The 220,011-nt window shown below is 48.9% G+C and overlaps 4 protein-coding genes and 1 non-coding gene across 5 annotated transcripts; 3 read left to right on the top strand and 2 right to left on the bottom strand.

Annotated features, from left to right (window-relative positions):
* The first annotated feature begins 38,081 nt into the window (after positions 1 to 38,081).
* On the top strand, positions 38,082 to 170,872 carry ITGA11 (integrin subunit alpha 11). Its single transcript, XM_056865758.1, has 30 exons — positions 38,082 to 38,472; positions 61,236 to 61,347; positions 87,349 to 87,458; positions 88,827 to 88,918; positions 91,285 to 91,399; positions 93,495 to 93,622; positions 94,195 to 94,343; positions 102,879 to 103,023; positions 105,054 to 105,219; positions 109,953 to 110,023; positions 111,720 to 111,864; positions 112,662 to 112,810; positions 115,107 to 115,247; positions 119,183 to 119,386; positions 120,525 to 120,655; positions 121,470 to 121,636; positions 122,964 to 123,106; positions 123,217 to 123,327; positions 124,336 to 124,421; positions 125,469 to 125,676; positions 134,692 to 134,790; positions 141,296 to 141,372; positions 149,492 to 149,581; positions 150,324 to 150,414; positions 150,525 to 150,641; positions 159,189 to 159,275; positions 159,956 to 160,066; positions 162,759 to 162,854; positions 167,687 to 167,800; positions 170,780 to 170,872. The coding sequence occupies exons 1-30, from the start codon at positions 38,082 to 38,084 to the stop codon at positions 170,849 to 170,851; spliced, it is 3,918 nt and encodes a 1,305-aa protein (XP_056721736.1). The 3' UTR covers positions 170,852 to 170,872.
* TRNAT-UGU (transfer RNA threonine (anticodon UGU)) lies at positions 108,069 to 108,143 on the bottom strand. The gene has a single exon. It is a non-coding gene; the product is annotated as a tRNA-Thr (tRNA).
* Positions 170,873 to 187,353: 16,481 nt separating the features above from the next.
* FEM1B (fem-1 homolog B) lies at positions 187,354 to 191,906 on the bottom strand. Its single transcript, XM_056865814.1, has 2 exons — positions 191,606 to 191,906; positions 187,354 to 188,991 (listed from the first exon to the last, which is right to left on the bottom strand). Exons 1-2 carry the CDS (start codon positions 191,851 to 191,853, stop codon positions 187,356 to 187,358), a joined length of 1,884 nt encoding a protein of 627 aa, XP_056721792.1. The 5' UTR covers positions 191,854 to 191,906; the 3' UTR covers positions 187,354 to 187,355.
* Positions 191,907 to 198,551: 6,645 nt separating this feature from the next.
* Positions 198,552 to 206,667, top strand: CLN6 (CLN6 transmembrane ER protein). Its single transcript, XM_056865885.1, has 6 exons — positions 198,552 to 198,654; positions 199,844 to 199,942; positions 201,626 to 201,814; positions 201,905 to 201,960; positions 204,264 to 204,386; positions 206,348 to 206,667. The coding sequence occupies exons 1-6, from the start codon at positions 198,652 to 198,654 to the stop codon at positions 206,637 to 206,639; spliced, it is 762 nt and encodes a 253-aa protein (XP_056721863.1). The 5' UTR covers positions 198,552 to 198,651; the 3' UTR covers positions 206,640 to 206,667.
* Positions 206,668 to 211,775: 5,108 nt separating this feature from the next.
* CALML4 (calmodulin like 4) lies at positions 211,776 to 217,073 on the top strand. Its single transcript, XM_056865957.1, has 4 exons — positions 211,776 to 211,801; positions 213,731 to 213,871; positions 214,470 to 214,658; positions 216,973 to 217,073. The coding sequence occupies exons 2-4, from the start codon at positions 213,805 to 213,807 to the stop codon at positions 217,071 to 217,073; spliced, it is 357 nt and encodes a 118-aa protein (XP_056721935.1). The 5' UTR covers positions 211,776 to 211,801; positions 213,731 to 213,804.
* The last annotated feature ends 2,938 nt before the right edge of the window (positions 217,074 to 220,011 follow it).

Raw genomic sequence — 220,011 nt, 5'->3', positions numbered from 1 at the left:
CACTTCTAGTTCTGGTCACTTGTGACCAGGTAGACCGGTGAAAAGAAAGTTCAGCTTTATGCCTGCAGGATTTGGTCTCTTCGTTTTGCAAACTCTTCTGATCCTCCTCCCCAAAAGTCCAGGTTCAATCTTTCATCAAGTGGGAGGGAGGGAGGGAGAGAGAGACAGAAGAGTGCTTTTTGGCTCCCTAGACAGGAGTCTGTGCCAGATCACTGATGCCAACTTCTGAAGGGTACAAACTCTGTTCCTTGTTGCCCATTATCAGGGGAGCCGGTTCCTTCCTCTGGGGAATGTGACGCACCTTGCGCTGGGGGTCGAATTACTCAACCGTCACCTTGCAGAATGTTCAGGAAAACAAAAGGTCAAGCCTGCGGAGTAGAACTGAGCAAGTTCGTGTGCGTGGGGTTTTCTGCTCCCTCTTTCCATATTCCCTCGGATAGCCTTGGGACTCAGAGCAACTTCAGCCTTTGTCTAGACATTTCCGTTAAAAATAAAATCATACAAAACAAATAAGAGAAAACACAAAAATGCATTTCTCTTTGGGCTGGAATGAAATTACACCCACATCAGTTCTTCTTTGGAAAAGGGGAAGTCTTACGTTCAGCATTTTTCAGCCCTTCCCTCTTGTTGACGATCTTTCAGAGCTTAAAGTGTCAAACCCGGGACTTCATGTGCTGCATTTCCAAACGCTCCAGACCCAACACGGTGAGGCTTGTGTTCCTGCAGTCTCACATCAGGGCCTTCCTTCCTCCAGCTGCTAAACCAGTTTCCAATCTCTGTTTCACATCCTGGTTTGGAGGACTGTAACTTATAGTGAGCGGCATGTCTTGCTTTGCATGATCTACTAACCACAGTGACTTCACTTAAACCATGGTTTCCAGTGCAGCTGAACATAGACAGTATGGGGCAGACTATACATTCCATGGGGACGGAAAGTGCCGTCAAGTTACAGCTGACTTATGGTAACCCTGTAGGGTTTTCAAGGCAAGAGACGTGCAGAGACAGTTTGCCATTGCCCGCTTCTGTGTAATGACCCTAGACTTCCTTGGTGGTCTCCCATCCAACCCTGCTCAACTTTTGAGATGGGGCGGACCGGGGCCATCCAGGTCAGGGCAATGCATTCCATAGAAGAGTCCTTTGCCAAGAGCCCGTCTGGACTTACGTGCACACTGGGCTGTGCCTCCTCTAGGTGTAGCCTGGAATGGTATGGATCCTGGACATCTTAACCTTCAACACCCATCTGAGTCTCCCTATGATCTGAGGACATCCCACGAGGCCCTGATTTAAATTCCATCTTGCAGAAAGGCCTCTGTATAGCAAAGACTTTTCCTTGGTGGCCCCAGAAAGGTGTAATACCTTTCCTTGCAAGATTTACCTTGCTCTTCAGATGTTTCACAAAAATCTGAAAAGTATTGTATTTATGATAGCCTCTTATGAATCTTAGTTGCCTGTATTGTATTTATGGATCTTTATGGATCTTAATTGTCTGACTTTTTAAACTGCTGCTTCTGTAGCATTTTATCGATTGAGGAGGTAGGTGTTGTTTTTAGTTATATATAATTGTATTATTTTACAATGGAAGAGTTAAAAGGGGGCTTATACATTTGTGTAAATAAAACAGATTGGGGTGAGTAACTATTGGGGGGGGGGTGATGGTGGAAATCATGCCTTCCATTAAACTTCAAAGATGCCGCTTCAGAGACAGGAGAAATCATAAAGTGGGTTACGGCGTTCTTGCTAAGTGAGACGTGCTTGGGTTGGGCGGGTTGGCCGGCACCCAGCTGCTACAAATACAGCAAATTAAAAAATGAGCAGTGATTGTATCAGTGCCGAAATCTGAAATTCTTGAGGCCAGAAATGGAGAGGAATCTTTCTGCCTGTGTGTTTTCAGTTCCTGCTCAGCTTGGCAATAGACAAAGGGCCTCCTTTTATCCCCAGATGGCAGATCCAAGCCTGTCTTTGCTGAGACGTTTCATAAAACGTTACTGGATCTGAGAGAAAGGAAACTTCAAGAGAATGATTTTCTTTAAGGGGGAAACCCCATTCCTCTGCTGATGAAGCTAGCTGGACGGGTTTCGTCCAACGGGTCTCAGTAATAAGTCTGAAAAGTTCGTCTTCAGTTGCTTTCCCTGGTGGCAGTAAAGCTTTGACAACGTCACACGGCTGGGCCTGAATGGAAGGAGCCGAGATAGGCAGCGTCTTAGAAAAAGCCAGGCTTGTTTACGGCCCAACCCAATGCAGATTTACTCTGAAGTAAGCCTCACTTACTTAATTCCACATAGCTTTTCCCAGGATCAGGACTTTTCCTCCAGGAGGAGGGACAAGAAAAAGGAGCTGAGCTGTTACCCCCCCCCCCCTTATCAATCCATCCAGTCTCGGGGAGGGGGGCAGCTGCTGTTGCAAAGAAGATATTTGTGGTTTTCTCCGAGGAGCAGCTGCTCCCATGATGGATTCTGATGGGCCGTGTGACAAATAGCTTCCTGTCAACCACTGAGGCAGCCGTCAAAGGCAGCAGCAACTTCTCCTGTTTTTCTCTCCAGGGCAGAATGAGGGGGCAGTGAAGGTAAACAACGAGGGCCAACTAATGGCCCACAATCCTGGCAGGGAGCCAGGCTGGGAGAAAAATGCCAGCAGCAACAATGCAGGGAAGTTTGGAGAGAGAACTGCGTGTGTGTGTGTGTGTGGGGGGGTGTCCATCGCACTCCCTCTTTGTGGGTAAATTAGACACACACACCCCCAGCGTTGCTGTAAAGGTGAATGAGGCAGGTGAGGGAATGCTCCCTGCTCCTCTGAAGACTTCCTTGCAGCGTGTGAGGAAAGGGGGGAGACCAAAGGTACTCCGCAGCAGGAGTCTCCGTAGGGCCTCTGCTACTGGCAGGAGCAAAAGAGATTTTCTCATAAGGCTGCCAAGGGCCAATTGGCCCTGGGAAAGTTCCTGAGAGGCCCCCAAAGCAGAGGGCTGCTGGCAGCCAGGAAGGAAGCCCAACCAAGTGCCCACCCCCCCAGCAGTGCTGGCAGCGGCTGCTTGGTTCTGCTGGCTCCCCCGTGGCTTGAGCATCCCAATCCGCCCCTCTCTGTAGCTAAAGGGTGGGTGGGGGTTGTATGTGGGGTGATGGGCTGGCCTCTCTTACCACTACTGTCACATCACCATACCTGCCTCCCCAGCAAACCCCCCCCCCATCTCCTCACGGTTACCTTTAAACACCCCCGTTAGAGCCAGGCTTCTTTGATGGCATTTTTAAAGTTCTTCAATTGCATACGTGCAGGAAATGACAAAGTTGACTGGATGCCTTCAGTTACCATGGCACTCCAAAGATAGCGTTGGCAATCATGGGGACGTATTCTGCAGAAGCCCTCTTCAGATGACATCAGGAGCGTAAAAAATCAGTGGGCATAGAGTGGAGGGAGGCACGGGCACAGCATCCCTGCCCTGGCTATGCCCAATCACCAGCGCCCGATCACAGCCAGGAAAGCCTGCTGGCCACTAGCCCCATCCACCACACCCCATCCGGCATCTGCCTACCCTGGGATGGGGCAGTTGCAGGGGCCGAGGCTTCTGCTGGGGGCCTACAGTCACAGACCCCCACACCTGTCCCTTTGCCTTTCCCTGCCCATTGGCTTTGCAAGCACTCGACACACCCCCAGGCTCCCAGCTTCCCAGCATTGATAGGGAAGCGCAGGCAGGTGTGGCACAGGGCCAGTGCTCTTTGAGAGCCACCCACAGTAGCTGGATGCCCCAGCCAGTACTGGGGCGTGAGGGGTGGGTATGGCACAGGTGGCTGCGAGCACAGGTGGCGGGGGGCTGGTGAGAAGGAGGAGGATTCATAGGTAGGTGGAAAGACACAAAGGTGGGTGGAAGGGAAGTAAGGGAGGTCTGATGGTGGGCAGAGGGGGGGCTGCGCACCTCCCAAAATCTCTGCACCAAACGCAAGGGCCACCTGACCTGCTGACGAGTCATAACCAGCAGCAGCAGAAGGGCAGTGCTCAGTCACTCCTGCCTACCCCCGAGAGAGGAGTAGCTGCAGCGGCTAAACTGGGGAGGGGGCGGCATTCCCCTACACGAGGGGGATAGCTTTGCTCTCACTCATGGTTACTGAGTTTTGTTGTCCTGCACACTATGAGAAACGGTTTCCGGCATGCTTTAATTCCTTGGCCACAAATGCCCAAGTGTCGTAGGGCTCAATTTTTGAGACACTTGTTTTGTATGTAAGTTGTTTCCCCAGTTGAGTGGTTGGCACATTGGTCATTGGCCCTGGGTTGCTTTCTGTGGCATCGTTGTGGAGTTTGACTGCAGGAAATCTCCAAGCACATACAACGCTTCTTCACGGGATGTGGAATGGATCCTTACAGTGCATTCCTGAGTGGAATGCCTGCGCCAGGCTTAGGAGGCAACATGGCTGTGCTGTCTCCAAAAGAGGTTACGGCCCCGCCAAAACCTCCTGCAGGCACAAAAAAACTGTGCAACCCTCCGTGCAAAAACAAAAAGGGGTGTTCCTGGCCCGAAAGGGATTTGGAGGTTGCCTAAAGGCAGCCCCGCCCCCAGGCTGGCACCGGAACGCCCTGGGAATGCCTCCCAGGACATTGTTATACCCCGGGAACACCTCCCGGAACGCCGGAACGGCCTTTGCTGGTGCTTGGTCGCTGCCAGAAGACCCCGCTGGCGTCTCGGGGTGGCACTGCCGTGGCAGCAGCCAGTGACTGGCATCTGGGCTTTCCCGCCAGCTCAGAGGCCACTAATGCTGGCATAAGTTGCCCGGATGCCGGCACAGGAGGCCTCATTGCTGGTGCGCCCCCTTCCTGGCCTCCTAAAGGGCTTTCGTCCTGGACTCTGATGCACCCAACCAGGCAAGGACAAGTGCTAGAACTTTCTGTTTCGAAGGTTGGTGCTCCCAAAGGTGGAAAGGCACCTGGGTCCCCATCCCCACCCCAGCATTTCTGCAGTGGATCCCCATGGCTGATGGCAGGGAGGGTTTGCCTTGGGGGAAGTGGCCGATTTGGATGCCCTTCTGATTCTCTCCAGCTCTGTAACAACAATGCCACTGTACAAAAACCCCTGATTGTTTATTCATTTCTTTTTCCTTTCCAGTAGGGAATAGTTGTTTTTGAATTTGCATGAGGTCAAGGGGGGATTGCAATGGCTCATATCCAGAAATAAAACACAAAAGTTTATTTTTTAGACAAGAAAGGAGGAAGGAGAATAGAGTTGTTACTAGGCATCGGAGAAAAGAGTCTGTAGATATTATGGAGACAAAATCCCAGACATGAGAAGAAAGAAAGCCAGTATTTAATGAATAATGTAAATGTTGTCAACAGGAGCTCTGTAACAAAAAACAGAGTCACCTGGAACGATATGGAAAGATTACTGAAAATAGATTTTCAACCATAGAAAAGAGCCTTGAAATATATGAGAAAAGAATGGGAAATTGATATATTGACTCAAAGTTATGTACACCAAAGTCTAACAAATACAATTAAAAGACAGAGCAAGCAATTAACTTTGTATGTACGTACATGCCGTCAAGTCAGACCTGACTTACGGTGACCCCAGCAAGGGGCTTTCAAGGCCAGTGAGAGGCAGAGGTGGTTTGCCATGGACTTTCTCCATGGTCTCCCATCCAAGCACCACCGTTGCTTTGCTTCTGAGATTTGATGAGATCGGGCTGTGCTAGGCTGCCTTCCCTCCCAGGCAATTGACTACCTTAACAAAAAATTAGTGGTTGAAATGCAGGAAAATCTGGATTTTTGATAGATGGCCCTTTTTACTCGCTTTTGTCTCTCTCTGAACCTATATCTATGAAATGGACAACACTTTTAGGAATAACAATCTGATTTTGAGAGGGATACCAGAGAGTGCCAGTCAAGACATTTATGGCTTTGTGGAACATCTCCTTTCTAGTAGGAGAGGGCAGGATCATGAGAAATTAACTGTGTTAGAAATGGTTTATAGAATTGTCTCTTTAAGGACCACGAAACCCAACAAACTGAGATGAAATGGCAAAATACAAAATGAAGCCATAGGTAATCAAACTATTTAGGGAGGCCAAGTCAGAGATTAAAGACACTGAACCTACAGTGTTTAGCAGATCTCAGTCCTAGAAACTTAGAAGTAAAAAAAAACCCACAAATAAATGAAAGAGTCTGAAAATGGTTGAATTCTATGGTTTAAAAAGTTTGATTATAAATGGGGATTCTCTTTCAAACTATTGATTTTCTGTATATAGGTAAAAGCAGGAAGTATTTATAATCATGGATAAGGTAGTTTTTCTGGCGACAATAATGATGAATTACCAAGAGAGAAATGACAAGGCCAAGAGGAACAGAGTCACACAGAAAGAGATAAACAGCCCATGAGCAGTTTTTCCTTTCTCTTCCTATCTTTCAGATTTTACTTTTTTCTTCCTTTTTTGTTCTTGGTCTTTTCATCTTTCCATTTCTTTTGGCTTTTTCTCTATGACTTTTCTTCTTTTTATTTTCAATTATTGCAGAAAGGATTTAAGAAATATATTGGTATGGTCTGTGTTTGTAAAATTAGTATATTTAAGCATGTATCGGTATGTTTATAGTTTGTTTGAATGCTGCGAAACTATCTTGTGGAAAAGATGGAATTTCAGCCAGTTTTCTTTTAATAACCTTGTTAGTACATCTTTGTGAAAATAATGTTTTAAAAGAAGAAAAAAGTCACAACTGTTGTCTTGAGCCTGAACAGGCCTGTCCCCCCAGCCTCAGTAGTGTACTTGTCTGACCAATGGCGCCATCCACGAGAAAGCACGTTGATACTGCAAAGGTGCTTGCACGTCTGCATACAATTCTTCCCATCATTTCTTTTTGTTATGCCATCGGTTAAGGACGATCTGCTGGAATCAATTGGCACAAATTGATTGGGCAACTCACTAGTGTCTCTGGTCTGGTCTGGTTCTCTCTCTGGTTCTCTGGAGAAACAAGAGAATGTAAAAGAGGAAAGAGGAAAGCTCTACGCCACACCTTGCCCTTCTAAGTTGGGTCCATCCAGCGGAACTCCATGCCTCCGTCCTCCATGGCTTTGATTTTCCTGAGTGGGGGTGGATCATGTCCCCCTTCAGGACATGCGGCTCAGAAGAAGCTGAGTTGCAAACCTAATGATCAAGATTGCTGTTTAAAATGTTCAGGTTTTCCGGAAGGCCACAGTTTCATTCTGGTGCACTAGCTAGGAATTATTAATAGAATGGAGAGCAGAACTGCAGGCAAGAGGCAAAAGTCTCTGGCAGCCTGTTCCCCGTGGTAGTACTCTTGGACTGATTTCCACAGAGGTTTGCACTTGGAAAATGTTACATTGGAACTGAAAGTCTTCATGCACTTCTATTCCAGGAAGTTTCTGTGGTCAGGATATTGGATTCCTGAAAAATCCATATGAATTTGCAGTGTGCTCCTATAGACTTTTTCCATTGGAATCATTCCAGCAGCTCCATCGTGGAGGAAAACTCAGCATCAGAAGAGGGATATTTCTGTTGTAGGGGTGGGGTTGGCACTATCAATATGTGCTTATCTTTCTGCAGTTGATTGCATGGATTCAGACACGTTGCTGGCATCCATACAGCGAGGATTCTCTGCTTTGCTTTTATTGCCACTGCAAATACAGCTTAGCTTCCAAGATCTGATGAGATCAGGTCTCCTGGTCGCATGTCTGGGAGTTCCTGCTCTGCCCCTCCTGCTCTTCAGCCTATGGCTGACCGTTGCGAGTGGCAAAGGTAGATGGGCATAGGGGGCTGATGGGAAAGATGTGCCTGTGTGCTTGCCTTCCCCTGTTTGGGGACCCCCATAAGGGGTCTTGGGATGGAGTACATCGTTAATGGCCAACTCAGGGGCTGTTCATATCTCCACTCCCAGGTGGTGTAGGTTCCACTCAGAGATTTATGTCCTAGTGGAAGAAGAAGAAGAGTTGGTTTTTATATGCCGACTTTCTCTACCACTTAAGCGAGACTCAAACCGGCTTACAATCACCTTCCCTTCCCCTCCCCACAACAGACACCCTGTAAGGTAGGTGGGGCTGAGGGAGCTCTTAATAGAACTGTAACTTGCCCAAGGTCACCCAGCTGGCTTTATGTGTAGGAGTAGGGAAACAAATCCAGTTCACCAGATTTGCCTCTGCCGCTCATGTGAAGGAGTGGGGAATCAAACCTGGTTCTCTAGATCAGAATCCACCTCTCCAAACCACCGCTCTTAACCACTGCACCACGCTGGAGCCACCTATAGGCCACTCCGGTTGCTACCTGTCAGGCTTCAGTACCCCATTGCATCTCAGCAATAAACTTCACTCCAGACGTAGCAGAGAGTTTAAAGATTTATTAAGAAAAGCTAACGGGTCAGTAGGTCTAATGAACTTAAGGTCAGAATGCAGGTATGGGGAATACAGGGCATCTTTATAGGGAACATACAATACATTTGGTTACATCATTGGTAGGACATGAAAGGGTAAGCTACATCAAAGGAAGAGTATTTGCCACCTCGAGAACAGATAGCAGTTTTACCATTGGAAGGCTTACTTTGAAGTGGAGATCGCTGCCTCCGGTCTTCACACTGATACCTCAACTTCCCACGGGAAAGGAAGTGGCTTTGATACTAAACATATGCTTATCCGGGGCCCGAATGGATGCCCTGGCTGACACTACCCCAACATGCGGGTTGGGGTCGTTCTATCGATCTATTGATCTACTGGGTGATAGGGTGGTCATTCAATGTTTGGATCTGTTTTCCCTACGCCTTGCCAATGCTCCTTGTGTTGTAATCAATAAAGCTGTGGCCTTTATTTTCCCAATAAACTGTTGTTGCCCAGGGGACCGCAAATAGGTCCAGTTTGGTAGCCAAATCAGAGAAGAATCTCTCTGTGGAAGCAGCCTCTAGAATGCATTTCCTTGCTGGTCTGGAACATCTAGATCTGAGTCCAGTAGCAGCATAGTGACCAAGAAGACTTTTAGGATATAAGCTTCTGAGAGGCAAAGCTCCGTTTGTCAAATATGGAACTTGAATTTGATATTCCTGTTTTTGATATTCCAAACTCAAGCCTAACAGACTGCACAAAAATCACACTTGCTACAAAGAGAGGCTATGCAGACCATCGTAGATCCGATGCCTTTAGACAACCTTGTCGCGTATGCCTTTACTAGTACTGCAGAAGGTGATGCACATTGGGAAAACACTGGTTGTCTTAATCCACTTAAAGTTGTTGCTGGGACTTGTTAAGGAGGTATCTTTCTTTCTTGGCTGACTCATACAGTGGCTTTCAGATTAGTCACAGTGATGGGGTCCAGCATACCCTGATTCTGGAAACCATTCCCATCAATGCACTCCTACACAGAGTTTCTCTAGTCTAAGCTTGTTGACTGCGATAGGATTAGAACGGAATAACTCCATGTTGGATTGCAGTGAATAAACATCTGGCGCAAGTCTTGGCAACCTTTTCTTTAAAGGCCTTGTGCTAGAAAAAATGTTAAATAAACGATACATTCACAATATGATAATAGGAATTTATTTTGTATATTTGCTGGCCAAAGATGAACACTTTCAAATTATTTTCACCTGAAAGCATTATGCAAGGGGGGGGGACTCTCCCGGTGAAATCCACAGGATTTAAGACTGCTTAACTTTGGCATCTCTTGCCTTAAAAACCCTACGGGATCACCATAAGCCCCGTGGCACAGAGTGGTAAGCTGCAGTACTGCAGTCAAAGCTCTGCTCACGACCTGAGTTCAGTTTCAGATAGGTGGCTCAAGATTGATTCAGACTTCCATCCATCCTCACCCCGTGGGTCCGTAATGGCCCTGTGCTCGCACAGGGGAATGACTGCCTTTACCTTTTTAACTTTAGCGCATGGTGCATACTTCCTTGAATTGAGGAAACCCTGTAGCAGCATCACAGGAGAGGAGAGGAAGAGGAAAGCAAGCAGTGCTGGGCTTGCTGATCAGCTGCCCTTGGAAACCTGCTGATGATGCTACAAGAAATCCTGTTTTGTGCACCTGCCTGTGTCTCCCCCCACGAGCAAACCAGGCAGGCATGACTGGGCAAAAACCTGCAAGGACACCAAATCTTCCGGAACTGCAATGTGCTGAAACATTCCTTTGGAAAATAAGGTCTGCCTGGAACACCTTCACCTCCAGCTGTTACGTCAAGCAGAGGGGTCTCCTTTTATTGGGGGAAATTAGCTGGAGACCAGTAAAGCTTCGGAAGAGGTTGGCATGGGGATCTTTAAACCAATTTCTACGCCAGATGAGCACACCAGTGGAAAAGGTTCCGAATAAAGAAGCGTTTTGTGAAATTTAAGGGTTTTATTAAAATAGTCCAATTTGTTTGTGCATACACACAAAATTCCCAATACATACAGAACTCAGAAAGTAAAGGTGTGAGGAAGTAAAGGATTGATGGTTCCCGGGGGGCTTATAATTACCTGATCTGGAGAGTAAGGTCCAGAATGGCAACTGCAAGAAGGGAAGGAGAAGAAGGACGGCGCGCAAGGGCAGGGCTCACTCTTTGGGGTCCAAGGGAAATACACCAGCCATTTACTGTGGCGAATGGGGGTATATTTATACCCCGGGATGTTGCTGGAGGCTGTGTCTCACTGCACCTGGCCATGGCTGGAAATGGCTGGTCATTGCCAGGGACAAAGGCTTGATTGCTCTAGATTGGATTAGGAGGGTGCAGTAGAATAGAGCCAGGAGGTGAGGCAAATCAGAAACAATGTCTGGGTACTTGTGGCTGGGTACTTGTGGGTATAGAACTGGAAATGAAGGTGAGACTGGAAATGTTCTTGGCAGGGTGAGTCAGAGGCTACTTGGCTGGCTACTTGAAGAGATTACTGGGTCCATCTGAATGGAATTGATAAGATTTGACAAAGCGTGTCTGGTCTACTGCAGGAGGGCTATAGGAATGCCAAAAGGTCCTTTGTCTCTGTCTTCCATGCACCATCAATGTTCCTTTCAGGGGAAAGCATGATAAAACAAGTCTGAACATTGCCCAGTCAGCTTCTGTAGCATTGGCCCAAACAAGACCCCTGTTCGTCTTTGGCTAGACAGCACTGTTCCATCCTCTCACACTAGCTCCAATCCTGAACACCTTGCTGGGTGTACCAGGGTAGCCATGGGCTATTAGCCTACCATAACGCAGCAGGAATGTGGAGTTCCTGTCAGCAAGGGCATGCAGTCGAGCCCCGGATAGCAAGCTCCGTGTTTCCCCCCACACCTTTTGGTCCCGTGGGAAAGTCTCTTCAGTTTGGGAGAGAGGTGCTATGGCCAGAGGCTCCGATGTCTCCATTTCAAAGTAGCCTTCCTATTGTAAATCTACTCTGATCTCAAGGTGTGATTTTGCCGGAACCCTCTCTCTCTTGAAGTTGGAGAGAACTCTGATGTTTTGCATTTCAAAGCCATTACATGTAAACAATTCTAGTGTGTGCATCCTATAAAGCTGATCTGTAAAATCCGCGTCGCCATTCTAACCTTAAGTTGTATAGACCACTGAACTCGTTTCCTTTCTTAATAAAACTTTTAAAACTCTCTGCCACGTCTGGAGCGAAGTTTATTATTCCTGAGATGCAACGAGGTCCTGGAGTCTGACAGTAGGTTAGAATCTCCAGCCATCTTTTTTATTTTTGTGTTAGGAGTTAGTTAGTATTAGTATGTCTGCACAATCCTCAAATCCGCTCGCAGCAAGAGAGGACCTTCAGCAGACCGTCATTGATATTGAGGTTGGCCGGGAAGAAACGACCCCGGAGCAACACCCGCCAGGGCCTACCGATGTCCCTGGGAGGCCGATGTGGAACTCCTTGCCTTCGGAGACCGGACAGCGACACAGGGTCGTAACCGGCGAACGGGCAGCGTCAGAACCATGGGGCGAGTTATACCGAGGACCGCTAACTGCTTGGTATGGAGAAGGGGAAGAGCGAAGCCGGGAGGTCGCTCCTGGAGAGTGGTGGAAGGAGCCCTCGCTCGCCCGCACTCCTGTCCTCACGGCAGAGGAGGCTACCCTGCTACGTGGACAGAACCAGACGTTAGTTCTACAGAACCGGGACCTGCAGACTCAGTTGGAGGCTCTGCAGAGGGACTTGGCTGCTGTTATGGAGGCTGTGAGAGAGCTCAGACAATCCTCGCAGCAACCCCAAGCAAGCTCGCGGCCCACTACGGAACCGCTCATCGGTGGGGAGGCACCCACGCCCAGACGCCCTACTGCTAGGGATCTTAAAGTGTCCTTTGACGGATCCCGCACACAGCTGCCCCACTTCCTACTCCAAGTCTCCGGCTTCATGAAGGACCAAGGAGAGACTTTTGCCTCGGAGGAAGCTCGGGTCAGGTACGTGATCAGCCTGCTGGAGAAGGAGGCGGTAGAATGGGCAGTGACGGTGGTAGAAACTATGCCCAGGGTCTTGAAATCCTTGGAGGAATTTTTGTCTGCTCTGCGACGCTGTTTTTAGGATCCCCATAGGGGGGAGAAGGCGAAGATTGCCATGCGTCGTTTGAGACGGGACCCGCTCAGTGAGTGAGTATGCACAGGACTTTTTATCCCTATCATGCAAGAAAAGGGAGTGGAGCGAAGCTCAACTGGCCGATAGGGGAAAAGGAGGCCATGGCAATTAAGCATGCCCTCACGGTCTGGCGGCAGTTCCTGGAGGGGGTGGTCGAACCTTTTGAGGTCTGGACAGACCATCGGAACCTTGAGGCTATTTTGGGTCAGCGAAAGCTGTCCGCCAAACAGCTGCGCTGGGCTGACTTTTTCTCCAAGTTTCGTTTCACCATTAAACACATGCCCAGGAAGGAAAACTGCCTTGCCGACGGGCTATCCCGAATGTCGCAATATGAATGTAAGGTTGAGCGGCCGGTTGGTTCTCTCTTTACACGGGAACACCTGGGTTTGACTCCGGAAGGGAATAGTGCAGGAGTTCTGACCAGAGCCCAAACCCGCGCTGCGGCGGGAGGGCCAACCCCAAATCCCTCTTGAGAGGAAGCCGCTCCTGCCTCCTCACCCCCGGTGGCCCCTGGGGATCTTCTGAATACAGTCTCTGGGGAGGGGGGGAATCCCTTCAGCAAGAGCGGGAGAACAGGGCTGAGGAGCCATTTCCAGTCTCCTCTCAAAAGTCGGATGCTGCTGTCTCCTGATTCTGGGCAGTTCCGGAGAACCTTCCCAAAGCCGTCAAGAGGAGGTGGGGGGAGGCTCTTTGGTGGAAGTGGGGGGGAGATTCTCTCCCGTCCCAGGCGACGGACGAGGATGGTACCCATAAGGACAAACACTACGTCTCCCTGGAGCTGCGGCGAGAGGTATTGGAATGGAGCCACAGTTCCAAAATGGGGGGGCATTTCGGGTTTGTGAAATCCTTGCACCTAGTAAGAAGGCAGTTCTGGTGGCCGGGAATGCGCCAGGACATCGATGTGTTCATTAAATCTTTTTCTGTGTGTGCGACAAGCAAGCGCTTGATGGGAAAGCCCCTGGGATTGCTAAAGCCCCTAGAGACCCCAGAGGCACCCTGGCGGGTGATTGGGATGGATTTCATAACCGACCTCCCATCAGGCCAGAGAAAGACGGTTCTGTGGGTGATCACGGATATCTTCTCTAAGCAAGTTCATCTCGTTCCGTGTGAAGGAATGCCATCGGCACACAAACTGGTGCGCTTGTTTGTACACCACATCTTCAGACTACACGGCTTTCCGCGGAACGTCGTGAGTGACAGGGGGTCCGTATTCGTGTCAAAATTCTGGAAAGCGTTTTTAGGACTAGTGGGTGTACAATTTGGATTGTCTTCAGCCTATCACCAAGACCAAAAGGGTTAATGCAGTGGTAGAATGTTACTTGCGTTGTTTTGTAAATTACCATCAAGACAATTGGATCGATCTGCTGCCTTTGGCGGAATATGCCTACAATAACTCGATACACTCTGTGACCGGTATAAGCCCATTCAAAGTGGACTACGGGATGGATTTCGGACCCTTGGGGGCCATACCCCTCCCGCCGGATGGCGACCCCCCCCCGAGGTGTCGGTGTGAGCTAACACATTGAGGAACACTTGGCCCTGGCTTGTAAAAAACTTGGAACAGGCAAAGGACAGGTACAAGGTGCAAGCTGACAAACGCAGGGCGCACCAGTGGGAGTTGAAGGTCGGAGGGAAGGTGTACCTCTCCACCAAGAATCTCAGGTATTTACGCCCGTGCAGGAAACTGAGTCAAAAATTTGTGGGGCCGTTCCCAATCTCCCTGGTTATCAATGAGGTTACAGTGGAGTTGGAACTGCCAAAAACCTTACAGGGGGTGCACCCGGTATTTCATGTGAGTCTGTTAAAACCCTTCCTACCGGCGCCCGGATGGCATCCTGAACCTGCAGCTGCAAACCCGATCATGGTGCAAGAGGAACAGCACTTTGAGATCTCCAAGGTATTAGACTCTCGGGTGCGGAGGGGCCAGTTGGAGTATCTCGTACATTGGAAACATCTGAATTCTGGTCACGATGAGTGGGTGTCCGCTGTACACGTACAAGCCCCCACCCTAGTAGCGGATTTCCATCACCACTACCCCGCCAAACCGAGAAACCCCAGGGGGGGGGTTTTGGGGAGGCGGAGTGTCAGCGAGGGCATGCAGTCGAGCCCTGGATAGCAAGCTCCGTATTCCCCCCCACATCTTTTGGTCCCGTGGGAAAGTCTCTTCAGTTTGGGAGAGAGGTGCTATGGCCAGAGGCTCCGATGTCTCCATTTCAAAGTAGCCTTCCTATTGTAAATCTACTCTGTTCTCAAGGTGTGATTTTGTTGGAACCCTCTCTCTCTTGAAGTTGGAGAGAACTCTGATGTTTTGCATTTCAAAGCCATTACATGTAAACAATTCTAGTGTGTGCATCCTATAAAGCTGATCTGTAAAATCCGCGTCGCCATTCTAACCTTACGTTGTATAGACCACTGAACTCGTTTGCTTTCTTAATAAAACTTTTAAAACTCTCTGCCACGTCTGGAGCAAAGTTTATTCCTGAGATGCAATGAGGTCCTGGAGTCTGACAGCTCCCCACAGAGCCCTCTGATGGTTCTTATTTCTGAGATCTCCAGCAAAATTGTTGCTGCATCAGAGGCTGGAAAGCGTGGAAGCCACCACAGTGGACATTTCTCTGCATGCGTCTTGGCATCTGCATCTTCATATTGGTGTCAAGGCTGTTTCTGAATGCTTAGTCAGCACTTGAATTATTCCTGACTGTAGTCTGTTCCTAATTCAGAAAGAATGTTTGGAAAGGGTCACCTCCAAATACCTTCAGGGGCTCACCTGCATCATTGTCTTCCCCCACACTAATTCTGGCCATTTGCACTTCTGGGATTGCCAGCTTCTTTTTCCTGGCTGTGCTCATGTGCTTAACAGCGTTCCCCATCACAAAGGCAATTCCTTGTGGGCTGCAGCCCTGGAGACAGCTGGCAGCCCACAGCACTGGGAGTAGAGCAGGCAGCCCTGTGGAGCTTTTTGGCTTGGAGCTATACAGTGGTGGGGGCCACCACCATGCCCCCCTCCTATACTGCCCCTGGAGGGGGCACACGACTTATCTTGTTCCTGGGTTGTTTTAACAACCCAACCCATCCCTGGGACCCTGACCTTCATCAAGATGGACTAAGTTAAGAATTTAGGAGGCTGGCTCAGATTCTTTAAGAATCTGAAAGGATCTGTCCCAGAGCCCCACTGCGCCAGCAAGAATAACTCAAGATGTCCGGTGGGGCTACAGGAACGGATGCTTGGATGGTGAGGGCCCCTTTCCTGCCATTGTGGCTGACTGTGCTTTGTTTGCCAGGGTTCCTTTGAACCAGCTTGGCCTTATCTGCAGATGAATGTGGAAGAGCACAAGCAGGATTCCATGAATACCAGGATTCTGGCAGGGAAGGAAGGAACTCATAAGCCTCAGCCCCCTCCCCCCCCGAGTTTTACACCCATTCAGAATTCAGAAGCATGTCGGGAAATTCCAATTGCAAAACTCTCTTTTCAAAATTTGATTGGGGTGGTGGTTAGTTTTTATGTTTTGTTTTTATGCTTTGTTGATGACTTGGAAGGTCATCACAGAACCACCTTGCTAAAGCCTCCTTGGATGCGATTCCCCACTCTAAATTCCTCCAAATCCAACAGCGTAGCAAAAGCTGACTACTGTAATTCAAATTTCAACTGTTGGGTTTTTTTACATGAATATTGGAACTGAGATCAACAAAGATTTTTAGAAAAAATTCTCTGTTCTCAGCTCCAGCATTCAGTTACCCTTTCAGGTCCAGAGTTTATGAAAGACTGTGGGCTGCGTCCTTATGGAGGGGTTTCTCTGCTTTGGCTTCCCAATGGGAGCTCTTTTTTTTGGGGGGGGGAGTGGAATTCCATATGATGTCACATGCTGCGATTGCCCCGTTTCCAGGTTTTCCCTATCTTCAGCACGCTCTCTCCCCCAAACCTTTCTATAATCTTTTGGAAAGAAAAAGCAGGTTAGCACACTGGAAGGAAGGAATGGGCCACTTTTTCCTGCCCTGCAAATGTCCCTCCCACATCAACAAGTTTTCCCCAGCGTTATTTTTCCTTATTTTGCGTTATTTTGTGAGGTTTGAGGGGGGCTTAAAAAAAAAAACTAACCGTAATTGCTATCCTGCTATAATGGTCTGTTGCCAGTTACGTGTTTTGACTGTTAATAGCATCCTCTATTGTGTGTAAATGAAGAACAAAACTGATGGGGCACAGCGATGTGACAAGCACGCCCTTGAGAGCCAATGCGGAGTTGCTCCTTCCTGTGGAAGGGGAAAATTGGAAAAGATGGGGGAAAGTGCGCACAAAACTCCCAGGTGCGGAAGCTCCATCAGCATTGTGCTTGGCTCTGCCTTCGCAGTGGCGATGAAAGCAATGCAGAGCTTCCTGGCAGTCTGGCAGTGCCCTTTTTAGGTCCAATCCCCTCCTTCCTCTATGATTCAGGCTAGCTAACACACCCCCCCCAAACTTCCGATGCCTCAGGCTTGCAGCTGGCCTTAATTGCTCGATCCGCCTGAGCCTCTCTGCTTTGCAGGCACACACTTCCCACTGCTGAAGTCTTCAGTCGTGGCTTTGGTCTGCTGGCAACTTCCCTCCCTGCTGTTCTGGGTTTCCTCTTCGGCAACAGCCAAAAAGAGATGCTTGAGCCGTGACTGCCTAGGAAGGGTAGCTCCGCACAGCAATAGCCTTAATCAAACCAGATGCGCGAAAACTGCCCTTCCAGCCAAGCTCTACCAAGCAGGTAGCGTTTTGTTTAAGGCCGGACGTTGCTTCCTTTCTCAACACTGTTAGTAAGAGCCCAGCGCCTTCATCTTGCCGCCTCCTAGAGCTCCTGCAATAAGGGCTGTCATCTGGTTCGAGTTAAACTGGATCTCATCCCTGTTTGCTTTGGGAGCGACAAGAGAAACTCGGAGTCGTTTCTACTCATGCCAAGTATGAACTGAATGCAGTGAACAAACGCCGCCTCAGTGGATCTGGAAAGGTGTGGGTGGGTGGACACAGGCCCTCCTCAGGGAGGGAGAAGGGCCTTCGTTTTAGAAACACAACAGATCAGGGGTCCGATTGGGGTGAATCTCCCCCCTTCCCCTTTCTCAGGAGGGCTCTGAGGCAAAAGTATCCTAGGGAAGGAAGGCCACGTCAAACCACACTGGAGACTCTTGGCAGCAGCAGAACTATTAGAGTCCAGCAGCGCCTTAGAGACTAACCAGATTTTCAGGTTGTAAGCTTTTGAGAGTCATAGGGGTTACCGTATTATGTATTCCCAGCAATGTATTAAGAGTCTGAAAATGTTATAAAAAACATCGCTTTAAAAGGGTTTTTGGATGCCACGGCTAAAAAATGGTTGGAAGACAGTATTTTTTATAACATTTTCAAACTCTTAATACATCGGTGGGAATACATAATACGGTAACCCCCCAAAGCTCCAGCCTTGACTCCCAAAGCTTACACCCCAAAAATCTGGTTGGTTTCCAAGGCGCTACTGAACTTGAATCCAGCGGTTCTACCAACACGGCTATCCTCTGAAGCTATTCTTGGGGGCAGCAGTTTCTCATTCTCACATCTCCCAGAGAAGGATGAGACCTTTTCACTTTCTTTCATCTGCCATGTGCCAGCTGTGCAAAGTCTGACACATCTGGATTCCAAAGCATCTTCTCTGCACGTGGGAGAAGAAAGAGAAAGGGAATAAAGTAGCAGAACAAGGAGAGGAGTCGGAGGAATGCCCCACTGCGTCCCACCCAGGGCCCGTGCAGTCTGTAGCTTCTTTCCAGCAGCAATGAAACACATATATCAATTTCAAACATTTGCTGCTTTTCCTGGTTGAAAGCCAGCATGGTGTAGGGGTTAGGGTTAGGATGGTGTCGTGGAGAACCAGGCTTCATTCCCCACTCCTCCATATGAGAGGTGGACTCTAATCTGGTGAACTGGGTTGGTTTCCCCACTCCTACACACGAAGCCAGCTGGATGACCTGGGGCTAGTCACAGCTCTCTTAGAGCTCTCAGACCCACTAACCTCACAAGGTGTATGTTGAGGGGAGGGGAAGGGAAGGGGGTTGTAAACCGGTTTGAATCTTTCTTAAGTGGTAGAGAAAGTCGGCATATAAAAACCAACCCCTCCTCCCCCTCCTCGGCAGACTCTTTTGGGAATCCACAAGCAAAGTATAAAGCCCCCCCCCCACCTTGATGAGATGAGAGCAAGTCCCCCTTGATGTCCGTGGCAAAAGGGAAAAAATAATCTGGGAAACGCCCCGCAGAATTTGGCCTAAGTTCTACACAATCCAGCATTCTGTTTCCAACAGTGGTCAGCCATAGGGCTGTCGATTCGGTTCGGGCCGAACTGAAAAACAGCCGAATTTCCCCTGACTCGGCAGTTTTTAGTTCGGGATGAACCGAACTCAAAAATGGTGAAAAACCGGGGGAGCCGAATTCAGCGAGTTCGGGAGTTCACGAATAAATTCGGCAAATTTGGGGCATCAGTAAGCAGCATAATCGTCAGTAAGCAGCATTCTCCTCCCCCGGCCAATCGGTGGCCAAGCTGGGTCTTCTTCTGGCCAATCAGTCAGGATTGAGTACTGGAGGAATCAGCTGCTGCGCGGCCGGGCCAGGGGGAGAGAGAGAGAGAGAGAAATCCTCATGGGGAGGTGCTTGTGCACATTCGCTCCTTTCCGTGGCTGCAGGGGGCGCATTTTTGGGGGTAGAGACCCCAAACTTTCAGCGGAGCTTCAGACAAGCCTTCTTAAGAGACCCCCCAAGTTTTGTAAACATTGGGTCAGGGGGTCCTGAGATATGGGCTCCACCCCTTTTCCCTCCGCCCCTTTTCCATTTCTGTGGCTGCAGGGGGCGCTTTTTTGGGGGTGCAGCCCCCAAACTTTCAGCATAGCTTCAGACGAGCCTTCTTAAGAAACCCCCCAAGTTTTGCAAAGATGGGTTCAATGGGGGCAGAAATATGGGCTCCCCCCTTTTCTCTTTCCATGGCTGCAGGGGGCGCATTTTTGGGGGTGCAGCCCCCAAACATTCAGCATAGCTTCAGACGAGGCTTCGTAAGAGACCCCCCAAGTTTTGTAAACATTGGGTCAAAGGGTCCCGAGATAAGGGCTTTCCCCTTTTCCCTATTGGGATGAATGGATGCGATACTGTATGCATCTCCAGAGCGGCAAAACCTTCTGTGCTTAAATGGAATCATATTGGATTACCCAGTCCTCCCAGCCGCTCCTGATGGAACAGAAGACAGCCACAGTAAGACCCCTTTGGGGGCTTTAATCTATAATTTTTCTCTGTGTGTGTGTGTGTGTGGGAAACAGAGTCTGTGTGTGTGTGGGGAGGGAGCAGTTTCTGTGGGTGGGGGGGGGGAGCCAAAGGGGCTTTCGCCCATTCTGCCTGGGGTGTGTGTGCCCCCTTGAGTCTCTCTCTCTCTGGTTTGAGGGGGGGCTTCAGTTGTGTGTCCTCAGGTTTTCCCTCATTCATAAGATCGGTTAGGTCTATTTTGATGCTTGCTCAAAACTGGTTTTCAAATGGTTACTTAAAGAATGCATTTGCCTGGTCCCGGGTCCGATGCAAAAGGGGAAATTCCACCCCCTCCTGCTCATTATGCAGTTAGCTGCCTCTGTCCCTTTCCATGGTTTGCAAACTCCCAGGTGTCAGATGTTGCTTTGCATGGTTGCAAAGGTGTTGCTTTGCAGTTGTGGGTGTTGCTTTGCAGTTGTGTTGCTTTGCAGTGTTGCTTTGCAGTTGTGTTGCTTTGCAGTGTTGCTTTGCAGTTCTGTTGCTTTGCAAACTTCTTAGCACCTGCCCCGCCCTTGCTCTCAGCTGTTTGTCCGGGCTGGGAGCTTTGTGCGTGGGCGGCAAGCTCTGCTCAGAGATCCACATTAAGGGTGTGGGGGGACCCCTTTCGGGGCCCATATCTCAGCCCCCTCTGAGACAATCTTTACAAAACTTGGGGGGTCTTGCAAGAAGGGTCCTTTGAAGCTCTGCTGAAAGTTTGGGACCTCTACCCCCAAAAATGCCCCCCTGGAGCCACGGAAAGGCGCGGTTGTGTTTTTAAGGGCTTTATTCGGCCAAATGTTTTTCCCGAACTTTGAATTCGCGCCGAATTGCACGGACCCGAAGCGGGGGAGTTCGGACTTCGGCATATCCTGAATCCAGACTGGCCGAATTCGGCCGAATCCAAACTATACCGAATTTTTTTTTCCAACAGCCCAGCCAGATGCTCAAGGGGAGATGGCAAACAGAGGATGAAGGTAAATGGCCTCCCTGTTGATGCCGTCCAGCCAGTGGTATTAGAAGCACATGGAGCCAGGGACAGCCCCACCCTCTATGAACTGGTCTGAATCCATGTCCTAAAACCACCCAAGCTGTCCTGGCTTCTTCTAGTGAATCCCATCAGTTCATCCTGCATTGCGTGAAAGAGAACAGCCTTTTAGTGAGTCCTAATCCGAATCCCAAGTCCTGGTGTGATGTCTGGAGGAGCGGAGTTGCATTTCTTCACCCCACCCAAACCTCTATCTATCATGTCCCCCCATGTGTGCAAAGTGAAGGGGTGGTTATGCTCCAAATCCATTAGGAAATTTAATTAAAATTATTTGTTCAAATATTTATATCCTGCCATGCCAAGACAGTTTACCATAACAGCTAAAAATGTTTTCAGTTAAAAAGAAAAAGAAAATAGCAAATCCCCATCTCCCCCCCTCCGCCCTGTAAAAGATGCTTGCAAATCAACCCCCCTTGAAAACCCTGGCAAACAGGCAGGCCTCGCAGCGCCTCTGGAACATCTCCCAGGTCATCTCTTTGGGAAGCCCGTCCCACGATGGAGAAGGCCCGGGATCCGGATTATGCCAGACGGGCCACCCTAAGTGGCAGGACAGCCAACAGAGGACTGCCATATGACCGTAGTTGGCACACAGGGACATATGGAAGGAGGTGGCTCTTCAGATATGTGGGATCCAGCTCATGAAGGGCTTTAAAGCTCATAATCAGCACCTTGAATTTGACTCAGGAACAGACTGGCAGCCAGCGTAGCTGTTTCAAAGCAGGCAACATCTGTTCCTGGTCTTTGATAAGAAAGGAGGCGACGGGCAGAAGGAGAAATGCAGATACATGTTTGCCCCCAACAGGCATAGTTTATGACGGCTGGCACAGCTTTCATGCAACACAGAAATGGGTCACTCCGGCTGGGGCAAATTGTGAGAAGGCAGCCAGGGCTGCAGAAGCAGTAACCACCAGGACCCGCTTCCCGTCCTTCAAAAAGGCCAAATGGGAAGAAAACCAGCTCCATTTTCAATCCTTGAGAGGGCAAGGGTGCCCTCTTGTGGCCAGCGTGGTGTAGTGGTTAAGAGCAGTGGTTTGGAGAGGTGGACTCTAATCTGGAGAACTGGGTTTGATTCCCCACTCCTCCACTTGAGCGGCGGAGGCTAATCTGGTGAACCAGGTTGGTTTCCCCACTCCTTTACATGAAGCCAACTGAGAGGTCTTGGGCTAGTCACAGCTCTCTTACAGCTATCTCAGCCCCACCCACCTCACAGGGTATCTGTTGTGGGGAGAGGAAGGGAAGGTGATTGTAAGCCGGTTTTATTCTTCCTTAAGTGGTAGAGAAAGTCGGTATATAAAAACCAAGTCTTCTTCTTCTTCTTCAAACTATGCACAAGATGTGGGGGGGAGGCTGATGGGGAACAGGGAACCCTTCTTTCAATATGAAACTGAGGGCAAAAAAAAATATACAGCAAGGATAGGGGATCTCCCTCCGCCTGTACAAGAAACTGCGCCTGTATGCAGCCCTGATTCAGAATGAGACCCCATAGGAAGGGGAGAGGGGGCATAACCCTTCCAGGCCTGTTGTTCTTAGCATTTTTTGAGAGCCAGCATGGTCGAGGGGTTTTGATCAATGAAACCATGCAGGTGTTGAAGGGTTAAATACCCTCTCGGCTGCCCCACACAGAAGTTTTGAAGAAGGAAAGCTCTTTTTAACTCTGGAGATGGTTGCCCTATCATCTCAAGAGCACAGATATTCAATGAGGGAGATGAATGCAAGCATGGATGGATGGATGGATGGATGGATGGATGGATGGATAAAAGTTTCTGATGTAGAGACTAATTTAATGTCCTACCATCTGCCTGAAAAGTCAATACAATACAGCGATATAGAATCGAAGCAAACCCTATTTCATTGCTTGCAGTAACCGAATATCCTTTTACATTTATTGAAATCAAAAGCTGAATTCATGATTCTTTTTTCTGAAAGAAAAAAAGGACTTCCTAGAGCCATATGGGCAATCGAAGGGGGTGTCACAACTGGATATTTTCCCGTTTTGATTACATGTTTGAAGCTCCTCTTTGAATTCCATCCAGTCATATGGCGAGCACATTGGAGAGAGAAGCGCATAAGCAGAGACAGCGACAGGCAAAAATCGATTCCATTCATATGACTCCAGAACTGCTTTGAAAGGAAGGATGGCCAAGGGAACCCTCTCCAGATCATCTCTGTTTTTAATGTGGAGCACAGCCGCCGCACAGCCGTCAACCCACTCGCTGTGGGGTGGTCCCAACACCTTTCTTTCTGGTTGCAGTGAAACATTGTGTGTCCCCCGCAAACCCACCCACCCCAGCTACCCAGACCGTGCAATCATTCAGCCACTGTGTGGAATAGGAGGCAGTCTGGGAACAGACACGATCTGCTGGAAATGCCCAGTTTGAGGCTGGCTTGGGCAGTGGCAATGCCTGCCTGGGACTCCAGCCGCTGGCCACACCGGAGGAGATTGGCATTGCTGGTCCGGTCCATCCCAGAAGCACTACCAGCACCCTCAGGGGTTGGCCTCGTCAGCGGCTCTCTGGGAAGCTTCCCGGGAATTTCCCCCCCTCCCCCCTGGCTTGAATCTCAGCCCAGCCTTGCACCAGGAGCTCCTCCGCGGATGGGTGGGGGGCGGCCCTTCCTCCCCAAGGCAGCGGGCGAAGGGCCTTGCTCTCCCGCCCTCCTGGGACCTCCCTCTGCAAGCAGGGCCCACCTGTCTGCCAGCTGCAGGTGTTTCAAAGTGCAGGTTGCTTGGGGCAGCAGAGCAAGTGCAGCACCAACACTAGGTTGCGCGGGGGGGGGGGGTCTCCCTGATGCAAGCACAAAACGTTCCTGTTGCTCCCAAACCCACTGGTCTGGACTGCTGCAAATGTCACCCGGCCAGTCTCATGGGGTTGGCCAGCTCCCCCGCCCATGCAGGGATCAGGAGGCCCAAGGCGAACCTTGGGTCTAAGAGTTCAACATCTTTATAAATGATTTGGATGAAGGAATAGAGGGGATGCTTATTAAATCTGCAGATTATACTAAATTGGGAGGGGTAGCAAATACGGTAGAAGACAGAGCCTGGATACAGGATGATCTTGACAGTCTGGAGAATTGGGCCAATAAAATGCATTTTATTGTCGAAGGCTTTCACAGTCAGAGTTCATTGGTTCTTGTAGGTTATCCAGGCTGTGTGACCGTGGTCTTGGTATTTTCTTTCCTGACGTTTCACCAGCAGCTGTGGCAGACATCTTCAGTGTTACTCCTCTGAAGATGCCGGCCACAGCTGCTGGAGAAACGTCAGGAAAGAAAATACCAAGACCACGGTCACACAGCCCGTATAACCTACAAGAACCAACAAAATGCATTTTAACAGAGATAAATGTAAAGTTCTGCATTTAGGCAGGAAAAATCAAATGCATAATTATAGGATGGGGGAAACTTGTCCTAGCAGGAGTGTGTGTGAAAAGGATCTTGGGGTCTTAGTAGACTAAACACTGAACATGAGTCAGCAGTGTGATGCGGTAGCTAAAAAGGAAAATGCGATCTTGGGCTGCATCAACAAAAGTATAGTGTCCAGGTCAGATGAAGTGATGGTGTCGCTTTACTCTGCTCTGGTTAGACCTCACCTAGAGTATTGTGTTCAGTTTTGGGCACCGCAATTGAAGAAGGATGTAGACAAGCTGGAACGTGTCCAGAGGAGGACAACAAAGATGGTGAGGGGTCTGGAGACTAAGTCCTATGAGGAAAGGTTGAAGGATATGGGTATGTTTAGCCTGAAGAGGAGAAGACTGAGAGGGGATGTGATAACCATCTTCAAGTACTTGAAGGGCTGTCATAGAGAGGAGGGTGCTGCCGAGTTGTTTTCTGTTGCCCCAGAAGGTCGGACCAGAACCAACGGGTTGAAATTAAATCAAAAGAGTTTCTGTCTAGACATTAGGAAGAATTTTCTAACAGTTAGAGCAGTTCTTCAGTGGAACAGGCTTCCTCGGGAGGTGGTAAGCTCTCCTTCCCTGGAGGTTTTTCAGCAGAGGCTAGATGGCCATCTGTCAGCAATGCTGATTCTATGACCTTAGGCAGATGATAAGAGGGAGGGAATCTTGGCCATCTTCTGGGCATGGATTAGGGGGTCACGGAGGGTGGGGGGTGGGAGGTAGTTGTGAACTTCCTGCATTGTGCAGGGGGTTGGACTAGATGACCCTGATGGTCCCTTCCAACTCTATGATTCTATGATTCTATGAAAGGGATATTTACAGCCCATTCCTGAGCCATGCCAGCAGCCCACACCAAAGTCTTCAGGAGGCCGGCAAAGTGGCCCTGAAGCTTAAACTTCGTTAGTTTCATAGTAGATCTGCCACTGGTTGGACATGACTCATGGCTGTCCTTGTGTCTTTTCCATAGGGTTGGAAAGTCCCTCTTTTGGGGGGGGGAGGTTTTTGGGGCGGAGCCTGAGGAGGGTGGGGTTTGGGGAGGGGCTTCAATGCCATAGAGTCCAATTGCCAAAGTGGCCATTTTCTCCAGGGGAACTGATCTCTATTGGCTGGAGATCAGTTGTAATAGCAGGAGATCTCCAGCCAGCGCCTGGAGGTTGGCAACCCTATTTTCCCAGGGGGGGTGGGGGACCTCTTTGCAGGCTGCCCTCCAACAGGTGGAGAGCCCAGGATAGTTCACTGACAAGCACCTGCTAAGCCAACGGTATGACGAACGGCGGCTGTGTGTGGCTTCCCGCTCTTGTTGCCGGCTGGCTCCGGGGGGCGCCTGGGTTGTTCTGCTGGCACGCCGCGCACCTGGCGGGCATCCCCAAGCACTTCGTCCCGGACGCTGCTCGATAAGCCCGCGGGGTTCCCCCCCCCCCCGGCGTCTCACCTGGGCTTGGGTCCCGTCTCCCCGGGAAGAGGGGAGGCCTTTGCGCCCTTCCCCACAAGGGGGCGCCTGCAGGTCGCTGCCGCCAGAGGCGCCTGGCCCGGGAGGAACAGCTGGATTCGGCGCCCCGCAGCCAGAGTTGGTTTTTATCTGCCGACTTTCTCTACCACTTAAGGGAGACTCAAACCTGCTTACAATCACCTCCCCTTCCCCTCCCAGTGCTGGATTTATGTATAAGCTAAACAAGCTATAGCTTAGGGCCCCACTCTCTTGGGGGCCCCCAAAATTTTTAAAGGAAATAATAATTATTTCACTATTAATATACTTCTTTTTAATTGTATTTCAGTTCAACAATTACTATGATAAAATACATATTTTGTTATGTGCAGATGGCTTTAGATACCTATTAGGTCCATAAATTACCATATAGCATATATTCAACACAAAAAACAGCGACAATTTGTCGTTGACAAAGGACAGCTGGACATATAAAGCTCCTCGGGGGCTGCTGGAACCATTAAGCGGGGCAAGTGGCTCAGCAAGGACTGTTGCTCGGCGTGGTGTCGTGGTTAAGAGCGTTGGTTTGGAGCAGTGGGCTCGGATCTGGAGAACTGGGGTTGATTCCCCACTCCTGGGTGGGGTGACCTTGGGCTAGTCACAGCTCTCTCAGCCCCACCTCCTTCACAGGGTGTCTGTTGTGGGGAGGGGCAGGTTTGAGTCTCCCTTAAGTGGTAGAGAAAGTCGGCAGATAAAAACCAACTCTTCTTCTTCTTCTTACCTCTGATGGTTGCACAGACACTACAAGAACTGTATCTGTGGTTCGCATGCCCTAGATGGCAGGGGCAACAGCAGCCAGAGAAAACCATTTCTCTAGCAAGAGAGGCTCAAGCCTGCACGGAAGCCACATGGGCTGATCTGAAAGTCTTGCTTGAACTGGGGCAAGATCCAGGGCCGATCCAAGGGACTTTGTTACACCAAGCAGGCTCACCTCCTCTGGCTCAGAACGGGCTGACAGCACAGCCATTTCAGAAGGCAAAGTCCTTTGGTCACTCTCCACTCAGCAGTATGAGAGAAGCGCTCTGTGCACGCTTAGAGGCACTTCAACGTCCTCATTACTTCTGAAATCTGGAACCACGTAGAGATCTTCAGGGCTGGGGAAGGCAACCAGGGGGCAGAGAGGAGGAGGAGGCCAGGTCTGGCCAAGCACTCACGATGTGGGCTCCGAAAGAAGCCCTGGGCAAATGGCCCCGGTGCCAAGGCCCTGGCCTCCTGCGCACCAGCAGAGATGCAAAGCCGGGCCAAGGGCTGAGGGGGTCAGAGGGGCTCACCCTCCTCCCATAGTGGGGGAGAGAGGATATTTCCCAAACGTTTCCCTATCCTTCTCTTCCCATGGAGTTTCAGGAGCTGAAGGCTGCTGGTTGGTTACTGGAACTTTGGTTGGCTGTGCAGATTTTTAAAACGTTGCTTTGGCAGCAGCGGCCCCCACAGCACCAGGGTCTGCGCCGGGTGGCTGAAGTTCAGCTGTGGGAACCCATCTGTGGTGGGCTCTGCCTCCTACACCAGCCATTTTCTGGCAGCCATTTCCTGGGTGCCCCCAACACACAATGTCAAAATTCCAAAGGTGCCCTCAGGCTCAAAAGGTTTGGGGAGTCCTGGATTAGGGGGTTGGACTAGTGACCTCCTTAGGGTTGCCAGCTCCAGGCTGGGAAATTCCTGGAGATTTGGGGCATGGGGAGTTTGGAGAGGAGAGGGAATTCAACAGGATATAATGCCTTAGAGTTAAGGATGCCAGCCTCCAGGTGGGACCTGGGGGACCCCCCAGAATTACGGCTCATCTCCAGAGTACAGGTACAGATTTATTGTATACAGCCAAAGGCCATTACGATCAAGCAGACAAAATCAAATCAGATTCAAGAAAACAGTCTCCAGAGTACAGAGATCAGTTCCCCTGGAGAAAACGGATGCTTTGGAGGGTGGACTGTATGGCATTGTACCCCGCTGAGGTCCCTGTCCTCTCCATACTCCATCCCCAAACCTCCAGGAGTTGCCAAACCTGGATCTGGCAACCCTACCCCTCATCCCCCACCAGTGGCCAGGGGGAACCTGGCAACGCTTCATAGAGTCCACCTTCCAAAGTGGCCATTTTCTCCAGGGGCACTGGTCTCTGTCGCCTGGAGATCAGTTGTAATAGCTGGAGTTCTCCAGCCACCACCTGGAGGTTGGCAACCTTAATCGCCTATGTCCCTTCCCACTCTGTGAAGGCATTCACAGTGCCATCCTACGAAGCCAACAAGCTTCGAAGGGTACATCTCTACGGCTGTCTCAACAGACGCATTTGCCACCATCTGCCTCACAGCACTTTCTTGACGGGCTTCTGCATCTATTATTTCCTATCTTGATTTTGCAATTAGTCATTCCTGGGTCTGGATCCGTCAAGAGCACCCACGTCTGTCTGGTATGCAAAGAGGCAGAGATGGGTTTATTTGAGAAGCCTCTAAAGTCAAGAATGTCAATTTCCTTTTGCTTTTTTCCCTTCGGGAAGAGCCGAAGCGACTGTTTCCTTGTCCGGAGCTGTCTCACGTTTCCTTCCCAATGTGTTCAGCTAATCATTTGACAAAGTTGCCTCTTTATGTTCTGAGACGTCATGGGCTGCTGGCTTGGCCTGTTCTCTCGTCTGCATCAGGATTTCAGTGGCTTTGCTGTTTGCATTCGGGATTTAATCATGTGTGGAGCTTTGCAGGGATTAATCTGGGAATGATTAATCGACCCCTTCTCTCTTTCTGTTGGGGAGCAGATGGTTTCACAAAAAATGTCATTTCGCCAGACAGACAAATGGAGGATGCAAACCAGCAGAGATCTTCAATGTATAAAACCATCATAACTGCACTCACACAATGCCCAGTTTTGTATCCATATGAAGTATTTTTATGGGAACATTTCCTAGGAGAGATCCTGTTTTACTGATAGAACATTTCATTCCTTACTGTGGAGTAACTATGCTTTGGATTGTCAGAACTGCAATTGTCGATATACAGGAGGAATCGTGGGGTGGTTGGCGCTTCAGCAAAAGATGCTCCGTTTGTATTGCAATGAACTTTGGATTTTCTTTCTTTCAGTGATAAGTTTTTTCAAGCAAGTCACTTTTCCAGTGGAAAAGGTTTACTTATGCTTTGAGTCTAGAGTGCAGCAGCCTGTTTTGACTCGTTCACACAACACTCTGGGTATTGGGAAGCTGACCCAAGCAGACTCCTGCCGTGGATTTTGGTGGCTTCCACCTGTTTGGTGATTGGGGCTTCTCATGCCCTGTCTCAACACACATCTTGAACAATCTCTTTCAGGATGTGACATTTTGCTGACTGGACATATGCTAGAGTATTCACAACCCCCATCAGTGCTCATGCTCTGCACAATTCAGCCCGTCAGAAAGCAAAGGTTTGCCAGCCTCCAGGTAGGACCAGGAGATGTCCTGGAATGGCGACTGATCTCCAGACTGCAGAGATCAGTCCCCCTGGAGAAAATGGCTGCTCTGGAGGGTGGGCTCTGGGGCATTAAACCCTGTTGAGGTTCCTCCCCTCAGTTCTCCCCAGGCTCCATTCCCAAGCCTCCAGGAATTTCCCAATCCAAAGTTGGCAACCCTGGGCACCAAGTGCTTTCACACACAATGAACGATGCATCAGTTTGCAATATGATTCCTTTCTTAGGCTTGCTGTAACTAGTAAACATTTAAATTTACTAAAACAGCACAGATGTGTATTCAAAGTGATGCTAGAAGGGATGACAGAGAACGGCTATTGGGGTGAACTGGTTCCTTCTGAATAACTACAGGAAGGCACTGATTTCCCAAGGGACCACAGGAGAGCTCTAAGCAGGGGGCCCAAACATTCTGAGCCTGTGGACGCTCTTGGAATTTGGGCACCACCGCAAATGGCTGCCACATGGGCTGAGACCAGTCCGAACATTGGGAGGTTCCAGTCCAAGCATTGTCCTACCAGGGAGGCCGTCGCTTCTGAATGGGTGCACCTCACAGACACAAAGGTGACACCTCCCGGGTTTTCCTGAAGCATTTCCTGCTCCAGTGAGATGGAGGGAAGCCACGAGTCACTCTTTGGGGAAGAAGGCACCAACAGACAACATGGCGCCCATGGGCACCCCACTGGAGATTGTGACACGAAAGCAAAGGGGATTGGTTGTTTCCAAGGTAATCTCTAGGGACTGCCACCTTAATCAAAAGTCACAGGGCATTACACCTATGCACAACGGAATCCCTATGTTAAAATTAAAAAAATTATACCAAATAAGGACACCCAATATTTTATTTATTTATTTAAAACATTTATTAGCTGCCTTTCTTCTTTCCCAAGTTCAAGATGGCTTATAATATAGGTAAAAAACATAAAACAAGATACATAAAATCCACACACAAAAATTAAAATCACAGTTTAGGACTGCTAGTAAATTAATCAAATGTGGTCCCAAATAAAACCATCATCAGCTGCCCTCTAAAAGTTGACAGTGAGGGGGGGGCAGGTGCACCTTCCATAACCACGGGGCTACCACTTAAAAGGCCCTCTCTCATGGACCCACCAAACATGCTTCTCTGATTGGTGGGACAGTCGGGAGGGCCTCTCCCTGTGATCTTAATTCCCAGGCAGGGACCTAGGGGAGAAGAAGATGGTCCTCCAGATGCCCCGGCTCCAAGCCAAGTAGGGCTTTAATATTCAGCCCATCTTCTCATCTGCTGAATTGCTTGTCTCCAAGTGAGATTCACATATTTGGCCACGTAAGCAAAGGCTTTTTCGAGCCGTTAATCTCACTGGGAGCCATTCTGAGTCCTGGGTGTGAATCCTTGCTGTGCTGTGAAACTTGTAGGGTGACCTCAGGGCAACCACTTTCTCTTTCTGAGACTAACCTACCTCACAGGGCTGTCGTATGGACAAAAGGGTGGGAGATAACAGCTTTCGCCAGACGTACAGAGCTCCTGGGAGAAAGGACACAAAGGAAATGTACTAGATAAATAGCACATACCTACAGAATTCTGTCCTTGAATTTATGAAATTATCTGTCTCCCAAAACTGTCTTGTCAGGACAGTATTTTGAGAGATGTTAATTCCACTGGGGTTATGTTCCAAAGGGTCATTCTGTCTCTCAGCGCATTCCAGTAATTCTTCAGAAAAAAAAAATGCTATCAAGCATTCATCTGTGCTTATATGTATTCATTTATGGAATTACAGTGCCATCCTTAGCAGAACGAGACCTTTCTGAGCCCATCTACTTCAGTGGAGTTGGAAGGGTATAAGTCTGCTTTGGGTGGCTCTGCAATTGTCTCTCAGCAAACTTCACCTTTGGTCCCATAAGCAAAATCCATGGGAGACCCTGGATTCTACTGGGACCAGGGTAGGGAAAATGGCCCCAGTGGGGGTGAGACCAGGAAAGATCTGGACTTTCCCATATCTGTGGCAGCCCCCACCCAGCTTTGCTGACATAGAATCATAGAATCATAGAGTTGGAAGGGACCACCAGGGCCATCAAGTCCAACCCCCTGCACAACGCAGGAAATTCACAACTACCTCCCCCCTCCACACCCCTAGTGACCAGAAGATGACATCTTTCCAAAAAGACTGCAGCAAAGCAGGTGTGGAAAGAAAGCAGACTTAGGAGGTGCTCAGAGGTACCACGAATCTTTGTGGAAGCAGGAATCTTCTTCCTAAGAGCATCCAAGCTGTGTGGAAAGCTTCAGTGTGAGGCAGGAGATAATCCAATAGGAAATGCGGCATTAAGGCAACTCTATCATCTGCAACCTTGGGAAGCACTGGGGGCGGGGGGGCGGCGGACCACTGAAGAACAGGGTGCCTCACTAGGCTGGATATACAAAAAGGAACACACACACAGCAAGTCCCCCAAAACGAATGTCCTTCTTTTCCAATGAATTTTGACATTTGTTCTCTTCATCAAGGCCGTTTATGCTTGGTAATTAGCAACGCGGTCCAGGCTGAAGTGCCCTGCATATATTTTTTTTAGTTTTTCACACTGAACCGTCATTTCAGAAGTCACTGCAAAGCTGGCGCATACCTGCTTCGCATTTCTTAAGAGCCCCTTTCACACAACTTTTATTTGCTCCGTCCCCGCCTCGAAGCATCCACTCAAGGAAGCATGAAGAATCACAGCCGTGGGTTAGCTATGCAAACAATGATTGCTAATGACTATGCAAACGAAGGAATGAAGGAGCGGGCGAGTGGGGGGGTGGAATTTGTTTGACTTTCTCCTCTTGTATCAGGACCGTGAATAGGCATTTTAAAGGTCGGGTTTTAAAAAGGAGTTTTGAGCGAGCATCAAAATCAACCCTGCATAAATAGCCCAAGAGTAACGCTTAAAGCCGGGGGAGGGGGATATCTTGCAAGCTCCTGAAGCCAAACATTCTGATTTTAGTATCAGAAAATGCAGGAAACAGTTATGGGGATCCAGTTGTAATTCCCGCAATAGGCTAAGATGAGCTGTGCAAGAATTCCCCTGCTCCCCCACCCCACCCCCACATCTCTAATGGGCCTCATGGGGACTCTCCGTGCTGGATTTCCCTTTGAGTTGGCAGCAAAGGCCCAGGTTCTCTCCTGGGGGCTCCCCTGTTGTCAGAGTCTGGCAGGAGAGATGTTGATTCTCTTCAGGTGCCTGCCCCATCATGCTTTCAAAGTTACATCACGATTTGTCCGGATTTATCAGTCTCTTAGGAATCGTCCAGCTCATTTGTATGAATCCTGACAAAAATAGGGTAGGTTATTTAGAATCTTGGCAGGGTTCAAATGCCAATACTCGGAAACAATATTATAGGGCTCATTCTCGTCTTTCCACTGGAACAGGTTCCCAATGAAGACATTTCAAAGGGAGCCAAGTCTTCAGCCGAAGGCTTCTGCAGGAAAGTTTACGAGGAAGGAACGTGAGCACGCAAGCGCTGAGCTGAATCCTCTGCAGATCGCTCGGCCAACCTGGAAAGTCATGTCTCAAAAAGAGGTCTGCTAAAGTTATTTCTGGAATTTGTCACAGAGAGTTAGCAAGCTATTCATTTCGTGGTGCATGCTAGACACGACTGAAAGTTTGGCAGAACCCCCACCATGGAAATACATCTGTTTCTGGGGCTTTGAGTTCATTATTAGAAGGTCAGGAATATCGGAGACATTCTTCAGCAGGAGAATGCTCTGGCTTGATCTTTGTTCGGCACATGAACACTTCATCCCAGAAAGAAGCAGACTGTGAAGTCACTGCGATATGGCAGAAAAATCACAGCAGGAGCAGATTTGGCTTGGAGACGAACCTCGGAGTTCTCAGACTCTTTTCTGGGACACGCTCAGAGCTCTGCAGGGGTTGGGCACACACAGGAACACCTGCAGCTGCCTTATATTGAGGCTCAGATCACTGATCCAGTCAGGTCAAAATTGTCAGACAGGGTCTCAGGTGGAGGCCTTTCACGTCACCTGTTACTTGATCCTTTCAGCTGGAGATGTTGCCGATTGAACCTGGGAACTTTTGCATGCAGAGCAGTTGCTGTCCCTCTGAGCCACAACCCCTCCCCTGGTATGATCAGTGAAATCTAGATCAGTGATGGCAAAGCAACCGAAGAGCAGATGTCTGTCCATGAGAGATGGGGTGCAAAACTGCCACCTTATTTGACTGTCCCAACTCTACGTCTTTAAGAACATCCTGACTCACGTTACCTCCCTGCAAGGATAAGCTCCATTTCTGATTTACTAACATTGACCTGTCATTAAAGGCATAGGATTGGGGCCAGTAGAAATGGTGGTAACCTACTGGATTTTGCCAGGGTTAAATAGTGGTTCAATGAAGCCTGATCCCCATAACAGGTGGAAAATATACAACTTTGGGGTGGAGGAAATGTTATGGTAAGACAGACTTCCTAAGTAGGATGAAGACTATCAAAAACTTTCTCTGGTTAGCTTTCGGGCTAGAAGAACTGCAAGTGATGTGTTTGTTAGAAGAAGAAGAGTTGGCTTTTATATGCCGACTTTCTCTACCACTTAAGGGAGACTCAAACCGTCTTACGGAAACCTTCCCTTCCCCTCCCCACAACAGACACCCTGCAAGGTGGGTGGGGCTGAGAGAATGTGACTGGCCCAAGGTCACCCAGCTGGCTTTGTGTGTAGGAGTAGGGAAACAAATCCAGTTCACCAGATTAGCCTCCGTCACTCATGTAGAAGAGTGGAGAATCAAACCCGGTTCTCCAGATCAGAGACCACTGCTCCAAACCACCGCTCTTAACCACTACACCACGCTGGCTCCATGCTGGTTAATGAGCACATTAAAGAGGAAAAGTTGTGTTTTTATGGGATGTGTCCTTTCCCTCTTTAAAATGTTAATAAAAAGGAGGGGATCTCAGCTGGCAAAAACTAGTGAGGGGTTAAATCCCCTCTCCCTTCCCTGCATGACCCTGAGGAAAATTGAGGCTGCACAAGCTTGCAGTTTGTATTCTATAGGGGAACCTTTTTTCTGCCAAGGGCCATTTGGATATTTATAACATCATTCGGGGGGCCATACAAAATTATCAACTTAAAAATTAGCCTGCTATATTTGGTCAAACATTTAGGCAAGAGGCAGGACCGGAGACAGCTCCGAGTGTCTGCCAAATAGAGCGACTTGCTTTTGAGCTCTGCTGTCCCCAGCTGGGCCCAAGAGATTCAGGCAGGGCAGAATCCTTCTGAGCTAGAGAGCTGCCAGGACCCATGAAGGGCCAGACCAAATGATTTCGCGGGCCTTATACAGCCCCCGGGCCTGACGTTCCCCACCCCTGCTATAGGAGGATGAAGGTGGCCCCCACTTCTTCTCCCTCTCAGCCTGAAGATTTATCTTTTTTTTAACTTTCTCCCTCTTAATCCACCACAACGGAGAGAGACGTTTTATATCTAGGGAAAGAGAACTGCATTTAGTGCTCGTGTTATATGCCTTCTTCTCAATAGTTGAGAGCCAGTGTGGTGTAGTGGTTAAGAGTGGTGGTTAAGAGTAGTGGCCTCTAATCTGGAGACCCAGGTTTGATTCCCCACTCCTCCACATGAGCGGTGGCCTCAAATCTGGTGAAACAGGTTGGTTTCCCTGTTTAAAATAAATGGTTTTAAGTATAAATAAAGCATATTCCTCTACCCCTTTTTATGCAATTGATGTCTCATAGATAGTGGTCAACCTGCCTAACTGACTGCATTTTTACCAAGCCACAAAGAGAAGGTGGAGGAATTCTTGGCTGGATCTGAATTTCTAAGACAGGCCAGATTCCTACGTTTTGCCCCTCAGGAGGTGGAAAAGGAAGGCCCCGTGGTTCTTTATCTGGATACGTGTTTTAAAAGTCTAGCAAATATTCCAGCCTACCCTAGATGGATTGAGAGCTCCTGATGCCCTAACTTATGTCAAGTTTAAGAGGCCACACCAAATGGAGGTGAAGGTACTTTGCCACATGCACCAAGGGAGACAGCCAGGCTTAACAGGCTTCTATGGTGGCCCTATGGTGCAGAGTGGTAAAGCTGCAGAACTGCAGAAAAGTTTTAATAAACAAGTTTTAATAAACAAGCATGGACGCATTGGGCTGTGTTTACTGTGTGCCTGACTTCGTCCATCTTGCCCCCACTGGTGGAGTTGGCATGGGTCGTGTGGGTGGGGATGGGGACCCTACAGGCAGCTTGTCTGGCATCTGTGACGACTGTGACTCCCCATTTATTATTTATTTGTTTGTTTGTCTTTTCAAATTTGTAGCCCATCCTCATTCTCGGCACGCCAGGCTCAGGGCGGGTAACAGCCTTTAAAATACATAAAACCATAGAACAATAATTTTAAACCACATATTAAAACCATAAACCAGATGGCCTTAAAACAACTCAGACGCCACAGTGTAACTGTGTTATGGCAAGTCAACCCCCCACAGATGCCAAGAGTGGGGGCGGGGGGAGATGGGGAGGCCAGTAATGATGGATCCACTCATGGCTGCCCTCAGTTACAGGGCTGGTGGAATAGCTCCACTTTACAGGCCCTGCAGAGCTCCTTAAAATCCTGCAGGGCCCTGATGTCACCAAGAAAACTATTCCACCAGGCTGGGGCCAGTGCTGAAAAAGCCCTGGCCCTTGTTGAGGACAGCCGCACACGCTTCGGGCCGGGGACCACCAGCAGATTATTGTTGGTAGAGCGTAAGGCTCTTTGGGGGACATACCAGGAGAGGAGGTCATGAATCCCCTTGCCCCTTTGCAGCCCCAAGCCCCACCCTCCCCACCCTCCAAAGCCTGGGAATGCGTCCACTGAGGGGATCAATGGTGGTTCTCCTCTTTTGCCCCCACCATGAAAGCCCTCCTGCTGTTCCCTCACAAACACAAAGCCTTTGGGATGTGTCGACTGAGCCCACAGTGTATAGAGAGGCAGGGTGGCATAGTGGTCACAGTCTCGGACTAGTATCTGAGAGACCCAGGTTCAAATGCCCCTCTGTCATTGATGCTCGTGGGCTGACCTTGGGCCAGTCACACCTTCTCAGCCTAACCCACTTCGCAAAGTTGTTGTGAGGATCAAATGGAGGAGAGGAGAATGATGTCAGTCACTTTGGGTCCCCGTAGGGGAGAAAAGGAGGGTATAAATTTAATCAATAAATACAGTGTATGGCCACAAGAGGGCCTTATAGTGGGGCCTCCCTAGCCTGGGAACACATCCCCCTTGGGTATGTATACAGAGTAACCCAGCGTTCTTTGGCATTCTGCTTCTACACATAGAAGAAGTGAGCTGTGGCTCACGAAAACTCATACTCTGCCAGAAATTTTGTTAGTCTTTAAGGTGCTACTGAACTCTTGCTCTTTTCTACTGCTAGTGACAGACTAACACGGCTACCCATCGTGATCTATCCGCTTCTACACATAGAGGCTGTCTTGGCTCATAGTAACTGAGCAGCCACTCCGCTGTCTCTTTAGACTAAACTGGACAAGATGCTTGGAGTTCCGCAAATGAGCTCTAAGGCATTTTTAATGCAATCAAAAGCAGGCAACTTGCCCCCCCCCCATTTTGACTGGGACGATGGCACGGGGAGAGGGGATTTAATGCTGCCCCCGTGCCGGTTTCGCTACCTGAAATGGCCTTGTAATCCTGCACTTTGTTCCATTGGGTACACACACTCATCCTCCATCAGAGGGCCCGTATCCTAGTTGCAAGGGTCATTAAGAACATAAGAACATAAGAAAGGCCCTGCTGGATCAGACTGAGATCCATCAAGTCCAGCTGTCTGTTCACACAGTGGCCAACCGGGTGCCTCTAGAAAGCCCACAAGCAAGACGACTGCAGCAGCATTGCCCTGCCTGGGTTCCACAGTACCTAATATGACAGGCATGCTCCTCTGATACTGGGGAGAAGAGGTATGAATCATGACTAGTATCCATTTTTGCTAGTAGCCATGGATAGCCCTCTCCTCCATGAACATGTCCACTCCCCTCTTAAAGCCTTCCAAGTTGGCAGCCAAGTTGACATTGCTTGGGCATTCACAGTCTAATTCGGAGCACCCCCACCCCTGCTGCACTGAACCATCCCTTGGCAGAGGAGAAGCTAAAGGGGGCATCCGGATGGCTTCGTCAAACTGCCTGAATTTGATCTGTTTCTGCAAACCTGGGAAATCTGGGAACGGGCAATTCCAAGCGTGGCATCAAAATGTGCCATTGCCATTCATACTGGATGACAAGACTGGTGATTTTTGAGGGGTTAGCTGTGGATGGCGCTTGGGGCTCAACCCCCCACGGCCCTGACTCCGGAGGGGGCGAGTCTCTTTTCCCCATCTCCGGCAACACTGTTTCCCACAGTCACCAGCAACGCCTCTGGACACGAACAAGCCAGCTTCCCCGGCTTGTTATTTATTTGCCAAATGCGTATCCTGCCTTTCCGCCCTTACAAGGGCCCAGGAGGCAGCTAACCATTTACACCGTGCCTGATAAAATCACATTTTAAAACCAGTACTATCAACCCCCCAGACACACACACACGCCCCATTAAAACCATTTTTAAAGTTAAAGCGTAAAAACAGCCATGAAAACATTGTTAGTCCCCGGCTTTCCGCCTCCAGAGGTAGACTGCCTCTCAGCGTGGAGGTTCAGGGCTGAGAGGAGAGGCTCCCACGGGCAGGGATGTGGGGCTGAAGCTCTCTGGGAGCCTAGGGAAAGTGCGGGGGGCCGGCTCGGCACACGCCGCTACCCCGGGCCAGCCCTGCAGATGTGCCCCCCCAACCGGAGAGGGGGGCTGGCTGGCTGGCCGGGGCGGCGGCGGCGGCGGGGCCGTCCCTCCCTCCCTCCCTCCGCGCGCCTCCCCTCCCACTTCCTCGCCTCTCCTCCCGCGGCGCGGTGCGGTGCGGTGCGGCGGCCGTCGGGGCAGAGGCGCGGGGCGAGCGGAGCGGGCCGGGCCGGCGGTGTGGGGCGCCGCCTGCAGCCGGGCTTGGGCGTGGGGCGTGGGGCCGCCCGGCGGCGGGACGGTGGGGCGGTGCCATGGAGCTGTCCCTTGGGCTGGCCGCCGCCTGGGCGCTGGGCCTGCTGGCAGGTAAGGGCGGCCACGGGGCGCGCCACGCGTCGCGGCGGCACGTGGGGAGCGGGGCCCGGGGGGCCCGGGGCAGCTCTCCGCGCAGGCCAGCGCCGGCAGCACAGGGAGCTCCCCGGGGGGCGCGGAGGGACCCCCGGCGGTTGCGTGGCCTCGATCCTGCACGGGCGAAAGTCTCTGCCTCGGCGCGCCCCAGCCGCTTCCAGCTCAGCAGGCGAGCGGGGCCGGGCCGGCTCGTGTCGGGGGCTCCGGGCCGGCGCCTTCCCCGTGGCCACGGGCCGGGCGTCCCGCACGCCGCTCAGCCCGGCGCCCTGCCGCTTGCCCGCCGGACCCGGCTGGGGGGTCCCCTCACTGCTGCAAAAAACCCACCCGGTCGCATTCATTTATTTTTTTGGGGGCTGTTTGTCGAAATCCGCCTGGGCTCCGCAAAGACGCTTAACAGCTTGTCGCTTGAACTCATGTCAAGGTTCAATTCACAGCCAGGGGAGATCTGGGCTTGGCTGGTCGAAGACTGTAGGGCTGGCTGGGCCCTTGGCCTTCCCAGCCACACCGGGGTCGCCTCGGTTAGCCCAAACTCGCCTTCTCTGGGAAGCTAAGCGGGGTCAGCCCTGGTAAGTCCCGGGATGGGAGACCACCAAGGAAGTCCAGGATCACTATGCAGAGGCAGGCAGCGGCAAACCACCTCTGAATGTCTCTTGCCTTGAAAAACCGACAGGGTTGCTGTCAGTAGGCTGCGACTTGACAGCCTTTTCCACCACGTTCTTGCCCTGGCCTTTGCGAGGAGGAGGAGGCAGTGGGAGGCGCCTCCTTCCAGGTGTAGTGGCTGCCTCCCCCTCCCCTGTTTGCTGGGGATGGTGGCGCCTGGGCCCCCCTCCATGGAAGGGACAAGAAGAAGAGTTGGTTTTTATATGCTGATTTTCTCTACCCCTTAAGGGAGAATCAAACCAGCTTACAGTCATCTTCCTTTCCCCACATCAGACACCCTGTGAGGTAGGTGGGGCTGAAAGAGTGTGACTTGCCCAAGGTCACCCAGTTTTTTTCGTGTGGTGGAGCGGGGAAACCAACCCAGTTCACCAGATTAGCCTCCGCCGCTTACGTGGAGGAGTGGGGAATCAAACCCGGTTCTCGAGATCAGAGTCCACTGCTCCAAACCTCCGCTCTTAACCACTACACCACACAGGTTGTTTGCAGGAAGAGCTCTGGACCACTAAGAGCACAGGGACCCCCGCCACCGCCTTGCCTCAGGCCAGAAGAGATGCATCACATGACATGAGCTGATCGTGTGATACAGGTAGCATGTGTGGGTCAGTCATGTGATGTAGAATCCAGGGTTGCTGTGATGTCACATTGGCTTTCAATTGGTTGGGATTGCCTCAGGTACTCTGCAAAGAGGGAGGGCATGTAAGGTTCCTGGTCAGTGGAGGGTCTTGCCACTGAACTAGAGTTAGACTCAGTGACTTTCCCAGCCCCACCCTGTGAATGCACCTGAAGGTCATCTAGTCAGACCTCCTATGATAGGAGGGCTGACATCTTTAGCAGCAACTACAAAACCTTCAGAGGGATGTGCTCAAAAGATTGTTCAGTTTTGGTTCATTTTTGTTATGTATATTTGTAAGTATAGTTATTATATCTGTCCATTTCTTTCAGAATATTATTGACTCCCATTAATTTTAAGGGGAAAGGCATTTCTGGTTGTAACTCCACCCCTATCCAGTTCAATTCTCCAAGACAGTGTCTTCACCCAAGGGATCCTCTCTGTCAAATTGCCAGCAAATAGGTGAAAGCTTCCCTGTTTTATAAACAGTTAAAGTTTTCATTTGCGCAGGAGGCAAAGGCAGCATTTGGCAGTCTGAACTGGGGTGGGGGTAGGGGAGCGGGAATAAATATGCAATAGGGGTATCCTCCTGCATAGATCACTTATTCATATTTAAAGCAGAGGTTGAGGTCTGTTTTCACATGAAAAGGAAGTGTAGGTGAGGAGAACTAAACCCTGACCACTTTTGCACAACTTCTTCTGATGTTCTGTGGTGCTTGAAGCATTTGCCTCTGATGGACTAGCTAGATGATAGATGTGACTCGAGCTGGGTCATGGGCCCCCCAGTCTGGCTCCCATTCACGTGTACCATTGGGGGACTCACATTGGAAAACGCTCTGTCACTTGATGCAGCTTGGAGCTTCTGCCTTCCCTCCCGCACCCCTTTTGCTAGTGGAAATGGCTTGGGAGGACCTTGCTCGTCCCTTTCTCGGGCTCCACGCGTCCTGAGATCATGTGACCAAGGACACCGAGAAAGGGGCAAACAAGGAAAAATGGCTTGAGAGGGAAGGCAGAAACACCCCTCTCCGCTTGCTGCACTTTGAGCCACAGCGAGAGACTGAGTGGTTTATAAGGTGAGTCCTCTGGTGGTACATGGAATCATAGAGTTGGAAGGGACCACCAGGGTCATCTAGTCCAACCTCCTGCACAATGCAGGAAATTCACAACTACACCCCAAGTGACCCCTGCTCCATGCCCAGGGATGGCAATAACAACAACGAAAACATCCTCCAGGATTCCTGACCAATCTGGCCTGGCGGAAAATTGCTTCCTGACTCCAAAGTGGTGATCGGCACTACCCTGGGCATGCAAGAAAGGGCCAGGAGAGCCAAACACTGATGCAAACCTTCCTGCCCTCCCTCTCATGATCTGCCTAAGGTCATAGAATCAGCATTGCTGACAGATGGTCATGTAGCCTCTGCTTAAAAACCTCAGGGAAAGGAGAGCCCACCGCCTCCCGAGGAAGCCTGTTCCATTGAGCAACCGCTGTTAGAAAGTTTTTCCTAATGCTTAGCTGGAAGCTCTTTTGATTTAATTTCAACCCATTGGTTCTGGTGCGACCTTCTGCAGCTACCAAAAACAACTCTACACCATTCTCTTTATGACAGCCCTTCAAGTATCATATCCCCTCTCAGTCATCTCCTCTCCAAGCTAAACATACCCAGCTCCTTCAACCTTTCCTCATAGGATTTGGTCTCCAGACCCCTCACCATCTTCGTTGCCCTCGGGGCAACATACAGGCCCCTGATACATTTCCTTGTGAATGGGAGGTTGTCTCTGTTTTTTCCTACTGAGACTACTGCGGCCGCAGGGCGCAGATTTTTCAGTGGAAATGCGCCCCTCCCCCACGCGGTTGCTTTTAGGGAGCATGAAGATCTCAGATGGGACCTCCTCAGTGGGTTTGGCCCTGATCTGTCTTGCTTTTCTAAAGGCAGTGAGCTCACACTGATGCGGTATGGCAGATGCTGCCTGTTGCTGACAGTTAAGTGTGGCGTTGCAATGACATCACTTCCTTTTTTCTTGCTAAATTTGCAAGTGGATTAAGAGATAACACACCTGTTGCTTAGAACTGCCTTTATCTTGGAGCAGTTGCAAAAAAAAAAAGATTAATTGCTTTTTAAGAATTGTGATTGGCCTTCTTATCGTGCTGTATCAGATGATCTTGTATGCAGTTGTTGATTGGCTATTTGCACTTAAGTTGCTTATCTCTTACTTAGCGGTAAACAATCAGATATCTAGAAGCAACCACATGATTGCGATAAATCACATTTAGAGAAAGGTGGGGTTGATATTTTTCTATAAATAAGCATTCCTGTGACAAGCAAATCAGATTTCTCTGGCTGGAAGTCTCATAGGACTGGGAGGTGAGATCTCCTGGTGAGATTTTGGGTAACTTGGGTTTTTTTTGGTAATCCCTGAAAGCAGTGGCTGTTTATGCTTGGTAATTAGCAGTGCGTTCCAGGCTGAAGTGCCCCGCATATTTTTTTTTTTACTTCTTCACGCTGAACCGTCATCACTGCGAAGCTGGCACATATCTGCTTTGCTTTTCTTAAGAGCCCCTTTAACGTGACCTTTTGTATTTGCTCTGCCCCCGCATCAAAGCATTCACTGAAGGAAGCATGCAGAACCCCAGCCTCGGCTTAGCTAAGCAAATGAATATTACTAATGACTATGCAAATGAAGAAACGAAGGAGCAGGCGAGTGGGGGGTGGAATTTGTTTGACTTTCTCCTCTTGCATCGGGACGGTGAATAGTCATTTTAAATGTCGGATTAAAAAAATCAGTATTGAGCAAAGAGCAGAATTGACCTTGCATAAATGGCCAGTGAGACAAAAGCTGAAATCTTATTTGTTTTAAAACTATCATTAGTTATCATCATGCATCAGCGTGCATTTCCACAGTTACTGTGGGGTTAATCCTTTTGTGCCTTTATTTTTTTCTGTGTTGCTCAATAAAAAAAATCCTTTCTTTGTTCAATAAAAGATAAAAGTTTATGCAGGTGTGGTCTGCTAACGGTGCAAGAGAAAGGAAAAGACTCATTCCCCAATTTTTTTTTGTACTATCAGAGGCAGAAAAGTTTCTCTAATGTGATAAACCCTGGAGAGCTCCGTGGCTAATCCGTTTTTACACAGGCAAAGCCTTGAAACTGTCCAGTGCAGAGTCTCCACTAGGGTGCAGGGGAGAATCAAGGTGACTTGGGATAGCCAAAGGAGGACAGCAGAGCTCCTGCACCTTTAACTTGGTCCAGAAGAGGCCATTTGGCAGGAGCTTGTCTTCTGCGCCATTACTGAAGACACAGCGGAGGGCCCCTTTTTCCTTGGTCACCTTCTTTAGAACTGGCTGATGGTTTTGCTCCTCTGCAGCAGCAGAATCTCCACTGGTCATGGCCTGCTGAAGATGGACTTCTGTTTAGATGGAGGGCAGTGCCGGTTCCAGGTTTTGGAAATCAAATACAGAACATTTATGGCTCATACACGCTATTTAGCCCAATATAAAAATTAGACAAGGCAGTGTTATGCAGCAATTTATAACAATTTTCACAAAGTTCCAAACGGAGTAAAATACTACACATCCACAGTTTTCAAACAATATTCATATAGCAAGTAACTACATGCAGATTAAATTCATACACATATTCAGTGTGCTGAATGTGTCCTTCTTAATGCAAATTTATAATCGCTTTTAAAGTCCACAGAAGCCAAATTCTGGAAATTAAATGACTGCATGAACTTGGTACAAAGGAAGATTTGGGTCAAAACTGAGTGGGGTGGTATGGACATTCCCCAAAAAATTCCCTTAATTTAACTTGGCGTATGATTTTAAAAAATATCTATACGGGTTTGAAATGATGAATATTTTGGTTTAGGCACATAGCCTAAGCCCAGGTTTAATATGCGTGATTCTACTGGAGTCAAGCTCCTATCTGAAAGATTTACTATCAAGTCGGTCGGTTGCGTGTTCCTCTCCTGGGCAAAAAATCCCTATCGTTCCTATCCCTATTCCTTGATCTTAAGGGATAGTCTCGTCCTGATTAATGACCTCAGACACTTGAGGAGTCACTGTCCATTTGATACCTGCGTGTAGGTTTCCTACCTGTTCTTAAATTTCCCCGAGGTGTAGGTTCCTCCCCTTCATTAATATTAAACCACGGATACACCGTGTTATTTTTATAGTCAGTTGAATCCCAGTCAAACTTTTTTCTATTGTAAATTCTAATGTTGTCACTGAATGTATTAAGATCAGTGTCCAATTTGTCAATTAAATTCCCCGGTTCTGTTGTGCTAGTCTCCTTCTTCAGTTTGTCCTTACTTTTGTCAATATCTTTTTTCAATTCCTTCCAGGTTTTGGGCAGCCCTGGGCAGAAAATTGCTGGGGGGGGGGGCTTTTGCCCACCATGCCCCCATTTTCTTCCACCCACCCACAAGCCTCCCACCCACAGGCCTCCCACCTGAGTCTGCATCCTTCCCCTTCACACACACGCCCACTGCCTGTGCCACATTCATGCCCTTTCCCCACTTGCTCACTGGCTGTGCGGCTGCTGTGGCTCTCAGGAGCACCATCGCTGTGCATCACCCACATGCGCTTCTCCCTCCGTTCTGGGAAGCTGTCAGCATGGGTAGTGGAGCGCTGGCAAGCAAATGGACAGGGAAGGGCATGCAGACAGGTGGCAGGAGAGGTGCATGCATGGGAGGGACATCGACAGTGGACCCCACCAGAAGTCCTGGGCCCTGGCAGCTGCCCCACATCAGGGTATGCTGATGCCGGCTCAAAATGGACAAGACGCTGGGAGATTCATGAAGGGGTCTTCTCAGCATTTGTAAGTGGCAGACCGGGGCCACCATGTGGGGGAAGGTGGCAAGGGGGTGGATTTCCACGCAGCTTCACCCACTGAAAACAACCCTTGGCTCCTGGAAGAGAAAAGAGATGGACCCAAGAGAGAGGATTCCTCTCCCTTGTCATGCTACACTCGGGGTTTGAATCGGGGCCCTGTGTGGCGCTATTTGACTTTGCAAAACTCTGGGAAACTCATGTTCATCTCCCAGCATCATTGTCAGTCTCAGGCGTTTGCCTCTAGCATCCCTCAAGTATACTCATCCAGACAGGTAGATCTGAAGCAGTAAATCTTTATTAGGAACTAAAAAGCAAATTAAAAGAACTAACTGCACGCAGGCAGGCAAGGATAGGTACAGGCTATCTGCTTAAAAACATTAGGACAAGAGAGTAAGATAAACATTGCTAGGCAACAGCGAAATAGGCATTTCCCATGAATGAAGACACAACACGCCACAGTTGTGAAAACAGGCACTAACGAAGTATACACAGGAGCTTCCAAGCCCTGGGAACCAAGGACTTGACTTGTGGCCAGAACTTGGCCTGAACTCATGTCAAGAGCCCGTCTGGATCTTGCGTTCAGTGAAGAACCTGACATTCATGTCTGTTTTGACACAGTGGTGGAGCAGTATGCTGCATCTTTCAAAATGTAATGTCAAAAGTGGCCCATGACCAGTTCAAAACTATTAATTTACAATTTCGAGCCCCCCCCGCCAGAGTTCCTCACCACTAAGGTTGGGGCAAGTTGCACTTCTGCACTTCATTCTTCAGAAATTATTTATTTACTTTATTTATATCCCTCCTTTCTCCCAGTGGGGACCCAAAGCAGCTTACATCATTCTCCTCTCCTCTGTTTTATCCTCACAACAATCCTGCATGGTGGTTAGGCTGAGAGTGTGTGACTGGCCCAAGGCCACCCAGCAAGCTTCCATGGCAGAGTCGGGATTCAAACCTGGATTTCCCAGATCCTAGTCCAACTCTTTAACCACTGCACAACATTGTCTCTCATGCTACATTTATTATAAACAAATCAGACCAATACATCAGCAAAATTAATCTCCACAGAATTGCCACTGGCTTGCCTGGCCCTATATGAATTTTAAAATTGCTGACCCATCAATTCCCTCTCCGGTAACCATGTGTTTGCACAATTTGTGTGGTTCTTCAGTAGTTGTAATGTGTCTCTTGTTGTCAGGGAGTTGCTGTGGTGATTGGTTCATAAATATCTTTCTTCCCAAAAGTACATTTATAAATGAAGTGTTCCTCATTTTTTGTTCTATTAATTAAGGGATTTCCCCCAAAATGTCCCAGTTTTTTTTTAAAAAGACCCTGCCCCAGGATCAAGAAAGAGGGGTTGAGTTTTATTGTGAATTAAAACTCTGACAAACTGGAACTGGAATTTGTTGAGTGAGTGCACGCCCTTAAAAGTGTTGCAAATGTCTCTCTGTGTTTACTGGGTTGTTAATTTATCTGAGGTAGGGATGCCAGCATTCTCCAGGTAGGACCTGGGGATCCTCCAGAATTACAGCTCATCTCCAGACTACAGAGATCAGGTCCCCTGGAGCAACCGGATGCTTTGGAGAGCAGGCTCTATGGCATTGTGCCCCACTGAGGTCCCTGTCTTCTCCAGGCTCCATCCCCTAACCCCTAGGAGTTTTCCAGCCTGGATTTGACAACCCCCACATCCCCCACCAGTGGCCAGGGGTGGCCTGTCCCTACACTCTCAGCTGAAGTGCCGTGAGGCTTTGGTCCTGTGCTATTTGCTCATGAGACTGGAGGACCAGGAATTCTCAGCGCTGGGGATCTTGACCTGGGGATCCTGGCAATCTGTGGCTGCACTGTGGCAGCCCACCAGCAGAGGGAGCCACTGGCCTGTTCTCTGCTGTGCTCAGGTGCCAATAATGCCCCTGGCTGGAGGGTGGCACTGCCCGTGCCCGCTCCAAGGATGTCGTGATGAAACGCGGTCAAAAGGGTTCCACCCACACCAATGGAAAAACCTCCGAATTGGGTTGAACACCTTGGCCTGGACTCCTTTTTCTTTGGCTGTTTATGCTTGGTTATTAGCAGCACGTTCCAGGCTGAAGCGCCCTGCATATTTTTAAAAATTTCTTCACGCTGAACCCTCATTCCAGACATCACTGCGAAGCTGGCACATACCTGCTTTTCATTTCTTAAGAGCCCCTTTAACGAGACCTTTTTTTTAATTTGCTCCATCCCCACCTCAAAGCATCCACTCAAAGAAACATGAAGAATCACAGCCGCGGGCTATGCAAACGAGGATTGCTAATGGCTATGCAAATGAAGGAATGAAGGAGCAGGATGTGTGGAATTGGTTTGACTTTCTTCTCTTGCATCAGGACCGCGAATAGTCTTTTTAAAGTTTGGATTAAAAATAATAATAATAAAGTTTGGATTTAAAAGAGGAGCTTTGAGCAAGTATCAAAATCGACCCTGCATAAATGGCCTCTGAGTCACAACTCACCTGCCTGCTCAGAACTTGTTTTGCCTTTGACCCACAAGACTGACGTGAATGTAAGATATGCTGAGAACGGCTGAGAACTTTGCCAATGGGAAAGTAGCATTAGAAACAACACTCTAAATAATCACTGCCACGGTGCCAATGCCCTGTGAGGCTCCTGGGTGGTTTTGCTCCCTGGATTTTCAGCTGCACAAGAACATAATAAGGGCCCTGCTGGATCAGACCAGTGAGTCCATCTAGCCCAGCATCCCGTCTCACAGAGTGGCCAACCAGTTGCATGGGAGGGCAAGGGCCTTCCCTCGATGCTGCTTCCTGGCATGGAGTCTTAGAGGCCTGCTGCCTCTGTCTTATGGCCAGAAGCTACCCGTGGACTTTTCCTCCACAAACCCTTTAAGAGCCTTTCAAAACCATCCATGGTAGTGGTGATCCTTATACTCACGCGCAGTGAATCCCATGATTCACAATTCCTCACACAGTGCAGAAGTATTTCCTTTTGTCTGTCCTGAATCTACTGCCCACCAATTTCATTGGATGCCCTCGAGTTGTAGGGTTTTGAGAGAAGGGGGATAAGTTCTCTCTTCCCCCTCTCTCCACCCAATGCATCATTTTATAATCCTCTATCATGTCACCCCTCAGTCGTCTATTTTCTAAACTGAAAAATCCCAGACTCTTTAGCCTTTCATTATAGAGAAGGTGCTCCAGCCCCCGAATCATCTTGGTTGTCTTCTTCTATACTTTTTTTTAGTTCTGTGCTGTCCTTTTTGAGACACAGTGACCAGAACTCCACACAGTATTCCAAATGAATCTGCAGCAAAGATCTATACAGGGGCATTGTAATATTGGCCATTTTGTTTTCAATCCCTTTCCCAATGATCCCCAGCACAGAGTTTGCCTTTTCCACTTCTACAACACACTGAGCTGACATTTTCATTGAGCTATCCACTACGACCTCAAGGTGTCTTTCCCTCACTGTCAGCATATTCAGACCCTACTAGCATATATTTAAAGTCAGGATTGTTTGTTCCAATGTGCATCACCTTACATTTACCAACACAGCTTCATTTGCCCCATTGTTGCCCACTAGCCCAAGTTAGAGAGACCCTTCGGTAGCTCTTCACAACCTGACTTTGTTTTTGCCGTCCTGAATCATTTGGTCTCATCTGCAAACCTGGCCACGACACTGCTCACCCCCAGCTCCAAATCCGTGATGAACAAATGAAACACCCATCCCTGCAGCCCCACACTCACTTCCCTCCATTGCAATAACTGCCCATTTATTCCTACTCTCTGCTTCCTGCCATTGCCCCCCTAAGCAGACCTGCCAGGTTCACTTTGGAGAGGGACCTTGTCCAAAGCTTTTTTGCAAACCCAAGTAGATAATGGGGAATGGCAGCTGTGGGGAACCCTTTTCTGAGGAACCCTTCCTCACAGAAACCTTGGAATCGAGAACTGGGAAGCTTTTGCTATGTCCACAGGAAGGGAACAGCCAGAACAGAGTAGACGTCTGCCAATCATGAGCGTCCCAGCTGACAGCTCTCCTGGGGCTGATGAAGGGCCCGGAGGTGGTGGAATCCTGAAGAAGAAGAAGAAGAAGAAGAAGAGTTGGTTTTTATATGCCAACTTTCTCTACCGCTTAAGGAAGAATCAAACTGGCTTACAATCACCTTCTCTTCCTCTCCCCACAACAGACACCCTGTGAGGTAGGTGGGGCTGAGAGAGCTCTAAGACAGCTGTGACTAGCCCAAGGTAACCCAGCTGGCTTCACATGGAGGAGTGGGGAAACCAACCTGGTTCACCAGATTAGCCTCCGCCGCTCATGTGGAGGAGTGGGGAATCAAACCTGGGTCTCCAGATCAGAGTCCACTGCTCCAAACCGCCGCTCTTAACCACTACACCACGCTGACCCAGGAAGTGTTGCCAGGAACAGCTCCTCCAGATGGGAGATTGTCGGGGAGGGTCCCTCTCTGCTTTGGGGATGCCCAAGGAGAGGGAAGCTGCAGCAAGGGCCCCCTAAACCCACTTCAATAGCAATTAAGGCAACTTTCTCCAGCTTCCCACCCAATATTGTTCCCCAGTTTTGGGGAATTATTTCCTCCCCACTTCCAAATCCCAATTTTCACAGTCTTCAGAAACTGCTTGGCCAGCTGGACAGCTCTGAGGCTTCCTGGGCTGGCCAGAGGGCAGCAAAGACAGGCGGCCTCTTATTGAATTGTTTATGGCTCTGAAGTCACTTCTGATCAGGCCGTGGGTTTAGGGGTCCTTCAGAGTGTCTTGCGTGGCCTTTCCCAGGGTCATTCCAAAGGAATCTCTTCTTGATAAGCAAGATGCCTGCCCCACAGCCAAGCTCAGCCCAAATCTCGCATGCTTCCCTCTTCCCTCTCCATCTGCTCCACTGAACCCTCCGCTCTGGCCACTGCGGTCAGAGTGCAAGGCTGAGATCAGGGAGAATAAAAGGGAGGAGAATGGGGTCAGTTGCTTTGGGTTCTCGTTTTATCCTCGCAATAACCCTGTAAGGTAGGTTAGCTGAGAGCGGGTCATCCAGCAAACTTTCACAGCAGTGCAGGGATTCGAACCTGGGTTTTCCCAGTTTCTAGTCTGAGAGCCGGGCCACTATACCATGCTGGCTCACTCTGCAGCTCTTGCCCTTTAACCAGGCCCTTTAATCAGTATACAGTAGGAGGCGTCCAGAAAGTCAGCCGAGAAAGCGCCAGCCTCTCCCTGTGCGCACAGCACGAACTACAAATCTGATACAAATCCCCCCTTTTCTTGCCTCGGAGCCAAATCCCTTTGGCTTTGATAAAGACCAGACGCCTTCTGGGGCTCTTTTATTTCCACTGCACGGCAAGACTGCAATTCTACACGGCAGCAAACAGCTCATTCAACATTCCTTTTAATCGCTCTGTCCGTTTGAGAACTGCTCAGAAGCTCACAAGCAAGCAGAATGCTGCGGGGCGGGGCAGCGTTGCTCCCGGATAACCCCAAATCAGATGAGCATCGGGAACTGGGGAGCCAGGAAGCTCCTGCTTCAAATTGCTGCACCAGTCCCCATCTAGAAGGTTTTTGGCCGGCTGCTGTTTTCTCGGCCCCTCCCCACTCCCCAGTTTGGCAATATGGGCTCTCAATCCTGGAACATAACTTCCATGCTTGTTTTAAGTATTCCTGAAATCATGTAGAGGAGGCATTTTGCATATTCCAGAAGTGCCGTATGAATGTTTAAGTGTGGCTGATTCTCAAAGAGCTCTGAGCAAAAAACCCACATAAATCTAGAGTGCTTCAAAAGCATACGTGGTGCCCATGCGTGCCATGGCTCCCACCGACACCTTTCCCGGTGCCCGCCAAGTGTTCTTAGGACCTGGGTGGGGCCCGAAGGGACTCTTGCCCTGCAAGGCCTGTTTTTGATTGGCCATTTGATTGGCTGTGTGGATTTTTAAAAACGTTGCTTTGACAGCCGCGGCCAACACAGCCCAAGAATCTTCATGTGGGACTGAAGGGCAGGCCACAGCAGCCAATTTGTGGCTGGCTTTTTTGTGGACATTGTGTCAGAATGCCAAAGAAGCCCCCATGCTCAAAAAGTTTGGGGACCCTGCTATGGACAATCGTGACAGCGCCATATGCCGGGGCCATTTGCGTCCCACAAAATACACCCACTTCAACTGCATCAACAGATTGCAGGACAATTGTGACACCTTTGTGTATCTATAGAACAAGCACCCCCTTGGCGCTGAAAACCAGGCAGGACAAACTGTTGCAGAACAAAGTCTGCCGGCCTCCAGGTGGAGCCTGGAGATCTCCTGGAAGTACAACAGATCTCCAGACTACAAAGATCCCATTTTGTCTACTGGTGAAAGGTTAAGATTCTGAAAATAGGGTTACTCCTTCAATTGTGAGGTAGTAGAAAAGGGCAAGAGTCCAGTAGCACCTTAAAGACTAACAAAAATATTTTCTGGTAGGGTATGAGCTTTCGTGAGCCACAGCTCACTTCTTCAGAAAGCTCATACCCTACCAGAAAATATTTTTGTTAGTCTTTAAGGTGCTACTGGACTCTTGCCCTTTTTTACTACTGCAGACAGACTAACGGCTACCCACTGTGAATTGTGAGGTAGGGTACTGTCAGAGCCCCTCCTGGGCTAGACTCGTACCCAGGAGTGGACTCCTCATCCAAAAAGCTAGGATGAACCATGGATAGGGTAGCCAGCTCTAGGTTGGGAGATTCAGTTGTAATTCCAGTAGACCTCCGGTTATTCCAGTAGATCTCCAGGCTCCACCTAGAGGTCATAGTGCTTTCTTTTATTTAACCACCTGGAGGTTGGCAACACTACACTGGCCTCTTCCTAGTCCATGAATCCAAAGCCTCCTTGGAAGGGCTGACCTCCTGCCCCAGGGTCCAGAAGCTGCCAGTCTGGAGCGGAGCCTTCAGGGGTGGGCCCCTCCACCAAGACTGGATGTCAGACCACCAGCAAAGATGGCAGGCCTGAGATGAGGCAGTTTCAGGCGGACCGAGAGCTGGGCTGGCTGCCTGTGTTCCAACTACTGAGCCAGTCACCGCCTGGGCACATCTGCTGCTTTGCAGGATTGGGGCTCAATCCTGCCAGTGCTGGAGGATGCCCAGGAAGAGGTGGGGCAGCTTCCTTTCCAGGAGCCCCCCCCCCCCCCCGGCTAAGCAGAGAGCATGGCCGTTTCAGCTGTTTTGCTGGGTTGTTGAGTTTCTGGGATACTTGTGAGTCCTCCTGGTCCAACTAGATGGTGACCCTTGTCTCCAGCCGACCCCACTTTTGAGTAGTCCACCGTCTACCCGTGGGCCTTGCTGTTGAAGCCAGAACAGGTCCCTTACATGACTGAAAGGGGGAGGTGGAAGCTGGGGGTGGGGAGATGGTGTTGGGGTTTAACTTCGGGGACTTGATCACAGTGGGCACAAAGGGTCAGCTTGGATGTGGTGGAGATCCCTCGGTGTCTACCGCCAGCGGGTGAAGGCTTCTTTGTTTTCTTTGGCATGCTCCCGACAGTAACGGTCCTTTGGGCCCTCCTCCTCGGTTCTGGTGTTTATTGAATTATTTTATAACTTTAAATGTTCCTCTTAAATTGTTTGAGTGCTTTAATGTTTTTATGTTTGCTGCCTGAAAGGCAGCATAAAAACGTTTTAAGTAAATACAATAAAAAGGTGGAGTCCAGGAGGGCTTCATCAGAGAGGCATGATAGCCTGACTGTGGGGCACGCTGTGGGACTGTGTGTGTGTGACTGGCCCAAGGTCACCCAGGGGGCTTCTATGACAGAGTGGGGATTCAAACCTGGTGTGATAGCTTGGCCTAGCCAGAGAGTAGCAGTAGTAGTAGAAGAAGAAGAGTTGGTTTTTATATGCCGACTTTCTCTACCATTTAAGGGAGACTCAAACCGGCTTACAATCACCTTCCCTTCCCCACAACAGACACCCTGTGAAGTAGGTAGGTGGGGCTGAGAGAGCTCTAAGAGAGCTGTGTCTAGCCCAAGGTCACCCAGCTGGCTTCGTGTGTGGGAGTGGGGAAACAAATTCCAGTTCACCAGATTAGCCTCCGCCGCTCAGGTGGAGGAGTGGGGAATCGAACCCAGTTCTCCAGATCAGACCCCACTGCTCCAAACCACCGCTCTTAACCACTACACCATGCTGATTCTCAGGTTACCAATGGCTGGAGCTCACAGGAGCTTGAATGCAGGCCGTGGAACCAGCATCTGGTTTGAGGCTTGCCTGAAGCTAGGAAAGAGAGTTAAAGGTTGGCACGCAGGAGCAAGGCCAGAAATCCAGCCCAAAAGTCAGAAGTCCGGGGAGTTGTGTCAGGGAAGCGTCAGCCGCAAACGTCAATAGCTCTTTTGCAGAGCTGCTTTCACAACGCTGGTGTGTCGTAGGCGAGGCTTGAAGCTGCTTTCTGCTGTTGCAGCCTTCATCCCCTGATGATGCGCAGTCTTCCAGCCATCTCTGTAGGGCTTCTAAATGGTCACTGTGTCTTTTCGCCTGAAGCTCTGCCCATTGCCTGTGATGTTTAACTGCTTCAGGTGAGCTGGGTGGGTCATGGCTCTGCTTAGTTACAGCTGGAGCTATTGAAGTGAGCTGGTTCTGCATCTACTCTAGCATCCTCAGAAGGACTGGTGTGTGGTTCTTCCTGTTGGGGTTCAACTTGGCCCGGACTCTCGGCCAACGGAGGTTCGGGGGAGACTGGTCCTTCCTGACATGGCTCTTCCTCTGATGATTCCTCACCCGGTGAGGACTGGGCCGCAACACCTGGGTCTCCCAGATCGTAGTCCAATACTCTAGCCATTACACCACACTTCCTCTTACGACCAAAGCTGTGTTGTTTGGGCTCTGATTTGTTTCCAGTCTTGATAATCACATCGTGTCAGTTTGCTCCGCAATGGCCTCCTCTTCCATACGAAGCAGATCCACATGTTGGCTGCACATAGGATGGCCCAAGAAGGCCTGAGTGAACGCCAGCTGTTCTGGATCAAAAAGCCCCGTGGCTTCCTGGGCATTCCTCCCATTTGGAAAGCAAGCTCCGCCGTCATTAAATAATGCTAATAACGTATCTTACAAAATATATGATAAATCCCAGATTTTTTAGATCTTCTGGAGACAAACCTGGTGCTGCTCTGCCACGTTTGCTTTCCAGCAAGAATTTCTTTTCAAATGTATAACAAAACTTTTAACTCAAAAAGCAATTTCAGGTCCTTCTTCTTCACATTGTAAGAGTTACCCTTTGTATTTCATGCCAAAATCTAGAAACACTTGGTGCACAGAGTAGGAAAAGGGTTGCGGCCGTGAACAGAACATTAAAAAAATCAAAGCCAGGTAGCAATTGGGGGTGGGGGTGGTATATGTATGTGTGTGTGTGCATCTGAGGAATCTTTTAGCAAGTAGACTAGATTGACTGTCTTATTTGAACCTTGGAGGAAAGCAGCAGTCACTTGCCAGTCATTGAAAAGCGATCTTCTTTACATTCCAGCTCTTTCACAACAACAGTGAACCATCTCTGTGAAGAGAGCCAAATTTTCCATGCTGTTTTAAAGGGCTTTCCCTTTTCAAAGTGGTCAGGAAATACGATATTCTCATAATGGAGCCTTTTTGCTCCCAGTTTGTGACGCTTTCCCTTGCTACCTCTTCAGCGTTGCTAACTGAGGAGGCGAGCTGATTTGCACTCTTCTGCGGCAGCTGCCTGACCCCTGGCCCTTAATGGTCACACTGTAAGCACTTGCCCCATGACAATCCAACAAACAACATTCACAGACAAGTAGTCCAAAAGAGAGATGATTTATTGGAGAATCCACAGGTTAACAGTAGCTAGGAATCAAGACGGCACTTATGAGAACTAAAAGCTTGGTGCTGGGTATAAATGAAAGAATACGGAACAACACAGGAAACCATGGCAATCCCCCTCCCACCGGAATAAGTTCCCACGAAGTTCAGAGTCAAAATACATAGTTGGCAGTTGACCGTTGGTGAGGCTGACCTTGGGCAGCACCTGGTGAAAGCACAACATTCTCTGTCAGACTATGCCTGGCATTCTCTGTACATCGCACCGGCTAGGCTTGACACACACATTACCTTCATTCAGGAATCAGGGTAGTGTAGACAGCCAGAGACGGGGGTTCCGGACATGCTCCATGTTTAAACCATGCTGAATCCAATTAGCTTAAAACCAAAAACTTACACCTCTATACCTCAAGATGTAATGTACAAAGTCAGTATAGGTTAACACACAAAGCTATATACAAATTATATTTATGTCACATAGTCTGAATATAGACATACATAATTGGTAAAGATCCAAAGAAAGTGACGAATAAATATGCAAAAAGTCCAAGAAGTACTTCTTCCTTAAAGCATACTATTAGCAATCGAGAGTCCACGTCATAACAACTTCACAGCAATTCACAAGCTCCTGAGGAACCTTCACACAAGCGTGATTCCAGCTTCAAAAATAAATGTTACGCAAAGCCCATACGGTCATCTAGATATTCTTCCACCCTTTCGAAATCCAATCAGCTTGTCATGGCTTAGCTCCGATTGTAGCTTGTTGGGTGTGCTGAAACTGCCTTTCTCTTTTGGGATCTTTGCACAGTTTGTGATTGGGGTCCTGAACCCGTGCGGAGCCTCTCCAGAACTCTTTAGTGCTCCAGATGTGGGGAGAAGCGTCACCCCTTTCCCCTGGGACCTGTGCAGTCACTGAGAAGCTCCTTCGGTGAAAACTGGTCCATCGCTGAGACAGATCCCATCCTGGACGGCCTTCTTGACTGGCTTAAAGATCTGCCTGTTTCAGAGTTCAGTGTGTGGTTTAGTGGTTAGAATGTTCTGCAAGACCCCCATTCAGAGTGTCCTGTGAGACCCCCACTCAGCCTAACTTACCTCACAGGGTTGTTGTGAGTATAAAATGGAGGAGAGGAGAAGGATGTAAGCTGGCTGGGTCCCCAGATGGGAGAAAGGCAGGGTGTAAATAAATAAAATCAGTGAATCCTGAGGGGCTGCTATATTGGCACTCCTGCAAATGAGTGGATCCCTTCTATACTGTGAAGCGTTCTAAAGACTTCTGATTTTGCATTCTAAACTTATATTGTGCCTTGTGGATTTGGGAGATGGTCAAAAGGGCTGTCACTGAAACCTGCTGAAAGGAAACTAGCCACCCTTCGACAGAAAGCCAATGATTGTGGGCCGCAAACCCTTGTATACTCCATCTGCACCCTGCCTTTTGAGGAACATGTGCAGGATCCAGGAAGAGGATTGGGTCCGTTTCTTCTAGCATCCAGCTCTAAATGTGTTGGCTGAGCATGCACACCAGGAGCAAAACCACCCCTGGCTCTTCTAGTTCTGACAAGGAGGGTAGGAAATTGTACGTGACAGTTCCGAAATGTTGTTCTTCGGCCGTTCTTTGCCCTGCATAGATTGTGTTGCCAGACATGTATGGCAGAGTATTAATATTTCTTGTCAGTTTTATTCTGACTATGTTTTTCCAAAAGTAAGAAAATACTTAGCTGAGTTATTTCAGGCTCAAGCCATTTGCTGAGCCACACAAATGCATTGTGTAACAGATGTGCAGCACAGTCCTAAGCAGAAGAAGAGAGAAAGAGTTCAGTAGCACCTTAGAGACTAACAAAATTTCTCGCAGAGCTTTAGTGAGCCACAGCTCACTTCTTCAGATCCTAAGCAGAGTTACTCTTCTGAGTGTAGTGACACCTTAGAGACCAACATGATTTTGGAGGTATAAGCTTTTGGGAGTCAAAGTTCTCTTGGTCCCTTTGGCTCATGAAAGCTCATACCCAGAAAATCTCGTAGGCCTCTAAGGCCATGTATGCAGGGCTGTTTCCTTGTGGTCAGCCCAACGACTCCTTAGGGGCTTTGCCTCGATTATGCTTGCATTTTCCAACCATCAGAGGTCTCCCCACTCTCCCCACATGTTTTGTCTGGGTTTTCTGGATGCTGTCTAAACACAAATTCAGAAAATGCGGGCAACGTGGTGTTGTTAAAAGCCGGTGGTTTGGGGTGGTGGCTCTGATCTGGAGAACCAGGTTTGAGTCCCCACTCCTCCACATGAGCGGCGGATGCTAATCTGGTGAACTGGATTTATTTCCCCATTCCTCCACATGAAACCAGCTGTGTGACCTTGGGCTAGTCACAGCTCTTTCAGCCCCATCTATCTCACAGGGTGTCTGTTGTGGGGAGGGGAAGGGAAGGTGATTGTAAGATGGTTTGATTCTTCCTTAAGTGGTAGAGAAAGTCAGCATATAAAAACCAACTCTTCTTCCTCCTCTTCCTCTTCTTCTTACGTGGAAATGTTAGGAGAGAGCAAGGCAACCTCTGACAGTTAGAAAATGCAAGCATAATCAAGGCAAAGCCTCTAAGGAGTCGTTGGGCTAACCGCAAGGAAACAGCCCTGCATAAATGGCATAAATGCTACTGGACTCGATTCTAGCTGTTCTACTGCAAACCAGCGTGGCTACACTGCGAAACTGTCTTCTGAGTGCAAGTCAGTTTAGGATTGCACTGCGTATCTGCTACATAGCACACAGTGCATTTGTTCATTGAAGCCAACGGTCTGAGTAGGGTGTAGCTATGCCCAGGGTGGTACTGTGAGAGAGAAATCCTATGCAGAGTCCCTCTAATCTAAACCCTTAGGAATCAATGGGTGGAAGAATTCTGCATAGGATTGCACTGTAAAACTGCAGAATTATGTTGGCTCTCTGTTGACACCCCTGCCTGGGACAGGTTATTTTTCTGCCTGAGAATAAAGCTTAAATCACAGATCGAGAGGAACTGCTCTAGAACGGCTGAGGTCAACTGCATTCGCACTTACTCCCTGCCCTCCAACTGGGGTTGCCAGCTCTGAGTTGGGAAATACCTGGAGATTTTGGGGGTGGAGCCTGGGGAGGGCAAGGTTTGTGAGGGGAGTGACCTCAGCAGGGTATAATGCCATAGAGTCCACCCTCCAAAGCAGCCATTTTCTCCAGGGGAATCTGATCTCTGTTGTCTGGAGATTAGTTTTAATAATGGGAGATCTCCAGGCCCCACCTGGAGGTTGGCAACCCCACCTATAACTAAAGGAACTACTTTACACAGCGAGTGATTAAAATGTGGAGTTGACTGCCAGAGGATGTAGTGATGGCCACAGGCATAGAAGGCTTTAAAAGGGGATTAGACAGATTCACGAGGGAGAGGTCTATCAGTTGCTACCAGCCATGGTGACTAAGGGAACCTCCATGTTCAGAGGCAGTCAACCTCTCATTACCAATGCCAGGAGGTACATCGGGGAAGGCCTCGGCCTCTATGCCCTGTTGTTGGACCGCCACAAAACTCTTCTTAAGCAAAGCTGATGTGTCCTACACACGCTTGAGACCACAGGAGGTTCCTAAAACAGGCTTTCTGCTTTCCCGCTATCTCAACTATCCTCTTTGCTGATGGACTTCTCTGAGGGATAAGAATTCATCCTCATAGTCTAGTGACTTGTGGACCCCCCCCCCCACACACACACTCATTACATGCCTGTGTCGCAGCGCTGTTTGACATATCCTCGGATAATTCTCAAGCTTTTTCTCAAAGTTAGGAAAGATAAATCCCAATTGCTTTCTCCCCGCTTCCCTGTCCCAAAGCTGATCCTAGCATGGAGGTGTGGTGTATCAACCCTAAGAGATCTGGTGTTTATAGACCAGGTGTTTCCCCTCTCCAAGCTCACAATGTTCATTGTAGCCCTTGGAGCTGAAAAGAGTCTCCCCAATGCCTTCTGGCTCAATCTAGTAAGCCAGGAGGCATTAGGAACTTGAGCACATTCAGAAGAACTTAGGTCTTGAATATGGGCTTCAGCTACTGCAGAAAACCTCTTTGCATGCCTTGAGGCTTCCATGCCTCTCCCCTCTCAAGATCGGCACCTGAGAACTCCTGGTTCTGACAACATGGTGTGCCTCAGCAGAATCGAGACATCTTAGTTCAATGTGTGCAAACGTTTAACTCGACAGTCATGTACAATTTTGTTTCTTTGATTCTTTAAATGTTGGAATAATTTTTTGAGTCCTCACACTGAATTTAACATTTGTGTGTCTGTAAGTCAACATTATGCATTATAAGAGGGAGACCCTCAAGAATTTGTGGGTATTCTTGAATTCCAAAAACTGTTCCAATTGAAATTCATCCTAGATCCAAAAAACATGTCGCTGGGTGTCATTCCATTAGAATTACCAGCGCAATCCAAAGATCTGTTTAAATATGCCACAACTGCTGGGAGAACTGTTTTAGAAAGGAAATGGAAGCAAACCGCTTCCTGATATAGAAGAATGGAATGAAAAGCTTTTTGAATATGCAATCATGGCTAAAATATGGCTAATAATGATCACAATTATGAGTTATTTCCTGAAAAATGAAAATCATTTTATCAATACGTTAAGGTTTAAAAACAGGATTAGGTAATAGAAAAGTAGATAGTAGTTGATTATATAACCTAATAATGTTGATTATTAGGTTATGAAAAATTTAATTAATCACATCTACAAGCCAGGAAGGTTACTTTGATTTTATAACGGTGCAAATTTGTATGACAATGTAATCAGTCTTTTTCTACATACTTTTTAATATACTTGTATTTGTATGGCCAATTTTTTTCTTTTCTTCTCCCATTCCCCTCCTTTATTCTTGAACCCTTTTTTTCTCAATAAATAATAAAAAAAAGAATGTGTGGGTGAGGGGAAACCACATTCCTGTGTGTCCGTCCCCTGCATGGGCCTCTTCTGTCTGGAGAAAAACTGACTGGAGACTTTCAACTCAAGCCCCCTCTCATTAGCTTGTCAGTGATAACTTTCAGTTTCTAGCCCTACACTGTCAAAATTCGATAAAAAATATTATAAATGGCATATGTTGTATATAAATGGAACACAGCCACTGTTCAGCCTGAGTATGCAACAGACAAATCTACAAAACTGCAGCAGAAGAACAGAAATGAAAACATTGGCAGCATTTGAAGAAATATAAGAATAGAGCAAGCTGAGTTGCCCAACCCCTTGGATCGTGTAGTTTAATTTCTCCAAAGGGAGAGGCAAGAATACAGTTCCCCTGCCAGAGCTTTAGAAGGTTCCAATGATTCTCTTCACAGGATCAGGATTTCAGTTGTGCCCCAAACATCTTTCCCAGGGTCTAGGATTGCCAACCTCCATGTGGGGCCTGGAAATCTCACAGAATTATTTCTGATCTCCAGATGGTAGAGATCAGTCCCCCCTGGAGGAAAAGGCTGCTTTGGAGGGTGGACTCTAGGGAAATATACCCCACTGTGGTCCCTCCCCTCCACAAACCCTACTTTCTCCAGGCTCCACCCCCCAATCTCCAGGAATTTCCCAACTTAGAGTTGGTGACCATTCCAGGATCATTGGTTGAGACTGAGACGATGAAGGTGGTTTAAATGACTTTCTCGGGTGTCCCTGGAGAGTCGGCTTTCACTTCAATACGACGATCCCTTTCACTCCAATCTCGTTTCAAATTTGGATTTGTAAACCGTCTTGAGCCACAAAAAAGGCAGAAATATAAATATTTCTGTAAATAAAATAGCCTTGAAGGCTTGAGAGAGAAAAGCCCTGTATACACACCATGTTTGAGGGGGAGTGAGCCCACCCCCATTGGCGTATGGTTGCTGAATGTGGGCCCAGCACCAACATCCAGACAAGCTGCACCTGTGTAATTTCATGCTGAGAACTATTGTTCCCATGTAGTGCATAATAAGGTGCTGTGTTCATGGTGGCAAGTGCAGGGCCAGGGAGCAGGGAATGTGCATGAAGTTTTGAGCGGGGATCTGGCCCATTACACTGGCTCCTTCTCCCCTTCCATGGGTGTGCAAGGATGGAGTAAGCCTGTCTTTGTTTTGTTCCAAGTTGCCATAAATAAATTTATTCAGTTCAGATCTCATTGAATTTTGTCTTCTAACGTGTTCACTGCTGTTCTCACTTTGGTGTCATCTGCAAATTTAATGAGTAGTCCCTCCGCATCCTTATCCAGATCATTTATAAAAATATTGAAAGGTACGGGCCCCAGAACCGAACCCTGTGGCACCCCACTGGACACCGACCTCCATCCAGATGAAATGCCATGGACAACTACTCTTTGAGTGTGGTTCTCCAACCATTTCCCTATCCACCTAACTATCCTAGGGTCTTACTGAAAAAGCCTTACTGAAATCTAGGTAAACAACAACAACCACATTCCCTCGCTCCAGTAAGCTCATCGCTCGATCAAAGAAGGAAAGGAGGTTGGTCTGGCAGGACCTAGTCATAATGCATACCTATTCTCTCCAGGATCAGCTGTGCATGCCTATTATATTAGGTGCTGTGGAACACAGGCAGGATGCTGCTTGTTTGTGGGCTTCCTAGAGGCACCTGGTTGGCTGCTGGCTGAACAGACTGCTGGACTTGATGGGCCTGGATCTGATCCAGCATGGCCTTTCTTATGTTCTTATGTTATGAACTGTTGGGGACAAATCCATGCTGACTTCCCCGGATCACTGGGTTGTCTTTCAGATGTTTGCAGACTGATCTCTTTAATATCTGCTCCAGTATCTTCCCTGGGACAAACTGACTGGCCTGTAGTTTCCAGGGTCATCCCTCCTCCCTTTTTTTGAAAACTGGAATAACGTTCGCCTCCTCCAGTCTTGTGGCACATCTCCCGTCCTCCCAGAGGTTTGGAAGATGATGGACAAAGGCTCTGCAAACTCTCTACAAAGTTCTTTGAGCACTCTCGGGTGCATATTGTCAGGCCTGGGGGATTTGTTCTCATCCAATGCAGCCAGGTGCTGCTCAGCTACCTCTCTGTACATGTCAGCCACCAGCAGCAGCAGCTTCTCCTCCTCCTCTGTCTACATGGGGTTGGACACAGCTGCTTTGGGGGCAAATAACATCTCTGTCACAGAGTTCTTCGAAGATGTATTTAGGTATCTGAATGTAGACTCTTTTCCTTTCCCCGCATAACTACATTCTATCCTTGTTTCTTTGTCTCAGGATTCTCTGATGCCTTCAACATCGATACAAAGAGGCCTCGAATTATACCCGGCTCTAAAGAAGCATATTTTGGCTATACGGTTCAGCAGCATGAAATCAATGGGAAAAAATGGTAAGTGACTCCCTTATGGCTCTCACGCCACCTTTGCTTGTCGCATTACTGCTTTCCTCGGTTAATGGCAGGAAGTCTGTCCTTGTTTGACGGTGTCTGGAATGCTGCTCTAAAGTAACAGCCAGGGAAGGGAATTTAGGCATCCGGGTGTCCATCCTGAGATATGACATAAATGCCTTGAACGCCTGAAATTCAGAGGCGGAGGCTTTAGCTGAAGACAAAAAGGAATAATGGTAGAATCTGCCCAGCAAAATCGATGCTTCCTTTCTAAAGGAGGGTTGCAGTGGGAAGGGACATTCCCATGTGGCTTGGTGCATGGCCAGAACTTGGGGAAACAGTACCGGAAGGGGCAAATGTGCCGTGGGGTGTCTGTGGAAGTGTCTATGCACTTGTCAGGGATGCTCTAGGCTGGTCCCCCGCCATGGCCTTCCTCTGCAGAGCCTGCCTTGGTTGTCTCCCATCCAAGCTGACCCTGCATGGCTTCTGAGATCTGATGAGATTGGGCTCTAGCATGCTGCCCTTCCTCCCATAATCCCCAAGATTGCCAGGTCCCTCTTCGCCACCGGCGGGAGGTTTTTGTGGTGGAGCCTGAAAAGGGAGGGGTTTGGGGAGGGACTTCAATGCCATAGAGTCCAATTGCCAAAGCGGCCATTTTCTCCAGGTGAACTGATCTCTATTGGCTGGAGATCAGTTGTAATAGCAGGAGATCTCCAGCTAGTACCTGGAGCTTTACATGTTATACGGTAGCCACTATACAGTGAGGATGCCTGTAATAGAGTATATACGGTAACTCAGGGGAAGATGCATGCAGGAGCCGCAGAATAACACCTGTTTTGTATTTAACTATGAGCAAAGAGTGAAGTGTTTTACCATGTTAGTATCCCTTAGGGGAACTTGTGGACATTGCTGTGGCTTAAGATTGAACCTTTATGGACTTGATTAGGCTGTGAAATTACCTTTGTATGGATGTAAGTATATATATATATTTTTTTACTTTATAAGTACCAATGGCTATATGGATATGAAACTATTTTAATGTTAACATGTATATATAGGAAATAATATGGGGCTGAAGAAACCAAGGTGAAACGGCCGTCCCCCTATGTCTTGACTTATAAAACTGTGGATCCATACCTGTTGGATTAATATTTGAAAATTAATCATACCATTGAAACGGATCATCTTTAAGAAGAGGACTTTATTGCCCAGAAAATAACTCATTCCTTGTACATATTGTATTTTGCTTAGTCACAGTTGTTAAGTATATTCACTTCATATTGTCCCTTTTGTCTAGCACTCAATAATAATTTTTGTATTTTGTTAACTGGCTCTGAGAATTTGTATACCTTTTACCCGTACCTGGAGCTTGGCAACCCTACATAATCACAAAGGTACATCAGGAGAAAACCTTGAGCTGAATGGGCTTCTTGTAAGAGCCGAACTGATCTGGAAGTGGAGAATGAAACTGCTCTTGCTAAGAGGCTGAATTCCAGCCCTTCCTGTGGCAAACTAAGAGGGCTAATAGATTCCTTGCACTTGGCTCACATCGTCTTGAAGATCCTGGGGACAGGCTCTAGTGTGAGCTGGTTGACCCAGATCATGCATTGCAATTGACAGAGTAACTCTTGTCACCTCAGTACGCTCTATTCCAGTCCACATCTACATGGGGAGAGACTGTGGCTTAGTGGTAGAGCCTCTGCTTGGCTTGCAGAAGGTCCCAGGTTCAATCCTCAGCATCTCCAGTTAAAAAGGTCAAGTTGTAGATGATGTGAAAGACATTCAGCCTGAGATCCTGGAGAGCCACTGCCAGTCTGAGTAGACAATACTGGCCTGGATGGACCAAGGGGCTGATTCGATATAAGGCAGCTTTGTGTGTTCAGCATGTCCTTGGTTAGACTCCTGGGCAGCTGCTGGAGTTTTGCTTGCAGAAACTGCCAAGGGACTCCAGCAAGGCCCATTCACGCATGCAAAGCCTTCTTTGTGTTTGCACTCCCTCAAGGGACAGCTAGGAGTGTGTGAATCTTAGACGTCTTCCGTTCACTGTCAGTCTTCTGTGCAGCCCCACATATGGGACTGCGCAGGCGCAGGCCAGACTTCGGTGGAAGATTTTCAAGCCTCCTAGATACAGAGGGGGTGCTCCTCCCCTCGGGAAAGAGAGCGGCGGCTTGCTCCCGCTCAAACCACCCTGTGACCCGATGAGAGGGGCGCCCCCTCCTCCCTCAGTTCTTTTTCTGCCGCCGTATGGTGTGGAAGTAATTGTCGTTTCTCCTGAATTTCGTGAGTTTGTTCAATCCTTTAAACCTGAGGCAGTTCAACTCTCTGCTGCATTATTTTGTAGCTATGGCTTCAAAGCCCCTCTTCAAACGGTGCGTGAAATGCGACACCAAAATGCCGCACTCAGACGATCATGAGCTCTGTCTCCTATGCCTGGGAGAAGAGCACATTGTACGGGCCTGCTCTATCTGTATGAAGTTTATTAGTACAGCCCGGAGAGACAGGGATTTGCGCCTAAAAGCTACCCTCTGGAAGAGGTCCCTAGAAGCCGCTGCGCTCACCCCAAAAAAGACACAAGCGACTTCGGCGCATTCTACCCCTGCCCGTTTGCCAGCTCTCCTTTTTGAAGCGGCCTCAGTAAATCCCGCTCGGATGAGCACTTTGTCTGTGCCCGCCTCGATCTCGGTATCCTCCAGAAAAATGGCACGTACCTCGACCCCGAAACCGAGCAACTCCTCGGTTCCGGTCTCTTCCACTCGGTCGGGCTCGACCCCCGCGACCCCAGCTGCATGGTTTCATCAACGGTTCCAGCCCCTTCGGGGTCCAATGGACGCGGGTCCAAGCGGCTTGGTTCCCACCGGCTCGGACCCAGCTGTTTCGGTTTCGAAGGCTTTGACCCCCACTGTCATGGTCTCGGTACCATCGGGCTCGACCCCATCTTCTAGCAAGCGAAAGAGCTCTTCCTCTCAGGCTGAGCCTACCACAAAGAAAGCCAAGCATAAGGACAAGGATAAGGACAAATCCTCAAAAAAGAAGAAAGGTTCCTCAAGCACGACTAAGGAGACCTCAAGGGTCCTTACTCCTCCTCCTCCTAGGACCCCCTCCTTGGGGTCACCTGCTCGTTCTGTGCTAGACCAGGACTTTAACTTCCCCTCACTAGTGGGTTTCAAATCCCGGTCAGGCTCACCTCCACCCCCCCTCCTCAGTGGCAATTCTGTCAGCATCCACAGCAGATGCTTATCTCCCCAGCTGATATACCAAGCTGGATTGATTTTTGCCAGGCCAAGGGACAGGACTTGTCTGGACAACCCATACAGCAGGGGATTCCTTCACAACCCGACTTCCCGGTGTGGCAGCCTGGATTTCAGCACTCAATTCATCATCCAGATGAGGCTCTTGAGGGATCCTCGATTGCGGCAATTGGCTCTGATGCCACCTCTGAGTCATTTCCCGACAACAAGGTCGGGGACCAAGAAAGTTCTTCTCCCATGGAGGACTCCCGCATTCGTGCGTATCAAATGTTGAGAGTGGCTGCTGCCCTAGAACTGGACGTCACCACAGTTGACAACAAGCCAAAGGACAGGATTTTAAGCAGACTGCATGCTGACTCTGCTGATTTGGTCCTGTTCCTGGTTTTAGAAGGGCTTAAAGACATACAAGCCCCTATCTTCAGCAAACTGGCTTCTACCCCAGCTACTACACGGAGGGTAGAGAACTTATACAGAGTGAAACCGGAATCGTGCTCTTTTCTGACAGCCCCCCCTCCCCCCTCTATAGTCACAGAGGAAATGCAATCCAAACAAAAGGTGGGCCACCATGTGTCTCCCTCTGACAAGGCGAGCAAGAGACTGGATTCCTTAGGCAGGAAGATCTACTCGTCTGCTGCACTAAACGCCCGGATAGCCAACTACCAAACCATCCTGGGTGGCTATCAGCTTTTCATGTGGGAACAGATCTCACTTCACCTAGATGATAACCCGGAAGAACCCAGGAAGGCGATCCAATAGGCTCAGTCAGAAGCCATGAAAGTTTCCCTACAAGAGATTGCCGCAGGGAAACACGCGGCCGATTCCTCCACTCGAACCTTGGCCTCAGCCATAACTCTGCGGAGGAACTCCTGGCTCCGGAATACCGCATTCCCGATCGAGACCAAAGCTAGAATAAAAGATCTGCCCTTTGAAGGGGAGACACTTTTCTCTTCGACCACTAATGACTTTCTCAAGGAAAAGAAGGCTGACCGACAGATGGCTGGGTCCTATGGAGTCCTCCCTTCTACTAGTGGGAACAGGGTCCGTTTCCCATCTCAGAGGAGGTAAGGGTACTATCCCCCCTATTACAGACCTCCCCAACAGCAACAGTATCCTTGCCAGTTACAGCAATACCAACCCCAAGGGAACAGGAGGAGGCCTAATAATTATGGTAGTAGTAAGAACCGCTCTGCCTTGGCCCCTCCGACTCAAAAAGACCAGCATCAGCAAGGTCGTAAATTTTGACTGTCCCAGGTCCAGGAAGGAGACCAGTTCTTCCTGGACAGACTTTACCAGTACTTCTCACAGCGGCAGGCTATCTGTCAAGATGATTGGGTCCTTAAAATTGTTATGTTCGGATATTTTTTGGAGTTCAAAAGTTTATCCGCGTTACAACCCCCCTTCCTCAGCCATCAATAACCCCATGGAGGAAGTTGTGACTCAGTTGAAAGAGTTACTTTCCAAAGGGGCTGTTCAGTGTGTTCCCCCTCTTCCCAAGGTTTGGGTTTTTACTCAAGGTTTTTCCTTGTTGATAAAAAGGATGGCAGCCGTAGGCCTATTCTGGATCTCCGAGAACTGAATAAATATTTGTTTTGTCGAAGGCTTTCACGGTCAGAGTTCATTGGTTTTTGTAGGTTATCCAGGCTGTGTGACCGTGGTCTTGGTATTTTCTTTCCTGACGTTTCGCCAGTAACACTGAAGGACAGTGTCTCTCAGTGTCAAGTGTGTAGAAGTGTAATATATAGTCAGAAAGGGGTTGGGTTTGAGCTGAATTATTGTCCTGCAAAAAGTATCAAAGGTAATGATTTAGCTCAAACCCACCCCCTTTCTGACTATATATTACTATTCTACACACTTGACACTGAGAGACACTGTCCTTCAGTGTTACTCCTCTGAAGATGCCTGCCACAGCTGCTAGCGAAACGTCAGGAAAGAAAATACCAAGACCACGGTCACACAGCCCGGATAACCTACAAGAACCAAATATTTGTTTGTTTCAAAGTTCAGAATGGTGTCTCTTCCAGGGGTCATGGAGTTACTGGCCCATGAAGCCTGGTTTGTAGTGATGGACCTGAAGGATGTGTATTTCCATATCTCCATCCACCAGGCCCATAGGAAATACTTGAGGTCAGGCAAGGTGCAAACATCTATGAGTATACAGCCCTTCCCTTTGGATTAGCTACAGCCCCCTCTGTCTTCACGAAGACCATGGCGGGGGTGGTAGCACACCTCAGAACCCTGGGTTGCACCATCTTCCCCTATTTGGACGATTGGTTTCTTACAGCCACTTCCCCCGGGACCTTAGAGAACTACGTCAGCTTGGTTCTGTCCATGTGTTTACGGCTGGGTCGAGCCATAAATTGGAAAAAGTCTCACTTGATTCCTGTGCAGAGTCTCTTTCATTGGGGCTATTCTGGACTCTCACCAAGGTCTGGGGCTACTCCCGGATGAGAGAGCTGTAGCCATTAAGAGACTGGTCCATTTGTTCAAGAGAATAAGATGGCAGACAGTTAAATCGATCCAAAGGTTGCTAGGCCTCATGGCCTCAACTACTGCTGTAGTCCCTAATGCCAGACTACACATGATACCCCTACAGTTATGGTTCCTCGGCTGTTTCAAGCCTACGCTGCATACTCCCTTCCACCATTTCTCAATCCCTGGGGTTGTCCTCAGGTCCCTGGATTGGTGGTTAGAGGATGTACATCTGTTCAAGGGTATCCCTTTTGGGTACTGGTCCCATGAGTTGGTACTAACCACGGATGCTTCCCTAAATGGATGGAGGAGGGGCGCATTGTGCAGGCCATGCTGTACAGGGTTTGTGGACTGCGGAGCAGTCTACCTTGCATATCAACATGCTAGAATTGATTGCTGTGTGTCTAGCCCTTACAGATGTGGTTCATGGTTCCAGGGTGCTCCTGCAATCAGACAACATGAGTACTGTCTTCTACATCAACAAGCAAGAGGGCACTGGGTCCAGGTCCGTATGCGAGGAGGCCATCAGAGTTTGGGAGGTGGCCCTATCCAACAACATCTTCATCAGGGCTATCCACATCGCGGGGGTATCAAATACATGGGCAGGGACTATGGTACCAACCACGAGTGGTCCATACAGGACAAATACCTCCTACCGGTTTTTGCAACATGGGGTTTCCCAGAGGTGGACCTATTTGCCACTCGGGAGTCCACCAAAGCTCCGGATTTTTGTTCCCTGTCAGGGAACGACAGGTTGTCTCTGGGAGATGCCTTTCAGATCAAATGGTCCGACCGTCTCTGCTATGCCTTTCCCCCCTTCCCGCTGTTGCCCAGGGTGTTAGGCAAGATAGTAGCGGACAACTCTTCCTGCATTCTCATTGCCCCCTGCTGGCCCAGACAAATCTGGTACCCAGAATTGATCAGACTAGCTGGTCCCAATGCCATCCCCCTTCCTCAGGTCCCAGACCTACTGCTGTGGGGAGAAACATGGCATCAAGACATACCCAGACTTCATCTGACAGCTTGGCTGGTCAGTGCTCATAAGGGGCCCCAAGCAGTGAAGTTCAAGGGATCTTATTACAGGCTAGAAAACCCTCTACCAGGGACTCCTACACCAGGAAGTGGGTACAGTTTGAAAATTGGGTTTCAGAGAAAGGTATACCCCCTTTCAATTGCCCCTTAGCCATAGTTCTCGAGTTTTTGCTCACGTTGGCACACAAGGGCCTAGCAGTGTCCTCAGTGAAGGTTTTTCTGGCTGCAATTTCCGCTCACCATGACCCAGTTGAGGGGTCTATGGTTTTTTCTCATCCCCTCTCAAAGAGGTTTATGAAGGGACTGTTGAATGTGTTTCCCCCAATACCTGTCCTGGTGCCCCAATGGTCCCTCCAATTAGTTCTCCTTAAGCTTACGGGGGGGCCCTTTGAACCTATGAGTGGGTGCCCTCTCTCCCTTTTGTCTAGAAAGGTGGCCTTCCTAGTGGCCATTGCCTCAACCAGAAGGGTGAGTGAACTGGCTGCTTTGCGGTCGGATCCGCCTTTTCTAAAGGTTTTCCAAGAAAGAGTTGTCCTTCACCCTAGTTTGGAATTCCTGCCAAAGGTAATTTCCAAGTTCCATTTGGCACAAGCTGTTACCTTACCGGTGTTCTTTCCGAACCCTTCCTCTGAGGCTGAAAGAACTTTACACACATTAGACGTTAAAAGGGCTATTCTTTATTATTTGGATAGGACTAAACACTTTAGGATAGATAAGTCCCTGTTTGTTTGCTATGCTGGACCCAAGAAGGGAAAGTCTGCTTCTTCCCAGACAATATCCAGGTGGGTCGTGGCTGCTGTCCGGTCAGCATATAAGGCTGCCGGTGAGGAGTGCATCGGCTGCCTTCCACAGGAGGGTCCCGCTATTGGACATCTGCAGAGCAGCGACATGGTCGGATGCCGACACCTTCGTCTGCCATTATGCACTGGGCCTGCAAGCGAGAAAGGAGGCTGATGTCGAAAAGGCAGTGCTTCAGTCACTCTTCCAATAGTTCGCCTCCCCACCTCCTACATTGTGAGTAGCTTGCTAAAATCCCATATGTGGGGCTGCACAGAAGACTGACAATGAAAACAGAGTTACACTTACCAGTAACTGTTGTTCATTGAAGTCTTTGTGCAGACACACATCCCTCCCTCCATCCCCGCTGTGGCTCACTATTGTCTTGTTATCTTACATAGGAGTTCACGGCGGCTTACAAGAACTGAGGGAGGAGAGGGCGCCCCTCCCATCGGGTCACGGGGTGGTTTGAGCGGGAGCAAGCACCCACTCTCTTTCCCGAGGGGAGGGGCACCCCCTCTGTATCTAGGAGACTATATATGAAAATCTTCCACCGGAGGCTGGCCTGCGGCTGCGCAGTCCCCATATGTGTGTCTGCACAAAGACTTCAATGAACAACAGTTACTGGTAAGTGCAACTCTGTTTTCTCCTCCAATGCCTCAAAATAGATGCCTCAAAATAAAATAAGTAGCTAAAGGGTTTTTTTAACCAAAAAAGATATTGTGAACCCACCATGACTCATACCACTTAAAATATGACTCACTGAACAAACAAATCGCCTGTATTACAAACCTGGCAGACGTACGTTGCGCTACCAAAGAATTCAGCGGCCGGAGGGTTGCGGTGCCCAGCAGTGGAAAGCACAAATAAGCAAAACCAGAACATGATGCAAAGGGAGAAACCAAACGACGGTGCCTGAACGTCAACCTGCAAGGATTCCAGAATTCCAGCAAAATGCACTAGGGGAGGAAAAGGAGCACCGAGCCACTGGATGCCATTTTCAGAAGTGCCGGCCAGCCTGTCTAAGGCTCATCCAAGATTGGCTGTTCCCAACACTCGCAGATCCCCAAGTATTTGGAGGAATTCATGTATTGGAGTATTGCTAAGTGTATCTTTCTTCTTCCCCCAAAATAAATTTTGCCTGGGGTATATCAGGTGCATTAGACAGTTATGCTAGGAAAAGCTGAGGGCAGCAGGAATAGAGGAAGACCCAACATGAGATGAATTGAGTCAGTCAAAGAAGCCACAGTTTGCAAGACATGAACCAGGATGTTAACGAGACGATGTTTTGGAAGTAATTAATTCATGGGATCACCATAACTTGGAAGCGACTTGATGGCACTTAACAAAAACACTGAGAGTTATACAAAATGGCATGGATGGGCATCCTAGACGTAGGGATGCCAGCCCCCAGGCCCAGGGACCTGGGGATCCCACGGAATTATAGCTCATCTCCAGACTACAGAGATCAAGTTCCCCTGCAGAAAATGAATGCTTTGGGGGGTGGACTTTATGGCATTGTACCCCTCTGAGGTCCCTGCCTTCCCCAAGTTCTTTCCTGAAATCTCCAGGAGTTTTCCGACCAGGAATTGGCAATCCTACCTAGACCACACCTTCCCGTGTTTGGGCAGTCTTCAAGAAGTTTGTAGGGAGCTCCCTTTTTAAGGATTGACGGCTGGAGCACCCTTCTAGCCTCGCATGTTCTCTGCCAACAGACAGATGGATGCAGTTGCCACCTCTGTCGTCACCGGAACCTTCCCCAATCTCTCCCCCTCCCCCCAATTTTCTCCTTGTGATACTTCTAGGAATTTCAGGGTTGTCCACTCGGTCTTTTCTCCCAACCTGCGCAACCAGCCAGGGGAGGGGATCTGCACTCTCAGCATTCTCAGATCCTTTTGTCCTCATTCTAGATCTTGCAGAGCAGCTCCTGCTGGGCAAGCTCAGAATTCACACAGAATCGTAGAATAGAGTTGGAAGGGACCACCTTGGCCTTTAAACCAATAGGGAACCTGTGTCGTCATTTCAGAGTTAAGATTCTGGGGCCCCAGCATTTTTCTCTTCTTATTCAAATTGTGCAGGTCTTTTTCTACCTGTGCTGTTGTGCAGGTGTGTCTACTTGAGCACACAGATACAGGCTATGTATCTTTAAATATTTGTTTGGAGCAGGTGGCCAAGCATGACCCACTACGAGGAGGATGGGATTTAAGTGGAACTTTGGTAGTGGAAAGTCTGCAAAGCAAAGGCCTAAATTCCAGGAGCAAGATACAAAAATAATTCTCCCTGCTCTAAAATACGGCCAATGCATTAGATCATCTTTTGCCTTCATTGTCTTTCCAGATCTGCAATTTAAGCTCATTCTTTCCTAATTTAGTGCCTTTGGCTCCTTCCTTCTTCAAAATGAGCGCACACTTTGGCTCCAATTCCCCGTCAAAATCTCTGGCTATCGGTACAGTAGGGTTTCATCAGACAAGGTTGCTTGCTATGTTTTTGTTTAACTGTTGGACTATTCAGCAAGGTTTTATCAGGGAGCTGCTTTTTCAATTACCTGACACACTGCATTTTGTATTTTTAAAAAAACCTTAAGCTTATTTTTTGTTTCTGTACTTTTTTCTCATTGAGTAACACCTCTGAGGCCTGTTGTCAATTCAAAAGATGGCTTGTAAAGTTAAAAAACAAAACAAAAAGGTGACACCTGGTAGCTACAGTTGAGGGGAAAGAGAGGGTGGTGGTATCCCAGGAAATACTCAATGAATAATCAATCGGTGCATGTTTAAGAAGTGGCCTAAAACCTTCCTTGCAAAGAGGAGGGAAGTTTACTTTTCAATCCGGTTGACTTTTCAGTCCTTATTAGTATTCTTTTTCAGTCTTATTGAGACTATCGTACCTTTGTGATATCATTGACATCTGCAGGTGTAGAGGAGAGCGACAAGGATGATTGGGCCTGGAGACCAAGCCCTGTGAGGAAAGGCTGAGGGACCTGGGAAAGTTCAGTCTGGTGAAGAGGAGGTTGAGGGGGGACAGGGTTGCTCTCTGTGAGTATTTGAAGGGCTGTCACTTAGAGGAGGGCAGGGAGCTGTACCTGTTGGCAGCAGAGGATAGGACTCGCAATAATGGGTTTAAATTGTGGCCAGAAAGGTACTGGCTGGATATTAGGAAAAGGTTTTTTACAGTAAGATTTGTTCGACAGTGGAATCAGCTACCTAGGGAGGTGGTGAGCTCCCCCTCACTGGCAGTCTTTAAGCAGAGGCTGGACAAGCACTTGTCAGGGATGCTTTAGGCTGATCCTGCATTAAGCAGGGGGTTGGACTAGATGGCCTCAACCCTTCTGGCCAATGGCGGGCCTTCTGTGCAGCTGCAGGAAAAGTGCCGGGCTGCTTGATTTCCTCCCCTCTCTTCCTGAGCTTCCATTTCACGTGTGTGCTACCAAATGCTGCATTAGCCGCTTGACAATTCAGGATGGGCTTCTATCCCCCCCCCCCAAAAAAAAGTGGACTCAATTGCAAATGTTCACCATCAGATATTTTTCAAGAGGTTCTCCCAAGGTGGTGGACCGAGGTGCCAGACAACACCTTTGCCGGAGACGATAAGCTAATTTATTTTTTAATAAGATGTTTTTCAGCAGCCGACTTTTCATTCTGCCAATGACATCTTACTAGCAGAGAGCAGCCTGTGAAAAAGAAAACCGTCCTGACCCCAGACGGGTGAGGGAACACAGTCCCAAATGTGCTGCTGTAATTTTAATGCAAAGCAGACCAGCCGCGATTAAATTACCACCCTGGCTGCACAAAACATAAAGACTTTTCCAGTCTTGCTCTGTTCAGCATCACCAGGGCTGTTTCACACATTGCCTGGTGACAAGTCCTAATTCTGGCCCTCCATTCTATTTTTTTTTAAATTTACGTTATTTATAGTCCACCTTTCTTATGTAGACTCAAGGCGGATGACACATAGTGAGTCGAGAGCCTGCCAAGATGGCGTCTCGTTAGGAGCTCCAGTACACTCTCTCCGCAAGTGAAAACTTTTATCTTCTCTTTTTACAACTTTTAACTATCTGAGGGTGTTTTAACTATCAGTCTGAAACCTGAAATAATCTCAGGGTCTTTTTAGAATTGTTTTAAAGATAAATCAGTAACACTGTGGCTGGAAAAATGTCTAAAGGCTTGAAGGAGACTATGTTTACAAGAAAACGCCGACGTTCCTCCTCCGAAACAACTGGCTTAAAAGTTGGCAAACAACAAAAAATAGATAGGTACGTCCTTGACAACAATGCCTCTGAATCACAACCTGGTGTAATTAGACTTGTTAACAGATTTGCTGCTTTAGAATCGGAAACCCCATTACTCCCGGGTGATGAAGAGGGAGTTTTGCAAGAGGAGGATACTCCTCTTGATCTAAACCCACGTCAACACTGCTGCCAGCAATTACCTGCATTACTCCTGGATATATTCTCCAAGGAAGCAATTTTAACCTCTCAATCCATGGCTATGTTATTAGCTAAAGTCAAGGACATAGAAGCCGAAGTAAGCTCCATGAGGGAAGCTATTGACCGTTTTGTAAGCCTTAACAAGCCTTACATGCGTAATGATAAGGCAGACTTTGAACTTCCTCAACCAAACAAACTGACTGTAGCTGACTTGCCAAATATGAAAGAGGATTTTCGGGTGCATTCTCCACCAGCTTCTCTGACATTTCAACGGAACCATTTGGCTATTTTTTTTAATTCTCAGACTGATTACTATAGATGGAGCAATTTTAATACCATTACCCTTTCATTGAGCCAATTGCTTAACTGCAATATCTCAACTATACCCCTACGCTCCTATTTTAGACTCCCCAGAGTGGGAATTTATAACAGACTGGTTCTACAATTTAAAAATGGAGATATCCCTTCTAGGATGCTACACCTCCAAAAAAATTTATATAGGAAATACGGAATTCGGGTGACCAGAGTTTTTAAGAACTGTGTGCAAGCTCCCCTGTGCCTCAAGTTAAGGGGAAAAGATTTTCTATTTAAACCGACAAAGGATGCTTCAGGAGTAGTCTCTCTCAGTAATATTAGAACAGAACAGAAACAGACAAGAGATGGAGTCAACCCTATCAAACCTGGCAATTCGAATGTAATTCCATCTGATCATCCTCTAAATGGTGAAGGTCCTTCTTCTCTGCAATCATCATCTCAGGACGGAATTTCCAGGACCTTTAAATTGCCAGGGAATCTGGCAACCAAGTGTCAGGATGGAGCTCATTATGAGATGGATTTGGACTTAAGGTCACACAGAGTTACTTTTCAGACACCATGTTTCCCATCGCATAATAAATCTCTGGCTACTGAAATTTTGGAAGCCGAACATGCTACTGCTCAGCAGACTACTTTAACAACTTTACCCTTGAACCTCCACTTAGAAGGGTCCCCTAAGGAGATGGAAACTAATACCCCTCTGTCTTATCCTCTACCCACATTACCTTCAACGCAGTCTCCCTTTACTACTGCGACTGTTAATCTGGTCTCACCCTCCCAACAAAATATTCAAACAGATGCTGAGGTGGAAGAATTGCCTTCTCAGGCATCCCAAGCCAGAGAAAATCTGGAGAACTTAACTGAAGACTCCTTTTTACTCTCATTTGGGGATCTCTCTGCCCAGGAACAACAAGACGTAATTGAGAGATTGGAATGTACAAAAAAACCGTTTATTGACACTAAAAATGAAATGACACATAGTGAGTCAGTTCAATCAACAAAATGGGGCATTCAATAACTAATGCATCAGGGTATTAGAAGTCTGGAACCACCAGAAAGAAACAGAAGCATAACATAAATATTAACATGACACATAAAGTGGTTCAGAAATTACGTAATAGGATCCTACTTACAATATGCTATACACAGCAGTAGATCCCAAGTCCCAATCATTTATCCAAGTAAGTTTGTGGAACCATTTTGTACTGTGCAGCCTTATTACCTGCATGGAAAAGCCCTCTTACAAAGAAGGAGAAGGAGAAGAAGAAGAGGAAGAAGAAGAAGAAGAGTTAGTTTATATATGCTGACTTTCTCTACCACTTAAGGAAGAATCCAACCGGCTTACAATCACCTTCCCTTCCCCTCCCCACAACAGACACCTTGTGAGGTAGGTGGGGCTGAGTGTGACTACCCAAGGTCACCCAGCTGGCTTCATGTGGAGGAGTGGGGAAATAAACCCGGTTCACCAAATTAGCTTGTGCCTTGTGGAACCCCACAAGATAGGTCCCGCACTGATGACAACTGGTTTCCAGTAGAAAGCCTTTGAGTTGATCCATGAGGGATTATATGAACCAGTTCAGCTCACATCTTCCGATACTTAATTTAGTGAGGATTAAGCTGCCATCAGAACGGTCCTGCTTGGTTGGCCACTCTGCTTTCTCTGCCTTCAGGTGGGCAGCTGTGACTGTTGTCAGCAGTCCAGCCCAGCAGTTCAGATCTTCTTCTCGAGCCCTGCTTTTTGCATGCTTTTCTGCTAGGGTCGCTGACCTCCAGGTAGTGGCTGAAGATCTGGTATTTCAACTGATCTCCAGGTGACAGAGATCAGTTCCCCTGGTGAAAATGGCTGCTTTCGAAGGTGGACTCTGTGGCATTTGACCCCATTGAAGTCCCTCCCCGCCCAAACCCCACGTTTCTCAGACATTACCCCCTCCCCAAATCTCCAGGAATTTCTCAACCCGGAGCTGACAACCCTATTTCCTGCAGAGGTGAATTGGATGGCAAATAGAGACAGGGCTTTCTCAGTGGTGACCCCTTGCCTTTGGAATGCTCTTCTCCCTCCAGGCATGCCTGACCAGCTGGCTTACACTCATTTAGGTGCTAGACCAAAGCACTGCCCTTTACCCAGGCTTTTAATTGAAATTTTATCCTGTCCTTTATTGCTGGTTGTTTATAATGTTCTTCTTATGTTGCTATTTTATGACCACTGCTTTTAACTTCTGGATGGCTTGTTCCTGAGTTTTTTTTATGCTCTTTCTGTCTCTTTGTGGGGGTTTATTAACAATTTTATGGCTATCTGTAGGGTTGTTAAAAAATTCTTCCTTGTTTGTCCTTCACTTTGTTAGCTGCTTCACGCTGGTCTGTAGAGATCTGCCTTTTAGCCTCCTAAATTAATAAAAAAAATAGTACTGACTAAAATGGAAGAAGACACAGATTGACAGGGAAGAAAAATCCTTAAGTATTTTTGATGCCTTTCAGTACTCTCTGGCACCTTTCTGTGTGCCAAATACCAGCCTCGGCCTCTGGTCTCTCATCCTTAAACCAACCTTGTGAGGCAGGTTTGCGGCCACCTCTCAAGATTCCCGCTGAGCAGGAATTTATGGGCAGCAAAGTCCAACCCAAACAACCTGATTGCCCAGGTCCTCCACGGTTAGTTTCCATGTGAGTTTGAAGAGGCTGGCAGTGAATCCCTACATACTTTGGGAAATCGGAGTCCAGCAGTAGACATCTCCTGCTCAGGCATGCTGTAATGAGGGAAAAGGGGGGAAGAGGCTTGGGGGAGGGGGAGAATGACAGATCTTCTCTGGGGGTTGGTGCCAATAACTGTGCTGGTCTGGAAAAGCAGTTAGCAGCTCACTATCCCCCCCTCCATCTGTCTTGGTTGCAGGTCCTGCATTTGAACTGGATGGTACAATTGTTGTGTTGGGTGCTGGTAGTGGAGGCTACCTATGTAACAGGTATCCTTTTCAAGGGGGCAAGTTGGGTGGGCATAGCGATAGCCCCCTTTCATCGTCCTCATTTCATTAGATTGTTCAGGGGTGTAAAAATGGGTGGCGTTTGGAGCCTAGCTTCATGTTAAGCAAAACGTTGTGGATTCCTTTGGGGACAACCTCCAGGTGCTAGCTCCCACTATTACAACTGATCTCCAGCCAACAGAGATCAGTTCCCCTGGAGAAAATGGCTGCTTTGGTAATTGGACTCTATAACATTGAAGACCCTTCCTTCCCCAAAATCCGCCCTCCTCAGGCTCCACCCCCAAAACCTCCCGCCGGTGGCAAAGAGGGACCTGGCAACCCTAAATGGGAGGCAGTTAACTCCCTGAGCAGGCATTGTCCAAGGAAATCCCAAATGGAGCATGTGGATGGGCAATTGTTTAGCTGGGAATATTCAGGTGAACCTCAGTCTTTATTAGCCTGGATATTAATGCAGCAGGAGCATTGATGCCTAAAAGAACCTTAATTACTGTAAAGTTTAACGTCCAGCCTGGTACCAGCTGTTTGGGAAGACAAAACTGTCCTGGATAGACGGGTGGTCTGGCACTTCATGGGAATGTGTGATGGGAATAAGAGCTTGAAGGTGTGGTGCCTCATGATCCAACCTCAGTTGTGGAATAGGTGGAATTTGGGGAGGGGCTCTGGCAGAGTGGAAGAACCTCTGCTTTGCATGCAGAAGGTCCCAGTTTCAATCCCTGGAATCTCCAGTTAAAGGATCTGGCAGTGAGAAAGACCTCTGCCTGACACCCCGGAGAGCCGCTGCCAGTCTGAGTAGACAATACTGACCTTGGTGGACACAGGGTCTAATTCACTATAAGGCAGCTTCATGTGTTCTTTGCCCCACCTGTGCTCTCCAGCTGGTGGGTGATCATCCATCGCTACCTGCTTCTTCTGCCTGCCAGCATTCATGGATTTGTGTGCGCGTGCAAGATGTAGAGGGCTTGCACACCTGCCTATGTAAATTCTGGACTCACCTTGGCCGCCAAGTGCTGAGCGGGTCAGTTCCATCCTCCTCCCCTACCTTGGTGAAACCAAAAAGCCCTTTCTCAAGCAAATTTGCCAAGCGAGCGTTTGATGACTTTCCTGTTCTCCGTCTCCCTGTTGACATATGGAAGCAATTCAAAAGATTTACCAGCCTTGTGACGGGCTTCCCTTTAGGTCTACAGGAACGGTGCCCTTATGGAATGAAATCACCCCCACCCTCAAAGAGGGAGTCAAAGCTTACGAATATTAGCTTATGGCCCTGGTTTTATATATGGGCTGCAACTGAACACCTGAGAAGGGATTTATTTCCCCCATTTTGGATATTGCAGGAAAACAGGGGCTTTAAGTCTTTCATCGACAAGAAGTTCAGTCAGGGAAAATATTTGGATATCCCAGAATACCTCACATATGGAACTTAAAATAATTGCACATAAACACGCATATATGCCTGGACTAAAAAAAAACACCTCTGGACAAGCTTCTTTCACTGAACATGTTCAAGCCTTTTAAAATGCCTCTTCCCCTCAGCCCCCAAAAGCTTCAAAATGAAGACTGGCATTTCACAGGATGCAAAAACATTTGCCAAAATGTCACCCACCCACAAATCAAAACACGGAGGAAATGAAAGGCTAGCAAAAAACAACAATTTGGGGTGTTTCGAGAAATGCCCTGAGTTTTCTCTGCTTTTGAATTTAACTTCAAATTGTGGGAGCAAAAGAAGTTCCCATCCATATGCTTCCATACGTTCCTGCCCCACCCCACCCCGGTCTGGAAATTCTGAAGGTCCAACCAAATGGCTTTTATCTCCCTAAGCTACAGCTTCATTGTGATTTTGGCATTTGTGCCCAAGTGCCGTTCCCATCAGGAGGAGAGATCTAAGGCCTTACTTCAGTCGTCAAAGTAAAGTGATGCTTTTTGAACACTGCCCATTCTGCCAGCACTTTTTTGCAGATTCGCATGCACTGTGATGTTCACCGGACTGTGTGGGTGCTGAGTTCAGGGAATGAAGCAGCGCAAAGCGCATGTTGGTATTGCCAAGTAGTGAATTACAGAGGAAGCAGCAGCTTGGAACATGCTGTGCAGTCAGAAAGCTCCTGCCCAGCCCCAAAGCCACAGTCACAGAGAACATCTGTGGAAATTACAGGGGTGTCACATTTGGAGGAGAGACAGCGTGATGCGAAAGAGAAAGAAAACACTCATCCTGGCTCTGGAAAACAAAGCAAAGATTCCTTGTGGCTTGTTAGAGATTATTCCCACGAGGTGTTTCCCTACTCACCCCCACACACACACCTGTACTGCTTTCTAGACATAGTTGTGAAGGCCTGGAAGATCACCAGCTAAGCCATTTAAGTGGTCGTCGTCATGAGAAGGGAGATCTCTCTGGAGGTGGCTTTGCACTGGGCCATCTGCAGAAGAACCTTCATGTCTTAAAAACTGGAAGATCTTTAAAAAGAAGAGGCAGACATTTACAGTGCAGGCCTAAATAGGATTGCCAACCTCCAGGTGGGGGCTGGAGATCTCCTGGAATCACAACTGATCCCCAGACTACATAAATCGCTTATTTATTTAAAACATTTGTTCCACTTCTCCTGAAGAAAATGGCTGTTTTGGAAGGTGGACTGCATGGCATTATACTCCACCAAGGTCCCTCCCCTCCCTAACCCCCAATCTCCCAGGCTCCACCCTCAAATCTCCAAGTATTTCCAAACCTGGGGTTGGCCACCCTCGCTAAACCCAACGAAGTCAGTGGGCGTAGGCTGTAGTAACTCTGCACTTATAGCAAGCGGATGATGCCACCTGGATGTGGGCAGGTCTGAGCTGGATGCTGTGTTGAAGGACCGTAGGGTTGCCAATCACCAGGTGTGGCCTGGAGTTCTCCTGGAATGACAACTGATCTCCAGATATCAGTTTTCTTCGGACAAAATGGCAGCTGCAGAGCTGGGGCCCTGGGGTGTTGCACCCCTGCTGGGCTGCCTCCCCAAAATCCACCTTTCCAGGCTCTGCCCCCAAATCTCCAGGAATTTTCCAACACAGAGTTGGCAACCCTAGATCATCCTCTTTGGGAGGCGTATGGACCCAAATGCAAAAGTTGACTGCCTGTGGGCTCCTTGTCAGATAAAACTGCTTGACTGCAGAGTGGGGGTGGGGGTGGGGTTGCCAGCTCTGGGTTGGGAATTATCTAGAGATTTGGGGGTCGGAGCCTGAGGACAGTGGGGTTTGGGGAGGGGAGTGACTTCGGTGGGGTATAATGCCATAGAGTCCACCTTCCAAAGCGGCCATTTTCTCCGGGTGAACACATCTTTGTCACCTGGAGATCAGTTGTAATTGCGGGAGATCTCCAGCTGCAACCTGGAAGTTGGCATACCTGGGGTGGGGACTAGCATTTTTCTCTCTTTCTCGCTGTCTGTCTTTTTTAACTCAACCACTAACTTCCTCACTTCTGACATACCAGGAACTAGGTCCTCATCTATCAACTTGAGCTCCGTTTCCTAAACCTCCTATCACCCTAAACTTAATCCAGGCCTGAACAAGGAGAGGTCAATGTGTTTTCCACATGACTTTGGTCTGGTTTCGCAGTTCAGACATTGTTTGCTCCATCTGTAATAGAGAGGCCAAGAGAGCCCTTTCCCAAACTTGCTTTTCCTGCGCCCCCCCACGCACACAGCCTGAGGCTCTTTCATCTTATTAAATGTCTCGCCTTCTTCCCTCTCCACCCACAGAAGTTCTTGCACTAATGACATTGCAAAAAGTGAAAAGGGGTACGAACAAAAGATGTTTGCACCTGGATGGGGTCCAAAATTTCAAGTCCCAGCACAGTTCTCGTAAGAGGACCAGCTAGAATGCACAGTGTTGGATTGAGATTTGTTTTGGGTTCATTAATAGCCAGCGCCCTGGACCAAAAAAAACCCCTTGCTATGGACTGTTTTCTCAATCTCATTTTCGGCTGCTTCATTTTAGAGGTTTATAAGCTCTGACTTGCTTTTATTGGCATTTTTATTGATTTAGTTTGATTTATTTATGTCACTGGCTTGTTTTATTGATATGTTTTCATTGTCTGTTTGCTTGGTTTCTTGTTTTATTTTTGTGAGCTGCCTGGAGAAGTGGCATTCGTATATTATCAATGAATAACTAACCAACTAGCTAACTTACCGTAGCTAGGGTGGCCGACCTTCAGGTGGGACCTGGAGATCTCATGGAATTACAGCTGATCTCTAGAGAACAGAAATCTGTTCCTCAGGAGAAAATGGCTGCTTTGGAGGCTGAATTCTATGGAATTATACCCTGCCAAGGCCCCTCCCCTTCCCAAATCTGCTTTCCCCAGCTTCCACCCCCATTTTCAATTTTTGAATTTGAATTTTCCAATCCAATTTGGAAAATTTTCCAATTTTCCAATTTGAATTTTCCAATCCAGAGTTGGCAACCCTAGGTATTTTGTCCAAAGACTTCATCCCCCTCCATCCTTCAGCTCGGCCGTTTACTAGGGAGAAGAGCTGAGACAAGGGTTCCCAACTGCCCAACTAGGCTGCCCGTCAACCAGCTGATGGTCAGTGGGCAGAAGTAGGAAGGGGAGAGCCATAAAGTTTTTGTAGGAAATGTCTAGAGCGTCCCGTGCAATGCCAGCATTTCTGGGGTAAACACGGAAGTGACGGTATCATGTCAGGAGCACGTGCACGCAAATTGCTCCCCCAAACCCTTCCGGTAGGAACAGGGGAAGAAACTCCCACTGGTAAGAAGAGGGGGATCTGGCAACCAGGCTGAGACCTTTCTCCTTGCTTGTTTCAGGAAACAAGTCAAATTGCCTTTATTCATGGAAGGTTTTGCATTGGATTTGCCACTCTTTAGATGCCCTTTTCCCCCATCCATATTCTCAAAACTCAACAATAAGCCGCCATGCAGAGTTTTGAAAATTCAGATGGGGAAAATGGGCATCTATAGAGTGACAAATCCAATGCAAAACCTTCCATGAATAAATGGCAAAAGAGTCTCTTCCCAGTTTCCCTCCTTTCCAGTTTATGGTTATTCTTATTTTGAACTGCAGTTATCTTGCTATGCTGCTCCATGTGGGAAGCCCTAAGAGAGCTCATTCCTTTTGGGAGAGGTTTAACCCATAAATCACCACCTCTTATTTCCTTTTGAAGCCACGGGGATTGCAAACTGGCAGGAAATCCCTCCAGCTGCCTGGTTGGAAGACATTTTTTCTTAAGCAAAGCAAAACAAGCCCAAATGCCAAGCTCAGTATCTTTCAGTATTTTTGCAGGATTGCTGGAAATTACGTTCCATTGAATGATTCGTGAAAGAGTTCATACTTCTCTCAGTTTAGTTTCAGAGGGCCAGCCATGTTGGTCTGCAGTAGAACAGCTAGAATCTAGTCCAGTAGCATCTTAGAGAGAACAAGATTTTTGAATTTGCAGAAGATACTAAATTGGGAGGGGTAGCAAATACAGTAGAAGACAGAGCCAGGATATAGGATGATCTTGACAGGCTGGAGAAATGGGCTAAAACTAATAAAATGCATTTCAACAGAAATATAAATGTAAATGGATTTAAGTAGGAAAAATCAAATGCATTATTATAGGATGGGGGAGACTTGTCTTAGCAGTAGTGTGTGCAAAAAGGATCTATGGGTCTTAGTTGACCAAACAGTGAACATGAGTCAGCAGTGTGATGCAGTAGCTAAAAAGGCAAGTGCGATCTTGGGCTATAGCTACAGAAGTATAGTGTCCAGATCACGCAAAGTGACGGTATCGCTTTACTCTGCTCTGGTTAAATCTTACTTAGAGTATTGCATTCAGTTTGGGGCACCACAATTTAAGAAGGGTGTAGACAAGCTGGAACATGTCCAGAGGAGGGCAACAAAGATGGTGAGGGGTCTGGAGACCAAGTCCTATGAGGAAAGGTTGAAGGAGCTGGTATGATTAGCCTGAAGAGAAGACAATTGAGAGGTGATACGATAACCATCTTCAAGTACTTGAAGGGCTGTCATATAGAGGATGGCGCTGAGTTGTTTTCTGTGGCCCCAGAAGGTCGGACCAGTACCAGCGGGTTGAAACTAAATCAAAAGAGTTTCCGTCTAGACATTAGGAAAAATATTCTAACAGGCAGAGAAGTTCCTCAGTGGAACAGGCTTCCTCGGGAGGTGGTGAGCTCTCCTTCCCTGGAGGTTTTGAAGCAGAGGCTAGATGGCCATCTGTCAGCAATGCTGATTCTGTGACCTTAGGCAGTTCATGAGAGGGAGGGCAGGAAGGTTTGTGTCAGTGTTTGGCTCTCCTGGCCCTTTCTTGCATGCCCATGGCAGTGCTCATTGCCACTGTGGGGACAGGAAGCAATTTTCCTTCAGGCCAGATTGGCCAGGGATCCTGGAGGTTGTTTTTTTTGGGTTTTTTTGCCATCTTCTGGGCATGGAGTAGGGGTCAGTGGTGTGTGTGTGTGTGGGTAGTTGTGAATTTCCTGCATTGTGCAGGAAGTTGGAGGACTAGATGACCCTGGTGGTACCTTCCAACTCCATGATTCTATAATAAGATGCACAGGGTATAAGTGCTGCTGGACTCAAATCTAACCGTTCTCTCAATTTAGTAGATCTTTGTACTTTGCTCTATATCTTACCCTATACCTGACAATTGCCTGTCATCAACAATGTCATTTTATAATTTGGTTCATAATGCTTTGAAATGTAATTCCTTGTCCCTTGAGCTTCCAGTGGAATAGCCTGTGGCCATGCTGAGGTCTGGGTTAGAGTTTATCTTTATCAAATCAGTGTCAGTTTTGGCTGGCCGGTTACACCTCTCAGCTTTGCTGTGAAGCCCATTTTAACTTTTCTGCTCACTTTCTTGACACTCTGTTACTTGCCCAGCCCCATCTTGACTAAATTAGCGGCTCTGACTATGTTCTGCGGGAGATTAAGTGTTCCGCTGATTGCAAGGAAGAAACCGATTCTTTGTTGCTGCCGTCCAAAAATGCCTCCTTGTCTCCTGCTGGTGTCTTTCACGTTAATCAAAATATATTTTCGAAACAGGCTTTTATTTTAAAAAATTGTAACTGTAGAACTGCTTCACTTTTGACTTTGTTATTTCAGTGATTAGGTGTAGAATGGAAAACCCAGTCCATGCCCTAGATTAAAACAAAAAATGTGCTGATGAAATTCGGGATCTAGTTTTCTGTTGCTGATTTTACTTTTCACCTTGAACTCCCGTCTCTCAGACCCCTTACCCAGTCAAAGAGATCCATAAGGAGTAGTAGCTTTTACAATACAGCATCAATCCAACATGCCCCTGGGGGCAGAGACCAGGAAGGCCACCTTCTCCCTCCAAAACGTAGGACAGCACCTGAACTTGTGTCCTTGTCAGCCATATTCGGTTCCTGAGCCACAGTTAGCATCATGGACCCAGCCCCAGAACCCCTCAACAGTGACCCAGAACTGGAGGAAACACACACTCACTCCCTGAGGCAATGGGAGGCTGCTCTTGGCGATGTTTGCATTGGAGAACTGAACCCTAAAGTTGGAAAGGGCCTTCTGGGCCAGCTAATCTAGTTTCCACCCAGTTGGGGAAATCTAAAGCCAGGGACATCAGGTTATGGGCCCAGAAACCAATAGGGTTAGTGATTTACCAGCAACACCTCCCAGAAAATAGGGACTGCCCCTGGTCAAAGGTCATAGCTGGAGAGTATGTGGTGGTTGGTAAGAACAGGGCTGGTTTCAGGTTTTGGGTGGCTCTGGGCAGAAAGTGACTGGGAGGCCCCTTCTGCCCACAACCAGGACCCCATCATGCCTCCCTTTCTTTCCACCCACCCACCCACAGGCCTCCCACCTGACTCTGCATCCTTCCCCCTTCACACACCCTCCCACTGCCTGTGCCACTTTCCCCACTAGCATTCATGCCCTTTCCCCACTAGCACACTGACTGTGTGGTTGCTTTGGCTCTCAGGAGTGCCATTGCTGCACATCGCCCACATGCACTTCCCCCTCCATTTTGGGAATCTGTAAGCATGGATAGTGGAGCGCTTGCAAGCAAATGGTCAGGGCACATGGACAGGTGGTGAGAAAGGTACATGGGTGGGTGGTCAATGACTGTGAGCACCACCAGAAGCCCTGGGCCCTAGCAGCTGCACTGCCTCAAAGTATGCTGATACCAGCCCTGTTGGACTGGGAAGCAAGAAAGAGGCAAAGAAACGTGCAAGAAATAACTTCTCAGATCTTTGGTTGCAGGCTTATTGCCATAGTTTTTGACTGGAAATGTTATAGGAAAGCACAGGCGGGGAGGCAGTGTCCATGTAGTGTTGATGCCATCTCAAGATGCCTCGTGAGGGGCACTGCAGTGACTGGTCTTCAAATGTTAACTGTTCACCCCTTCTTAGTTCAGCTGCTCTTGAGCAAGTTGCTCAGGACCTGGTGACAGAGGTCAGAGCACACATCATGCCAGTGAATGTATGTCAAAGACAACAATGAGTGGTAGCTTCACTGGTGAGGGATGGTTGTGTAGATCATTCCTTGATCTGCCATGAATTAGAAGAGAGTTTTAGGAACCATGTAGTAATGGAGTGGCAGAGGCCCAATGGATATAAGAAACTGCATAGGAGGGGTGGGAGCCAGCTGTGGGGGCAAAGTGTGCTCTGTTGTGTCTGCTTGTGATAATGGAGGTTCATGGAATGGGTGAGACTTTTCTGGAAGCAAGAATCATAAAAGGGCCACGACAGGAATTGTCTACCTCTTTCTCGCTATGGGCTTCATTCCAAGGGAATGGAGACCCATCAAAATTCTGTGGTTACATCCAGTATTTTAATAACACTGCCCTGCAAGCCTAAACGTTTTCTGCCCAGTTCCAAATGCATCATGTCTTGAACGCCATACAAAGTGTTAAGCAATGACTCATCCAAGCTCAATGCGATGAAGGAAACCAAAACTCGTAACAGACAGGACAGAATGATTGTAACAAAATTTTGAAATGAATGGAAGCTGCATTTTTCTTCTTTGTCTTCTGGACAATGGCATGGTGTTTTCCATTGGGGATGAATTTTGACTGGGCCTCATGGAAACTTGGTAACTAGCAAAATATTGTCCCAGTTATTTACAAGGTGGATGTAGGGATTTGTTTGTGCAGATGTCTGAACGCCGCCGTTCTCCTCATTGGATGTGGCAGCCGTTTTGTTGAAATGTCTCTGTACCTTCATGATTGGTTGGATGTGTTATTTCCAGTCTAGGACTAGGATACCTGATTCAGTTGCTACCGCTGTAGCAAGGTGACACCTGTATTAGGTGAACGAGATTGTCAATAGCCAAGCAGTTCTTGTTTTTCCTTCAGCAGACCAAATAATACCTAATGCAGAGGTATGTGAAATAGGATGGTCAAAAGGACATCAAAAACGGGTCAGTCTCATAGCACCACAAGGAAACAAAGAGTCTGTTACCACTACCCACAGAGAGCTGGGGCATGTCAAAAAGGTGCTTGCAGTGGCAATGACTCCAAGCAGACAAGGGAAAAGCTGTAAGGTTGCCAACCTCCAGGAAGGGCCTGGAGATCTCCTTTAATTACAAGTGATCTCCAGACTACAGAGATTAGTTTCCTTGGAGGAAATGAGTCCTTTGGAGGGTGGACTCTATGGTCCCTCCCCCCCCCCGCCCAAACCCTGCCCTCCCCAGGGTCTACCCCTAAATCTCCAGGAATTTCCCAACCCAAAGCTGGCAACCTTAGAAGGCTGTGTAGCCTCAGCATGGCCCAATCTGATCCAATAGGAGGAAGAGGAGGTGGTGTCTGATTTTGAACAGAAAACCATCCAATCAGAAGCATGGCTGTATGAAATTCCCATTTGCTCCCATCCCAGAGGGATGTACATATAATGTACATATTTGCACAAGGTTGAATGTTGAACTCACATATTCCAGTAGCACCACGAGGAATGAGAGGCATGTCTTTCAAGTTTCATTTGGCTAGACAAATCCTGTTCCCTCCCGGTTCATCGAAGCCCACAACACTCACTCGCATGGCCCATTTGTCCGGGGGTGAAGGAGAAGATGGAGGAAGGGGATACTGGCTTGGCTGCCATATAGTTCCGTTCCTGATTCAAAGCCCTTATTAAACACCGGAAGGCCCTTTTGTCTGATCTGCTATTAATATGTAATGTGAAGACTGAGTCTCCTTCCAAGAAATGACAGTCAAGAGGCAACATTTCCTGCTCTCCATTGTGATTGTTTTTCTTAATCGGCTGATATCGTTTGGTCCCAAGACGTTTGCCTCTTGCCAGATTTCGATCTGGGTGAACTGGGAAAAAAAAGCCACCGTTCCAAACAGGATTTAGTCACCGCTTAGAGTCCTTGATGGTTGCCAGCTGTTGTGGGGAAGGAACTGTGGAGAACAAACTTTGTCCTCTCTCTTGTCTCTGGATGGGAGCAGAGAATCTCTCTCTCTCTCTCTCTCTCTCTCTCTCTCTCTCTCTCTCTCTCTCTCTCTCTCTCTCTCTCTCTCTCTCTCTCTCTCTCGTGACTACACAAGTTACAATATAGTGTGACATAACCAGTGAACCAGCAGTTAGTGAACACATGAGACAAGGGGTTGTTGTTTGTTTTTTAGTTTAGAAAGCTGCATCATGTTTAGTGCACAGGCGCAATCCAGAGGCGTGGGCGTGGGATGCTTGAGTTGTTTTTGGCAGTCCCTCCTCCATTAAACCGTTTTTAAGCTGCTGTGTGGTGTGGGGTTTTGCTGTCTTGGCACTGAAATGTGCTGCTTTTACAACTGGCTAAGAAAGACCGGGCACCATGTTTGTTCCCCTCCAGGCTGGTGGTGGGAGCTCCTTATGAAACCAACGGACAGCAGAAGACTGGAGATGTCTACAAGTGTTCTGTGAATGTCGACGCCAACAGTACCTGTTCCAAGCTCAACCTAGGTACAGACATGGGACAAAACGCACACAGAGTAGCTCCTCTGCACACCTCATGGGAACGACTGAGTATTTGGCAAAGGCAGGAGTGCCTGGCTCAGTCATTCTCTTGAGCGGACGTTCTCAGTCAACTGTCAACTGTCTTTCCTCACACCATTGGCGAGGATTAGGCTAGTGTGTATGTGTTAAATGAAAATCCCAAAGGGGATGTTGGGGCCAAACGAAACTATGGGGAGGAGTCACTTTCTGGTAAGGCACAAGCATTGCTTGCAAAGGTCCCCAGTTGAACTTGCCATGTCCAGCCAAACAGGGATCTTTGGATCAAGATCTACTATCTGTCACTGGTCTGTGGAGGAAAGTGCCGTCAAGCCACAGCTGACTTATAGTGACCCCATAGGGTTTTCAAGGCAAGAAACATTCAGAGGTGGTTTGCCATCGCCTGCCCCTGTGTAGTGACTCTGGGCTTTTTTGCTGGTCTCCCGTCCAAATACTAACCAGGGCTAACCTGCTTAAGCTTCTGAGATTTGATGAGATTGGGCTAGCCTGGGCCATCCAGGTCAGGTCAAGAAATCTTTGGTGGTGTAAAGTGTCGTCAAGTCACAGCTGACTTATGGTGATCCCATAGGGTTTTTGAGGCAAGGGATGAACAAAGGTGGTTTGCCATTGCCTGCCTCTGCATAGTGACCCGGAACTTCCTTGGTGGTCTCCCATCGAAGCACTAACTGTGGCCAGTCCTGCTTTCCAAGATCTAATGAGATCAGGCTAGCCTGGGCCATCCAGGTCATTGGTCTCAATGAATTACTTGTCTTAACTCATAAAAGAAGAAAAGCAGCCATTATTTTTTTAAAAGAAAATGACCTTTTCATCCCCATAAGCCCCTCCAACTGATCTTGGCTGTTCTGACACACACACCCTCACATAAACCCTACGTCCAATTTCCTTCCAAGTTTGTATGGCGATTTCTGTCATTGTAAGAAATATTGTCCCCAAACTAGCTCTTGTTTCCTTTTCCCTAATGGATCTGAAGCATTTAGTGCACAAAGGGAAACTTGCTGGCCTCTTTTCACTGAGGAGGTCTCACGAATTAGGGAGATGCCAACCGCAGCTTTTCCTTTCCGGAGTCCGTGTTCACTTGGTTTGGGAATTGAAAGGGTTGGGGCCAGTACCATTAGGACAAATAAGTTAAAGTGATAATTCCGGGGGCGGGGGGGGGGGGGAGTTACCTGACAGTCTCAGAGTATTTTCTCCTGTTAAGCCGAACATTGTAAGTGGTGGAGGGAAATGCATGCGGTGAAAAAGGCTACAAAAAGTGTGCTGTGCCAAGACTGAGGCCTCTTTTTGCTGCCGGCCTGACGTTGACGTTCTTTCCCCAAGGAAGAGTAACTCTTTCCAATGTGTCGGAACGCAAGGATAACATGCGTCTGGGTCTGAGCTTGACCACAAACCCCAAAGACAACAGCTTTCTGGTAAGCCATGGGATGTTTGCATAATCCTTAGCTCCTCTCTGTGTAAGCTTTTTTGTCCTCTTTGTGCTGGGTAGGCTTCAGACTTGGAAGGGGAACCTGTTCTTAATCTCATCCCTGCACTATGAGACCTCACTAGAAACTCACTATGAAACAAACATCATTTGAAACATCTCTGTTTCTATGGAGATTCTAGATAATGCCATGGTTCATCTGTTGCATTCCAGTGTTTTCTGTGTTACCTTCCAACTATATTCAGATCTGATTTGTGGTGATTTCTCCATCAACAATTCAATTGAAATGCTCCACCAGCCATGTGTGGAATGAAAAAGTGCTGCTGAGGCTACCCAAAATGATTTTCCCTTAAAAAATGTCCTCTTCATCTCTGTTGCTTCCTCTTCTTACCCTAGTTAATTACTCTGCATTGTATTCCTTCATAGTGCTGGTGGGTAGCATTCCTTTGTCTTTTCCTTTTTCCTGAGTAAAGGGGGGATGACTTATAGTACAGTCATATGCAGAGTTGCTAACGAGTAATCCCACTGAAATAAGTAGGTTCACGGGAGCAACTCTGTGCTCTTCATTCCAGCTTTTTCCCTTTAGCTCAAAAGTGATTGCTAACTTTCCCCCCTTTTTTGTGATTGTCATTTTGTAATTGAGCCATTGTAATCATATAAATGTTAACTATCATTTTGCATCCATATAGGAAGCAGTAAATAAAACTGGTCCTGACCTGGATGGCCCAGGCTAGCCCGATCTCATCAGATCTCGGAAGCTAAGCAGGGTCAGCCCTGGTTAGTCCTTGGATGGGAGACCACCGAGGAAGCCCACAGTTGCTAAGCAGAGGAAGGCAATAGCAAACTACCTCTATACATCTCTTGCCTTGAAAACTCCATAAGGGGTTGCCATAAGTCGGCTTCGACTTGATAGCACTTTACACACACACACGCAATTAAATCTGTCCCCCAAAGGAATTGCAAAGGAGCTGGGGGTGGGGGTTCAGAGGGTAGCCATTTTGGTCTGCAATACAACAGCTAGATTCAAGTCCAGTAGCGCCTTAGAGACCAACAAGATTTTGGGGGTATGAGCTTTGAAGGCAGCTTTGACTCTCAAAAGCTTATGCCCCGAAACTTTTGTTGGGCTCTGAGGTGCTACAGGACTCGAACTGAGCTAGGGGAATGGTACTGCAAATGGGATGGTGGAAAGTGCTGTCAAGTCCAGCCGACTTCTGGCGACCCTTCATGGGGTTTTCAAGGCAAGAGACATTGAGAGGTGGTTTGCCATCACCTGCCTCTGCGTAGCGACCCTGGACTTCCTTGGTGGTCTCTCATCCAAGTACTAACCAGGGCTGACCCTGCTTAGCTTCTGAGATCTGAGGAGATCGGGCTACCTGGTACAGGAAGAAATTAATTAAGCATGGAAATGCAGAGACTGTTAAGAATTGGGGCAGTAACACAATTAAAGGGCAGTTGCAGGGGAAAGGAGGACCTTTGCTGAGAAGAACCGACTTCTGTGTAGGATGTTGTAGCACTGAGAGATTTGGGGGGGGGGGAATAAAACTCTGCATGAAGTCCTGTGAGGAATCCTTGTTTATATCATGCTTGCAGAGAGGAATCCTTCGGCCTCGCAAGTCTGGAAGCAGCTGCCTTCTCTCTCCAGTGTGGTGGTTTGGAGCGGTGGACTCTAATCTGGTGAACCAGGTTTGATTCCCCACTTCTCCATATGACGGCGGACGCTAATCTGGTGAACTGGGTTGATTTCCCCACTCCTCCACATGAAGCCAGCTGGGTGACCTTAAGCTAGTCACAGTTCTCTTAGAGCTCTCTCAGCCCAACCTACCTCACAAGGTGTCTGTTGTGGGGAGGGGAAGGGAAGGTGATTGTAAGCCGGTTTGATTCTTCCTTAAGTGGTAGAGAAAGTCAGCATATATAAACCAACTCTTCTTCTTCTTCCTCTCCTCCTTTTAAAGAGAGTGCTTGACTCTTTAAAAGTAATGTTGGTGTAGCCTACTGGTGGGGCAGGGCGTTACCCACTTAAGGAACAGGACCCACCAGTAGCCAGCCAGTGCTTCAAAAGTTTGCTTTGTCTTGCTTCTTTGTGATGACTTTTCTTGCCTCGCTGCCACACTGATGCAGCTGGCGCAGTGGCTGTGCCAGCAGAGAAGGAGCATTTCTATGTCAGCAGCAGACTGGGATGCCATCCTGTACCCTTCTGGTGCCCGCTGACTTCTGCATAAAGCATCTCAAAGAGGCTTCTGGCACGCTCGAAAGATAAATAGGTTCCGGAGGGATTACCCAGGTCGCAGTTGCCGTCACACTACTAAAGCCTTCCCTGGCATCCCATTTTCTTCCACATTTCCCCCCCATCCACAGGCCTGCAGCCCTCTCTGGTCTCATGAGTGCGGAAGTTCTTACTACACCACAGGAATGTGCTCCAGGGTGAACTCCAACTTCAGATTCTCCAAGACGGTGGCTCCAGCACTCCAGCGTACGGGAAACAGTCTGTTCTGATGTCCTTGCTTGCTTACTCTTATGGTGGGACGCTGAGGGGATGTTGGGGGTCTCTGATCACTTCAGTCCCAAGCCTGAAGACCAAGCCTTATGAGGAAAGGCTGAGGGAGTTGGGAATGTTTAGTCTGGAGAAGAGGAGATTTGGGGAGGGGCCATGGCTCAGTTTGTAGAGCATCTGCTTGGCATGCCGAAGGTCCCAGGTTCAATCCCCGGCATCTCCAGTTAAAGATACTAGGCAAGTAGGTGATGTGAAAGACCCCTGCCTGAGACCCTGGAGAGCCACTGCCGGTCTGAGTAGACAATACTGACTTTGGTGGACCAAGGGTCTGATTCAGTATAAGGCAGCTTCATGTGTTAATCTGAGGTTGAGGGGGGACATGATTGCTCTCTTGAAGTATTTGAATGGCTGTCACTTAGAGGAGGGCAGGGAGCTGTTCCTGTTGGCAGCAGAGGATCATAGGACTCGCAATAATGGGTTTAAATTGTAGGAGGAAAGGTACTGGCTGGATATTAGGGATTTTTTTTTTTTACAGTAAGAGTTGTTCGGCAGTGGAATCAGCTACCTAGGGAGTTGGTGAGCTCCCCTTCATTGGAAGTCTTTAAGCAGAGGCTGGACAAGCACTTGTCAGGGATGCTCTAGGCTGATCCTGCATTAAGCAGGGGGTGGGACTAGATGGCCTTTATGGCCCCTTCCAACTCTTATGTTTCTAACCAACCAGGCACCAGTGTGTGAGAGGCGGTGCAGTGGCAGAGGGAGCCCGTCCACACAGGCAGGTGACCTCCCTCAATGAGGGCAGCAGGAAAGCGAAAAACACCTTCTCCTTCTAGACAGCAGCAATGACAGACGCGGTGTGTCTGGATCTGGGCCTTCCAGCTTTAGTTTAGAGCAGTGGTTCCCAACCTTTTTTTGACCAGGGACCACTAGAACGTTTTGTTTGGTGCAGGGACCCCAAGGTTCAAAATAAAAATTCCGAGAATTTGAAAATAAACTTTAATCATAACTGTTAGTTAAACATTAAACTTAGAATAATATTTGAATATATATATTTTATAATAGAGAACTTTTAATTGAAAATATTAATTTATTATGGGTTTATAACTTTGTTTTGCGGACCTTAATTTAGTTCTCGCGGACCCCTGGGGGTCCACGGACCCCTGGTTGGGAACCAGTGGTTTAGAGGGACAAAATGCAAGGAGCGCCAGAAACAAATGGGCTGGATTCCTGAATGAAAGAAACGTGCCCCATCCCCCTAGGTGGCCAACCTACAGATGGGACCTGGAGATCTCACGGAATTACGGCTGATCTCCAGAGATCCTTTCCCCTGGAGAAAATGGCTGCTTTGGAGGATGGACTCTATGGCATTATACCCTGCTGAGGTCCCTCCTCTTCCCCAAACCCCATGGAATTTCCTGACCCTGAACTGGCAACCCTAATAACCCAGAGACCGGTGTTAAACCTCTCTTGCCATTGGCCTTCACTGCTGAGGATGCTATATTACAAATGTAGATAAATTTTGTGCCCGCTGGATGGACATGGCTTGCTCCAAGGAATCCTGGGAATTGTAGTTTGAAGAGAATGCTTCTTCCAGAGCTCCTTGGAGAGGAGGAATGACTACTTTAGAACTTTTTAAAGTCTGCAATATAGATATATATTCCTAGAGTTGAAACAAAGGTAGAACACACCAGAAAACAGGAGGATTGGGTGGGGGGATACAATTTTAAAGCAGGAGGGGAAGGAACAGGATTGCCAACTCTGGCTTGGGAAATTATTGGAGATTTGGGGGTGGTGACTGTGAAGGGTGGGGTTTGGGGAGGGGAGAGCTCAGAAGGGCTGTGATGCCATAGAATCCACCCGCTGAAGCTGCTGTTTCCCCCAGGAGAACAGATCCCCGTAGTCTGGAAATCAGCTGTAGTTCCAGAATCGCTCCAGGCTACACCTGGAGGTTGGCGTCAACCCTAGGAGAAAGATTGCCCTTCAGTTCTTCCAATGGGGGGTGGGGACTTGGCAGCCCTTCTCCCCTTCCTGCAGGTAGCCAAGTCCTCGCCGTGATCTCTTGCCCGTCCTGTCACAGGATGCCAAACGTACATGGATATAATTATCGTGCTGGATGGATCCAACAGCATCTATCCTTGGGTGGAAGTCCAGCATTTCCTGATCAACATCTTGAAGAAGTTTTATATCGGGCCAGGCCAGATACAGGTGAGAAAACAAACCTGGGGGAAACAGCGCATCCTTCGGTCTGGTTTGACAGCTTTCCCCGGCCGATGGGCAGCAAAGGCTCTCTCTCTTGCCAGCAGGCCGGGCTCCCTGCCCAGAATAAACCTGCAAGCTTTGCATTTCAAAGCCAGGCTAGCAGAGGCAAATACAAACGCCTCAGAGTGCTTCTCGGGAGGAGGCTTTTGCATTGTGGCCGTCTTGGGGACAGTAGTCACTAATGACATGGTGGTAGGGTTGCCAGCCTCCAGGTAATAGCAGATCTGGAGAGGAGATCAGTTCCCCTGGAGAAAATGGCCACTTTGGCCATTAGACTCTATGGCATTGAAGTCCCTCCCCTCCCCAAACCCCACTCTCCTCAGGCTCTACCCCCAAAATCTCCCGCCGATGGCAAAGAGGGACCCGGCAACCCTACATGGTGGACAGGGAGACCTTACTTCACACTGCTGACCACCTGGCTTGGCCACTCGCCTTGACCCCTTGACCTTTTCTCTTCATCCAGATATGGTTCTCCCTCCCCTCTAAAATGGTCCTCTTTGTTTTGTTTTTAAACTTAGGTTGGAGTTGTGCAGTATGGGGAGAACGTGGTGCACGAGTTCCACTTGAACGACTACAGGTCTGTGAAGGACGTGGTGGCCGCTGCCAGCCATATCGAGCAAAGGGGAGGCACGGAAACCCGGACCGCGTACGGGATTGAGGTTGCACGGTGAGCTCCACGTGACGTACAGCTCTCTCCCCAAACTCAGCCCACCCAAGGCTTCGCCCCCAAATCTCCAAGAATTTCCCCAACCCAGAGTTGGCAGCCCCAGCTGTGATACTTGAAGGCCAGCCTGCTTCCAATACTGTCTGGCCGACTGGTTAATATTTGCCTCCCAATCCCCTGCTCTCTGTGCCTCCACCTGTGGAAGAGAGACAGGCAGCAACTAGAGACAGGGGATTTTCAGTGGTGGCACCCCGCCATTGCGATGATCTTCCCATTGAAGCTTGCCTGGCACCTGTATTACTTTCCTTCGGGTGCCAAGCCGGAACATTTCTGTTTGCTTAGGCTTTTAACTAAGGTGTGGTATCTTTTTAACGCGGTTTTGTGGCCTGCCCCAGGGGTCCCTGACCTTTTTGAGCCTGTGGGCACCTTTGGAGTTCTGACAGCGTGGTGGACGCAGCCACAAAATTGGCTGCCATAAAATGGCTGTGGCAGGAGGTGGTGCCAGCTGCAGAATGGCTGCCTGTCAGCCCTTGGCCCACAGAACCAGAAATCACCACAAAGTCATATAGAGTCCAAACAGATGGCTTTTACTGGTCAATTAGGCATACAGTGCAAACGAATAAAATGACAGCTATGAGAGGCTCACTAGCTGGGAGATATTATAAGGCAGGAAAGGCGGGTGATTACACGTACAGGCTGAATACAGTTTCCCAGGAGCTGGGTTCCCAGGCCTAGGTATGCGACCTTGGGGGGCAGACAATACAACGCAGAGACAGAGGCAATAACGAAACCGAGATAGCAGCCTGACATTCTGCTCCCCTCAAGGCCCCCTCCCAGTTCGCAAGGGGGCTGGCCGATCTGGGTAAGCAATGTGAAAGGCGTCGACGAGGTCGGGGGCGGAGACATCCCGTGCGCGTACCCATTCGTCATAGGCAGGGGGGAAATGTTTCCAACGGACCAAGTATTGCAGGTTGCCATGGTGAACACGGGAGTCAAGGATCTTGGAGACTTCGAAGTGTTCCTCCCCCCCCACCATGATGGGTTGCGCAGGAGGTGGGTCCGGATGCCACCGTGGAGAAGCAACATGGGGTTTGAGGAGGCTAATGTGGAAAACAGGATGCACACGCCTCAAGGATTTGGGGAGAGCCAGTTCCACCGTGACAGGGTTTATGACCCGGGTGATGGGGAAAGGGCCAATGTATTTAGCACTGAGCTTATGGCACGGTTGGGTGGAACGGAGATTTTTGGTGGAAAGGTAAACCAAAGTACCCACTTGCAGATCACCCCCGGGGGAGCGATGTTTGTCAGCTTGTGCTTTGTATTTACGTTTGGCTCGGTCGAGGTTGCTAACGAGCCAGGGCCAAGTGGTACGGAGGGCGTGTGCCCAGGAGGCAATGTCGGGGTTCCCCTCCCCCTCTATATCATCTGTAGGAGCGATGGGACTGAAATCTTGTCCATACACAGCAAAAAATGGGCTAAAACCTGTGGATTGATGCATGGCATTATTGTAGGCATATTCTGCTAAAGGTAACAGTTCTACCCAGTTATCCTGGTGGTAGTTAACATAACAGCGTAAATAACATTCAAGTACAGCATTGACACGTTCAGTTTGACCATCAGTTTGAGGATGGTATGCACTAGACAACCCTTGTTCCACTCCCACCAACTTGAGGAAAGCTTTCCAAAACTTAGAAACGAAACCACTGCCGCGGTCACAAATTATCTTACGCGGAAACGAATGTAAACGAAAGATATGCGTCACGAAGAGGCGGGCCAGTTTCTGAGCAGAGGGAATCCCTGCGCATGGAATCAAATGTATTTGCTTAGAAAACAAATCAGTAACAACCCACAACACAGTTTTACCCCCACTGAGAGGGAGATCAGTCATGAAGTCCATAGCAATCACTTCCCAAGGTTTGCTGGGCGTTTCAAGAGGTTGTAGCAGTCCCGGGGGTTTGCCCTGCGATCGTTTCGCAGCGGCACAAACGGGACAGCTGCGGATGAAGGAGTCAATGTCGGAACGCATTCCCCCCCACCAGAACTGTCTGCGCAATAAGTGAAGGGTTTTCAGAAACCCAAAGTGCCCAGCTGTTTTGGCTCCATGGGCTAAATGTAAAACGTCCTTTCGGAGAGCCTTGGGGACATACAATTTCGAGTCCTTGTACCAGGATCCTCCTTGTTCCAAAACACCAGGGGGTAGGGTATGAGCGGAACGTTCTAAAAGGCACTGGTCCCGAAGGACAGTTAAAAAGGACTCGGAGATGGGGATTTTGGAGGGGGCCCCCCCGTCGGCCATGGAGATCTTAGAAACAGTTATGGGGCTAGTGCTTACGTGCGGCGGCGCGCAGACTGCAGGCGGCTGGGCGGTCGGAGGGGTAGGAAGGGCGGGAACTCCGGTTTGTTGCGGTGGCGGCTGGGCAGCCGGTTGAGCTGGCGGAAGTTGTACGTTGGGTAAGGTGTGCTGATGCTGGGATCGAGTTTGTACAGCCAGCATAGGTAGAGCCCCACGTTGCATAGGGGTGAACAGAGAGTTGGTGGGTCTTTCGAGTTTTACCGGATATTGTGGTAAACGGGAGAGGGCATCCGCAAGAACGTTCTGTTTCCCAGGGACGTGCTTCAGGGTGAAACGGAACTGCGCAAAGAACTCCGCCCACCGTTGTTGTTTCGCTGATAGCTTATGGGACCCCGTGAGGGCAGCTAGATTTTTGTGATCGGTCCAAACCTCAAAGGGGACTTTAGACCCTTCCAAGAATTGTCGCCATAGAGTCAGAGCATGATGAACTGCGGAGGCCTCTTTCTCCCAGATGGGCCAGTTTAATTGAGCGTGCGCAAATTTTTTTGAAAAGTAAGCGCAAGGGTGAAGAAGACCATCCGGTCCTTGCTGGAGGAGAGCCCCTCCCATGGCTACATCGGAAGCATCGACTTGCACAATGAACATTTGATTTGGGTCTGGGTGCTGTAGCACCGGCTCCGAAGTGAAGAGGCGTTTGAGGGCCAGAAAGGCGGCTTGGCATTGCTCAGTCCATAGGATTTTCGCGGAGGGCAAGGCAGCCGAGCTTACTTTTCCCTTAGTTTTCAGTAGGTCCGTAATGGGTAGAGCCACCTGGGCGAAGTTAGGGATGAATCCTCGATAGAAGTTTGCAAATCCCAGAAATTGCTGTACTTGCTTCCGGTTGGTGGGGGGAGTCCAATCGAGGACGGCTTGGACTTTGGCGGGGTCCATGCGAAGACCTTGGTGGGAGATGATGTATCCCAAAAACGTGAGTTTGCTTTGGTGAAATTCGCACTTAGCAAGTTTTGCGAAAAGTTGATGGTTGCGCAGGCGTTGCAGAACTTCCCTGACTAGAGCCACATGCTCGTCCATAGTTTTCGAATAAATGAGAATGTCATCTAAGTAGACCACCACCCCACGATATAGAAGGTCATGTAGGATTTCATTGATGAGTTGCATGAAGACCCCCGGGGCCCCTTTTAATCCGAACGGCATCACAAGGAATTCATACATTCCGAAACAGCTAGAGAAGGCAGTGAGGTGCTCATCCCCTTCGCGGATACGGACTCGGTAGTAAGCTTCCACCAAGTCTAATTTAGAGAACACACGGCCTTCCTGTAATTGTCCCAAAATATCGGATATTAATGGGATAGGATAGGCATTGGTCTGGGTAACCGCATTGAGCTTTCTGAAGTCAATGCACAGGCGAAGGTCGCCCTCTTTTTTCCGGACGAAAAACGCGGGGGCCGAGTTTGGGGCATTCGAAGGGCGAATGAACCCTCTGGCGAGGTTTTTGTCCAAAAAGTCCCGGAGGACAGTGCGCTCGGAAGCGCTCATAGGGTAAATCTTACTCTTGGTTAATGTGCAGTCCTTTACCACTTCAATCGCACAGTCTGAGGCCCGGTGGGGGGGTAAGGCATCACATTCCTTAAGGTCGAAGACATCTTCAAAGTCCCGGTACACAGCGGGTAGAGCCGGTGGTGCTGGGGCAGTAGAGGTTAATGCTGGAACGGGCGGATATAGCAGAGCAAAGTTTTGCCGATGCTGGCCGCAGGTGGGACTAGCGAAGGAGATAGTGTTTGTTTCCCAATCAATACTGGGACTATGTCCTTTAATCCAGTTAATTCCCAAGACCACTTCAAATCGGATAGGGGCTATAGTGAAGTCTATTTGTTCCCAGTGGGAACCAATTCCCATTGCCACCCCTATGGTGCGGTGATCAACTGGACCCCCCTGGAAATGGCTTCCGTCCATTTGGGCAAATTGGACGGGGGCGGGTAAAGCCTCAGAGTCGGCTCTGAGTGCAGCAAAAGTGGTTTCGCTTATGAGAGTGCGACAGCAACCGGAGTCAATTAGTGCTTTGACGGGGATTTGTGGGCCACCGTTAAGTTGTTGTAAAACTGCATCCACGTAGACGGTGGAGTCCACGTCTTTAATTTTGGTAGGAGCATTCGGTTTGATAGGAAGATCCTGAGAGGTCTGTGGAGACGCTCCATTCACCACAGACCGGAGCCGTTTTTTGACAAGTCGAGGGGAGATTCCAGGTTTAAGGCTGGAGAAATCCAAGGATTTTCCTCATCCGAAGAGGGAAAATCGTCCCCCAATGGGGCACTTGTAATCCGAGACCCGGCGGGGTCGTTGGTAGTAGGCAGGGAGGCTGGGTCCCCGGCATGGAGTGCAGAGGGTGTGGGTCTTCCCGGAGCTGCGCTGCGGGTGGCCGCGGTGCCTCTGCGTGGTGGACGACCTCGGGCGCGGGTTGTCGTGCTGGGACGAAATATTTCCTGGCGGCGTGGGCAAACGGCTGCAAAGTGGCCCATTTCTCCGCAAGTAAGACAGGCACCCCTCTGAAATCGGGCTTCACGTTCCTGGGGCGGACGTGGGGGATTTCGTGGGACGAGCAGTGGTGCCTTGGGTTGAGGCTTTTGGGTGCCTTTTTCCTTGTGCTTTTGACGGACAAGAGAAATGAAGCGTCGGCGACTTTCCACTTCCTCGGCTAATAGGATCCAGTCTTCGAGGGTATCGGGATCGCCTCGCATGTAAGACCAGTTCAGAATGTCAGGATGCAAGGCTTCCCTGAAATGATGGATCAGGGTGGTCTCGGGCCAACCTACAATTTTACTTGCCAGTCGTTGAAATTCATCGGCAAATTCTCGAACTGTAGCAGAGCCTTGTTTTAATTGTAAGAGTTCCGTTTTGGCTCTTTCCCCCAGGAAGGGGTCCTCAAACCTCCTTCTCAGGGCAGTCATGAAGTTGTTGAGGGAACGAATAGCACGAGAGCGGGTGTCAAACTGGAGGACCATCCAGTCAGCCGCTTTACCTGTCAGAAGGGAAGCTACGTAACGCACCCGGCTGTCTTCCGTGGGGAAAAGTTGTCCTTGTTCTCGCATATAACTGTCCACTTGATGCAAGAAACAAGGCAAAGTCTCGAGAGATCCGTCATACGTAGTCCTCAATTTGAGTTGCTTCCAAGGGCCGGGCGCAGGTTGACCCGGTTGCACGGGTGGTCCGGGCGGAGGGACAACAGGAGCTCCAGGAGGCAAGGGTGGAGCAGGCACATTAGCGGGTGGTTGCACGGGTGGTCCGGGCGGAGGAGCAACAGGAGCTCCAGGAGGCAAGGGTGGAGCAGGCACATTAGCGGGTGGCTGTACGGGTACCCCCTGACCCGGTATCGGAACGGGCTGTCTCAGAGCTATCAGGGTTTGTTGTAATTGCCTGTTCTCCTGAAGCATACGTTCCATTACTTCTTGGAGTTGATCAACACGGTCGGAGAGCTCCCGATTCTGGGCTCTTAAGAAATGAGCCTCCTCACTTGGGCCACCAGTAAGATGAGGCTTACTGGTCCGGAAGCTTGTGGCCCATTGAGAGCTATCCCCATATAAATCCTCGTCTTCAGACTCTTCTGAGTCTCGACGTCGGTCAGCCAAACGGCGTGCGCGTTGAGTCGCGCGCGGCGGGACAAACGCCGGGGAAAAGGACAGACCTGATAGCCCTAGTACATTGCCCTTAGGGCGCGTGTCCACGTTCGCCTGATTCCTAATCCTTGCTGCCGCCGCCCTGGCTGCTTCCGCAGCCTCTCTCTCTCTTGCGACCTTAGCCGCTTCGGCGGCTTGCTGATCCGCAAGAACTTTGGCGTTCTCAAGTCTCAGGGCAGTCTCTGCCGTAATGCGCGGCAAAAGTTCTGTCTCCAGGAGTGAGAGTATGGGGTCGGGTTCCCCGCCCAGCAGAGGTTGTACTCGAACCGCCAGTGCGGGTGCCTCGGCTCCGAAGGTCGAGGTCAAAACTTGAGCCAAGGTGGCTACCGGGGTGTCCTTTGTACATTCCACAAGGAGAAGAGCGGTGCTAATAGCGACTCGCTTGGCCTCAGCCTGACAGCTGGCTGCATCCGGGATCAGGGAAAAACCCTCCGGTGGGGCTCCCGCCATGGTAGAAAGAGTTTCCCGAGAAATAAGATTATCCAAAAGTCCAGTTAATATTTGTAAATCCTCAGTCGCCAATCGGGCATCGTCCAGTAATTGATCCAAGTCCTGAAGATCTAGACGAGCATCAGTATCCTCCGACGTTAACATCCAGAGACGTCCTTTAAGAGATTGCCACTGTTTCTGTACCAGTCCCCTCAAGCGGCAAACCTCTCGGGTCGTCCGGAAAAGTTCAGCGATTAAGTCTTGTAACAGAGTAGGATCCTCAGAGAAGGGCTCCAGGGTGTAGATCACCTGGAGAGCTGCATAGCTCCCATCCAAGTGGCAGGCGAACCCCCCTGGGCTCCAGCCTGGCTAGTAGAATGGTGAAGAGATAGCTGTCATAATGTCAGCCCTTGGCCCACAGAACCAGAAATCACCACAAAGTCATATAGAGTCCAAACAGATGGCTTTTACTGGTCAATTAGGCATACAGTGCAAACGAATAAAATGACAGCTATGAGAGGCTCACTAGCTGGGAGATATTATAAGGCAGGAAAGGCGGGTGATTACACGTACAGGCTGAATACAGTTTCCCAGGAGCTGGGTTCCCAGGCCTAGGTATGCGACCTTGGGGGGCAGACAATACAACGCAGAGACAGAGGCAATAACGAAACCGAGATAGCAGCCTGACACTGCCGCAGCTTAGCCTCAGTCACACAGTGAAGATCCTTGTGCTGTGGTAGCAGCTGCTGCCAAAACAACGTTTTTTTAAAATCAGCATAGCTGTCAGACTCAGAGTTTTGTCCTCAGTGTCCCTTCAAGCAAAACTCAACTTGAAGCAAATCTCCAGTGGCCAACGAGAAGCCTTTCTAGGGGCAAAAGCCCCACCCTGCCACTCCCATTTTCTAAAAACACTTCGTGGGCTCTAGGAAAGGTGTTGGTGGGCATCATGTTGGGGACCCCTGGTCTACTCTGAGCCTATTAATATCATTTTAGATCGCTCTGTTTGTTTTATACTGTTTTATGCCCTGGCATGTTTTTACTAACCTGTTTTTATTGGCTTGTCATGTTTTTCTTGTTGTGAGCTGCCTCAAGCAGGTTCTGGAGACAGATATTCTCTAAAGAAATAAACATTCTAAAGGATCATCCTTAATATCCATTATCCTAAGCCCTTTTCCGACTTCCGCCATGGCAAGTTGGACTGACCACAGGGCAGGGAAGAGGGGCAGTGCTGCCCCTACGATCAATCTGTGTGCATTTACTGAAAGGTTGGAGCAGAGCCGATGCTCACGCGAGGTCTCTGCGCCCTGGTTTTACAGCAGTAAATGCTTCTGCCGATGACTCAGCAAGTCCTATGAAAAGTGACTGGGATATAAAGCAGCTTTAGGCTGAGCCAAAGTCTGGCTGGAAGGTGCAGGAGACAACCACTTTGAAGTTAACCAGGTCTGGTCTCCTGGACGGGAGGATGCCTGGGAACCTGGAGTTGCCAGGTACCTCCTGGCAACCAGCGGGGAGGGGTAAGTGGGCGTCTTACCAGACTTAAAATGAGGCTTAAGTAGGGTTGCCAGCCTCCAGGTGGTAGCTGGAGATCTCCCTCTATTACAACTGATCTCCAGGCGACAGACATCAGTTCACCTGGAGAAAATGGCCGCTTTGGAAGCTGGGCTCTGTGGCTTTATATCCCATTGAAGTCCCTCCCCTCCCCAAACCTCGCCTTCCTCAGGCTCCATCCCAAAAATCTCCAGGTATTTCCCAACCCGGAGCGGGCAACCCTAAGCCTAAAGCCTCGATGCCGCAGACGTGATGACGTGACTTCTGGAAGTGATGTCATCACATCGGCGATGTCGGGGAGGATGCTCTGCTATTTGGGCAAAATCTCTATGGGCCCAAAGCGGGGGATTCCCCGCCTCTGGCGGGGGTTTGGCAACCCTATCAGGGAACCCCACCAACATGCTTATTAATTTTTTTATTTGCTTTATTCCCCTTATAGGGACTAAAATTTATTAATTCATTCATTAATTAAAATATTTGTACCCGCTCACAGCAGTCTTATGCAGCTCTTCTTCCAGTGATGTTTGTATTTCAGCCGCCAGGTACCTGGCAAGGAATGATGCGTGACCTTGAATTCCTGCCTTTCTTGTATTTCAGCTCTGAAGCTTTCCAGAAAGGTGGGCGGAAGGGAGCCAAAAAAGTGATGATTGTCATAACAGATGGAGAGTCCCACGACAGCCAAGACCTTGAGAAAGTAATCGAAGACAGTGAGAAAGATAACGTCACCAGATATGCCGTTGCTGTAAGTTGCTTTTGGGGGCAAGCGGCTGTTAACTTTTTGGCTTGAATTACATTGAAATGAATGTAGTAGCCTCTGATTGGATGACATTTTTGTACTCAGTGGCTTTCAAACTTCCTATTTTCAGAGGAGATATTTTTAACATGCATTTGTGTGCCAAGAATCATATCATAGAGTTGGAAGGGACCACCAGGGTCATCTAGTCCAACCCCCTGCACAAAGCAGGAAATTCACAACTACCTCCCCCCCCACACACACACAGTGACCCCTACTCCATGCCCAGAAGATGGCCAAGATGCCCTCCTCTCATGATCTGCTTAAGGTCATAGAATCAGCATTGCTGACAGGTGGCCATCTAGTCTCTGCTTAAAAACCTCCAGAGAAGGAGAGCTTACCATCTCCCAAGGAAGCCTGTTCCACTGAGGAACCACTCTGATAACAAGTTCTTCCTAATGTCTAGGCGGAAACTCTTTTGATTTAATTTCAACCCATTGGTTCTGGTCCGACCTTCTGGGGCAACAGAAAACAACTCAGCACCATCCTCTATATGACAGCACTTCAGGTACCTGAAGATGGTTATCATATCCCCTCTCAGTTTTAGTATGGCTAAACATACCCAGCTCCTTCAACCTTTCCTCATAGGACTTGGTCTCCAGACCCCTCACCATCTTTGTTGTCCTCCTCTGGACACATTCCAGCTTGTCTACATCCTTCTTAAATTGAGTTGCCCAAAACTGAACACCAGAGCAGAGTAAAGTGTATCATACCATCCCTCCTGAGTGTCTGCCATGGATTCCCTGTGCCTTGCTGAGGATTCTTGACCATATTAAGACACAATGGTTGATACCCAGTGGCAGTACAGTGCGGGGGATCAATTGGGTTTCCAGCTCTGGAGCCTGGGGGGCAGGATTTGGGGTGGGGAGGAACCAGACCTCAGCAGGGTGTAATGCCACCCTCCAAAGCAGTCATTTTCTCCAGGGGAACTGATCTTGGTCATCTGGAGATCAGTTCTAACAGTGGGAGATCTCCAGGTGGCACCTGGAGGTTGGCAACCCTGAGCAAAAAGTTATGAACCTCCTGTGGGGACCTGGAGCTCTCCTGGAATTATGACTGATCTCCAAACCTCAGAGATCAGTTCCCCTGGAGGAAATGGCAGCTTCAGAGGGTGGGCTCTATTGCAGCAGAGCTCCCCTCCCTAAATCTCCAGGATTTTCCCTACATATCGTTGGCAGTCCTATCAATGGGGAAGATTGGTAGTGTGCATGCAAGCTGACTCTCAGGGTCTTCTCATACAGCAACCATTCTAAAGAACCACAAGGTGAGCTGGAACACAGTTTAGGGTACTACCTATGTTTATTTGTGATCTGCTATTGTATGCTGCCTGAGTAGGATGGCCCGGGATAGCCCAATCTCATCAGCTCTTGGAAACTAAGCAGGGTCAGTGTTGGTTAGTTCTTGGACAGGAGACCACCAAGAAAGTCCAGGATCCCTACGCAGAGGCAGGCAATGGCAAACTACCTCTGAACATTTCTTGCCTTGACCTGGATGGCCTAGGCCTACTCGATCGAGTCAGATCTCAGAAGCTAAGCAGGGTTGGCCCTGGTTAGCTCTTGGATGGAAGACCATCAAGGGAGTCCAGGGTTGCTATGCAGAGGCAGGCAATGACAAAACCACCTTTGCTCGCCTCTTGCCTCGAAAAACCCTTACCAGGTCACCATAAGTCAGATGCGACTTGATGGTGCTTTACACACACACACCATTTTCTCCAGGGGAACTGATCTCTGTCATCTAGATATCAGCTATAATTCCAGGAGATCTCCAGGCCTCACCTGGAGGTTGGTAATCCTACCTGTCAGAGTAGTCGATACAGGCCTAGATGCACCCTCTGATGGAATCAGGGTACTGCAGCTGGCTGTGTATCAGACACTGTTATTGTTTGCACTCAGAAGCCCCATCCTTGTATGTTTTGGACAAATGTGTTTTATTTCGTGGAAAAAAATCTTGAGACTTATCTTTCTGCTTCCTAATCCCAGGTTCTTGGTTATTACAACAGACGAGGAATCAATCCGGAAGCCTTTTTGAAAGAAATAAAATTTATAGCGAGCGATCCAGATGAAAAGCATTTCTTCAATGTCACTGATGAAGCTGCTCTGAAAGATATTGTCGATGCTCTCGGAGAAAGGATTTTCAGTTTGGAAGGTGAGCGGTGTCGAAGCTAGTGATTCCCGGGGCCCCTTCTGGTTCTCGAGGTTGCCTGCTGTGTTTTGTAAGGAAGCCCCCCTGAGTCCTGTGGATGGCTGGATTTCACAGGAGCCCTTGGGCTTTTAGAGCGGAAGCTGGCACAGATTTGAGAGGGGAAAATATTTTATTTTACTTTATTTACTCCTTTTATACCCCCACTTTTCTCCCCAGTGCAGACATTAAGTAGCTTACAACATTCTCCCTGTCAGGATCAGGCGTCTGTCCCTAGCATCCCATAAGCAAACTCATCCAGGCAGGTAGCTCTGAAGCAGTAATACTTTATTAGGAACAAAAAGACAGATTAAAGGACTGACAGCCTACAGGCAGGTGAGGCTAGTAATGATGAACACAGGCAGGTTACATGCTTAAGACACTACAGACTGAAAAGGTAAACATTGCTAGGCCCTGTACTGGGCTACCAGTTCCCATTCGTGCCAATTTACCTGTTAGCTCTGTATACCTGTAGGTTTTCTAATAAATCAACTCTCTTTTGGACTCCTCGTCTGTGGATGTTGTTTGTGGGATTACCACGGGGACAAGTGCTTACAGCAACCCTGAGATAAGCGGTTCCCAGGAAGACAGACTAAACATTACCACAGCTTCAGAAAACAGGATGAGCGAAACTGTACACAGATGTTCATAGGCATGAGAACCAAGGACTTGACGTGTGGCCAGAACCTGGCCTATCTCATGTCAAGAGCCTTTCCTCCAGCTGAAAGGCAAGGGCCTGACACTCCCCTTCTGTTCTGTCTCCAAGTACAAATTTGTATGTGAAAATCCTTACTTCCTATGTAGAAATTCAGTTTTAACAGCTAGATTCCAGTCCAGTAGCACCTTGTGTCTTGTGTTAAATGTCGTCAAGTCGCTTCCGACTCATGGCGACCCTATGAATCAATGTCCTCCAAAACATTCTATCATTAACAGCCTTGCTCAGGTCTTGCAAATTGCGGGCTGTGGCTTCCTTTATTGACTCAATCCATCTCTTGTTGGGTCTTCCTCATTTCCTGCTGCCTTCAACGTTTCCTAGTATGATTGTCTTTTCCAGTGACTCTTGTCTTCTCATAATGAGGCCAAAGTATGATAGCCTCTGTTTAGTCTTTTTAGCTGCTAGGGCCAGTTCTGGCTTGATTTGATCTGTAACCCACTGATTTGTTTTTTTGGCAGTCCACGGAATCCGTAACACTCTCCTCCAACACCACATTTCAAAGGAATCTACTTTCCTCCTATCATCTTTCTTCATTGTCCAGCTTTCACACCCATACATAGTAATAGGGAATACGATGGCATGAATTAACTTGATCTTGGTTGCCAGTGACACATCCTTACACTTACACTTAGTACCTTAGAGACCAACAAGGTTTCCAGGGTATGAGCTTTCGAGAGTCAACGCTCCCTTTGTCAGATACTTTGTCAGGTGTCTGACAAAGGGAGCTTTGACTCTCGAAAGCTCATACCCCCAAACAAATGTGTTGGTCTGTAAGGTGCTCCTTGAGTTGAAACTTGCTCTTCTACTGCAGACCAACATGGCTACCCTCTGATACTCTCAGATTTTTAAGAAGAAGAGTTGGTTTTTATATGCCTATTTTCTCCACCATTTAAGGGAGAATCAAACTGGCTTACAATCACCTTCCCTTCCCCTCCCCACAACAGACACCCTGTGAGGTAGGTGGGGCTGAGAGAGCTGTGACTAGCCCAAGGCCACCCAGCTGGCTTCATGTGTAGGAGTGGGAAAACCAACCCGATTCACCAGATTAGCCTCCGCTGCTCATGTGGAGGAGTGGGGAATCAAACCCAGTTCTCCAGATCAGACTCCACCGCACCAAACCACCGCTCTTAACCACTACACCACGCTGGCTCTGATAAGCTTTTAAGACTCTGATAAGCTTTTCTTTTTGAGTGACTTGGGAGCAGGTGGGATTTGACCTTGCATTTTGGGAAGCAAGCATTTATAACAGCTAGAACAACAAGTAATTCAGATGTGAAATTTACCTGCTAATGAAGAATCATAAAATCATAGAGTTGGAAGGGACCACCAGGGTCATCAAGTCCAACCCCCTGCACAATGCAGGAAATTCACAACTACCTCCCCCCACACCCCTAGTGACCAGAAGATGGCCAAGATGCCCTCCCTCTCATCATCTGCCTAAGGTCACAGAATCAGCATTGCTGACAGATGGCCATCTAACCTCTGCTTAAAAACCTCCATGGAAGGAGAGCTTACCACCTCCTGAAGAAGCCTGTTCTACTGAGGAACCGCTCTAACTGTTAGAAAATTCTTCCTAATGTCTAGATGGAAACTCTTTTGATTTAATTTCAACCCGTTGGTTCTGGTTCGGCCTTCTTGGGCAACAGAAAACAACTCAGCACCATCGTTCATATGACAGCCCCGCAAATATCTGAAAGATTCTATCCTTTGGATGCCGGGGAGTCAAGTTAAGGGGACAAATATTAACATAAATATACATTTTGAGTATCATCTAACTAAATTAAAGCACCTTTAAGGGCTTTCTGTTTCAATGAGAGAATGAATCATGGGCCTGTTTCTTACTTAATTCTGTGGAATTTAAGAATACTTAAATTGTGTCTTAGAGTGAAGAATTCTAATTTGATTTCTCAGAACTGTGGCTTTCAAGTCTAAATGCCCATTCCAAAAGTTGTCCCAATTCGAAATACATACAATGAAGCTGCTTTCTACTGAATCAGATCCTTGGTCCATCAAGGTCAGTATTTTCTACTCAGACTGGCAGCAGCTCTTCAGAGTCTTAGGCTGAGGTCTTTCTCATCATCTACCTCCTGATCCTTTTAACTGAAGATGCTGCCAAGGATTGAACCCAGGACCTTCTGCACACAAAGCAGATGCTCTACCACTGAGCCACACCCCCTCTCCTACACATGAAGCCTGCTGGGTGACCATGGGCTAGTCACAGCTCTCTTAGAGCTCTCTCAGTCTCACCTACCTCACAGGGTATCTGTTGTGGGGAGGGGAAGGGAAGGTGATTGTAAGCTGGCTTGATTCTTCCTTCAGTGGTGGAGTAAGTCGGCATGTAGAAACCAACTCCTTCTTCTTCCACGGGCTGGGTGTCCCCCGTTCATTTCATTTCAGTGTGTTGAGGGATTGGCTTCTGCCATTGGAAACATTGAAGCCCCTTGCAGGTGGTGAAATTCCATATGCACGTGCCAGAATTCCACCCCTGGAAGAAACGGGATGTGAATTTAAGTGCAAGTTTGTTCCAGCTCGTAAAATAAATCATATTAAGTCTAAGTAATCAGAATTTCCTCCCTTTCAGAGGTGTAGCTTTGCCAGTTTCTTTTTCTTGCTCTCTGGGGACCGCAGCTGCCCGCGCTGGCTTGCACCGATTCTGTGCCAGTCTTAGGCAGCTCCATTCAATGCCTTGGATTCAAACACATCACCAAGGACAGCAGGTGCCAATGTACTAGTTGGTATCCTGTCCTGGCAGAGAAAGGAGATGGCAAAAAAAGCCCCAATTCTAGCAACTGGACCGGACTCGGAAGCAACACTGCCCATGCACCCCAATCACATAGTGGCATGGCATGCTGTCAGCCATATAGGAAAGCAAGCAAGCCATGAATGGTAATGCCAGCATGCCCCCTGATGTCCCACCACCACCCGTGGAACAAGGGCAGAACCAAGGGAAACACAACACCCTCCACTGTAAGGGAAACCACTAGGACTTCCATCTGTACCATGCTTAGGAGAGGGTTTGAACCAGCTTCTGCAAACACCCCCATATCTTTCCCCCCATCAGAGCTTCTAAGACTCACACACACTAGTAGGGTAGCGAGCTTCCAGGGTGGGGCCTGGAGATCTCCTGGAATTACAACTGATCTCTAGACGAGAGAGGAATTTCCAGGAATTTCCCCAACCCAGAGCTGGCAACCCTCCATGCTGGGTGGAGAGATGGTATTGAGCTAGTGCTCAACAATCCCTACTGCAGAGTCACAGTGGGAACTGATCTCTATCGCCTGGAGATCAGTTGTAATAGCAGGAGATCTCCATCTACTACCTGGAGGTTGGCAACCCTATTAATGCCCGTGAATTAAGATTGCAGGGAGAGGTCCTCCTGACTGTCCCACCAATTAAAGATGCTTGTTCGATGTGTGCACAAGAGAGGGCCTTTTCAGTGGCAGCCCCACATTTATGGAACAACACCCCCCCCGGAAGGTGTGCCTGGCCCCATCATTACGGTTGCCAGTTCCCTCTTCACCACTGGTGGGAGGTTTTTGGGGCAGAGCCTGAGGAGGGTGGGGTTTGGGGAGGGGAGAGACTTAAATGCCATAGAGTCCAATTGCCAAAGGGGCCATTTCCTCCAGGGGAACTGATCTCTATCGGCTGGAGATCAGTTGTAATAGCAGGAGATCTCCCGCTAGTACCTGAAGGTTGGCAACTCTACCCATCATTGAGGCAGGTTAGACAGAGAGTGACTTGCCGAAGGTCACCCAGCATGCTTCCAAGGCAGAGGAGGGATTCGAACCCATATCTCCCGGATCCTAGTCCAGAACTCTGTCTATTATGCCACACGGCAGTTTGCAGAGTAGCCTTAAGATTATGTCCTGAATACCCCCAAACGATTAGGGGAGGTCCGTTTGTTCCTTTGTCTGTGTAGCATCTGACCATTTCCCTCTGCTGAGTGTGCCTGATGAATCTTTTCATGCCTCCTTGTTATTTCTAGGCACCAACAAGAATGAAATATCCTTTGGGCTTGAAATGTCCCAGACGGGATTTTCATCACACATTGTGGAAGTGAGTGAAGAACGCTTTTGTTTTTCTCCTTTTCCGCCTTTGATTCATGAGTCTTTGGCATGTGGTTGATGTTTGCAAGCCCGGAAAGGTTTTGGTTTTTGATATATGAGTCCATCAGAAGGCCCATGTATGGTAGCAGAAGATACCTGGATTATTTGTCTATCAGAAGCTGGAGGCCACTCAAAATTCTCAACTTCTTTGCGGGCTGCGAGAGCTCATTTCCTGATGCCATTGGAAAGAAAAGCCTGGAGCCACAGTCCAGAAATTCCCAGAAACTCTCAAATATGTTTCTACTTGGTTCCTCATGGAAAGTGATACTGAAAAAATGCTTCTCTCATTTCTTTTTGAGAATGTGTTGACTGAAAATTGAGATGGAAAAGCCAGGTTTGTCCCTGACAAAATTCCAGCATAGCAATGGCTTGCTAGAGCCGGTCTCATACCAGATAGGGTTAGGGCAACAGGTTGATTGACTGTCCGTTAAATGTCAGTAATTGTTTTCAGCCATAACTCCCCCAAATAGGGTTGCCAACCTCCAGGTGGGGCCTGGAGATCTGAAATTACAGCTCATCTCCAGACAACAGAGATTTGGCGGGTGGAATCTGTGGCATTATGAGGTACCTCCCTTCCCCAAACCCTGCCCTCCCCAGGCTTCACCCCCAAATCTCCAGGAATTTTCCAACCTGGAAACCCTGCCCCCAGAGTCTTGGACTGGCTCTGGGCCTTGCATTCTGAATTTATATCACTATGGATGATGGTATAAATGGAGCGAATGGATGAAATGCACATTCCAGAGAGAGTCTGAACGGTTTTGAAGGATTCCAAGATACTTGTACCCACTTCCTACTGTAATAATAGAAAAGGTCTGTTTTGTGAATGGCTTGGAGATGTTCAGCAGGGGTAGCTCAACCCTTGGAGCCTTTAGGCAAAGGCAAATCTGTTGAATTTCTGCCTGCTTTTCTGCAGTCCAAGATGCAAGAGCCCTGATCAGAAAGGAAAAGTGATAATTCTGCTGCTGCTTCTGGACCGTGCTTGGCACAGCATCTTTGAGCTGATATTGATTTACTTTGCTGTTTCCTCAAGGACAAGAGTTTTGTTTTTTTTTCCCTGAAGTTGTCCTGCCAAATTTGACAGGTCTGGAGTAGTTGGCAGGTCTTGGGCTATTTCACTTGCTGGCTTGGCAAAGATTTCTTTCCACATGCCCAAAGCTTTTTTAAATACTGCCTGCTTCCTAAGTATCACTAAAATACAGATTATAGTAAAAATGCAGGGATCTGTTGTAGGTGACAGTATCAAATGCAACCCCAGTGGATAAATGTCACGGGAAAGGCCAACAGAAGGAAATGAATTGTATGGGACAGTCAGAGGATAGCCAGATGTATTCCCCTTCCCAGTACTCCTGAATTGTGTATCTTCCAGTTAACTCCCTCTAATCCTTAAGACTTCTGCAAATTTTACCAAGTAATAGGAAAGTTGTACAGGTTAGTTTCCTTTAGAATGCCTAAGAAGGGTGCAAGACAGACAGACAGACAATAAGATACTTGAGAACAATTCAAGGAAACTTTCAAATACTCCTCCCTCCCCCCCCAAAAAAATTACTGATAAATTCTAAGCTCTTAACGTTAGTATCCCGGTCCCTTTTCTCTGTGTTGCTGTTGCTGTTCTTTATGTACCAGTGCTTTTTGTTCACCATGGGCAGGATGGGGTTTTGCTTGGAGCGGTAGGTGCTTATGACTGGAATGGAGCAGTTCTCAAGGAAACCAGCAGTGGCAAAGTTGTTCCCCACCGAGAATCCTACCTTCAAGAATTCCCAGAGGAGCTGAAGAATCATGGAGCGTACCTAGGTAAGGGTAGTCACCAGGAACTGCTGGGTAAGGTGGCAACTCTTCCCACATAGTTAACTGTTCCCCTTCACATTGCATGCCATAAGAACACAAGGAAGGCCATGCTGGATCAGACCAAGGCCCATCAAGTCCAGCAGTCTGTTCACACAGTGGCCAACCAGGTGCCTCTAGGAAGCCCACAAGCAAGACAACTGCAGCAGCATTGTCCTGCCTGTGTTCCACAGCACCTAATATATTAGGCATGCTCCTCTGATCCTGGGGAGAAGAGGTATGAATCATGACTAGTATCCATTTTGACTATTAGCCATGAATAACCCTCTCCTCCATGAACATGTCCACTCCCCTCTTCAAGCCTTCCAAGTTGTCAGCCATCACAACATCCTGGGGCAGGGAGTTCCACAATTTGTTCAATGAGTTGACAAGCTTTCTGAGTTATGCAGGTTTCCCACCCCCCACTTGGAGAGAGAGAACAAACCCATGTAACCTGGAAACATGTTCCTTTTTTTCTACCAACTCTCTTCAATCTTCCGTTTTGGATCTTATCTGTTTCTGAGCTGGATCAAAATCTCAGCCACTGCCTCGTGGGCCGTGGCTACTTCCCTGCGTACCAGTTTTGCCCATAGTTATATGGCTCTCCAAAACAGCATCCTCTGGGCAAAATGCATCATCATTCTGCAAAATTCATTCTGAAAGTAAACTCTGGACTGCAGGCGGTGTCTTTGGTATGAGAGCAAAGCCGCTCTGTCTGTGGATGACACCTTCCGCCTAATATTTTTGTTTCTGTTTGTGTGCTGCAGGTTACACCATCACCTCAGTTGTGTCTACAAGACGTGGCAGGATTTATGTTGCGGGGGCACCCCGATTCAACCACACGGGGAAAGTGATAATTTTCACGATGCACACTGACCGGAATCTCTCCATCCACCAGTCGCTGAAAGGGGAACAGGTAAAGGAGGGATGCAGCTGGTGGAGGGGCGGGCGGGCTTATTTATTTCATCAGAGCCACCAAGGCAGCTAGCAAATTAAAATGTCCATAATAAAAACACATTTTAAAAACTATTAAATCCAACAGAAAATACATCATTAAAACAATTAAAGCCAGAGCTAAAATACAGACAAAAATGTAAAAACAATTAAAACAGGGGAGGAAGGAGGGATTGCTGAGGAAATGCCAGAAGAAACACGAAAGTCTTCACCCGCAGGCAGAAGCTGGCAACAGAAGGGAACAGACAAATCTCCCTGGGAGGAGAATTTCAGAGTTTTGTTGCCATGACTGAGAAGGCCCTTTCCCAGTTTGCTGCCTGCCTAATCTCAGAAAGCAGGGGTACGCAAAGCAGGGCCTCCAAAATGACTGTAGTGGCCAGGCAGGTTTATAAATTTAGGAATTTGCAAGGCTGCAGAATATCCAAATCATTCCGTTGGTGGAGTCAAAGATGAATAACTTCATTTTGTAAGTGGTACAGTCAAGGGTGTGTACGTGTCTCATCTCTGCTTCTGTCATAGTTAGTTTACAAACAGAGCACAGATTTCAGCATCCAGAGACTCACCAAGTCGGTTTTTTAAAAAGCACGGCTTCAGGGCTGCAGAGATAAGCTTGAACAAACATAGGCAAATTGCAGAAGTGGCAATGAGTTCTGTAGGCTGACTGTACATGTGAAGTGACAGCCACTGATAGGACCTCTTTTTCCAAGGACACAGTGAATCTTTTTTAAAAGCCATTGGCTTGTATACAAGCCAAGTTTCTCTCTGTTCCTACACCCACTGACAATTCCCAGGAAGATCACATTAACACACGAACATAGAATCATAGAGTTGGAAGGGATCACCAGGGTCATCTAGTCCAATCCCCTGCACAATGCAGGAAATTAACAACTACCTCCCCCCCACACCCCACACCCCCAGTGACTCCTACTCCATACCCAGAAGATGGCCAAGATGGCCTCTCTCTCATGATCTGCCTAAGGTCAGCATTCCTGACAGATGGCCATCTAGCCTCTGCTTAAAAACCTCCAGGGAAGGAGGGCTTACCACCTCCCAAGGAAGCCTGTTCCACTGAGGAACTGCTCTAACTGTTAGAAAATTCTTCCTAATGTCTAGACGGAAACTCTTTTGATTTAATTTTTAACCCGTTGGTTCTGGTCCGACCTTCTGGGGCAACAGAAAACAACTCGGCACCCTCCTCTCTATTACAGCCCTTCAAGTACTTGAAGATGTATTGTCTACTCAGATTGGCAGCTGCTCTCCAGGGTTCTGGGAGAGGTCTTCCCCATCACCTCCTGCCTGGTCCTTTTTAACTGGAGATGCCGAGGACTGAACCTGGGACCTTCTGCATGCCAAGCAGAGGCTCCACCACTGAGCCACAGCCCCCTCCCCAATTATCCTTCCTGGGGTTGCAGGATCATGCCAAAGATTAGCCAGGTGGGTTGGTGGGCTGGGCGATGAAATCAGTTCCTTTCCTCAGAGGAACCGTGCCTTCAGAAGAAACAAAAGCAATTTCACCCCTTTGCCCTGCCTCTCTCTGTAGTCCCCCCCCCCAACTTGAGCAGGTGTTCCTCCACACTAATCCCATGACTCCAGGAATAAGAAGGGGCTGCGGGACAAGAGAGGAAAGCAGGGAAGATCCCCATTCTGTGCATGGAGTTGTAAGATGCAGCCCGCTACGGCCATCCATCGCTGAGGGGTGATGACTTCCATCGGTACATGTTTGTATTGTGCGAAGTAGTTCCTTTAGCTGGTCTTTAAACTGCTACCAATCAGGTTCTGGTTTTGCCTCTTGAGAAGAGAAACTTGAGCCAGCCATGTGGGAATTAAATGGCAATTCCAGATTATCCAAAGATTGGTGCACGCAGACAATTTTCTCTGCACAGGAATGACACCAGGGAAGCCAGCCAAGGAGCTGTAGGCTGGAATACTGTCCTTTACTGGGTGCAAAAACACACATACCCCATACACTAATCCTTCTCGCCATAGACATTGAGCAATTAGAAGAAAGCAACGTCAGAGAACGAGGAAACAAATATGACCCTTAATCTTCTAGGCTCAAAGGTTTTAATCTGTTTCTTTTTCCGGGAGAGATGTCTAGACAAGGAGATGATAAATTGCTTCTTTTAGAAATTCCTGTCATTCCAGATGCCTCTAATTTCTTGGAAGCAGATAAAAGTATAGAATCACAGCCCCCTCCAGTCCTCATTCCATATGCATATTTTCTCTCTCCCCCCCTCCTCAATTTCTTTCTGTTTCAGATTGGCGCCTATTTTGGAAGTGAAATCAGTTCTGCAGATGTTGATGGCGACGGGATCACCGATGTCCTCTTGGTTGGAGCACCCATGTATTTCAGCGAAGGGAGAGAGAGGGGGAAGGTGTACGTCTATGTTCTAAAAGAGGTAAGCGGCTTAGGTGGGGCCAACACCAAGGCGTTTCACCCATGACGGTCAATGTGCGTGGCCCTTGAGGACTGTGCAGAGCTTGATGTGGAAGCTTCTAGGGCCACCTTTGAGCCTCGTGAACCCTCTTCCCTTCAGAGATGCTGATCGAATGCCACATTCCCCTGGGGTTTGAGTTTGTTCCCTTTTGTCTGCAGCAGTGGTCGCAGCATTGTAATACCTCTCTTCAGAGTTGAACACATAGAGCCGCCTTATACTGAATCAGCCCATCAGCCCATCAAAGTCAGTCTTGTCTACTCAGATAGGCACTGGGTCTCCAGGGTCTCAGGTCTTTTCTTTCACCTCCTACCTGGTCCATAGTGGAGATGCCAAGGACTGAACCTGGGACCTTCTTTATGCTAAGCAGAGGTTCTACCAATGAGCCCTTCCCAGAAAAAAAATAACGCATGAACACATGAAGCTGCCTTCTACTGATTCAGACCATTGGTCCATCAAGGTCAGTATTGTCTACTCTGACCAACAGTGGCTCTCCAGGGTCTCAGGCAGAGGTCTTTCACATCACCTACTGGCTGGTCCTTTCAACTGGAGATGCTAGGGATTGAACCTGGGACCTTCTGCATGCCAAGCAGACGGTCCACCACTGAGCTGCAGCCCCTCCCCTAGTTAACTGTGGCTTCATTCCTGACAGAATACACAGGTTGGTTCTGGGGTCCTCTCCTGTGTCAGATGTAACACAGGCTGATGTGACCTAAAGATCCTCCTCTGTTTGAATCAGGACCACAGCATGCATGGAGGAGGGACTTCAGCCTTCCAAACGATACCCTTTTCTCAACCAGAAACAGTTGAGAGTGTGGATGCTGTTTGGGGAAACCCTGATGTTCCCTGGGATACATGCAGGTTTCCCCAACAGACCAAACACTGTGCCCCGGGTCTGTTTCAGAGTACGCATGGCCATCTGGGCCGAGAGTAGGCAGGAAGTGGGACGGCCTGGGCAAGCTGCCGACTATCTTGCATGCACAGCAAGAGATCAGTATGTCCTCCAGGAGAAAATCTCCCCAGCATGTGACCACCTTCCAGAGGGCATCAAGTATGTAAGGATGTGGACAGAACTGAGCAGGTACAGAGGAAAGCAAGGAGGATGATCAGGGGCCTGGAGACCAAGCCCTGTGAGGAAAGCCTGAGGGAGCTGGGAGTGTTTAGTCTGGAGAAGAGGAGGTTGAGGGGGGACAGCATTGCTCTCTTTAAGTATCTGAAGGGCTGTCACTTAGAGGAGGGCAGGGAGCTGTTCCTATTGGCAGCAGAGAACAGGACTCGCAATAATGGGTTTAAATTGAGGGCAGAAAGGTACTGGCTGGATATTAGGAAAACTTTTTTTACAGTAAGAGTTGTTCGACAATGGAATCAGCTACCTAGGGTGGTGGTAAGCTCCCCCCTCACTGGCAGTCTTTAAGCAGAGGCTGGACAAACACTTGTTGGGGATGCTGTAGGCTGATCCTGCATTAAGCAGGGGGTTGATGGCCTCTATGGCCCCTTCCAGCTGTATGATTCTATGAGTCTACATGTCTGTAGTCTTCAGGGATGAAGTCCTCAGACGTCAGAAGCAACAGGGACATGATAGCCTTTTTTTCTTGAAGAGTCCAGGCTGTGAGGGTAATAACGAAAAATAAACCCTATTTGAAAGGAGGGGGAAACGTCTTCTCATCTTGGTCATCATTAGTGGAGCCGGCACAAGATTTAAGACTCTGGCACAGGAGGTGAAGCAGATTGCCTTCTGGTGAGGAAGGGGGCAACCTTAGCTCCATCATTCCTGAAGCATTGAGTTTGTTCCCAATGTGGCTGGAAAAAAATCTTCTGGAGTGCGACCAAGAATGTGAGGAAGGGCAGGGCGCAGCCCAAAGGCTCCTGCTTCTTTCTGCCCCTCTCACGTCCACCGGAGCTCTTCCTTTATTTCTTGCACTTCTTAATGTTTCACTTTCCCATGATGACCAGAGGTGGTTAGCCTTTGCCTTCCTTTGCAAAGCAACCCTGTTCTTCCTCGGTGGTCTCCCATCCAAGTGCTGGTGACCAACCCTGCTTAGCTTCTGATGACGAGATTGATGACCCTGCTTAGCTTCCAATATCCTAAAAGATCAGGTGAGCCTGGGCCACCCTGGTCAGGGCAGAGACATTGTCTGCCTCTGTGTAGCGGCCCTGGACCTCCTAGGTGGGTCTTCCCCCATCCAAGGACTAATCAAGGACAGCGTCCGAGATCTGATGAGATTGGGCTAGCCTCGGCTAACCTGGTCAGGGCTGCGCCTCCAATATACCTCAAAGATTTTATTTCCCTTTTAAAAAGAGCCATATTTTCCTCTGCAGCCACACTATGCTCCCAGTTTCTTCAGGCTGTGTCTCGCTTAAAATATCAGCTTTATTTGAGAAAGCATAGGATATGGCCTGGCTGTGTTCGTGGTATACTGGCATCAGTGGCATGCCAGCATCTGGTGCCTTGGTGTGGTGCAGTGGTTAGAGTGTCAGACTAAGATCTGGGAGACCCAGGTTCGAATCCCCACTCTGCCATGGAAGCTTGCTGGGTGACCTTGGGCCAGCCACACCCTCTCAATCCTAAATTACCTCACAGGGTTGTTGTGAGGGTAAAATGGAGGAGAAGAGAAAGTTGTAAGCCACTTTGGATCCTCATTGGGGAGAAACATAATTGGGGTTTAAATGCAATAAATAGATCATAGAATCATAGAGTTGGAAGGGACCACCACTGTCATCAAGTCCAACCCCCTGCACAATGCAGGAAATTAACAGCTACCTCCCCCCTCCACACCCCTAGTGGCCAGAAGATGGCCAAGATGCCCTCCCTCTCATCATCTGCCTAAGGTCACAGAATCAGCATTGCTGACAGATGGCCATCTAACCTCTTCTTAAAAACCTCTAGGGAAGGAGAACTTACCACCTCCCGAGGAAACCTGTTCCACTGAGGAACCGCTCTAACTGTTAGAAAATTCTTCCTAATGTCTAGACGGAAACTCTTTTGATTTAATTTCAACCCGCTGGTACTGATCCGACCTTCTGGGGCCACAGAAAAAAACTCAGCACCATCCTCTATATGACAGCCCTTCAAGTACTTGAAGATGGTTATCGTATCACCTCTCAATTGTCTCCTCTTCAGACTAATCATACCCAGCTCCTTCAACCTTTCTTCATAGGACTTGGTCTCCAGACCCCTCACCATCTTTGTTGCCCTTCTCTGGACACGTTCCAGCTTGTCTACATCTTTCTTAAATTGTGGTGCCCAAAACTGAACACAGTACTCTAGCTGAGGTCTAACCAGAGCAGAGTAAAGTGATACCATCACTTCGCGTGATCTGAACACTATACTTCTGTTGATGCAGCCCAAGACTGCATTTGCCTTTTTAGTTACAGCATCACACTGCTGACTCATGTTCAGTGTTTGGTCTACTAAGACCCCAAGATCCTTGACACTACTGCTCAAACAAGTCTCCCCCATCCTATAATTATGCATTTGATTTTTCCTGCCTAAATGCAGAACTTTACATTTGTCTTTGTTGAAGTGCATTTTATTAGTTCTATCCCATTTCTCCAGCCTGTCAAGATCATCCTGCATCTTGGCTCTGTCTTCTACCGTATTTGCTACCCCTCCCAATTTAGTATCATCTGCAAATTTAATAAGCATCCCCTCTATTCTTTCATCCAAATCATTTATAAAGATGTTGAACAACACATGGCCCAGCACAGATCCCTGAGGAACTCCACTAGTCACTTCTCTCCAAGTGGACGAGGAACCATTAACTAGCACTCTTTGGGTACGATCTGTATGGTGCTACCCCTCGTTTTTGCTTGGGAGCTTAGCCGGTTGTCAAGGGTGTGTGCCGTGTATTGTCCTTTCTCATCTGTTTTCTTTCTTCATTGTTGCCCTTTCTTCCAAGGACCAATTTATTGCCAATGGGACCCTGGAAGACTTCCCAAGCGACCAGAACTCCCGCTTTGGTTTCTGCATCACATCCATCCCGGACTTGAATCAGGACTCCTATCACGACATTGTTGTGGGTGCCCCTCTGGAAGACGAGCACCAAGGGGCCATCTACATCTTCCAGGGCTACAAGGAGAACCTCCTACGGAAATATAAGCAGGTAGGATTCATCTCTTGGTTGAAGACACGAAGCAGAGGAAGGGCGTGTACATGGTGTGTGTGTGTGTGTGTGTGTGTGTGTGTGTGTGTCCCAGGCCCCAGTAATGAGAGTTTCCAGTTCAAAGATCTCACCAAACCCGGTCCAGGAGGACCTGAGGTGCCAAAGAACTGTTGCTAGTTAACCAACAGAACTGCATCAAATGGTCCAGTGGTCCGATTCCATAAGAAGCAATCTCATACATATACATTTTCATTGAATTAACTCACAGTTTATATACTACTTTGCACCAGGATGAAAATGCTAGCGTATCTCTACAATGCTCAACAGGGAATGCAAATTCATCCTTCATTCAGTTGCCCCCATCCCTTCCCTCTTACACATTCTCTGCGCATGTAGATGCACAGAAATCCAGCGACAATTTAGAGACTAACATAAAAATGTGTGTGTGTAAAATGCCGTCACATCACAGCCAACTTATGACGACCCTTTATGGGGTTTTCAAGGCAAGAGGAAAAGCCGTTGCCTTCCTCTTCATAGCAACCCTGGTGTTCCTTGGGGTCTCCCATCCAAATACTAGCCAGGGCTAACAAAAAATATACTCCAGCATAAAATTTCATGAGTTCATCAGATGCATGGAATTGACATCCATTAAACTGATCCATTTATATTAACAACGGAAAGGGAAGCAGAGGCTACAGAAAGATCAGTTTAAAACAAGGGTGATCAAAAGGGTTGTCAGAGTGCGTGAGGAATCTAGGGAACTGCAGGATGGAACATCCATTCCTTTTGATTAGACCTTGTTTTAAACCAGCCATCTCCACGCTCCGGCCTTTCCGGTGTAAATAGAAAGGCATTGACTTAAAAGAGATATACTCCAATGCATCTGATGAAGAGAGCTCCGGTTCAGGAAAGCTCCTGATGGAATAAATATTTTGCCTTTAAGGGGCCACCAGAAATCCATTGTGTCGTGTGTTCTGCTGCTACAGACACACACGACTACCCCTCTGGTATTATCACCCCATGTGCCACAATGCCCTTGATGTAGTTTAGCTGTGTAGTTTAGCTGTGTATTCTTTGTGTGGGATACGCTCCTGGCGGAATGTTGACAGGTGACACACACACCCCTGCCACTTTTCAGAGAATTGCAGCGGCTGACCTTTCTCCAGGATTGAGGTATTTCGGGTGCAGCATCCACGGGCAGCTGGATCTGAATGAAGATGGGCTGATTGACCTGGCCGTGGGCTCTCTCGGAAGTGCTGTGCTTTTATGGTTGGTCATGCTACATTTACGGGTGGACAGATTAACACGGGGTTGTGGAATCTGGTTGAAGGAGGCTCAGAATGAAATGCAGGGCGGTCATGGGAATGATTGCACGGATGAGAAGTCCCACTGAAAAATGGTCCTGGGAACATTTTGTAGCAATGGGAGCCCAGAGTCCACCACAAGAGGTCACCTGCCATAGCGGGCAATGTGGCACCTCTGGGCTAATGCCAAGGAATTGCAACCCCCTTTCAATCCATGGTGCTATATAGTTGTAGCTTTTCCTCTGTCCAGAGAGGGAGGAGGGGTCCCCATTTGACTACTGAGAGATCGTGGGACCCATGTGGACAAAAGCCACGTGGCCTTTGGTGGCTACAGAGAGGATGGGAAGCTGAAGAGATTGAGCAAAGAAACTGGTGGGATCCAACCTAGGCAGCATTTAACCAATCCTTAGCCCTGGCTTCTCAGGCGTAAGAGTTAACCGGGGTTAAAGTAAGCCAGCCATGGCAGTGTCTATCTGAAGAAGTGAGCTGTGGCTCACGAAAGCTCATACCCTACCAGAAAATATTTTTGTTAGTCTTTAAGGTGCTACTGGACTCTTGCCCTTTTTGACTACTGCAAACAGACTAACACGGCTACCCACTGTGATGTATAGAGTAAAGTAAGCCAGCCTCAGGGACTCATTCCCTGACCAGTTTTGGCACAGCAGCTTCAAGCCATATTGCCGTTCTGCATTGGCAGCCACGAAGCCACAGCGGTGGCCCGGGAAGCAGAATTCTGGGTTGCCAAAGGACTTCAGCAGGCTCGGCCTTTCCCCCTTAAGGTCCCGCAGTGTGGTCCGCATCCGAGCCAGCATCCAGTTTGAGCCGCCCAAGATCAACATCTTCCACAAGGATTGCACCCGGAACGGAAAGGAAGCCACTTGTCTGTCTGCGCTGGTTTGCTTCACGGCCATTTTCCTCTCGGCGCACTTTCAGATGGCCAACGTGGGTGAGCGGCCATTTCCTTCCCTTCCCTCTGTCTAGGTGTACTCTCCCTGTGCAGCTGCCCCAAGGAAAATTGTGGATTTCTAACAAAGCCCGGGCATTACAGAAGGTCTTATCTCTTGCTGAGGTAAAATGCGTGGCCCATCTGAAGCTTCAGCTCCACAGCTCATACGAGCCAGTGCAGCGAAGAGTGAGCACGGTGAGGTCCCACATTCAAGTCTTGCCGAGGGTTGCCAGCTCCAGGTTGGGAAATTCCTGGAGATTCAGGGTTTGGAGCCTGGGAATGGTAGCATTTGGGGAGGGCAGGGGCCTCAGTAGGATAGGATTCCATACATTACACCCTCTGAAACTGCCATTTTCTCCAGGGGAACTAATTTCTGCAATTTGGAGATGCGTTCTAATTCCTGGAGATCTTCAGTCCCAATTTGGAGGGGCTGTGGCTCAGTGGCAGAGACTCTGCTTGGCATGCAGAAGGTCCCAGGTTCAATCCCCAGCAGCATCTCCAGTTAAAGGGACCAGGCCAGTAGGTGATGTGAAAGACCTCTGCCTGAGACCCCGGAGAGCCGCTGCCAGTCTGAGTAGACAATATTGATTCTGATGGACGAAGGGTCTGATTCAGTGGAAGGCAGCTTCATGTGTTCGTGTGTTCATGTGTCTTGCCTCAATAAGCACCACCTCACAATGCTCCCTGCCCTAGGGTTGCCAACCTCCAGGTGGTGGCTGGAGATCTGGGATTACAGCCGATCTCCAGGCTACAGAGATCAGTTCACCTGGATAAAATGGCTGCTTTGGAAGGTGGACTCTATGGCATTAAAGCCCGTTTAAGTCCGTTCCCTCCCCAAACCCCACCCTCCTCAGGCTCCAACCCAAAATCTCCAGGTATTTCCCAACCTGGAGCTGGCAACCCTTCCTTGCCCCTATTCAATCTGGAGATTTAATACTGACCTACCTTGGTCCAGATGGGGGACTCCACAGCGACGCTCTGCTAGCTCTGGGATTGGGGCCTGGTCAACTCTCCAGGAAAAGTGGTGAATCATCCTTTGGTGTTTGGATTCCGTAAGAACTCGAAAGCTTCCCAAAGGCAAGGGTAGCAGCAGTCTTACCTGCCTAGTGGGTGGGCAGAATTCCAGGCATGCAAAGAAAGACAGGATTAGGGATGAGGACGGAATTACAGTCTCCCACCTTTGCAGGTTAGGCGACTCTATGGGTACACAAAGGGTGAGAGAGAGGATTGCTTTTAAAATGTGGGTTCGGATCTTGAGGTGGTTTTCACTTCTGGAATTAACTGTTACGTGGGGAAAGAATTTTGAACCAGTCATCCATCATTTCAGCGCTGAATTATAATGTCACTATTGATGAACGCCGGTATGTCCCACGCGCCCATCTGGATGAAAACGGAGACCGGCACGCCCACAAGGCGGCCATGTTGCTTGCGGGACAAGAGCAGTGTGACCAGCTGGATTTCCACGTCATGGTAAGGGCTTCTGTTACTAGCAGGGGGCTTACCTGTAGGCAATTTCAGTTTTGAATTCTGCAGTTAACAATTGTTTCTCGACTGAAACTGATTGCCTGTTCCTTTTCTAGGACACAGCCGATTACGTGAAGCCCGTGGCTTTCTCAGTTGACTACGCCCTGGATGGTCCTGACAGTGGCCCGGTGATGGATGACGGGTGGCCGACCTCGCTGAAAGTCGCTGTGCGTAACAGTCATTGTGTGTGTGTGTGTAAAGTGCTGTCAAGTCGCAGCCGACTTATGGCGACCCCTTTTGGGGTTTTCATGGCAAGAGACTAACAGAGGTGGTTTGCCGGTGCCTTCCTCTGCACAGCAACCCTGGTATTCCTTGGTGGTCTCCCATCCAAATACTAACCAGGGCTGACCCTGCTTAGCTTCTGAGATCTGACAAGATTAGGCTAGCCTGGGCCATCCAGGTCAGGGCAGTCATTACACTCGAGTAAAGGCAGCTCCAGCCTTGGAAACGGAGCCTGTGGGCCTTTTTAAGTGAAAGGGTTTGGTTCTCAAAGGTCAACTCTGGTGAGGATGAAGACCACAAGGGTGGCCGTGGGAGAGGGGAATGGGAGGGGGAAGGAGAAGGAGAAGAGAAATGCGGGCCTGCTGCTTAGAGCTCCTCCAGGGTTTGCATGATATGAATTAAAGCACCACATGTGGGGAGTTCCAGAGTTTCACAGCTTATTTTGAGAAGAAGAGTTCATTTTTATACCCAGCTTTTCTCTACCTTTATGGAATCTCAAAGTGGCTTACAATCACCTTCCCTTCCCCTCCCCACAACAGACACTTTGTGAGGTAGGTGGGGCTGAGAGAGTTCGGAGAGAACTTTGGCCCAAGGTCACCCAGCAGGCTTCATGTGGAGGAGTGGGGAAACCGAACCCGGTTCACCAGATTAGAGTCCGCTGCTCATGTGGAGGGGTGGGGAATCAACACTGGTTCTCCAGTTTAGAGTCCATCTCTCCAAACCACAACCCCATGCTGGCTCTCAGATGCCAACGTGGGCCATTGGACGAAGCTTTCTGCACATCACTGCACTTAGCAATGTCTTAGTGTAGAGGTGATGAACAGTATCTTTCTTAAAAGGATGTCATTGGGGTTAACCATAAATGTCTCAGATTCTCACTTGGCAGAGATCCTTTCTATTGTCTTCTCTGTCAAAACCAGAGACGCCAATCCTTTTTTCCTTCTCCCCCGCAGGTTCCTTTCTGGAATGGGTGTAACGAGGACGAGCACTGCATCCCTAATTTGGTCCTGGATGCTAAAGCTGACCTTCCGAGTGCCGTGTGAGTAGACCGTCCGAGAGAAAGAGGCTGAGTTCAGCAGGGCAGGATGCTGTTGAAAGAGAGGGATTTGGGAAATTGAATAGCATGGATTGTGGTGCGGGGTCCTCTTGAATTTTAGGACCGCAGTCTTGCTCTTTGCTTGGCATCTGTAGAGTTGCCAGCTCTGAGTTGGGAAATTCATGGAGATTTTGGGGTGGATCCTAGGAAGGGTGAGATTTGGGGAGGGGAGGAACCTCAGTGGGGTATAATGCCATACGTTTCACCCTCCAAAGCAGCCATTTTCTCCAGGGGAACTCATTAAAGCCTTTCAAAAACTGGGACCAATATATTTGAAGGGTCGTCCCCTTCCATATGTCCCTGTACACCAACTATGGTAATCAGGCAGCCCTCTGCTGGCTAGTCCACCACTTAGGGTGGTCCGCCTGGCATCGACCAGAGCCAGGGCTTTTTCCATTGTGGCTCCAGCTCTGTGGAAGGGGCCACCTTAAGAGGGGAGGGGGCCCCCTCCTTGGAGCTCTTCAGGAAGCACTGCAAGTCCTGCCTGTTTCCCAGGGCTTTGGACGGGGTTCGAAGTGGTAGGCATCTTTTACTGGGGTGGGGGAGGGATTTGGGCCTTCCTACTTTATCTTTGGTTGTAACCGAAAGTGTTTTTAAATATTATTGTATGCTTCCTTGAACCGCAAATAAAGGCGGGATATAAATGTTTTAATAAATAAATATAAATTTAAAAATCTCTATCATTTGGAGATGAGTAGTAATTCTGGGAGAGCTCTGGGCCCCACCTGGTGTCTGGCAAACTGAGCGGATGTCTGTGTTCTCTGTGGGAAAACCCCCCCGAATGAAACTCCCCGCAGGGTTGCATCAGAAGAGTGTCGTGCCAGATGTGACTGCCCTTCCTCCCCCTCTGCAGCCCCTCCTGTGAGCCACAGCTGGCCCCGTCAGCCTGCCCCTGGCTCGGGCCCTCGCGTGTTCCTGCCGCGCACCGTCAAGACGTTGTGTCCTGGAGGATTGTGGGAAACTCAGCTTTGACGTTTGCTCTTTTCATAGGGAGTATTGCAGACGCGTCCTGAGAAAGTCGCATTCGGATTGCTCGGCCTACGCGCTGTCTTTTGACACCTCCGTTTTTGTCATAGAGAATTCCAGGAGGAGGGTGGCAGTCGAAGCAACGCTGGAGAACCGAGGGGAAAATGCATATAACACCGTTCTAAACATTTCCTTCTCGCGAAACCTGCAGTTTGCAAGCTTGATTCAGAAGGTAAGGGGCACCCTCTCTCATGGGAAACGAGCCGGTTCGAGGGCAAATCAGTCGGTCGGATTGAGCATTCAGTTTTGGGGAGAACCACACTTTACACAGCAAATTGGGTGTTGAAGAGCCCCTGTTCTTCCATATAAGGACATTTCAGGAGAAGGCAGTTTGCATCAGAGTTGTGTGTTTATGTGTGCATGGAGTTCTTCCTCCCACTTGCCACGTTCCTATTGCAACTCCCAACCAGTTGCTTTCCCCCTGGATAGGGTTGCCAATCTCCAGGTAGAGCCTGTAGATCTCTTGGAACTACTACAGATTTCCAGCAGCAAATGGCTGCTTTGCGGGGTGGACTCTATGACATTATACCTGGCTCAGGGTCCCTCCCCTCTGTAAACCCCACCCTCCACAGGCTCCACCCCCAGATTGCCATTTATTTCCCAACCAGAGTTGGCAACCTCCCCCATAGGCCTCCAGACAGACATTTGCCTTGGAAGACAAGAGGAAACAATAAGTCAGGAGAAGATGAAATACACACACCCCTGCTCCTCGATGGGTAGTTGCCCCCTTCCAACGTGGCTGTTGGGTTTTTAACAGGAGCATCCCTTCCCTCCAACCTTACTTATTTTCTTCATTTACACCCTATCTTTCTCCCCAATGGAGATGCAGAGTGGTGTACATTGTTCTCCTTGGCTCTATTTCATCTTCACAGCAACCCTGTGAGGTAGGCAAGGCCGAGAGTATGTGACTAGCCCAAGGTCACCCAGCAAGTTTCCATGACTGAGTGGGGATTTGAACTGGGGTCTCCCAGATCCTAGTCTGACACTCAAACCACTAGTGTATCATGTGGAGGAGTGGGGAATCAAACACGGTTCTCCAGATCAGAGTCCACCGCTCCAAACCACCGCTCTTAACCACTACACCATGCTGGATTGAACCTGGGACCTTTTGCATGCCAAGCAGATGCTCTACTACTGAGCCACCTCCTCCCCTCCTCCTTCTCTTGAAGAGAGCTGCACTCGAGCATCAGAAACAGACTTTGTGGCTGAGCACTTGCTCCTCAGGTTGCTCCTCAGCCCAGGATCAGTCTCCACTCTAGTCCCTTCCATTTTATTCTCCTTCAGTTTTCAGACTGCAGAAGCATTTCCTGTCTCTTTGAAATTCTAAGCAAGAGCCTTGCTTTGCAGAGAGATCAAGTGAACAATATGGGACTAATAAAAAAACACACAGCTGCCTCCAGTTCCCGTTTCCACTCCTGCTGTTCATTCTAAAGTGCACATCTCAGATGGGGGTATGTCTGTCTGAGAGCCGGTGTGGTCCAATTGGAAGAGAGCTGGACTCGCTAGCAAAGAGTCCAGACTGGGCCATGGACATGGAAGAGCCTTGGGCAAATTATTATGGTGAAATATTTTCTGTCTTTAAATCATGGCGAATAATACTGGTCTACCTCATACGGCTGTTGTGATAGCCAAAGAAAAACAGTGAAGCCCTTTAAAACTTAAAAAAGCAGTTCTATGTAATACCCCAAAGTACTGGGTGTCTAAAGCACCTGAACCAATCAGAAAGTTAGACACGTTGAATCAGCTTGAATTCTGCCTGCGGAAAACGGTGTGTAACTCAGAAACCCAGTTGTGAATGGGATTGGACTGGTGTGCATTAGAACACCAGAAGAGCTTCTGCTAGAATAAAATCATCCCCAGGAGGTAAAATGTGGCATCTCATCTATTTGGGGATACCTGAGTAGGAAATTTATCTTGTGCACGAACCAACCCTAAGCAACATCGGAATTTTTACATGTGCAACCCTATGACAAAAGTAATGATTACAGGAGAATTACACAACTTTAAGCTTGACAATGAGGAAATTGAAATTGTTGAAGACTTTCTATTCCTTGGCTCCATCATCAACCAAAAGGGAGACTGCAGCCAAGAAATTAGAAGGAGATTGAGGCTGAAGTGTAAGGATGTGTCACTGGCAACCAAGATCAAGTGAATACATGCCATCATATTCCCTATTACTATGTATGGGTGTGAAAGCTGGACAATGAAGGAAGCTGATAGGAAGAAAGTAGATTCCTTTGAAATGTGGTGTTGGAGGAGAGTGTTATGGATACCGTGGACTGCCAAAAAAACAAATCAGTGGGTTATTGATCAAATCAAGCCTGAACTGACCCTAGAAGCTAAAATGACCAAGGCTATCATATTTTGGTCACATTATGAGAAAATAAGAGTCACTGGAAAAGACCATCATGAAGGAGCTAGAAAATATTCTGAAGTGTAAGGATGTGTCACTGGCAACCAAGATCAAGTGAATACATGCCATCATATTCCCTATTACTATGGCTGTTACCGCCCTAGGTATTCCCAGCGTTGTATCAAGAGTTTGGAAATGTTATAAAAAAACATCTCTTTAAAAGGATTTTTGGATACTACGGCTAAAAAATGGTTGGAAAACATCTTCACAGCTAAAGGGGCCAAACAAAGTGCGAACAGTATTTTTTATAACAGTTTCAAACTCTTAATACATCGGTGGGAATACCTAGTGCGGTAACAGCCTGTGTATGGGTGTGAAAGCTGGACAATGACGGAAGCTGATAGGAAGAAAGTAGATTCCTTTGAAATTTGGTGTTGGAGGAGAGTGCTATGGACTGCCAAAAAAACAAATCAGTGGGTTATTGATCAAATCAAGCCTGAACTGACCCTAGAAGCTAAAATGACTAAGGCTATCATGTTTTGGTCACATTATGAGAAGATAAGAGTCACTGGAAAACACCATCATGATAGGAAATGTTGAGGGCAGCAGGAAAAGAGGAAGACCTAACAAGAGATGGATTGATTCAATAAAGGAAGCTACAGCCCTCAATTTGCAAGACCTGAGCAAGGCTGTCAAAGATAGGACATTTTGGAGGACATTGATTCATATGGTCGCCATGAGTCGGAAGCGACTTGACAGCACTGAACCCACACAAGCCTACGAACTACTACAACAACACCTTTATTGACATATGAACCCTACGAACCATTCCTGGCCCCAGGAAAGTGGTTAACGACTCCAATGAATATGTAGCTGATTCCTCCCTTTCAGTCCAAATGCTTTGCTCCCAAGCTGCCTGCGTGCCGACAGCCAAGTTTCAGTCCGAGGCAAATTTTTCCTGCTGAATTATGATTCCTCTGCAGTGGAGGGCCTGGGCCTGGAAGGAGCGCCCTGGTTTTGAGACAGGCCAGCTGATGCCCGAGCAGATGTGCTACCCTGGATGGAACAGGGAAGGCAGCGTGGGCTTTGCCAAGCATCTGCTCCGCACTCGAGGGACTCAAAGTGCTCTGCTGACAGCCATCCCAAGAAGCCAGCCAGCATCTGGGAATGTTTTGTTTTGTTTTTTTTAAAATAAAAATAGTCTCTGATTTATAATTTTTATAGGGCGGTGTCCACGTCAGCTCCTTGGTCATCCTGCCTCTGGCATGTCTGGCCTTTGGTTGGGCCTTTGTTTCTGCCCCACAAGCGAGTGTTTAGGGCAGGGGTGGGGAACCTTTTTCCTGCCAAGGGCCATTTGCATATTTATAACATTATTCGGGGGCCATACCAGGTGTAGATCTCCCGGCGGGGGGGGGGGGGAGATGCTAGGGTTGCCAGGTCTCCAGCCACCACCTGGAGGTTGGCGAGCCTAGTAGAGGAAGGGAGGGGGGATGGAGGAAGGAAGGAAGGAAGGAAGGAAGGAAGGAACTGGGGAAGAAAGGATGAAAGGAAGGAAGGAAGAGTGGGGGGAGGGACAGAGAGAAAGAAAGAGGAAGGAAGGAACTGGGAAAGGAAAGAGAAGGAAGGAACTGGGGAAGGAAGGATAAAAGGGAGGAAGAAAGAAGAGGGGTGAGAGGGGGAGAAAGAAAGGACGGTGGGAGACGGACGCCTTTTTCTGGCGGACGCGCGGCTGATGAGGGGCTGCCTGGCCCTCCGTGAGCGCCCTGAGAAGGAGGAGACAGCAGGCGAAAATGGCCGGGGAGAGGAGCCTGAGGAGGACGATGATGGTGGTGGCGGCCTGGAGCTGGACTTTTGGGAGCCGCCTGAGGGGGACGAGGAGGAGGAAGGTGGCGAGGAGCTGCTGCTGGAGCCTGGAGGAGGAGGCCTGGCCTCGTTGCTGCTGGCCTCCCCGCCGCCTTCAGCTGTTGGGGGGCGAGAGAGAGGGAGGGACGAGGAAGAAGCCCGCCGCGTGCGTGCGAGCGAGGCAGGAAGCCTTCAGACCTGCTGACAAGCACGCCGGGGGGGAGGGGGAGAGAAAGGTGTTGTGTTGGCGCTCTTCCCTGCCGCCCCCTCGAAGGCCCCCATCAGTGGCAGCAGCACTGAGCCCAGCGGCAACATGGCCGGGCCTCCAGGCTCCAGCAGCAGCTCCTCCTCGCCGCCTTCCTCCTCCTCGTCCCCCTCAGGCGGCTCCCAAAAGTCCAGCTCCAGGCAGCCGCCGACGCTGTCGTCCTCCGGGCTGGGCTCGGTGCTGCTGCTGCTGCTGCTGGCGGAGGCCTTCGAGGGGGGCGGCAGGGAAGAGCGCCAACACAGCACCTTCTCCCCCCCCCCCAAATGCGCATGCGCGGGGCCCAGCAGGGCTGAAGGCTTTGTGCCTTGCACAGGCACACCTGCGGCTGGCTTCTTCCTCTCCGCCCCTCCCTCGCTGCCCAACAGCTGACAGGCAGCGAGAGGAGGTTTAAAGGGCGCTGCAGCGTTCCTGCGCGCTGCGGCTACTGGAACAGTTTCGGGGAGAGCCGTGCTGGTCCACGTTTCAATGGAAGGGCCCTGGAGCTCCCGGGGGCCACCAAAAATGTCCTCGCGGGCCGTTTACGGCCCGGGGGCCTGAGGTTCCCTATCCCTGGTTTAGGGCATCCTCCTTTGGGGATTGCTGAGAACAATGAGGGGGCCACCACTGCAAAGCTACTTACAGGTATTTTGCCACCCCTCCCCTCCTGGGCCCGCATCAAAGCCAGAGGGGTCCAACCAAAGAAGAAGAAGAGTTGCTTTTTATTTGCTGACTTTCTCTACCACTTTAGGGAGAATCAAACTGGCTTACAATCACCTTCCCTTCCCCTCCCCACAACAGACACCCTGTGAGGTGGGTGGGGCTGAGAGAGTTGTGACTAGCCCAAGGTCACCCAGCAGGCCTTATGTGGAGGAGTGGGGAATCAAACCCAGTTCTCCAGAATAGAGTCCACCGCTCCAAATGACCACTCTTAACCTCTACACCATGCTGGCTCTCTGCAAAAGCCCCTGCAAAACTTCTTATCTCAAACCCAGGCCTGGGAGGAGGAATCCAGGCCTGCCAGTCACCTCCCTTGCCACTGATGGCTGGGAACTGGATCCCTTGTTGTGCTGGGCGGACAACTGATCTCCAGGCTACGGAGATCGCTTCCCCACAGGGTTGGCCCCGTTGCCTTCACACTTGGTCCCTGGCCAAAAACAACAACAAACACCTTTTGTTTTTGTCCTGCATTTGGCTACAGTGTGGTGTAGTGGTAAAGAGCAGTGGTTTGGAGCGGTGGACTCTGATCTGGAGAACCGGGTTTGATTCCCCACTCCTCCACTTGAGCGGCGGAGACTAATCTGGTGAACTGGATTTGTTTTCCCGCTCCTCCACATGAAGCCCGCTGGGTGACCTTGGGCTAGGCACACTCTCTCTGCCCCACCTACCTCACAGGGTGTCTGTTGTGGGGAGGGGAAAGGAAGGTGATTGTAAGTCAGTTTGATTCTCTTAAGTGGTAGAGAAAGTCGGCATATAAAAACCAGCTCTTCTTCTTCTTCATTTCCTCCAGCTTTGATTGTTGGTTCCGTTCCTTGATGGTGGTTTTGATTAAGTTGGTTCTGCTCCCTTGGAGGTGGTAGCTGTTGACTGACTTGTGCTGCCGTTAGAAATTATGAGTGGCTTCTCTTTCGCAATTTGCTGCTGTTTATTTGCTTAGTTTGAATTACTGTTAATGATTTTATTGGAGGTATTTTTTTAAAAAAAACTTTACTATAAACCACAGTTGAGTAATCAGATGAGGAAACGTGGACCATGTTTGTATTTAACTGCTGCTTGATAGATGTCCCTGGCTCATTGGCACAGTTTGACTTGTGATGCCAATACAACCCCACAGGGGGCGATGCTGAGGCAGACACAGTGGAGTTGCCATCTCTGGGTTGGGAAATACCTGGAGATTGGGGGGGTGCCTAGGGAGGGTAGGGTTTGGGGAGGGGAGAGACCCTCTAAAGCAGCCATTTTCTCCAGGGGAACTGATTTTGGGAATCCGGAGATCAATTGTGATAGTGGGAGATCTCCAGATGTCACCTGGAGGTTGGCAACCCTAGTACAGCAGTCATTGTGCCAGGCCTAAAAGTGAAGCTGTAGGGTTTGTATCTTGCCATTCTTAACAAATGAATAATAAATAGAATGAATAACAAATAGACCAGTCATGGCTAGAATGCAACCTTCATATGCTGAGGCAGTTTACCTCTGAATGAGATTTGGGGCAACCGCCAAAACAACTCCCTTGCCACCTTCCCAGGAGGGCACTTGTCCGGCCAAGGTTGTTAACAGAACGTGGGGCCTTTCTGGCTGAACCTGCAAGGTATTTCTTGGTGGTGGTGGTGGTGGTGGTGGTGGGAAGTGCCGTCAAGTTGCAGCTGACTTTTGGCGACCCTGTGGGGTTTTCAAGGCAAGAGACATTCAGGGGTGGCAGCAACCCTGGACTTCCTTGGGGGTCTCCTGTCCAAGTACCAACCAGGGCTGACTCTGCTTAGCTTCCAAGAGCTGATGAGATCGGGCTAGCCTGGGATATCCAGGTCAAGGCAATCTTGCATTCTGCAATTCCTCACTTGATTTTTTGAAGACTCCCAGCATCTCTTTTGCCCTAGAAGCAGCCTCTGTCTGTCCCTGTGGCAAATGCGAAAGTGTTGACAGAGTGGGGAAGCTGGCCCCTGTGTGCTGTGGGCCGGCAGGACTCTTGATCCCATTTTATTCGCAAATATGCTGAGCTGGCTGTCGGAGCCGCCTCCACCGCTGAACATTGAGTGACTCTCTTGTGTTGGTTTCGAAAGCAGCGCCAGTGGAAAATTGCAGGAAAGGTTACCCACAAAATAGGAAAAGTGAAAAAGCGTCTCTGCTGATGGATTACTCCAAACTAACTCAAGGAATGTATTAAGAGCAGAACTGAAGCAAACACAGAAGCAAGGACTAAACAAAACATTTTGAAGAAGAAGAAGAGTTGGTTTTAATATGCCGACTTTCTCTACCACTTAAGGAAGAATCAAACCTGCTTACAATCACCTTCCCTTCCCCTCCCCACAACAGACACCCTGTGAGATAGGTGGGGCTGAGAGAGCTGTGACTAGCCCAAAGTCACCCAGCTGGCTTCATGTGGAGGAGCGGGGAAACAAATCCAGTTCCAGATTAGTCTCCGCCACTCATGTGGAGGAGTGGGGAATCAAACCCAGTTCTCCAGATCAGAGTCCACTGCTCCAAACCACTGCTCTTAACCACTACACCACGCTCCCCCTTATGGAAACTGATTTAAATGTCCTCCCTACTCTTTAATATTTTTAAATGAAACTTCTGTAACAACAGTGGCTGTCTAACATACCCTTGGCGGGTGTGCGGCTCTTGGGAGGACGTTTGGTCCAGAGAGTGGGGGGGAAACACCTCCCTCATAACACGCAAAATGTATAACCTTGGAAGTAAAGATTTAATTTGTACTTTGTTAGTGCTCAGAGGTTAGTTTAACAAAGCTTTCCAAGGTAGGCAAGAGGCTGCAGATCAGTTTTTCCCAGCTAGCTTTCAGTCTGCCTGGCTAGGAGGATGCCGATTCATATGTTAATAGTGGGTGGATAACAGGACAACGGGGGACCCTTAAGATACAGTCCATAGGCTGCCCCCAAAAGGATGAGCTCAGACTTGCAATTGGCTACATTGGGAGTTGCGTTGCCAATTCCAGGTTGGGAAATTCCTGGAGATTTGGGGGGTAGAGCCTGAGGAGGGACCTCAGGGGGAGATAATGCTGTAGAGTTCCTCCCCCCCTCCAAAGCAGCCATTTTTCTCCAGGGGAAACTGATCTCTGTAGTCTGGAGATCCGCTGTAATCCCAGAAGATCTCCAGGCCCCACCTGGAGGTTGGCAAGCCTAAGTGTGAGGGGGTGATGGTGTTTAAAGGAGAGGTCCCCGAGAGAGGAGAGGTTCTTCACTAGAAAAAGCCAGGAACAGTTGGGGAGGGAGAGGTTACAATATAGAGCAACCCTGGACTTCCCTGGAGGACTCCTAGCCAATGAGCTGACCCTGCTTAGCTTATAAAATCTGACAAGACTGGTAGGGTTGCCAGTTCCAGCTTGGGAAATACCTGGAGATTTTGGGGGTGGAGCCTGAGGAGGGCGGGGTTTGGAGAGAGGAGGACTTCGATGCCATAGAGGCCAATTGCCAAAGCATCCATTTTTCCAGGGGAACTGATCTCTGTCAGCTGGAGATCAGTTGTAATGGCGGGAACTCTCCAGCCACAACCTGGAGGTTGGCAACCCTCGAGACTGGGCTAACCTGGACCACCCAGGTCAGGTCAAAAATTGTTTCATTTAGGAGCAAATATATCAGCTTAAGGGGATTGTTACCATCATCGGTAGCCAGGCATTACTGGAGTGAGTTACATCCTAGATTTTCAGATGCCCTATAAAAGCCCTAATATAGAACTGCAAGGCAGCAAAACACATCAGGCAAAATCATTCTGTGATATGCTTATATGGGAGGGGCCGTGGCTCAGAGGAACAGCCACTGCTTTGCATGCGAAAGGTCCCAGGTTCAGTCCCGGCATCTCCAGTTAAAAGGTCCAGGCAGTAGGTGATGTGAAAGACCTCGGCCTGAGACCCTGGAGAGCCGCTGCCAGTTTGAGTAGACAGTCCTGACTTTGATGGATGGATGGTCTGATTCAGTAGAAGGCAGCTTCATGTGTGTTCATGCTTCTGAAGGATTTAGGAGACCATTTTGTCTGGTCTCAGTCACGTGCAAACCTCGTCAATGTTTTCCCACTCATTTCAGGATGACCTGGACATCAACATAGAATGCATGTCTGAAGAAAAGCATCCGAACAGGAGGGTTTGCAATGTCAGCTATCCGTTCTTCCGTGCAAAAGCAAAGGTAAGGCTAGAGACGAGCAAAGGTACTTGTGGAATCAGCATCCGTTAAACAGGGGAGGGAAGGGACCACGGACGCCTGGACTCCCGGCCTGTGGAAACCACTGACTGCAAGGGCTCCAGCCAGGATGGGGGCGTCATAGCTGCATCTCAGGGGGGTCGAGGCGCCATGCAGAAAACTCAGTGCAGATAAGTGTATGCCAATAAAAGTATTTGAATTTGAGTGCAGATAAGCAGGGGACGGGGACGTAGGGCAGATCAGATTCAGGGGAGATTCAGTGAGGGGTGGGCAAAGGGAATGGAGGAAGCGCTTAAGGTGCACCAATGTTGGATAATGCACTTTGGCTGCACTATCGTTTGCAACTGGATTTTCCTGATCACACCTTGCCAGTGAAAAGCCCGGCCTGCCAATGCCTCCACACTTTCTGAAAAGCTCAGCAGGCACCAAGGGAAGTACTGGGGGGTGACATGGTGTCCACAGGCACCATGTTGGGGAACCCTGACTTTGGCATTAGCTGGAAGCGTCCGTGTGGAAAATGTTGCACCCCGTTAGTTCTTTGGGCTCCAGGAGCCTTCCCAACTGGCCCACCCGTTGTCTTTTCTTCTCTGTGCTGATTCAGTGCCCTTCAGTGCTGGTTAGTGTTACACAGGCCTGTTTCCTTGGGACAGTGCGCGTACATGTGTGCTCGCGCATGAAGCAGCTGGATGGTGTTGCTAGCAAGGGGGTACAAGCTTTAGACACCTGCGACCAAGTGAGAGCGCCACCGCATGCTCTTGAGGGAGCAGCCCTTCCCGAAGCTGCAAATCTTCCTCCTGCTGCCTCACAATTCTGGTTGCTTTCCCAGCGCAGCTTGCCGGGTTAAGGGACCCCCTCCCCAAATAATCTGAACGCTAATATTTGCTTTGCAAGGCCGCACAGCGATGCTGGGAAGCCCAGTCAGGAAACCATTGGCTGGCTATGGAGTTTCCGCTGTGGAGTGAAGCTGAGGAGCTTTGGGGGCGGTCAGATGGGAGCTGGCCCCCCTGTGTCCAAAACCTTTTATGCTAATCCTTTTTGGAGCAGTTTAACGGTGGCTTTTTTTAAGGGCTGCTGGTAATTTACCACCAAAATTCTTTTGCTGATGCATGAGTCAACTTTTTCCTGTTTTGCTGCAGGAGGGGAGAGAAGAATTATATTGGCCCTGCTGCCTTGCTGTTTCCAGCAAGGATACTTTTTGTCCGTCCCCCCCCACCAGATGCTTGGAACAGTCAGCTCTCCCCCCAATTAACTCTGACAAGGAGCTAAGCTTTAGGGAGATATGAAATCATGGAGGTGGTCAAGGTTTACAAGCGGTGTCCAATAAATTCCTCCTTACCTTTTATGGCTTGTTTATACTAAGGATAGTTCATTTTGGTTAAGGGTACCAACATTCCACATGTCCAGATCCAGATGTGGCTGTAATTATTCCTAAGATGGAGTAACTAGGAGTCGATTTTCCTGTTCCTTGTCATCCTTTGGTATGCAACAGCCTCGTTATCCCTCATAACCCTGTCAGGTAAGACAGGAGTGCGAGGAATTGAAGTTTCCAAACAAGCGGCAGGTGGCTTTTAGACGTGTGGGATCAGATAAGGTCATTATTTTTGTGCGCCTCATGCCTGAACACTAGATATCTATGGCTCTTTTCCCCCCTAACAATCCAAGTCTTGATTGGAACGGCTTTCAACGTGGCTGTTAAGGACCACAGATACTGTTCCAACCTCCTCCCATCTCACATTTTGAGGATAATCTATCTCCACCCTTGACTTGCTAAAGAGTGCTTTTTGGCTGCTCGGTTTGGTTTAGGGCCATAGAATCATAGAGTTGGAAGGAACCACTAGGCTCATCTAGTCCAACCCCCTGCACAATGCAGGACATTTACAACTACCTCCCCCCCCACACACACACTCACCCAGTGACCCTCTACTCCATGCCCAGAAGATGGCCAAGATTCCCTCCCTCTCATGATCTGTCTGCAGTCATAGAATCAGCATTGCTGACAGATGGCCATCTAGCCTCTGCTTAAAAACCTCCAGGGAAGGAGAGCTCACCACCTCCCGAGGAAGCCTGTTCTACTGAGGAATCGCTCTAACTGTTAGAAAATTCTTCCTAATGTCTAGGCGGAAACTCTTTTGATTTAATTTCAACCTGTTGGTTCTGGTCTGACCTTCTGGGGCAACAGAAAACAACTTGGCACCCTCCTCTCTATGACAGCCCTTCAAGTACTTGAAGGTGGTTATCATATCCCCTCTCAGTCTTCTCCTCTTCAGGCTAAGCATACCCAGCTCCTTCAACCATTCCTCATAGGACTTGGTCTCCAGACCCCTCACCATCTTTGTTGCCCTCCTCTGGACACGTTCCAGCTTGTCTACATCCTTCTTAAATTGTGGTGCCCAAAACTGAACACAGTACTCTAGGTGAGGTCTAACCAGAGCAGAGTAAAGCAATACCATCACTTTACGTGATCTGGACACTATACTCCTTTTAATGCAGCATTTGCCTTTTTAGCTACCGCATCACACTGCTGACTCATGTTCAGTGTTTGGTCTACTAAGACCCCAAGATCCTTTTCACACACACTACTGCAGACAAGTCTCCCACATCATATAATTATGCATTTGATTTTGCCTACCTAAATGCAGAACTTTACATTTATCTTAGTCATTAGTTGGATTTCAGTGACCTCTCCCTCCTTCTTCTATCTGTACTGATGGTTATGAGCACTTCATGCATCCATCGAAGTGGAGCCTGGCCCAGGAAAGCTTCCACCCACCATAAGGCACCTTAGGATTCTTTGTTGCCACTGTTTTCCCTATGTGGTGGCCCCTTCAGGATGAGGTGGGCTATAAATCCAAACAAATGTCACTTTGTGGTGGTAGGGGAGGACTTTCCCCATAATTCTTCTTGCTCTTCTGGCTCTGTGCTTCCAAGCCAAAGAGTGCATGGAATGCTACTATCTTGTTTACATCTCAACTCTCTGCAGTCAAATTCAAGGTATAAATGGTGGCAGTGGAAAAAGTGCCGTCAAGTTGCTGCCAACTTATGGGGACCAATAAGATTTTCAAGGCAAGAGATGACATAGCAACCCTAGACTTCCTTGGTGGTTTCCCACCCAAGGACTAACCAGGGCTGACCCTGCTTAGTTTCCAGGACCTGATGAGATCGGGCTATCCTGCGCCATCCAGGTCAGGGCTAAGCAACACAAAACATTTTGAACTGCTTCTGCCAGGTCCAATGAACGCATCTATCACATTTTCATCTGACTCATCCCCCAAGGATCTCAAGGTGGCCAACACTGTTCCCTTTCCTCCATTTTATCCTCACAACAGCCCTGTGAGGTAGGTGGGCTGAGAGAGGGTGAGTAGTTCAGGAGTAAGTCTTGGATGGGTTGGGATTTGAACCCGGTTCTCTCCAGCCATGCTCATGTGATCATCCATCCAAGTCAGCCAAAGGCTTCTTTGTAATTTTCTTAATGACTTCCTGATTCTTCCTTAGACAGATGTCCAAGCTCTGGATCAGCTTCTTCAAATAGGGAACGTTTGGCTGAGCTGCTGTGCATGATAAACCTACGGGAAATAATTTATCCTCCCAGTATTAAAGGCTGAAAGACAAATGAGCAGGCTGGAGTGAGGGGGCTTCCAAACAAATGACGAGTTTGGCAAGGAACTGACAGAGATGGATTTGACCTAATCCCTGTCCTGGAATTCAGCCCCTCCGACACAGCAGCCAGGTGTCCTTTGGGGCCATAAAGCCCTCAAGGTCTGTTAGGCACTGAACACTTACCGTTTTCCAAGACAAAGACACATTGGAAATGGAAAATGCAGCCCACAAGCCCAAGGAGAATTTTAATATTATTGTCAGCTGTGCACAAGCCTTGGGGCATAGACTCATAAAAGGGAGCCCCTCCTGCCTAAAGGCCACTGCGATGTTCTAGGGTTTGAACACATTTTGGGGCAGTCACTGTCCTCCTTTTTCTACAGAGGCGACGTCAGCCGGTCAGTAACACCACGCTGTTCAGCCCTGTGAAGTATGTTCAGCCCTCCCCCACACAACTAACTATAAAACATTCATTTATTTGTGTGTGTGTGTGTGTTAAGTGCCGTCAAGTCGCTTCCAACTCATGGCGACCCTATGAATCAATGACCTCCAAAACATACTCTGCTCAGACTGGGGGCCGTGGCTTCTTTTAGTGAGTCAATCCACCTCATGTTGGGTCTTCCTCTTTTCCTGCCTTGTCTTCTCATAATGTGACCAAAGTACAGTAGCCTCAGTTTAGTCGTTTTAGCTTCAAGGAAGAGTTCAGGCTTGGTTTGATCTAGAACCCACTGGGTTTTTTTATTTTTTGGCAGTCCACAGTATCCGTAACCCTCTCCTCCAACACCACATTTCAAAGGAATTTACTTTCTTTATATCAGCTTTCTTCATTGTCCAGCTTTCACACCCATACATAGTGTCAGGGAATATGATGGCATGAATTCACTTGATCTTGGTCACCAGTGACGCAACCATTACACTTAAAACATGTATTTATTTACTTGCTGCATTTATGCCCTGCCTTTCTCCCCAGTGGGGATCCAAAGTAGCACTGTACAAAAGACTTCACTAAGTTACTCAGATAAACTATTGGGACTGTGCTTTGTACTGCTGTGGGTAGCTTGCGTTGGGTTGGATCCTATTGTGTCATTTTGCATCATTTAATGTCATGTTAACACTTAAGCTTTGCTTCAGTTCTGTTTTAAACTTCTGGTTGATTCTACAACCCAGATTCTAATTCATTGCTTATTGAATGTCCCATCTTGTTGATTGTATTGACTCACTCTGTGAGCTTGGGGTAGTGGATAAGAGCGGCAGACTCTAATCTGGTGAACCAGGTTGGTTTCCCCACTCCTCCACATGAAGCCTGCTGGGTGACCTGGCGCTAGTCACAGTTCTTTCCGGACTCTCTCAGCCCCACCCCACCTACCTCATGAGGTGTCTGTTGTGGGGAGGGGAAGGTGATAGTAAGCCGCTTTGAGACTCCTTAAAGGTAGAGATAAGCAGGACATAAAAACCAACTCCTCCTCCTCCTCCTCCTTCTGTTCCACCTGGAATCCCAGTGAGAAAGGTGGATTATAAATTACATAAATAATAAAAAATAAATTACATCATTCTCCTCTCCTTCATTTTATCCTCACAACAACCTTGTGAGGTAGCATAGCCTGAGAGAGTGTGACTAGCAACTTTTCCTGGCAGAGGTGGGGATTCAAACCTCGTAGTCTGACACTGTAACCACTATACCACCCTGACTGTCTAACAAAACAAAGACTTTTGACAGAATATTTCAGGGGTGATTGATACCAGCCTTGGGACAGGGGGTTAGTTCAGACTGCTGTGAAGGAGGTTTGAAATATGAAAACACAGGAACATATTCTCCATGTATCTGACTGGACATTGATATATGGTTCTTACATACTGCTCCTTCCACGGAAAGTGATAAATGCATACAATAAACTAAACACATAAAACAAGACCCCTGCCCCAACTCCAAGTAGTAAAACACCATCTGAATGACACGAGGGCAAAAATCTATTTCTACTGCAGACTTAAAATGGATTTCAGAGACATTCCTGGGCATCGTAGTATGGGGAGAAGGGGCTAGAGATTGCTAGCACAGAACTGTTGGTCAGCACTAATACCCAATTTATTTATTTATTTATTTATTTATTCATAGCATTTATGTTCTGCCTTTCTCCCCAATGGGGACTCAAAGCCGCTTAAATCACTCTCCTCCATTTTATCTTTTCAACAACCCTGTGAGGTAGGCTGGGCTGAGAGTGAGGGTAACTGGCCCAAGGCCCAGGCCAGAGTGGGGATTCTAACCTGATCTTGGTCTGACACCTTAACCAGTACACCACACTGGCTCTTTTAGTTTTGGGGATGCTTTGGAAGGGATGACATTCTTTTAGAAAACTGCTTTAAGTCTGAGATGCAGCGAGGAAGACAGATGCAAGAACGTGCGCTTCCATCTTTTCGTAGGGCAGGACTGGGCAGCTGCCAGAGTTCCCCAGACCCTCTTTCACCCACAGCAGTAAGAAGGAGGGGCTGATCAGCCCCTGAGCATACTAAGCGCCTTTCCCTTGGGCTGCTTGTGCTCTGGGGAGCTGTTCTGGCGGCCTGGAGAGACCCCAGCCATGCCCCAGGGCCTCTGGCGACGCCTCAGGGACTTGCAGCCGGGTGCAGCGGAGAGCCCCGTGCGCTTTTTCTCCTGAGCCACTTCTGGCTGCCCTGAAGCTGAGCTCCCCCACCCCTTGCAGCTGTGCCAGCCCCTCTGGTGCAGGGTTTGCCACGCTTCCCGGCCAGGCTAAACACCCAGGGCTTTGGGAGGCTTGTGGGGATCAGGCTAATGGGGAGGCTGTGGGGCAGCCTTATCCTTTGCTGGCCGCCGCTCTTCCCAGACGACGGCTGGACACAGGGTTTGTTTTCAGGCGCTCCAATCTGTTTTTAATTTCTACAGGTGGCTTTTCGCCTGGATTTTGAATTCAGCAAGACCGTTTTCCTGCAGAACTTGGAGATCTTTCTGACTGCCAACAGGTTGGCTGCGACACCATTTCATTCCTTTCCTTTTGTGTCTATTCATCATCATGATTTACTTAATGGGCTGCTCAGGGGGACACTTCCTGGAAGGCCTTTCCTGCCAGCCGCTTCAATGCTACCGTTGACACGGCCCCCTCCCCGCCTGTTTTTCCTTCCTAACACTTTTGAGGTCAACTGATGTCAGGGCATGGAAATTATATTTATTTGAACTTACCCTCCACCCCACCCTGCCTCAAAGGCAAGTTAATGGTATATTAAAGAGAAGAACCACGAATCACAGATGCTAATATCTCAGCCGATCACCAGCTCACCCCCAATCTCTAGGGGGAGCCAGACAAAGAAGCCCTCGGCAATCCTGATTGGATGCACAAGTAGGGTTGCCAACCTCTAGATGGTAGCTGGAGCTCTCCTGGGTCAGTTCAGCTGGAGAAAATGCAGGGTTGGGAAATACCTGGAGATTTTGGGGGTGGAGCCTGAGGACGGTGGGGTTTGGGGAGGGGAGAGATTTCAATGGGGTATAATGCCATTGAGTCTGCCTTCCAAAGTGGCAATTTTCTCCTGGGGAACTGATAGTGGGAGATCTCCAGCCACCACCTGGAGGCTGGCAACCCTAAGAAAATGGCCACTTTGGAAGGTGGGCCGTATGGCATTATACTAGGGTTGCCAGGTCCCTCTTTGCCTCTGGCGGGAGGTTATTGGGGCGGAGCCTGAGGAGGGCGGAGTTTGGAGAGGGGAGGGACTTCAATGCCATAGAGTCCAATGGCCAAAGCGGCCATTTTCTCCTCAGGCTCTGCCCCAAAAATCTCCAGGTATTTCCCAACCCGGAGCTGGCAACCCTGGGGCCCCGCCCTGCAGACAGGACTGCGATGTCTCCTGGACTCTTCAGAAGTACCCTCTGACTCCACAGAGACTGAAGAAAGCCGGGACTGGCTCTTCACTCTGGGGAGGAAGCCAGGAAACGCATTGCCAGGCACCACATTGGGAAACGCTGCTTTAAAGTTTCAAAGCATCCTTTCTCCCTCTTTCCTAACATACTCACAGGCCATTTATGCATGGATGTTTCCTCGCGGTCAACCCACTGATTACTTCGGAGCTTTGCTTTGATTATGCTTGCATTTTCTGACCGTCAGAGGTCGCCTCGCTCTCCCCTCACTTTCCCAAGCATTCCCCCCCCAGATTTTCTGGATGCCGCCTAAACACGAATCCAGAAAATGCGGGTCAAAATGCAGGGAAATGCAGGGGGAGAGCGAGGCGATCTCTGATGGTTGGAAAATGCAAGCATAATCAAAGGAAAGCCCCGAAACAGTCAGTGGGTTGACCGTGGGGAAACAGCCAGGCATGAATGGCCATCGAAAGCGACAGTAATTCCAGACCAGGAAGAAGAAAGACTTGGTGCGAGGCATAGTTAATGTGAGGAATCCCACAGGATTATTGGTGTGGCCCGGATGGCTTTGAAGAAGAGCTCCGACTGAAGGAAAATGTCTGAAAGTGGCTGAGTGGGGTGAAGGAGGAGGGCTGGTCTTCTGCCTTCCCTCCCTTCTTGTGGGTGTCTTAGAGGTACTTGGAGGGCCACTGGGAGGGAGGGAATGCAGGACGGGATGGACCCAACTTGGTCTGATCCAGCAGGGCTCTCTCTGGTTACCTCAGGATGTTGACAAGAGAGGTGGCTGCTGCATCAGGGTGCCAATTCTGGGTTGGGACATTCCTGGAGATTTGGGGGTAGAGCCTGGGGAGATGGGGTTTGGGGAGGGGAGGGTACTTCAGCAGGGTACCGTGCCATAGAGCCCACCCTCCAGAGCTGCCCTTTTCTGTTGCCCCGGTAGGTTGGACCAGAACCAAGGGGTTGAAATTAAATCAAAAGAGTTTCCATCTAGACATCTAGAAGAACTTTCTGACAGCGCAGTTCCTCAGGGGAACAGGCTTCCTCGGGAGGTGGTAAGCTCTCCTTCCCTGGAAGATTATAAGAAGAGGCTAGAAGGCCATCTGTCAGCAAAGCTGATTCTATGACCGTAGGCAGATCATGAGAGGGAGGGCATTTTGGCCATCTTCTGGGCATGGAGTAGGGGTCACTGGGCGTGTGGGGAGGGGGAGGTAGTTGTGAATTTCCTGCATTGTGCCAGGGGTTGGACGAGATGACCCTGGTGGTCCCTTCCAACTCTATGATTCTGTGATTCTCCAGGGGAATGGATCTCTGTCATCTGGAGATCAGATGTAATTCCAGGATGTTGCCGGAGGGAGGGGGAAGGAGGATCTCATTTGTGAAACGTGGGGCTCCTACTTGTTTAGGAGCCACCCGTCTTCCGTCTTGCTCCTTAATTCTCAGTTCTGTGTGCAGCCTGTACAGCTCCCAGAGCTACTTCTTATTCGGTCACATCCACTTTCTTCAAAGGAAAATTACAATCACACAAAGGGGAGGACTGACAGGAGGAGGTCGGGGTGGGGGGCACGAGGCCAATGGGACATGCAACAGACTTGTTTTCAAAATTGCCCCCACCACCACCACCAAAGGCAGCTGGGGGGCCATTCAAACTGCCTGTCTCCACGCTCTTCTAGCCTACTTACCCACATGGAGGGGCCGGGGGGCTAGCCCAGAGGGGAATCTTTTGTCCGCACTGATTTCTGAAACTGAATATGTTCATGAATACAAGGAAAGGAGTTTTTTTTACCCACCATGCACTAAAAAAAATGCACAGCAGAGTAAATGTTATATACAGAGAGGCTGTAAGACCTTTACTGTCCCCCCCCAACTGCTGCCCCCCCCCCCATGTAACAACTCCTTCCTGTATAATTTGAGCCTTCTTAGTAAAAGCTGGCTGTCTGCGCTCCAGGAGACCCAGGGTTTTATAGAAGCAAAACTTACTTTGGCTGTTAGAAAACCTGCCAAGCTGTGCTTGTAAATCAGAGCCCCGCCCCTGTCGGCACTTTTAATAGGGTGGCAGTTAAGTTGCCAAACCCCTTCGAGGAATGGAAAACTCTTGCTTTCTGACATGCCTCCGTCAGATGCCTTTCAAATGCAAACATTTGAATCCAGAACGCTTTCCTAAGCCTGGTCAGCTCATGGGGATAAGAAGGGGACGGCAACGTATAATTTGTCTTCAGAAGATGGCTTCATCCAGCAGCAGAACCTGGGCACTTATTAAAAACAGCAGAGGGAGAGACTGGGATTTAGGAGCAGCTCTCATTCATTTTAGCGGGGCTTGTGCAAAAACACTTGCCGGTGGATTGTCTACAGTGGGATCACCAAGATGTTTTGTGCCTCTGGTTCTCTGGAGGGTTGCCAGCCACCGGATGGGGCCTGGAGATCTTCTGGAATCTATATATCTTAATTGCCAAGTGTGGCCCCCATCTGCAGATACCTAAATCCATGGATTGGGGCCATGCTTACCCCAAACAGATGTTTCTGCAGACTTGGGGGATCCCTAGGTCTGCAGAAAAAATTGACATTTAAAAAAAACATTGGGGGGGGGGTGTTGGATTCCCCCACCCCCCAAGAAATAAAAAGTGTTCTCTGCACAAGCTGCTGCACAAGCCGCTGCAGGGATCCACTCAGGTCCAGCTGCCTCGGCGGTGGATGCCTAGAAGAGCTCTTGGTCCGGCCGCCATGGCAGCGAACGCTTGAAGCAGCCTCCAGGCCCGGCTACTGCGGCAGCAGACACCGAGAGAGGCTCGGGGTGTGCCTGTCACGGTGGCGGGCTTGAGGTAGGTGGTGGGGGCCTGGAGCCGTGATGGAGGGTAGATGGGATCCCACCTCTAAGTCTCAGAGGCCTTCCACTTGTTACAACCGATCTCCAGATTACAGAGTCCAATACCCCCTGAGAAAATGGCAACTTTGGTAGGTGGACTCTATGGTGTTACACCTTGTTGAGGTCCCCCAGGCTCCACTCCCGGATCTCCAGGAATTTTCTAGCCCAGAGTTAGCAACCTTAGGAGGGGGGCACTGAATGAGGTGATTCACACCCCAGTCCTAACCTGGCTTTGAAACATAGAAACAGAGAGCTGGAAGGGACATCCAGGGTAATCTAATCCAACCCCCTGCACAATGCAAGGAATTCACTACCAGCTTCACTCCCCCAGTTGTCACAGTTCATGCCTTTCAGTGCCTAAGCTCTTAGAATGGACTCCTTCCTGAGAAGGAATATGTTATCTTATTCAGGTGGACACCTACTGAGCAGGAATCAACTTTTCTTCAGAAAGTAAGCTTTTTCTTGAGATGCGCCAATAAATTTATGAAAAGGGACATGATTGTATGTATAATTAAAATGCATTTATTTTATACCACATAATATGTGCTTTTATCATGGTTACAAAGTCTTAAAATAGTATATAAGTTTAGACATCATCAGTCTTAAACATGTTCACGTTGCAAGCAATCTTTAATAATATCTATGCCTCTATAAAAGAGTATCTTATCTTAATATGGTAATGATATTTTATTTAGAATATAAATCAGTTACAGAAATCATATAAAAATGGTTAGTGTAATGGAGAAAGATTTGATATAGTTAAGAGCATCTTAACTCAAATCACATAGAACATCATAGTAATATCTTAATATAGAAGACATACTATACCCCGTCATGTCATCTGCAAACCTTCTCAACCTATATATCAGGCTTTAGAGAGATCTGAAAAGTTCCTGATCCATGTTCAGGATATGTTAACCTTTGCTATGTCTTTGCAAAGGTTAGAGAAATCTCAGGTTCCATGTAGAAATTGTATTTTAAAGCATATTTTCACTCCATGCCAGGACCAAGTCCATGAAATCATAGCGAAATCTCCCAGTGTTCTTAGCCTATGAAAAGGCCTCTGATCTATGTTAGGAACAGAGATATCTATGGTATGTGCATGCTATCTATAGTTGTATCAAAATCAGACAGTAATGCAAAGCTTATGAGAAAGCCATGTAATGTGTTATGTGTAAGCTTAAAGCTGTTAGGAAGTCTCTCTGATAGTGCTAATATCAGAGAGATCTGTGTGTGAACCTTTGGTTCAATGTAAGAGCCTAATAGCTCCATGAATATTACTCCATGTAATCTGTGTAAGCACTGTGTACTGTGTAAGCATTGTGCACTATCACAGAGTACAGAGGCACTCCTGTCGGTTAGGAAGACCTCTGGCTTCTGCTCAAAGAATGTTCAGAATCCTCTCTGTCAGCTAGAGAAGACTTCTGACACAAGCTCAGAGAGTTAACTTTTAGTCCTGTGTAAAGGAGACTATAGGTTTTACAATCTTCATGCTTGCAAGGACTGGGAAGCCAAGCAAGACTAGATAGATCTTTGTGAGACTCCATCAATCCTTGTTAGAATAAACCGGCTCTCAGTGTTCCAAATATGGAATGATCCAAACTCCTAGACCCCACTCTAAGGTTAGTAGGAATTCTAGGAGCCCCCATCCCATTCATAGGATGGAGAAGTCTGCAAGCATTCATTTCAGACATCCAGCCTTAGTAAGTACTGGCTATTCCGAAAACAATCTCCCTCAAGGGAGTTTCCCCCTCCAGCCTCACAGGAAGGCTTGTAAAATATTAGAAACCTCTTTTGCCTTGAGACCTTCAATCCACGCAAGAATCAGAGCTCAGAGTCTTTACATCTCACGCAAGAGATGGAGGGAATCATGTCAGGTCAGCGGGTGTCAGCCTTTCAAAAACTCTCCAACTTCTGGCTGGCTAGCTCTTTCTTTTTATAATTTTTAGACATGAGTCAAGTCCAGTGCACTTGTACTTTTCGAGTGCTGCACCCCTACCATGGCTCTGTTATTTTCCTTGACTCATAACATTTTTCAGCATCGTTTCCTTGTTAAGAATACAGTTAGGCTGGCTGGTCCGTACCTCTGGAAGGGGTACTCCATAACCTAAAGTCTGTAACTTCATTATGTGTCATCTCATTACATCATAGTTCTCAGTCAGCACTTTCACAGAGCAGCTGTACTCTTATCTATTTGTTAGTGGCTTTGTTCCAAGACGGAGCTGCAATATCTCATACAGGAATACAGGAAGACGTTGATAAAAAGTGTTTCAGGACAGAGGCTCCTGCAACCCATTCTTTACATATGAGGTCTATATGGGATTCAAATGGGCAAATTACTCTCCATTTCCATCATATCCTATAACACAGTGACCCTTGCTGTATACCCAGAGGAAAGCAAAAAAACTCCCGGGATCACTGGCCTGGAGGAAAATCCCTTCGTGACACCACAGTGGCAACTGGCATTACCCTGGGCATGTAAGAAAGGGCCATGAGAGCCAAGCGCTGACACAACCCAGCATGGTGTAGTGGTTAAGAGCGGTGGTTTGGAGCGGTGGACTCTGATCTGGAGAACCGGGTTTGATTCCCCACTCCTCCACATGAGCGGCGGATGCTAATCTGGGGAACCAGGTGGGTTTCTCCACTCCTGCACATGAAGCCAGCTGGGTGACCTTGGGCTAGTCACACTCTCTCAGCCCCAACCACCTCACAGGGTGTCTGTTGTGGGGAGGGGAAGGCGATTGTAATCCGCTTTGATTCTCCCTTAAGTGGGAGAGAAAGACGACATATAAAAACTAACTCTTCTTCTTTTTCTTCTTCCCCTCCCTCTCATGATCTGCCTTTGTGGAAGGAAACTGCTATAAAATGAAGGGTCTTACTTCCAAGCAAGCATGGTTAAGATATGGGTGCCGAATCTCATTCAAGGAAACGGCAGTGAAGGAGTGCAAACTTTATTGTGTTAGAAAAAGGCTCCCCAAACTGGGCACGTAGGAGCACTGCAAAAACACAGCCGTGCCAAAATCCATTGGAAAAACTATCCGATTTTTCTCTTTGCTTCAGCTTGGAGCAGATTAACTCTTTGCACGGTTTATGAATTGTGCCGTGTCAGCCAGAAATTCCCTTTTGTACGTCTAAATCTCCCACCAGGCTAATAGAGCGCTGGCAAGCAGCAGGGAGAACATTCCTCTGTCTGCCAAAGTAGCCATGAACCTAACTGAGAAGGAGCGGTGTCCTTGGGAAGCAGACCCGTGCCAGCCTGGGCATGAATTCTGCCAAGGAAAAGCTGATCTGTGCGTAGAGCTAACTGCGCATCATCTAAGTCAGCAAAGCTGTGTGATCCTGGAAGTAGCTAAATGCCAAAGCAGCTAGCTTAGGTTTCCCAGGTTCTCCTGGCCACTGGCAGGGGTGGGGTAGGGACTTGAAGGGCTGTCATAGAGAGGAGGGCGCCGAGTTATTTTCTGTTGCCCCAGAAGGTCAGACCAGAACCAACAGGTTCAAATTAAATCAAAAGAGTTTCCATCTAGACATTAGGAAGAACTTTTTAACAGTTAGAGCGGTTCCTCAGTGGAACAGGCTTCTTCGAGAGGTGGCAAACTCTCCTTCCCTGGAGGTTTTTAAGCAGAGGCTAGATGGCCATCTGTCAGCAATGCTGATTCTATGACCTTAGGCAGATCATGAGAGGGAGGGCATCTTGACCATCTTCTGGGCATGGAGTAGGGGTCACTGGGGGTGTGGGGGAGAGGTAGTTGTGAATTTCCTGCATTGCACAGGGGGTTGGACAAGATGACCCTAGTGGTCCCTTCCAACTCTATGATTCTGTTATTCCAGATCCGTTTTGGGAAACTTCTGGAGATTTAGGGACTGAGCCTGGGGGGTACAGGGACCTCAGTGGGGTACAGTGCCATAGAGTCCACCCTCCAAAGGAGCCATTTTCTGCAGGGGAACTGATCTCTGTTGTCTGGAGATGAGCTGTAATTCCAGGGGATCCCCAGGTCCCACCTGGAGGTTGGCAACCCTGGCTAACACCTCCCCCCCCCCGTTCTAATACTGTTTTGAGACTCAGCAGTCAGATTTAAACTCCAGTTTTGTAGCACATATTCAGGCTATTAATTGGGGGGGAACCAAAGGGGTTGATATAACACTATCTAACAGCCAATAAATCTATTTTTATTATGTATTGCGCACAATTGTATTTAAAAACACAGGGCCTAAAATACAGGCTTCCTGAAAAGCACAAACATAGTTACAAATATTACCAACACATAACAGTTGATGTTAGTACGTAAAATGACCAAAATCTGACCAGACTGGCCATTAGCTGCCGCTCGTCAAAGAAGCACCCCAACGGGTTTGTGGTTTGTCTGTCCTTCTAGTGAGAGTGAGGAACTGGAAGGCACCAAAGAAGACAACTCGGTGCTCCTGAAGCTTCCACTGAAGTATGAAACCGACCTGCTTTTCACCAGGTATTTGGAACGAGAATAAAGTGCAAGGAAACGAACCAGAGTCTTCAGAGGCCACAATTGCTTATTCTGGAATAATTTTTTCCCTCAGTTCCTCTGGTGCCCCAGGACTCCTCCTCTTCAGTTCTGCCGCCTCCCTTGCCACTGATGGCTGGGAACTGGATCCCTTGTTGTGCTGGGTGGACAACTGATCTCCAGGCTACGGAGATCTCTTCCCCACAGGATTGGCCCCGTTGCCTTCACACTTGGTCCCTGGCCAAAAACAACAAACACCTTTTGTTTTTGTCCTGCATTTGGCTACAGCGTGGTGTAGTAGTTAAGAGCCGTGGTTTGGAGCGGTGGACTCTGATCTGGAGAACCAGATTTGGTTCCCCACTCCTCCACATGAGCGGCGGAGGCTCATCTGGTGAACCGGGTTGGTTTCCCCACTCCACATGAAGCCCGCTGGGTGACCTTGGGCTAGGCACACTGTCTCAGCCCCACCTACCTCACAGGGTGTCTGTTGTGGGGAGGGGAAGCGAAGGTGATTGATTGTAAGCCGGTTTGATTCTTCCTTAAGTGGTAGAAAAAGTCGGCATATAAAAACCAACTCTTCTTTTGCTGCTGCTGAAATTTCTGCCAGGGGGTTGAAAAGGGGAGGGGGTGTCCATGCCTGCCTCGCCTTCAACCACAGCAGGGGTCCACAGAAGCCTTCAAGGAGGTGACTTTTCTTCTCAGCAGCTTCTCTTGTTGCTCCTTCCTTCAGGACTTCCAGCCAGGACTATTATGAGATTGTGTCAAACAGTTCCCTGGAGAGAGATGACAGCGTTGGCCCTCCCTTTAACTGCACTTTTAAGGTAACGCCGCTCACAGTTCAAAACACCCAAAGAACGGGGCATGTGGGGGTGCCGGGGGGGGGGGGCTTCAAGAAAGGTTATGATCTGGTGCTTTGTGCGAATTCTTCCAGCTTCAGAATCTGGGCCTCTTTACTGTTGACGGGCTGGCCGTCAGAATCACGGTCCCGGTGGCCACGCGGGGAGGGAACCGCCTGCTTCAGCTGCTGGATTTCAAGGTAATCAATGAGGTAGATGGGAGGGACTGTGGCTCAGTGGTAGAGCATCTGTATGGCATGCAGAAAGTCCCAGGTTCAATCCCCAGCATCTCAAGTTAAAGGGACCAGGCAAGTAGGTGATATCAAAGACCTCAGCCTGAGACCCTGGAGAGCCCCTGCCAGTCTGAGTAGGCAATACTGATTTTGATGGACCAAGGGTCTGATTCAGTAGAAGGCAGCTTCATGTGTAGACGGGCTCTTATTGGCTGTTGAAGTTACCTCTGCTTTTCTTTTAATACATCAAAACTTCCTTTCTGCATTGCCATAGGAGAATGTTATCATGCAGGATGCTTTTTCTCTCAAAAATGCTTTATTGATAGTAAAAAAAGTTCAAAGGTAGATTAAAACATGGTTACATAGCCATAAGGCGCACTGGGAAAGAAAATAACAGTCTTAGCTGGCTGAATATACTTGCTAAGCTGTTACATAGCTGCTGATCTTAATAGCTATAAAGACGTAGGTCATTTATGCAGGATCGATTTTGATGCTCGCTCAAAGCTCCTTTTTAAAATCCGACCTTTAAAATGCTTATTCTGCATCCCAATGCAAGAGGAGAAAGTCAAACAAATTCCACCCCCCCACACTCGCCTGCTCCTTCTTTCCTTCGATTGCATAGCCATTTGCAATCCTCATTTGAATAGCTAACCTGCGGCTATGATTCTTCATGCTTCCTTGAGTGGATGCTTTGAAGTGGGAACAGAGCATATAAAAAAGGTCTCGTTAAAGGGGCTCTTAAGAAATGTGAAGCAGGTATGCGCCGGCTTCGCAGTGACTTCTGGAATGAGGGTTCAGTGTGAAGAACTCAAAAAAATATACGGGGCGCTTCAGCCTGGAACACGCTGCTAATTACCAAGCATAAACGGCCGTAGTCTCGGGCTGCAGAATACTTGCTGGAGTTGCAGCATTGCAGAGGAAAGCAGGATAAAATAGTAAAGGTAAAAGATATCCACCATGAGGCATAGCCTAACTTACGGTAAAGTGAACTCAGGTCAGATGACCCATAACTCCCCATCAGGATAGTCTCCAGGGAGAAGTCCTTGGATGATTCAAACTGGTTTGAGCTGGAGTAGCATTCACAGGAGAAAAGGGTGACTTTGTTCCCCTCCCATCTGCCCACAGATGAGCTCTAGTCCTGCAGCCAACCCATAAACAGATTCCAGCAGACGGCAAGTCCACAAAAGCAGTTTTATTGATCTAATCGTGATCTAGTCGTGATCTAATCTGGCCTTGGGGAGAGCTGCAAAACAACACCTGGAAGCTCAACCATGAACTGTCTTCGTGGCCTGCTCCTGACACTGACTCAATTAATTAAGCTGGTACCTGCTGCTGTCCTTGATGATCCTGTCTGTTAGGGTAACAAGCTGCAGGTGTTGCTTGTTAGGAGAAGGTGTTGGCTAGGCCCCCTGGGAAACTGCTGGAGCTACACTTAAGCACACAAAATGGAGAATAATACTGTTGACAAGAACAAAATGGTTCTTCTGTGTTCACAGGTAGGTTAGGCTGAGAGTGTGTGACTAGCCCAAGGTCACAGCAGAGTGAGTGAGGATCTGACCCAGGGTCTCCCGGAGCTTAGTTCGATGCTTATAACCAAGACACCAAACTCCCAGAACTTGTCTATGTAAAGTCCGTGTGGAGGATGCTTGTGGACTTTGCCGTGTGAGAAGCGTCCTCCAAAGCCACCTCAGATCCCTCGTAGCTTCTAGGCTGCCCATCAGCAGATCCAGAAAATGGTTAAAAAAGGCACAGTAGCAAAGCATTTTAGAATATCCATTTTAGAATAAATCCACATAGAGGTTCATGATAATTCCAAAATGCACAAGGGAAAATACCAGGGAAGCAAAAGATGTCTCTGACCATTCCAGGCTGAGAAGATCATAACCGTAAAAGACGTGGGCTTAAGAGCCCCGCCTGAGTTCTTTTCTTGGCCTGTAGCCCAAAATGGCACCTTTGGCTGGTGCTGAGGCTCTCCTTCCCAGGAGTTGGGTAATCTCTAGGTTTCCTAACACCTTCAAAGTCCCCACCGCTGCCACCACCTCTGTTAATGTCATCCTTCAACGGACGCAATTATCGAACCACTTGTGTGAGGGTCTCTGTCTATGTGTCTCTGCTTCCCATCACCTGCTTTGTTATCAGTGAACTCGTAAAAGCAGTTCACACCTTCTGGTCTCAGGCGCCAGGCCTGATTGCCCCAAGTATCTTCCCCCCCGCTGTTCTTCCTGTCAGTACTCCCTCAGGCCGATGCGGCCTTGGAAGTGTGATAGCTTCACCAGACTTCCTGGGACTCGTCTGATGTTTTGTATTATGCCAAGCTTGTAACTTCCCATAACAATAAGTGTGAACCCCAGTGCCCCAGTGCCCTGGAGTCAATATATTCTGTAAACCCAAATAGCCCCTCACTTGCAACTTTCTACCTGTGCCTGTCTCATCTCCTGATGTCTTCAATAAATCCTTTGTTTCTTTACCAACGTCTGAACATTTGATTTGGAGAAGCAAACTCAGAGAGAGGGGATCTCTCACATTAAGTTGCAAGTCCTTGCCTCTCGGACTGCTGCTGTACCTTTTGGGACAGAATGCAAGGCGACGAGGAAAACACCCCTACTACCCCTGTGGCACCGAAGGAACCGGTGGTGCCGGAGAAACCGGACCCCAAGGAGGAGGGTGTCAAGCCAAGGAAACCTAAGGATCCCATCCCCGACCAAGGCGGGGACGGACGTCCCCGAGGACTTTTCAACAATTGGCTGGACTCCCCCAAGGGTTGGTCTCTCTCCCGAACTGCGGCGAAGGATCGCCGGTTGGCCTTCCCCAGCACGGGACTCGAAGGGGACCCGGCACGCAAGGAGGCCCTGATGGAGGAAGAACGCAGGCAGTGGCAGGAGGATCGCCAAGCTATGCAGGAGCAGATGGAGACCATGCAGCGTGTGATGGGTGAGATGGCAGCGGCCCTTGACGCACTGAAAGTGCAACCGCCCGCCGGCAATCTCCCGGACGGGGCACCGGCAGCTCCTCCCGCGCCTCCTAGCCTCCCGTCCCGTCGGGACCTGAAAGTCACGTATGACGGTTCAGGGGACCAGTTGACCTTTTTCATGGTCCAAGTGGACATTTTTATGCGAGAACAAGGCCGGACCTTCACTTCCGAGGAGTCCCGGGTGCAGTACGTGGCTTCCTTACTGCAAGGGGAGGCGGCCGCCTGGATGGTGTTGCAGTATGAACTCCGCTCGCCGGTGCTGCGAACCCTGGACGAATTTATGGTAGCACTCCGAAACCGCTTTGAGGACCCGACTCTGGGTGAGCGGGCTAAAGCCTCCCTGATGCAACTGCGCCAAGGGACCAAGTCGGTGGCGCAGTATGCAAGTGAGTTCCAGTCACTGGCCAGCCGAATCCTGGACTGGAGTGAGGCCACTTTGGTACAGTGTTTCAGGGAGGGCCTCAACCCAGACCTCCAACATTGGGTCTTCATGCAAGGGAACCCCCCGGATGTGGAAGGTTGGGTTCGCCACGCTGCCGACATCGAGAATCGCAAACAACTCCTGACCTTGTCCAAACAACGCATCGGACGAGACCCGAGACCCCGGAGCGACCGGGGCCGAGACTTCCGACTGGGGGGCAGCGGGGGTCCCTCGGCCGCTGAACGCCGCAAGCGTTTTGAGACCGGTGTCTGCCTGACCTGCGGAGGTAAGGGACACTTTGCGTCGCAATGCCCCTCTCGTTCGGGCCGCCCCAACCCCCCACGCCAAGCCCCGACCGAACCACAGAAGGCGGCTGCCGAGGACCAGCCCCGCCGCAGGAGCGGACCACCGGGCCGACGTTCCGGCGCACCCTCCGCTCTCCATGCGCGCCCCCAGGACGGGGTCTCCACTTCTACTGGCCCAACGGGGTCCCGGATTACAAGTACTACTTTTGATTCGGACGGGTCCCCGACCGCCACCACTCCTTCCCCCTCTTCCAGCGAGGAGGAAGAGTGGGAACAGCCGGCAAAAAACGCCGTCGGTCTGCTGTAGTAGGGGCTCCGCAGCAGACCGCCCCTGTCGTTGTGCAAGGAGCTCCACCGATGGTAAGCGCCCAAGAGGACAATGTGTATGTGCGTGTTCACCTATCCCTACCTAAAGGGGGTCCCAGTTTAGAATTCCCCGCGTTGGTTGACTCGGGGTGTGCCCGCACCATGATTAGTGAGGAAACTGCCAAGAAACTGGGAGTCCGGCGCAAGCGGCTTCCGGGACCCCTCCGCTTTTCCCAAATGGACGGGAGTGATTTTAAACGGGGCCCGGTGACCCACAGAACTGCAGCCGTGATTATGTCCGTGGGGGAACATTGGGAACGCTTGTATTTTACCATCGCCCCTATTGTAACCCCTGTGGTGTTAGGGATGAACTGGCTACGGGGACACAATCCATCCATCGACTGGGTTGAACGGGTGCTCTCGTTTCCCGAAAACCCCTGTAGGTTACATGACAAGGAACGGGTTGTCCGGTCTCCGGCCGCCGCAGTGGTAGGGTTCCCCCCCCCAGCCACCGTTCCTCCTCAACTGCCCACCGAATACTCGCAGTTTGCGGACGTCTTTGATGTTAGGGAATGTGACGAACTACCCCCCCACAGAGAGACGGACTGCGCCATCGAAATTGTGGGGGAAGGCAAACTGTCTAAAGGGAAGATCTACCCCATGAGCCCTAGTGAAAAGGCGGTGTTACGGGACTATCTGGATGCCAACTTGGCGAGGGGTTTCATACGCCCTTCCAAGGCTCCTTATTCGGCCCCAGCCTTCTTTGTGAAGAAAAAGACGGGAGATTTAAGACTGTGTATTGACTTTCGTAGGCTAAACGCCGTCACCCAGTCTAACGCTTACCCTCTCCCTCTTATTCCCGACCTTCTAGCACAATTAAAGGAGGGCCGAATCTTCACCAAACTGGACTTAGTGGAAGCATACCACCGCATTCGCATTAAAGAAGGAGACGAGTCCAAAACAGCCTTTTCCAGCTGTTTTGGAATGTTTGAGTACCTAGTCATGCCTTTCGGACTTTCGGGGGCTCCCAGTGTGTTTATGCAATTAATTAATGAGGTTTTACATGATTTGCTGTTTCGGGGGGTGGTGGTATTTCTCGATGACATCCTTATTTACTCTGAAACCATGGAAGAACATGTGCGCCTAGTGCGAGAAGTGCTCCAGCGGCTGCGGGAGCACAAACTGTATGCTAAGGTGTCCAAATGTGAGTTCCACCAACCTTCCATTACTTTTCTTGGGTACGTGATTTCCCACCAAGGGTTAGAAATGGACCCCGCAAAGGTCCAGGCGGTGCGGGATTGGGAACCCCCCACTACCCGCCGCCAGCTTCAGCAGTTTTTGGGATTCGCTAACTTTTACCGAAACTTCATTCCTAATTTTGCCCAAGTTGCGCTTCCCCTCACTGCCCTGTTGCGTACCAAGGACAAGGGGGCTAGCGCCGCGCTTCCCTCAGCCCGTTTGCAATGGTCCCCCCAGTGCCAGCAGGCTTTTGAACGTTTAAAGCTGCTTTTTTCATCCGAACCCGTTTTGGCTCACCCGGATTGCACCAAGCCTTTTGTGGTGCAAGTGGATGCCTCGGATGTGGCCATGGGCGGGGCCCTATTGCAGAGGGATGAAGGGGGGCGGTTGAGGCCATGCGCCTACTTCTCCAAGAAGTTTTCCCAGTCCGAAATCAACTGGGCTATTTGGGAGAAGGAGGCGGCGGCGGTCAAACATGCCCTCACCATATGGAGGCACTTTTTAGAAGGTGCCGAACTGCCGTTTGAAGTGTGTACCGATCACAAGAATCTTGAGGCTCTCAAGGGAGCTAGAAAGCTCAACGCCAAACAAATTCGGTGGGCCCAATTTTTCGCCAAATTCCGGTTCACCCTCAAGCATGTCCCTGGCAAAGAAAATGCCCTAGCCGACGCCTTGTCACGACTTCCCCAGTATCGCAACGATTTCGATCGCCCAGTCGATTCCCTGTTCACTCCCGAGCAGCGAGGGGAGGTTCCAAGCTTAGTCGTCACTACCCGGTCCCAAGCCCAACAACCAGAGACCCCCCCTACGCTCAAGGGTATCCCGGAAGCCTTCCAACAGCGGCTCCGGGACACCTCCTTACAGGAGGAGGAGCACCATCTCCTCCCCACTGGCTTGGAACGAACCAACACCTGGTGGGTGCAAGGGGGAAAACTATATGTCCCATCCTCCCTTCGCAAAGAGGTATTGGGACTTGTACATGGTGCCAGGTTGGCGGGTCATTTTGGTTTCATAAAAACTCTTCACCTGGTACGGAGGCAGTTCTGGTGGCCCGGTATGAGATCTGATGTAGAGCTGTATGTGCGCAGCTGCCCCACTTGCGCCACAGCTAAGAAACGGATGGGAAAACCCCCAGGGCTTCTCAAACCGCTTGAGAACCCCTCCCGTCCCTGGGAAGTCATCGCCATGGATTTTATCACCGACCTACCTCCAAGTCGGGGAAAGACGGTTCTCTGGGTAATCACGGACCTTTTTTCCAAACAGGTCCATTTCGTTCCATGTGCAGGTCTTCCTTCAGCCCAGGGCTTGGCTAAACTGTTCGTCACACACGTCCTCAGGCTACACTCGATCCCGAGGAAGGTCCTCTCCGACCGGGGGGTCCAGTTTGTTGCCAAATTTTGGCGAGCCTTCCTAAAGCTAATGGGGGTGGAGGAACAGGGCCTTTCTTCCGCCTATCACCCCCAAACGGATGGTCAAACTGAACGAGTAAACGCGGTGGTAGAATGTTATTTGCGTTGCTATGTAAATTTCCACCAGGACGACTGGGTCGACCTGCTGCCATTTGCCGAATATGCGTACAACAATGCGCCTCATTCCTCTACCGGCTTTAGTCCCTTCCAAGTAATATACGGGACGGAATTCGGTCCTTTCGGTTCCGCCCCCGTCACGCCAGATCTCCAGTCCACCCCTGATCTTCAGGAGTGGATTCAGGTAGTCAAATCTACCTGGCCATGGCTGCTCAAAAATCTTGAGAGGGCAAAAAGCAAGTACAAGGAACAGGCAGACAAACACCGGTCTCCGGGATGGGAACTTAAGGTGGGGGAGCAAGTCTATCTGTCCACCAAAAACCTCCGCTCTCTTCGTCCCTGCAAAAAACTGAGCGACCGTTATGTGGGACCTTTCCCCATTACCAGAGTAATCAACGAGGTTACCGTGGAACTGGAACTCCCAAAGACCCTCAAGGGGGTCCATCCAGTCTTTCATATAAGCCTCCTCAAACCTTATGTGGCAGCTCCCCAGTTCCACCCCCCTCCCGCACATGAGATTCCTACCGTGGTAGGGGGGGATACCCATTTGGAAATATCCAAGGTTTTAGATTCCAAATGGAAGAAAGGGAAACTGTTTTACTTTGTTCGTTGGAAAAACCTTGGGTCCGCTCACGACGAGTGGGTGGCCGCACCCCACATGGCGGCCCCTCGCTTGATCCGAGAATTCCACCTCGCTTATCCCGATAAGCCTCGCCCTCTCGAGGACCCTGGAGGGGGGCCTTAAGGGGGGCAGAATGTGAGGGTCTCTGTCTATGTGTCTCTGCTTCCCATCACCTGCTTTGTTATCAGTGAACTCGTAAAAGCAGTTCACACCTTCTGGTCTCAGGCGCCAGGCCTGATTGCCCCAAGTATCTTCCCCCCCCGCTGTTCTTCCTGTCAGTACTCCCTCAGGCCGATGCGGCCTTGGAAGTGTGATAGCTTCACCAGACTTCCTGGGACTCGTCTGATGTTTTGTATTATGCCAAGCTTGTAACTTCCCATAACAATAAGTGTGAACCCCAGTGCCCCAGTGCCCTGGAGTCAATATATTCTGTAAACCCAAATAGCCCCTCACTTGCAACTTTCTACCTGTGCCTGTCTCATCTCCTGATGTCTTCAATAAATCCTTTGTTTCTTTACCAACGTCTGAACATTTGATTTGGAGAAGCAAACTCAGAGAGAGGGGATCTCTCACAACTTGGCTCTCAAACAGGCCCCCTTTCCCTTCCACATGCCGTTGGCTGGGGATGTGAAAGAGGATAAGAGCCAGTGGTAGAAATCCAGCCCCTTTCTCAGCCGAGCCTCCTGCAAGCATTTAACGACGGCTTGCAGGTCACCAAAGAATTTTCCTTCTTGGCTTGAGGGGCGGCTGCTGGGCCTGTAAAGTCAGAGAGCATATTTCACCGGCTGCCTTTGAATGGAGATCCAGGGCCGGTCTGGTCGGCTAAGTCTTGTGGTATCAGGATTTTATTTATTTCATGTATACCCCGCCTTTCTTCACAGTGGGGACCCAAAGTAGTTAACATTGTTCTCCTCTCCTCCATTTTATCCTCACAACAACCCTGTGAGGTAGGTTAGGTCCTAAGGGTACTCAAGAGTCTGGGAGGCTATCCATGACGCCCCTCAACAGGAGGGTGCCCGTCTTTTTCTTTCTCTTTTCTTGCACGCTCCCCAATGAAACAGCGAGTTTCTTCTGTAGTTTTTCTTTTAATCCCCCATTCCCAACAAATTGCTTCAGCCTCTCTGTCTCCATTACAGGAAACTACGATCTGTACAATTGGGGGCAACAACACTGACTACCGCAGGACACCTTCGGATGAAGACTTGGGCCGCCACCCCCAGCTGGTAGGCAGAGTCTTCCGTCTACGAAGTGGCTGGCAAAGGAGGGGAGGATAAGTGGGTGGGACTGTTTTGGGGGAGGAATGATCAAAGGGCCCAAGTCTGACATAATCGTGGGGTGCGTGCGGCAGTGTCTCAGGCAGGGTTCCCATCCGCCAGACAGTGGCTGGAGATCTCCCGCTATTACAACTGATCTCCAGGCGAGAGAGATCAGTTCCCCTGGAGAAAATGTCCACTTCGGCAACTGGACTCTATGGCATTGAAGTCCCTCCCTTCCCCAAACCCCGCCCTCCTCAGGCTCCACCCCCAAAATCTCCAGGTATTTCCCAATCCGGAGCTGGCAACCCTAGTCTCAGGGCATCCCCCAGTTGCATGACGCTATCCGTATAACTCCAGGTTGGGAAATTTCTGGAGATTTGGGGCAGGAGCCTGGGGAGGGTGGGGTTTGGGGAGGTACCTCAGTCGGGAGGGGATGCCATAGAGTCCACCCTCTAAAGCAGCGATTTCCTCCAGTGGAACTGACCTCTGTCGCCCGAAGGCCTGTTGTAATTCCAGGAGATCGCCAGGCCCCACCTGGAGGCTGGCAACGCTACCCTAGCTAGTTCCATCCCTCAGTCGCTCGGGGGGAAGGGGTGCAGCTGGCTCATTGCGCCCCACCCACCACGTGGCTCCTTTTTGCTTTCCAGAACCACAGTAATTCTGACGTGATCTTGATCGAGTGCAGCGTGACACTGGCTGCTGGTGAAGAAGTGAACTTCTGCCTACGCGGCCATCTGTGGATGAAGTCACTCCGAGCTGTACGTGCGGGTTTGCAAGCTGGGCGTCCCCCTGGAGCCCCCAGCGCAAGCAGGGGCCGGCGCCACTGAGCCCGGGCCTCGGCCCCTGGGCTGGATTTTCTCCTTCCCCGCCAATTTATTCAGCTGCTGGTTCTTCCCCACCCAACTCCAACCAAAACCCCTCCCCGAACTTGTCCTGAACTGTGAAAGTAGCATTTTTTCCATCTTCTGAGCACCCCTACCAAAATTGCTTAATTTCATCAACTTGTGAATGAATCAGGCCAACCCCTCAAAACAGCTGCATCCCCTTTCACACTACGAGGAGCGGCGAATTTAACACTTAGCTGGCTTAAAAAAAATGGGATGGGATGGGGTGGGGTGGGGTGGGGTGGGGGAAGGCAGCTCTGCTAGCAGAATGGCTCCGTGGGATCCAGCTCAAAGGCAACAAACAGTTGGCCTGTGGAACTGCCTGCCACTGGAATTAGCTCCTTAGGCATACCTATGTTGGTTTGTTCTGGCCAAATAAAACAGAAGCCCAGTGGCACCTTAAAGACAAACCTAATACATTTAGATTGTCTTTACTAATAAATTTAACTAACAAATGTTTAAGGTGGATTAGTAACAGAATCCAGCCTCCTAAGGCAGGGGTCGGCAAACTCATTAGTCAAAAGAGCCAAATATCAACTGTACAACGATTGAGATTTCTTTTGAGAGCCAAATTTCTTAAACTTAAACTATATAGGTAGGTACACTGTTTATTAACTTAATAAACTTTAATTAAAGTTTTAAATCTTAATTAAACTATAGGTACACTGAATAAAACTTGATATCATACTTAATAGTGATCTTATTTATTGATAAAAATTAAATTGTAAGTCCCTGCCATTTCCCCCTCCCCGTCAAGAGTCCTCGTCTGGAGGCCTGGTCTACTGCCATAAAAGCCTATTGGTAGACCTGGCCTCCGGCTGAGTCCCATTGGGAGGCCAGGTCTACCCATTGGCTTTCTTGGCAGTAGACCTGGCCTCCGGAGGCCCATAGAAGCCAATTGGTAGACCTGGCCTCTGAAGGGGGACTTTTCCCCCTCCTCGGGGTCCAGGTCTACTGCCAAGAAAGCCAGTGGGTAGACATGGCCTCCCAATGGGACTCAGCCGGAGGCCAGGTCTACCAAAGGAAGCCCGCCACGCCCAACAGCTGATAGGCGGGGGGGGGCAGGAACCGCCGAGCCGCCCGCCCAGCAATCGCGAGGCTAGAGGGGGACCCGGCCATTCTCCACAGCGTGGGGGGGGGGGAGAGAGACAGCGCGCCCGCTCGCCCGCTCTCTCTCAGGTGCGCCGGCTCCGCAGCTCGGCTGCCGGCGCAAGCGGGCGCAAGAGCAGGGGCTCTGAACCAGGTTCGGAGAGCCTCACTCAGTGGGCCAAAGAGCCACATGCGGCTCTGGAGCCGCAGTTTTGAGACCCCTGTCCTAAGGCCATGTCTCTGGAGGCCCGTGTATGTTGTGTTCTCTAGGGCAGGGGTCCCCTGTGTGGTACCCGTGGGTGCTGTGGCACCCGCCAAGTTTTTTAAGAAAGTGGGCGGGGCCCAGTGGTGCTCTTACCCAGCAAGGTTTCTGATTGGCCATTGGAGAATTGATTCACGGTGTGGATTTTTTAAAAAGTTGCTTTGGCAGCAGCTGCCCCCACAACGCAAGGATCTTCACTGTGTGACTGAACAGAAGCCCTGGCGGCAGCCATTTTGTACCTGGCTCCGCCTCCTGTAGCAGCCATTTTGTGGCCGCGCCCACCACACCGTGTCAGAATTCCAAATGCGCCCGCAGGCTCAAAAAGGTTGGGGACCCCTGAACAAGGGTGTCATTTCCAAGGTGTACAGGAAAAATATATTCCTGCTCTTCTCAACCCTTTAGCAAAGGGGTAGGGTTGTCAACCTCCATGTACTAGCTGGAGATCTCCTGCTATTACAACTGATCTCCAGCCAGTAGAGATCAGTTTCCCTGGAGAAAATGGCCGCTTTGGCAATTGGACTCTATGGCAGTGAAGTCCCTCCCCTCTCCAAACCCCGCCCTCCTCAGGCTCTGCCCCACAAATCTCCGGCTGGTAGCAAAGAGGGACCTGGCAACCCTACAAAGGGGGCAGGTCTGTGGCTAGGTTAGTTCCTTCTCAAGCAATCCCACTTGCTCTGAGCAGGGAGGAGGGCCAACCTGGAGGTTCCTGCTGCACCCCAGGACTCACCCGGGCCTCTCGCTGTTCAGGGGCTTCTGCTTCAGCTGACGAGATTGTTCCCCGATCAGCAGGAGGAACGGGACTCGATGGGATGGGACAGAACGGGTCGTTCTTTCTTTGGGCTAGAACCAGCGGCCCATTGAGTCCTGTCAGATGCTGGGATACTGTGCCCAATTAATAAAGTGATGGAGGGGAACAGTCCTCCCTCCTCCGTGTCATTCATCCCCTGGTCAACCTGTCACATTAGACTTTGCCATATTTTTGGACTTGAGCCAAACAACAGGTAGACCTTCCAGTACTACCGATGTTGTTGAACTGCTTGTTTTCCCTGTCACAAATTATTTGTGCAAAATGCAAGGGCCATGCGCATCTCCTGCACTCTGTGGAATAATTGGAAAAGAATAAGCCGTGCAGTTGTTTTTCTCATCCAAGGGGCTACGCTGGGTGTCTCCTTCTCCCCACCACGTTCCAAGTTCTTTCTGTCTTGTCTTACCCAGCTGAAGTTCAAGTCCCTGAGATTCGTGATCAACGCCGCCTTGCAGAGGGGGTTCCGCAGTGCCTTCGTCTTTCGAGAAGAGGAGCCCAGCCGGCAGGTGAGGCCTTGGAACAAGTTTACCATTCCTACTTTTTACCTCCTGGTAAGCAAGTCTGGGGTTGCCAACAACCTGGGTGGGGAGTCCTGACCCTTTAACAGAACCTTAATGTGTGGTGAGATTTTTCAAGGCATGGAGCTAAATAACATCACCTGGTAAATAATATCCCATTAAGGCTCTGTTGCCCTGGCTAGCCCAATCTTGTCAGGTCTCAGAAGATAAGCAGGGTCAGCCCTGCCAATATCCCGGTTGTGTCATGAGGTGAACTGCCTCAGCTGTATCTTTAAAAATAGAAGTAGTAATTTATGCACAAGGTGTGCATTGGTGACTTTAAAAAACCCTCCCCCTCCCTTACTCTAGCAACTGATGGTAGAGGCAGAAGGAAAGGGGTGGAGGACCCAATTCTTCCCAATCCCCCCACCCCGGCCGTGCTTGCAGGTCTCTGCCAGTGTGGCTCAATAGCCACAGCTTGCAGCTGGTTGCCCGCTGGCTGATCTGCTGCCTGCACCCTCCTGCCTCCAGGCAAAAGTCCCAGGCCTTGGCACCCTCTGATGTGGCACTTGTAAGGATCCAGGCTGGCAGGATCCCAGGAGGAAGCTGCCTAGTGCCTGGCTTGGCAGGTTGGCTTGGAGCTCAGCAACACCTGGGAAAATCCCCTAGGAGACAACACAGCTGCTGCTGATGTGCTGTCTTTATTTTCATCCCATTCCTCCATGCAGGCACACCAACGGAAAGCAAAACGGAGCGGGTTGGATCCCGTGCCTCTCTTAGGCCAGACTTTTCACCCACAGAGAAAGATTTCCTTCAAGCAAAGGGAAGACTTCTGCATTTGGAAATGTCACTCTCTGCCGAAGGAAGTCTTTCTCTGTTTAGTGGAAGACCGTCACGGGGTCTAGCTGAGAGGAAGGAGATCATGGGCTCTCGCCCAGCAATGAGCCAATCTCCTGGCTTTGCTCCGGCCAGCTCCTTTGCTGTGGAAGGGCACAATGAGAATGGAGAAGATCAACCAAGCCCTGTTGGGATCCACATAAAGGATTCCATTGTACCCCTCCTGTTGAAAGTCCTGTTGGTGACTTGACCCCCATAGCCAAAATTTGGCTGATGGGCCTGTAGGAGGAGCCAGAAGGGGGCACGAGCTGAAGGCACACAGGGCTGTGCTGAAGCCGAGCCATTCTGGATCTGGCCTGGGCCTCCAGTGCGGGAGACCTCCTGTGTGCCGTGCAGAATTGCTCACACTACTGAACATGTGTGGCTCGTGCAGCCGTGCTTTTGAATTGCTCTCCAAGCATCTCTGGGAACCTGGCCACTCGATCGGCACCTTGGGAGCCCAGCATCATTTCTGGGTGTGCTTCCTTCGTGGTTTCCAAAACAACAGGCTGGCTGTCCTTGTTAAGACTGTAGAAGCTCCCGGGACCTGGTGTTTTGCAAGACCTGGATGGGAATTCAGAGACAGCGCTTGCAACCCAGCCTAGCGCATGTGGATTGAACATGCCACAAAATCTCTGCCTTTTCTACAACCCTCCCTGGTCTCTGTCCCTTCTGAGACTCTTCTGTGGCTGCTTCCTCCTCCTCTTGTTCCTCTGGACCATCCCCTTTCCCAAACCTCCTTCTCAGTGTTCTTGTGGCTGCCTGGCCCTTATCCCAGATCAGCCATTGGTGGCCAAAATGCGACATTAAGGCAAAGACTGACAGAGGCTTCACTATAGAGGATGGTGCCAAATTCATAGTAGAGTTGGAAGGGACCGCCAGGGTCATCTAGTCCAACCCCCTACACAATGCAGGAAATTCGCAACTACCTCCCTCCCACACCCCCAGCGATCCCTACATCATGCCCAGAAGATGGCCAAGATGCCCTCCCTTTCATGATCTACCTGTCATAGAATCAGCATTACTGACAGTTGGCCATCTAACCTCTTCTTAAAAACCTCCAGGGAAGAAGAGTTTACCACCTCCCAAGGAAGCCTGTTCCACTGAGGAACCATTCTAACTGTTGTTTTCTGTTGCCCCAGAAGGTCAGACAAGAACCAATGGGATGAAATTAAATGAAAAGAGTTTCCGTCTAGAAATTAGGAAGAATTTTCTAACAGTTAGAGCGGTTCCTCAGTGGACCAGGCTTCCTCGGGAGGTGGTGAGCTCTCCTTCCCTGGAGGTTTTTAAGCAGAGGCTAGATGGCCATCTGTCAGCAATGCTGATTCTATGACCTTAGGCAGATCATGAGGGGGAGGGCACTTTGGCCATCTTCTGGGCATGGAGTAGAGGTCACTGGGGGTGTGGGGGGGTAGTTGAGAATTTCCTGCATTGTGCAGGGGGTTGGACTAGATGACCCTGGTGGTCCCTTCCAACTCTATGATTCTATTCTATGATTCTTAACGCCAGCCTCGCCCTGAGCGTGTTTTAGGCAACACAGATGACAAGAACAGATGGTGTGCACATTTCAGCCAGTTGCAACTTCCTAAGAAATAAACCCAGCAACTAAAGTGTAGCTGCCAGGTAGTCTTCTACCACCACCACCACATCTTAGAGTAAATTTTTACAGAAATAAAGGATATAATAAATCATCTATGTAAATAAAGAACTGATAGGGACAGTGGTGGTTTTTGAGCACACTTGTTCTGGCAGAACAGGAAGAAATTGCTAAATTCATATATGCAAATGCTGCAAAGAGAAAAGTTGTGTCTTTTTATGTCTTTATGACAAACAACTTTTCTAGGAAGTCCTCCCGCACCATCACAAAGGGTGCTGTCACCCTCTACTGGTATAAGCCAGGAGAGCATGTCTATCTTACACATGCTTTTACAGAGGTTCCCAAACTGTACTCTGTGAAGCAGTTGGTGCTCTGTGAAACATGTCCTAGTGCTCCGTGAAGAGATTGGAAAGAAAAATACTACTATCATTCAGTTAGTTAGTTAGTTAGTTAGTTAGTTAGTTAGTTAGTTAGTTAGATAGATAGATAGATAGATAGATAGATAGATAGATAGATAGATAGATAGATAGATAGATAGATAGATAGATAGTTTATTTGCGGCCCTTGGCCAGATAAAAACAAGATACATGGACTAAAATGGTCTTACCGACAAAGGTTTACAGTCCAAGTCTTAAGTCACTTAAAAAAAAAAAAATAACATCCAAGTTACATCTGCCATTTCGACTAAGAGACTACTCTGTGGCAACGAATTTTCATTGCAGCCGTACAAACGTTTGCTACCTGAGAGGTGATTGAGGGATTATCTCCTTGTAGGAGCTTTTCTATCTTTTCTCTTTCCCTGTCGGGTCCCATTCTCAGTATGAGGGGCTCAATAAACTTAGAACGGGGTATAGTGTAAAAGTTACAGTTCAGGAGAACATGTTCAGTGGTTTCTAAATCCCCGGATTTGCAGGGGCATAGTCTCTCTGCCCTGGGTATTTTCTTCAATTTCCCCTCTAACATAGCAGAGGGTAAGGCTGCGCACCTAGCCAAGGTAAAAGCCCTCCTATATTTGTTTATCTCTAAGTAACGGAGATAGGCTGCCGGTGCAAGGATAAATTTGGAGTGGGGGGGGAGCCATAAATAGGGGCACTCTTGCTAGATCTACTTGTCGCTCGATATCTTTAACCCTTTGGTTTATAGTTGACTTAGCTTGATCCCACCCTAACTGAAGTAGTGCTAGGGGGGTAAAACCCAGGTTATTTAGTTTGTCTTCAATGGCTATTATCCACTTTGACCTAAAGGTATCACAAAGAATCAGTGGAAGAAGATCCTTGGGATTGAAATTAATTTTCAGCCAGAGATAAAGCGAGGACAAGACAACCCTTGCCTCCACCTTCATCATGCCAGTTTCTAAATGGTTCATAGCATTTGATACACATCTTGGCAATTGCAGGGCAGCTCTAAGAAACTTGGATTGCACTCGTTCCATGGGAATAAGACATGAGGGTGGAGAGTCAAGTTGTGTTCCATATAACATTTGTGCTAGAGTTTTCGCCTGAAAATGTTTAAGGGCGGCTGGAATATAGTGTGCCCCTTTGGTCTGGAGAAAATTTATTATTGAACGGGCTGATCTTTCCCCTAAATTGGCAACATAGGTATTATGGGCCAGCTTGGAGCCAGATGGCTGGATTGTCGTTGCAAGATATTTGAATTGGGTTACCTGTTCCAACCTAGGGCCATTTATGCTCCACCTCCTATAATTAGGGCGATTACCAGAAGCCATTACTTTTGTTTTGACATAATTAATAGTCAGGCGTTCCTTCTGACAGAGCGTTCCCACTCTCACTAGCGCCCTCCTTAGGCCAACTGAGGTTCTTGAAAGAAGTACCGTGTCATCAGCATAGAGCAGAATATGAATATGCCTGTCCGCTAGTTTAGGTGGATGTAAATTTGGTGTGTTCAAGGAACTATGTTATTTATATAATAGGCAAATAGCAGGGGGTCGAGTAAACAGCCCTGCCTAACTCCTCTATAGGTGTATTCAGTTTAGTATATAGGTGCTAGGTGAAAATTAGTGCTCCGCGACGAATTTCTCTCCTGAAAAGTGCTCCATGACTCAAAAAGTTTGGGAACCTCTGCTTTAGAAGATAGTTTCAGAGGGTAACGTCTGTGTTGGTCTGCAATAGAACAGCTAGCTTCGAGTTCAGTATCACCTTGGAGACCAACAAGATCTTGAAATCATCAACGCTCAAACGTTTATACCCTGAAAATCTTGTTGGTCTCTAAGATGCTCCTGAACTTGAATCATGCTTTAGAAGAGTGGAGCGTGGACTCCAAGCAAATATCCTGAAAAATCTCATCTTGGAGAGGATCATTCCATTTTAAGAGCTTGCTGCTGATACCCATACTTTGATTTCTGTTGCAGATAACGTTTGAAATCTCCAAGCTAGAGGAGTCTCACATCCCCACCTGGATCATCATTGGGAGCACGCTCGGCGGCCTCTTGCTGCTGGCACTTCTTGTGCTGGCACTGTGGAAGGTAATGGCACCCCCTTGGGTGTCCTGGCCAGGGTCACACCCACCACGTAAGAAGCCCCTTTCCCGAGAGACAGAATGGGGGTCCTTTAGCAACATTCAGATTTTTAAACACAGTGGCTGGTTTGGTGGTGGAAAGCGCTGTTATATTGCATCCACTTCTGGTGACCCCGTAGGGTTTTCAAGGCAAGAGAGGGACAGAGGTGGTTTGCCATTGCCGGCCTATGAGTAGCAACCCTGGACTTCCTTGTTGGTCTTCCATCCAACTACTAACCAGTCTGGACCATCCAAGTCAAGGCAAGAGATGTTCAGAGGTGGTCTGTCATTGCCTTCCTCTGCATAGTGACCATGGGGCTTCCTTGCTGGTCTCCCATCCAAGTACTAACCAGGGCTGACCCTGCTTAGTTTCTGAGATCTGACGAGATCGGGCTAGCCCGGGCTATCTAGGTCAGGGCCTAATAATTGTGTGGCATCAAGTTACAGCTGACTCACAGTGACCCCGTAGGGTTTTCAAAGCAAGAGATGAAGAGAGGTGGTTTGCCATTGCCTGCCTCTGCATAGCAACCTTGGTATTTCTTGGCGGTCTCTCATCTAAGTACTAACCAGGGCTGATCCTCCTTAGCTTCCAAGATCTGATGAGATGGGGCTAGCTTGGGCCGTCCAGGTCAAAGCATGGCTGGTTTGGGGTCCTCTTATGTCACTTGAAGTTTTGGTCAGCAGGTCAGTTCAAAGACTGCTGCATTCGTGGGATCCACCGCTGGGTGGCAAACCATACTCCGCTTGCTCCCTGATGGAACTTCATTAGCCCAGAGGGGGCTTTCAAGTGGGTGCTGCGGGACCCTCTCCTCAGCCCAGGACCCTTCAACATTTTTATCAGTGACTTGGATGGGTGGGGAGAGGGAATCCGTGTTGCATTTGCAACTGACAAAATCTAGGCAGGATAGCTAAAACCTTAAAAAGGCAGAAACAAAATTCAAAATCTTGATAGGCTGGAAAGGTGGGCTAAACCAAAATGAAATTCAACAGAGACCAATACCAAGTTCTGTATTTAGGCAAAAGGAAATCGAATACACAGATAGACGATAGGGGGATACTTTCCTTGGCAGCAGCACATGTGAAAAGCAGCTCACAATTGCAAAGGCTCACAAAGCGAACGGGAGCTGGCAGAGTGACGCAGCTGCAGAGGTCATGATGATATATATCCAATATAGAATCATAGAGTTGGAAGGGGCCATACAAGCGATCAACCCCCTGCTCAATGCAGTATCAGCCTAGAGCATCCCTGACAAGTGCTTGTCCAGCCTCTGCTTAAAGACTGCCAGTGAGAGGGGAGCCCACCACCTTCTGAGGTAGCTGTTGAACAACCCTTACTGTAAAAAGAAAAAAATCCCTAATATCCAGCCAGTACCTTTCCTCCTGTAATTTAAGCCCATTATTGCGAGTCCCATGATCCTCTGCTGCCAACAGCTCCCTGCCCTCCTCTAAGTGACAGCCCTTCAAATACTTAAAATTTATTAATCCAATATAATATTCCAAGACATGGGAAGTAAGAGTTCCACTCTTCTTCATGCTAGGCAGACCTCACGTGTGGCCAGTTCTGGGTACCACACTTTAGGAATGATTTAAACAAATTGAAAAGGCAAAGACTTGTTCTCTGCTGCTCCACCAGGCAAGACTAGATCTAATTGTCTTAAGTTACAGGAGGGGAGATGTTGGTTGAATGTGAGGACAAACTTCCTGACCAATGGATCCAGTTGAGGGCTCTTCCTCAGAAGAGATCTTCAAACAGAGGCTGGGATGATCTCTTTTTTCCTTCTTCTTCTTCTTCTTTTTTTTGCACTGAGTCAGGGGTTGGACCCTTTACCTAAAACAACCCTTCCCAACCCTGTGGTTGTAGAGAATGGTCCAGTAGACACTCAGAGCTCACAAAGAAGCTAGAACCATCTTGTGGGATGCTATACAGCTGTTGCCCACCTTCTGCTGCATTGGCACTGCCAAATGCCGCTGCTGGGCATTTTACACAACTTAGCCTCAGAAGTTCCCTCCTCTTTGAGAAGGGCCTGATCCAGCAATGCTGAGCCTTCTTGCCTGGCTAGATTGTGTTGTGTCCTGTGCTAGTGGCGGGTGCCATGTGAATCTCCCCCTGTGCCTGTGACAGTCCTTAGACATTTGCTGCAAACATTTGATTTAAAGGGATTCCTTCCCCCTCCCTTTCTAAATGCTAGTTTTTCTCAAGATGGAGAAATATTTCTTCACCGCCAAAAGAGTGTTGTTTACCTTCCTCCCAAGTGCTACTTTTCCATAGTCGTGATTTTGCAGCTATTTTTATTTTTGAGCAATTGGCACAAAGTCCGTGCTCCGCTGGTAAGAGCACATTGCTGTAGCCAAGCACCTGTTCAGTATGCAGAAACATCTCAAGTTCACAGTCTAAGGGAGCAGAATGAGGCAAGACCTCTGCCTGAGGCTTTGGCTGAGGAGTTCTGTCACCCCACCCAAGGCATGCCCTTTGCCTGCAGTGGCAGCAGAAGGGAGCACACAACGGCCAGTGCCGTGGGGTCTGGTCTCACACCTTGTGGGCACTGGTGGGGGTCTGGGAGGTGTAGCCTCTGCCCGCCTCCTCCTCCTGTGCTGGCCAGGAGTAGTCTGAGCTCCTGCATTGTGTTTGGCCACTGCCACCTTGTGCCAACCAAAGCAGCTGTTGGCGCAGAGAGCTGGCCCTGCTTTGGAGAGCGGCTGGCAGAGTCGATGGGCTGGGCAAGGTGGATCCCAGTGAATCAGATGCAGGATGAACCTGCTTCTTACCAAAGCAAAATATACCTTTTAGCACAATGGTAGATTCATCTTTCAAAAATCTGTCAGTAAAACAACCCTCGTCCCAATCATGATGCACAACAGCCGCTTCTCTGATTGGGACTTTGAGCGCTACTACCCCAAGCCTTTGAAATAACCATGGGGATTTCCCCCCCCCCTCCTATTCCTACAGCTCGGTTTTTTCAAAAGTGCCAATCGCAAGAGAGACCCAGCGCAAGACCAGAACTCCAAAGACTTGGACTGACGCCTCCGGATCCCAGAGGAAAAGATCTGTTACTCCTCACAGCCAAGTAGGGATTGGGGTGAAGGCCTCTATTTGCATTGATTGCGCTCCAGAGGAACTGAATTGACCCTGAGGGCAAACAGAAAGACACAGCCTGCTAAAGCTACCTTCAACCCAGTTTTAACTGCTTCCTTCTGCCTAGGACAAGGGCAGGGAGGGCCAATTAACAGGGCCAAGGAGACCCTGCATGTTTTCCCAGCAGCAGCAACAAAAAGCCAATGCTGGCTTCACAAGGCAGACCAGTATTACAGCACAGGAGTTCTGGGCGATTGTCAAACCTCTGGCAACAGTCTGGTGTCCTTCTACAGCACAATTGCCCCTTGTGTTTGAGGACACGACACATGCGCTTTCCGCTCGCATCCTCACTGGGGAAAACTTTGCATCAGAAGAGGAATATTGCATCCATGGACTTTTCCCCAGCAGCTGTTGCAGCAAACGTGGAACTTCTTTCTTTCTTTCTTTCTTTCTTTCTTTCTTTCTTTCTTTCTTTCTTTCTTTCTTTCTTTCTTTCTTTCTTTCTTTCTTTCTTTCTTTCTTTCTTTCTTTCTTCCATCCAAGTTCTCCAAGGAGAAAGAGTCTTACTGGGATGTTCTGTACACACAGGCCTTCCAAGAGTTGAGTGTTAGTGCAGTGTGCCCTAGACATATATGGAATCACATTTCATAGAATCATAGAATGATAGAGTTGGAAGGGACCACCAGGGTCATCTACTCCAACCCCCTGCACAATGCAAGAAATTCACAACTACCTCCCCCCACACACCCCAGTGACCCCTACTCCATGCCCAGAAGATGGCCAAGGTGCCCTCCCTCTCATGATCTGCCTAAGGTCATAGAATCAGCATTGCTGACAGATGGCCATCTACCCTCTGCTTAAAAGCCTCCAGGGAAGGAGAGCTCACCACCTCCTGAGGAAGCCTGGTCCACTGAGGAACTGCTCTGTTAGAAAATTCTTCCTAATGTCTAGACAGAAACTCTTTTGATTTAATTTCAACCTGTTGGTTCTGGTCCGACCTTCTGGGGCAACAGAAAACAACTCAGCGCCATCCTCTATATGACAGCCCTTCAAGTACTTGAAGATGGTTATCATTTCTGAAGCAGTGCAGCATCCCTGTAATTTGGGGGAGCGAGGCTCTGGCCGAAAGGTTACTGCCAAAAGCTGATGCTTGGATAACAGGGATTCAGTGGAGGTATGGGAATTTGCCAATGGGGACAAAGGATCCACTTGGTCGACTGTCGAAAAGATACTGTGCAAGGAACCACAGAGGACCAAGCGCTTTGGTTTGCTTACTAGCAAACTAAGAGAAAAGATCACCACTTCCAAGCTGGTTTTTTAGGGATGGCCCAAGCAAAGGTACAACGTGGGGGGCACTTTTTCCTGTTCCCATCCCTTTGAAATAAACCAGAGGTCCCATTTGTCCCAAAGGGGCTGAGGCATGAATGCGCCCGGTGCATTGAACATATGAACACATGAAGCTGCCTTATACTGAGTCAGACACTTGGTCCATCAAAGTCAGGATTGTCTGCTCAGACCGGCAGCGGCTCTCCAGGGTCTCAGGCAGAGGTCTTTCACATCACCTAGTTGCCTAGTCCCTTTAACTGGAGATGCCGCCGGGGATTGAACCTGGGACCTTCTGCATACCAAGCAAAGGCTCTACCACTGAGCTACAGCCCTTCCCCAAGCATCCACACCCCTCCCTGCCTGTCCCCTTTTCTAAAACAGGTTCCCGAACTTTTTGAGCCTGTGGACACTTTCGGAATTCTGACACACCATAGTGGGCCCAGCCACAGGAGGGCTGCCACCGCAAACCTTCAGTGACACAGTCAAGATCCAGTGTGGTGTAGGGGAGCCAGCGTGGTGTAGTGGTTAAGAACAGTGGTTTGGAGCAACAGACTAATCTGGAGAACCAGGTTGGTTTCCCTACTTCTGCTGGGTGACCTTGGTCTAGTCACAGCTCTCTTAGAGCTCTCTCAGCCTCACCTACCTCACAGGGTGTCTGTTGTGGGGAGGGGAAGGGATTGTAAGCCAGTTTGATTCTTCTTTAAGTGGTAGAGAAAAAACCAACTCCTCCTTCTTCATCCTTGTGCTGTGGGGGCAGCTGCCACCAAAGCAATATTTAAAATATCTGCAGTCACTCAGATCTCCAGTGGCCAATCAGAAGGCCCACCTGGCCCCACCTGCTTTCTACAAACACTTGCCAGGTGCCAGGAAAGGTGTCAGAGGGCACTGGGATGCCCACAGGCACCGCAATGGGGACCCCTGTTCTAAACGAAGCAGTTGCAGATCATGATGTTTTATGCACTGAACTCCGACACGGACCATCATTGTAAGCACCTTAATGCAAGCCTTCAATCCTCAGCTGTATATAATGATTTTTAAAATGTTTACCTTTCTTATTTTTAAAGGTGAAAAGATTTTTAAAAAACAAACAAAACCAAACCAGTTTGAAGTGTTTTCCCAGAGTCTGCAATTTCCAGAAATGACAGGGGGGGGGGGAAACCCTAGTGTATAATGTGTATATACTTTTGTATGATGGAACGGTTTTAATGTGACCATTTTTTTCCTTTTGCATAATAATGATTATTTATGCTATTATTTTTAATGACTGAAAATAGTTGGTGGGTGGGAGGGAGACTCTGTCCAGCCAAACGAAATATATGTAAATTACTGTATGAGGGGAAGGTTATGACATTAAAAAAATTAAATGGAAAAGCTTGGTATGGCCTCAATTCTCTAAGCTATTTTAAAAAGGAATTAGAAATATTGCTGGTCTTGTTTGGTGAGGATTCTCTCTCTCTCTCTCACACACACACACACACACACATTAATACCCAATGGAGAAACATGGCCTTCTAACACAGCTGTGGTTCCTCTGGCCCGGCCCTGCTCCTTGGTAGAGATTTTAGTCAGCTCGAGGACTAAACAACAACAGGCAGGGTTGTCTTGTGTGAAGCTGCTGTCCCAGTAGGGGGAAGGCAGTCAGATGGAATGGATTCAGCATAGGGTTGCCAGACCCTCCCTGGCCACCGGCAGGGGTGGGGATGTAGGGTTGACAGATCCAGGCTAAGAAACTCCTGGGGATTTGGGGACAGAGCCTGGGGAGGACAGGGACCTCAGTGGGGTACCATGCCATAGGCCATTTATGCAGGGGTATTTAGTTCACTGGACAAGAGGCCACAGTTAGAACAGAATATGGAGAAACAGAATGGTTTCCAATTGGCAAAGGAATCAGACAAGGATGTATTTTATCTCCCTATCTCTTCAATCTATATAATTAGGAAAGCTGGATTAGATTTAGATGAAGGTGGAGTGAAAATTGGAGGAAGGAACATTAATAATTTGAGATATGCCGATGACACTACATTATTGGCAGAAAATAGTGAAGATTTGAAACGACTACTGCTGAAAGGTAAAAGAGAAAGTGCCAAAGCAGGACTACAGCTGAACATCAAGAAAACAAAAGTAATGACTACAGGAGAATTACACAACTTTAAGGTTGACAATGAGAAAATTGAAATTGTTGAAGACTTTCTATTCCTTGGCTCCACCATCAACCAAAAGGGAGACTGCAGCCAAGAAATCAGAAGGAGACTGAGACTAGGAAGGGCCGCCATGAAGGAGCTAGAAAAGATTCTGAAGTGTAAGGATGTGTCACAGGCCACCAAGACTAGATTAATTCATGCCATCGTATTTCCTATTACTATGTATGGGTGTGAAAGCTGGTCAGTGAAGAAAGCTGATAGGAAGAAAATATTCCTTTGAAATGTGGTGTTAGAGGAGAGTGTTATGGATACTGTGGACTGCCAAAAAAACAAATCAGTGGGTTATAGATCAAATCAAGCCTGAACTGACCCTAGAAGCTAAAATGACTAAACTGAGGCTATCGTATTTTGGTCACATCATGAGATGACAAGAGTCACTGGAAAAGACAGTCATGCTAGGAAACGCTGAGGGCAGCAGGAAAAGAGGAAGACCCAACAAAAGATAGACTGACTCAATAAAGGAAACCACAGCCCTCAATTTGCAAGATCTGAGCAAGGCTGTCAAAGATAGGACATTCTGGAGGACTTTCATTCATAGGGTCGCCATGAGTCGGAAGCGACTTGACGGCACTTAACACACACACACTTTTAGTTCGCAGTCCCTGCTGGACTGCTTCAAGGCTTCCTTTGCATTATTCATGATTTACTGACCTTCAGAAGTGACTTCGCTGTGGCCTCATTCATCCTCCTAGGATCCTGTTTTAGAACGAATTTAAATACTGCTTTGAGGCAAGAGCAATGCAAATCCCCCCCCCCATTTCCATGCATAGCTCTTAACTTCGGGTTTCTCTTCCCGTGCCCATTTTGGCTTCTCCCTCCCACATGTCTGTCCCTCCCATCCAACCCCTTCCCTCAAATCAAAGCACAAAAGAGGGAGTTAAACCTTCGTGAAATGTACAGGAAAACACTGAAGAAGGCTGCAAAGGTTGGAAGGCAGCTCCTGGCAGGGAGCTGTTGAAGAAAGGTGGGGAGGAATACCCAGCAAAAGCACACGCCCCCTCCAAGTAAAGTGCAACAAGGCTGCATTTTCAGGGGTGGGGGGACTCAGATGTTCCGTGATTCACTGGGGTTGCTTAATTAATCGCAAGGAACTCTTGGAATTGGGGGGTGGGAACCCTCATGCATATGATGTAGAGAATCGGACCAGAAAACTGCAGCAAACCAAACGTAAATTTCCCCTGCATAAATGACCATAGAGTCCACCCTCCAAACCATCCATTTTCTCCAGGGGAATTGATCTCTGTCATCTAATTCCGGGGGATCCCCAAATCCCACCTGGACGCTGTTGGCATCCCTAATTGCCTCCACGAAGGCCAGTTTCCGAGTGGGAGGGAAGTCCCTTTTTATGCAGCCTTTCCTCTCTGCCCGGCAGCAAGATCACTGGGTGGCTGTCTCCCTCCCGCGCCCAAGGCAGCTCTTGCATCTGCCTGAATCAAACAGGGAGCACCACCCCAACAGCCTTACTTTCTGTTGTCCTTCACAACCTTGTTTGACTGGGTTGCTTTCTACCAAATTCCAGAGCCAGTCAGCTTACAATAAAAACCCTCCCAAATTCCCCCTTTCTACCCCTTTCATTTTTAAACTCAAACTATGTGGGGGGCGGAAGGCTGAAAAAGCACCCTTCACTGCCCAGAGCTGAGCCCTAGGGCTACTGGGACAAAGATTCAGATGACTGCCCAAGATGGAGGCAATTTCTAGGTATTAGAAGTGTGTTCTTTGTGGGAGCCAGTGTGGTGTAGTGGTTAAAGTGTCGGACTAGGATCTGGGAAACCCAGGTCCAAATCCTCACTCTGCCACAGAAACTCACTGGGTGACCTTGGGCCAGTCACACACTCTCAGCCTCAACCCTGGCAGGTATTTGGGTGGGAGATCTCCAAGGAATACCAGGAGCGGATGCAGAGGCAGGCAATGCCCAACCACCTCTGAAGTCTCTTGCCTTGAAAACTCATTTTCTGGGAGTTTCTAGCCCTTGCAGCAACTGCTACTCAGCACTTTCAAAGTCAGACATAATGACTTTATGAGGCAACCAAGCTTCCCCCCAGCCCCAGGCAAACTTGCAGGCAGCCCTGCCACCTTGCAAAACAACTGCCCTGCAAACTAGGCCCTGAGCTGGCATTAAAACCCCACGCGTCTCTAAGCAGCCAGCAGCTCCTTTGCAGGATGCGTACAGGCCTCTGCGAGAACACCACTGACCAGTAAGCCCCATTGCTCCAGCCCAAAGCCCATCAAGCTGGGTTTCAGGGAAGCTTTTGACAGGGCCCCCTATGATGTTCTGATGGATGAACTACACCAAATTAGACTTGGTCGAAGCCTATTATAGAATCAGAATTCGTGAAGGGGATGAGCCCTTAACAGCCTTTTCCAGTTGCTTTGGCATGTTTGAATTTTTGGTGATGCCTTTTGGATTGAAGGGGGGCTCCGGGGGTCTTCATGCAACTCATTAACGAGATACTGCATGACTTGTTGTATAAAGGAGTGGTGGTTTATTTAGATGACATTCTTATTTACTTGAAAACCATGGATGAACACGTCGCCCTGATTAGGGAAGTGTTACAACGTCTGAGAAACAATCAACTCTATGCTAAGGTGTCCAAGTGTGAATTTCACCAAAATAGTTGACTTTTCTGGGCTATATAATTTCACACCAAGGACTTACAATGGACCCAGAAAAGGTGCAAGCTGTAACCAATTGGGAACCACCCTCAACCCGTAAACAGGTTCAAAGATTTCTCGGTTCGCAAACTTCTACAGGGGGTTCCTCCCCAACTTTGCTCAGATTTCATTGCCCATCACAGACCTTCTTAAGACTAAAGGGAAAGGAAGCGTAGCCACCCTGCCTTCGACTAAAGTAAATTGGACTCCCCAGTGCCAAACCGCTTTTGACAATCTCAAACGACCGTTCACCTCCGAACAGGTATTGAAGCATCCTGATTTGGAACAAATGTTTATAGTCCAGGTAGATGCTTCAGACATTGCAATGGGGGGTGCGTTGCTACAGCAAGGGAGGGACGGTCAACTACATCTGTGCGCTTACTTCTCCAAGAAGTTCACGCAATCTCAGCTCAATTGGCCGATCTGGGAAAAGGAGGCAGCCGCGGTCAAGCATGCCCTCACGGTATGGAGACGATTTTTAGAGGGTTCTAAAGTCCCTTTTGAAGTGTGGAGCGATCACAGGAACCTGGAAGCGTTAACAGGGGCTCACAAACTATCCGCGAAACAAGTACGATGGGCGGCCTTCTTTGCCCAATTCTGCTTTGTGTTGAAATACGTGCCAGGGAAGCAAAACTTGCTGGCTGATGCTTTGTCTAGACTGCCCCAATACCCTAGCAAGATTGAGCGCCCCACAGAGTCTCTCTTCACTCCTGCTCAGAGGGGTTTACTGCCCACCTTGGCAGTGCAAACCCGGTCACAGACCCGACTCCCAACGCTGCCTTCACAGGGGGCGGGGAGAAGCCCAAAACCCGACCACGTAGGTCGGACCGCCCACCCCTCTCCCCACACCTCCTTCACCGGCTCTGGCTCCACCCCTTATGCAACCTCGAGCGGCCAGTCCCGAGGAGCAGAGGCTCGTCCGTCCTGGCAATCCGGCCACCCAAACCCCCCCAACGGCACCAACACCTTCTCCTGCAGCGAAACCTGCTAGCGTGGTGCCCACAACGCCGGATATGGAGGGGCTAACCGATTCCTTTAGGGAATCTCTCCGTTGCAGTTGCCGAGCCGAACACTCTGCCAAAACCCTCCCACCTTCTCTGATTGAACGCGGGGGTTATTGGTATAAGGACTCTAGATTGTATGTGCCTAAGGTACTGCGGAGGGAGGTTCTGCAGCTGGTTCATGGGCCAAAACCGCAGGACACTTTGGATTTCTTAGGACTTTACATCTATTAAGAAGACAATTTTGGTGGGTGGGCATGCGATCTGACGTGGATTTGTTCATCCGCAGTTGCCCAGTGTGTGCTGCTGCAAAGAGACCCCAGGGCAAACCACCCGGACTGTTACAACCTTTGGAAACCCCCACTAGACGCTGAGAAGTGATTGCAATGGATTTTATGACTGATCTTCCCCTCAGCGAGGGAAAAACCGTACTTTGGGTAATCACGGACCTGTTCTCAAAACAGGTGCATCTTGTGCCTTGCGCAGGTATCCCTTCCGCCCCCAAACTGGCCCGCCTCTTCGTGTCACATGTCTTCCGATTGCACGGATTTCCGCGCAAGGTGGTCAGCGACCGCGGAAGTACATATGTGGCTAGGTTCTGGAAAGCCTTCCTCAAATTGGTTGGGGTAGAACAAGGACTATCAACCGCCTTCCATCCCCAAACAGACGGCCAAACAGAACGAGTGAATGCTGTACTGGAATGCTACTTACGCTGTTATGTTAATTACCACCAAGATGATTGGGTAGAACTGTTGCCCTTTGCTGAGTATGCTTACAATAACGCTGTGCACCAGTCCACCAGTTTTAGCCCTTTTCAAGCTGTGTATGGACAAGACTTCGGCCCCATCGGCCATGTTGATATGTCAGGGGAGGAGGGAGGTGGAGATGTTGCTGCCTGGGTGCACACGATTCAAACAACCTGGCCATGGTTAATAAAAAATCTGGAACGAGCCAAACGCAAATATAAGGCTCAAGCTAACAAACACCGATCGCCGGGTAAGGAGTACGGGGTGGGGGACACAGTTTATTTGTCCACCAAGAACCTCCGGTCAACCCGCCCATGTGGCAAACTCAGTGCCAAGTTTGTGGGTCCGTTCCCAATTTCCCGCATCATCAACCCGGTCACTGTAGAACTCTCGCTCCCGAAGTCACTAAGATGGATCCATCCCATGTTTCATGTCAGTCTATTGAAACCACATGTTCCCTCCCTGGAGTGGCATCCCGAACCACCGCCTGAGGTGCCTGTACTGGTGTGTGGGGGGGAGCATTTTGAAGTTGCTAAAATCTTAGATTCGTGTATCCATCCTGGCTCCCTCCAGTATCTGGTTCGTTGGAAACACTTCAGTTCTGCTCAAGATGAGTGGGTGCGCTCGCACAATGTTTCTGCCCCTCGCCTCGTCCGTGTATTCCATGATGCCTACCCGCACAATCCAGCGCCCGGAAACTGACAGGGGGGGTCTTTGGAGGGGCAGAATGTCAGGCCCTGCCTGTACAGTGTGCAGTGAAAACCAGGCATGGTCTGACAGAGGTTGTTGTGCTTTCTCCAGGTGCTGGCCAAGGTCAGCGCCAACAACTGCCAACTATGTATTTTGACTATGGACTCTGTGGGAATCTTACCCCAATGGGGGGAGGGTTGCCATGGCATCCTGAATTGTTCTATGCTTTCGATATATGCCCTACTCCGTGCTTTTAGTTCTCATTAGTGCCAACTTGACTCTTAGCTGCTGTAAACCTGTAGATCTTCCATTAAATCAACTCTCTTTTGGACTATTTGTCTGCGGATGTTGTTTATGGGATTGTCTTGGGACAAGTGCTCACACAATGCCAATGGCAACGTTCTACCTTCAGGTCTCGAACAGCGGGGAGAAATGTGGGTTAAAGACACTAAATTGTACGTGCCTAAAGCTTTGCGGGCGGAAGTGTTGGGACTTGCTCATGGAGCGAAAACCGCTGGACATCTTGGTTTCGTTAAAACGTTACATTTGCTGTGTCATCAGTTCTGGTGGGCGGGTATGCGTTCAGACCTGGACTCCTTCATCTGCGGCTGTCCAGTATGCGCCACCGCAAAACGCCCCACCAGCAAGCCAACCTGTCTACTAAAACCTTTAGAGGTGCCTCAGGGACCATGGGAAGTCATTGCCATGGATTTCATGACTGATTTGCCTTTGAGTCGGGGGAAAACAGTTTTGTGGGTGGTTACTGATCTTTTTTCCAAACAGGTACATCTAATCCCTTGCGCTGGCATGCCCTCTGCTCAAAGACTGGCTCATTTGTTTGTGACACGTTTTCAAATATCATTCGCTCCCGCGCAAGATAATTTCTGGTCGCGGATTGGTGTTCGTGGCCAAATTTTGGAAAGCATTCCTCAAATTGGTTGGAGTGGAACAAGGGCTGTCAAGTGCGTTCCATTCCCAAACGGATGGACAAACCGAGTTAATGCTGTCCTAGAATGTTACCTCCATTGTTATGTGAATTACCACGAGGGTGATTGGGTGGACCTGTTATCTTTTGCAGAGTATGCGTATAATAATTCTGTTCATCAATCTACTGGTTTCAGCCCCTTTCACATTGTCCATGGCAAGGAGTTTGGACCTGTCGGTCAGGTGGATGTGTCAGGGGAGGAGGGGGGCGCTGAGATATCGGACTGGATTCAGACCATACAGTCTACATGGCCTTGGTTGACTAAAAACTTAGAACGGGCCAAAAGAAAATACAAAGCCCAGGTGGACAAGCATCGGGCTCCTGGTTGGACCTTCAGGGTGGGTGATCTGGTGTACCTTTCTACCAAGAATCTGCGATCCCTGCGGCCCTCTAGAAAGTTAAGTGAAAAGTACATTGGGCCTTTTCCTATTGCTCGGATCATTAACGAAGTAACTGTGGAATTGCAGCTTCCTAAAGCGTTAAAGAGAATCCATCCAGTGTTTCATGTTAAATTTACTGAAACAGTATGTGCCTCAGTGGCATCCAACAGATCCCCAGAGGTCCCCGAAATGGTGTGTGGGGGGAGGAACACTGTGAGGTGCCCAAAATAGAGGGGGGCTAGAGTACCTGGTCTGTTGGAAGCATTTTAGCCCCTCCCACGACGAATGGGTTAAGCATCGTCATGTCTCCACCCCTCGCCTACTGCATCAGTTCCATGCCTCGTACCCGGATAAGCCCGCACCGTTGGACGAGAGGGGGGGCCTGGGGGGGGGCAGAATGTGAGCTCCAGGCCTGAGAGTGCAGCTGGCCTCCAAGGTTGTGTAACTCAGGTTATGTCTGCTCGCTCTGTTTGTGTGATAACTGTAATCTACCATGAGAACCAGGCTTGGCCTGGTGTGAGAGATCCCCCTCTCTGAGTTTGCTTCTCCAAATCAGTTGCTCAGACGTTGATACAGAAACAATAGATTTATTGAAGCCTTCAGGAGATGAGGCAGGCACAGGTAGAAAGTTGCAAGTGAGGGGCTATACGGGTTTACAGAATATATTGACTCCAGGGCACTGGGGCACTGGGGTTCACACTTATTGTTATGGGAAGTTACAAGCTTGGCATAATACAAAACATCAGACGGATCCCAGGAAGTCTGGTGCGGCTATCACACTTCCAAGGCCGCACCGGCCTGAGGGAGTACTGGCAGGAAAACAGCGGGGGGGAAGATACATGGGCCATCAGGCCTGGCGCCTGAGACCAGAAGGTGTGAACTGCTTTTACGAGTTCACTGATAATACCGCAGGTGATGGAAAGCAGAGACACAAAGACAGAGACCCTCACATTCTGCCCCCCTTAAGGCCCCCCTTTAATTGTGCTAGAAGGTCAGGAATAAGAGGGAGGGGGTAAGCATTAGACTGGGTGACTGCGTTCAGTCTGCGAAAGTCAATACACAGTCTTAAATCTCCCGTCTTTTTCTTTACAAAGAAAGCTGGGGCTGAATAAGGAGCCTTGGAGGGGCGTATGAAACCCCTCGCCAGATTGACATCCAGATAGTCCCGCAATACAGTCTTTTCACTGGGGCTCATGGGGTAAACCTTTCCCTTAGACAGTTTGCCTTCCCCTACGATCTCGATGGCACAGTCCGTTTCTCTGTGGGGAGGCAGTTCGTCGCACTCTCTAACATCGAAAACATCAGTAAACTGCGAGTACTCAGAGGGTAACTGTGGAGAGACTGGGGCGGGGGACCCTACCAGTGCGGCGGCTGGAGTTCTGAGTACCCGTTCCTTGTCATGTAACCCACAGGGGTTTTCGGGGAAAGAAAGCACCCGTTTAACCCAATCAATGGAGGGATTGTGTCCCCTTAACCAGTTCATCCCTAACACCACAGGGGTTACAATAGGGGCGATGGTGAAATACAACCGTTCCCAATGTTCCCCCACGGACATAATCACGGCTGCAGTTCTGTGGGTCACAGGGCCCCGTTTAAAGTCACTCCCGTCCATTTGGGAAAAACGGAGGGGTCCCGGAAGCCGCTTGCGCCGGACCCCCAACTTCTTGGCAGTTTCCTCATTTATCATGGTGCGGGCACACCCCGAGTCGACCAACGCGGGGACCTCTAACGGGGGACCCCCTTTGGGTAGGGACAGATGAACACGCACAAATACATTGTCCTCTTGGGCGCTTACCATCGGTGGAGCTCCTTGCACAACGATAGGGACGGTCTGCTGCGGAGCCCCCTCTACAGCAGACCGACGGCGTTTTTTGCCGGCTGTTCCCACTCTTCCTCCTCGCTGGAAGAGGGGGACGGGGTGGTGACCTCCGGGGAGCCGTCCGAATCAAAGACGGTATTTGTAATCCGGGACCCCGATGGGACCGTAGAGTCGGATGCCCCATCCTGGGGGCGCGCGTGGAGAGCGGAGGGTGCGCCGGAGCGCCGGCTCAGTGGTCCACTTCTACGGCGAGGCTGGCTGTCGGCGGCCGGTTTCGTCGGCTCGGCCTGGGTTTGGCGGGGAGGGGTCGGACGGCCTGAGCGAGAGGGGCATTGCGATGCAAAGTGACCCTTTCCCCCGCAGATCAGGCAGACGCCGGCCTCGAACCGCTTGCGGCGTTCCGCGGCCGAGAGACCCCCGCCACCCCCTTGCCGGAGTTCCCGGCCACGGTCACCTCGGGGCCTGGGGTCTCGCCCAAGCCGTTGCTTGGACAAGTTCAGGAGTTGCTTGCGATTCTCGATGTCAGCAGCATGGCGAACCCAACCTTCCACATCCGGGGGGTTCCCTTGCATGAAGGCCCAATGTTGGAGGTCTGGGTTGAGACCCTCCCTGAAACATTGTACCAAGGTAGCTTCACTCCAGTCCAGAATTCGGCTAGCCAGTGACTGGAACTCACTTGCATACTGCGCCACCGACTTAGTCCCTTGGCGCAGTTGCATCAGGGAGGCTTTAGCCCGCTCACCCAGAGTCGGGTCCTCAAAACGGTTTCGGAGTGCTACCATGAACTCGTCCAGGGTTCGCAGTACCGGCGAGCGGAGTTCATACTGCAACACCATCCAGGCAGCCGCCTCCCCTTGCAGTAAGGAAGCCACGTACTGCACCCGGGACTCCTCAGAAACAAAGGTTCGGCCTTGTTCCCGCATAAAAATGTCCACTTGGACCATAAAAAAGGTCAATTGGTCTCCCGACCCGTCATACGTGACTTTCAGGTCCCGACGGGCCGGGGGGGCAGGGGTTGCGGGCGGAACTACCGGCGCCCCGTCTGGGGGAGCACCGGCTGGAGGTTGCAACTTCAGCGCATCTAGGGCCGTGGCCATCTCACCCATTACGCGTTGCATGGTCTCCATCTGCTCCTGCATAGCCCGGCGGTCTTCCTGCCACTGCTTTCGTTCTTCCTCCATGAGGGCCTCTTTGCGGGCCGGGTCCCCTTCGAGTCCCGTGCTGGGGAAGGCCAGCCGGCGATCCTTCGCCGCAGTCCGCGAGAGCGACCAGCCCTTGGGAGAGTCCAGCCAATAAGTAAGCCCCCGGGGACGTTCGTCCCGATCTTGGTCGGGGGCGCGACCCTTCGGTTTCTTTGGCTTGGCTCCCTCCTCCTTCGGGTCCGGCTTCTCCGGCTCGTCCGGAGCCTTGGGGGCATCGGGGATAGGGGTGGTGTCCTCGTCGGCTGACATTCTGTCCAAAGCGGTACAGCTGCAGTCCGAGAGGCAAAGTCTTGCAACTTAATGTGAGAGATCCCCCTCTCTGAGTTTGCTTCTCCAAATCAGTTGCTCAGACGTTGATACAGAAACAATAGATTTATTGAAGCCTTCAGGAGATGAGGCAGGCACAGGTAGAAAGTTGCAAGTGAGGGGCTATACGGGTTTACAGAATATATTGACTCCAGGGCACTGGGGCACTGGGGTTCACACTTATTGTTATGGGAAGTTACAAGCTTGGCATAATACAAAACATCAGACGGATCCCAGGAAGTCTGGTGCGGCTATCACACTTCCAAGGCCGCACCGGCCTGAGGGAGTACTGGCAGGAAAACAGCGGGGGGGAAGATACATGGGCCATCAGGCCTGGCGCCTGAGACCAGAAGGTGTGAACTGCTTTTACGAGTTCACTGATAATACCGCAGGTGATGGAAAGCAGAGACACAAAGACAGAGACCCTCACACCTGGGATCCAACTGTGCCTTTGGTTTTCTGTATATGTTTCCAACCTGCTCTCCCCCCCCCCATTAGAGTCCTCGTACCTTTCCCTGTAAGTTTCTGCTACTCAACTCCTGCTTCCTGAATAAACCAGCTTCTTAGACTACTCTGTCTGGACGTTTCGTGATTAGGACTTAACAGGTAAACTCGGCAGAAACTCAGGCAGAAAGGTACCGGTTGGATATTAGGAAAAACATTTTTACAGTAAGAGTAGTTCAGCAGTGGAATCGGCTACCTAGGGAAGTGGTGAGCTCCTCTCTGGCAGTCTTCAAGCAGAGGCTAGATAAACACTTCTCAGAGATGCTCTAGTCTAGGCTGATCCTGTATTGAGCAGGGGGCTGGACTAGATGACCTGCATGGCTCTTCCAACTCTATGATTCTGAGGAAAGTGGATAGCGGGAGCTTCTTCTCCCTTATCCATAATTCTAGAACTCAGGGGGGCACCCTGTGAAGTTGATGGGCAACAGGTGCACAGGGCAGTCCAAAGGAAATACGTCACTCAGTGAATAAACTGGAATTCGCTGCCCATAGAGGGAGGTATGGCCGTGAGCACAGATGGCTTTCAAAAGCGGCTAGATGGGTTCATGGAGTCCAGGTCCATAAATGGTGACATGCTATGGTGAGTAAAGGAAGGAAACTTCTGAAGCCCAGCACTAGGAGGCAAAATCTGGGGAGGGCCTTGGCCTCTATGCTCTGTTGCTAGACCTCCAGAGGAACTGGTCAGCCACTGTGAGTCAGGATGGTGGACTGGATGGATCCTTACTGGTCTGATCCAGCAGGGCTTTTGTCAGGTATTGTTTCTTGCACCCATTAATTAAAATTAGATCATAAATATGAATCAGAAGTAATTTTGGAGGCCATGACTCTTGCCAACTTTCTTTTACCACCTCAGAACAAAGGAACATTTCCACGTTTCAGAACTGGGTGTCCAAGTTCACAAGACAAACGGACACCTTAGCCACTTTCAAAACGCTCCCCCCATCACCCAAACATTTTTGTCTCACAAGAGCCTGCAAAACAGAAGTTACAAAAGAAACTGAAAGCAACTTGAAACTCCAGACTCTTTGGAAAGGAAGCAGATATGGGACGCCCGGAAGGTGTGTCACCCGTTCTGGTTCATTTAAGGCAGTGCGGCAGAGCAAGTTTGCTTGAACACCGTGTTGGTTGTCCACACAACAGTTCATGACCTACCAGAGAGATTTCAAATGTGTCTCTCACTTTGATTTCAAACTATCAAGTTTTAAACATTAAAAAGCAATGGCATGACATCAGTTCTCACTCCACAATTCTGCCCTGTACATACATCCACTGAGGACAGCCAGGAACTGCTTGGAAGTGCAACAAATCAGGACTGAGCTGATTTCACATTCAAGGTTTTATTTGTAATACAAACAAACGTGTCTGTGACCAGAACATCCCTTTTTAGAACTCTCTGATCCATTTTCAAAAATATGACTGCAGGACATTTTTTCTCCATCTGACTGTTAAAAAGTGGCATTGGAAATGGGGTGTGTGTGTGCAATTTTTGTAACCTATCAAAAACTGACATTCAGCTGCTGAAGTTTCTGGCAAGGAGAGATGCTGCTCACAGGCCAAACATTCTTCAGTCATGGTACTGCTAATGATTAAAAGAAAAATCCACCTTCACAGAAGATGATTGGGGCTTTGTTGTGGTGGAGGAGAGGGAAGATCAATTTTCCTGAAATATTCCATAATGAAAGGAATGAAAAGGTGGGAATCTATTCTCAAGGTAGGGCCCTGCCAAAACAGCCTCTTCTTCCTCCCTGAGCCTTCCCTGCCGATGGTTTAACATTATATATATAAGAAATAATCTAACCCTTTTGAAAAATGCTTGTAGAGCAACTGTTTGGAAGACATCAGGAAAACGCAGTGGGTAACATTTCGGATGTGGGTTTCAGAGCTAGCATTAATTACAATGCTTTATCTTATCCAGAAGAACAAAGACCAAGGCATCTGTGCCCACAATTTACTTTTTACTTAAATTTAAAAAAGAGCAGGTATGCTTGGTTTTTTCCTCTTCCCATTTCACTTAAATGAACCCATTCACACACCTGAACTCATCCAGCATTTTCCTTTGTTTGTAGGGTATGATCAGCATGACTTTCATTTCAAGCAGAAATCATTAAAAAAATTACTGACAATTTCAGTAGGAACAGAAAGGCATTAAAAATAGGCTGGTGAGGAATACGTTTCCCTGGACTGCTTTGCATGTTGTAGCAAAATCCTCCTGAATTCTGTTTTCATTCCTCCCTCCCTCCTGCCCTCTGTTTTCCACACTGCTGCATAGGTAACATGCCAGCTCAGTCAGTTAAACACAAACACCTTTGCAATTAGCTGCTCAAAGGCATTCTCAGCTGTCAACAGTAAAAACTCATGTGCATCAGAGGATTGAAATATTTTACACCCATTCTAATTAGGAGTTTGATTTATTTTGCCAAATGGGATTTTGGAAACCAGATGCCAAGCTTCCAAATTAAAGCAAGTGGGTCTACTTGTGAGACAGATGCACAAGCGTGTGTGTGGGTGCGCGTTGCCATACCAAATGCAGATGAAAGAAGGGAGGAGAAAAGGGAATTCAAAAACTCTGATTGGTGTTTATTAACTAGAGTCTGACCCTTTGCCCGGGCACAGGGGAGCACCTCCATCTAGGGGCAGCCTAGTGGAATTCTACAAATTCTTCCAGTGTTTTGGGGATCTGGTTGTGATAGTTGATGTGATACCCCCGCACTGCTCGAGCGGCCAGGCACTTCAGACTCAGCTTCATCTGAGTTTTGAGGAGTATCTCCGACACCCCGGTGGTACTTTTGTCCAGAGGCGTCTTCTTCTGCTTGTTCGTCATGTCCGTGTGAGCGCCAGCCTCCACCAGACTAATGATGATCGAGTGCAGCGTCAAAAAATCGCTGATGGGCCTGTTATACTGGACAATGAGGTGCAGCGGGGTGTTCCCCTCGTGGTCCACAGCATTGACGTCAGCACCACAGTCCAAGAGGAGCTTGGTGACGAGCGCGTTGGGGAAGCTGCAGACATCATTGGTGTGGAAGTCGTCCACCGGCGTGCTGGAGTTGACGGCATGGTGCAGCAAGCTGGACCCGTCCCGCGTCCTTGGGTCCAGATGGATTAAGTTATAAATCTGCTTGTTAATCCGTGACTGCTCTTCATCCCTGCACTGCGTCTTGGTGGAAATGCACACCAAATACAAGAAGGTGAAGATATTGCATTCGTAGTTGTCCATGGCTGTGTGGAGCTCGGCATCCTGAGAGCTTTTGACCCTGGCCATCCCTTGCTCGATCTCCAAGACACTGCACCTCAAGACGCTCTCAATGTCCTTGGCTTTCACCGGCTCGTTCAAGTGTATCATCTGAGAGAAGACTTGAGCAAAACGGAGGAGATCCTTATGGGTATTCCTATTGCCTTTCTGACGTAAATGCAAGGCGTGAAGCCAGAGTTTGATACACTGTTCAAATTGCATGTTATCTGCATAAACAGCTCCACGATAAATAATGGGGTGCGAGACGTCAATATTGTCCGAACCCAAAATCCGCTCTCGTACAATGAGGCCCTCCATGTGTAGGGCATCTCGGTCCTGACGAATGGCTTCCAGTTCCTGAGGAGTCCGGCATTCCTTTCTGTTGCCGTAGGCTTCTATCTGAGGCAGAATCTCCTTCCCTATGATGTTCTCGCTGTCTCTGTACCGCTCAAGCATGGCTAAATATAAATAGTGATAGGTCTTCATTATGTCATAATTTTCCCGGTCGTTGGCAAACGAGGCACCCAAAAGCTCCAGCGCTTCAATCCGGCTCTTGCGGTTGCAGTCGGCATGCGCCAGCAGCAGCTCCACGACGTCAGCTTTACAGCTCTCGGCGGCCACTTTCAAAGGAGTCATGCCATGGCCGTTCACCATCATGGCGGACTTCCACTTCACCAGCTCGCGGACGATCTCCAGGTGGCCAGCCTCCGCCGCAAAGTGCAAAGCTGTTGCGCCGCAGTGTGCTTTGGCATTGGGGTCAGCATGCTGCTCCAGAAGGTAGCGCACCACGTCCACATGACCCTTGTAGGCCGCGATCATAAGGCAAGTGTTGTCGTACTTGTTGGCAATGCTGATGCTGGCATTGTTCTCCACCAAGTACTTCACAATGTCGAGCCTCCCGTCAAAGCACGCAGCCCGCAGCGGGGTCGAGTTGGTCACGGTCGTGTGGTTGACGTTCGCTCCGTGGCTCACCAGGAGCTTGACAACTTCAAAGTGGCCAGCCCCAGCCGCACACCACAGCGCTGTGGCGCCATCGATGACGTAACTAGGGTATAAGAGAGATACGGTGTGTTAAAACAGGTATAAGAAAATCATTTCACAACAAGCACATGAACAGCCACAGGATCATCTCAGCAAAGTGAGGAGAGGGTACTTTTTTACGCTGGAGGGGAGCAGAAGGTCTAGTAAGTTTACAAGGGAGCAGAGAAGTGATTGCCAGTAAGCTCACATGATCCAATCAATAAGTGAGGTAAAATTCATCTCACCCCAAATGCTGACAGCAGCCACAAGTCCTACTCTCAACAGGCAATATAGTACCCAATTTTTAACACTCATTAACCACACTGTGCCCCGTGTCCTGGATCTCTAGGGAGTAGGATCCCATTCAGCACAATCCAATACAGCAACTTTGGCAGAAAAAACAGGTGCCAGGAAGCTACAGCGATTTCCCAGTTTCCAGCTATCCTCTCTCTCTTGCTCTCCAGGACACAGGAAATCTAGGAAAATCTTGCCATGGTTTGAAAGCACCTGTGTATAAAAAATAAAAAAATACTGAAGAGGAAGACGACTTTCACTCCTACTCCACCCATTTGGAACAAAGTGGCACACAATTTTTTCAAACCAACAGCATCTTCACGTAGCCTAACAGGAGTCATCCCCAATGTTTATTCGAATCCCTGCAACACCACTCCCGCCCCTGGTGCCGTTTGGAGCAATGCAAGGAGCCACCCTGCATTCAGTCAGAACACAGGCGCACTAGTGGATAATATTGCTTAGCCCCCTCCAGGGGCAGAGAGGTGGGAAGCAGAAGGCCCTCTCCATGAAGCCCTTCCTACAAACTGGCAGAAAATTACAGCTTTGAGAGTCATGTTTAGGGGGAGTTCTTGACAGGATATGTCAGGACACTCAATTTAAAGGAAACAAGCTAGTAGAAGCCTCACTCTGGAACACATAACAGAGTTATTCTGCCTCCTCAGAATTTCCATGTCTACTTTAAGAGCTGCAGCAGCTGTAAAAGGGAGGTTCTGGAGTCTTCCCCAGTGACTCAGACACAGAGGTTAGATCTCACCCCACCTTCCAGCCTCTCCTTAACTGCTAAGATGAACAAGTGGTATACTTTAAGGGTGCCCACACCAGCATACCTTACTTTTTAGGATGAACTCTGAAAACCCAACGTGTAGTTTACCCATAAAAGCCCTATTTGGATCAATGAATCAGCAGCAGAGTGAGCCAGTCGTGACCATCACCATTTTCTCACTCGAGAATAGAAACTTCCGACGTGCTGAGGTACAGCTAAGACAACCTCATCCATTTCCCCCAAGCAGTTTTAAGCGAACAGTGTCATTTGCTTCTCGTCTTTAACTGAGATGTTCTACACTGCATGATCAGCTCCAAAAGTAATACTTCTTTTTAAAAATCCAGAACTATTTTGGAGTTAAATAAGGACTCTCACACATAATCAAACCAGACTTTCCTGTCTACATTAAATAGAACCAGAATATTATACCATTATACCTAATAATCCATTGGTTCAGGGGAACTGGCAGCTCAGTGGGACAGTCTGTGAACCCTCCTTGATGATATGTGCCCCAGCACCCAGCAACTCAACTAATCAACGATGTCACAGAAAGAAATTGTCTGCTACATCTGGGAAAAGCTCCTCAACCAGCAGGACCCTGTGACAGTGAGGAATTGCATCTGGGGACTTCTGAGCCTTCAAGTAAGATGAAGAAAGCTAAGCTAAGAACTCCAGGATTGTTCTTAAGCTGTCCTCAGCATTTGGAAGACAAAAAGTAAAACAAGACCCCCAATTAACTTTACTGCCATGACTGGGAAAGCAGCCAGAGGGAGCTAAAACCTAACAGAGATATATTGGGTGAGACCTCTGGTCCATTTTTTCCCTGAATTTTGTTCCCTTCCTTTTTGTGATTGAGATTCTTAATGCACCAAATAGCCGCATGCACTGAATTCAACGTGGCCATGATCTCAAATGTTCCAACTCAGGTAGCAACTGACAAAGTTGATTCTTCCCTAAGACAGTTTATGCCACCATAAATGGGTTGGTCTTTTTAGGTACCAGGAGACTGTGTTGTTTTTCCCTATGAGAAACATGTTTTACAGACTTTTCTGCAGCCTGGTGCCTCATGCTGGAAAAATAAGCATTCCAATCCCTTACCATTGTGAGACTACATTTGAAAAACTGACAAGAAGTCCTCCAGAGGACCAGACGCGTGCCGGAGAGTGGCGTGAGGTGGTATACGTTTGTGTGCTTTCTCCTGCCGCCTATTAGCAGGACACACTTGGGCAAGTCATCCAAAGATACTTGTCCTATGCTTGTGATTCAGCCTGTCATGTTACGTACATTGATCCACAGGGGGGAGAGGCACCGGATGAATAGCTCTGCCTCACAGCTGCTGGCTTGGCCAGATGGCCTTGGGGTTCCTTTCCAGTTTTGCAATACTTGGAAGACGGTTTACAGGGCCAGGGTGCTCCGATCAAGCCAAGGCACGGACGTACCTACTGTACACTGGCCACACCACTACCCTGAGCGTGCCAATCTGCGGGCGCCCGTCCCAAGCCGGGCTTCTCTTCTCTTAAGAGCGATGGCGCGAGCCGAGTCGCCCGGCTGGCTCCGGGCTCCTGGCCACACATGTACGTACCCGTCAAAGCGGACCGTGCCGGTCTGCTGGGTCTGCACGCGGTAGTGCTCCAGGAGCAGGCGCACGACTTTGGCGTGCCCGTTGCGGGCGGCGATGATGAGGGGCGTGGACCGCTGCCCACCCTGGTGGGTGACGTAGCTGAGCAGGTAGCGGATGTCGCTCTCGGAGCGGTTGAGGAGGAGGGCGGCCAAGGTCAGCACCCGCCCCTCGCTGGCCGCCTTGTAGACGTAGCCAGCCAGGCTCTCCATGGCCGCCTTCTCCTCCCGGGTCCTCCAAGGCCGCCGGCCGCTCTCCCCCGCCGGGGCCGGGGCCGGGGCCGGGGCGGGCGCGCCCCCCTCCTCCTCCTCCCCCTCCGCCGCCGTGGCTCCGCTGCGGGGAGGGGCATGCGGGCCGACCCCCGTGGGGCCAGGCGGGGCGCCGGGGCTTCTCGTCGTCCTGCCGTCCTCTGCGACCTGCCCACGGGAATCAGGCCGGCCGGGCCGGGCCGAGGGGCTGGCTGCCGCGCGACGGGAGCCCCATGCCTGCCAGGGCAGGAGCCGCGGGCCCCGCGCGGAAGGAAGGAAGGAAGAGCCGGCCGGCCTCCTCCCCCGCGGCGACGGGTGCCGGCGCCGGGCAAGGCCGAGGGGGCAAAGGCCCGTCTACGGGTCCCCGGAGGGAGGGCGGGCGGGCGGGAGGGCGGGCAGGGGACCGCTCGGCGCTGCTACGGGTCCCCGCGAGGCTCACGGCGCGCCACCCCTGGCTGCGGCGAGGAGGAAGCGTCGGCGGCAGCTACGGGCCGCCCGAGGTGCCCTTCCCAGCCCTCCTGGCCGGCTTTCGCTTTCGCGTTTCTCTGGTCTCCTCCGGCTGGTATCCCGGAAGCGGAAGCGGGATCCCGGGACGGCGTTTCAGTCCGGGTAGGAAACCGTTCCTCCGTGAAGGATCGTTCCGGAGCGAAGCAGGACGCCGGGGGGGGGGGAGGAAGTGGAGTGGGCGCCTCGGCAGCCGTCGGCCCAAGAAGAGTGGCACGCGGGGCGAAGGGGCACGACTGGCAGGAGGAAAAGGGTCGCGCGAGGCCCAGGGACACCTGCATTCAAACGCCCCCCGCACCCGGGCCAGTCGCTCTCGCTCAGCCTCCCTACCTCGCAGGGTTGTCGCAAGGGGGAAATGCTAGGGTAGCCGTGGATGCTTTCTGGAGGAAGAGGGGAGTATGGGCGAAAACGCATGGGAGGTTTTGCCTCGGATTTGCCGCGCTCTAAATGCACATTTCCCCCGGCTGAATTCTCAAAACTCAAAAATAAGCCCCCATGCAGAGTTTTGAGAATTCAGATTTATAATGTGATAATTTATAACCCGCTTTTTTCAAAGTGGCTTCCGACACCATTCTCCCCTCCTTCATTTTATCCTCACAACAACTCTAGAATCATAGAGTTGGAAGGGACCACCAGGGTCATCTAGTCCAACCCCCCTGCACAACGCAGGAAATTCACAACTACCTCCCCCCTCCACACCCCCAGTGACCATGCCCGGAAGATGGCAAAAAAATAAAAAGAAAATTGCTTCCTGACCCCCAAGTGGCCATCGGCATTGCCCTTAGCAAGAAAGGGCCACAGGAGCCAAACACTAGTAGGTTAGGCAGAGAGTGTGTGATTGGCCCAAGGCCACCCAGTGAGCTTCCATGGCAGTTTGAGGATCTGAACCTGGGTCTCCCGGATCCTTCACTCTTGCCTGAATCGTAGCATCCTGAGTTGGTTGTTTTCAGGGTCCCCCTTACAGCCCACAGGGGTGCTGCTTTCTGATTCTGTGTCACCTTGCAGGACACCATATTCATTCTTGAAGTGGGTACTGTAGAATTATCCATCATAAGAAGAGGCTGCCTGAAGCATCTCTGCCTGTCTCCCTGCTTCAAGTTGAGGTGCCCAGTCAGATGGCACTCTGAAAAGAAGGCAGCTCATTCTTGGACATCTGTACTCCATAAATGTGTCCCCAGTCTTTATAACTGATTTCTTACTAAGATTTATACCTCGACTTAAAATAATTTAATCTTTAAAGGCGCTTATACTCGATGAAAGCAGTGTGAGAAATGTGACTTCCAAAGGAGCATAGCTCTTTGCCTGGAAGTGGGTTGGACAGGAGAGAAGCTGGGGGGGGGGGCACATGATGTCCTCTGGTATGCCCCATTGGCACTGCTGCTACTTCAGAGTGGTCAGGGGAAAGAGCACGCCCAGGAAAAGTGCTACCAGTCAAAAAACTTTGACTCACAAGAACTTATCCCCTGGAAATTTTTGTCAGTCTTTTAGGTATTACTGGACTTGAACTTTGTTCAGTCACCAATTGTCATCTTAATTTAAAAGAAAAAGCCCCTCCACAGGAAACTTGGAAACTGGCTTCAGAAGAAAGCTTGTAGTAAATGAACCTTGGAAGGGCCTTGCTCCTGTTTTCCATTTCATTGTATCACAGTGTGAACTGCATTAACATCTGCCCCTTTTTTCACCAGCCAAATGTCAGATGGAATTTGATATCCCTTCAATGGATTCTTTCTTCTGCAGAAACATGGAGCAGTTGCAATGTGTTCCCCATTGTCTTGCTGCAGGCATCTCTCTTTCCAGTAGCTGGGGGGGACCTATTGTCATGACTAGTCATTTGCTAGAGGCGGTGGACATGACCTGTAATGTGATCTGGCTAATTGGATCCAAGGCCAGTTTGGTACAATTGTTTTTTGGTGGTTTCAGTAGCGACAAAATTAATAGTTAATTTAAAGTCAGGCAACTGGAGCTGCGGCCACCTGTGGAAACTCTAGAGAGGCAATTCCATTCATTATGCAAAGGAGGAATGGCCTGATTCTGCCACATGGAGCACATGGAGGAAGCAGCAGCAGATTATTCAGTCCTCCTCCTGCAAATATGCCTAAATGCACACAACTGTGTTTGGGGGGCATTCTTCCCTCTCCCTTGATCTCATGGTATAGATTATCTGATTGTGATTGTCCATGTGCAGTTGAATTCTCATGTGCGCTCACAAAATGTTATGCCACAGACCAGGGTTCTGAGCCCAAAAGATTTACCACTCACTACTTCTGGTACACAGAGATTTCAGTTCATCTCTGCCTTAAAATGTTACTTGTACTCACAAACCAAAGAGCCCAAAACATACAAGAAGAACTGTGTGCAGGCAAAGAGGAGAGCTGATTGTGAACAAAGGCTCCTCAGGGCTTAGACCCCGATCAGCGATAATCAACTTCAGGAAACATGGGGTGGGTCAACTCGCCCTTTCTAATGGGTGTCCTGGGCAAGTTATCTTTCCCATTCCTGGTGTGGTGCCCTCGCAACTATGTTGGCATACACAGTATCATTAAGACACACAGATGGGCACCCCAGAAGCTGTGGTAGAAACAGGAAGCAAGACAATCCAAGAGATTCACGGAGTAATTCTAAACAGCTACATCTTCCTAAGTCCATTGAAGTCAATGCAAATAGCAGCTTTGGGAGGTTTTTGTGTCTTAAATTCTAAAATCCAGCTACTGAGTTTGCTGTAACAATAGCAAATGTTCCCCAAGCCGAAGGAGGCCCAGAATGAAAGAAAGGGGCTTTTGAACTGGAGGCGGCGCTTTGCCCAGGGGGGGAAACCCAACTGCCCTCCTCGGTTGGGAGCTCTCCGCACGCTGGGCTCTCTCTCGGCCCCAGGTGAAAACCACCCTCAGGAGGGCCGTCCCAGGAGGCGGCCGTCCCTGGCGCTCCTTGCCCGTTCTGGAACCTCAGCGGGTCAAGAGGCCGGGCGGCGGCGCTTCTGATATGCCTGTATTATTGTATCAATGCCCAATGACAATAACACAGTAGGAGGTTGATAGTTCAAAGCAGTTTGTTTATTAGGCCCAATATACACACCGGGTGAAAATTGCCCAAATGCGCAGGACAATTCACACAAACATCAAAGGAGTGCAAGCACGGATATAATCTTTGGTAATGGGAGTTACAAAAGACGAAATACATGGCGTCAATACATAGAACCAATAATAGATATTTAAGGATTTGAATACCCTATTAGAGATTTGGAGGCGTTACATAGAAATGGTGATCTCATTCTCACTAATGAGCAGTGAAGACCCATATTCCCAGGTGCTTCTCTATTTGATCCTAAATTACTGCAGTTCTTCTTATCTTGGACCCTGGCAGCTGCCAAGGCTAACTAAGAGGGTTCCTAGCTGGTTCTTATCTCTGGAAAACCAGCTTATGCAAGCATACTAAAGCCATCTATGGATTCTGTAATTAGCTTCTAACTAAGGAGCAACAGTGGGCCTCTTGAGGCCTGTCAGCTATGCAAGTGCTTGGTGTCACTATACAAGCCCCCTCTAATATGCTGAGTGCGGCATGTCCATGAGTGCAGATATTCTTTATTGAGTACAAAGAATATATTTCAAATCAAAGAATACATTTCCAATACATTTCCCATAGCATATAATGATTTCAGGCATTCCACTCCTGGGGTAGGAGAGCTATCCCCTGCCCCCCCCCCCCAGCCCCAACAGGCAGAAGCCAGGCTCCAGATAGGCGCTCGGTGCGGGCCAGCAAAGCGATGCCCAGGTGGAGCTCGGCCCTGCCGCGCACACCTGCGGACCTCGGGCGGGGAGGAGGGGCCCTGCCTGGGGAAACCGCAGCTGGAGGATGGAGCAGATTACAGTGCCCATTGATGAAAACTTTGAATTTATTGACATTCTTCCTAAGAGCCACTGATGGACATTGTTTACAATTTTGTTTACAATTGTTTACAATTTTCTTTTATAGATATGATGTAACTTTTAATGCTGTGAGAGCAGATTGTTTTACAGTGGTAGGTGAAGTGGATGTGGTTTAAGTATCTTCTTTAGTCTAGCACAAACAGATGAAGTACAAATACAGTAGAAAAAAATACTTTCTTTGGAAACAAAATATGCTATAAAGGTATTTGAATCTGATATGAGTGAAGGTTATATAGCATGATTTGGCTTTTAATAAGTAGTATGTAACATGCCCTGAAAAATATTTTAAATGCAATGTCTTGAAATAAACACCAGACCTTAATTGTTGTGCAAAAGCAATATAATCATCAGTAACTGAATTGCCAGAAATGCAAATGTGATCTTCTTGACATTTACCATTGCTGCTGGGGGGGGGGGCTCCACCCTCCAGCTGCGGTTTCCCCAGGCAGGGCCCCTCCTCCCCGCCCCGGGTCCGCAGGCGGCTCCTGCAAAGGAGGCGGAGCGGCGCCGGAGCGCAGGAGCGGGCGGCCGCCGAGAGGCTCATGCAGGCTGCGGTGCGGAGGCGCGCGGCGGCGGCGGCCCTGGGCGCCTCGCCGGGCAGGTGAGCATCCCTCCCCTGCAGGGGGACGGTCACCTGCGGATCGGCTTGGAAGCCCGGGAGGTTGGCAAGGCGGAATTGGGGCGGGCGTGCCTGCCGCCGAAGCTCCTGGACGGGGCTGGCCTGGCGCGTTTCGCGTGGGGTCGCCGGGTCCCGGTTGGGAAACGCCTGGGGATTTGGGGATGGAGCCTGGGGAGCGGAGGGCCGTCGGTGGGGCGCCGGGCCCTGGAGCCCTCCCTCCGAAGGATCCATTTTCTGCAGGGGAACTGATCTCTGTAGTCTGGAGATGAGGGGCAATTCCAGGGGATCCCCAGGTCCCACCTGGAGGCTGGCATCCCTGTGTGTGTTAAGTGCCGTCAAGTCGCTTCCGACTCATGGCGACCCTATGAATGAAAGTCCTCCAAAATGTCCTCTTTGACAGCCTTGCTCAGATCTTGCAAATTGAGGGCTGTGGCTTCCTTTATTGAGTCAATCCATCTCTTGTTGGGTCTGCCTCTTTTCCTGCCGCCCTCAACTTTTCCTAGCACGGTTGTCTTTTCCAGTGACCCTTGTCGTCTCATGACGTGACCAAAATACGACAGCCTCAGTTTAGTCATTTTAGCTTCTAGGGTCAGTTCAGGCTTGATTTGATCTATCATCCCTAGCTCCTGTTTTGGGTCTCCCCAGCTTCCGCTTGGCAGGGGTCCCTCGTGCAAAGGGAAGGTGCGCACCACCCGCCTGGCAGGAGTGCTTCTGCCCCTTCCCTGAAAGTTCTCCAAAGAGGGGACCCACCTGGGGTCTCTCCTCCAAGGCAGCCCCGGCAAAGATGCTCCGGGTCATGGGGGGCCCCCCTCTGTTTTCTGGGCCAGAGTCTCCTCGGTCACCAGCGGGCAGCTTTTCCCTGTGGAAAAGACCAGAGTCCAGCAGCTCCGTGCACAAGTCTAGAATAGCCCTGTCTTGCCTGGAAGCTATGCAGGGTTGGTGCTTGCATGGGAGACCACCAAGGAAAATGGGGGCTGCTGTGCAGAGGAAGGCAGTGGCAAGCCCCCTCTGCTTCTCCTTGTGCCTTGAAAACCTCTTGAGGTTTTTCATGGGGTCACCATGAGTCAGCTGTGACTCAATGATCTGAAGAAGTGAGCTGTGGCTCACAAAAGCTCATACCCTACCAGAAAATATTTTTGTTAGTCTTTAAGGTGCTACTGGACTCTTGCCCTTTTCTACTACTTTTCTACTACTGCAGACAGACTTAACACGGCTACCCACTGTGAATTATCGCAATGGCACCTTTACTGGCAGCACCTTGAAGAAGAACAAAATTTATTCCAGCTGGCTGTGGTGTTCTGGCTAATGCTGTAAAAATAAATTCATTCATTCCAGCAGAAATTTTCCCAATCCAGAGTGCTCTTCATCACAAAAGCTTATCATGGGATTCATTTGGTTAGTCTCTGAGGTGCCGCTGGACTCCTATTTGATTTTGCTTCAAGTTTGCTGTGTGCACTTCCACTCCTAGAAGTTATTCTCTTAGGCTACTGCTGTGGGTCAAATGCCCAAATCTTTCCTTTGGTGGAGGGCCTGTTGGGGTTTTTTAAATTAAATCTTACTGTTAGTGCAATACCTGTTGCTCCTCTCCGTTTCCCTTTAAGCAGACATGGATCGGCCAAAGAGGAGGAGGCCTTCAGGAATCCCCCGTTCCATTTCGACTTGTGGTTTTACTTCACTCTGCAGAATTGGTTGCTGGACTTTGGCCGCCCAATCGCCATGGTGAGCGCACCAATGGCGAGTTTTGTTGCCATCTGGTGTGAATGGGAGGCGGAGGAACAGAGATGGATGAAATTGAGCATGGTGTGGGATGGAGGAATCTGAATTCTGTGCCGGGTGGCCTGGCTGTAATATTGGATGTTCCCAAATTAAGAAATATTTGTCAGATATTAAATTCCAGAATGGCAGCCACCGGCCAGGTTTGTCTGTTGTGGCAAAACCTCTTAACGGCAAGACAAACATTTTTTATCACAGCTTTGGTGGACTATAGCTCGCTTGATCAGAGACATGTGGTAGATCTGCAGGTGACAGAGGTCTGTGTGCACACGATGCGCACACGTGATGGGAAAATTACAAATTTTAGCCCCAAGGGGTCCAAATCGCTACTGATAATGAGTAGAAACTCTTTTCTTGAGTGATTGATCATGATCAAGGGAAGCATCTCTACCTAAGAAGGTGCAAGATGCTGACCCCTTTGATTCCCCCAAATGCGGAAAACTCGACTGCATAATTTGTGAATTGGGAAAGCGCGAATGCAGTCACTCCACTAATTTGCAATGTTCCCATCACAAGCACATTCATGGAGGAAGAAAATGTAAACCACAGGGTCAAAAGACATGCAAGTAGTACCTGATACTACTATGTAAGATTCAAAAGTACCGTAGTAACTTTCAGAAGAGTTGGTTTTCTAGTTTTGTAGAGTATCAGTTACTGTCATGGGTTTTATTTCTTTGAAAATGACAGTAAAAAAAGCTGTCGCAAATTTGAGTGCCAAGATAGCAGATTGCTACCCTCCAGCACTAACTCCTGTTGACCCATGTCCTGGTATTGTTCCGTGCCCCCCACCCCCAAACACCTTTCTGCTGGTTAATACAAATGTGGGGAGCTGTTTGTAGCGCAAAACTGGGGTGGGGGAGTTTGCTTCCGTGGGGGAGTCTGTCGTGGCTGGAAATCTCCTTGTTCTTAATTTTAAAAATACCACTGTGATTCCCAGACTCCAGAAGTCAAATCAAAGTACTCCAGATAATTTCCTGAGCAGGTCTCCTTAGAATCCCCCTCAGGTCTATTCATTGTGGCTTACTTCCAGGAAAGCGTTCTTAGGATTGTACTAGGGTGGTTCCCTCGAAAGAGTTCCCTATTGGTTATGGGTTGCAGATGGTTGCATCCCTCCTCTCTTCCTTCCTTCTTTCAGATCCTGCTTCCGCTAGAATGGTTCCCACTGAATAAGCCCAGCGCCGGAGATTATTTGCACATGGCTTACAACGTCATCACTCCCTTTCTTCTCCTGAAGGTAAAAGTTTTTGGAAGGCCCTGTTGGAGGGGTAAGCCCCAGAGCTGAGCAGCAGGCTGGCAGGCCTAATTCCCGCAATCCCTTTGGCCAATAACTTTTCCTTCCCGGGTCATGATGAGTCTGTAGAAACAGAGCTCCTGTTTCTTTTCTTGTATCGTGACTGAGCGGTTGTAGGTTCGATCGCCAATAATAGCTTTAAAAGCTTTATTAATAGAAAACAGGCAAAAAAGAGATAAAATACAAATTACAAGGTCCGCAGTATGTAACGATAAAAGAACAAAGTTTAGCTAGCTAACTTACTTAAAGATGTCACATAGTAAAAGCTGGCTCTTAAGGCCTGGGGTCTGATAAGCAAAGCAGGGCTCAAAGCAACATAGTAACATGCAGCAAAAATAGTTGAAGAAGGAATGACTTAACTTCTGGTTGCTGAAACTTATGGAAAAATCAGGCCAGGAGCAGGTGACCCTTAGCTCCCAGTCACAGGGGTTCTTAGGTAGAACCTCTCCAGGAGCCCAGGACCAGTTCAGACTGGCGTGAAGCTCACAAGGGAAAAGGAGGAGGGCCCCCCCATCTCATCTCCACAGATGTTTCTCATGACTTAATTAAAGATGGTGTGAGAAGACCTTGAAGCCAGCCCATTCACTAATCAGGGCACCTGGTGTTGTGAGAACAGGCTTGGCCAGTGGATGGAAAGTTGCTTTAGCTGAGGAGACAAAAATTGACGCCACAGAGGCAAAGTGGTTCTAAGATGGATTGTCTGGCTTCACAGAGTCATACCAACTTTAGCGAGATTAACAGAACGTGCAACAAATCTCTGCTCTGTGTGCTGCCTGATATCATTGGCTGGCGAAGCCTGTCCCATAGTTCCCTGAAATGGATTCTCTTTGGTAATTCCATATTTTGGAGCTGCACTGGAGTCTGTATCGAACACCGAGGTGCCACAGAGATTCTTCCAGGCAACCCCCCCCCCCAAAAAAAAGCTAGAAGGGACCACCACTGCGTTAGTTGCCTCTGACAAATCTCACTTTGAATCTTCCTGGCTAGCGAATTGATTTGACACCCAAAGAGCCATTAGATTAGCCACAGGCATGGAGGGGGAAGGAAGAGGCGGTTTCAGTTGGGGACCCTGGTTGGCTGAAAAGGTGGCATAAAAATGTTTTAAATAAATAAAGTGAGCAAACCACTGAGATTAATTATATGCAAAGAGCACTGGGACTTTCTGAGTAGTCAGATCTCTACTACAAACCCTGACCATCTCTGGATTTCTGTTGTGCATACACAAGGCCATCTTCTGTCAAACCAGGAGACAGAACCGGGCACCTTCTGCATGTAAAGCAGGCGCCCTGCCCTTGAGTCAGGAGGAAAGGCAGGGTGGAAATATTGTAGTTAATTAACTGTCTTAAGGGCTGTGCCTTGTGTTGGGCGTTAGGCATGGGCCCGGCTGCATTTGGAATAAGTTGTTCAGGAAGGGACCAGCCACACTGAGCAAAACAGGAGCTTTCAGGGGAGGGGAAGAATGGTCTGGCCTCCAAGCACCTTGGTCAGAGAGAGTCCAGCTCCCAAGGTGAAGGAGTAATCTGAGGCACTTGATTTATTCCAAGAACAAATTCAGAGCAGGGCATATCCTGGAGGGGGGCCCCTCAGTTTTCCTTCTGGACCATTAAGCTCAGCTTTCCCTTGCAGCTCATCGAACGTTCCCCCAAGACCCTCCCCCGCTCCATGGTGTACATCAGCATCATCACCTTCGTCATGGGAGCCAGCATTCACCTGGTGGGCGATTCTGTCAATCACCGGCTGATCTTCAGCGGCTATCAGCTCCACCTGTCGGTCCGAGAGAACCCCATCATCAAGAACCTCAAGCCGGAGACGCTGGTAACGGGAGGCCCCGCCGCTCTGACCTCTCGGGGTTGTTTCTCTGCCGGCCCCTCCCTGCCCTGACACCCCCATTTCGTTCCTTTCCAGATTGATTCCTTCGAACTGCTGTACTACTATGATGAATATCTGGGTCATTCGATGTGGTAAGCATGGCGCGGAAGTCACGCTGCTGCTACTGCTTTTTTTTTAGAGGGCACAGGGCTATTTCACATTCAGCATTTCAGCAAGGGGGGCCAGCCCATGTTTGCAAAGACATGCACATGGGCAGGGACACGCAACTTGGAGACGACCATGCAGTCCTTTGGCAAAGGGATGGAGCAAATGGCCGGGGGTGGGGGTGGACTCTGCCTCAGGCCCCAGCTCTGCTGGAACTTCGTGCTGTTTTCAGGCTTCACCTCCCCGTTGACGTTTTTTCCATTGCTCCCTACCATAGACTTTATAATTTAAGAAACAATTCTGCAAACTCCTTTTCCCCTGTTGATTCTTCTGTGGGAGTGCCCTTTAAAGCCAACCCCTTCGCTTTGGGGGTGGGACTTTGCTTGCCTCAGTTACCAGTACCAAAGAAACTGCCGCATGTGGTTGTGTTTATGCTTTGTGCTAATGGAAGGGCTGGCCGACTCCTGTCTCAAACATGTCACCCAAATGCTTCCAATAGCCAGCTGGGGTTGGGGAGGGGCCATGGCTCAGTGGTAGAGCCTCTGCTTGGTATGCAGAAGGTCCCAGGTTCAGTCCCTGGCATCTCCAGTTAAAGGGACCAGGCAAGTTGGTGATGTGAAAGACCTCTGCCTGAGACCCTGGAGAGCCGCTGCTGGTCTGAGAATACTGACTTTGATGGACTGAGGGTCTGATTCTGGGTAAGGCAGCTTCATGAGTTCATGGGGCTGCTTACGAGGTGCTCCCCCCTCCCCCGGATAGCTGCTGAGGGCAAGCGAAAAACAGGGATCCTTTGGTATCGAACAAAGATGGGCAGTGCCAATGAATCTCTGTGTCAGGAGTGGGCATTCCCTAGAGAGCACTGTGGCATTTATGCCTGGTACCAGGTGGAGTTTGGCCCAGAGAGACAGGCTACACTCCAGTTCTTGGCCCATGGTGATAACACTTGCTCAGGGATACAGAAGGGCAGTGAAATGGCCAGGCTATCCAGACCAGACCCTTAAGAAGGTAACCTGTGTGTGAGAGAGAAAGATCCCTGAGGGGTGGGGGAGGGCAGTCTCCTTAACACTTGGCGGGCATCAGGAAAGTTGTTGATGGACAGCATGGCCCCCACAGGCACCATGTTGGGGGGCCCTTCCTTAAGCCATTCTTCATCTCCAATTTCATGTAGTTTCTTACTCTGTCCCCTTTCCCCGTAACTCCAGAAGCTTGTGGGGCTTGGAGCTGTGCAGTCAGCCGCCAGTGGCTCTTTGGTTCCCTTGGTTGTCAGCAACCGATAACCGTAGTGAGATAAATATTGTGTGCAGTTCTGAAGGCCCCACTTCAAAAAGGATGTGGACAGAATGGAGCGGGTGCAGAAGAGAGCAAGGAGGATGATCAGGGGCCTGGAGACCAAGCCCTGCGAGGAAAGACTGAGGGAGCTGGGAATGTTCAGTCTGGAGAGAAGGTTGGGGGGGGGGCATGCTTGCTTTCTATAAGTATTTGAAGGGCTGTCACTTTAGAGGAGGGCAGGGAGCTGTTCCTGTTGGCAGCAGAGGATAGGACTCACAATAATGGGTTTAAACTGTGGGCGGAAAGGTACCAGCTGGATATTAGGAAAAAATATTCTACAGTAAGAGTTGTTCGACAGTGTTCAACAGTAGAATCAGCTTCCTAGGGAGGTGGTGAGCTCCCCCTCAGTGGCAGTCTTTAAGCAGCGGCTGGACAATCACTTGTCAGGGATGCTCTAGGCTGATCCTGCATTAAGTGGGGTTGGACTAGATGGCCTCTATGGACCCTTCCAACTCTATGATTCTATAAATACAGGGCAGCTGCACCCGACGCATCCATCCCTCCAGCCCTTCATAGTCACTCCAAGTGCTTCCCACCCCCCAGTGAGCTAAAAGCCCAGATCTCAAAAGCAGATCCACTTGGCTGCTTTGGGATGGGCCAGGCACCAAATATTGGATTAGCTTGGCGGCAGGTTTGGATCTGTGTCTTGGTTTCCTCGGCCCCAGCGTTAGGGGCTTTGACAGTCACAGGCTGGCCACACGGCCAAGTGGGCAGACATGGGATCTCTGGCCCCACTGAAATTGGCCCCCAGTTGGACACTTGTGTTGTTCAGTTTGCCAGTTGAAGCTTGCACTCTTCAGCAAGGTTATTGAGCTTTGAGATATGCCTGAAAGGGTGGGTGTCCTGGAAAAATCTCAGCTGAAGGAGAGAGAGAGATGTATAGGCAGAAACATGTCTGGTGCATCAAGAACCTCAGGGAGACGTGACCCTCTCCTCCGGCTTCTCTGTTTCCCTCCGACAGGTACATCCCCTTCTTCCTCATCCTGTGTATCTATTTTTCCGGCTGCTTCATTCCTAAGAAAGAAGAGCCCCAAATCCCAGCCGCGGCCTTGCTCCTGATAGGCCCCAGCAGCCTCTATTACTGGTAAGCAAAGCAACTGCTTTGGAGAGGGCCGCTGCTGCTCTCAACGGAAAGGCAGCCAGTATTTTGGGGCCCCGGCAGGCATTTGGATTTCCATGAGAGATGCAGAATTTGGCACGGTACATGTATCCAAAGTGCAGGGTCAATAGAACAAGCTGTGCATGAAATCTTTCTTGGGGGAAGGTGAAGTGCTCCTGTATTGTTATATTAGTAGTCAATCATAATAATACAGTAGGAGGTTGAAAGTTTAAAGCAGTGTGTTTATTAGGCCCAATATACATACCGGGTGGAAACTGCCCAGAGAGCAGGACAATTTACACACATGAACAAAGGATTGCAAGAACCCTTATCACTTCTGGTCAGGGGCGTTACAGTTGCGTTGATTCAATGCACATTGGGTGTCTACTCCAATATCTCGTTAGAATAGCCTATAGATATTGCCCGAGGCTGTCTCTAAGCAAGCACTTGGTCTTGTGATCCACATTCCTAACAGTGAAGGTAAGACACTGTTTTTCTCTACTGGGGAAAGCCCGTACCAGGCAATTATGTAATCTGTTGGCTTCTTATAGTTGTGGATGCCAACATTCCCAAAGCTTCCATGTGTGTGCAGAATATATCTTGTCTGATGCTATGCTCTATACCTGAGCATAGCACCTCATAACTTTATGAGTGTTCATACATGTGAAAGGACAGAGTGTCCTTTTGAGACCTACATACAACTATTGGTGGTCCTTATGAAACGTTACCTATTAGTGTTTTGATACTTGTCTTACTGATACAGGTCGCTGATGAAGCCATAGGCGAAACGTGGTCATGATCTAGACAACACGTCTGACATCGTCCCTTTGTGGCTTTCTTCTAGTTGTTGCATTTAGTTGCTTGACAACTGAACTTAATTTTTGCATTTACTAGAGACTCTTTACAAAAAGACACCTAAGTGGGTCGTATATTTTGACTTACCTGTCCTATTAGGATCTGTGATATCCTCTTTATGGTCATATCTTGTGGATTGCTTTTTGTACATTTGTATCTTGTTGTATCCTCGTTTGTATATATCTTGCACTTTCTCACTATAAAATTCACTTTTTTGCATAAGAAATTTGTTTATAGTGCTGTTTTGGGTTGCTCCAATTATCCTTACAGCACTGAGCCTTTATATTTGTATGGAGTACCTGGTGGTTGGCAACCCTATGAGCAAACTTGTCATAATGGAGAGAAGTGGTCTCACAAATAAGACCAAAGCCATGAAAGGCTTTGTGTGTGATAGCCAATACCTTAAATTGGGCGCAGTAACAAATGGGCAGGCATTGGAGTGTCTGCAGAATGGGAGTGATATGCATGCTCCATCTAACTCCCAATAATAGCTGAGCTGCAGCATTCTGGACCAGTTGAAGTTTCCAGAGAGAGAAGTCCAATGTTCAGTCCATTACAGTAGTCTAGTCACGATGTTACTGTGGCGTGGATCCAGGAGGCCAGATAAGCCATATCAAGGTAAGGGAACATTTTATAGGCTAGGCTGAGTCAGTAGAAAGTGTTTTTTGCAGCATGGTGTAGTGGTTAAAAGCAGCGGACTCTAATCTGGAGAACTGGGTTTGAGTCCCAACTCCCACACACAAAGCCTGCTGGGTGACCTTGGGCTAGTCACAGTTCTCTCCGAACTCTCTCAGCCCCACTTGCCTCACAAGGTGTCTGTTGTGGGGAGAGGAAGGGAAGGCAGTTGTAAGCCAGTTTGAGTCTCCTTTTAAAAAGGTAGAGAAAATCAGTGTATAAAAACCAACTCTTCCTCTTCTTACAACAACCCCAAAGTACGTTGTGTAGCATTGAGCTGCTGTTACCTGTCTGAGCCCCACCTTGTAAACTAACAAGCAGATGCTTCCTTTGCTTCTTCAGGAGGATGCTGTTGTAACAAGAGAGGAATGCCTTCTCATGCCTGCCGTGACCCCTGTTGCTCATTCCCGCTGCAGGTATCTTGTAACCGAAGGACAGATTTTCATCCTCTTCATTTTCACCTTCTTCGCCATGATGGCGCTTGTGATGCACCAGCAGCGGAAGGGGCTGATCCTGGACAGCAACGGCCGCTTCCTCTTCTACTCCTTCATCATCACGCTGGTCTTGATCGCCCTGTGGGTTGGGTGGCTCTGGAACGACAAGATCCTCCGGAAGAAATATCCCAGCATCATCTACATTCCGGAACCGTGGGCTTTTTACACTTTGCATCTGAATAATCTGCACTCTCCAATGGAAGAGAACGTTTAGCTTTTGGGATACATTTTTGAAAACGCTCTCAGAGGGGGCGCGTTCTGTTGGAAGCATCTTCGCTGCAAGCCCCATTTGTATAGGGTAGGATTTTATATATGAGGAGGGAAAATGTTTTTCCTCCCCCCCGCCCCAATCTCAGTGGCTGATCCTGGTGTGGCTCAAATGGGCGCCAGTGTGGTGTAGTGTCAGACTAGGATCTGGGAAACCCAGGTTTGAATCCTCACACTGCCTAACCTACCTCACAGGGTTGTTGTGAGGATAACATGGAGGAGAGGGGAACAATATAAGCTTCTTTGGGTCCCCACTGGGGAGAAAGGTGGGATATAAAAGAAATAAAAAACAAACTTCGGCCCAATCTTTTCCAAGCTTGCTTGGAAGGAAGTTATGCTGAATGCTTTGTAGCATGCTCAAGTAAGCCTGCATAGTGATGCAGCCTGGGTTTGTCATGGAGAGTTTGGGTTGTAGAGAGAAGATTCACCACCAGTTTTGTTCTACCATTGAATTTTAAAAGTTACAGTTTCCTTGAGCTCTGAGCATCTTGAGTATTCTTTGTGATTCTTTTCCCTCCAGCCTGGAAAGGAACCTTTTCAACATGCCAGTCCTGCCTGTTAACATCTCAGAAATAGAGGAGGGCCCCGCAGGCTTCTGTTCCACAGGAAGAGTTTGGTGCTAGCATCCCCCCTTGTTTCCCATTTCTCTTGTGGGTAGCAGAATAAACTATGTAAAGATGGGCTTCTTTGTCCTAGCTTGACGCCTGGTGCAGATTTTTATGTAAAAACCAGAAGATTATGGGCCCCATTACGCTTCATTTTCAGCAACTCTGTTGATAGTTTTTTGCTCTGCTGCTTCTGAAATCTTGAACAGAAATATTTTTTTTGTCCAGGGTCAGGCAGCCCTCCCCTTCATCCTTCTCCCTCTTTTTTTGCAAACACATCAGCAGTTGCACAGGTAGATATTGAAATGGGCACCCACACGTGGCTCCAAGTTAGCCCTTGCCTGGGCCAGCGCTCAAAATGGGAAGAACTGGGCTCTGACACAAAGCCGTAAAATGTTGGCATGGCCCTTAGGCCCCCCCAAATTGCCCCATTGCTGGACTAGGCACTGCATCATCCATTGTAAGTCCTGCATTGTGGCCGCTGGTTCTGAATGTGCCCCTTGAATGCCCCTCTGTTACCAGCAGGCTATAACAACTAGTCAAGCTAACTAACTTGTGCTGAAGCTGCCCTCGTCTCGACACAAGTGGTAATGTGTCAAGTCACAGCCGATTTATGGCAATCCCGTAGGGTTTTCAAAGCAAGAGATGTCTGCATAGCGACCCTGGACTTCCTTGGTGGTCTCCCATCCAAAAACTAACCGTGGCTAGCTTAGCTTCCAAGATCTCGAGATCAGGCTCACCTGGGCTGTCTGTGTCAGGACCAGCCCAACTAGTTCTGGCCAAATCATTGTCCATCCATTAATTCATTACATGACAGAGGATTAATTTGAAAGTCAATGAAGCCTTTTTTGAAATCTTGAAGACTGTGTAAAGCAGCTGAACCAAAAAAGGAGACAGCTACTTTTCACTGGTTGAAGGAAAGACTGGCAAGTATTCCGCTTTCCAAAATTCCTGTTACAATAAGCTACAAGAACCAAAATTTCCTCAGAAGCATGCAAATCACCCCCTGTCCCACCAATTAAAAGTGGAGCTCATTGATTAATCAAGCTAAAGATTGGTTAACCAATTATAGGCTGTGGCTGTAGATTCAACCATCTTCCACTCAAGTTTCTGGTTTATGGACTCTTCTGGGATGCGGCAGGTTTTGTGCATTGCCCCTGAACCATCTTCTGAGTTGGGATTCTTTTCACAGTCTGCAGCAAAGTACTTTGAATACATCCCCTCCCCAGTTTGTCAAGGGCTCTTGCCTCCTCTGGAGGCACTGGCTTCGATCCTACAAACAAGTTCCTTGTGCATTAGATAGTCAGTGCCATGGAGGTAGCTTCCTGTTCCCCTAAAACCTCTGTTTGTGCAAGACCGATGGTTTTAAGCAGAAGATGAAGTGCACAGACTGTTTAGCGTGCAGAGCTCATTCATAGGATCTAAGCCATAGTTGGTTCTTCATCCAGACAGCATAACACCATAAGAAAACAATAGAGACACATGTAGGAGGGGGTGTGACTCAGTGGTAGAGCGTCCCAGGTTCAACCCTGGGTATCTCCAGCTAAAAGGACCAGGCAGTAGGTGATGTGAAAGACCCCTGCCTGAGCTGCTGCCAGTCTGAGTGGACTATACTGACTTTGATGGGCCAATGGTTTGATTTTGTCTGAGAAGAAGAGTTGGTTTTTATATGCCAACTTTCTCTACCTTTTAAGGAGAATCAAACAAGCTTACAATCATCTTCCCCTCCCCACAACAGATACCCTGTGAGGTAGGTGGGGCTGAGAGAGTGTGACTAGCCCAAGGTCACCCAGCTGGTTTCATGTGGAGGAGTGGGGAAACCAACCCGGTTCACCAAATTAGATTCTGCTGCTCATTTGGAGGAGTGGGGAATCAAACTTGGTTCTCAAGATTAGAGACCATCACTCTTAACCACTACACCATACTGGCTCTCAGCTTGCGTGTTCTCACTGGGACCCTTCTGAACAAGAACTGCAGTCAAGACCCACGCCTGGTTGCTGGCCAGAAAAGCAGCATTTTGTATGGGCTGGGGAAATCAGTTCTTTCTTGCACCCCGGCTGCTCTTCTTTCAGGTTACTGGAGCCCTTTTTGTGCTTTTGACGTCCCTTCCCTCTGAATAGGAGCCCCATGGTGCAGAGTGGTAAGCTGCAGTCATGCAGTCCAAAGCTTTGCTCACAACCTGAGTTCGATCCCAACGGAAGTTGGTTTCAGGTAGCCGGCTCAAGGTTGACTTAGCCTTCCATCCTTCTGAGGCCGGTCAAATGACCCAGCTTGCTGGGGGTAAGGGAAGATGACTGGGGAAGGCACTGGCAAACCACCCCATAAACAAAGTCTGCCTAGAAAATGTAGGGATGTGACATCACCCCATGGGTCAAGAATGATCCGGTGCTTGCGCAGGGGACCTTTACCTTTTCCCTCAGAATACTCAGGTGGAAAACAGTTCCCTCAAAAAGGAGGAGAAAGACATTTCTTCGCTTGGGGACAACAGGATTTCTGTCCCCACACACACATAGAATTCCTTCACCAACAGCTACCTCACCCTACCTTTGTATTCCGTGTGCCTTTCTCAAGTGTGATCCAAACCAATCAAATAAAAGATGGCTGAAAAAAGTCTCTCTGGCCTCCAACGTTTCCTTGTCAGTGTGAGCAAATCTCCCCAGTTTGGGCCACCCCAGCACAAGCTGCTCCCCCCAGACTCATTTTAGCCTTTACATGCTCTAGCAGACCTTGGCTGCTTACTCGTAGCTCACTCATGGTTGAACCCCACAGTATTACTTCTTTTGCCACAAAGAAGTTGCAGAAGTGCCCCCCATCCATGGAGCATTCCAGGCAACAGAGGTGGTTTGCCATTGCCTGCCTCTGCGTAGCAACCCTGGACTTCCTTGGTGGCCTGCTATCCAAGTACTAACCAGGGCCAACCCTGCTTAGCGTCCAAGAACTGATGAGATCAGGCTAGCCTGGGCCATCCAGGGCAGGACAGAGACAAAGAGGTGGTTTGCCATTGCCTGCCTCTGCGTAGCAACCCTGGACTTCCTTGGTGGCCTACTATCCAAGTACTATCCAGGGCCAACCCTGCTTAGCATCCAAGAACTGATGAGATTAGGCTAGCCTGGGCCATCCAGGGCAGGGCAAAAGACATACAGAGGTAATTTGCCATTGCCTGCCTCTGTGTAGCAACCCTGGACTTCCTTAGCGGTCTCCTATCTAAGTGACCCTGCTTAGAATGCAAGATTTGGTAAGATTGGTGGGCTAGCCTGCGTGATCCAAGTTGACCCTACTAATCTCCAAAATTCTAACAAGTTCAGGCTAAGGTACTCATTTATTTCACTTGACAGTCAATGTGAATTTGAATGCCAACAGGAACAAACCATTCCTTGTGGCTATATTTGAGGGTGGGGGGCATCTGGAGAATCAGCCCCTGAGGTTTCTATGGGATTTAGTCTGAAAATGGGGGATGTCTGGGAGAATACTTAAATGGCACAGTTTGTCACCCAGCCTTGTTAGCCAGGTACAGTTAGCCAGTTTTGTTGCCACTGTTCCAGGTCTGGATCCCCCCCCCCATCCTTTCACCACATTTTAACCTATTTTAGTTACACAGGATGCAAAAATATTAAAAGCACATAAATATAGCTGGGCAAATTTGGCACAAGGAAACAGAACAAGGCATGTAAAGACAGGGTCTGGTTTGATAACCACAAGGAAAAAGAATAATAGGGATTTTTCAAGTCAAAATATAGTATGCCTGGAAAATTCAGTTGCATCCCACCCTAGGAAATACAGATATTAAACAAGCATAGTTAATACAGTGCTGAATGGCTTCTGAAAATACTCACTTTGGGGTCAGCAAATGGACACACCCCATTTATTGGTCTTACAATACCATATACCATGAGGAAATGTGGAATATAAGTGTTTTAATAAATACATAACTTAACAATAAATAATAAGTATGAGTGAGGTATCTCAGAATCTATTTGGGATTATCAAGTATTTGGTCAGCCAAGAAATTCTAGAAAGGGGGTGGTTCTAGAAAGGCAAGCGCTGGACTTAGGCTGGGAATGTTTTCTACACTTTGCAACTTTTAACTTATTTCTTTTAACATGACAAGACAGAGGATTCTACCAAAATGCAATTCCTGCCGCTCACCTGCTGTTTTGTGAGCAGCCGATACTGCCACTGATACCTGATCCCTGCCATGGATCTTCTCATATCCACATCGCGGAATGGTATTTATTACAGTTGCTGCTATTCACCACCCTTCCCGACTGGTGGACTTCAGACCGTCCATGAAAGTGAAAGTCAAAAGCTGAAGACGAGGGGAGCAGGCTGGCCAAGGGACTCAAGAGAAGTGCAGGAAGCCAGCAATGGTGAGGGAGGAAGAGTTCTGATTTTTGTGCATGTGGAGGGAGGGGGGGGATTGTTCACTCTGCAAAGTGGCTTCATTTACTCTTGTCTTTTGTGTGTGCATTGCAGGCAAAATTCCTTTCCCAGGATCAAATCAATGGTATGTACCTTTTTAAAAAACAATAGCAGCAAAGTATATTTTAATCTATCTGTTTTTCAACTCTGCTCTTCCTTGGGAAAGCTCCAGGCAGCTCCTGCCCAGACACTGCCTAAGTGTCTTGGGCTGTTACCGCACTAGGTATTCCCAGCGATGTATTAAGAGTTTGGAAATGTTATAAAAAATACTGTTCGCACTTTGTTTGGCCCCTTTAGCTGTGAAGACGTCTTCCAACCATTTTTTAGCCGTGGCATCCAAAAACCCTTTTGGTGCTGAATTTAAACAGCCATGCAGCATTTGGCCCTTCTCTCAAGCTTGGCCTCAGCCTGCTAGCTTCAAGTCCACAATTGTCACTGCAGAATGTCTTCCCAGTTTTAACTTTATCAGTAATGATCTAAGTGATCGTAAAAAGTGTCTAATGAAAATCTTTCCTTAAAAAAAAAACCAGTCACAAAGACCTCTGGGCCCTATAAATGACTTGCCTGGATAAAGCTCTGTTCGTTTGAGAAACGGCACTTGCATTTAATAGCAGAATTGTTCCCAAACCATGAAATTCCTGCCTTGGGTTTTAGTATCATGTCATGTCACACCGTCTTTTAAATTGTTACCGGCTTTGTTAGCATTATGACTAAGTTTTATATGTTTGAAAAATACTTCCACACTGAAAAGGGCCTTGCATTGATCTTGGAAAGGACTGGGAGACTGGCTTTGAGCGACCTGTGGAGGGAATAATTAGAGTTTCCCACCTCCAAGTGGGCCCTGGGAATCTCCTGATCTCCAGACTACAGAGATCAGATTCCCCTGGAGAAACTGGCTGATTTGGAGGGTTGACTCTATGGCATTATACCTGGCTGCAGTCTCTTCCCTCCCCAAACCCCACCCACAAATCTCCAGGAATTTCCCAACCCAAAGATGGCAAACCTGGGTGGCGTTCCAGAATCAAGAAGCAGCTATTTGTGAGAAGCATTCCAGAAATGAGCAAAGGCTCTGCCAGCCTAGGAGAGGAGGATGGCTATTTGAGAGGGTGTGTGTGGAATTTTAAAGGGGTACTATTGTGGTCAGTCTTATTGATTTTAAAAATAGTCATGGCTTAATCACTATCTATCCTGAAGCATGAGAATCATAGATGTTAATGCAACCCCTTGCTTGTAAATATTAACAATACCGGTCCCATCCATTACCTAGAGGCACTAAGAGCAAGTTCATTGGAGAAGAGTAGGGTTGGCAACTACAGGTTAGGAAATTCATAAGAACATAAGAAAGGCCCTGCTAGATCAGACCAAGGCCCATCAAGTCCAGCAGTCTGTTCACACAGTGGCCAACCGGGTGCCTCTAGGAAGCCACTAACAAGACGAGTGCAGCAGCACCGTCCTGCCTGTGTTCCACTGCACCCAAAATAATAGGCATGCTCCTCTGATACTAGAGAGAATAGGTAAGCAGCATGACTAGTATCCATTCTAACTAACAGCCATGAATACCCCTCTCCTCCATGAATATGTCCACTCCCCTCTTAAAGCCCTCCAAGCTGGCAGCCATCACCACATGCTGGGGCAGGGAGTTCCACAATTTAACTATGCGTTGTGTGAAAAAATACTTCCTTTTATCTGTTTTGAATCTCTCACCCTCCAGCTTCAGCCAGGTACAGGAGATTTTGGGGGTGAAGTCTGGGGAGGGCTTGGCTTGGGAAAAGGAGGACTTCAGAGGGATATAATACCATAGAGTCCACCTTCCAAAGCAGCAACTTCCTCCTGGGGAACTGATCTCTTTCACCTTGAGATCAGTTCTAATTCCAGGAGATCTCCAGCTACCCCCTGGAGGTTGGCAACCAAGAACCCTGGTCTCCCAACTGTGTGGGCTGCTACTTTCTGCTTGGGGAAACATCATTTGTGGGTACTGCACTGAAATTGGGGTTCTGCTTCTTTCCCCGAGCAGAGTTCAAGGAATGTTTTTCCCTCTATGATAAGAAACACAAAGGCAAGATCAAGGACAGCGACCTCATCACAGTTATGCGCTGCCTTGGGGCGAGCCCCACCCCAGGAGAGGTGGCCAAGCACCTTCAGGCACATAAAGTGGGTAAGTAAAAGGAAAGGAATGGGACACTGTTCATAACTGCCCTAAGCAAAGGCAATCCTGGCAACATGCTTTCTTGCTGGTAGCTAAATAGAACCTCCATGTTGAGAGGCAGCATACCTTTGAGCACCAGTTGCTTGGAAAGAAATTGTCCGTTGCCTTCCTGCCACATATGTGAGCATCTTGGAAGGATCAGGCTGGCTGCAGTTTTAAACTGGATCACTGCTTCTTCCCTGAAGAACCAATCCTGGCTTTGTTTCAGTTCATTGGAGTATATTTATTACAGTCCAGGAGGCCTCTATGCAGGGAACCCCCCTTCAGAAGCTTGGTTAGGAACCTCCAAACTTTTGGCAAGAGGATCCAGCCCCCACGGCGGCCATAGGGGGTTTATTGCTTAGTATCTGGAGGTTGGCAACCCTATCACAATATCTCCCACAGGCACCATGTTAAGGACTCCTGACCTCAACATGGCCGGGAGCCCTGGACTAGATTAGACTTTGCTCTGAGATCCAGCAGTGCAGCTCTTGGGTCCGGCAGGGATTTAACAGCAGCCCTTTTTGGCAGGATCGTGGCAACTAATTCTGTCCCCTTCTGCTTCCAGGCAACAACGCAGAGCTGGATTTTTCGACTTTCCTGTCCATCATGTACAGGCAGATGCAGCAGGAAGACCCTGAGAATGAAATCCTGCTCGCCATGCTGATGACAGATGAGCAGAAGACGGGATTCATCACTGTGGCGGAGCTGAAAGCCAAGCTGACCAGCCTTGGAGAAAAGCTGTCCGGGGAAGAAGGTGAGAGGCTCCCCCGCCCCAGTGGCCTGGGGGCTGGAGGCAGAGGGTTCTTTTGGGGCAGAGCTTGAAAGGGAGATTGCGGCTTCTGGCACGGTCCATTCCCCTGGGTTTGCCTCTGGTAAAGAGTTTAAAAAACCAGGTGCACGTGAGACAGAAGAACCAGGTGTCAGTCACCGAAAACAAAAAACTTCTCCAAAGGATTTCTCCTCCATTAAAAGGAATTGCCTGCTTCCAGGTGGGGTATTTCAAGCATCCCCTGCTAAATCTCCAGACAGGAAGAAACTGCAGTCTCATGGGGGGATTCTGGTCATGTGGTCAACTAAACATGAAGTGAGGGAGTTCCCACAGAGACCCTTTTCAAATAGCGCTGCTCTACATGGTGAGAGCTCTCTGCCTGCTGGTTGTTTCTAGGGCTCTTTCTTCTCAGTAAGAGCAGGGTAAGGTTGCCAACAAGAGCCAGCATGCTGTAGTGGTTAAGGTGTTGGAGTAGGACAGTTCAAATCCCCACTTGTACCATGGAAGCTTGCTGGGTGACCGTGGGCCAGTCACACGCTCTCAGCCTCGACCCTGGCAAGTATTTGGATGGGAGACCTCCAAGGAATACCAGGGTTGTGACAGGGAGGCAGGCCATGACAAACCACCTACGAACGTCTCTTGCCTTGAAAACCCTACTGGGTCGCCTTCAGTCAGCTCGGACTTGATGGCACTTTACACACATGTGGAAATGTCAGCTCTTCTTTGAAGCGGAGTACTCAAAAATTAGCAACAATTGACCAGCATGGTGTAGTGGCTAAGGGCAGTGGACTTTAATCTGGAGAACCAGGTTCAAATTCTCCACTCCTCCCCATGAAGCCTGTTGGGTGACCTTGTGCCAGTCACAGTTCTCTCTGAACTCTCTCAGCCCATGCAGAGGCAGGCAAGGGCCAACCACCTCCAAACATCTCCTGCCTTGAAAACCCTACAGGGTTGTCATAAGTCAGCTGTGACTTGACAGCCAAAAAAAGGTTGCCAACTGGCCTGGAGGAAAATGGTCTGCCCCTTTAATGTGTGGAAATAGGCAGCTGAAGCTTTTTCATGGCATGCAGGTAAATAGCATCACCTATAAGGTTGGGCAAAAAAAAAAATACTTCAGTAAGTTTCAGTTTTGGGTTTATTGGGCCCATTTTCCCACCAGCAAACCCAAAATTAGCTGAATACCCATATCGGTAAATATGTTATTCAGCTTTATTTTCGGGTTAAAAAAAAAATTCAGGTCTATGGAAAACATTTTTGAAGCTCCAGTGGGGGCATTTTTGGAGGTAAGAGTTCCCAAATTTTCAGGGTAGCTTCAAGGGACTCTCCTTCCATGAACTCCAAAGTTTGGTGAAGATTGGGTCAGGGGGTCCAATTTTATGGGGTCCGGAAGAGGTCACCCCCTCCTCCACAGAGAAGCATTAGGGGGTCAACCCCTTCGGGACCCCATAAAATTGGACCCCCTGACCCAAACCTTACCAAACTTTGGGGTTCATGCAAGGAGAGTCCCTTGCAGCTATGCTACAAATTTGGTGACTCTACCTCCAAAAATGCCTCCCCAGAGCTCATTAAAAAATTCCCATAGGAAAAAGCCTGGGGAAAGCCAAAGCTGAAAAAAGCCGAATAATTATTTGGCTTTTTCGGGAATCGCCTATTTGGCTTTGGGAAGAATCCCAGGTTTTGGTATTCATCTACCCAAAACCCGAATATTGTCAACACGGCTAATTTCGGGTTTATTTTCGGTTCAGGTATATCGATATGCACAACCCTAAATCTGGTAAACATCCCATTCAGCCTCTAGTAAAGGCATAGGACTTTTTTTTCTCCCAGCAGTTGGCAACAATAGTGGCAGGAGATGCAACAGAAGGGTACAGAAAGGGTAAGTGGAAGGAGAGAAACCCATTCCTCAGCTCTAGAGTTCCACTGAGACTGGCGAATATGGTGGGCGATCAGGCAAATATTTGTGGCTGGAGGGAAAAAGTGGTTAACCGGCTGTTCCCCCAATCCCCAAAATCCCATTCATTAATTGGGGAGTGGCTCAGTGGTAGAGCCTCTGCTTTGCATGCAGAAAGTCTCAGGCATCTCTAGCTAAAAAGGATCGAGATTCTAGAAGGCTGCTGCCAGTCTGAGTAGTCAATACTGACCTTAATAGACCAAGTGTCTAATTCAGTATAAGGCAGCTGCTCCCCGTACTCCCAGGCCCTCTGAGATGCAGGATTAAAACCCACAAGGCAGCGATTTAGATGTCACCTAAAAACCAGGCGAACAGAAGTGGTCCCATTAATGTACAATTGTGTTGCAGTGAACAATCTTCTGAAGGAGGCCAAAGTGGGACACAACGGGCTTGTCAAGTACGAAGACTTGGTCAAGTCCATCACCCGTCCTGTTGCTGTCGACCACTGAGGGCCAGGATGGGAGCAGGCAGAGTCCACTTAGTCACCTTCGGGATCTTTGCTGTTTGCTTACCTTAAAGAATAAATTATTTACCTGCGGAGAGCTTGCCTGTTTAGAGATGGAGTTCTTCACACAACCCAAGTAACAAATCTTGGTAGAGCATCTGCTTGGCACACAGAAGGTTCCATGTTCAATCCCTGGCATCTCAGTTAAGGGAATCAAACAGTAAGTGATAGGGAAGACCTCTGCCTGAGACCCTGGAGAGCCTCTACCAGTCTGAATAAACACTGACCTTAATGCACCATACGTAGACAATACTGACCTTGATGTGGTGTAGTGATTAAGAGCGGTGGACTCTGATCTGGAGAACCGGGTTTGATTCCCCACTCCTTCACATGAGTGGCGGAGGCTAATCTGGTGAACTGGATCTGTTTCCCTGCTCCTACAAATGAAGCCAGCTGGATGACCTTGGGCTAGTCACACTCTTTCAGCCCCACCTACCTCACAGGTGTCTTTTTTTTGGGGGGGGTGATTGTAAGCAGGTTTGATTCTCTCTTAAGTGGTAGAGAAAGTTGGCATATAAAAGCCAACTCTTCTTCATCTTTCAAGTATTCATTGATCAAATTCACCTGGGCAGCATTACTGGCCACCTTCTGCTTGAGAGTCTGCATTTATTCCAGACAGGGCTCTTCTAGCCCTGACCTGGCTGGCCCAGACTAGCCCAATGAGATCTTGGGAGCTAAACAGGACTGGCCCTGGATAGTATTTGGATGGAAGGCCACCCAGGAAGTCTGTCTAAGGTTGTTATGCAGAGGCAGGCCATGGCAAACCACCTCTGTTCGTCTCTTGCCTTGAAAACCCCATGAGGGGTTGCCATAAGTTGGCAACGACTTCACGGCCCTTTCCTCCGCCACCAGGGCTCTTCTACCTACCTACGTTGCACACCCACCCACCCACCCACAAAAGTAGATTGTCTCTTCTGAAGTAGGTATTGCTGAAAGGCACAATGTAATAATGCTTTTTATTACATCTAAAGATGTTTTACATGAACAGGTAACATTCAATAGGGTAAACCATTTTTTTCCAATGCATGTAATAAATATTTTCACTTGGTACTTTTATACAAACTGACATTGATCTACTATACATTTCTTTTAAAAGCCACTTTTTAAAACTTGTTTGGCATGCTGTATGGAAAACTAAGAGAAAGTTTTAAGGCAATGATCACAGATTTATGTTTATGGAATACCTTTTTTTTAGTTTTCTGTTTATATACACATTGTTTTCCCTTTTGTTAATCAGAACAATTAACAGCAGCACACAGCGGGGCCTCTCAGTAGAAATCTAAGCGCTCATTGGAAAGAAAATAAGAACGCAAAAAGAAACAATCTTTTCAAAAAGCATTATGAAAAACATTGAAATGTTTAATGTAGTGAAAAAGGTAACCACCCTAAAAGAGAAAAAAGGCAAACTCATTTCGTGGAAGGTCTATCAGCAATAACATTCTTCCAAGGGTTATGGGATCTCTGGTTTGGGTGGGTAAAGACTTGGGATTTAGGAATGCCATTTTGAAAATACTGCTAGACTGTGCAACAATCGGTTGGGTTTTAGCAAGGTATTCATTTTGGTTTTGCTTTTAGCTATTTTTAAAACTAGTTATCTAGTAATGCCCACAGAAGTGATGGGGGATGGGAGAAGGTCACTCTAGCCCTGCAAAATAAGTATCTTGCATCTGTGGGTATACATACCACACCTATGCAAACAACTGTACAAAATACAGACACACATACAAGCAACACGCACACACCCCTTATTAAATAAAGACACCCCCCCCAGAAGTGGCCAAACGAGAAACTCCAAAATATGTCCACACAGAAACAAACCTGGCAGTATGTCAAATGTACACATTTATGTGTGTGTGTTCTTAAAAGCAATATCGGTTTTTAAAGAAGCTGTGAGGGATTTCAAGTGACTTGAGAATTTTGCCAAACAGTGTCACCTACCGACACTGGTGGCAGAAACAGCCCTCGCGCCAGGATCTTGTGGCACCCCGGGCAAACAGATCGTACCTCCAAGGAGCTCGATGAACAGAGCATGTCTGGAATAGAAAAGATTCCTTGCTTGGGTTTATTATTATGGACTTAGGAGGAGACATGGGAACACCTTAGCTTTCAGGGCCTGCAGGAGGAAAATATCATCTCTGAGCTGACCAACATTGATGAGTTTCATTCCAAATGATTTAATTTGTTCATTGTCAGATGGTGGATACTGTTTGCAAATGCCTGTAAGTGACAGACAGTATTAATGTTCTCCAAGGAAAAGCTTGAGAACTAGCAGGCTTGCTGTCCAGCTTCAAAAGCTCACACTTGGTTTCGATAAGGCCAAAAGGTCACAAAAACTATCTGAACAACAGCTGGTGCCAGTAAAAAAACACACCAAAAAAACAATCTCCCAATGGCTGTAGCCCTGGGTGAAGTTATGCAAACTTACTCTGCAAAACAGTTAATGAATCTTCAAGGCACTCGGGCACAGCCGTAAGCGCGTCATCCCCTGCATGTCTCATCCTGTCGGCAGAAATGACAACTCCAATATCTGGATCTTAGTGTAGATTTAGAATGACAAGAAACCACACAGCTTTGAGTAGACACATCTAAATAGAGCCCCTTGTGTTCGCCTTGAGCTGGGCAGAAATAGCAGTTAGGAAGCCTCAGATATAATGGGAACAATTCTACCAGTTCTCATTCAACAACACTGCTGAACTGGCCACACACAGAGAGACCTTTGCTTTTCAGTGTTTCCACAGGTTCTTCAAATTGGCACAGGTCACATGTCTAATGAAGTCCTATATTATTTTTGTGCCAGTTTGTTTGCTTAAAAAAACAACAAGTTTTGGTGCCACCAAGCTAAATTGAACTCAGAAAGGCTTTCCTGGTCTCTACCCTTTTAT

The sequence above is a fragment of the Euleptes europaea genome, chromosome 20 (assembly GCF_029931775.1).
Source record: "Euleptes europaea isolate rEulEur1 chromosome 20, rEulEur1.hap1, whole genome shotgun sequence".
Taxonomy (NCBI): Eukaryota; Metazoa; Chordata; class Lepidosauria; order Squamata; family Sphaerodactylidae; genus Euleptes; species Euleptes europaea.
This window is presented reverse-complemented; position numbering and strand designations above follow the sequence as displayed.

Excerpts from the sequence above, each read along its gene's own strand:
- ITGA11 (XM_056865758.1), top strand. The coding sequence starts at position 38,082 with ATGGAGCTGTCCCTTGGGCTGGCCGCCGCCTGGGCGCTGGGCCTGCTG. Across the intron at positions 61,348-87,348 it reads GAAATCAATGGGAAAAAATG|GCTGGTGGTGGGAGCTCCTT; the intron begins GTAAGTGACTCC and ends GTTCCCCTCCAG. Across the intron at positions 120,656-121,469 it reads GGAAGTGCTGTGCTTTTATG|GTCCCGCAGTGTGGTCCGCA; the intron begins GTTGGTCATGCT and ends TTCCCCCTTAAG.
- FEM1B (XM_056865814.1), bottom strand. The coding sequence starts at position 191,853 with ATGGAGAGCCTGGCTGGCTACGTCTACAAGGCGGCCAGCGAGGGGCGG. Across the intron at positions 188,992-191,605 it reads GGCACGGTCCGCTTTGACGG|TTACGTCATCGATGGCGCCA; the intron begins GTACGTACATGT and ends CTTATACCCTAG.
- CLN6 (XM_056865885.1), top strand. Across the intron at positions 199,943-201,625 it reads CTCCCTTTCTTCTCCTGAAG|CTCATCGAACGTTCCCCCAA; the intron begins GTAAAAGTTTTT and ends TTTCCCTTGCAG. Across the intron at positions 201,961-204,263 it reads TATCTGGGTCATTCGATGTG|GTACATCCCCTTCTTCCTCA; the intron begins GTAAGCATGGCG and ends TCCCTCCGACAG.
- CALML4 (XM_056865957.1), top strand. The coding sequence starts at position 213,805 with ATGCGCTGCCTTGGGGCGAGCCCCACCCCAGGAGAGGTGGCCAAGCAC. Across the intron at positions 213,872-214,469 it reads CCTTCAGGCACATAAAGTGG|GCAACAACGCAGAGCTGGAT; the intron begins GTAAGTAAAAGG and ends TTCTGCTTCCAG. Across the intron at positions 214,659-216,972 it reads AAAGCTGTCCGGGGAAGAAG|TGAACAATCTTCTGAAGGAG; the intron begins GTGAGAGGCTCC and ends ATTGTGTTGCAG.